The sequence below is a fragment of the Tachysurus fulvidraco genome, chromosome 20, assembly GCF_022655615.1.
Source record: "Tachysurus fulvidraco isolate hzauxx_2018 chromosome 20, HZAU_PFXX_2.0, whole genome shotgun sequence".
Lineage (NCBI taxonomy): Eukaryota > Metazoa > Chordata > Actinopteri > Siluriformes > Bagridae > Tachysurus > Tachysurus fulvidraco.
Genome location: NC_062537.1, coordinates 5,794,203 through 6,053,828, shown reverse-complemented (window position 1 = coordinate 6,053,828; position 259,626 = coordinate 5,794,203). Strand labels below are relative to the sequence as shown.

At 41.2% G+C, this 259,626-nt stretch overlaps 6 protein-coding genes across 13 annotated transcripts in view; all 6 read left to right on the top strand.

Annotated features, from left to right (window-relative positions):
• The window catches only part of ptpn11a (protein tyrosine phosphatase non-receptor type 11a), a 14,014-nt gene extending 6,464 nt beyond the window's left edge, over positions 1–7,550 (top strand). For both annotated transcript variants that reach the window (XM_027139673.2, XM_027139674.2), the window contains 14 exons: positions 261–455; positions 606–798; positions 895–1,014; positions 1,680–1,793; positions 1,916–2,012; positions 2,166–2,245; positions 2,595–2,753; positions 3,028–3,159; positions 3,323–3,477; positions 3,754–3,821; positions 3,916–4,067; positions 4,213–4,325; positions 5,640–5,741; positions 6,505–7,550. In XM_027139673.2, the coding sequence (XP_026995474.1) occupies positions 261–455; positions 606–798; positions 895–1,014; positions 1,680–1,793; positions 1,916–2,012; positions 2,166–2,245; positions 2,595–2,753; positions 3,028–3,159; positions 3,323–3,477; positions 3,754–3,821; positions 3,916–4,067; positions 4,213–4,325; positions 5,640–5,709 (1,648 nt within the window). In that variant the 3' untranslated portion in view covers positions 5,710–5,741; positions 6,505–7,550. The remainder of the gene's footprint in view (positions 1–260; positions 456–605; positions 799–894; positions 1,015–1,679; positions 1,794–1,915; positions 2,013–2,165; positions 2,246–2,594; positions 2,754–3,027; positions 3,160–3,322; positions 3,478–3,753; positions 3,822–3,915; positions 4,068–4,212; positions 4,326–5,639; positions 5,742–6,504) is intronic.
• Positions 7,551–17,597: 10,047 nt separating this feature from the next.
• On the top strand, positions 17,598–47,043 carry rph3aa (rabphilin 3A homolog (mouse), a). 3 transcript variants are annotated; one of them, XM_027139333.2, is made up of 16 exons: positions 17,598–17,752; positions 32,033–32,169; positions 32,971–33,100; positions 34,399–34,482; positions 37,621–37,795; positions 38,098–38,262; positions 38,380–38,493; positions 38,622–38,701; positions 40,251–40,325; positions 40,760–40,869; positions 42,131–42,257; positions 42,371–42,427; positions 42,812–42,963; positions 43,269–43,350; positions 43,554–43,650; positions 45,182–47,042. In XM_027139333.2, exons 2-16 carry the CDS (start codon positions 32,063–32,065, stop codon positions 45,313–45,315), a joined length of 1,689 nt encoding a protein of 562 aa, XP_026995134.1. In that variant the 5' UTR covers positions 17,598–17,752; positions 32,033–32,062; the 3' UTR covers positions 45,316–47,042. The 3 variants fall into 3 exon arrangements, with proteins under 3 accessions (XP_026995134.1, XP_026995132.1, XP_026995131.1); XM_027139331.2 differs by lacking the exon at positions 17,598–17,752 and adding an exon at positions 31,130–31,178 and having other exon boundaries at positions 45,182–47,043; XM_027139330.2 differs by lacking the exon at positions 17,598–17,752 and adding an exon at positions 31,717–31,866 and having other exon boundaries at positions 45,182–47,043.
• A 1,660-nt stretch (positions 47,044–48,703) lies between these two features.
• On the top strand, positions 48,704–53,379 carry pla2g3 (phospholipase A2 group III). The gene is made up of 7 exons (XM_047804551.1): positions 48,704–49,460; positions 49,555–49,687; positions 49,833–49,967; positions 50,133–51,397; positions 51,480–51,609; positions 51,706–51,819; positions 53,015–53,379. Exons 1-7 carry the CDS (start codon positions 48,896–48,898, stop codon positions 53,247–53,249), a joined length of 2,577 nt encoding a protein of 858 aa, XP_047660507.1. The 5' UTR covers positions 48,704–48,895; the 3' UTR covers positions 53,250–53,379.
• A 150-nt stretch (positions 53,380–53,529) lies between these two features.
• On the top strand, positions 53,530–230,700 carry ttc28 (tetratricopeptide repeat domain 28). Of its 4 annotated transcripts, none has more exons than XM_027139633.2 (24): positions 53,530–53,952; positions 61,322–61,609; positions 160,897–161,044; positions 164,580–164,852; positions 168,498–168,628; positions 194,309–194,816; positions 201,980–203,321; positions 204,815–205,338; positions 207,551–207,660; positions 210,562–210,691; positions 211,920–212,138; positions 213,624–213,792; positions 220,477–220,617; positions 223,880–224,024; positions 224,170–224,349; positions 224,803–225,290; positions 225,654–225,901; positions 225,991–226,115; positions 226,383–226,614; positions 227,497–227,573; positions 227,742–227,765; positions 227,934–228,063; positions 228,237–228,344; positions 228,455–230,700. In XM_027139633.2, exons 1-24 carry the CDS (start codon positions 53,923–53,925, stop codon positions 229,960–229,962), a joined length of 7,278 nt encoding a protein of 2,425 aa, XP_026995434.1. In that variant the 5' UTR covers positions 53,530–53,922; the 3' UTR covers positions 229,963–230,700. The 4 variants fall into 4 exon arrangements, with proteins under 4 accessions (XP_026995434.1, XP_026995435.1, XP_026995436.1 ...); XM_027139635.2 differs by lacking the exon at positions 53,530–53,952 and adding an exon at positions 59,700–59,820; XM_027139634.2 differs by lacking the exon at positions 227,742–227,765.
• A 1,866-nt stretch (positions 230,701–232,566) lies between these two features.
• On the top strand, positions 232,567–244,530 carry pitpnb (phosphatidylinositol transfer protein, beta). Of its 2 annotated transcripts, XM_027139551.2 has the most exons (12): positions 232,568–232,693; positions 234,691–234,721; positions 235,906–236,051; positions 236,570–236,661; positions 236,924–236,931; positions 237,205–237,279; positions 237,736–237,819; positions 238,695–238,772; positions 239,495–239,605; positions 239,735–239,857; positions 241,093–241,179; positions 242,376–244,530. In XM_027139551.2, exons 1-11 carry the CDS (start codon positions 232,674–232,676, stop codon positions 241,138–241,140), a joined length of 816 nt encoding a protein of 271 aa, XP_026995352.1. In that variant the 5' UTR covers positions 232,568–232,673; the 3' UTR covers positions 241,141–241,179; positions 242,376–244,530. The 2 variants fall into 2 exon arrangements, with proteins under 2 accessions (XP_026995351.1, XP_026995352.1); XM_027139550.2 differs by lacking the exon at positions 241,093–241,179 and having other exon boundaries at positions 232,567–232,693.
• Positions 244,531–245,003: 473 nt separating this feature from the next.
• Positions 245,004–254,943, top strand: mn1a (meningioma 1a). Its single transcript, XM_027139549.2, has 4 exons — positions 245,004–245,639; positions 245,812–249,133; positions 252,967–253,027; positions 253,147–254,943. Exons 2-3 carry the CDS (start codon positions 246,031–246,033, stop codon positions 252,975–252,977), a joined length of 3,114 nt encoding a protein of 1,037 aa, XP_026995350.2. The 5' UTR covers positions 245,004–245,639; positions 245,812–246,030; the 3' UTR covers positions 252,978–253,027; positions 253,147–254,943.
• Positions 254,944–259,626: the final 4,683 nt, after the last annotated feature.

The window sequence follows — 259,626 nt, the reverse complement described above, 5'->3', positions numbered from 1 at the left end:
GTGGTATGAAGTTAGGAACAGTCACGTTTTAGGTGATGTTTATATTCGGCACAGTTCGTTTTTGGCGGTAAATATTCTGAAAATGTCCTGAAATTGTCTCTAAAGCTGATGCCTTAGTCATGCGCATGGTTTCGAACCCTAAAAATGCATGCGGTTGAAAGAATGAATACAAGCCCACACAATTTCGTGAGCTTACAAAGTCTCAGTGGAATTAACGTTGCAGGCAAGAAATTTGAAGTTTTATTTTGTTGTATATTTAGGCGAAATGGAGCAGTCACCCACATTAAGATCCAGAACACGGGGGATTACTACGACCTGTACGGAGGAGAGAAATTTGCCACCTTGGCTGAACTGGTGCAGTTTTACATGGAGCATCACGGGCAGCTAAAGGAGAAGAACGGCGATGTGATCGAGCTGAAGTACCCGCTGAATTGCGCTGACCCGACGTCAGAGAGGTGATTCTTCAACCACATCCATCTCTTTATCTTTTTTTTTTTAATTCTGTTACTTAGCTGATGTCTGTTCTATAGCAGTAAGTCGTTTTTCCATTAAAGCAGCTGCTGAACAAATACTTTTTCTGTATCTCGACATTTTATTCTCCCAAGGTGGTTTCATGGTCATCTTTCGGGCCGTGAAGCCGAGAAGCTGCTGACAGAGAAGGGCAAGAACGGCAGCTTCCTGGTCCGAGAGAGCCAGAGTCATCCTGGGGACTTTGTTCTCTCCGTACGAACCGGCGATGACAAAACGGACAGCACCGACGGCAAACCCAAAGTCACCCATGTCATGATTCGTTGCCAGGTACTTTCACAGAAAGGTGACTTTACTGACTCTGGCTTTGTCTGGAACTTTATTCCACTGTATCTAATCACCTGGATTTCTTTTATTGTTTCTCAGTCTGATATGAAGTATGATGTTGGTGGAGGGGAGAAGTTTGACTCCCTGACAGACCTGGTGGAACACTACAAGAAAAACCCCATGGTGGAAACACTTGGCACCGTGCTTCAGCTCAAACAGGTGCGCTGTTGGGGAAACTGGTGATGAATTTCTTCAGCAGTTTGTTCAGCTGTATTAGGAAGCACACCGTGGAACTGAAAACCTCACTGCACTGCATGCACACTGTAAAGGTCCAGAAGCTATTTAACCCAGTAGCTTTGACAAGTGATACAAAAAACCTTTCTTAACTAAGAGTCCGCCTCGACGCTTGGAGTCGCTTCACGGAGTCGTTTGTAAAAAAAAAAAAAAAAAGCAATTAAGTAAGCCTAATTCCATATTTAGAAGATGTATTAGTGAGTAATAATAATGGAAATTAATAAGTAAGCACAACTAAATGTGTTGGTGTTTATCAGTAGCACTGTATATCATCCTCTAAATTAAAAGACGGTTCAATCCGAGCGTTCATTAACTCTACTTCAGGCTTTACTCTCCTGCTTGTGCACTTGTCTTGTAATCAGAGTAAATCAAGATGGAGGTTGTGAAGTTTAGCCTACTAAAGTTTTGCGCTCTCTCGTGCTTAAAGCCTTAGGATGTACAGTCGAAAATGGTAAAATCTCTGTATGGTCAGTCTCAGAGCAACTAAAACGTAAACGTCCTCCACATAGAGCTGTTGATCTACCTAGAACCGTGCTGTAGTTCTGTCAGAAGATGCCTTACTGTAAACTTCCTGCCTGTTGTATTTAAAGCCTCTCAACACGACACGCATTAACGCAGCTGAGATCGAGAGCAGAGTGCGGGAGCTCAGCAAACCGGCCGAGGCCACCGATAAGGTCAAACAGGGATTCTGGGAAGAGTTTGAGGTGAGAGCCATCATCCACGCTTCAGTTAACATAGTTAAATAGGTTATTACATTATCCTGCACTCTCTTAGCAATGCTGAGATTTATTATTTCCATTTCTGCACCTTCTCCTATTGTGCATAGACGCTTCAACAGCAGGAGTGCAAGCTGCTGTACAGTCGCAAAGAGGGCCAGCGCGCCGAGAACAAGAACAAGAACAGATACAAAAACATCCTTCCATGTGTGTACATTTGCTTTCCTTTTCCTCTATTTAATGGCTGTTATCTTAAAGCAGAGGCATGTAGAAGGGGCTGCAAAATGACAGAGAGAGAGATAGAGCTGTGCGGCACAGCATGTGAGTGACTTTTTACTTCCTCTGTCAACCTCTTTTCAGTCGACCACACGCGAGTCATCCTCAACGACGGCGACACAAACGAGCCGGGCTCCGATTACATCAACGCTAACATTATCATGGTAATAACAACAACAAATATAAGCAGCTGACTATTAAAAAAAAATTAAGACGCAATACTGTTTTTTATGTGTGTGTGTGTGTGTGTGTGTATATATATATATATATATATATATATATATATATATATTTATGTGTGTATATATATATATATATATATATATATATGTGTGTGTATATATATATATATATATATATATATATATATATATATATATATATATATAAGCTTAGATTAAATGACATTTGATTACATAAACATTTAATAACACAGATCAGGATAAGGCAGGAAGGAACGCCACATTTGGCAGAAAACTAATACAGTGTGCATTTGCCTCTGTTGTCATGCAGCCAGAGTTGGAGTCGAAGTGCAACAACGCCAGATTAAAGAAAAGCTACATCGCCACACAGGGCTGTCTGCAGAACACAATAAGTGACTTCTGGAGGATGGTGTTTCAGGAAAACTCTCGAGTCATTGTTATGACTACTAAAGAGGTCGAGAGGAGCAAGGTGTGTTGTTTTCCGTCCGAGTGTTTAGATGGAGGCGATCGCTTCCATATTGTTTGACAGTACATATTGAATATAAAATGGAAGCATAACTTCTCGCTGCTATCGGCACGGGAGTGAAGTATTTCTAACATGCTGGCTGTTAAGAATCTAAGACAATTTCAATTTCTGAAATGTATCAAAAAATTGTAAAATGAAATCTTGGCCCTTGATGAAAAGCAGCCTTAGGATTAGAATGCAGAACGGGACGATCGAATGTCACTGTGTATCCTTACAGAGTAAGTGTGTGAAGTACTGGCCGGACGTTTCGGCGCTAAAGGAATACGGTGCCATGCGCGTGCGCAACGTCAAGGAGACGTCAGCGCACGATTACATCCTGCGAGAGCTGAAGCTTTCCAAAGTCGGACAGGTAATGAAAAGGAAAGCGTAAAACGACAAACATCAGAAAGGTTATGTGTGAATTGCACACTTTTATCGATCTGTTAATTAAAGGCAAATGTGTGCCTGTGAAATAAGTTCCACTGGATCAAGTCATCAATTATGATTGAGCAGTTTGTGTTCTTGTTGTACAGGGAAACACAGAGCGCACTGTATGGCAGTACCATTTCCGTGCCTGGCCCGATCATGGTGTGCCCACCGATCCCGGCGGTGTGCTGGACTTCCTGGAGGAGGTCAAACTAAAGCAAGAGGGCATTCTAGAGGCTGGGCCTATTGTGGTGCACTGCAGGTAATGCAAACTTCAAGCCTTTAAACATGTGCTGTATTTTTCCCCCTTCTCATATGCAATATATTGTCTCCTTGTCTGTGCTGTCTTAATATTTTTTATGCAACAACCGGGGCACTTAAGAGATATGCTAATATCTACTGCAATAACAAGCACCATAATAAAGGACACAAAAATAGTTTCCTGACTCGAACATCTTTCTTAGGTGAGATGTTAGTGCTTACGGGATGCACTGATACCCAAATGAGATATTTCTGTTTACTTTTGTCTACTCATCAGTGCCGGGATTGGACGCACTGGGACCTTTATTGTGATTGACATCTTAATAGACATCATCAGAGAGAAAGGTAAAGCCATAATGATATGAGAGGGGAAAAGGGGGGGGATGGGATCTGTAATTGTCGGGCTTTGCTGTGAAATCGCTGTTTTGTCTACGTGCAGGAGTGGACTGTGACATTGACGTGCCCAAGACGATCCAGATGGTGCGATCACAGCGCTCAGGAATGGTGCAGACCGAAGCCCAGTACCGCTTCATCTACATGGCAGTTCAGCATTACATAGAGACCCTGCAGCGCCGCATAGAGGAGGAGCAGGTGTGAAGAGCTGTCCGTGTTGAAGTTATACTCGTAGTGTGAAATGTTTCATTTTCAGCCTGCCATGTGAAGTCAGCATCAGATGTCGTCGTAGCATCGATTACTGTGCTTTGTCCTCAAATCCTTTGGCTTTTCTTCGTTTCAGAAAAGCAAAATCAAAGGACGAGAGTACACCAACATTAAGTACTCGCTGACTGATCTGAGCGGAGGGGACCAGAGCCCGCTTCCTCCCTGCACCCCTACGCCAACCTGTGCCGAGTGAGTAGTTTTCCATCTGTTTTGTTGATTAGAAAATATCCAGGGCATCCGGATGCTTCTTTTTTTCCGATTAGGTTCACACCCAGAGAGTAAGACTTTGGGCCGGGATTGCATTTCACTGTGGCACGAGTGCACCGGCGTGATGAAAGTGAAACGCAGTGCAGCAGGAAATTACTTTGGCTTCTGATACAAAGTCAGCATAAAAGAAGTGCAAAGAAGGCTTTGCTTTTCAGCGGCTTATTCACATCACTAATGAAAAACAATACTGTTGGCATATAACAGATTTTTTTTATTTATTTATTTTTTACTGATATGATACCTTCTTTTGGCGTGTTATATCTATATACGTTTTTTTTTTGTTTGTTATTTCACACAAGCTAATCAGCGGACTCCTTTAGCTCATGATTGTGTCTGAGCAGCTTTGAAGATTCTGTAATCCAGCACTCGGACATTAGTAGCGAACACCTTTGTGTTTATATTGCGTGTGTCCTGGCAGGCTGGGAGTCACAGGCAGAGTGCTTTTGTTTTCTTTAGTGTTCTGTAGAATATCCGACCACACCCAGTCACGTCAGAGATCTGTCTAGTCAGCACATTCAGCAAGCGTTTAAGCAACACTCACATTTCTGTCACGTCTCTTTCACCCATTTCGACCCTACCGGATGTTTAACATAAGACTCAAGTCTATACACGTATCTAAACCTACGTGTTTTTACAATTCACCCCACTTCTTCTCTTTAATCGAGGTCACAACCCAGTCGGATCGTAAGAGGCAATTTAGGCAACTCGAACAATTTAAATGCTACCATTTAATACAGATAAAAACTTTTTCAACTTTTAAAGAGCGTACAAGAGCACGAGATAATATAACTAATAAAATAGCCGTGCGGTCGGGAGCATTCATACATTGCTGAAAACACAGCTGGATGCTGAACGTTTGGGATTCTGCAGTACAGCACAAGGTACGGAGGTCTAAGGAGGAGACGAGGCTTCCTGCAGGTGTCCTGATAATATTAGAAAGTTCGCTCGAGCTGTTCAAAATATAATGCACATATGCTGATGCAACATTAGTGTTGAAAAAGGCTAAAGACTACACTTTCGAGTATAAACTTGCACTAAGGTGTAAGTGGAGTAAACAGCACTGGATATAGTGGCAGTGTAATACTGTGGGAGGATAAAATTATATCCCACATGCCTTAATGTGTGCAATTCCGTGTACGTACAGAGAGATGAGCAAAATACTAAGTGTCTGTAGCAGCTAGTATCTGTCTTTAAACAAGTGTGTGTGTGTGTGTGCGCGTGTGTGTGTGCGCGCAGTATGCGGGAGGACAGCTCCAGAGTGTATGAGAATGTGGGACTGATGCAGCAGCAGAAGAGCCACAGATGAGACTCTGACTTACAGGATTGTCTGACTCACAGGTAACAACCTCTTCCTTCAAACGGACATAAAAGCAAAGGCAGCAAACGTATTAGAGGGTGTGGGGGGATGTTGTGGTTTTTTTTGTTTCTTTTAATTTCGTTAAAGGAAATTAATTATTGACTTAACCACACGCGAAACACCTACAGTACAGTATGTAGCTCGTTCTGAATCCCACCACCTCCTGCACAACACATCAGACTAATTAGCCAAATACTGAAGCCCTTGAAGAGTAGCTGTTATGTGCAATGTAAAGAGAAAAGACAAGCTTATAACCAACCGCTGGCTACATAACAAAGACACTTTCTCAGCAAAGCATAATCAGTGTAGCGTGTATTACCGCACTCGGCTAGCTGACTAGCTCGACGGCACACTGTTACATCGTTAGCTACCATTTTTTGCTTGGTCAATTCGGTATCCTAGCAACATAACCATACCATTGAGCAGCATAATAAACACTCACGCCTGGTGAGGCTATTGCCGAACCTTCAGCAAGACCATTCACACTGAGATCGTATAAGACCAGATCAAATGATGCTGAATATCACATCATAATTATTATAAAGGAGAAATTAGATCTGCGTACATTAGGTAGATACATCTATTGTATCTACTGCAATCTAATGTACCTAATTGTTTGGTTTTTTTAAATAAATATTTGTTTAACTTGGTATTGTTTGTGTCTTCTGACATAAGTGTCTGTTTCTGACATATTAGTCCGTGCTGACTGGCTCCTAATCTGACCTCTGGTTTCTATTTCCACAGCAACCATCTTTCCTTATCGCCAGCCGCACCTGAAAGCCTGAAACGTGATCATCGCTACCCGGAAAGACGAAAATAAAAATGTATGAAAAGGAATTTTAAGAAAAAAGAAAACGGAGACCAGTATGTGAGGGAGAGATGTGGATGGAGTAAAATTCATTTCTCCTCCCTGCAAAGCAGCCTTTTTTTTTTTTTTTTTCTTTTTCTTTTTCTTTTTTTCTTCTCACCCCTCCCCCATGCTAAGAAACCACTGTGAACATCGTGAAGCCTTACTCGTGAGGATAGAGAGAGAGAGAGGGAGTGAGAGAGAGAGCGCAAGAGCCCCTGCGTAAATGAACTGATCCGCTGTGGAGTTCTCTGCAATCCATTCAGGCTGCAATTAGCAAAATGTAGAAACGAGCTTTTGCTGTCTTGTTTTTCTGTCTTTTTTTTTTTTTTTTTTTCTTTTTTGCTCAATTTTCTTTCTATTACCAAAGCAAGATTATATTAGACTTATTCTGAGTTTTGGTGTTTTGTAATGACATGAAGTGGCATGTGCTCAAAACACACAGCCTTAACTAGTCACTTATAGTATATTTGTTCTCTTATATATACACACACACACACACACACACACACGCACATCAAAAGTATAGCTGTGTCCTACATTCAGTGTACAAGGTTTTAAGGGAGAAAAAGGAGGGAAAGCCGACTTTTGGGAGACTTCATCCAAAATCTCATTCATCCCTCAACCTACAGATTTCTAGGATCGGATATTTTTAAACAGCCCCATCCTCGTTATGTAAATGTTTCTTTCTTTCTTTTCCTTCTTTTCTTTTTCTTCTCGTCCTCCTTTTCCTTTCTTTCTAAGACAACGTGCCTTTTTTTGAATACATATGTATGAGCACCATAAGAACTTATTTTCTGAGTCCTTGATGAAAAGAGGACCAAAGGGAGGTCTTGTTTAATCTTTTTTTTTTTTTGATGATGGGAATGTTTAAATCTGGTCATCTGCTTACAGTATATTCATGTGGGAAGGTTTTTTTTTTTTATATATATATATATATATATTTCAGTCCCAGCATACTGTCCGTTACCGTCGGCGACTAAAACAACTTATTCTCTACCCTGTCTGAATTTCTGTCGTCATCAGTATTTCTTGTTTCCAAACAAGATTCCTGCTAGTCTTGTTATTTTAATGTTATTCCACATTTGTTTTTGCATCTTTTGCGTCATCATTTCAAAATTGCACCGCATAACTGCCCCGCTCCCTTACTGCCCCGCTCCCTTACAGCCCTGCCACTACAACGCTTTGCTCTCATTTTTTTATATTGTGGACGCGTTCTCTTCAGACACTTAAGAATGTAATTCTGCCATTTGAATTATATTCCTAATTCTAACTACAATACTAATCTTTTCTATTAATACCTTTACATGGCCTTATAGGAAGCTAAGTGTTTGATTCTGTGTTCTGCCAGGTGAGGATCGGCCAAATGTTCAGGGCTCGTAATCAGCAAACTGTACTGCATCCATTTATTTGTGTGTGTGTGCGTGCATGCACGTGTGAGGGTGCGTGTGAGGGTGCGTGCGTGCGTGTGAGGGTGCGTGTGTGCGGGATGTAGGGTGCGTGCGTGTGTGAGAGGGTGCTTGCGTGTGTGAGGGTGCGTGCGTGCGTGTGAGGGTGCGTGCGTGCGGGATGTAGGGTGCGTGTGTGCGGGATGTAGGGTGCGTGCGTGTGTGAGAGGGTGCGAGGGTGCTTGTGTGCGTGCGTGAGGGTGTCTGTGTGAGGGTGTATGCGTGCGTGTGTGAGGGCGCGTGCGTGAGCGTGTGTGTGTGTGTGTGTGAGTGCGTACATGTGTGTGAGGGTCTGCGCGTGCATGTGAGGGTCCGTGTGTGCGTGCGTGCATTAAGGTGTGTGTGTGTGAGGGTCTGTGCGTGTGTGTGTGTGAGGGTCTGTGCGTGTGTGTGTGTGAGGGTCTGTGCGTGTGTGTGTGTGTGAGGGTGTCTGTGTGAGGGTGTATGCGTGCGTGTGTGAGGGCGTGAGCGTATGTGTGTGTGAGTGCGTACATGTGTGTGAGGGTCTGCGCGTGCATGTGAGGGTCCGTGTGTGCGTGCGTGCGTTAAGGTGTGGGTGTGTGTGAGGGTGTGTGTGTGTGTGTGAGGGTCTGTGCATGTGTGTGTGTGAGGGTGTATGCGTGCGTGTGTGAGGGCGTGAGCGTATGTGTGTGTGAGTGCGTACATGTGTGTGAGGGTCTGCGCGTGCGTGTGAGGGTCCGTGTGTGCGTGCGTGCGTTAAGGTGTGTGTGTGTGTGAGGGTCTGTGCGTGTGTGTGTGAGGGTCTGTGCGTGCGTGTGTGTGTGTGAGGGTCTGTGCGTGCGTGTGTGTGTGTGAGGGTCTGTGCGTGTGTGTGTGAGGGTCTGTGCGTGTGTGTGTGAGGGTCTGTGCGTGTGTGTGTGAGGGTCTGTGCGTGTGTGTGTGAGGGTCTGTGCGTGTGTGTGTGAGGGTCTGTGCGTGTGTGAGGGTCTGTGCGTGTGTGAGGGTCTGTGCGTGTGTGAGGGTCTGTGCGTGTGTGAGGGTCTGTGCGTGTGTGAGGGTCTGTGCGTGTGTGAGGGTCTGTGCGTGTGCGTGTGTGAGGGTCTGTGCGTGTGCGCGTGTGAGGGTCTGTGCGTGTGCGCGTGTGAGGGTCTGTGCGTGTGCGCGTGTGAGGGTCTGTGCGTGTGCGCGTGTGAGGGTCTGTGCGTGTGCGCGTGTGAGGGTCTGTGCGTGTGCGCGTGTGAGGGTGTGCGCGTGTGAGGGTCTGTGCGCGTGTGAGGGTCTGTGCGCGTGTGAGGGTCTGTGCGCGTGTGAGGGTCTGTGCGCGTGTGAGGGTCTGTGCGCGTGTGAGGGTCTGTGCGCGTGTGAGGGTCTGTGCGCGTGTGAGGGTCTGTGCGCGTGTGAGGGTCTGTGCGCGTGTGAGGGTCTGTGCGCGTGTGAGGGTCTGTGCGCGTGTGAGGGTCTGCGCGCGTGTGAGGGTCTGTGGGTGTGTGAGGGTCTGTGCGTGTGTGAGGGTCTGTGCGTGTGTGAGGGTCTGTGCGTGTGTGAGGGTCTGTGCGTGTGTGAGGGTCTGTGCGTGCGTGTGTGTGAGGGTCTGTGCGTGAGTGTGTGTGAGTGTCTGTGAGTGCGTGTGTGTGAGGGTCTGTGCGTGCGTGTGTGTGAGGGTCTGTGCGTGCGTGTGTGTGAGGGTCTGTGCGTGCGTGTGTGTGAGGGTCTGTGCGTGCGTGTGTGTGAGGGTCTGTGCGTGCGTGTGTGTGAGGGTCTGTGCGTGCGTGTGTGTGAGGGTCTGTGCGTGCGTGTGTGTGAGGGTCTGTGCGTGCGTGTGTGTGAGGGTCTGTGCGTGCGTGTGTGTGAGGGTCCGTGCGTGCGTGTGTGTGTGTGAGGGTCCGTGCGTGCGTGTGTGTGTGTGAGGGTCCGTGCGTGCGTGTGTGTGTGTGAGGGTCTGTGCGTGTGTGTGTGAGGGTCTGTGCGTGTGCGTGTGTGAGGGTCTGTGCGTGTGTGAGGGTCTGTGCGTGTGTGAGGGTCTGTGCGTGTGTGAGGGTCTGTGCGTGTGTGAGGGTCTGTGCGTGTGTGAGGGTCTGTGCGTGTGTGAGGGTCTGTGCGTGTGTGAGGGTCTGTGCGTGTGTGAGGGTCTGTGCGTGTGTGAGGGTCTGTGCGTGTGTGAGGGTCTGTGCGTGTGTGAGGGTCTGTGCGTGTGCGCGTGTGAGGGTCTGTGCGTGTGCGCGTGTGAGGGTCTGTGCGTGTGCGCGTGTGAGGGTGTGCGCGTGTGAGGGTCTGTGCGCGTGTGAGGGTCTGTGCGCGTGTGAGGGTCTGTGCGCGTGTGAGGGTCTGTGCGCGTGTGAGGGTCTGTGCGCGTGTGAGGGTCTGTGCGCGTGTGAGGGTCTGTGCGCGTGTGAGGGTCTGTGCGCGTGTGAGGGTCTGTGCGCGTGTGAGGGTCTGTGCGTGTGTGAGGGTCTGTGCGTGTGTGAGGGTCTGTGCGTGTGTGAGGGTCTGTGCGTGTGTGAGGGTCTGTGCGTGTGTGAGGGTCTGTGCGTGTGTGAGGGTCTGTGCGTGCGTGTGTGTGAGGGTCTGTGCGTGCGTGTGTGTGAGGGTCTGTGCGTGCGTGTGTGTGAGGGTCTGTGCGTGCGTGTGTGTGAGGGTCGGTGCGTGCGTGTGTGTGAGGGTCTGTGCGTGCGTGTGTGTGAGGGTCAGTGCGTGCGAGTGTGTGAGGGTCCGTGCGTGCGTGTGTGTGAGGTTCCGTGCGTGCGTGTGTGTGAGGGTCCGTGCGTGCGTGTGTGTGAGGGTCCGTGCGTGCGCGTGTGTGAGGGTCCGTGCGTGCGCGTGTGTGAGGGTCCGTGCGTGCGCGTGTGTGAGGGTCCGTGCGTGCGCGTGTGTGAGGGTCCGTGCGTGCGCGTGTGTGAGGGTCCGTGCGTGCGCGTGTGTGAGGATGCGTGCGTTAGGGTGCGTGTGCGTGTGTGAGAGGTCATGCGTTGCCTGAGAAACTGCTGGTAAGCATCAGCTCATGCCTAATTTTTTTTATTATCCATTTTAAACTTTTCCCCCAGGCCCATGCACACTTGTGGTCTTTCATTTTGATGTTTTTTTTCATCCGTGCACTTACTAACCTTTTCGGGTCCACACACATTGACGTCTTTGAGAAACTCTGCGCCTAGTTTCAGTCCTTTTTACAGTAGGTTCATTACCGGAAAAAAAAAGTCTGACTCTTCACCCCACAACATGCTAATGTGAATTTCTGTCATCCTGAGGAGAAACCATGGGAAATGAAATCAATGCAAACAAACTATATTTTTGAACTTGTATATTGTACATGAATCTTGTAGAGGAGAATGTACTTACTAAACATATCTAAATGCCAATTAAAAAAAATATAAATCTATATATACTGTATGTTTAACCCAGCAACATGTCTCACGGCGGATCGTGAGCCCTGCCGAAGTTAATAGAGGTTATTGTGTTGTCTGGCTATTGATGCAATTAACCGTTTATCAGTTTGTCTATAACAATAAACAACAAGCTCACATCTCTGTTTTTTTTTTTTTTTAATCATCTTCGGGTTTGATTTTAATGGGAATTGGGCAACACGGTGATGCAGCAGTCTGAGGGATTCCTCTGTGTTCACTAGTTTTCTCCTTAAAGCTGTAATATTTCTGGATCTACTCTAGAGTTGCCCTGGGGGCAGATGTGTGTGAACGGTGCATCTAGGGTGTCCGTTGAACATGAGTACAGCTATCGCACAAAGTAATAACGTGGGTCTTTACTGGTAGGAGTTTAACAGAAGAATTTAAGAGGTTTTCCTTCAAATGGCCAATTTTGAAAAAGCTGCAGCAAAATCAAGCACAACAACCCACAAAATCTTTGACTCCTGGTAGAATTTCTGCTGAAACATAAATTGAACCCCTTGTGCGTTCAAAGCCGTCAGCCTGACGTGACGTAGTCACCTAGTCTCACGTTTGCTCTTTGATTTTTAGAGCTTAGCAGAAATCACCAGTTGGCAGCACTAGGAGAGATCTCTGACTTTCCCAAACAACCCTGCGAAGGTTATTATTATCACTCAGTCTGAAGGAAGAAGTTGCTGAATTGTGTTTTCTAGGAAAACGGCGTTTTGAATTAATAATGTGTGTCGTGCTCTCCGGCGAAGGGTAATCCCTGCATGTGGAACGCCAGGGAATTTATCCAACGAGGCTTCCTGGGCTGGAAGCACATGCTCTAGAATGAAATGAGGGGTTTACCAGTGGAAGGTGCGGAGGAGGAAAGTATTAAGAGCAAACTGCTTATCAGGGTGGTGGGCTGTGTGCAGTTTTTTTTTGTTTGTTTTTTTCCCTCCTCCTTTTTCAGACACCCGTAAATTTTCCTCTGGCGCAGCAGTGAAAGATGTGAGATCCGATCCGGATGCAGCTCGTTACGTTATGTTTGGTTGTAGGTACCGTTTGTAAGACACTTGATTTAGAGTAAGATGCTCATCAGTGGTGGCACTGAGACGAACATTCAGTTCAATTGTTGAGTGCTTTTAACGATGAACACTGTAACGAAGCAGCTTTATAGGAAGACATAAATTCAGAATGAAAATGAACCAAGTTTCAATTGATCCCAAACGAGCGAGGCGAGGAAGAAAGACCCGAAAGGGAACCCGTGCTCATCTGGATGACACCCTGGAGAGTGCGATTATAAATCGTTTCATTCTTTTCCTGTCATGTCTGCAGAGTTGTGAGATCAAATCTTAGGCCTTGATGATTGAGAGCCTAAACCTCATTGAGCTCTTAGACTTAAAGGTCACTTTGAGTAACATCTGAAAAATGAATACATTTCTTCTTGTAAAGAAAAAGAAGGTGTGTGTGCACGCGAGTGAGTGCGTGTGTAGGGTGGAGGGGATGTGTTGTGGATGTGTGTGTGTTGGAAAGAAAGCCAGCTGTGCTCCTGCACTGCCTATGGGCTTTAATGAAGTAATAGCACAGATGACCTGAACCATCTGAAGCTATCTGTTTGTAGCAGGTCACAAATCTGTGCCCTTCTGTGTATTTTTTTTTCTTCTCCAACACATTTAATTCAACAGATTAGGATACAACAGATCTTGTTGAGTCGATTAAATTTGTACGAGAAGGGAACATTGGACGGTTGTGGTTCTTCAGATTGTTAGATGGAACTGGATTTTAAATATTTTCAAACTTTCATATACTAATTTCACCACATATAAAAATGCTGTTAGCTTTAGGGTAGTGAAAACACTTTATGTAACCTAGACATACAATTTAGCATGCTTGAAACGCTCGTTTGTTACTATAGTAACGCTGTAGTATGACTATAAATAATAGAAACTGTTGTGGAATAGGTATGTTTCTAAACACAAAATATTTAACCACAGTCATTTCTCAACGAGATAAAAACATGACATTGTGCACACACACTTAAAATGGATAATTATGTTTAGAGAGCACTGACATGATGCACTGACTACCATCCCTGGATTCCAGACATGGACTGGACTGGTGTCTTTCTACAGGCATGGCATCGATTAAGTCCCATGTAACTGTAACTAAATACACTTCTGAGAGCACTAAACTTCATACCCAAACCCGCTCAGCACTCTTCCTCTCTCTGACCCAGTACTATCAAAGTATTTCTAGAACATACGACTTCATTCGCTGCCGACTTCTTCAAAGCAAATGTTACGAAAGCTAATCGTTCACAAGGACTGTGGTTCATAGGAGCTTCATAATTCATTTGTTTTTTTTAGAAATTAGCATTTCACTAACGATCGTGCTCATGCTCCTGTGTAGGTTTGTAGAGATGCATGTTACTGGCCTTTCGTAATGTCTCTGAGAAATATTAGGCTCTCAAAAATAACATCCGCATTATTATGGGGCTGAGGAATAGAAGACTCCCAGGAGAACCAGTAGACGCCACTGACTGCTGTCTTCCCAAACCGGAAAAGACTAATCCTCCTACAAACACAAGCTCCTAATAATAGAAAGTGGCACTTCAATCTCCTGCCCCATGAACGATCTTATTATGATCTGGGCATCGGTTCACAGCCCATTTTAGCAGAGGCTACTTTCACAAATCTCAGAGTTCAGAATGAAAGCGAGAGTACCGATAACTTTGTTTGACACTTTCCCGGGAATGTGAACGGCTGTTATCTTGCTTGTCTTTAAGAGCTCAGTTCGATACTTCTCATCCACCGTCGAGCTCTTATCTGTCCTCTGGAGAAAGAAGAGGTTGGCACTAAATCTAGACACCGTTCTCACTATTTTATTTGTCACTTCTGGAGGTATGAGATACACATCTGTGGTGGTTGGTCCATTAGAGGCAACTAGACCATATTTCAACATTTTTTTTTTTATCTTAATAAAGTCCTTCATAAAGGAACAGTAACCAGAACTGTTAATATCAGGGTATCCAAGTTGGTCTACTTTTAGCTCTGCAGTTTACATCAGGATTTATACTTCGTTAGTCTGCCACCAAAATCTTCTTTTATAGCAAATAGTTGGAATGAAATATCTACGAAGCAAATGAGGGCAGGCAGTGTGTCTATAATGTACAGAATATTTTCTAAGGTATTTTACACTGCTTAGGAGAGTACAACAGAAATGTAGCCCATGTACCACAGTGACCTTTTTGAGTGAATTTTGAGAAACAAACCTGCTGTATTAAACATTAAACAGTCGAACACCAAAAAGCACTCAAACATACTGCTAGACTGTATTCCTGATAACTGTATATTGTTGGCAGCTATCTGTTTTTTTCTTACTACTATTGTTAGACTTGTATCATAAGTCAAGTGCAGCTTTATGACTCTTTTTTCTCGAGGCTTTGTTGTTAATAAATCGATAGACTTCCGGTTTTCTGTGACAATGTGCTACACGTATTCAATCGGACCGAATTTAATTCGAGAGGCCGAATACACTTCAAGTTTTTTAAACCCTCCTGATTATTCAAATCTTACTTGCCCTTTATACAGGCCGCCAATCCTGCGCTCCACTGTCTGGCTAACATCACCCTGCTGGGCATCCTCCATGCCACCACCAGGACCACCCAGCTAATGGGCTACAACATCCCTGAGGTGTTTGACAGTCTGATCTAATTAACGAGCAGGCCTGATGTTTCTGTTTATCGCCCCATGCCGGTTTCTGTTTAGTCTGGCGTTTGTTAGGGGACAAAATCAGTCCTAATAGGAGAATCCAGAGAAACACGATGCTTCAGAGCAGGGGCACCATTAGCAATTTTGGGCCCTATGAAAGAACATGAGACTGGGCCCAATACCACACCCAATTCGCACCAAACATACAAGCCACTGGGGGCCCCAAAAGTGCATGGGCCCTTAGAATTGTCCTAACTTTCCCCCCTTAGTGGCACCCCTGCATCAGAAGGGAATATAAGTCCTTCATCAGCTGTGCAGTGCTTCTGACACAGTAGGAGGTGCTTTTTTTTTTTTTTTTTGTACTGACGTTTGAGCTTCCAGGGAAAATAAGATGAATTTGTGAATCCCAAGGACTTCCCTTTCTATCATCTAGCTAGAAACATTAACATGTTTTTTTTTTCTAATCCATCTTCCGGCAAGTCTCATCACTACTCGAGAACAAAAACCCACAACTCTGCAATGCAGAAGCCCCAGCAGGGAGATTGAAGATCCGTGCTGTAAAATAAATTAAAATTAACTGCAGGTTGCTGGTGGCAGCGTGCGTTTGGATGATACCTCAGGTTATATGTTGCTCTTCTTCATTCTGGTCACACTCCTACAGCAATGGCCCTAAACCCAGAGTTAAGAGTCCCTGAGGCTTACACCAAACATTAAACAGGAACGAAACTGAAAACTGAAAATGATTTTAACTCTGAATACTTTGCGTCATCGTATTAATATTCTAAAACTTCTGAGAACACAACCGTAACAAAATATCACGTTTATCCCTACATGGGGATTTATTAAATACACAGTACCTCTCGGACACCTTCAGGCTTAATTACGGCAGGTTTTACTATCCTAATGAACAATTGCCACAAGATGGCAATAAAGTCGTGGTGCATTGTGATGGCCTCTGACTCAAGCTTGAAATGAGGATACTGAATTGTGGGTGTGTGTGTGCGTGTGTGTGTGTGTAGGGGGTATTTCTGAGTATTTATAGCTACATCTGGGTAACTCCTTGCAAATATACCTGACCCAGCACATTAGGTCATTAACAAGCCCAGGACTGAATCTGCTGGGGTAATTATCTGAACTGTGCTGACATCTTCATAACCAGGTGAAGATGCAGGGAGATCATCAGGGCAGCAAATCCACAGGAAATGTCAAATTTATACACGTGTATAGCGATAAGACAGGTGATGTCGTGTAAAACGGGGTCACTTTTTAGCAAGTAAATTAATATTTGCTGTATGTCTCATTCTGCATTTCTTCCCAGATGACGTTTAAAAACTTGATGAGAGTCTATTTTATAGATTTTTCAATTCCACAGAGATGTTCACATTCTGTGTTTTTGTATACTCTTACATTGGAAAGATAAAAACCTTTAATGCGTGTGACAAAATGCTATATGAAGAGAATAATGATATTTGAGGATATGATACAAATGAATTCCACTTTTACTCCATTCAAATCTAATGTTTTTGACTCTTTTTTTTTTTTTGGGATTCTCTCTGGCTGTATTTTCCCCCTTGATACTCTTTTCCTAATGTCTTTATGGATACAATTATGACTAATTTAGCAGTGGAAGAAAGAAACAAAAACACTATCTTGTTTATTGTATATCCTTTTCCTGCTTTGTCTGCTTTTCCTACCCCTAAACCTAACCCTAACCCCTAGGTCCAGCGTTTGAACCTGACTGAATCTTTCATGGCCTTAATAAAAGTAATTTGTTGACTCTCTTAAGTCCTTAACGAAGCACACATCAGCAAGGATGTGAACGTTTCGAGCTTGTTAATAAAGAACACGTATGTGACTGTCTTCATTTCTGTAATATATAGGACAATGGAATTGTTGCACAATTAATTGAACAAAGCCTTCTGTTTTATAATAAAATAGAGATACAGTAAAAGTACTGTATATGGACATGTGAGCGGTGCTGTTTTCATTTTTCACCCCAAAAAAGAGGATCTAAAGGATGTTTGCTGAGTGCTTGAAGCTGTGAGCTACTGATTAAAAGGCTACGAGGTTAAATCCTAGCATTGTCAAGCTGCCACGCTCGGGTCCTTAAGCAAGACCTGTAACTCCTCCAGTGCATTACTTGCATTCGGTTTCACATCTAAGTCAGCCAAATGAGTGAAGTGTAAGTAAGACATGGTGGCAGGGGTGTGTGCCGTGTGAGCTTACGCATCTATACGCTTTGCATAAATAAACCCATATTAATATTAATACCTACTGTATTTGAGCGGAGTCATAGCAATGTGGACAAAGAGCAAATCACCTAGGAATCTTCTAACATTAGCGATTAAGAGCGCTATTATTCACTGTAAGAGAGAAAAAGCCTTTGTGCACGGTAGGTAGGAGCTTTTGTGCTCAGCAACTCTGTGATTTAATGCAGGCAGCTGAGGGAGGGGGTGGAGGTCTCTCTCTCTCTCTCTCTCTCTCTCTCTCTCTCTCTATCATTCTCTCTCTCTCTCTCTCTCTCTCTCTCTCTCTCTGTGAGCAGCAGTACATTGAACAGACAGTGTGTGCAGGAGACACAGACAGGCATTTAGCTCCTCTCCTCTTCTCTCCTCCTTCTCTTCTCTCCTGCATCGGAACGCAGCGCCGATCATCAGTCGTGAGGTAAGTTTTCTTCCCAACCTTCACCAAGTTCATCCTTTACTTCAGTTTGACTCGTAATGCAAAAAAAAAAAAAATGGAATATGATTTTCTTGATGCCTGAATTTAGTTTAGATTCTAGTTACATAATCCGGACACTAAGACTGTTCATATCCTATACAATGCTGTATAGATGATGTATAAACTGAGGGTCTGAAATGATGAAGCAGTAAATAGCGCTACTTTAGATTAGCTTAGAAATGAATTACAAAGTGTTTTCAAGCGTCCGTAATCACTGCCCTGCCTGTAGTTATTCCTTTGCGATCAATGCTTGCGAGTATTAATTAATTTGTAACGATTATTATGCAAAGGGGTTTCTCATTTGTATCACTTATGTATCTGCAAGTATTCATCAATTTCTGACAGTTATTGCTACATTTTCACCTGACCATCACACTATAGGATTATATGGTCTATTCCAAAAGCATATACACTTTGCTGCATGCCATATATATGATACAAAGATAGATAAATTGCTTTAAAATAAGAAAACTGAAAATAAATTCTTGAATCATACCTTCGGGTCTCATTGTTCATTCTCGGAGTGTGACCATAGAGGTGCAGAGCATCTCGACAATAGTAATTTGGAGCAGCACTACGGGGATTTGCACACACCTTCAAGAGACTCATGATCGGTGTATTAAATAAGGAGACTTGACTCTTCAGAGGCTATTAGCTTTTAGTCTGTACGCCCGATGGTATGAAAAAGCAATAAAAAGTGATTGCTCTCTTACAGACAAGACTTAAAATCTACTATATTATTCATTAGGTTGAAAATATTTTTTTCTTTGTTATACACACTTTCCTGGGATAAATGTTGGGTGTGAGGATGTGATGATGCTAGTCACAGATTCATCCTAAACTTTACTGAGTTAAACTCTCACTGGGTGAACTCTTGTTTTAATATTTATTTATTTATTTATTTATTTATTTAAAGGGAGAAAAAAAAAGATGTTTGTGAAAGCAGTGTTGCACGTTGCAGGTATACACTGAACTCAGTAGTAGTACGTGTGTGGAGCTTGGAAATGGAAAAGGCGCATTAGGATTCATGCATATTAATGATGTGAAACAGTGGCCAAAGCTAATGCTCTGAAAGAGAGTTGAGAAAAAGTGAATTCTAAAAAATAAATAAATAAATCATTTTGGGAAGGAACGTCTCTCCAAAAGGTCATGTTTCCACTTTTAAACTCTGCAACAGTTCTGGAAATATCATGAAATCTCTAATATCTGGGGTCTGTCTTAAGTCAGTCATGTGCTGCACTGGACTCACGTGGGTATCCTTAACGATGCAGGCATTACAGCAGTGCTGAAAAATTTCCAGTCAGCATGTTTTTTTTTTTTTTTTAATTTGATGTCTTGTGTAAAAGCATTATAGTCAGAGCAATATGGGATGAAATGTGGTCTCGTCGTAAACGTAGCAAAGGAAAAACAAAGAGCTTAAAGCCTTCTGTCTGTTAATACGGAGCTGAGATTGAACAGCTGCTTAAACGCTCCCTCTGTACCCCCTGTCTCATCACAGGCATGGGCACATTATGTTGACGTGTCGTAGGAGGGCTTTCCTCACACCGAGGAAGCCGCAATGAATCAACAAAACCATGAAATTAACAGACAATTCAAATAGGAAATGCATTATGATTATTATACTTATTATTATTATTGTTATTTTATGTACTCAGGACAAATCTGTTGTTGCCTGTTGGTGCCGGAGTGAAGCTCTGGCACAGAGGCATGGCAGCTATGACGTTAATAAATACTCTACAGTCAGAGGTGTGTGTTTCTTCCAGCTCAGGCAGATGGTCAAGCACATGCCTCACAGTGTGTTATTTTGCATCCGGCAATATAGCCGGTGTAGTAAAAACAGTATTAGGCTTAAAACACGGCGTAATCTCATGAGAGGGAAAAAGTCTTCAGAATGGTGATTTTTAGACTGTCATCATTCATTAATCATAATAGGCACAGATCTTTCCAGAAAAACTCATCCCTCCAGAGTCTTATTTTGTAGTGGACCTGAGCACAGAATAAGGACCCTTTAGCCCAGAGTCATCCCACACAGCATTGCTTGTATTTTTTTTTTTACCCCCCCTCCTCATGTCAATTTGCCATTCCCTTCCCTGGGCTAGTGACAGTTACGCTTGTAACACAACGAGCAGTGGATGCTAAGTGACAGGGGTTTTCTCCCAGCAATGCACTGTAGCAAACCACGCATCGATGTACTCGGAAGCATCGTACACCAGAAAGATTTTATTCCAGCAATAACAAAATCCCTTGAGCTAATGTTGAGCACTGTAGCTTTCCCTGCTTTATGTATTAGACCATGCATAAATCCAAGAATAAAGTGCACACAGAAATTAGTCCACTGTTCTATGCCAGGAGAAGGAATTGCTACTAAAACGGATGGCGTCCAAGTGAGGGTGTAGTCTTACCTCACACCCAGTGTTCCTGGGATAGCCTCCAGATCCACCAGTATGAAGCAGTAACTGAAGATTATGAGAATTTTTAGTATCGGTTCAGTATCAGTAACAGGTATGAGCAAAGCTTTGATATCGATCCTGAATCGGAAATAGAAGTGGACATATAGAAACATACTCTTACAATGAACAGCCTTTTGCTTCTTGGAACTTTCTCAACCTGCAGTAGGATGTTGCAGTGAATTTAGAAGGTTTTTATCCCCAACGGTGTCTAGAGATCTTTACCAAAGGGTTAATCTTCATCATAAGGATAACACATTTTGGTTGTATTATATAAGTAAGGAGCAGAAGAGTCATAGGAGAAGTGAAGAAGTCTGTAGTAACACAAATGGCCACTCTTTACAAACGTGGTAAGCAGAAAATCGAGCAGTGCATCAGAAAGATTTGGCGCCTATTGGATACGACAGCAGAAGGGCAATTGATTTCCTCTCCCGTCAGTCAAGAGCAGGAGGCTTCATTGGGTACGGCTTCACACTACCTTGATAGATTGGAACAACATTGCCTGGGCATTTTTTATTGAATCTTCAACTCTCAGATGTCCGTGTACACAGTTCTTGGCTGACAGAAGTGGAACTTGATGTGCTCTTATACTGTTGTAGCCCAAGGATTGATGTGTTTCACATTCTGAGATGCTTTTCTGCTCACCACGGTCGTTTATTCATATTGTTCTGTGCATCTCTCATCTAAATAAATGATCACAGATTTTGTTCTCATGAGAACAAAAGAATGTTCTTAGTCATTGAAGGCTGGGAGGAAATCAGACAATGCCCTCTTCTGTAACGACTCAGCTTTTCCCCATGACTTGTCTGTCTGCCCGGACCAGCTAGCACATCTAATTAACCTATAATCATCCCAGCAATGCCTGATTGGAGATTTCCACAGATTTTCTTAAAGCTGATCTCTCCTCACATCTGCTGCATTCTATTCTTTATATCCTTGATTTTTCATTCTCCTTTCATTCAAACTCTTTCCATGTTCATCATATCCTTTATACTTTTTCCTCCCATATTCATTGCTTCATCATCTCTGCCTATTCCTGCTTCTTGTGTCCCATAAAAATAGTGATGATGCTGCAGGCATCGCTTTGGTTCTTTTCTTCCCTCTTATACTGCAATCCCGAGGGCTTTTTGATAGTTCCTTAAACTCTTGTACTTTTTCTCACTTATCGTTCTGAAACTTTATTTTTGTCTTTGTGTAGCCACAGAAATATTCTAGCAACCAGCACTTTATTACTGGCCTCCCGACTTGCTCCATGGATCACTACCTGATATGTATTTGTGGTGCATTTGTGGTTTCACGAAATCAAGGAGGTGCAGGTGTTGGAGTTAGAAGAGACTAGACACTGACTGGATGTCCCCCAGGGTTTTTTTCCCCCCACACATCTTGACATAAGTGTCCTCAATAAAGCCAGACAATAATACAAGTCTACCTTGAACAGCTGAGGATTTGAGGTAAGACATCAATACTGCTGTGAATCAAGTGTGAACAAACACAGATTTGCCAAATGAAATTTCCGAGCCAGATAACGACACAGATGCTTCAGTTACAGTTTAGAAGTAGGACATTATATTGTCCTCTCTATTGCCCTTTCCTTGTTCCTCTTGCTCTGCCGTACCCATTGTCAACCGTATTTACCCATTATCGGTTGCTATGTCAACACAGATCATACCATTTCTCTGCATCATACTGGCAGTGTCTGTGCGTGACTTTTCCATCTCTTCATTTTCTCCTCATCTCTGGCAACTATTTAATCATTTACTTCACCTTCGCCTCCAGGATTGTTCCTGTCAACGATTTTTAAAACAAAACCCTTTATCCGGACATCATCATCTTGGCTTTTTTAATGCTTTAGAATTGCCTCACATGAGAAATGCTTAGAGTTAACGTACACATGTGTAATAATAGATAGCACAACAATAATAAATGCCACCAGCTTTTTAATGCAACGCATATCAAACAGTGACAAAGCAAAACATTTCAAAGCAAACTCCTAAAATAAGTATTTGGCAGTTGGACGAAGCTCTTGAAAAGACATTATTGAGAGTAATGGAGTTATTGGATGACTTATCGCTAAAAGCTGATTAATCAGATTAGTATATTTATGTAAATGTCTTTGGAATTTCTTTACTGAGAGCCAAAACAGGGCTTATGTTTTATTTGCCAGCAGAATTACATACTTTCTTTCTTGGCACACCTGGTAAGTCTGTTCATTTCTATAAGGTCTTTTTTCTTTCTCCCACCATCTCCACCTTGGGACAATGGTGTTTGGTACCATCTCTCAATAGATAACCACTTGTCATGAAACTTTTTGTCTCTTCTTTCATCAGGAACAGAATTGCATTAGTTTTATCATCACGGTATCTCTGCCCCAAGGCAGCTCATCCCCTCACAGAAGCTGTCTCATTTATTGGTTATAGAGTTCATCTCTTCCTGTCCTGTCCTGTCCTGTCCTGCTGAATTCACTCATTTTCCTCTACTGACTGTTTATCCTTTTGCTATACTGCTGCATCCATGGAGGTGATCTCTTAATAGAAAAACTGCAGAGCTGACAGACAATCATCGACTGGCACTTTACCAGATTCCTGCATTATACCTTCCCTGCTTAAGTGATGTTAATGCGCAGTGGAAAAAGTCTAGCATGAACAGCACAGCCATAACGTGTCAGGTCTCACACACACACACACACTTAAACCTATATGGGTACGGTATCATTACATGCTGATTGCAGAATTTTCAGACCGTCATCAGAAGAAAGTATCTTTGAGTTGCATGACAAAATAACCACATGCAACCTAGAATCGCCAAACGTAATGCTAGAGATGGATTGCATGAGTAATGTAAAGTTATTGCCATTGGACTCTAGAGCTGTGGAAACTTTTTCTGGAGTGATGAGTCACACCTCACTGCCTGACAATAGATGCTAGAGGAAAATGACCTGTTTCGATGCATGCTGGCTTCAATGCCAGCTATATAATGTGGTCGCAGAAGAATAATAGTCTTGGGCAGGTTTTCATGGTACTGACTAGACACCCATCCCCTGAGCAATACAGAATACAAGTCTAGACGACAGTCTGCTTTCCACTTTATGGCTGGTTTCCTGTCTTGAAAGCAAACAACAGAATTCATTTGCTGAAAGCAGATTGGAAGAATGTGCCTTGCTTGTACCGAGCCCTGCCCTCAAACCCCATCATCAACTTTAGGGTGAGCTTGATGGGTCATTTGCAAGCCAAATCTAAAAGCCCAACATTAGTGCCTGACTTCACTAATGCTCTTGCGGCTGAATGGAAACAAATCCCTCCACTGGAAGCTTTCCAAGAAGATTGCAGCAAACTGGGCCACTTGTCTTTGTTGACACAAATGAACAGATTTTTTCGAATCAACTCCCAACTCTCAGCTCTCGAGACGTTCATAAGAATCTGTGCATTTTGTGCAACCTTTACAATCTGTTAAAATTTCCTTTAAATTCCATCCCAGTTTCTGAAGCATTGGTCATCACAGATAGATTGGGCCTATTTATATACACAAAAAAATGTGAATATAAAAAAAAAAACAACAACTAATGAACTACAACCATTGCATAAGCAGCAGTTCCAAAAGATGTGGTGGGTTAATGTGTCGCAGTGGAAACGTGTTCCTCTATGACCTCCTCTGATGATAGCCGCCGTGCAATCGGGGCAAATTAGCAAGTGGGTGGGAATTGGCAATGAATATGCTGGCTGGCATATTTGTTTCATTATTTATTCTCATTCTAATTGTCTTTATATTTAGCATTCAAATCATTAACACCTAATTATTGAGACTAAGCTGAAAAAATGGCCTTTGAATATAGGGTGTGAAATAAATGGCTGTGTGCCCTACAATAATAAATGAATAAGTTGCAGCAGATGGTTTTTTCTTAATTTGCTTGAGATAAATAATTGGGATTTCAGTAATAAGTGAGATAAAATTGATGATTGCAGAATGCAGGCAAAATGAGGCAGGACAGAAGTGCAGTGCATTTTATTGGGGCAGTCAATTATCAGAATTGTGAACAGATGAAGATTAAAACCAGTCAGTACGTCGAAGCACGGGGAACAGTTTTAATGACATGAAAACAAGAAAACATTTAATAACTAAAAAAGAAGCAGCAAGTTATGCACAGACTTCGGGATGTGGCTTAGTGGTTAGTACCACTCCTCTGGGTACTCCAGTTTCCTTCCCCAGTACAAAGAGAGATGTTGTAGGTTGATTGATATCTCTATGTTGTCTGTAGTAACGTGAATGACTGTGTGATTGTGTGCCTTGCGATGGCTTGGAACCTAGTCCATGGTGCCCTGATTCCCAGGGATAAATTCCAGGTTCAGTTCAGCAAACGGAGGGATGGAGGGACATACTTAAATTCTGACAGTTGATATCATTCTTTGTGTCATGCAGAATTGTTCTCTTCCCGTCTTCTCCCTGCGACTTTGATTTACTTAAATTTGTTTGTGTAAGAACGTTATTGAATTCAGAATAGTCTTCATCTTGCCACTTCCCCTCCCATCCAGTGAATAGCATTCCAAATTAAATCTCCATGTCTCGCTTTTGATCTATGAATTTCATTAACCTATTTCCCTTGTTCTCCATACACATCGTTTTCTGTTAAACTTAGTTAGGTAGAGTTTTCAGTTTTCTATTTTTTTTGGGTGTAGTTGAGGCTGTGAAATACCAACAGGAGAGCTAGGTTTGGACGGATAAGAAGAGCAGGTGTTGGAGATAGAGGTGACTAGACACTGTCTGGATGCCCCGGGGGTTTTCCAATACGTTGCACCGTCAGAGCCTTCAATAAAGTCAAATAACATGGGGATTGCAGGAACAGCTGAGGATGGGTGTAAAGATTGGCACCGGAGTCACTCAAGTGTGAACAAACACATGGATTTGCCAAACGTATCTTTTGAGACTGAGAATGGAGTTGACGCTATACAGTATGTGCGGTTTAGTACCAGAGTAGCATATAATCAGTTTTCTCAGCATATTGTGTTGCCGCTGCTCACAGCACATTGTTTTGGCAGCAAGGTCCCGCTGTGTGAAATCGTCTTGAAATGGGCACAGTCATCTCCAATTGTGCAAGGGCTTGTTGCATGCAAAGAAAAGACCTCTAGTGTAGACCTTATAGTAATAGTACAACCGAGTAGAAGTACGTACCATGAAATGGAAAATTGTATATTGTAAACTTTTTACTACTTTATTTTCCCTGCATATTATCCTTATAAATCTTCTACTGAAATGTAACATATTTCATTACAAACTCCAGCTATAAATATACATGACCTTACCGATCTTCTCTCGCTTATTATGATTTATTTCTTTTTCGTGTTTTGTACGTTCATAGGAAATCTGTCATTTTATCTCCTGCCAGTCAGATATTGGCTTGAAATTCCACATCTAGATTGATATTCTTGGCATTACTGGAATTGTTTTCAGCTTGTCCTGAAGCTCATTACTTCTGAATAATTAGTACATCCGCTCTCTGCACCTATAGAGGTGATGACTGAATTATGATGCGGATAATACGTTTGTTTCTAGTCCAGTGTCCTGAATATACTTCAATAGTAAATGACATTTAGAGGTTTAGAGGCCTGTAAATTAATGTCATTTGGCTGGTACAGATGATCCATAGCTAGCGCTCGGATCCAGATTGAATTTCCTGTGTGACAGGGGATTTTAATTGGCCAAGGGTGATTGTGTATGATTTAGATATCTTAAAAAAACAAAAACAAAAAACAACAACCATCTGGCATTTTTGGAGGTAATGATCTCAAATTTGCCAGTGTTTTTATAGCATGCACTCTGCAGAGTTTGTGGTATTATGTAAGTTTCAGACACACCATATATAGATCTTATGTTTGACTGTGAGTTATCACAGAATGCTTTCTCATTTCCAGAAGTGTGTTCAAATTCAAAAGATAGATAACATAGCAAAATGTTTTAATACCCCCCACCCCCCTGTTACAACACGTTGAAGAGAGTGATGTTTAATAATGATTAAAAAAAAAAAAAAAGCCTAAAGTCTCTCTTTTTAAGGGTTAGTCAGTTGAATGTCGAACTATTAGCGAGGGCGTGAATCCCGGCTCCTTCTGATTTGCCAGCTTTGAAAAGCTCTGATGGGATGAATAGTGACAATGATGCTGAATGCGGTGCAGTTTCCGTTCATCTGTGTTTCTCCCTACTTTACACTCTCTCTACTTCCCTCTTTTCCTTCTCCTCCCTTCCTTGCCATGCTTCCTCCCTGCCCTCCACCCCCAGACAGCAATCAGTCACGTCTTCTGCTAGGTCGCCCTCACTGTCAGCACTCTCTCCTCGACATTTCAATCAGTGGTTAGCATGCCTCCATGGGGCAAAAGCTGAATCTGACTAAAGCGGTTCAGCTAGAAAGATCAGCACACTGACTCATTGATGATAAGGCATACTGTAATGTCAAAAGGCACACCACAGACATTTTAATTTTATCTCACTGCAGCTGTGTAGGAGAATATTCCGCAGAGGTGGTGATACGTGTCAAGATTTTCAAACAATAAAACGGATTTTTATTTTCTTTGCTCCAGGCACAAGCTTTTTAGAAAGATTGGCATAATAGGCATGCAAGGATTTATTTCTTTACGAAGTTAAAGATGTTTGCGAAAACGATCGTGGTGAAGAATCGTCACCTTAGAGCTTAAAGTCTCATGGATCTTCTCCTAACTCCTGCGTAATTTTTCACCATGTTCTCTGGCTTCCTCCCACCACTCAAAGAAAAAAAAAATTAGCATTGAATATTTTTACTATGTTAAAATGTGTGAATGTATGTGGTGGCTTTGTGATGAACTGATATCCAGTTAAGTGTGTAATCCTACAATCCTATTGGCTCTGGATCCACTGTGACCCTGACTGAAAATGAATGAAAAACTATTAAGGTCCACTTTCAAGTAACGCATGTAATAAAGCATCTATAAATCTGTATTTCGCTCTTATTGATAGATCCCATTACACTAATAAACTGACTTTGACACAGGCCAGCAGCTTGATATTACACTCACCCTACAAGTTGCAGGGTGTGTAATACAACCCAGTTACATGAGGGTCAGTGAAACACCATTCTTGCAATCTTGTTCGTCCAACACAAAACAGTACTGTGATTCGATTTCATTTCTATACACCTGACTTTAACTACTCAGCTTACGAGCTCAATATACTCCTAACCTAATGGCGTACACATGGTCTCGGACAGACCCGCGGTTCAATAGACCTTAATTATCAAATGTATGGAAGAAGGTCATGGAAAATGGCAAGCATCATGTTATGCACTTAGGTGGTTTAGTGTATTGGAGTAGTGATCTGGTTATCTATGATTATGGATATAGTGTGGAGTAGGACACAATTGCTAGACTCCAGCACGTCAATTTTGACTCCAGCATTACCCTTCATTGCTCTTTGTAGGATTTATTAACAGTAAAGTGTCAGTCAATTTTAATTTTTTCTTCTCAATGGATTTATTGTTGCAGGGTACATCGTCCTCCCGTCAGCACTGCTAAAGGAGAAGTGTGAACCGTCTGCAAAATACTGTTTAGATAGTCTTGCTTAGAATTTACATAAAAATATTAATTAGAAAATTCCTAATTTGTTCCTTTCATTGACATCCTGGTCTATGCTCACTTATGGTAAACATTAGCCATAATGCTTTGGGAATGGGAATTATGCTGCATTTGACTTACCTGTAAATTGCACCATGTGTCATCAAGCTGCAAAGTGGAGAAGAAAACTAGCCAGTTAAGCTACAAACTAGCCAGTTAACTGTGCTGAGTACTGAATGTTTTATAGATGTAATAGGCTTATATGTCTGTATGGTCATCAAATTTCATCAAAATTCATCAAATGCAAACGCTTCTATTTACAGTACACTTTGTATAGTGCCGGTATTGTGCACACTGATTTGATATCACTTGCTGATGTCATTCGAGGATGAGGAGATCATCCGCAATCTGAAGTCGGAATTTTTATGGGGGTTTGTGTTTGTTTTCCTTGGTTCATTTCAACATTGCAGCAGCAACATTTAGCTTTTACATTCGTGTTAATGACGATGCTGTTGAGAACCATCATTGAGTAGCTGAACTGAACAATTCACTGCTGTAGCTCAGCACAACTGGATAGTATAGCTGCATTGCAGTCTGGTTGTTGGTCTTTCTCGTTTGTTTTCTTCACCAGCCTTTTCAATAATCTGCGCTCTAGCCGATTCTTTAATTTCTGCATTCCTAAAGTCCATACGGCCTTTGGTCTCTTTTCAGTTGTCCGCTGCATATGATTGGAATCATCTGCAGCGGACTCTTAAGCTCAGCTCTTTTATATCGCTTTCTAACTTTAAATATTCAATTCAGTCACTAACTCAAGATCACTGTACTCACTCACTCACTCATTTTCTACCGCTTTATTCGAACTACCTCGGGTTACGGGGAGCCTGTGCCTATCTCAGGCGTCATCGGGCATCGAGGCAGGATACACCCTGGATGGAGTGCCAACCCATCGCAGGGCAGATCACTGTACTTGTTTTTAGTTTTTGTTTGTTTTTACGTCATTGTTTATAGCTGTGTTTGTGTATTGTATTTGTTTTTATGTTGCCTCTTTGTCAGGTCATCATTGTAAATGAGAACTGGTTCTCAACTGACTCACCTGGTTAAATAAAGAAATAAAAAAAAAAAAAAAGAAAGTGCTAAAGAAATATCTGTTTGCTGACTGTACCTAAAAAAACCCAGTGGCAAAAAAGTTAAAAAGTTTTTGACATACGTTTACGCCATTTGGCAGACGCACTTATCCTGAGTGACTTATATTTTATGTTATTCTTATACAACTGAGCAATTGTAGGTTGAGGGCCTTGCTCAAGGGCCCAGCAGTGGCAACTTGTTGGACATGGGATTCAAACTCACAACCTTCTGATTGGTGATCCAACACCTTATCCACAAGGCTACCGCATCCCACATACTAAGAAAAGCCAACAGTGTGTGTGGGAAGTATAAACTTTAAAAAAAAGTCAGCAGTGTGAGGTACTGAGTTAAAAAATAAATCCCAGCAGTGTGTGTGGGACATGCTTCTGCTACAGACCACGACAAAGCAGCTGTTCCTCCTCCACACAGAGTAGAGGTGGGTGTGGTTGCGCTATAACGGATATACCGGAACGTGATCTGAAGAGCACTTGGATGAACGGTTCGTACTGTACATTGATTTGCATCAGAGGCTTGCTGGAAAACGTTGAGGTAGTTTTTAGGACCTAACAGTCAGGATCTAACTGGAGCGATAACGTCTCATGAGAATAATGAAAATCCAGCAGCAAGCAAGAAATAAGGAGCAGAATCATTAAGCACATCAAAAATATTATAATGTAAACATAGTTAATGTGCTTCAGGGTGCAGCGTCTTAGAAATTCTACCAACATGATGACTCTTCGCAGCTCTTAGGTTAAACACGCTGGATCTTATTTACTGTAAGTAGAAGACTCAAGGGGGAGTCTGGTCTTGAGCAGTTATGAGTCTTTCTCTATTCTATTCTCTCTTTCCTACAGTGAAGCCTTGAAACCATGCATGAACTTGCAAAGCCACTAGTATTGTGGATTAGATTTTTTTATTTGTCCATTGAGTATTTGATGCACTTTTCTGGTTAGTTTGAGGATTCGTGTTCATGAGAAATACCCAACAATTTGGTCTAAAAATTCTAATTTCAACATACATAAAGAGTGCTTTATAATTCTCTGTGTAATAAAATTCCCATGCTACAGTTGCACACTGTACACAGACACAGTGCATGTCTAACCAGTTCATAGTTGCGTTTGCTGTCATGCATCTGAAAGCATCTGATTGTGTTTATATCATGGTTTTAAACAGAACAGAAATTGTGCAGTTGGTCAAAACGGTCAGACTTTCCCACAGGATTCCAACGAGCTACCAGAGCTTGCACGTAATGCGACTGGCACATGTGAAGTCATGTGAAATTTTGTCTTATTCATAAACACCTTTAATTAAGCTGTAGGAAGTACTTAAAAATGTGTTTGTTCTCCAAATACTTCTTTGAAGGAAGTGACCTGCTTTTCACAGTGGGTTAAAATCAGGATTGACAAACATACTGATGTTTCTTCACTTAAAAAATCGAGAACAGTGTGTCATTACTCAGCGGTGCGACATCCTAACACTCTGAGCACTTACTGGTTTGACAGGATTTAACTCCATGATTTCATCGTTAGCTGTGAAGAGCCTTCCAATCATCTAATGGACTCCTGAGTGTCCTGCCATCTGGCAGGATGACCCGAGGTGGTCAACCTGCTGACCTCCTAAACACCCAACAGAAATAAACTGGGCTGAATTTTCCATAAACTTTGCTATTTATTAAATGGTAGCACGAGCATCAAATTGAACATTCACTCTCACACTGTAGATGAGGTTCACTTTTTACGATGCTTTAAGTGCTGAACTGAAAAATACCTGATCAGAGAAATGACTTTGTTTCTATGGTAACATTCAGTGATCAATAACACTCAGTGATCTTGAGACTTTCAACACAACAGGGTTGTCTTCTAGCCAGGATCCATGTTTTTTGTTTGTTTGTTTGTTTTTTAAGTAATTTCTTTAATTCTTTCTTCATATTAAAAAAGAATCCTAGATAAAAGCAACACTTTAGCCCCGTTCACACTGCAGGTAAAAGTGGCCCAAATCTGATTTTTTTGGGGTCAAGTGACCAGGTCAGACTTCTTCAGGAGTAGTGTGAAAACTTAAATCTAGGTCAGATCTGATTTTTTCAAATCAGATTCAGACCACTTCTATATGTGGTCCTGAATCTGACCCAAATTTTATTTTTTCCAATGTGGCCGCAGTGTGAACACCCAAGGTGGATTTGATGCGACTTTTACGTCAATCTACATCGACATTCGTCACAATTCAGCGCCGGTAAGTACGCACACAAACGTGACTACGCCTACAAAATGGATCGAATAATCAAAAGTTGCCCTCGACAGCCGAAAATTTTCAAAACACTGCGTCTCTGTGCTGCCATTACACAAACATTTAGAAAGAAAAGCGAAAATGCTTACTTCCTCCATAACCTCGCCAACTTTAGCGCAACGGCGTCATTGTTATTGTTCGTTTGCGCATGCGGATCAGTTCGAAACAGCAAACAGTTCACACTGGTATCTGATATAGGCCACATTTTAAAAGGTAATGTGAACAGCCAAACAAAAAAAAATCAGATCTGAGCAAAATATCCAAATTGATCATTAAGACTTGCAGTGTGAACGTGACCTTTGTTTCTGCCACAGACGCTTATACTTGTTGACGATATAAATTTACTTGACTTAGAGATATTAGGTTTCTAATTCCCGCACACAGGAACACGTTAATACGACTGCGACTTGCGCATGCTGCAGCAATATGTCATGGCTATAAAAACAACCAAGTCCAGAACCTTCAGCTGGTTTATGAGCCAATAATCTGTTTTATTGGACCTATTTGCTTGTTTGACATTCAATCTGTATTGTAAAGTAAAGCAGAAATATGCCATAGCACTCTGGATCATACGTGAAGATGTCTAGTTAAGACAACTCCTAATGTATTATGTACTTGCTTCTACTTGGGAAAGGTATTAATTGTTGTGTCTGTATACAGTTAAAATATAGCAACAGCTAGCCAATAAGATTCCATTCTCAAGACTTTTGGCTCCAAGTGAATGCTTGTGCTGCCGTATTGAGCGTGATTACATGCGAGTGTGCATGTGTGATCCTTCAGCTCTCTCTTTGTGGCTGTAGGACAGGCTGACAGCTTTATACACCGAGCAGATGGAGTTCACTGGTGCCGAGGAGCTGACAGATGAGGAGAAGGAAATCATCAACAGCGTGCTGGCCCGAGCCGAGCTAATCGAGACCATGGAGCAGGAGCGGATTGGGTGTGTAGAGTCTGACACTTTTTTTTCTTCCTAAATAAAGCATCTTGTTTGTACTGGCGACTGGTAGGATGACTCTGCGGCGTTCCACTAAAAAGCACATTCATTAACATGAGAACACATGTGGTGCTTGCTGATATCTTTGATTGGTAAAACTTTCTGTGAGAACGGACAGGATTGGCCAGGATTCTTCAAGGTGGGATGAAACGATCAGTCCCAGGATGTGCACGCTTCTAATTTAAATCCCTTTGAGCTAATGTGAACCTCAGTTAATCCAAAAGTGCTGGATCATTGCTGAGTCTGTGCTCTGATCTCAGCTCTGTAGGATAATGCTGAAAGACTGTTTATTCCATTGGGGATAAAGTAATTAAAAGTAACTCGGCTTTTACTTGATCCAGACGAAAAGAAAGAAAGAAAGAAGTTAGGGAAAGAAGTGGACTCATTAAAACCTTTTTTTAAGTGATTTAGAGTGATACATCACAAGCAAGAATGTCTCAGCATTTCTGAAATGCTACTGCATTTTGGCTCCATTACAACCGCCGCGTGAGTCAGAAAAAGCCGAACTGCTCTGCAACTCATTAATAGTGAATGTTAAACTACGGCTTTGTATCAATCTTTCTGCTTAGCCATTTGTCTCTGTTTGATTTGCTGATGCATTCCACTCAGCCTCCTGGCCTCACCACTTCATTTGCAAAGCAACTTTTTGATTCCATCGATCAGCAGATTTTAAGTCGAGAGCGTTTAATGGCTTAAAGAAATAGTTGAAGGAGTGTGTAATGAGCTCACTGCTGTTGTCTCCTGCAGGCGTTTGGTCAATCGGCTGGACACTATAAAGAGGACGGCGTGCGGCGACGGGCACTCGCAGTGCCTGCTCTGTGGCCAGCAATTCGGCGTGATGGGCGTCAGCACGGTCATGTGTGATGAGTGTAAGAAGGTATACAGTGGAGCAGCCTCAGGATCTTTACAGAACAACTACCGCTAACATCTTTGTGACCTGAATAATAATAATAATAATAATAAAATAAATAAATAAATAAATAACAGTACACACTTTCTTTGACAAAATTCCAATTAGGATGAGATTTTTTTAAATATATTATATTTTATATAATATATATTATATATTATATTTTATATTTTAAAAATGTATGGTAGCTACTCATTATTAAAATGTTAATATGCTGACTGAAATAATGATATAATATTACAGGAGAAAAAACATTAATTAAATAAGTAAATATGTAGTATTGGTAATACAAGTAATACTTGCATGTGCGGATGGGAAATATCAGGAAATAATCATAATAAAAAATAAACAATATTTGTGTACAATATTTTCTGGAGCCATTTCCTTCCTTAAATCTAGATTTTTTTAAGTATGATTTAAATATATATACAGTATATATTTCTATATTTACTTATATAAAATAAATTAAATTAATAAATATATATTTATTATTAATAAATATATATTTTATATACTTAGAATAATGTTTTCCCCATACACTGATTCGTGTAGATTAATTATTCTTAATCTCATTTAAATCTATTTAATTTTCAGGGTGTAACACTGTAAAATATGGAAAAGATCAAGGCGGGATTAATAGTTATGCCATGAAAATCAACAAACATGCGCTTTTCTTCCTGTCAATTCTATTTCATAACACGTTTGTTGCCTATCTACATTTAAACGTATTCCAATGTTCACGTTCGTACTTTTAGCAACTCTCCCCATCCTGTATACACTCTTGCATATTCATCGTACACCAAGTATCACTTGTATATGCTACATTATTACTTGCTAAGCTCTGAAATTATTACTTTGTGGCACACATTCTATTATACAAGCTGAGTAGTTTATTACACACTGCCACATCCAATAATGCAGAGTATTTACTATCCATCTATTAAATTTTAGGCACTTGCTGTAGTGTAATATAATGTGTTACTTAACAAAGCTTCAGTTCTATGACACAGGTGCTGCACATGTCCCGTTTAAAAGTGTGTGAAATCGGTGCTAAAGCCCATCGCAGTGATGTCACATGATGTGGAAATGTACTGAAAGCTGATGCTATGGGGCCTATGTGAGTGTGTTTGCACCTGAACAGTCTCCTGAGGCCTGTGTGTGTGTGTGTGTGTGTGTGTGTGTGTGTGTGTGTGTGTGTGTGTGTGTGTGTGTGTGTGTGTGTGTGTGTGTGTGTGTGTGTGTGTGTGTTTTCTCACCCACTATAGCACATATGTACCAAGTGTGGCATACGCAGTAACAGTCGCTCCTGCCCTGTATGGCTGTGCAAGATATGCAGTGAACACAAAGAGGTCAGTGTCCATAAGTGTCCATAAGTCCTTGTGCACAGTGTGTCCTGGATTTGAACACTTCTTACAGTGTCTATATATACAGTATATATGTTATTTAACTGTTATATCTGTAAGGCTTTTAACAGTAGTTTAACATTGTCACAAAGGTACTTTAAAGCAAATTGAATGTAGATTTAAATTCCTATTGAGCAAGTAAGAGGTGTGAAGGTGGCAAGGTAAAAAAAAAAAAAACAACAACTCTGAAGCAACATGAATAAGAAAACTCGAGCAGAAACAGAAACAAAAGGAAAGCTGTCCTCGTCTGACACGGGAGAGTGGGATTTAAATCATTATTTCTTCTTGTAAGTGTAGAAACAGGCAGACAGTCATAAGTGTGTGCGCACAAGACAGGCTTTCTGATTCCAGCAGCAGGTCTGCAGAATCTATGTCAGAGTATTCACCGAAGAAAGGGTGAGACTTGAACGTGAAGCGGTTTGGGGAGAGTAGATTTATTTTATTTACAACAGCAGAAAGTGAGTCTGGAGAGAAGTGGCTTCGAGCAGAAGCAGAGTATGAAAGTAATAATGGAAGATTTGTGTGAGGCTTATGTAAAAAGTTTGTACAAAAGGAATTTGTATTTTTTTTTAATGAAATATATCACATTGTCTTGAAAGGGAGAAGAAGAGTAAGTTATTATTATGGGTTGATGTATCTTTGAAGTTATTATTCTGGACGTTTTTAGCATGTTAGGATGTTTTATTAGATGTATTTTGCTGTATTTTTTTTTTCTAATAGGAACAAAATGCTTTTCAACGGAAGAGGCTTTGTGTACAAAACTGTGAGGCATCATGTCATTACAAATGCATAGTTTTAAGTGCATAAATCAGTCAACTAATTTGCATTTATAACACTATTACACTTTCAGAGTATGTGCTCTGAATAAAGACAAATGAAACAATTAACCTGTATTTAAAACCAAGATGAGTTTGGTCTAAACTAGTAGGTTATATAATAATAATAATAATAATAATAATAATAATAATTTTATTTTATTTATCTATCTATCTATCTATCTATCTATCTATCTATCTATCTATCTATCTATCTATCTATCTATCTATCTATCTATCTATCTATCTATCTATCTATCTATCTATCTATTTATTTCCCAATTTACTTTATTATTTTTTTTCTAAGCCCAATCATCTGACATACAGGGCAGAAAATGTTAGCACTGTTCTCAATTAAAGCTGCATTCGCTGAATTGGTCTCATTTTATTTAAACTGTCTGCAATTTTGCCAAACAAATTTCGTTGGTTCTGTTGCACAGAATACTCATGCACACCTCCAGACTCACCGGAAAGAGTAAATAATAACAAATGGTGTACATTTTTAAATATGTGTATGGAGGATTATAGATCATAAGTTTCCAACACATTATCTGTTTGTTCCTGAATATTTATTCAAGTTCACCTGTATTCATCCCTACGTAGGTTCCCTTCAATTAGAGTGTCATTGAAATTTTTAAAGGGATGTCACTGGTTTGTTTGTTTAACACACCGAAACAGAGAGCGTTGTCTTTTTCAGCTTGACAGGTTCAACACCTCTGACTTTAGGAGGGTCTTTTCACTATAATGAGATGATTCGTACCTTTTGATGAGTCACTGCTGTTACCGAGCAGCACGCAAACGCTCCAGTATTTTATTTTTGCCATACACTATTAATGGTAAAAATAAAAATATTGCAAATAAAAAATTAGTAATTTAAATTATGGTCAAAAATCTATTAATTTATTTTATAAATTTATTTATAAATTTATTTATTTATTTATTTTTAAAAATCTTATCCAAATTGGACTTTTGGAAACGATTCCCTACTCACTGTTCCCTAAATCAGAAACACTACAAGACAGTGATGATAAAGAATATCAGTGATACAGAATCGTATAAAGAATTAATTAAAAGGCTCACTCTCAGATACTAATATGCCTCTGAATCAGTGATATATTAAAGACAAACTCACTTGAAGGAAAAAAGATTCATTGTTGTCAGGATTAAGTTTCAAACATAAATATGTGATTTGTGAAGTGCCCAATTAAAGTGATAAAGATTTTGGGCTTTTCTAATTAGATGTACATTAAGATGAAATGATGAAACAAAAAAAAACACACACACACACACACACACAAAAAAAACACACACATTTCAATTTTCTGAAACATTTAGAATGAGATCATGAAGAAAAATGATGAAATGTGACTATGGAGCTCAGACTTATACATGTAAGATAAGATATACAGAGATACTGAGAATTTGTATTTGAGGAGATTTCTGAACAAAGCTCTGTCGTGATAGCTTTCTGTCTTTCTCACTAAAGGAACGCACAGATCAAGCAAACGATGCAGTGCATTATGGGGCTCTGCTATAAGGTACATATTTACACTCCCCAGAGTCGTGCATTGCGAGTATAAAAGGCTGATGCACTTGATATTCTCCACCCTGGTTTTTACTCCAGGCCTTTTCACTCCAGGCTATTTAACTCCAAGCGTATGACACAGGTGTCCAAACGTATTATTAAAGGTTCGGCCATTACCAACACTGATCTAGGCCACCTGGGTAGTCAGAGCCACTGGGAGCGTGTTCCACTGTTCTCTCAGCAGGGATGTGCTCAATCTTAGTAACATTTCACAGCTATGTTTTCTTTGGAATTCAGTACTGTGTGGTTCATCACTGAGAGTACTAGAGTTAACCCCCCTCTACTCAACCGAGGAGCAGTATTAAGTCTGGTATCTCTCTCTGACATCTTCATGTAACCTCATTTATGTAATTCTAAACATTTCTTGGAAAATGTTATCTGAGGCCAAAATGAAATGAAAACACGTGGCACTATTCACTATTCAAGGTTTTTTCCTCCGCACAGGAGACATATGGCATTTCAAAGACTGGATGTCTATGCCTTATTCTTGAGTTACTGGTATTATTTATTTGATATCTTTTTTCAAGGAAATTCAGCTGCCCTTTTTTTTTAATGAAATATATGATGTCAGAGATTTAGCAGATTATACATTTTCTCTCTTGTCCAGAGATTAGTCCATTTCACTCCATTGTTGCCAAATGCAAGTTTCAGGACTGACATATATACTTTTTACTCTTATTCAAGATGTTGAAGCAGTCTGGTGCCTGGTTCTTTAAGGGGTTGCCCCAACAGGTCTTGCCTGCACCATTACCCGTTTCGAAGCCGAGACAGTTCAGCACTGATGATACACCTGCACCATCTGTGCCACTATCCCAAACGAGCACAACAGCTCATTCACATGTCAACATACAGAATGGAGGTTAGCCTCTTAATCTCTCTCTCTCTCTCTCTCTTTTTTTTTTTTTTTTTTTTTTTTAGTTTTCTTGAGTTTTAAAAACGTCTCTCCTGCAGGAAGTGATGTTTACCAAGGTACTTTGAATACATTACACAGTTGTCTGAATGTATGTTCTGCATAGTAACAAAAAAAAGTAAGTACTCAGAAAGTTACAGATTCTGATTGTCAGTAAATTGCACAAGATTCAATACTGAGTCTTAAAAGTATAAAAGTATATAAGAAACTGAACATTTAATACCTCTTTCCTGATTGTTTCAACTCGGTAGAAATGAAACTTCCTGAGCAGGAAGCACTGCCTGTCAGCGCTCAGATCAGTCAAACTCAATCGGGCACAGAGAGACAGCCTAATCTGACAACATGGAAAAAAGAAGAATCTGTCAAGAGTGCCAGTCCTTTGCAGCCATCTTATATGAGCTCCGTAATGCAGAAAGGTAACATTCTGAGAGGAGCTTTGATTCCTATAATTCCTTCTGCTTTTCCCTACGCTTTATGGAGACAGAGCTGAATTTAACAAAGAATTTGCTGTTTTCTGTGTTTTCATGAAAAAGGAGACCATCAGATGGAGCGTAGGACAACACCTACTATGCAGCCTCCAGTTGCAAACAGCACCCACACTCCTGCCACTACCGAAGACTTGGAGGACTACGACTCTGACGATGCCAGTAAGACTGTAACACACTCTGCTCACGATTAACATCTATAATCATTCAGGCCAGTAGCTTTAGTTTGTAGTTTGGAATTTGTTTTCAGGTTCAATTTCCTCTTGCTGCTATTTTTTGCCCTCTCTCAGCCACACTGGGGATGTTGGAGTTCAGTCTGCTCTATGAGGAAGAAAACAACACTCTGCACTGCAATATCATCAGAGGCAAGGTATCATATTTCTATCTGTGAGCAGGCTAAAATTGCATTAAGCAAGAAGCTTTTCTAAAGTCCATTTCCGTACGAGACATATACATATATATATACACACATATACACTCACTGAGCACATAATTAGGAACGCTATACTATTACTGGGTCGGGCCTCCATTTGGTCTCAAAACAGCCTCAGGTCTTTGGGACAAAAGGCCAAAGATGTTCTACTGGATTCAGATCAGAAGATCACTGAACGCATTCATGACTTTTGCTTTTTGGATTTGGTGCATTACAGTATCCTCCTGGAAGTAGGAAGAAGACGAGTACATTGTGGCCATGAAGGTATCCACGTGGTCAGCAACAATACACAAATAAGCTTTGGCATTCAAGTGCTGACAAGCCTGGACTGTTGACACAAGACAGGTTGGGTCCATAGGTTCATGCTGTTGGTGCCAAATTCTAACCCTACCATCTGTGTGCCTCAGCAGAAATCGAGATTCTTCAGACCAGGCTACGTTTTCCAGTCTTCGTCTGTCCAGTTTTGATGAGTCTGTGCTCACTGCAGCCCCATGTTTCTGCTCTTGGCTAAAAGAAGTGGAACCTGACATGATCTTCTGTTGTTGTTAGCCCATCTGGCTCAAGGTTCGACGTGTTGTGCATTCTGAGATGCTTTTCTGCTCAATTGTACAGAAAGGTTGAGTCACTGTAGCCTTTTTGTCAGCTCAGACCAGTCTGGCTGTTCTCCCCTGACCTCTCTCTCTCTGATCAACACGTGTTTCCGACCATTAATGCTTTCTGTCTAAATTCTAGTGACTGTTGTGTGTAAAAATCCCAGGAGGATTAGCAGTTACAAAAATGCTCAAACCAGTAATCTTGCCATAGATAAAATCACTAAGATTGCACTTACCTTTCTTTTGATGAACGACGAACATTACCCGAAGATGCTGGTTCATATCTGCATGATTTTCTTCATTGCACTGCTGCCACACAATTGGCTGATTAGATAATTGCATAAACGTGTAGATGTTCCTAATAATAAAGTGCTCAGTGCGTGTGTGCGTGTATATATATACTGTACAATTCTTAAATATTTATAATAAATCATAAACGTTTAATATCTTTCACAATTTAATATTCAAGATTCTGCACTATTTCCAGGTTCCAGTTTAAATATCAGCAGGTGTGATATTGACCGTGTTAACTGCTTTGTGCAAAAGCTCAATATTTCCTGCCATCTAATTTCTTTCCCTGAAGCTTGTGTTCAGACGACACTCTGATGATTTGAAAACGGATCATCAGGTTTCACACAAACTCGTGAAAACTCTGAAATTCTTGTACATATTTAAAAGATTTAAAACTTTTCACTTATGTTACTGTCAGGAACTGAATTTCCAATGAAAATGTTTATATGACGTTAGAAAAGAATGCAAAGTACAGACGATTGTAACGATTGTCTGGGTGCTCTCAGACTTGGACACACACACACACACACACACACACATACACACACACACACACCTACTCACAGTTTCTGAAATTGTTTATCATTGTCTCTTTGGTTAAGGGCCTCAAGTCAATGGACTCCAATGGCCTCGCTGATCCATATGTCAAACTGCATTTGCTTCCTGGTGCTAGCAAGGTAAACATTTGGACTAATCTGACTGCTGCATTAGTAAGTGCCATCAGGAAATACATTAAAGTCATAAAAGGAAGAAATTTTGTTCCCCATTTGTATCATATGTTGCTACATTTACATAGAACAATAGCTAGTTGGCGTGTCTGTGTACTCTGTTTGTTGGTGCGATGGATGTTAAGCTGAGAATCTTCTCGTAATGTTATTAATGGGACCTAGATGTTTATTTAGACAGTTCTAGTGTGTGCAGCTTTCTGGCTGCATCCAGAACATTCTCTGGTTTCCATTGCATTGTGTATCTAGTAACTAGGGCACCTTCTGAACTACATATTCATGAAGCTGAATAAAAAAAAAATTATTATAAATATCCTGACTATTATGTTGACTTGTTTATATAAATGTAAACCCTACAAGTGTTTCTTCTTTTTTTTTTTGTTTAGTCTAACAAGCTACGCACAAAGACTCTGCGCAACACCTTAAATCCAGCTTGGAACGAGACGCTGGTTTATCACGGCATCACCAATGAGGACATGCAGAAAAAAACCCTCAGGTAATGTGATAATTGTGTTATATTTAGAGCTTTGTTCTATACCAAATGTAAAAGTCAAGGTTAATTGTTAAAGAAAGAGAGCAGTATAATATAATCATTAATGTTGCTTCATCAAATAGCAAAGGCCGTGAGCAGACATAAAAGTCTGTGTTACTTGTTTAATCCAGAATTATGTCAAGGACTTGAAATGGTTTGTTCTCATTACACGACAAATAGGTCAGTCTTTAAAGAAGTGCTATATTATGTACAGCTTAATACCACCGAGTTAAGACGGACGGCTCGCATATCAATCGCTAATCCAAATACAATTAAACACGACCGTGAAGCTAGTAAGTAATATTGTCTATAAATGCAACAAGAATTTACATGAGTGAGAATACATAAGATTATAATATAGCTGATATAGGAACAAGAGATTATTGATTGATTTCTTAGTAAGCATTTATTTCTTAGAAATCAATACAGAAATAATTTCTCGGTCGTAGGAAATAAAATAGGCAACTGATCAGATTTATATTTACATTTATGACATTTATAAAGCTGAGTGGTAGCCTAGTGGTTAAGGTGTTGTGCTACCAATCATAAGGTTGTGAGTGCAAACCCAGGTCCACCAATCTGCCACTCTTGGGCCCCTGAGCAAGGCCCTTAACCCTCAATTGCTCAGTTGTATAAAAATGAGATAATGTATGTCCATTTGGTGTCTGCCAAATGCTGGAAATGTAAATGTAAGCTACGTAACTGAGGGTTAAGGGCCTCGCTCAAGGGTCCAGGAGTGACAGATTGGTGGCCCTGGGATTTAAACTCACAACCTCCCATCACAATCAGTAGTCTAACCACAATGACCGTCAGATTTGAGGTTGAGCTGCTCCAGGAAGTTGCCAGTGATAATCTTTTCTCAAATTTTTCTCTCGCCATTGTTATTCCATGGCTCAGTTGATCATGACAGTGTAATTTTTAGTTAGCTGGATATAATCTTTGCATGAGTTACCATCGTTCTGAAGTTGGAAACGGGAACAGAGCCGATGTTCAGAGATATCAGATTCTTTATAGCGAGCTGTAAATACTGGATCGACTGACAATGGAATACTTGTTAGCTGAGCTGTTCCACTTACAAAAAAAAAATGATCTGATTGTGATTCTGTTCATTGCTAATATCGATTTGTATTATTCAGAGATTTCATCTCTTAATTAAAGGCAGGACATTCGTTCGATTGCTAAGGGTCTGCATCCGCATTATTCGTTGCTCATTGTTCATTGTCAGACTCTCTGTGAGCGATGAAGACAAATTTGGACATAACGAGTTCATCGGAGAAACCCGCGTGGTGCTGAAGAAGCTCAAGCCGAACCAGAAGAAGAACTTCAGTGTGTGTTTGGAGAGAGTTATTCCGGTAAGCCGTACAGTATCACCAGATACTGATCTTATTATATTACAGATATTCTTGTCAAACATGCTCTTGGATTTCATTCGGATGTGCTTTTGGTCCTCCCACCTCCCATGTAGGTGAAGCGAACAGCTGCTGGAGGTGCAGTACGTGGTATGGCATTGTATGAGGAGGAGGTAACTAAATCATACATAAAGAATAGAACAGGAAAGCTTAATGGAAATAGAAAAAATAGAGCTATTTAAACAATATCACATGAGCAAGAGCGCTTTTATTCTGATTACTCAGCTCTGATTACTCAGCTCTAAGTAAGTGATATTTCAAACACAATATGGCTAGATTTTCTGTTTATATTTTTTTCAGGTGGAAATAGCTCACAAAGTTTTTACGTTCCTGTTGAAGGAGCTTTATTTTTTTATTTTTCTCCTTTTGTTAGTTGGGGATTTGAAGCTTAACCGATATATTTTAACCGTTATTATTCATTGTGATAATAAAGTAAAATCCTTGAAACCTAAAGGACTGGTTCCTTTAATATTGTAACTACTGGATTGCGCTCGTAGGTAAACGAAGGTGACGATGCAGAGGAGAGAGGACGCATTCTGGTGTCTCTCTCCTACAACAGCCAGCGGAGTCAACTCATTGTGGGTATTAACCGCTGTGCTCATCTGGCTCCCATGGACGCCAACGGGTACTCTGACCCTTATGTCAAGATGTAGGTATTAAAAAAGCTATTATACAGTAAACAGCATTTAAAACATCAACATCAGTCTCCTGTCTGATCACTTATACATTTACATACATAATGCAATTGGGCAAAATCCTCAATCCTCCAAAGTGATATAAAGCCTTGACATCATCAGTCCTTATGCAAATGAGGTCATGCTAAATGACATTCATTGTTAAGCATGTTAGAGCTTATTTGATAGATTATTTTTTTCTTAAAGCTAATTAGGCTCCAGTGTAGCTCATAAGTGAACTGCACATTGTCATGTTTATTGTCTTCATGCTGCTTTGTAGCTGCCTGAAACCTGACATGGGGAAGAAAGCGAAGAATAAAACGCAGATCAAGAAGAAGACCCTCAACCCTGAATTTAATGAGGTTTGCTCTCGCCGTCTGTCTCGCTAATATCCCTCTGTTTTATTAATAAGCACCACTGACATGACACCTTAAAAGAACATTTATGAGCTCTGTCAGTTTAAGACAAAGAAGGTGCTTTATTCAGTTCACGTCGCATGAAATGGATTTTGCCACTCACACGTTTCACACACGCTTGACAGGGTTTCTTTTTTCTGTTATTGCAGGAATTCAGCTATGAGATCAAACACAGTGAACTAGCAAAGAAGACTTTGGACATCTCTGTCTGGGATTATGACATGGGAAAAGCCAATGATTTCATAGGTATAGTGATATTGTAATAATAATAATAATAATAATAATAATAATAATAATAAAAATTGGCTGTAGTAGTAATATTAGTATTAGTATACTCTACAGTTTCTTATCATTTTAATGTTGTACACTCAAACTGCTGTCATGTATTGGAATATGCATGCAATATTCCACAGGCCAAAGTCATGATAATGAAGGCCATGACCTTGATGAATATGGAAAGAAATTCATGTCACATTAAAAATGCAATCATTAGGTTAGAGGAATGTGAGGGGCAACGCGCACCCTTCACATTAAATGCGGACAACGTGGTTAAAACGAAAAATTGTGTATCGCTAGTCGTATTTTTTTCTTCTTTACTGAATGTGTGGATTTGCTTTTAAAGAATGAAATACCGAATCTGTGTCAGAACAGATGTTGTGATCTCATCAGACTCTCGTCAGACTCTAGAGTTCTAGTCTGTAAAATGCCACAGCTATAAGATAATTATTTTATATCATATAATATAATCACAAGCCTTCTCTCGGATGTCTTTATGTTTGTTAGGCAGGTTTGCAGACAGAAGAAGAAATTTTTTTTCTTGGGAATGTTTAATTAAACTAGCTACCTGTTTCCCAGTTCACTTTCCAGGGCAAAAGATTTAAAAATGTTTATCTTTAGCTCTTAATACATTGACGAGTCAGCAGCGCCAACGGGACGTCTCACCACATTGCAAATTTGTCAGAAGGCACCTGTTTAATGTAGGCTCAGTGTTTAATGTATTGGATTACTGCTTGGAAGGTCATTAGTTCAAGTCCCAACACTGCCAGGCTACAAGCTATCCTTCTGAGCGATCCCTCAACAGCTCAGTTCTATAAATTATCATCTGCCATAAATTTGAATATATAATGTCAGCTCTGGCGATAGTTCCGCCTTGTGTTAACACATCATAATTTCCACGTAAAGTACAATTTATTCAGGGCAAGACAAACCACACAAAAGATTTCTGTGGGAAAGTTTTTTAAAAGCTTTATAATGTTGTCTGGCACAAGAAAGTCTTCATGACCATGAGCTGCATTTTTTATGTTCATTATCGTTGACAGATAAAAGGTAAACGTATAAAACGTATATGAGTCTTTTATTAGTAAAAATAGTAATCATAGGGCAAAATCTTAAAACAGTTTACGATTCAAACGGTTGAACCTTCCTTATTTATTGTTCTAAATACAACGAAGACTTATGTCTGACAGCAGGCTTGGTGTTTTGTGCTGGCATGTTTAAAGTGAACCTCACAGTGAACTGCGGGTTGCATAAGAGATAAATGCATTTAATTCTCTCACATTCTTTGAACGCACATCCACACCTTTTGTTCAGTAAGAGAACAGGCATCACGTAAAGGACATCGCAGACAAAGACACACACAATTCAGATGTCACTAATGAAAAGTGTTGCAACGTGTGTTTGCCAATTGCTTTTCAATTGAACATGGAATTCTGTCCATATGACCCCAATGCAAGCAGATGAAATAGTTAAAAAAATATATATGTTGTATGAAACACAGGAGGCTGCCAGCTTGGTATCACAGCCAAAGGAGAATGCCTGAAGCATTGGTACGAGTGCCTGAAGAACAAAGACAAGAAGATCGAACGCTGGCATGTGCTGTACAATCAAAACAACATCGAGGCTGATGACTAAAATGTGCTGCTCTTCATATCCTAATAGCTCTTACTTTTGTGACTCTGTACGATCCTGTCTTCCACTATTCATTTTCATCCCTCTCTTAAAACTGCTCCTACTGTGCTAATTAGCCTGACTTCATGTACGATAGTGCATGTCGTGCTTCGTGCTCTTACAATGAGATCTTATGTAATTAGTGGTTTAGATCATCTTTAACCGTCTAACCGTATTGAATCGAATCCACTATTGCACAGTATGATGAGAAAAAAAAACGTGTTGCATTAGGTACCGAGAACGTAAACGTGACTTTAAATGTGATGTAATTGCTGTATTTTCCAGTATGAGCATCTTCCCCTAAATCATTTTGCCATTAATTGTGACAAAATGACCGCTCTAATAAGATTGATTATAAAATTCTGCACACAGGACAGAAGCTACATCTTGTATACAGGTGGTTGTATATTGATATTCCCATCTATTTTTCAGATCCAAAGTTGTATTTTACACCGTAGAAAAACGACAAAGAAACTGAGTAATAACTGTTGACACTCACTGTCCACTTTATTAGGTACACCTCTATAATAATCAGCCAATCATTTAGCAACAGCAAAATGCATTCAATAATGCAGACAGAGATCAAGAGCTTCAGTTAGAGTTTACAACAAACATCAGAATGGGGAAAAATGTGTTCTTTGTGATGTTAACTGTAATATGGTTGTTGGTACCAGATGACTGGTTTGAGTATTTCACTGCTGAGCTCCTGGGATTTTCACACAAAACAGTCTCTAGAATTGGCAGAAGAAACAAAACAAAAATCATTCAACTGATTACTGTGAGAGGAGCTGAGTAGAGAATGACAGGAAAACTTTAGTAACTCTAATAAGCACTCTATCCAAGCGTGGTAAGCAGAAAAGCATCTCAAAATGCAACCTTGATCCGGATGAGCCACATCAGGTTCCGCTGTTTTCAGGCAAGAACAAGAATTTCAGGCGAATATGGGCACAGGATCACCCAAACTCACTCAAAGGTTCAACGTTGACAGTGATTATTTGAGTTACTCAACCTGACAAAGTGTTCTGAACTCTGAACTCACAGAGATCCCAATTTTCCACGTTCTGATCTTTGATGTGAACATTAACTGAAGATCTTGATCTGTATCTGCATGAGTTTATGCATCATGCTGCTGCCCCATGATTGACTGATCAGCTTACTGCATGAAAGTACAGGTTTTCCTAATAGAGTGGAGAGTAAATATATGTGTGTGTGTGTGTATATATATATATATATGTATATGTATATATATATATATGTATATATATATATATACATATATATATATATATATAGACTAAATGCTTGCTTATTCAAAGAGAAATGTTATTTGTGCATGGACACTTTCTTAAACATGTTTGCCCTTGTTATATTGCGACAGATATGAAAAGATTATTTAATATATTTGTTTAATATATTCAGTGGATTTTCAGTGTATGATCCTAATGTAGCCAATAAAGTCATTACTAATAAACAGCCTCATAAAGAGTGATGATCTGTTGGATCCTGGCAGGGACCACACCTCTCGCAATTCCCAAGGTGTCAGTGTTGTGTTTGCACTGCCGTGATTCTGTCTTCACCTTCAGCCGTCTCAGAAGATCTGGCACAAAGGTCAAGTGACGAGTTTGACAGTGTGTGACATAATCTCATTTTCCATTGTGGAGAAAGAGGAGGACTTCTCCTCTGATGCCCATTGTCAGTAGGATGATTTATTATTATTACTATTATTATTATTATTATATTTTTTTTACTTTTTTACAAAACCAGTGTGAGCATAAAAATAAAACCAAGTGGGCACATGAATAAATTACCTAAACCTTATAATATAATATAATATAATATAATATACAGTTTTCTTGATGGAAAGTTCTGACAGTGAGTCGAATAAATGTACCAGGATAATATTGGTAAAATCTGACCTTAGTGTAAACAATGAACACAGCATGCACAACCACACAGCATGTCTATATTATGTATAAAGATAAAAGAGCATGTTATTGTGATCTGGGGGTTATTGTCTGTAACCCAGCTCAGGATATTTGATTTGTTATAAAGTGCTACCGGACCTTGACATGTCATTATGATCAACCGGAGTGGCATAAAGCATTGTTGACAAAGCATTGTGTAGCTTGGCAGGGGGTTTCAGATATGAAGTTATCCAGACGCTGCACTTTTAAAACACTGCATGGAGCAGTGGGGGGCAAGGTTATGCTTTTAACATAATAGGTGTTAAAAGGAGAAAATTGTACATCCAATTATAAGGAAATGAGATTTGATTATGTATAGACTGTATTCTACAAGAGAGAAAAAGGTCATGGTTTTTATGAATCACTAAAAATGTATCTATCTATCTATCTATCTATCTATCTATCTATCTATCTATCTATCTATCCATACAAAATACACATTAAAGAACTCTTGACCCCATTTTCTGAGTGTACTTCATCATACAATCATATACACTGAGATAATATTCCCCTTAGATATTTAAGGGATAGTAACTATCTAAGCGATTTAATCTTTCAAGGAGGCACCGTGTACTAAAGTTGTACGTAAGACACAATGAAAGATCTTCCATAGATGTAGACATAGCTAGATGTAACCCTTTTTATAGACTCATGAGTCACAGTCATTCTGATTCGATTCGCCGAAGCAATGTTTGCAAGGATACACGGCTAATCATTAACGTGGCTCGAGTGGTGATAGGACAGAAAAGTTGGTGCAAAATCAGGTGAGGGCTCGATCGGTCACTGCAGCCGGACACGCAAGAAGAACCAACGTGAACTTTGCTTTGCTTTGTAAACTTTGCAGTCTTCCCATAAGTGTGCCAAGCTTCTTTCATCTTATCTTTATAGTCCATCTTCAGAATTGCATTACATCATAATTTGAAATTTTATGATTCATTTTATGAGTAATTTTGTAAATTACTAACCTTTTTTTTTTTTTTTTTATTACATAGTCAATAATTCTGAAAACATGATGAGAATATTAATATTATGCTATGAAATGTATTGTCATGTGTTGACTTAACATTCTTAACAGCTGCAGGATATGTGCATTGATTTTCTCTGGAATTTGAATTCTGTCTTATCGTGTTGTTAAAAGTTGTCATCCAGGATGATAACATTATTGTTGTTAATGATAAAACATGAAAGTTTTGCTGATAAACCATTATAAAATGGTTGTGTGTGTGTGTGTGTGTGTGTGTGTGTGTGTGTGTGTGTGTGTGAGCGAGACTAACAAGGACAATAACAAGCATGTGTATATGTGCTACCAACAAGTGGTCCAACATAAAAAAAAAGAAATCTGTTAACCAAAATCCAAGTTTGTTGACACGCCCTCTGACGCTGATGTAAGGCCACTACATGAGGAAAGTCATGCTTTCTGACTGAGATATAAACCCCAAGGTCTCATAGCTAGAGTGGATGTGTTCATTCAGACACTCATAGGCTTAGTTCTTCAACTTTCTAAATGGCAACGATTTAAAAAAACAGCTTACATAAGTCTATGAAAAACTATAATTTTATGTTCTGAATTGAAATCTAAAATGAATGGCCTCTGCCTTTCTCTGCTTATATTATCCCTTGTTTTAGTTTTTTTTTATTTTTCTGCTGCTGGTCACTTTTGGACATCTGGAAGAAACAGCTATTTTTGCCTCTGGACTAATTCTATTTCCAATGGACAGACACATTATATGTTCCTTCACCAGACTACAGTAGGCAAAGAGAGATCTTTTGTCTTATTTGACAGTATCTGGAACAAGGAAAACAGCCTGATAGAGTGCATTACAAGCAACAACCATGCTGTTATTAAAAGCTTTTCATCAAAGTGCTGGAAAGACAGAAGCAGGCTTTTCTCAGACATTCCAGATGGACGCTTTAACATCAGTAAGTTGATTGAACCTGATGGCCTCTGTGTAGATGTGGGACATTTACCGGAACTGAGACTGCCTGTGCGCAGGAAAAGAGACAATGAATATAAGGATAGCAAAACTGTTTACCAGAACAATGGAGAAACTTTCCAAAAGCCGAAGCGTTCAAAGCGGGCATGGATGATTCCAGGCACTCTGTGGTGTGGCTCTGGGAACAAAGCATCTGATTTTTCAGACTTAGGTTAGCTAAATGGATTGATTGTGATACTGAGTCAACTTTGTTTAATGGTCATCGACAGCTTTCTTATTATTACACCTGTCTTCTTGTATCCTAGGTTTATTTGAGGATACTGATAAGTGCTGTAGGGAGCATGACCACTGTGAGCAAACCATTTCGTCCTTTCAGTTTGGTTATGGCGTTTTCAACAGTCACTTCTTCACTTTATCACACTGTAACTGTGATAGCAAGTAAGTCTTATTATATTACAGCATACAACTTCTTTGTAATGGCATGCCACCGTAGCAACTAGTAGGGTGTTGTAATTTACTGTATCCCACTGATAAGCCTATTAGGTTATCTTAATGCAATCTGTCACTGTGATTTTTGTTTCAGATTTCGCCGCTGCCTTCATAATGCCAATGATAGGATGTCTGACATGGTAGGTTATGGCTACTTCAATGTCCTCAAGATGCGTTGCTTTGAATTTTCACAGAGATTGGAGTGTGCAGAAAGGACCTGGTGGGGCATGTAAGCTATCCTCTTTATCTAATGAATCTACACATTTTCAGCTTCTCTTCGTTGGCATATAATAGAAGTAAATGTGTGAGGCATGCAAAATGTACAAAATCCACTTACTTTTCAATAAAGGTTAGTATTACTCTACAATACTACTCTTTTAATCTTTTGTAACAGGTGTAAACACAGTCACATGACTACCTATGCTCTATTGAGAGATGCAACTGATTACAATTCCACATTATTGGAAGATGATAAACTGGATCTTAGCATCCATCACACAGTGTCATTTGGAGAGCTAACAGTTACTAATGACTGGGTAATGTCATCTGACATCGTCACTGAAGATGCCAGAAAAAAGCATTCATCAATGACAGTACCACAATCTGTTACAGTTAATAGATCTCAGCTGCCTAAACTTCATGAAGAAACACTAATGACACATATAACATACTCATCCAAAACAGAAAAAACTGATTCAGAACAGAAACAAACAACAGTCTCCTTAAAATCAGTAATAACAAACTCACCAGTGACAAAAACAATAGATAGAACAACAGACTCAACAAACCCAGTGATAACAGACTCAACAAACACAGCAATAACAGACTTAACCAAAACAGAAGTGACAGACTCAACAAACCCAGTGATAACAGACTTAACAAAAACAGAAGCGACAGACTCAACAAACCCAGCAATAACAGACTTAACAAAAACAGAAGCAACAGACTCAACAAGAACAGAAGCAACAGACTCAACAAACCCAGTGATAACAGACTCAACAAAAACAGAAGCAACAGACTCAACAAAAACAGAAGCAACAGACTCAACAAACCCAGCAATAACAGACTCAACAAAAACAGAAGCAACAGACTCAAACCCAGCAATAACAGACTCAACAAAAACAGAAGCGACAGACTCAACAAACCCAGCAATAACAGACTCAACAAAAACAGAAGCAACAGACTCAACAAAAACAGAAGCAACAGACTCAACAAACCCAGTGATAACAGACTTAACAAAAACAGAAGCAACAGACTCAACAAACCCAGCAATAACAGACTTAACAAAAACAGAAGCAACAGACTCAACAAAAACAGAAGCAACAGACTCAACAAACCCAGTGATAACAGACTTAACAAAAACAGAAGCAACAGACTCAACAAACCCAGCAATAACAGACTCAACAAAAACAGAAGCAACAGACTCAACAAACCCAGTGATAACAGACCAAACAAAAACAGAAACAAACTCAACAAGCCCAGAAACAACAAACTTTGGTGAGACACAAATAACAGAGTTGCCAAAAACAGAGGCAACAGACCCACTAAAGACCCAAACAAGAGAAATACCAAAAACAGAAATAACAGCCTCAACAAAACCACAAACAGCAGGTTCAGCAAAGAAACACCTCCATCCTGAGATGCACACAAGTCAAAAAGGTAAAAGAAGTGTCTTTTAAATAAGTTGTCTCCTGTGTTTATTAGCATAATATGAGTTAACTCCAAACTTTCTGTTTTATAGGTAAACTGGACACCTGTGAGAGTTATAAAGACTTGGACTCCTGTCATTATCAGATACCTGCACTGCAGGAGAAATTTGGCCTGCGCAATACTGAACACATCACCATGTACCACTGCAACTGTACAGCCAGGTATAATGCATATACACATATACAGCACTCTAATCCCAAGAATTGAAAAGCAGCTGACTTGGGCAGAAAAACCGAAGCTTGCTGTTTGTGCAATAGACTTGCCAGAGAGCTGGCTGGAGAGGATGAAGCTGACATGGTTCATTTCTGGCTGCTGGACTTTGTGTCCCAATCCTGTTTCATTCTGCCTCAGAACTGCACTGGGAGTGAAAGGTTGGTTCAGTAAATTAAGCTAAGCATTTAAATCTTTTGGGTTTTTTGAGTATGTAAAATGATTCAACAGCTATGGAAGAAACCATGCCATGTTTTTTCTTAAATAGTGTACTATTATACAGTCAAGGCTGAAAGTATACTATAGTTAAATATCTAGTTTACTCATACAATCTGACATTGCGTCACCAATGTACATTAATGGGCTCAGGATAATTATAATACAACATAGTGTTTTGTGAAAAGATAATGTTTCTTGTTATAATACAGTGCTGTGGAATTTTGAATACAAATAGCCTAAAGGTGTTGATTATTTCTGTAGCATCAGCTCTGTCAGTAGCACTAGCTATAATATGTTATTGTTTCTATAGTAACAAGGAAATGTATAGCCTCTTTATCCAATAGCTGGATTTAAAAATATATTTTTTAAACAACAACAACAACAACAAAAAAAAACAATTGTTGGTATGGTAACATTCTCTAAGGAGACATATGTTTATCATTTATCTATCAAAGTGCCTTGGGTGTCATTGTTTTGTAAGTTTATCACCATCAGAAAGTCTTCAAGAGTGGCTGGTGAGGAAATCACTGTTTATAACTGCTATTACATAAGCGATAACAGGAAATGACATGTCTTGGAGACGTTCCACAGCATTAAATGTTCCTACATACTGTTAAAAGCATGATGTGTCTTTCATTAATGTCGTATATTTGTAATTTCTATAAAAATTCACACAATATAAGTCGAATAAAACAAGTCAGGGCAGGCTGTAATAAGAAAAAAAAACGTTAGGAAAATGTTTGGGTTGTGAAACCTCACACCATCCTGCACATCTTGTTTATGACATGACGTGTGCTGTTATGTTTACCTTCCATGTTATGTAGAGTGTGAGACTCTAAACTAGATTGTTATGGTACAATTACTTGTATATGGAGTGATTTGCTTAACGGTGTGCCTTTTTTTTTTACATTTATGTACAGAGCTTAGATTATCTACAAACCTAAAAGATCTAGAATTGTATTACACAATGATAAGCAAATAGATGGTTCATGAAGTTTTGGCTGGACATTAAGAGACATCAAGACACCTGAAAATACAAATCCCATTCTCTAAAACACTGTGCTAATTACAAAGAGCTAATAACCATGAAGAATGACCAGGGTGCCATTTTAAATCTCGGCCCTCTTTCTTTAACAGTTGCTCCACCTCCTTTTCTAATGACGCGCCATTCATCGGGCGCTGGAACAAACGCGCGGCTGTTTGGCGACATCTAGCGGCTCCGAAGCGCATAGCAAAGCGATTCAACAACAAGCGGTCCAAGAGGAAAAACTCTCCAATCAGACTGCACAAAAAGTGTCTAAGGATGCACTCCAAGCTCCATAGACCGAAAACGATTAAAAGTAAAAAAGCGCATCAACTGTACAGCAAATGAATGCAGAATGCAGTCATGCACAGCTTGCCTTAACTGGACATTTTGCAATAATAGTGAATATTCATGTTCATATATTATGCAAACGTTTATTATTGTATATATTGTACATAAACCCACGTTTTTTTGTCTATGTGTGATTTTTGATTCTTGCACGATTTTGGTTCATGCACAAAAGAAAAAAAAAGGTCATAGGTGTGACGATGACTAGAGCAATAAACCTGTGCGTGCAGGTTTGCGTTTGTAAGCAACAGGTCTAACGTGCAGTGATGGAGGAGCGTGCACGCGCTACTCGGTAACTCAACTCCCGCCTGATGTCACGAATAGTTAATTGCGCCCTTCACCGCCGCCGAAACCATGCCATTCTGAACCGCCTCTACCAGGAGGGGAAAATCCGCAAGAAAAGCGGATTTGACAACATGGCGCACTTTCCCCAGGAATAACTTTTTCCCTCGGAGTTGCTGACGCTTTCTGCAAAAACTCCGCGCGTGCCCTGTTTTTCCCCACACTGAAATCGCTCGTGCGGCTCCGAAGTGAAGTTTGGGCTTTTATTCTTCTTCTTATTCACTCGACTGGACCTTAACGGCCCTTTTTCCCCCTTCGGCTCGGAGAGAAACCTATCATGGGCTGAAAGTTTCACATTGCTGTTGTTGAGGGGAAACTAAAGCGGGACAGGATGGAGAAACAAGGAACAAGACGAGAGAAGGTAAAATTACGGTGTGAAATATCAGTGTCTTTATTCGTGTCTTGTGACTTTAAGCCGCTCCATCGCGTCTCCACAGCTAACGGTTATAACGGATATAACGGTTATAACGGATGGCGACAGTTTACCTCAGTCATATATGACAAGGCTTCAGGACTACAGCTGAACACTTAACCTGAAATAGCTACCGTTTAGCTTAGCGACGACTGTTTACTTTAGTAAATTGGTTCCTGTGGCTCGTATTAGGTTTTAGTTGTTAGTCTGCTGCTTAACGTTACAACCGCTACAATGGTGGACAGCTGCAAAACAAACAAATAAACAAACAAAGGTTTGAATGGAATCGTCTTTTTGTAACCAAATGATAACACACAAAAAATGTTTCATTTCAGGACTCAAATGTGATGCTTATTTAATCTTAACTTTGTATTTTTACTGACTTTGATATGAATGAATATCAGTAAAGGCCCTGTGTCACAAACAAACAAACAAAAATCCATCGTTCTTACACGGTGTGTGTGTGTGTGTGTGTGTGTGTGTGTGTGTGTGTGTGAGAGAGAGAGAGAGAGAGAGAGAGAGAGAGAGAGAGAGAGATTGATCAGCATTATAGGTCCCCTCAAGGATAGTAATATCTGTTTAGGGGACATTTATTTGGTTCCCATGGCGACAATACTGGTTCCCATGGCGACACCCCCCCCAAATAAATCATTATTATTTTTTTTACTTAACTTTACATTTGACCATCATTTTCAATATCGTTGTAAGAACAGCAGTAACTAATAATGTCAGTAATAATTATGCCAAGACAGACCTGTGTGTGGGGCATATTCAAAAATGTATAAATGATTAGTTTCCATGTACAAATTCTACTAAATTCTCCTTTTCCGGAAAGTTTTACTAAACTGTTTTGCTGTCATTTGTAGCCCCGCCCCCTTGTTTGATTGGCATTTCTCAGTTAAGTAAAATAAATGAGGTTGTTATCCTTTTGAAAACCTTTTTCATACTTAATTTTTTACTCGTTGTTTACTATCACAGGTTGATTTCAGTCCAAATCAAGAAGAATGTATACAGTGAACATATTTTTAAAACTGGCGTGTGTTTAATTGATATGAATCAATAATGTTATGTTATACAATATTTTAAAACATGACAGGGGAAAGTTATAATAAAAGATTAAATGATGAGGAAGTGATGAAGCCCAGTGTGAAGCAGTGTTTTTGTTACCAGCCCAAAGCTATAACAGCATACCATAAAGTGTGCTACACCTCTTGTGTTTTTATGTGTTAACGTCTGCATGTCGTATGTAAACAAACCAAGCTAGCCCCTTTCTCTTGGAGTTATTTAGACCAGCTTGTTACTGAGAAACAGCCAAAGGCAACATCCTTAGTTATGGCAGCAAATTTAAAGGAACATCTTTACCTGTAGCTGTTATCATGTGCTGGCATTAGAGACTTCTTCTGTAAATGTAAAAAAAAAACTCACAGTAAACTTCAACAAATCAGTGATTTCAGATATGTTTTTCTTTGTTTGATATTAGACAGAGATTGTTACAGTGGAGTGTCTGCACAAGCCTTTGTCAATTAGCTGTTTACTAAAGAAATGAGAAAATAAATTATGCACATAAAACTGTAATTTCATACGTGATTTTATATGTTATATTTTTATTGTCCAAATGTGCTGGTCAACATCGTCTATGATACAAGAACCTTGTAGTGTTTTTATTTCAGCTGTGATGCCTGGGTGTCAGTGTGAGCAAACAATTCACAATGTGTGTATCTGAAATATGGAGAATGCCAGTGGAGATCACTGCATGTTTTTTTTTTTTCTCTTCAAAAAACCTTTGCCAAAACAGCGAAGAAAATAGGAAAGGACATTTATATGCCACAATAAAGGACCCCTAACACTCTCAGAATTCCAGCTGTCTTGCACTTCACTTGTTAAAATGTAGATAGCAAAGTAGATTGATTACAATATTTCCAGTTGTACCTTTTAAAAGCTCGGACCCTGACACACACTCATAACCTTATAGCAGTCACTGTAGCACTGCTATAAGAGTTACAAGAAGGCTTGTTTAGAACCGTGTCAATCATTTGGATCGGAATATCCTTATAAGTCTAATGAGAAATGCTTTTTGTCAAACATTATTTTTGCAATGCAATTTTATAAATAAATAAATCATTTAAATAAATCATAATTCGGTCTTGGACACTTCCTACCCATCAGCCAGCTGTCCTCAATCATGTGACAGCTACCAAACATGGAGGCTGAGGGCAATCGTGTTTCCTCAGAGACACCTGATGCCAGCAAAAGCACTTTACTATTCAGTTTAATTCAGTTCAATTTAATTTCATCGTATATACCACTTTTAATAATGGGCATTGACTCAAAGAAGCTTTACAGAAATATAAAATATCAAATTGAAAATTACAAAGTTTAAAATTAAATGTATGTATATCTTTAATGAGCAAACCTGAGGCAACAGTGGCAAGAAAAAGCTCCCTGAGATGATTTGTAAATTCACAGCAGTGGAATTTACAGCCAGTCATTATCCTTATAGTCTTTATAGTTATTTACAAGTGGGAGTGACTCAAAAACAAGCAGGCTCATCAGTGATGGCAGCTTGAATCTATGGATACATTTAATACATTTGAAATGTAAAGCTTCGGAATGAAAAGATGTGTGGCTTCAGTAAATAGACAGTATGTTATCATTGGATATTAAATGTCTATGATAACATACTGTCTATTTACTGAAGCCACACATCTTTTCATTGTCTCCTTTTTGTTCTTAGTATTATTGTTTTTGTTATTGTATGGTTAAGTTGTATCAGGTTAAAAAATCCACAAACACCAATATTGGCTCATGAATAGGGTGCATTGTACCGTAAAAAATAACTACATACACAGGACTGTATTGATTTCCTGTAGCATGACAATTGTTTAGTAGGAATGCTGGAGCAGGAAAATCCCTTGATATCCTTTCTGGACTGGTATTGGACACCTCAGTATAAGAACCACCTCAGTGCTCAGTATCAACAGTATATACTTCAGTACTATAGTGTTCACAAAACAGGTGTTGAAACTGGAGCAGGATTCTGACTGACCAGCTTCTCAGTGCTGTCTGCGTGGCTCATGCTGTGTTTCCACTCTACTGACCGTAACACGTTTTACAGCAGTTGTTTGATTTCTGTGAGAGCAACAGATTCACCTGTGTCAGGCTAGGTATCTTAAAACAGTAGTTTTGGCTGGAAGGCAAATCAAAAGCTTATTTTATCACACAAACATTTAATGATTCATATTGACATTGAAAGAAAATTGTTCATCACCCCTTGCTACTTTGGAGGGACAGAAGGAAGTCTTTTAAAGGGATTTAAGAGCTGCAGGAAAGAAAGATGAAAAAAAAATGAAACAGAATTCTTAACATTGATGGTAAAGGTCTGGTTTTGTGAGTGAGTTGGAAGTACTGTATGTTGAATGTAAGAGTAATTTATTTTTCTGGAATAAACACTGCACCTTTGGTCAAACAGCAGGCTAGATACAATCATTACCTTTGGATTATTAGGGTTACACCGGAGGAGAATGTATTTTGTTTCATTTGGCACAGCATTTCTGTACAGCTGTAAGTAAAATAAGATTTTCATAATTGTATCGGAATCCCTCATCATCATTGGCCAATAATCATTGGCTGTCGATTGCAAAAAAAAAACACTGGGTAAATCTGTTGTTTTCACCCACCTAGTGTTGTCTGTAAACACTTGTTCTTGCCTAGACAGCTTTTGCTGTAGTCTGCGGTTGGATATTTATGATAAAGTGGAAGCATACGCTGATTAAAGCCAGTCCTGAAGCCATTTTCCAGGTTTTGTTTCTCAGGTTTATTCCCCATCATCATCATCATCACTCCTCCCTAAAGAATCAGGCAAGCTGCAAACACAGTTAACTCCTAATGAAACTATTCCACTTATGTGGTACCCTGACAACTCGTAAATATCTAAGATATACTCTTCATTTGTGCTGTTTGGCCTCTCTTAAAAAGAAGCCGTCTCAGATCTGCTCCAAGTTTTGGGATTTTGGCTGCTGGGCAGCCAGAGGAGCAGCTGTTCCACATCAACATCGTGCCATGCTGAGGTTAAATCTCTACATCTTTCCAATGAAAGTGGGCATCCACTTCTCCTTCAGCTCCTCGCTAACAGAGAGACTTTTTTTTTATTTTCACAGGAATGTGTTTTGGCCCTGTGACCTGAGTGAAGAAGCAGAAATAATGCCCGTTGCCAGAAGCTTGGCCATACAGGTGGTGGTACTGCATACTCAAAAAGGCTAGTTTCCGTGTTTTGACTGTTTTATGTTGAGTGGGTCTCGACCGAAACAGCAAGTGTGCTGGGAGTTTGTTTGTTCTGCTGAGCCGGGGCCCAACAAGCAGGTTAAAAAATTCCTACTTTATGAGCTGAGGCCCAGAGTATTATTGGAAAGAGTCTGCAGTTTGACTTAGTGCCTCACTTAGCTATTTGATTTGAGGAGTAACTGCAGAAGAGAGAAAAAAGAAAGAGTGTCTGCACCATGCTGTAACAGAAATGTCACTGCTCCAATATCCAGGATATGGGAACGAAAAAAACTGTATGTAATTCTGTACCGAGTGAACATGCTATTATATGCTATTAAATAAAAAATACACATTAAATTATTTACAGTTGTCAGGAATTATTCTAGAATGGAACTTTTATTTTTATTTTTTTAACCTGATTTTTAATAATTTATAATTATTAACTCAATAATATTTCTATTTTTAATACATTGTGTAAACTTTTCTTAAGAACCTAAAGAAACCTAAAGAATTTTTAGGTTTATGATTATTTTAAGGTGGCCGTGTTTACTGAAAGTTTTCACTTTCACACAATTGCTCATTTTTAACCTTAAAAACGATATCTGTATTGCTGAAAAATATGGTTACTGTGCCGTCTCTCTCCTGTTAGATCATCCAATCTGAAGTTGAGCAGGATAGCAATAATATTCATGACATGATTTACAGAAGGTTGTCTGACAGTTGTGGTATGAAGTATCTCTTAGTAAAATTGCCTAAGCATCTACAGTACAAGAGATTTTAATTGGTCTATATTTCATCTGTTAGTTGTTGTGTCTGTGGAAAGTTTACAGCTGTTATGTTTGGACTGTTGAATGGTTTGGGTTCTACACGTGTGGCATGTTTGTGCATGCGGTGGGTCTGTATATGCCCACTGTGATGTACATTTATCTGCTCCCAGTGTGTGTATTTTTCTGTCCGTCTGTGTGTGTGTGTGTGTGTGTGTGTGTGTGTGTGTGTGTGTGTGTGTGGGCATGTGTTTCTATCTTGGTGGGGATGAAATATCTCCCTGAGAATAGGAATATCCTATAGCACCGTTTTGACCTTTTGGAGACGTTTAGCTGTTTAAAAAAAACTGATGCAAAAGTAAAAGAGCAAAAGCTTTCCATTTGGCTAGCCATGTTAAAATTAGGGTTAGATTTAGGTGTAGGCATTGCATTAATTAGCTGTGTTAATATCAAGTATAATGATACAAATGGGTGTCTTCTTGTGCAGCACAAGTTCTGCACTTTGTTGCTTCAGCTGAAGGTTTAGTCTCGCTCCCTGAACTCCCTGAAACGGTGGTACCCAAATTTGTCTGTACAGAATTACCACCACCAAGGCTTTCATTAAGTCCCATTGCGTGTCCATGTGGTCAACAGCCAACATAAACACACCCAGCACTGTTATCTGTGTCTGGCTGGATAATACTCACTACAGTCGTTCTCTCTCAGGCAGTCTGTCTGTACACACGAAATGGTTTAGTCCTCACTAGAACTCTTTTGCTCGAGGAGATAAACTATTTGACATAATCACTTGCAGGTAGGCATGAATTTCTTGGTTCGTTTAAGAAAAGAAATATGTAAGAGCAATACAGTCTGTTAATTTGCTTTCCAGTTAGTTCTTTCTTTTTTCTAATTTCAAAGAGAGGGGTAATTGCTTAAAAACATTGTGTTGTCTTTTAATTCTCTTGACCTCAGTTTCAGTGTCTTTCTTCCCCTCCACTTTCTGTCGCTCCACTGCAATGAGTGTTTTCCACAACATCCTGTTGCATGCACGTTTATTCTTATGCTCGTCTGTTTCACACAGTAACCCAGACTCTGTCCTCAGAATGCCCTTATCCTGTCACTTAAAAAAAAAAAAAAAAAAAACAAGGTTCACAAACGTTCTGCTTCCTTTTCTTTTTTGACTCTTGAATCCCCTCCAGTGTGTTTTTACTTTCTCTTAGTCGTATTGTAGCCATAGCTTTTGCCTCCTGTGACCTTCCTCTTTTTCTTCTCTCTCTGGAAGTAATTACTGCGCTATCCCAGAGTTCCGTTAGAGGAGAGGTGTGGCCTGCGCCAGAGATCCCTGCTTCTGCCCTCCTTCTCTCTCCCCAGGCGTCCTCGGTCTCCCCCTTTGTCCGTCCCTCCTTGCTCTTGGGGATACTCCAGATGTGAAGCTCAGAGGTGGCTAGCCATAAATTTCTTGCATACTCTTAAGTCAGCAGCAGCCACCACTGTGTTTCTTGCAGCCAAAAGCATAGAGCAGAGCCTTCCAGCTGCATTGTCCATGGTTTTCCTCCTTCCTGCAGCTGCTCTCTTATCTTTCCGTGTAGAAAAATAACTCACAATAATCCACCACACACAGCAGTTCCAACTGCTACAATAGCCTGCTGCAGTAACTAAAATAAATAGCTACAAAACCCTTTTCCACAGGTTCATTACACTGCAGTATCTGCTTACGGCTTTTGAAAAAGTATGCTATTAAACAGAAACTACAGGGATCAATTGTTTGGTTGGGGAAACTGAGAGAACTGAGAGTTCAATTCTCTTCTGGAAGCTTTATATTTCTCTAAACATAGAGCGTAAATGAATTTGTCCCAAGATGCAGAGAATTGATTGATTGCATTGTGGACATTTTCAGTATATTCAGTAGCATTGCGATTTGGATGGACAATGTTTTGATGTAAATTCTGTACTCGTGCCATGTTAAAAGACCTAAATTGCTTTTCTAAATGTCCGGGCCTGGACATTTATTAACCCACAAACTGTACCATCACATACTATTTGTACTTTCTGCCCCAGGCTTAAATATTCTCACCCGTATACATTATATATTCTTCATTATCATGTTGGATACTTTTGTTTTTTTTATCGATTGTCATTATTGTCAATAAAAAAAAATATATATTTTTTGTTTTCTTGTATTCTGACAATTTGACATATTGTCATACAACTAACCATATAAATTACACCAAAACATTTGTTCACGCTTAAATCTTACTTATTGAAAGCTACAGTATGGACTTAACACCAGGCTACACTCATTCTCATGTTTGCAGGTTACAGGAGCAGGATCTCGGGCACTGGGCAGGCCCGTACCCACTGGGGCTGAGGTGCCTGTTATGAGCAAGGCTGAGTTCATGGAGAAGGTTCGCCGCAGTAACGAGGCATGCCAGCAAGGTGACTTTACCACAGCTGTGGAGCTGTACAGTGAGGCTTTGTGTGCTGACCCACAGAACTGCATTCTCTATAGCAACCGCTCAGCTGCCCGCCTCAAACTTGGCCAGTACCACGCAGCACTAGAAGATGCAGTCAAGGCTCGTTTGCTCAACCCCAAGTGGCCTAAGGTAGGTGGGATTGGTTAGATTAGATAGATTGATAGATTGATTGTCGATGAATGCATTTTATGTTGATTATTGTACAAATAGCATTTTAGCAAGTTATTATTTCATAATGGGATATGGGACAACATTTTGCCAAAAGGGTTTATGTAGGGTATCAAGTATTAGTGCAATCCACTCAGTCAGACATGTGCCGATCAAACATGAACTATTCGTTGGAGCAAAACCTCGAAGGGCAGGAACTGGTGACAGCCAATATATCTGCAAGGAGACAAAGGCAACAGGATTCACAACAAGCAAATCACATCTCAAAGTGGTTAAGCAAGCAGTGGTTAAAACACAAGCAGATATAACACAGCCGAAGCCAAATCTTTCTCAAAAGTACAGGTGAACGGCCAAGCACAGATTAGACATTAAAAATCAGGCTCAAACGCTTAAGTGGCAAAACTGTGCAAATCATTTTATATGAAACCAATGGTGCTTATATAATAAGCATCAGGAAGTAAACCGGAAAATATCAGAGGTTGAACTCTGGGGGTTTCAAAGCCTTGCCTAATGCTTATTTTCATGTCCCTACAGACCTAGTACTAAGATGCTTTGCAAGGTTTACTTAGCCATTCCTTTTAAAATGTTTTACATTTTAATCTCACTAGCACAATGAGTGCTTTTTAAATGTATGCAAACAGTCTTTTCTTTCCTGGTGTCCAGTAGCTGCTCTCAGACTTGGCTTACTAGATCCTATGTGCTATTATCAAGGAGCAGGGATTTTAAGATATGTTCACGCTCTTGAATTTCCTCCAGAATCGATAAAGCATCCATCCATCCGTCGATCCATCGATCCATCGATCCATCCATCCATCCGTCCATCCGTCCATCCATCCATCCATCCATCCATCCATCCATCCATCCATCCATCCATCAATCCATCCATCTCTTACACATTAGGGCCTTCGTAATGGTGGTGAACTCAGCAAAGTGCTATCTTATCATGAAAGCAGGCTACAGAAAGTATCATGGTGCTGCTGGAATGGTCGCTGCTTTGTCATGGCAACATGTGACTGACATTTTGAATGCTAGTCTGTTGGGTTCCATCCAATGCAGATCTGTTGTACCACTTACAGTACAGCCAGTACATGTATGCCCTATGGTGTCATGGTAAATTGGAGTGGCATCCATTGTAATGTACCTCGGCACCTTTTATGACATCTCTGTTTTTTGGAGCTTCTTTGAGCCTATGCAAGTTTACCAATTAAAAGTGAGAGAACTGTATGAATTGCTCTGCATGAATTGGTGTATGAACTGTATGAAAACTTGCTCTGCATGAATTGGTGGCTAGACTGCTGTGGGGTGACCAGGTAATACTGCAAAATATGTCACACACGCATGTAAGGTTACATACCATTTGTAATTAGTGATAGTCCGTATAAAACATTAACACACTTCTGAACCAAACATGAAAACATTCACACATACACAGTCTCAGAGAGACTGGAAACTGTACTGAAATCTGTATATATTTTTGCACTATATTTTTTGAAGTTTCCTTTGTATTGTTAGTCACAGACTCCACATTTCAACCACATAGATACAACCAAATAGAAATCCTGTAAATGTTCAAGTGTAATTTCTCAGAAATGACCCTTGAAATGACTGGTAAGCCCTGGCACTGTCTGGTAATTGCTTGTGTTCCCTTATTAGGTGAACATTGATCTGGTTTATGCCTGCATAGTCACAACATTCTGACAGGGAAAAGGACGACACACCGTTTACTGACACACTACCAGGCAGTGACCTTATACAACCATCCTGAAACTCATAAGCACACCTGTTTTATTTGCTCTTCGATTGTACCCTGCCATGTTTTTTTTTTACAATGTGTATTATGTATTATGCATTTCTGTCTCAAGATCTTGTCTGACTTGATAAATTTGCTGATCTTGCTGATTTGTTCAGAAAACGTTGGGTTATAGTCACATGGTCATGCAATAACTAGACACTAAACCAAAGTGAAATGTCTTGTGGAATTTCAAGTTTTAATACAGTGAAACCACTCGAATTTTTGCATTCTAAAGAATGGCCATTTACAGCAGTCTCTGCCAACAAACAAACTCAAGAGGGTCTTATAAAACTCACAATCGTAAAAGAAAAGGGCACTAATCACATGGTAGTACAGGATTATCGAATGAAATGGGTTTGTGGTTTGTGGCAACTTAATTGTACACAACATCTGTTTTGTGTGGCTGCGGTTCAGCTTTGTTCCACTTAATGTTGATTTAATATGTTGCCAAGTGTGTAAACATCTGTGTGCATAGATACCAAAGATCTTAATTCACATGTAGGTTCAATGAATTTGAAGACTTTCACCCCCAGCGGCCGGCCCGAGCATTCATTACTAATTTTCATATAACATAATAGCAAAGTAAGAGAGACATAATTTTTAATAGTTAAGAGACACAGATAACATGACTCCTACTTATTTTTTTGTATTCACCACAATTAAATTTAAACTGTAAAGCTGGGGCAATTAGCCAATTCAGTGCTTTGGCAATAGTGTAAATGTCAATAAAACAAACTGACATGGATAGAATCGAATGGAACTTTATAGCGAACAGAACAGCAGTAACAGGACCTACAGTAAGCTATGTCAGAGGCAGCATGGAGTCTGTTTCCAGTATCAGACTTCCTCTTAGAGTAGAATAGGAGGAAGTGGTGGGTGTGGGGCAGTAACTTCAATGTTGTTGTCCAAAAATTGGACAAGATTTCCAGAAAGCTAGCACAAGGACAATACCAGGAGAACATTCCTATGCTTTTTTTTACTGACTTTTAAGAGACAGATGGGGTTTGTGTTCTTGCTCAACACAAAACATTTCATAGTGTCCTTCTGTGTAAGTTTTACTCTTGTTTCAGTAGTCCATGCATACCATCACCATACCATCCTTGATCATCCTGATTATTTATAAGCACTTCATAGTATAAACATAGCAGTAACTAGCCGTGTATTATATATTAGGGTTATTCTTTCCCTTTCTTACTCAGGAGTGTGAGACTAGACTAGATGACAGCATAGAAAAGCTGTGTCCTTGCATTTCCTTGCTTTGTTGCTGTGTCTTGCCTTTCAGTCACTCATGAGAAAAGCACTTTTCAGTCTTTCAAAAGAGAGGCTATGTGGAGCGGTGGATGCGGAAAGAGTGCAAATCAGTATGCATTCAGACAAGTTTGAGTTCATCAGCATGCATACATTAGCTTAAGGCTTTGTATGTGGAAGTTGGGTATAAACACACAGTGACTGAATACACTTGCAGAACAGTATCATTTTTACACATTCCATGAAAATCTGTAATTTTTATTCTTTTTTTCAGTCCCTGTCAATAGCGTGTTTAGATCTATAAGTGATGTCAAACAGGCAGAACTATTGTGGTAGCAGTCAGGACGAATAATGCAGTTTGTTTGGCATGTCTGCACAATTCTCTGGCTGGACTGATAATTCACAGAGCCCGAACGAGGCACTAGTGTTCTCCAACTAATTACATAATCATAGGTAGCTAGTTACTGTATAAATCAAATAGGGACTGAATCCAGTTCTAAGCAGACTACTATGTTAGCTTTTACTTCTAAATATTTATAGCCAATTTGCATACAGCTGGTAGAAAGAACTAGCAAATGTAAGTAGATATTAGGGGAGTAAATGATACGCAAAGTATGTTAGGGTCACAATATTTTTTTATAGATCAAACCTAGTCATTGTCATTATCTTTCACAATATGACATGTATGCTTAGGGGAGAAGCCTTAGTGGTATATAAGTGTTATTTCTGTGACTAGCTGCCTATATTATGCTGTCTGTTGACTGTATCTTTCCATATGGAGACATATGGATTTCAGAGCCTTGTATAAAATGTTTCAGTACTATACACTCTGTTCTTACATCCTTTGCAAATATGATGGATTAGCAGCTAGCAGTGATCCTTTTTCAGACTGTTTTATGGCTACTGTATATGAAGATAATATTTTTCTTTATGTTCCCTGTGTTTTTTTTTCCTTGTTTACAGTTTTACCCAAAAGATGATTGCCACAAAAGATAATGTAACACATGAAATGGTTATAGCAGTTTTTTAATTTTACACTTTTTATTTTATGTAGGTAGTCCCTTTATAGATTTGAGTTGAAAGTGTAAGTGGGGTCTGACAGTCTGGTCTGTCAGCAGTCTGTAATTCCAAAATACACATTAAAATCAGAGTTTTATAATCCCCTCACAGTGCTCCTATTAAAGCTTGTGTCAGCAGGAGTCTATGAAAGGTTAGTCAAGTGTAGCGGAGTGACAGGCCAGGCAAGCTGGTGTCATAGCAGTGACCTGCTGCTCCATTACCGTGGGGTCACTGGCCAAGTTCAAATCTAATTAAGTCCCAAACGAGAGAGTGCACTGTGAGCAGGCCATTTACTTCTGCTTGGGTTCCCAAATCAGCTGGGGAACCTCATGCTTCCTTCTACTTTATTGCTCCCTCTCATCAGACTCCGGTGTTGGCACAACAGCCTCTTTAGAAGAAGAGAAAAGCTGGGATTTCTCTCTCTCTCTCTCTCTCTCTCTCTCTCTCTCTCTCTCTCTCTCTCTCTCTCTCTCTCTCTCTCTCTCTCTCTGTGTGTTGTTTTTTAATATAGGGAGTTTTCCTTCCTTATCCTTTCAATGCCAGTCTACTAAGACACAAGAGCTCTTTCTTATTCAGATCGAGCATTTCATGGGTGAAAGACATTGAGTGCATGTGTCCATCGCCTATATTCTTTGGTCTCTCATTTTTTTTGTCACTGCTTCCTTTAAATTGCATGTCTGAAAGGGAGTCACAACTATTGCCATTCTCTGGCTCTTATGGAGTCCACACGGTTGCTAGGTTATGGTTGTCAAGCCCACTGGACTGCAGGTAGGGCGTACAGAGATTGTGGAATGGTTTCCCTTGTACTTTTTTTTAAAGAGACCCTGCACGTCAAAGCGTTTCTGTGTCCTACAGTATAATGCCCAGGATTTTTTTTATTCCATGATCAAAACTTCTTGCATTGCAGTTTCATGATTAAATAAGGTCTCCCTTCTTTGTGTAGACTGAACACTATATGTCAAATAATTATACATGCGGTGAAATCCACTGACTTGCATTCAGCATGTTTATACTGAGACTCTGTTTCCATTGGGTCATTTTATGTGCCTGTGTCATTTTAGGTGTTTGTGAGCAGCAGAAGGACCTGATTCTTCATTGAAATGAATGTGCATTCTAGCTAGATATTACATGCGTGTGAATACAGCCATCCACCCATGGCATGTTCAGCAATCAAAACCCCCCACAAAGCCAGGACATAGTAACTTGCTTATAAACAATTCAGAAAGATTTCTGGACATACCGTATATCTGCTAATTAAGTCGCCAGAGGACATCTGCAGTAATTATGCAGCAATCACATATGATAAGTGATTTCTTAATAAATCACAGAGATGGGACTGTCTTCACCACATACCCCTGCTCTTCACACTAAGCACCACATACACCTCATTATAATACAGTTTGTCCTTTATTACAGTTTCTTTGTTGTAGTGCACTTTATCATTAGTGGGTCACCTGACCATAACATGTATGTACTGTAGGCTTTACCTAAGCTCAGTACTTCACTCAAACCCCCTGAAAGTGTTGCTTTACAGACACATCATTTTAAACATTGTGTACATTTTATTGCTCTATTCTGTAAACATGGCCAGTGCTTGAATTTGCTTTGTGTTTGTTAGGAAATCACAAAAAAGTGCGAGTTTCATGGGAGTGTTTTTATCCAGAAAAACAAAACAAAAAAAAACCTCTTTTCCTATTGGATATAAAGTAAATCTTTAGCAAGGTGTTCTTTTCTGGGGTTATTTGTAAATGTAAGAAAAAGTTAAAATAAGTTAAAAATGTAAGAAATACAGTGACTTCTTTTCAGGAGCATGTATGATTCGGACAAGACTAAAAGCCCTGAGATACTCTCATAAAAACTGCATTACCTCACATTCCCAAAGAATTCTTAAAAGACTCAACTCTAAAGAGGAATATTGCCTTTTCGGTTCAAGGACATGTCTGTTTTGTATAAAACGGTTTGAAAAAGGATTGCTTGTCACATGCAACAAGCTGAGCTATGTATTACATTATTTGCTTTCATTTTAGCAAATTGTATCCTCATTTGATTCCAAGTGAGACCTGGCGAGGATACAGAAATTTCTTAAGCACCTATTAATTGTTGTATGGAAATTATTTATATTGCTGTCAAGAATCAGATTTTGACAGGAATTTGAATTGGCAAACCTACAATTGAATTGGATGTAATTGAGATTATACTGTACGTGTTCTCTGGGGCCTTGCAAAAAATTGACATCACATGACACATTAATTGCATACTGTCATGACGCGGGGTAAGGAAGCGGACCCAAATGCAGGATAGCCAAATCAACAGGGTTTAATAACAAAAGGTCATGAAACAACACACGGACTAGAGACAGGACAAAGACAACAGTAGATTCCGTGCTGCAAAAGGCAACGCGGCACAGTTAAATACACAGGGTAATCACAATGGGAACAGGTGTGTAGACAGGGAGGAGCAGACGAAGGCGGGGCAGACACGTGATGAGAAACATAAACAGATGCACGTGACCAAAGTCCGGGCTGAGTCCTGACACATACAGGTTGACTCTCTTCAACTGATTAAGTGACCTGTTGGCAACAAGAAACTATTGGTTTTTGCTGTTTTGTTGAAACATTTTTTTTTTTGTTGTTGGTTTTTGATTTGTGATTTATAATACAAATAATATTCATTTCAGTTCAAGGTGTTACACTACAAAATATGCAAAGCACTGTTCTACATATACACATCCTGTTACATACACACACATACATACATATATAGGACCTACCTGAACCATCCTGATCCATCCTGATGCCCTACCTTTGGTGGTTGAAGTCTTATCACTTGGAGGCAGCTCACTGCTGCTGCAGCTGATGCCGCCACATATACAGCCTGGAGATTCATGAGATTACTGTGGATGGTTCCATTTAGATACCATCAAGATGCTTTGGACTGCAATTGTAATGAATGTTTTACACTCAAGTCCTCACCAGTGAACAGATGATAACTTAAACGAGACAGACTTATAGATGGTCATCTAATATCTTAAACTCAAGGTCATCTAACATCCTCTAATAATAATAAGAGTTTTTGCTTGCCACTGGCACCTTTGGCTTGATCATTAGAGATGCATTAAATCTCTATCATTTATAATCTGAATTCTGTAAAGCTGCTTTGTGTAAAGGTCCATTAGGTTTAAAGTGCCATACAAATAAAATAACAAATAAATAAATAAATAAAATAGATTAAAACAAATAAATACAATTTTTTTACCATTTTTTTTTATCCGCATCCTTGCTATATGGCAAACCTTATCTCTAAAAGTTTCCTTTCCCATGGTGCATGGGGGCCATAGATACTTGCTGCTACGTATTCACCATTTAAGACACCCTGCTTCTAATCACTATTACAGCCACAACACTCTCTTTTACAAAGGGAGACATAATGCAGAGAGGTTCAGCATGAATTTGTGCTCCGAGAATTTGTTTGTCTTAGAATGCTTGAAGTTTGAGGTAGATAAACTTTATTGCAGCTTAGAAATAACCTCAATAACCTTGTTATATGCATAATTCAGATGCACAAACACAAATGCCTGATAAAATAGTATTTAAGCAAATACAACCGGACATTTTTGATGATAAACCTCAGCCCATGAATATAATTAGGAAATATTATTCAGATGGAAGACAAATAACTGTCTACAACCTCTGTCACAGCTTGTACTTCATCTCATTCTGGCATGTTCAGACATAGGTTGTTGGTGCAGGTTAAGCAGTTTGTGGCGCTGGACTGGTCAGTGGGCTTTTTTCAGACTCTGGGTACAGGATCATTGGTACAGAAAGGAAAACTGATAAAACAAGAATTCATACTATATACACAGCACTTTCTCTTGCCCACTTGTATGTAAATCTGTTAGTATTGACATGCATGGTCACACCACAGAATCACAGCCCTGCAGTCCTGGCAGCTTGCATGGTGCTCGACACCGTGGCCTTGCTGTGCATGAATCTCTCGGCAGCTTGCTTCCTGCCAGAACCCCCTCGTCTTATCAGCTCAGGGGAGAATACTTCCTGGAAGCTTTGGACAGAAAGCCATATTTACTGTTGTAAAGTGTGTTGATTTGTGCTATTGGCAGAGCTTGTAGGTCTAACTGCATATAATGTTTCTGAGACAGACACAAGTCAATATACTGTAGCAATACTAAATCTGAAAGATTTAGAGATAAATTCATGCGTTATGCTGAGAATACAGAAGATATAAAAAATGCCTACACACCTGTTATGGTGGCAGGTTTTTGTGATGTTAAAACAATTCAACCAAGATAAACAATAACGGATTTTTCTCCACTTTTAATGTGATAAAGCAGCCGACAGAATTCAAGCGAAAAACAAATAGGAATTTTTTAGGGAAAAAAACAAAACAACCCCCCCCCCCCCACACCATTTTTATCATGGTGCATGGGATTGTGCTCCGAAATAATCAGTCACATTCAGTCACAAATGTAAAAGTGTAAAGTGATTTTCCTACATTTGTTAGAAATGAAGTGATTCTGATTAACACCAAATAAAGAGCAGCTGGAAGATTTCGAGGATTTTTACTTAGTTTTATTTGACTGCTGAAGCCATGATCCCAAAGCACTTACAAAGCATATACAAGATCTCAGAGTTGCATTAAGTGTCAGTCAAGAGAGAAGTACAAAATAATTTCATAACATTAGATCTTTCAAAATTGATGAAAGGCCAAGATGAAAATTTATCAGGGAAAAAAAAATCCTTATGAGGGATACTGCCAAGAGACCTACAGCAACATTGGACAGTCTCTCATATTCTGGACTACGGGTTGGGTGGCTAAATTGAGATTTTCTCCCAAAGAAAAACATACAAACATGACACGTGTTATGGTCTATTGAGACCAAAGTAGACTTTTGGCCCAAAATCAAGATAGCTTATCACCCATAGAACACTATAGCCACAATGAAGCATGGTGGCGGCAGCATCGTGCTATGGGGCCAGTTCATTTGTGCTCCAGTCAGCAGACAAAATCATGGCTAGATCTATACAGTTTGGCAGAAAAATCCACAGGTCTTGATAGTCATCTGAAGATCATGACAATTTCAAATTCAGAACAACAATGACCCAAAACACAAACCCATGTCAAAGAAAAAAAGGCTTCAGAAAATGCTAATCAATATGTTAAATTATTAAATGAGGTAAAAGATCAGCCATGGTTTATATTGGTTTGATTTTTTTTTTATAACCACAGACCCCCTCAGTTTAAACAGGGATGTGTAGAAGTCTGGGGTATGCTTCTAGAAAGATTTGTTGATTTGCTGGTGGTTGTAGAGATTAAAAGTCTTCATCTTTAAAGTGAAACCGGAGCCAGGTTGTTTCTAAAGGTTGAGACTCCAAGTAAAGAAGGATGACATAAGTGGGTAAGGAACTGTTCAGGGAATGAGCTGAGGCAGAAGATGGAGAAATGGGAATCAGGTGCTCAGATATGGGTCTCTTTTAGCTCATTAGTCCTTCATTTCATTATGATGTGCATTTTTGTGCATGTACCACATAGTAGAGATGTGAACCTGACAACAAAAGGGACAGGAGCTGATGGAGTAAAGAAAGGACACTCTGAAATAATATGAATAATGCTGTGGTGCTTGTACAGTGCTGTGTGATGCATTGATCACTTTTATTTATGTTATGTAACTGCTAATCCAAATTTAGTCACAGATTTAAATGACACTGGAAAATATTCTGAAAATATTATGTACATTTGTTAGGAAATATGAGTGGCAGGTCAGGGATGTGGTAGTTCAGTGGTTAAGGTGTTGGACTACTGATCGGAAGGTTCGTATCCCAGAACCAAGCTGTGACTCTGGATAAGGGTGTCTGCTAAATGTCGTAAATGTCTAAACAAAATTAATAACTGCGGGAGATTGGTCAGAATTCCTTTAAAAGTGGGCGAGAATGAGATTAAAACCCAATCCTACGCACATCTAGCAGGCAGCTTGTGCAAGGAGACTTGGATGTCATTACCCTTTTTTTTTCCAGGTTAATTATATAATTTCATATCCTTGCGATGCCATTTTGGTATTTCGAGTATTTCTTTCAGCATTCGGTTATAGGGAATACATATGACTGCAACATACAGTACATAAGGAAACATCTATATTGATAAATAAAGCTTTAATTACATCATACATTAGTAAAAATAAAGTTTTTCAACATTAGAACTTTATTGGCTGCAACATCAAGCTAAAACTCCTCTAATTCATCCTTACTGAAATGCATTTTTCAGCCCGCTAAATACATCCTTTTATTGCCTCACAATCACAACAACTGTACAAATTAGGTCGTTTTGTGTAAATTTGACGTACCTGAGTTTTAAATTATGCCTAGCTATATGTGTACGGCATGTAAATTAGGTTAAAGTGAGACACATCTGCGATTCATCATCATCTGATCAAATCACTGCATGTTTAGAAGTTTTATAATTCACATGCAGTTTTGTTCGTCATCCCATGCTCTCAAATCTGTGCTCAGAATGAGCTATGAGTCACAATATACATATGCAGAGAGAAAGGATACAGAATGATCACATTGTGAACATGAGCACAGGACAGCGTCCGTCATTACAGCCCACATTTCCACAGCAGTAAAACTCTCAGGATCACAGCATGAGAGCATGAAGTGGTGTATAAAGGTGTGCAAATATCTCGAGATCACAGTGATGAAATGTAAAGGGGAACACCAAGAGAATAGCTCCTTGTACATTCTGCTCTGGTTGTGATCATTCTTAGTGCTCTAAAGCTACCATGAGATTCAGTTTTGTGCACACAAGCTTGATTTTTAATGAATAAAATGTGTTTTCTTTAAGGAGTGGTACAAGCAGGCTCTGCCACTCCCTTTAATGAGACTTCCAGGCACAGAGTAACATAGGAGAGAGTAATGCAAGAAATACATCTGTGTTGATATATATTCACTTGTGATCACTCCATATTGAATTAGTTTTCAGGAAGTACAGTAGATGATTGTACTCATTGTACTTTGAGTATTTCCGATCGGGATAAACCCAATTCATGAAGTTGAAAACATAAATTATATGTCTTGTGAATATTTTAAGTGGTAAGTCAGACTTTTCTCTGACTTAAAAACAAAAACAAAACAAAAAAAACAAAAAAGCACACTGATGGTGTAATACACAAGCCTAACACCAGGGGGAACCATTGAATAAAGAACCACTGAATCTTTAATATCTGCGTTTCCTTATAAATGAGGGAATAACACTAAAATATTGAAAAGACTGTGAACTACTGTGCATGTGAATGAGATAACATCCAGTAAATGAATTCTTTATTGTTCTAGCACTGATCTCCATGTCTTTTTGACAGCAATCCCATAATCTCCCTCTAGTCTCGCTCCTTTTTTCTCCCTTTCTTTCTTTCTTTCTTTCCTCCTCCCTCCCTCTCTCTATCTATCTCTCTCTCTCTCTCTCTCTTTCTTTCTCTCTTTCGCTCTTTCTTTCTCTTTCCCACTTCAAACGCATAGTCACACGCACACTCCCCCACACGTGCTTCTGTTAATAATTAAGTGTCAGGTTGCTTTAAAGCACACCACTAATCACCTTTCACATGTTGTGCTAGTATAAATTTTACATTAAACCATCTATACCATTTTGCTAATTGGACACTAAAGGCCTAACCACATTAATGACGGATAAGTGTAAAAGTTTGAAAGATCTCGCCTGCCTTCTATACACTTCACAGCACTGTTTAGTCTTAACGAGAAAGATCAAACGTCTTTGCCAGAGCTGACCCAGAATGTCCTGTCGGTGTACAGTGCTCTGAAGAAGGACCAGGGTAGGGGAAGCTTATCTAAGATCTGGTCACATGAAATTACAGCATTTTTTTTCTTTTTTAAGCACCAGCCACATCACATGGGGATTTTTTTTCAGTGTCACATCTTTAAAGGTCACAGTTCACTATTACTCGGTTGGTGAGGTTTGTTTACGAGACATAAAAAACATGCCGCGGGTTGAATGTGAAGCCCAAGTGACTGTTGTAACAGTGAGGAATGAAAAGCAGTTTGGACGCATTTGACTGGCGGAGTCATATTACAGAGGTCGTAAATTTCATCAGCTGCAACACGGCTTAAACACCTTTGGAGTAAACGATCCAATCTGTCTCTGACAGCTAGATGGGAAATTGATGGATCATCTTTTGGCAGAGTGGTTCTTATCAATAGCCTCTTTTGTGTTTTGACATGTATATGGCATTAGAAGGCATCTCCTCTTCTCCAGGGTGAAGGGTCAGGATGCAAATTTGGGTTTGACAGACAAGGGCAGCACATAGCTTACGTTTCTGAAACATTTGGGCCAAACATGCCAATCTCTCCTGTACGAATCAATCACTCAGTGATAACTGAAGGACAAACAAACGGCTCTAATAACTGTTTATGAGGAACAAGTATCATGATATCAGCTCATTGTTTTCTTCAAGCTTTACATATATGAGTTTTTTTTTTATGTGATTTGTTCCCTTCGGTCGCATCTCTGCTGGCCTTTTTGCATCTTTTATTTGACTCCGCTCCATCTGGCATCAGAGCAGCCTTAATTGGTTTGAAGCAAGAGGTGTGTTATCTGTAGAGATGAGCACAGAAACGCACAAGATTACGTGTGCATGCGTGTGCGTATTGGTGTGTAGGAGGGTGGAAGCCATGCAGCTGCTTTTTCTAGACACTGCAACATCTGTTCTGAGCCAGATCACAGTGCCGCCTCAGCGGTGGAGCGGTGTAGGAACAGCTCATCCACTCCACTCCAGCAAAGGTGACTAAAATCCCATTGCAGCATCTCACTAGTGCCACAAACTCCCCTACTGCTTACACATGATATATAGCTTTAACTAGATTTAACTATTATAGACTTTTTGCGTATTATAATATTACCTGCACCAGTCTCGTCATAATCTGCGTTTTAAAATAATTAAGCATAACATTAACTAACATTTTAGTCATCTAATTATTTTGCTTTGGGATTGATGCCCTTTTCTTATGCCTTTTTTGTCATAATCCTCTCATTTCATTCAGGCTTGGGATTGGTAATGAGAGTTGGACCCTTATTGGTTGGGTCGGTTCAATGCCTGGAAATAGAATCCTGTCTACTGCAATGAGAGCACCGGATCCTTTACCAGAAACCGAGCTGACTAAAATAGGTAGCGAAACTAAATACTAGTGTTTTGAATTACTATCAGAGCCAGTGTTAAAGAAAACTATGCGACGGACACTTCTGACCAATCAGATGCGAGAATTCACCAGTGGGATTACTGTAGTATAACTTATTTGCACACTAGAGTGGCAGGTCTGCCTGCTGTGTCTTTTAAACTTTTACTTAAATGTCAGTTGGTGATGATTTTCCCAGAAGTTCCTTTGCAAGATAGAATGACAGATACTGTCTTCAAATTGTGGGAATACAGGGATCTTTTAGAAATATAGCTGGTTACAATGTCTTATTAATGCTACAGCTTCATTCAACCACTCTGTGCACAAAACCCCACTCAAGAGTAGCAGCTGCTGTAGGAAGTCACTCATTTAGGTGACAAAGGCTTAATGTACCTAAAAGGTCATGCCGAATGTGACGGCAAGAAAGCAAGTAAAAGCTATTGAGTTACTCAAGCATCCCTGTGTGTGGAGGTATGATGCAGACAGGGAGAGAACTGCGGCTGTAGTCAAGTCCGAGTGTGGTTTGAGCAGCGCACTGTCTTTATTGTGGTCTAACATTAGAGCAGCAAGGTGCCATATGTGACGCCTAAGAAAACCAATTTAGTCTCTTCGCCTTCTTAATCGCTGTGTTTATTAAAATAAAAATGATCCCAGATTGGCATTGTTTTTCTGGGAGGTTTTACACATGATCCCCCTCTCCCTCTCTCTCTGTCTGTCTTTCACACATGGCCCTGTTCTGGAGACACATGAGACGCTCCTTGTGAAGTGTCTCCAAAAACCCAGCCCTTTCTCTTTGTTCCTCCACTTGATCCTAATGCTTGTTGACGGGGCTTCTGAGATCAAGTTTACTGGGAGTTTCCCAGTACTTGGAAGTGCTCTACTGGATTGGAGACATTCTTGATGCTCTTAAGGCTGTAATAGGGAATACCCGTCAGCGGGTAGGTCTTATTGTATCCGAATACCTCTGAACCTCAGGGTTATTTTCGGAGAATGGCTGAAGAATTGACTCACTGAAAGAAAGGCAGAAGGAGAGTGAGAAGATTTGGTCTCTCTCCCTCTCTCCCTCTCTCTCTCTCTCTCTCTCTCTCTTTTATTACATCTTGCCTCTGTTTTGCAGTGATATTCAAAGCGAGCGCATGTGCCATCATATCATGTTAGCGAGAATAATAATTAACAGGAATAATGTGGTAATAATAGTGGGCCTTGCCTCGCCAGTACTGACATAATTTCCTTTCTGATCGGTGGTAAGTTTCTTTCTCCCATTTTTTCTTCTGTCTGTGCTACTGCCAGGGCAACCATTAAAGCAAAGTCGCCGCCATCTAGCCGCCCTGTCATCTCATGGGCCGTCGTATTTTTCTTTTTCTCTTTTCTTTTTTTGCAGAGGCACATATTCGGAGGGGAAAACACAGACACACACAGGAGGGGAAATGTCTGGAACCACTAATAATGGGGTGTGCGTCGCAATTTCCAGAGGAGGGTTCAACTTAATGAACAATCAAATAAAGGATTTGTAATTACAGGCTACTGAGAGGGAAGGAATCTGAGGTTGCCTTTGGTTGTGAGAAAAAGAGCTATGGAATTATCTGTCTTTCATAGAGGTGGGCCTGCAAGTCTTGGGGCCCTCATGCAGGGAGGTTGTGAGAGCGTTTGTGTGTAGGTGTGTGTGTGTGTGTGTTGCTCTGTTCCACAGACATTTCCCTTTCTGTACATGTCCAGGCCTTTGGCCATCTCCTTTCCAGCTGTGCTGTGAGCAGTGAAAAGGAGAGCAGCTGCCATGGGCATTTCAGTTTCCTTTAAGTCAAATGCGTACTTTAAGTAATTAGTCTGGAGTTCAGGCGCACTTGATCTTCAGCCCTTTGCTGTACTGACTCAATAATTGATCGCTTGAAGGGGTTCAGGAGAGGAATTTCAGTCTACAGAACTTTCAATTTATTCACGGCTGAAATCAAGCCTGCTTTTTAACCGCTTTGTTTTATTGGGGGATGCTAGTCATATTATGTTAGCTGCTATGCGTTAGCCTGCACATTAATTGCTTCACGATGCTTTATTTTACAGTTGTTGTATTGATGTTGAGATACAGTATCAAGCTTTTAAAGGGAAATGTAGACATTCTTCTTCCCGTAGCTTTACTTGAGAATAGGACCATGTTTATCCCTGCACCATTTGCCATATGAATCTGGTAGTGGCATTATGGCAGCTGACCTGCTGGCCCCTCCAACCATCGATGAGTGTGAAAGCAGAAGCAGTCTTGGCCGCAGCAAAGACCCTTATCTCCTTATTGCTACAGGGGCTGCCTTTTTTTTTCTTCTAACCCCCTTTTTGCCGCCTAAGGGCTTTGGAAATCCTCTCCTCCTCTTGCACTTCTGCTTTTCCACTCTCCTGCCTTGCTGATGACATTCGCATGAGTTGCTCCTGTTGTTGGTGGAAACCGTGTCTGTGTTAAAAACATAGTTCGACCCAACCATGCTAATGTGGCTATCCGTGACTGGAACACAGCACCTACGGTAAAAGACCATGTGGATTCATTGGTGGCATAATCATAGTGTTATTGAAATTAGGTTAAATTGCAACTTAAAATGACAAATCCAAATCTGAACCTTCCTTTTATGTTATTATATCTAGTGCGCTGCAGTAGCACCGGTATGCTGCCTGTCTTCTGAAACCCGGATATGAGGTTATGAGGTTTTAACCTTCTGTTCTGCTGCCTGCTGTGCTCCCTCCAACCAAATCCTCTGCTATTAGAGTTATATGGATGTAGGCTTGTATTATGTCCTTAGAAAGAAGAGAGGATGAGGTCTATGTGGGATAGGATGTGACTGAAGAAAGAGGAATACCTTTCAAACCAAGTACATACCGAGGATCAGAAGATCTTAATCAGTAAGGAAATTTATTCAGTACTGGTTTTTCAATTTCTCATAACCGTCAGTATGTTACAATTCTACATACAAAAAAAATACATTCTCATTCACCGTTCCTGAATGAGAGTTGTATCAGCATTACAATGCAAACGGAAAGCTCTCCTTTACCCTCACAGTATCTGTGCTTGTCAGTGGTCAGGCATGCAGTGTGGTGTTCGAACATCTGAAAGAGTGCTTGCCTGGAAGTAAAACTTTGCGCTTTCGGTTGTAGGAGCTTCGCCTGTCACCTTCCACTGATGAAAGCCCGGATCTGCTGCCCTTCACCCACAGCTTTCGGATCTAATAAGAAGTCGAGAAAATTTATTGCACCACTCAAAGGCGTTATTTTCCAGCTATCGATCAAAACCCCGTTTAACGACCAGGTGATTTTCAGTAGGGCTCAATGGGGAAAAAAGGCTTTAGCAATTTTTGTTGTACCTGTGGTTTGACAGTTTCTAAAGTGAAAAATAAGTCTTGCAGATAAGATGTCAAAGTATAGTTTTATACCGATCTTAGTGATACCTGATTAATCTTCAGAAAATTGATCTTGCTGTCTGTGGGCATCTACTTCTGCTGAACTAGTGGGATTTTAGATCCTAAACTACACAGTGCTGTGTGTATGAGTGTGTGTGTGTTTTCTCTTATTGGACTGTTATTGATTCAAGATTCGTTAGAAAATCAGACTGTTTACTAGCATACTCTGTTTCTCCTGTTTAATCTGCTTTCATCTGTTTGCTCAAGGCATGCTTGTATGAAGCATCCAATGACATATGGCAAAGACTCTGGTTGTTCCTGTTCTCCCTAGCGTGTGCTGCTGAGCTCAACATATGAACATAAAAATCAAGATCCACATCCAAACCTAGAATGTGGGACGTGCTCTGTTTTTACACAGCACCTGTGGGTCAAATGCCCAAAATGTTTGAAATCCCAGGTATAAACAGCACAGAGAGGAGGAACAAAAAAAAAGGACAACCTCAGCTCTTTTGGGGTAGTGCTGCATTTTGCTTTCCAATCTGTCTTCAAGCTGTGCATCTGTTAAATACCACCCCCTTCTGCTATTTTCAACCTCCCACCAGTCCCATGAATGGGTCTGGAGAGAACCATATTGGAATCAATGCTGTTTTTTTGTCAATATTGCCAAGAAGCTTCTAACTCTTACACTTTCTCTCTTACAGTCTCATCAATACAGGTCATAGGGGTCACCCAGGGATGCTGACTCTGGCCCGAGGTCAAGAGGCCACTCTGGTATTAATCAGAGGAGACTGTTGTGACAATCACAATTGTTTCCTGTTATCTGTCCAGGCCAGTGTCACCACTTAACAGACAGATAACGCTTGCCTGTTTGGGTTCGGTTAAACTCACCACTTTATATGGGTCAACCAATGACTACCACTGCTCAATGTTTAAAGCAGCAGATATTGGACTCTGTAACGGTGGTATGCCAACAGCCTTTGGCCCCAGACACAAGGCCCAAGGAATGTTTAGATTAAAGTGCCGAGAATTTATCCCGCATCTTTGCAAGGCATGCAGGCTTCAGTCCAACTAATTACTTAACCTACATACAGATATTAGTCTGGGTCGTGTCCTAGTTTCCTTGAAGACCCCCCTCCCCCCAAAAGAAATAGAAAGGGGAGTACAGAATGCAGAGGAAATGCCTGATACTGTAGTTCACTCACAGTTGAGGTTGAAAGGGACAATTATATACAAGGCATGGCTACACCACTATGTGCACTCGACTCTCGTTCACCCAAAACCACTTCTTGGTCTCCCGTTGACCTTCAGCAAACCGCACATGGCATTTAAAAAATGTAATGTTTAGTGTTTTTCCATTTGCAAATTAAGCCAAGCAGGTCATTTGCACAGTTGCATGTGCTTCTCTCAATCTTTTTTTTTTGAACTCCAGAATGAGACTAAACATGTGAAGAGTGTTAATTGCGCTTACATAATTGGCTTCCATATGATATTAATATGTGTTCTCACATCCGACAGTTCTGCTGAGCGATACTCCCAGAGTGAGAGGTGTTTTAGTAGCTGTAGCGCAGAATGCTGATGTGGCAGATGTTCTGGGTTGTGTTGATGCTCACAGAGCTATAGCACTCCCTCTTCCAGCTGGCGTCTCTATCGATCGATGCTCCTCTTCACACGTTTGCCCATTTCTGTGACTGCATCCATGAGAAAGAAAGTCATTCATTCTCAGGTGTCATAGATGTTCCTGTAATGGCTTCCTTGCCGTGCATTTTACACAGTTGAATCACAATTTATTTATTTATTTTTTTCATTTCTAGTGTGTTCTGAAAAATGCAGAAGGTGAATAGAACTTGAACATTTAAGTGTATATGGCTTGACTCCCTGAACATAGTGTGGTCTCATGTGTCGTTTATTTTATTTGTAATTGGCGTCCCATAAAACCTAAAGCACTCATTTCTGACCATCATATAATCATCATCATCATCATCATTATCAACTTGAACATCACCATGATCATCATTGTTGCAGTCACCACTACCATCACCACACCATCACAGGCCTCTCTATCATTAGTACTATCAAAACATCATTGCTGTCTCACATTGGTGGCCCAGAGGTGCAAATCATCCACTGAAGTGAAAAGATTCTCCTTCATCGTTTTCCTCTCAGAACCATTCCTTGGCGTTTAAAAAAAAAAGACAAAAAAAAAAAAAGAAATCGAGAGAGGCATAATCATGATCCGTCCCACAGGCAGATAGCAGAAGAAAGAAGAACTGATGGACTGTTCTTATCACCATGCAAGATGACTACACAAGCAGATTTGTCTCCTTCAGTATTAATATACTCATCAATACGTGAACCTGACAAGCGGAGACCGAGGTGCTTGTGCAGATCTCTGACAAAGTCGTGGTTATTTCACAGAACAGCCATTATTTTGACAGTCGCTGGTGCAGAAGGCTGACAGCCTTTTTGCCTCTTGCTCCTGAAAGACCGGTCAGATGGAACCATGAGATATAGCATTGCAAGTCAAAGTCATAAACGCAGCAGCGGCATACGTTCTCGCATGGTCTGTTGCTTAAATGATGGCTCCAGAGGTGAGGCTTTTCTTGCTTCACAATGGGCTTCATCGGTGCTGGATTTGAGATCTAGATATAGATGTTATATATATATATATATATATATATATATATATATATATATATATATATATATATATATATATATATATAATATGTTTGTACTGTAATAAGGCCTCTTAGCAAGCAGGCTGCCATTATACAGGTGTATATAAGCTCTGGTCAGATTACCCTGTTTGCACACATTTCGTTTGGAGTCAGATGTTTTTCTGTCTGACTACTTTTACCATCGTGCACAAAAAACTAAGCCCTCTAAGCCTTTGCAGCTGGGGAGCCGAACAAAAAAGAAAAAAAAAAACGATAATGATGTGTGGAGGTGTATATGTAGGCATGCATGTGTGTGAGAGGAATTAAGCTCGTCAGTGTTGTGGTCGAGCTGCGGGTGATAAGCCCAAGTCAATGGCACCATGTTATCAACCTCCAGCTGATATTGATTCCTCTCCCCCCAAGCGATCTACTGCTGTCTACAGTATCAGACCTCATTGTCCGTCTGTAGCACCTCATTGGAACTGAGCCACTGCTGCTAGCTGATAATCCTTTTGGATATTAGGGATGGATGTCTATAGAGCCATCCAGTCCCAACACTACTTTTTAACCTAAGGCACCAGTGAGGGCTTACAGTATATCTTTGGCTCTATCATAGGTTAATTTTTTTTTCCTTCTAGTGGATGGTTATAGTACTGTAGGTCTTATTATTTCTGGTGCAGAGTGGAAAATGTGTAGAGGGTCAGAATCAGACCAGACATTTGGGCTAAATTTATGTCTTATCTTATCTTATCTTAGTGCAATTCCCAACAATATTACACATCTGATTTAAAAAGCTCATAGATCAAAACTGATTGATTAAAACTGTGTGATTAGACCCCCTGTGTAAGAGCAAGCCCTTAAGTCATGTGATCAAATAATGTTTCGCGCGCACACACACACACACACACACACACACACACACACACACACACACACACACACACACACACACACACACACTTGTATTCAAGAGAGATGAATATTATGGTCCATATCTATTGCACTTATGGCAAGATAGGTATTAAAATTCTAGAACGAAAGGATAATTAGATTTGGCCAAACCTACCAGCAAAGTTGGATTAAATGGTTTTCCTCTCACTTATGTTCGACACGTTTGTGGCAAGAATATTAGGCAAATATTCAAAGCCCCAATCAGAGAGGAGCTAGGGGAACATCTGAAGGTCATAGACACTGCCTTGCTTATTTTAGCAGTGATCCAGATGCTGCACAATTGCTGGGTGTTGGGAGGTCAATTTTGTATACTATAATGCTGATTATGCCATGTATAATGAAATTTCCTAACAGCTTCAAGAGCAGTGACGTTACTGATTGCATTTTTGCTTTGTTTCTCTTCTGCCGGCCTTCTGTTAGTCAACAGAAAAAAGTGTTTTCTCTCCTAGTAATTATTTGTCACTGCGCCGTCTATGACTGTTATCTACTTGCGCTGAGCTTACTTGTACAGAATAATAAGACATGACTATCTAGCAAGAGGAAACAAATTAGATTGCTTTTGTTTACCTTTTTTATTTTGCTGTTTTACAACATGCTTTTGGTGCACAGATGTATATGAATACAAGAAAACCCTAGTATTGGTTTGATTTTTTCCATCATTTGAATTTTAATTGAATTCCTGACAAATATTTTTCATCCGTGTACACATACACAATCTGGATGGCCTTTGCAGGCATTAATAATTCAAATAACAGGTGTCAATAATGATTTCTTGGCTTCAGTTTCCAGCAAGGCAGCATTCTTGGATATGGTTGGTGCCCCACGGAAGCACACAGAACAGATGCCTTCAGCAAGCCCACTCTTCCCCAGCAGCTGGCTCTGGGAGCTAGCGTCCGCTAACCAACTGTGCACAGCTCGCCACTTTCTCTGTCACACAGTCCACACACAGTCCACACACATGCACACATGCACACACACACACACACACACCCTGTGACAGTGATGAACACACATGCTCAACTGATAAACGAGATAAAAGTGTGACGCTGGACTCCACTATGAAGGTCAGCTTCTCAGATATAAAGTGCACTAACTTGTCCATGCTTGACAAGTTCCTATGAATACAACTCCTTCCCCCACTTCTAGACGTTCCCTAACAGGCTGTTGACATTTCGTCCAATAGCTTTGCTCTGATTTGGGCATATGTGATATTTATACTGTACATTACCTACAGTATAATGACGTGTTGCTTCAGGATTGTGTGTTCAGGATTCGGAGTGTCAGAAGCTTCTAACTCCGGCTTTTGAGCCATCTTGCCATTTATTTCACCGCTACAATCATGTGCTTAATTAATATTAAAGTCATAAATGGGTTTTTTTCTTTTTACTTATTTTTTTGATGCTACATTTGGTAATGAGTGGCTATTAAACTGCCACAGATGGAGCGTCCGCCGGGATCACACACCATTTTGATAAATTCAAGCGCGGCACATTATTTGTTTATTCCTCATCTCATTACTCACACTATGTAAATTAGGTGTGTGGCACATACATAAAATGTATTAAATGGACCTGTAGAGCTTCTCTGCTCTCATGCGTATCTTAATGTCCTAATGACTAGGACACTTGCATTTTGTTTTCCAGGCTGCTCGCTGGAGTAAGATTTATTGTTTATGGATATGAAATCACAGCTTGGTTTCGTCTCACTGAAAAAATATGATCATTCAATACTGTGTCTAAAAAAAGAGACATTCTATCTCTAGGTTTTATCTCTCTAAACTCCCTCTCTTTAGCTGATAAATCTACTAGACGTACTATTAAAATCACCCCCCTGATATTGTGTAGGTTCTCCTTGGGCTACCAAATCAGCTCCATTTTGGAGGTGGACATGGGTCAGCATGGGCACTCTGACCAGTCAGATACAGCAAGCTGCAGTGCCCTGTGTCTTCTGAGACCTTTCTATCGTAGCCTTTTCAGCAATTTGTTCTACAGTAGCTCTTCTGTGGTATAAAACCAAACTGGCTAGCCCTTTGCTCCCCATGTACATCACTGAGCCTTGGGTGTCCATGGCCCTGCCAGTGGTTAACTGTTGGTACTTTGCAACCACTTTTGCAATACCCAGAACAAGCCACAAGAGATCTCAATCACTTTCTTTGTCCATCGATTGCATTGTTGTATGACTGAGATCATCTTTATATCAGCAAACCGAGAAAGGAACAGCTGATCATTTTGTTCAGCAATGTTGTACAAGGAGAACTAAACCCCACTCATCCTGTCATTTTGTCAGTGTCACTGATGTGTTGAGAATGGTCCTTTATTCATAAAACATCTGGTCAGGGGTGGTCCTAAGTTACACTGATTGATGGGGTATGGGGGTGCTGACAAATTAGGCAGGGCAACAGAAGGGACATGGTCAGTAATAGTATACGACAAAGTTACATTTACCTGGCAATTTCAGTCATGAGTGTAGATCCGCAATAGACGGACGAATCCACTTCTGAGTGTGTAAGCACCCGTATTTGTTATATATTATAGGTATAGAGACATCATATGCTTCAAACAAGTCATGTACAGGCTTTGTTTCAATTGCAGTCACATTTGTATACACTCTGAACCCATTGTCTGCTGCGCTTTGATAAATCCCAGGATGAAACCTTTGTGCAAGTGTTTAGGTTTGTTTGCCTCCGCCTCTTGAGTTTTCCCTGCAAATGAGATCATTCGTCTTGGCGCCGATGCTTTAGCACACGCCCAGTGGAAAATTAATTAACGCAGTTTGTCTCTTTCTCCTCGCTTTTGTTTCTGGATCCTTTCCCCTCGTCTTCGCTTTGATTCAGGGCCCATTGATTTGTGTCTGCTGCTATTGTTTTGGCTGACAGCTCTTAGTTGGTGGTGCACAAAGCCAGTCATTTTCAAGGAGTGTTTTCCATGCGTTATAGTCTCTGTATGTCATGACTCCGCTAAGACCGGACATTTTTACCAGGCTGGGTTGCAACGAAACGATACTATCCCAACTGCATGTGCGTTAGACCTGCTATGATGGATTGTGCTGGCAAAACACAATGAGGGCTCTTTACAGGAAGGGGAGGGTGAAGGGCATTAGTGGGTAATGGCAGCTCTGTGCTTCCGCTGTGCTCTATGCCATGACACCTTCCCCGTGAGGTAAAGTGAAGTGGTGGACGAGCTAAATATATATCAGATCACTGATATTGTTGCCTGGTATTTCTGTATCGATGTTAAAAGTCATGGCAGGCTGCTAAGCAGCTTTTGTTTATTTCTATGCAAAAGGGTGTTTTCACGTTGAACCAATTTTTCTTCCAAGCCTGATTTTATAGATATTTCCACTAAGAAACTTAATTATCACTCACATGGCGCATCCACGGTTCTGGTGCTTGTTAAGATAACCAGCGTCACGGTGGACAAATGGTTTTTATTCAATGTTTCATCTAAACCACTAAGCAAGTAACAGCTCTAATCTGCTGCCCAGTCCCATGTTTGGTTAGATAACATACAGTGGCTAGTTAAGTGCATCAGTGCAGACCCAAATGAGTATATTAATTCCTGGCAACTATAGGCTTTCTTAATTATCCCTTTCTAAGAAAGTGGCTGATGCAGCACATTGTCAAAACATCCTTGACACAAAAAAATGATAATAAACTAAATCTTGCTTGCTTTTTAGATTGCTTTGATTCATTTGACAGTGTCTGTTTTGAAACTAAATTCTCAAATGACTCGTCATGCCAAAGCATATTTGCTAGAATTGTCAGGGGATGGAACAAAATGTTCTAAAACGAGATTAGAATAAACGATAAGAACATACTCAAGTAAAAAATAGTTGAAACACCCAACAAACAATGGCTTTTGTCTCATCTTCATCTTTTCTTAGTCATCATACCCCATGGACTGATACATAGCACCTACATGCAGATAGGCTTTGAGAATTTCTGCATTTCATATGATGTCATATTACAGTAAAGTTAAAATGTTGTCTGTTGTCTGATAGTTGCATTGTGAATCACCGAGGCAGTGAGTGAGAATTTAAATCTGGTTATCTGTGTAAAGGCATAAATATATGAAGAGACTTTTCAATATGATTTTGAGACTTTTCATCAATTCATAGTTCATGCGGAGAATGGAAGATTAATTCTGTTAATCTTAGCCCAGCGGAATAAATGCATAGTTCATCTCCATATTGTTGTGATTAAATGTACATTTTAGCAGAATAGTAGTTGGGGATTTGATGTCAAAGAAAGGATTTCTATACAGAAAAATATTCATTTCTATATAAATAAATCTTATTTCTGTAACAATGCCCAAAACAATAATTGTTTTGTCTGTTGGCGAACCCAAGCGTCACCACGGCGCATCTGATTCCTGGACTGTCTGGTGACCTTCGCTAACACATGGCCATGCAGACGGAACAGATGACCCTGTTTAATAGTTCCACCTGTCCAGGATGGCTAGTGTGGGCCAGAAAGGTAAATCCCAGAAACCCTGTCCATGGGGCAGGGTTGGCTTTAGATGCGCATGAGCTCCTTTGGCCCATTGGGTGGTATAGCGGATGGCTGGGACGGCTGTCAAAACGAGAGCGTAACTTCTCTCTGACAGGGGATCCATCTGTTGGCAGGATCACCCCCCAGGTGCGTTACAAATGGAACCCCAGATGGAGGTTTCCTCTCCATGTGTGTTTCAACATCCTGGTCCCTCGCCTCTTCACAGCCTCTTCAGTGGCATCTCCTTGTTTTCCTTAATGTGTTGGGTTCATTGAAATTCATAATTGTGTTTAAAAGCTAATTACTTAATGTTTTCCGATGGGAGCTATGGGCTGCTGCCTACGTCTTCATGTTGGTGTATGGGCCTCGTGCCTGCACTGAACGTGAATAAGGTGTAGCTATACCTAAATAAGCTTCACTGTGCTTTCTGTGATGTCTTTTGTGTTTGTGGTGTAACCATGCCCGTGTGATTGCATAGGGTATGTGAGATTTCAGGGCCACACCAGGGTGTGATTTGTTGCTGCGGAAAGGAGCTAGCTGGCAATAAGGTAGCAGTTCATCACACAGCCCTGCAGGGTCTCTGTCACAAATATGGCGATACGTCAGCAAATATGACTACGTTGGGGATTAGAAATAGCTCAGTGCACATACCTCGCTGTGCTCAGAGACATACTGTAAAATGCTCGGGAAAATGAGTTAACCATTTTGATATTTGCAACAAGTTTTTTTCAGTATATTAATACATGTCAAGTTTTCAATCCAATATTGACAAGCAGAATGCCCCTGCTTCGGGGCAGAATGCATTTTAATAGAGACTTTACCAGTGAGTGATATGTAAATAATGTCATTTTAAATGAGACCTTTATTTTCAGCAGTAGATCATTATAAACCATCATAGCACCTCTGATACGATTTTCTTTCAATCTTTTAAAATTCTTATGCCCAGCTTGCTTGACTCATAGCTTTACTATCAAGCACTACATGAACATTATCTCCAGCTTTCATCTCATTAATAAAGACAGGCATGCAATCTCACGTTCACAGTGGAGCTGGCAGTTGATTTAGGGTAGTCGGTTTGTGTGGCACGGCTCTTGGCTGCTGTATTAAATAACACGGAGAGTGTGTTTTATGGAGGCAGCCACCTCAGGAGAGAGTCTCGCCCATGTGAGCCATGCACACACTCATAAAGGAACGCAGTTAATAATTTAAACCAATATAGTACTGAGACTAGGAGGGGGTTAGCTAAATGAAGAGGAACCCAACAAATTCCCACCATCATTGCTTTTCTATGGAGCAATATATATGGACTTAATGCAGACCCATAATGAGGTCATTGATTCAAGGGTCGGCTATTCCTCTTCCTTCGATGTCGCCTAGGAATGGGAATCTTGCACTGAGGCACTTTAATTTACCAATACATAGAGAAATGCTTGTTTTTATAGACCTCAGAGAGACCGAGAGAGGGAGGGATAGATAGAGAGAGAGAGAGAGAGAGAGAGAGAGAGAGAGAGAGAGAGAGAGAGAACATTTCGCTGGCTTGCTTATTAAATTTCTAATCAGACTGTAGCAGTGTGATGGCAGGCATAAAACACAAATTCCCTGTGTTACAATCCAAGCGAAATAAGGAGCCATGGAAATAGAGTATTACTTGGCACTGATCGACACTGAAATAGGAAGAAACGGCAGCAGGAAGAAAACGGCATGTGGATGTGAGGGGGGTACTTGAAGTGTTAAATCTAGAGAATAGCGAATAGGGAAAGTGCCTGCGACTCAGCTTTGTGCTGTGAACCTTTTATAAGGCTGTGTGTTTGTGTGTGAGTGCACTCTGTAATCAGTGTGCATAGAGGGGTGCTGGGGGCCCAGTATGCAATGTCCTGTCTTCACTTCCCCACATCACCCCCCGATTAAAGTCCTTAATTGCTCTAATCGGGCCACCAGATGGATTTTTTTAAAGGGCTAAGATTTTTTTTTTACATACAGGAAGAAACACATTCCAAGTGTCAAAAGGGGATAAAATTAACCAACAGAAGACATGACAGCATATAGTCAGATTTGAAAAAGACAGGCTATAACAGCCGACCACTCAGTCTGCAGTTTAGCTGAAGGCTGCAGTTATGTATTATTATCATGAGGAATATTACTCATCATGTTCGCCCGCTGTATCTAAATCAGTCTCGTAGATTTGATTACATGCTGCAAATGTTGGTCCTACATCCATTTGCAGCTAGGACACGAAGGGTTTCAGAGTAAATGTTATCACACTGCACACCTTATCGAGTACATTTCCAGCAGCGTTCCATGCAAAAGTCATTTAATAACCTGAAGCTCTGGACCACATCAAACCTTCCTTCCCATCCTAGATGAATGTCCTTCACCTTGCGTGTCTGCCATTCACATCTCACAGCATACATTTGAAAGTCAGAGTCTAGCTCTCATAACTGTCATATCCATCACGCCAGTGTCTTCAGCAGTAGGCAGGTTTTCCAAATGCAAGCTAGGGTGCGAGGTTTTTTTAGAGAAAAATTTGACTTTCCAAAAAATAGTGAACCCGTGTTTGTCGTTTATTACCAAAAACAGCTGGTCTCAGATGACCTTTTATCTAAAGGCATATCCACATCTAGGTAATGAAAGAAAAAGCACTCAGCCGAATAAAAAAAAAAAGAGTCCCTACCTAGTAAATTTGACGGTGAATATAAAGTGGCTTCCCACTATTTATTAAATCACTGTTCGGCGGCTATCTTCATGCAGCAGATAAAATGATCATAAAATAAAATGCAGAGCAAACAACAAATAAAGTAGAAAATCTACTACAGATAATAATACTGGCGCTAGCTTTCAACAACCCATTTATGAAAATGTTGATTTCTTGAACTAACAGCACTAGTTTAGGTTTACTTATTACCCCCTACCTCAACATGTTCTTTTAAACCTGTATTGATTTACACCCATCAGCCATTACATTAATTCTACTGGCAGGTGTGGATCTATGGTGGTGTGGATCTGTGGAGATGTGGATCTATGGAGGTTCTACAGGCAGTGAATATCACTGATTACCTTCTTACAGTGATGCCTGTTTAGGAATGGGAAACCTTAGGCAGCAAGTCAGTTCTTGATGTGTTGGAAGAAGGAAACATGGGCAAGTGTGAGGATCTAATGTAAGGGAAAATTGGTGAAAGCTAGATGATTAGGTCGGAGCATCTACAAAATGGTCTTGTGTGGTCTTCCCAGTAGGCAGATTTTAGTATGTACCAAAATTGCTCCAGTTAAGGGCATCCGGTAAACCACTGATATAGTGATGGGCTCCCAAGACTCAATAAGGGAGTGGGGAGTGTAGGATAACCCCTTATTCATGGTAACCTTACTCCTTAATTGCAGTGGTTTTTATGACATGACAAGGTGTTGCCACCAAGGCTTCTTTAAATTCCCCAGATCTTGATCCGATCGAGCATCTGCTGCTATCGTCTTGTGCCAGATACCAAAGCACACATTTAAAGGTCTTGTAAGGTCTGTGCATTGATCGGTCAGAGCTGTTTTGGTGGCAGAATGAGGGACTTATGTAATGTGAGCCAGGTGCTTATGTGCTTATGTTATGGCTGATCGGTGTATGATGTCACCCACAGAGAGTTTTACTCATAAAGAGTTACTTCCTTGTGGTGTCTTGCTAACATTTCCTTCAGATTAATATTTTGCTCTACCCTGACAGGTGGTACCATTCTCAGTTTCTTGATTTTTCTGTATTAAGGCTTATTTTCCAGCTGTCAGGTTGTGTTGCTCAGGGATGATTAGGTTGTGACCTGCCTAAAAGGTTTCACTGTAAATGCAGTCTGGATGTGTTGTAACATACAGTATGTTGGTGTGAACCATTATGATTTGCTTCATCACTATGATCCAATAAAAAGTTTTTTTCTTCTGATTAATGTTGCCTGAGATTTTGGTGCTACGTTGATTCTCTCCCCAAATCTTGTTTTTCTATAAAGCATGGGGATGAGTGCTTGACTAAAAAGTTGCAGACTCTGTATTTATTTCTGGATTCCAATGTGGCTACCATGTGTTTGAATCCAGCTGTAAGTGTAAACTGATGTGATTTTGTGTGATCAATTACAGCTAGCTCTATACTGGATTTTGACCTTGAAAGCAATTGGTCTGTTTTAAAATTTGGTTTGAATTTTGTGGTAAGTGGACCAAGGGCCTCAGGTTAAAATCTCCTTACCATAGGGCTCGTCACTGTATCACCGTATCAAGTCTTCTTGACTTGACTTGACTAGTACTTCGTACCTAGTAGGAATAAACACCATTGCTGTTGTTAATTTTCACACATTTTTGTCCTATCTCAAAACAAGACGGAACTGCACACAACCTTAAAGCTGTATTTAACCTCATGGTTGTGACAGTAGTAGTTTGTGAGATTTAATTGGGTGTCAGCTTGTCACTCACGTCAGTAACTCAAATAGATTTTCATATTGGCACTAAGCAATTTTCACTCGCAGATGTGTGAAATGCTCAAGTTCTGGTTTAAAAGCCCGATAGCTTGGTGTTACGAACCCACTCTTTCTATGCTGATACTGGTCCAGATGCTTTTCTACATTTTTCCGGCTGGCAACAAACTGAAGAGGTCTCAGCTGTGCCATTTCATGTACATGTAGGATATGGGGGGGGGGAGATAGCTGATGTCCTGGGCCAGATTCACCTCCCTCTAGTGTGTTTTCTAGTCTGATATTTTGCAGTTGCTGTGCAAGACTGATACAGATGGCAGGATACTTTCTGTAGTGATCTTGTAGAAGCAGTGGAGGGTGATGGCAGACACTGAAGCGGTGTTTGTGAACGAGGTCAGAGGTCAGTTAATCTCTACGCACTTGAAGCTGCTCTGTTATCTGACCTTGTGTCTTGTGGGTATTTTGATATGTGGCTATGGTTTGGATTTGTAGGTATTCCCAATGTCACTGTAAAGATCAAGGACCTTCAGTTGAACTGAAGACATGATAAAAAGTTTGTTCTTGGTTGTATAGAAAGGTAACAACCTAGCTGGAATTGAAATAATTACAGTACAACAAAGCAAAGATTGAATGGATTTGAATTGATGTTTGTCTGGGTGGCATCGGGGCCAGGTGGTGGTGTTGTTGCTTTATAGCTCCAGGGTCCTAGATCTGATCCTGATTATCATGTGCGGAGTTTAGCATATTCTCATATCTACTGTGTTCCTTTTCACTGTCCAGAAACATTCCAGTAAGTAGATTGGCTACTCTGTATTACCCCTAGGTGTTAATAAGTGTGCAAATGTATTTGTGTGTATGTGTGTGTGTGTGTGTGTGAGAGAGAGAGAGAGAGAGAGAGAGAGAGAGAGAGAAGCAGTGTATCTCTACCTCCTGAGGCTCCAAAGCCTTGACTAAAAAAAAAAAAAAGATCATTACTGAAGAAGAATGAATGAATGCAGTCAATTTTTTTACAGGACACATTGGATAAATTTAATTCACTAAAATAAATTTCACCCTTTTCGTTGTCTGGGTTGCATTCATCAGCATGCTCAGGGCTTCTGATTCCTGTAGCTAGTCAGCATGTGAAGTGTGAAGGATGTACTGAGTGGCCCTAATTATGGCCAGTCAGATCCTGGTTTGGGGCTTTACAGAGTTTTCCCTGAAGTACCTGAAAATGATCTCATCCATAATTCCATACGACTGGTTTATCTTTATTTTGGGGCTTGTAGATTTGCACTTGAAAGGATAAAAACATGGGATGAACCCTGAGAGGTTGCAACAAAGGTGTCTGCCCTGCCTGCGGGGCTACCAGTTGCGGTATATTGATCTTCTGCAGCAGTATGGGGTCATCAGCTGGGTGGCATTTCAGCTAAAAGTCTTTATTTGCTGTCAATAAAGAAAATGTTACAGCATAGCAGAGGACAGACATTTTCCTCTGCAAGGGCTTCAGCCCTGTCAAGATGTTAGTGGTGTATTGATCAAGCTTAATTGCTCGCTTCAGAATAACAATATATTCCATTTTTATATGTTAGGATTTATTAAAGATCATTCTGAAGTTTGTTTATGGATTTAAGTTTGCATATACAAGATTTGCTTCCATTATATTTGTATGGAGTTCAGTTTATATTTTCTATGGATTATATGACAGGGTGTTTATTACATTTGTTATTAGATTATGCTACATGGCTCATGATGAATGGGGAAAAAATGCTTTGCCTCTTTGCATACATTAATGTGAGCAAGGGAAATAAATTGTGGGAAAAATGCTTTATAGGACTTCACAGAGAGCATATAGAGGCAAAGATGCATGAACAGTTACATATAGGTGCACACAAGCGCATATACACACATACACACCCCCACACCTGCCACCGGGCATCCAATCCATCACTGTCTTAGTGTTAAACAACCTTGCTGCCAATAAGCATTCAATCACAATGCATGTTATCCCTGATATGGTGAAATGGAGAGTAATGATGTCAGGCCTCTGGCGGCATGGACCAGGCTGATGGGGAGTAAATGGAGACGTGACCAGGATGACCCTTAGCTTTTGAAGATAAATAGGCAGGTGTATATGTGAAGCCACACATAGTTTAAGCTTCAAATTGCCTTGGTATCTGGAAACAGTCTAATCACATGATCCACTAAAACCATATTAAATATTGCTTGCTTTTTTTTTAATATTGGACAAGTAAGAATATCAAATTGTGTAAAGAAATTCAGAGCAATTTATAAACAAAAATCAGAGGATAGATTACTTGAATTGCAGCCATGAACTGCTGACACATGCCTGCTACTTTAATTTACACATTCATGTGGTTATACTACAGTATCAGCCAGTCATGTGGCAGCATTTGGCAATAATGCATGAAGTCATGCTTATACAGGTCAAGAGTTACAATTAATGTTCATTTCAGTTATTTTAATGGGGAAAAATGTGCAATCTCTTTGACTCTGACTGTGACTTGTTGGTACAACCAGGCAGGCTGGTTTAGGTGAATTTACAAACTGCTGATCTTCTTGAATTTGTAATGAACAGCAGTCTCTATGAAAAACATCCAGTGACTGGCAATTCTGTAGGATTGGGTCATTGAGAGGTTACAAACTGGCTGGTTTAACCTGATAGGATGTCTGCGGTTCCTCATATAAGCACATCTCAGTACACACAACATGCCAAACCTTGACCACATCACGGGCTACTCCTCTCAGGCAAGAACAGCAACCTGAAGACACAGTGAGGCTACGTACTGCAACTGGTCAACACTTCTCACAGCAATGGCTAGTTAGCATATTAGTCACTTGGTATATGGAACCTCTGCTGCCTTGCCTTTGTGAACTGAATTATAAGACTTCTGAATTCTAACCACTCTCCACTTTACTTCTGGCTAACCCCTTGACCCAAATGAAACACTATAGTCAGTATTTTTTTCCTGTTTGTTGTATAAGATGAAAGCACAGAGGTGCAGGAACCACTCAATTTTTCCCCAAAAGAAACAATCTATTGCTTTTTGGAGTGGAACAGACGGAATTGTCAATCAGGCATTCAGCTCACACTCAGCTCTTTGTGCCACTTCTTGTCCGAGTCTCTCTCTCTCTCTCTCTCTCTCTCTCTCTCTCTCTCTCTCTCTCTCTCTCTCTCTCTCTCTCTCTCTCTTTCCCTCTCCCTCTCTCCATATGCACTTCTAGACTCTCTTCATTCGCATTTTTCATGCCTCAACGTTGGTGGTGTGCTTATTCGCAATAAATATGCAGTTAACAGCCTTTATGAAAAAACAATGAAGTAGCAGCAGCCACGAGCATAAACAAATAACCTCGCTGCTGCATTATTAATGGACGGGCGTGCGGCGGGGTGGCATGGAGTAGCGGCTGATATGCAGTTTGTGCTAGCTTCTAACTCTAACTCTATGCATCACTTCTCTGGGAATGTTGTAACATCTTCGACTAAAGGTCCTCCCTTGACCTTATTTGAGCGGCTGGGAAATGCGAACACAGCGGCACAGCTACTAGTCCCCTGGTTAGGTCTTTTACCACCTGTTGTCTCTTTTATTAAGCAGTTCATAACATTGCTTATTATTCAGCTCCTCCGGTAATTATATGTGTGTCTGTTACTAGAGAAAACAGCGATGCACCCAGATTAACAACATTCACTCAGTGACGTGATTGTCAAAGATAGGTGCGATATTTCGCTAAGATCTTCTGAGAGTCTGGGTTATTTAACAAATGTGTGTGATTGTGAATTCATTAAATAACTGGTGGTACAGTACTGGAGGAACAAATACCTCCACTGGTGTTCTGATGACATTGATGGAGAGGAGAGAGCTATTTAACACTTCAATCCAAAATCTCCAGCAGCTGACAGCAACATGCCTCGCACCGTATAACACAGGCTTTTCCTTTCATTTGTTACCTGTCAGGACTCAGCCCGGACTTTGGCCATGTGCATTTGTTTGTGTTTTGTGTCACATGTCTGCCCCGCCTTTGTCTCTTCCTACCTGCTTCTGCACACCTGTTCCTCATGTGTTTGATTTTCTTGTCTATTTAGTTGAGCCGTGTTGCCTTGAGCAGCGCGGGATCCTCTGTTGTCTTTTGTTGTCGTCTCGTCTTGAGTCCGTGTTCCTGTTCTGTGTTTCCTTTTAGTTAATAAATCCTGTTTATTTTAGCTGTCTTGCGTTTGGGTCTGTTTTTATCCCCGCATTCGTGACAGTTACCAGTCTGTTTACTTGCTGGAGTTCAACGCTGTGCATGTGAATTAACCACAAAATTAGAGAACTGTGTTGATTTTTCTCCTGTAAAAAAGAATAAAATTTAATTTTTTTTTTTACTGGACTCACTTCTGTATCCTGGAGATTTATTTATATATTTCTTTTGCATTTTTTCCCACATTCAGTATTTATGCTCACAATATTTTCTTCTACATAATAGCATGTAGAACCTACAACCTGCACTACAAGCTCAATACAACCATTTTTGAAACAGTTATCCGTGTTTATATAATCCTTAATATAGCAATGTATGTAAAGTTCTTTCTAGAGAGTAAAATAAGAGAGAATAAAATTAAAACTGGTAAAGTACAATAAAATGTAGTCATATAGTGCACAGCCAAAGAAGAAGACAATGTTAAGTAACTTATGCAGCGAAATGAAATCAGCACGAGGAAAATGAATGAAAAGATAACAGGCCGAAATTGTATTAAATGTTAAGCACTCTCTACTTAAATGTAAAAATAATTCTAATATCATGATTAACCAGTTTTCTACAAACATGTTTTAGCCCAAATATACTGAACAAACTGGTTTATTCTACATGTCAGTGGATCCCCTATGCCACATGTCGGTGATCTACATGTGCAGCTTGCCCCAGGGTTGACCTACAGGGATAAAGCATGACTTTAAAGCTTTAAAGCGTTAAAGCTCTTTTTAATAGAGTGTAAAAATAAAATAAAAATTATATCTGTGACTGTGAAATACTGTAAATATCTTGTATTCATTCATGTCAAATGCCACACTGACATCTAGAAGAATCTATAGTCATGGGGAAAAGAATCTACACCCTCCTTTACTTCTGTGCTTTTATGCCTAAAAAAGAGAAACGTGCTGATATTTTAACTATTCTTTACAATTATAAGAGATTGTTGGAGGAATACAAGATACAAGTCCTCCTACAGAAAATAACTCCATCATAACTCATTGTAGAAAGTTCAAAGTATTTCACAGCACAGAGACTTGAGTAAATGGAGCACTCACCAAGTTTGAAGCTTGTCCTACTTACCGACTTGTTCTCTATCCTACAGTCACCTAATGATCCTCCTGTGTCTTTGATTGATCCACTTTTTTTTCTCTCTCCCAATCATGTCTCACTATTTTCTTGGTCATTGTTGTGCAGGGGATTAAACCTCTGCCTACTGTATGTGTCTCCGTGTGTGAATGCAGTCGGTGTGAGGCAGCTATCAAAATGCAGTTTTAACAACACGGTGAAGATAAATCAGTATTCAGACTCTGCATTAGTAATTTGCTAAAGCAAAGTACTTCACTAAGCTGCTGTCAGGAGCCTTAAGACGTCTGATGGTAAGAAGTTCAGTTATGTGTTTAAGATTTTGACCATGTCTTCATGTCACCTGTATTGTATTCAGTTCCAAGGTCCATCTGAAGGACTCAGTTTCAGGCCTTTATCTTTTTTTTTTTGGCTGCATGTTTGGTTTTGTTATCTCTTCCATCCGTGAGATTAAAATCTTCCCTAATACGTGCCAGTACTTTGTCACATTCATGTTTATAATGCCCCGGTACCGGTTACAGCCATATATCATGAGGCTTTGGGAACTGAATTACTGCCAGAGTGTTCTGCTTTTTTTTTTTTTTTGCCTTTTGTTACAAAAAAGTCTTTCCGTAATATCGACACTTACATTCCTTATTGAGATCTCACATGCCTGTCCACATACACCTGTCCAAAGACGATTAGTTGCAGGTCCGTGAACTTTATATTATAGAATTTATATATATACTTTATTTATAGAATGAATTTTTACTGACAGAGATGTTTGAGGTTTTTTTTTCTTGGTAGGTTTTTTTTTTCATTCAAGCGTTGTTTAATATTGTTGCCATTAGGAAGCTCCAAGTGCAATTTGCATAAGAAATTTAGTTTTGTAGCATTTATACCTTAAACTTGATTTACTTTTATGAAACCATTAAACACACACACACACACACACACACACACACACACACACACACACACACACACACACACACACACACACACACACACACACACCTGTACTTTTCCCTTTGTCTATTTTATTTGTATTTTTATATGCATTGAGTTATCAGGTTGTCTGTGCGTATGTACTGGAAATATATTCAATACCAAAAACCTGTCTGAATAATGATTTCCCCTGATTGTACTCTTTCATGATAAGACTGAGACCCTATATTACCAAATGCAGCAATGCTCTGTCATATCTGATCCAAAAAAAGTGCATGAAAGAAAATCTAGAATGCTAATGCTTTTCTACAGCATTCTTATGCCACACCATGCCATCGGTATGATCGGAAAATGATGTAACAGATGGCCAGATGGCATACACCCAGATTTACTACAAAACTAACTGTCTAATGAACATTTAATAGCTTCAGAGACTGGGTTATTTTAGTACTTGGGTGCCTGTCCTTGCAGAACAGCTCTCGGTAACCTGATGAGTCACACGGAGTCACTTCAGCTCACAAGTTGAGTGTTGGTTGAGACGCTGTATTATAACCAGTAGAGATATATTCTGCTCACTCTTTGAGAAACGTCTTCATGTGTACTTGCTATCACTGCACTGTTTTCAGGCTCGAGCTTGTAGCCGTTCAGTTTAATGACTTTCCATGGCTGCACAGTTATTTCTTTTCACATCTTTCATTCCGTCCTCCTTTTTCATTTTCCATTTTATCACACCGTGACAAAAAGAAAAAAATAATCCATTTTCTTTAAATGAAATATTTTCTCATTAAGTGTTTTCCTGCCAAAAAGTTCTCACCCTTACCTTACAGGTTTAATGGAGCTTTTTGGGATGCATTTTATTTAGATTTGTGGACCGTACTGTATATTCAGAAGATTTTTTTTTTCTTTTCAGAAGCTTTGCTGACTCTGATTCTGCTTGTTGTAACTGCCTTTAGTTTATTCAAAGGGTATGAGAGTCTTTTCGCAGCTAAAGCCCTTAATAAGCATTAAACCTGCCTTAAAGCTTACTGAATTTGTACCGAACTAATAGAGGGATGTTTTAGAGAGGAGGAGGAGTAACGCTATGAAGCCAAACACTATAGTATTCTGTAAGATATGATACTACTGTATATAACGTACTTCCTGAGAAATTGCATAGTATTGGATCTTGACTTTTTTTGATCTTTTACGCGGTTTGCAAATATTTACAAACCGAAATGATCACATTTTTAGTATTTTCCACCAACATTGGGCCTCATTAATCAATCTCTTACGAAAGTTGTGTGTAAATGTTTTCATAGGCCAAAGGGAGATAAATTCCCACTAAATTTACAAGTTTCCCTAACACCCAGTTTATTTGTGCGCGTGTTGATGAATGCCAATCGGCCGTAAATTAGCAAGCATGTTCGCAGCACAGCTGAGTTGCATTTAGTGATGCCCACATCAAAGGCAAAACATGCAGAGAGATGAAAATGTCAAAATGACAAGTAAACAGTGAATGCGTGGCTCTTAAACACAGCCCCCAAACCACTTTCTTGCCCTTTTGAAAAAAGATGTGGAATGCTCTGTGCAAACATTAACTGCCTTATGCATTAAAAAAAAGATAAAAATCTGTGTTCCAGATTAGGTGTTTTAGTGAAAAAACTCATTTTAATTTTATATATATATATATATATATATATATATATATATATATATATATATATATATATATATATATATATATATATATAATTTTTTTGCATTTTGCTGTATAGCTTTCCCTAGTGCGACATTCATCGACGCCATTCAAACTTGTGGGTCAAGAACAACACTTTTCTTTTGTGCCACTTGAGAACGAGGTTTTTTTTTCCATTTGTTTGAGAATGTTTCGGTTTAATTCAAGTCTGTGCCTGGAGTTGGTTTCTTTTACTAGTGTGTGCTACAGAAAAGCATTATTGTGACTCACTATTGTGCTACATAAAATATAAAAACTATGTTTATCTATGTTCTGTGTCTGTTACGTGTGAATATAAGACAGTATGTACTGTAAGCCCTGAATATACTGTTTGCCTGATTAACAGTCTCTGTCTGTCTGTCATGTTATAGTTCACTGGCAAACGTAAAAATTCCGCACACGGCATATCTGCAGATGTACAGCAGAACCGAAAGACGATGAAGCTAACGTCGGTTTTGCAACATTTAAATTGACACGCTGCTCAGAATGTTTTTTTTTTCCTGTCCATTTTCTTATATCCCAGGCTCTTATCTTGTGCTGAGCATAAAGTAATATCAGACATCACACCACAATTAAAGAAAGGTTCAAGAGTCTCGGCCAGTTCTCCTCTAGCCAAGGCTGCGGATGATAGGCCTGAGTGTTGCCATGGCAACATGATAGGACCCCCCCCCACCCTCCTTTCTGTAATGTGATATGTCTTATCGGTTTCGGTTAAAAAAATGTCGTCTCTGCTATTTTATTTTGTGCATCGTTAACCACTGTTGACCCCCCTTTTTTCATCTGTGGCACAGAGGGGGCTCATACTGGCTTCCCACAAACACCTCATACTTGCATTAAACAGAGCAAAAGCAGCCGCATGGATTCAGTAAAATATTTTGTTGTGGTGTTTTTGTTTTTTTTTACATTAGTCCCCTCTCAACAGTTTCATTTGGCAAAAAAAAAAAAATAGAAAAGGAAAAAAACAAAAACAGCCTCTTTCTTTGGAGCTGATCTGGGTGTATTTCAATACAATTTCAATTTCAGTTGAATTTCTTAGGTTTCATATCTTCTGATTTAGCAAATATTATTGTAGCAAATATAATAGTATGGATAACGTACTTCCTTCCCAAGGAACAGCCAATGATGGACAACCCAGATTTACTTGTCAGATTTTTTTTTTTACCACCCAAGCTGTCATGCAGCTGCCCCTGTTGCCCTTAATGTCTCTGTAGCTCACCCTGAGATATGACAGTTCAGCCATGTTTCTGTTTCTTATGTTGACTGTAGAATAATTAATTTTTCTCATGCACAAACTACTGTATTGCTTCTCTTGTTGATCTGTGTTTCTCACAGAAGCTGCACTTGTATCAAGGAGGAGATGGTCAGAGGCCTTGGAACTCAGTTCCCCTGGTCAAAGATGCAGCCATGTGCTTTTACCCCTTAAGCCTAAGCAGACACACAATCAATACTAGAAATGATGGCTTCTATGGCAAATGCTGCCCTATCAGCTTTACTCGGGAAGGGCTAAGCTTCTCAATAGGCAAGCGGTTTTGCTCAATCGAGCCACAATTCTGAAGATCAAGCGTGCAAGAGAGGGCGCTGCTGGAAGCCAGATGTCAAGCCTGTGAGCTTGATCCATAAAGGACTTTGCCAGCATAGATGGGTGGCCTTATCTGTCCAGTTAGAGCCCAGTGGTGGAGTCTCATTGTCTGTTGTGAGCTGTTATTATAGTAAACTACGTGGAGGCTAACTTACAGCCGCTGCTTTTTCACACATGCCCTTTAACAGACAAGTTAAACTTTGTGAATGCCAACTAATTTCTGTAGATATCTGTGAGGAGAAGATCGTCTGTGTTGAATTCTAGAGAACTGAGAAAAAACACTATTGTAGACAGTGACAGAGAGATACAATGGGGGTCCAAAAGTCTTAGGCCACCTTGTTAAAATGTATTAACAAGTAAAAAGGGAGATATTATGTGAATTTCAGATTTATTTCAGTAAGTAGTATGCCCAGCTTTTACATTCATTCATTCATTCATTCATTCATTTTCTACCACTTTATCCGAACTTCTCGGCATCAAGGCAGGATGCACCCTGGATGGAGTGCCAACCCATCGCAGAGCGCACACACACACACACTCTCATTCACTCACACACTCACACATTACAGACAATTTTCCAGAGATGCCAATCACAACCTGCCATGCATGCCTTTGGACCGAGGGAGGAAACCGGAGTACCCGGAGGAAACCCCCAAGGCACGGGGAGAACATGCAAACTCCACACACACAAGGTGGAGGCGGAAATCGAACCCCCAACCCTGGAGGTGTGAGGCAAATGTGCTAACTAAGCCACCGTGCCCCCCTCCCAGCTTTTACATGCAAATTTAAATTCTGATGATACTTGGGGGATCATGGATCGGCACCCAAATGAGGATGGGTCCCTTTCTGAGTCTGGTTCCTCTCAAGGTTTCTTCCTCATATTGTCGCAGGGAGTTTTTCCTTGCTGCCGTCGTTTTTCTCTTCAGTTTCTGTACTTCTATAAAGCTGCTTTAAGACAATGGGAATTGTTAAAAGCGCTATACAAATAAATCAAATTTGGATTTGGATCAAATCCATTATAGCGTCACCTCAAGTCAAGAAGCTGAACGTGTGCTGTAATGGAAGGGATACTCATGTCCTTATAAAGGAATTCATGGTCAATGTCTAATTTAAATTTGCTTCATCTTAAATAGTGTATTAGAAACAATGAAGAAATATTTTCATTCTTTGTAAAACTTTTTGTTTATTTGAAAAGGTTTTTTTTAATGTTTTGGGCCCCACTGTTTATGCAGCTCAGGTTTTTCCTGTTTTCCAGCTCAAATTTGGAAACTGCAAGTTCAAAGACATGTTCTTATGATACATAGGAAGGAAAATGGTAGGCATTCGAAGACATGTGGCTACAACTCAGGGAATAGAAAGTATCAGAGCTGTTTGTGCTCCCCAAAACCTGGAAGCACTTGTCTCGGCAGATGGCTCTAATCCATCAGTAGGGCCTCTGGAGGACCATACAGAGAGTGTGGAGAGAGAAAAAAGGAGAAAGATCAGCAACTCTTTAATTTGACCTAAATCCTGGTGTAACTGAGGATGTGCTGTGTCTTGCCCTAGAATGGCAACCAGGGAGAACGCTATATGGAGGGACAGAGTTCTTATATTAAATAATAAGATGATGGGCTGCCTCATTCCTTCTCCCCAGGTCCTCCCTGCTGCCTTGTTTTTATGTGTGAGGAATCTACTGATAATAGTACAGTAGATCTCATTTGGGCAATTTATAGCACACATCTACACCCCGTTGCATTCCTGAGCTTCTTCTCACAATGCAGTTGGGAGCAATTAGTCCCTGACCCGTTCAGTCAACAAATTCTCCCAAGCAAAGGAAACACAGATATAACACAGATTCCATAGTTTTCAAATCTTTCCATGAACTGATGTTGACGATTCCATAAATTCGCCAAAGCTGTTTTCAGAATGTTCAACATTAGGTGTGGGTCCAGGGGTGTGTGTTGTGTGTGTTGTGTGTGTCATGTGCATGCTTGCATGTGTTTGATGAAAGAGCTGCATGGCACAGCAACGCTGATTGATGCTGATCATTGACTTCACAGCTGTGCTTTCTCCCTTCAGGCTCCATCTCAGGAGAAGCAGGAGTGTGTGAGTGTGTGTACATGTATGCCGTGGCAGCCCACTTCAAACAGTGTAGAAGACCTTCCTTTCATCCTCTTCTTCTGCTCAATGTTTTATTTTACACCAGTGTTACATCACAGCAAGTTGCTTTTGAACTCGAATTATGCTGATAATTGGTTATACAGTACAGTGGGAAGGTCTGGGATGTGTTCAGTGAATCTGGTGTTACTCTGTTGCTCGATGCTCTTTTATTTTAATCGTTCTCGCCAGTGCAGTTGCAAGTGTTTAATAGTGTCTTTGTCTCACTCACTATTTTTTCCAGCAGCTTTCACTATTAGATTAATGAGAAGCATAGCGGAGTAGCAGAATTCAGATAACGATGGTTGTGCTGAGCAAGGGGGCGTAGCTGGAAACCATCTCAGCCTGGCTAATTAGGCTAAATCTACAAGATGACAAGTACGATGGTGTTGATGGCAGTATTAGCATGAACGTTGAAGCCGTGAAAGCTGGTCTGTTCGAGCAGAGTGCACTGACGAGGAGGTGAGAGAGATGAGCACTCGAAAGTACTGCTGCTTCGCTCTCTTTAGGTAGAGGTGAAGCAAGTGGCAGTGGTGTAACGTTCAGCTGGTAGTCGAGTAGTTTTGTCAGTAATGTAATATAAATTTATTCAAATAAGAGACTCAGGATTCCACTTCAGATAAATGCTGGATACAACTGGATATTCATTATAATGAGTCATATTTGTTCTGTCATTATACTTATATACCAAAATTTATTCACTATATGGCTAAATGTTTGTGAGTGCCAGACCATCACACCGCAAAGTCGGAAGCCCACGATTGTATAGAAAGTATTGTATACTGTATGTATTTCCCTTCATTGGAACTAAGAGGCTCGAACCTGTTCCAGCATGACAGTTCCCCTGTGTACAAAGCAAGGTTTATAAAGATATGGTTTTCAAAGGTTGGAGTGCAAGATCTCGCAGATTCCTGACCTCAACCCCACTGAACACCTTCGGGAGGACCTGGAATGCTGACTGTGCTCCAAGCCTGTTCACCCAACATCAATGCCTGACCTCACTAATGCTCTTTTAGCTGAATGAGCACAAATCCCCACAGCTACGTTTTAAAATGTAGCGGAAAACCCTCCCAGATGAGAAATGTTGTTATAACTAAATATCCTGTGGCATGTTCCATAAATAACAAGTGTATTTGGGAGTGCTGGGCAGGTGTCCACATATTTCTGCTCCTATAGTGTATGTGAAAATGTAAAATAAAAGCAAACAAATATCCATCCAATTCCTTTTGGTCCCCAGTAACCTGGTTGTTGCATTTGATCATGTCCTATTACCCTGGGGTATGAATATGAGCTTTCACACATGTAAAATCACTTATTACCATGAGCGAATACATGTCAAGACAAGACACAGATGGTTGTTGACCTGCACAAACGAGGTAATGGATGGAGAAATCAAATAAAAAAATATATAATTCATTAAAAATTCAGTTATGCACAAAATGTTGCATATGTGCCAGAGTTGGACATTTGCCAAGAATGTGACCCATGGGCACGCTGCTGTCTCGCGCTCAACGATTAAAGAGGTGAAAGAGAGAAAAAAGGGCCCTAGGATGGCAGTTTTAGAGCTGTGCAGTGTATTTCATTCTTTAAACACCACTTACATAATAACCAGCTGTTTGGAAACTCTACCTGGGAAAATCTTCATAAACATCACACCTGAACTTCCTGAACTTCACCAGGTGTCATTAGAACTACACTTGGCATTATAGTTTGTGGTTGGATGAGAAAATCAGCTGAGAGACACTTTAAGATATATTCCATTATAAAAACCTCATTGATGTATTAGGGCTATTTTGTGGCTGGTCCTTTAGAGGCTCTTGTGAAGATTGACAGTGTCATGAATTCTGCTAAATACTAGTATTTCAGCCCAAAGCCTGGTTGCTTCTGACAGAAGGCTCAATCCTGGCCCTAGCTTTGAACCCTACTGAAGTCCTGTGTAAAGAGAGAAAGTCATCAATGATCGAATGAGATCATGATATAAAACTGACTGTTCCTATTTTATAAGGGCTCGGTGACGATGCAGGTTCTCATTTTCAAGAAGCAGGAACCCCACCTGAGTCCACCTGTGTCATCAGTTGATCTTGGCTTTCAGTGGACTCAGACATTTTGTGGGTTGTTTTTTCTAAAATTATGAAAGGTAAGACACGTTACTTTTCCGTTTTCCATCGCACTTGTAATTCATCTCATTGGCAGCAGAGGGCTCTAAAAATGACAAACTGCTGCTTTAAAATTCCGCCTAACGAGAACAGATATGGGTATAATATTTGTGATAAAGTGTTCAGCATGAATATTTAATATGAATATTTAATATTTAGAGTGTGGATCCTGCTAAGTGTGAAAAAAAAAGAAGAATGTACTAAATGTTACTGTGATTGTATAACAGTGATTCTTGCTATCCAGAAGCCCACAGTGTAGCGGCTGGCAGCGGGGCCTGGTGTGATTGATGGCCGGACGGCAGCTCTTGGAGGAGATCAGGCCAAACTGAAAGAGATTTTCCATTGTTACAGTGACCTTTATTCCTGGCACTGGGGAATCTACTGATCATACTCACGAGGGAAAGCAGATATTGAAAGACGTCTAGCACACTGGAAATAATCCTTCTGATACATTTTCTTATATAAAGCTGCTTATATGGCTTGGCTTGAGGTGCTACATACAATTTTTAATCGCAGAACCTGGCACCGTTTCTGATCCAGCATTAGCTGAGCTGTTAACTGCAGTTTTGATCATGTGGTGTGTAAAATACACAGCAGTATGGTAAGACCAGATTGTTTCCTCCTTTATGGTTAGACATACAGTAACCACTGATAAAGAGGGACATTTTCACCCCTAGTTTTGGATGGGACAGTCTGCCCCGATTTATGATTGGGTGCTGGTAGAATATTTCGAGTAAATAAGCATAATATATGAGCAATACTGAAGATGAGTACTGCTACCATGTTGTGCATGCATCCCTAATCCAAACCCTCACCACAATTTTGTACTGTTTGTCTTTGCCTTTCTCAGTTGCAAACTTCATTCTGTTTAGATCCCACAGAGAGTTTTGGGATCTGGGAGCTTTCATGTTCACTCCCACCTACCAGGGTTTGACGGGGGCTTGCTTAATGCATCAACAGCTCCAATAAGTGTCCACCATATCTCTTAATTAGGCAGAACCTTGGGGTGGACAGTGTAGGGAGTTAAAACAGGTGGGACTTCATCTGGGAGCCTTGACCTCTGCCTGAGCCGGATTATAAAGGTCTTCTCTGTGCAGAGCTGAGAGAAAGGACAAGTAATGGTAAATGAAAAGAAATGGTAACCCAGAGTATAGTATACTTTGGGGGAATGAATCAACTTGGCTCAAATTCAGAGACGTTATTAAAGACATTTTAATATCGAAAAAGCAGAAGATAAGTTTACAGAGAGAGTGTGCATTCTGTGTTGACAGCTTGTCAGCTTGCAGGGCTGGAAGTGAACTCACCGGGTTGAGATGGATGCTGTAAAAGGTGACATAAAAGGAAGTTGTTTCGCAGCACACTTATGTAGATGCAAACACGAGATTACACATGACTTTATGTCTCAGCAGCCCTAAAAGCTGAATAAAAACTGGAGCTGTAGAGAGCGCATAAAGGATCTGTAGACATTTAATTCCGAGCAAGCCTGCGGTTAACGAGCGTCTCCAGGATTTTCTGGTGACAGCTCTTTCTGGCCATTGAAGACACTACAGATAATTTGGTGTTGGCCAACCAGGCGCTCATCAGTCTAGAGCATCCACTTGCATGGAGAGTTAATCCTTTCACAGCCCTTGTGACCCTGCTCACTTTTCATCACCTATGCCATTTTCATTATTGATAAGAGCCTTGTTAAAAAATGCTTTTCCAAAACTAGGCTCCTTCTCTAGGTGAATTCTCAAACTGCTGACTCCGACAGGAAAGATCAACGGACGGACTAATTTGCAAAGATGAAGTCGAAGCAGCGTGAATCAGGCCATAATGAGCATGCATTCCTTCGACTCTAGTACCGAAGAATCAGCACGTGCCTCTCTCTAATAAGCGCCTTTCAAGATGCTTTCACTCACACCGCCATCTCTTAGTCATGAAATATGCATGGTGCAAAGCCTCCACTCAGCTCCCACTGGACCGGCACGAGATAACTTCTTCCACCTGATCAATGCATGTGCAGTTGTAATGTGCCGGTTCCGGAGGTGAGAGAGAGATAGTAATTAGATTATAGGGCTAGATGTGAACTTTTCCCAAGCTACGCCTTTAGCGGCAAAGCTATTTGTTTAATAAATACCCTCATGTAGTCTTGGGACTCCCAATCATCCAGCTCCTTGTGTACAACTGCTGTAGTTAAAGCACCAAATTACCAGTTTATAGTCAAAGACAGATTACACACAAAGACAGTTCTGGCTTCACAAATTTCCATTATTCTCCTTGATTAATGGGAGTATATCGTGCTATTAGTTTTAAATGCTATATTATAGCCTTCTCTATTGCTTTTGTCGTCCACAACTCAAAGTGCACCCTACTGTTTCAGAGTTTAGAAATCCTGGTTTGCTGAACCTCACAATAATGGCAATGTGCGAGAGTAAAATTTTTTTAAAGGAAATTGGTTCATTAAAGCGGGCCATTTTATGGCTCTTTCACATTATGAGTAACCTAACAGTCTTTTCTGTCCTATTATTGCTGTATTTTCTGACAGTACACTCTCTCTTTTCTCACAAGTTCCAGTTTATTGCCTCTTTACAGACCAATTAGTTCAACAAAGCGCAATCCATAGTTTTTCTTTTACAGAGTTTCCATCCGAAGGATCTATGCCACTCATTAATCTCTGTGTTGTTCTTTCTTATACCCCTTTGTCCTTTCTAGGAGACAGGGGAGGTTATGGAGTCCTAAAAACTTTTTCATTTTCTTTGCCTCCCCACGGTTATCTCTACTTCGCTCTTTTGCCAACCATAAATAAGCCCAATTCTTTAGTCCCACAATCCCTCCCTTTTCTTGACTTTGAACCTCAGAGCTATTTAGTCAAAGAGAGCCGCTTCCACCTCAACTGGCATGCTTTTTAATGCAAAACTTAATACATAGCAGGCGTTTAGAGATACCCTGTATGCACGCAGGCTGAAAGGACAGTAATGGACTTAAACAGGACCCAAGGCGCATGTTCAATTCTTCGACCTGATGTAAATTCCCCCTTACTCATGCCTGTGAGGAAAATCAGCTCTCACAAAGGCACTATTTGTCAAACATATTTTCTGTTTCTCACACTTTTTTTGTGGGTATACAACAGCAGGATATAATGCCACTCTGCAAGAATGCTCCTTCTGTCAGCTGCTGTGAAGTTCCTAATATGCAAAACAGGAATAAAACTCTGTGTAAATATCCAGCAGCCTCATTAATTTTAACAGCAACCTGTTTCGGTGTACCCGAATATCCACTCCTCTCGCTGATGGCAATTTCCATCGCCCGTAAAAGGCACTTTAAAACAAATTTCACACCACCGGTAAAAATAAATAAATATATAAAAAATGACACACTCCTGAAATCGACACATTTTATATTTACCAGTAGGTATCAGGTGTTAGATTAGTTGGTGAAACGTCTCTCTCAGTCCTATAGCAGATAGCTTTCGATACTTTTTCACAAGCGCTGTCAGGAATCATTTGTCGTGTTAAAAAGCATCAAATTTAAGGCTGTCTGTGCTTGATAAATATACATACTCTCTCACACGTACACCTGAGATCCTGAAATTCTGAGTGACAAGAGTGATTTAGCTGCAAAGGCATCTTGCGAGTTTTGGCTCGATAGGCATTCACGGTGGCGACACCGCTGTCTGCTTAATACACAGCTGGAATCAAGTTCATATCCATAGAACCAAAGATTGTGTCGGCATCAAGAAGCTTCAGACTTATTAATCTTAAGTTTAAGTTAAGGTGATATTTATTTGTTAAGGTGATATTTATTTGTCTGTTACTGTAAAGTATGTGCCTCTTTAGAGACTCCTCTTTTTAACTTCTCTGTTATTTAGAGCTGAACACTAACCAACACATCATACATGCACTATACGGCCACACCAACTTGTACTCGAAATGTTGTCCTGGAGACTCCATACATATATACATAATTACATATACAGTGATGCCTCGAGATACAAGTGCACTGACATACGGATTTTTTTGAGATACGAGCTGTGATTCGACCACATTTTTGTCTTGATATACGAGCAAATTTTTGAGATACGAGCATCCGAGCCGCCGCCACCGAAACAAAGATCCCCAACAACCACGTGTGCTCTGTTTCCCCGCCTCAGTTTCCTGCGTCTCACGCGGTTAAAGCCGCCTTTCCACTACACACGACAAACGACGTTCAATAAAACGGAAGTCATTCATTTCCTATGGAGAGTCGCAAAGGCGCTGCGTGAGGTGCCGACCATCTGCGGATCCGTAATTTTCGAATCCGTTTTGAGCGTTGGATACATTAAAAAAAATTAACTTGTGCGACTACATCGCATCTGATATGTCGACCGGACAGGTTTTTATTAAAACGACCGGCAGATGTTAGTGAGGAAAGAGTGACAAAAAAGGCAAAAACAAGTAAAGAGAAAAGCAATGAAGAAAATTAAGAAAAATGAATGTAAAGAAAACAGAAATTGGAGCAATTAAGTTCAGTTCAGTTAAGAGAATTTCAGTTCTGTCAGGACCACTTTGTCAAAAGAGAATTTATTAGACGATATGCATACAGTTAGTGTTGGCGATATGGTTCTGTTCTGGACAAAAATCCACACGCCCGTCCGTGCGCATGCATGGTCAGAGCGCGGGGAGCAGCGACTAGAAAATAGAATAGACCCCCGTATAGCAGAACCACTAATCATGCGTAGTATTAGATATGCTCGCTTACGCGTTTTTGGAAAGTAATAAATGAATAAATGGATAAATAAATAATTAAATAATTAGAGAGAGGAAGAGAGAGAGAAAAATATGTGGAGATTTGTGACGTAAACTGGTAGAAGGAACGCGAGTTCCGGCATGGTGGAGTCGGGGTTGGAGGAGGGAGTTTAGATCGCGGCAGCAGCGAAGCGCTAGAGTGGCTCTATGAATGGGAATTTAAATTGTCGGGTAATATGGATGTTGTAACCAGATTGGTGAGCGTTGTGGACAGCTGATTAACAGCTGATGCACGCTTGACGACGTGGCCTGCCAGAACTAATGCGATGCTTGATTTAAGTTCGTTAATTTTAGTGAAGTTTAGTGAATGGAATTTTGCGAGCTGGAACGGATTAATGGGATTTCAATTCATTTAACCGGAGAAAATTGTTTTGAGATACGAGCAATTTGAGTTACGAGCAAGGTCACGGAACGAATTAAACTCGTATCTCGAGGCATCACTGTATATTTATTTATTTGACCCATTTCTGTGGCAACAAATCAGTTTTAGGATTAGACATATAATCCCTGAGTAATTTGTTACATTAGAAACAATAACTTATTAGAACGAGTAAAATTAGATTTGCCTTGCAACCAGCTTGACTGTCAAGGCTGCTGTGGTGAAAGAGAGTTCACACCTCCTGACCAATCAGAAGCTAGAATTCAACAGCACTGTGATGTAATACATCTTCATACCCAGATGATTATCGCTTACCAGAGTCGTTATGTGTGCTAACACCAGGGGGACCACACAACCCCCAACCCCACCCCATGTCTCTCTCTCTCTCTCTCTCTCTCTCTCTCTCTCTCTCTCTCTCTCTCTCTCTCTCTCCCCCTCCCTCTCTCTCTCTCTCTCTCTCTCTCTCTCTCTCTCTCTCTCTCTCTCTCTCTCTCTCTCTCTCTCTCTCTCTCTCTCTATGTTTTTGTAGTGTGTACTGTGGCTCCTCTGTGCTATGCTATTATTGATCTGGGTACAGATGAAACCTGACTGCTTTTTAACAGCCATGTTGATTTAAACAGCATGTTAGGCTCCATTCCATCGATAACCAGTTCAGATGAATGATTAAACACAGCTTTAGCAGCCTTGGCGCCTTCTTAAATAAAGCGTTTTCATATAAGTAGCGACGCTTTGTAGATAAACAGACCCGCGTACATTGCAGTAATTGGGGCCACTGGTTGTTAGGGGAAGCAATGGAAAGGACTTAATCAAACATCTCTATCACGGCTGGGGAACGTTAGAATGACAGAACGAATGCCTGACGTTTGATTCAATTTGATTTTGCAACCAGGAGGCTTCATTCCCACAAGCACAGTGGAAGAGTAAGCCTCAGGAAAAGGCTATCGCTTTCCGAGTTCGCTTTGAACAGAAGAAGGTGCCGTGTTTATAGCATTAGCTTTCTCTTTCATCAGACTGATTTCAGTAAACGACGAGATCACAGCTTAATGGCACTACTTAATTCGCTAACTTTGTTAGCGCCGACTGGAAGACGCAGCATTCATCAAAGACGCACAGGGTGTTTGTCATTTTATGAATTATTGATTTAACTGTTGAATTTTAAACGATGGGCTGTGGCATGCTGTAGCATCCATCTTTCATCTAAGCACATTACTATGCAGAATCTGTGAACAGAAGTATGTGAAAAGCATGCCAATATTAAAAACCAGCTTTATATGTTTGATTATGTAAATCTCATATACCTGTGAAATGACAGAAATAATCTTATCTATATCTATTTATCTGTAGGTATGACTATATCTGCACACACCCACACGGTTCCTGGAAGCTGTCGTGTCATTTGTGGTCAGTGGAAGTTCACTGCACAGTTTGCACACCTTTGATTGTGCTGTTCAGACGGTTCTTGCCCTCCAGCTAAAATCAGGCAGGGTGACAAACCAGCATGTATACTCAGGCAGCTCTTATTGAGTTAGCAGGATATTCAGGGGTGACGGCACTGTAGAACAAAGCCTAATGCTTTCCTAAATCCAATTGCCTGGAGGTCATTTGCGGGCCCTACGGCTAGCGCTGGTGATCTCTGTGTAAGGTCATTGTATATCTAATAACGGGAGACAGTTGCGTAGTGCTTTTATACACCGACTCCATCCCTTGTGGCCCATTCAACTGAGAGTATATCTTCTCCTGCTTGACCAGACCCTGAACATCCAGGAACGGACCCTATTCCCATCGGGCCTGCCCCGAAAGGATTTCCTGACCCACAGCTGGCAGCATACTGCCCATCTGACCCTTTCATTCCCCGTGGGGAATTTACCCGTGAAGCAATGGGGTATCCAAAATGTCAATCCATCTTCATCCGAAAAAGGGAATTCAATAGTAAGCCATTTTGGGTGTAAAGAGAGAAAAGGTTTAGCAGATGTGTCTTCTTAGAGAGGGACAGGAGCGACTGCGAGGCTGGTGAGAGGATGGTGTTCAGTGTAGATAGAGCAAGTGTGGCTAAGAGATAGAGGCAATATTAATTAGCAACCCTGAGTATAACCCAGAGGATCTAGTATTAACTCACACTGATACAGTCTAAAGACGTTCAAGATGCCCTTAAATCATTCTTCTCTCTCTCTCTCTCTCTCTCTCTCTCTCTCTCTCTCTCTCTCTCTCTCTCTCTCTCTCTCTCTCCACTGCAAACACTTCTATAGAACTATTTTCTGCCACACTGAAATCGTCTGTGTAAAATCTTTCCATAGCACTCCAGGGAGGTCCTATTAAAAAGTCTCAATCTCATGACTGTCAATATACAGCTACTACTGTAACATTACCACATGACTAACATTACTCCGCACATTCAGTACACCCCAGATTTCACCTCTGTCAGTGTTTTTCCTCCCTCGCTCTGACATCGCTCTCTTAAAAGATGGAGACGCTTTGAGTGCTTACATCGCCAAAAAAAGAAACGCAGATGCAGTAAGTGGCTGGTAAATCAACAGAGACGCTAAAAAAAGGCAGCTGTGCTGATTTCCTGTTCGCTCCTGATTGTGAAAGCAGGCCTGGGCTGGAGCTTCTTGGCAGCAGATGGATGTGTTGCTCAGAAAGCGGTGATTTTCAGAAATCCTGATTTAGCATCTCCAGTTTAAGATGATGCGTCTAATAAAGGCATGTCCTGTCTGAGTATGTACACAAATAGAATATGTTGTGTTGAATACATATATAACAAACACATAATCTCTGATTCATTTGGCTGTTAGTTTACTAAAGTTATTACATATAATACAAAAAAAACCTTGGGGACATTGGGGTTATTATAAGAAAATAATCAATATCTCTGAGCTTGACTATAAAAACTTCGACATTGCAACGTTTTATTATGTTTGTGGCTTTATTCAAGTGGTTACTATGGAAACAACAATGTATTGAAACAACCACAGACAACTTTAGCCTTTCCGACCAATCATATTTAAGAATTTCTCATGCAGTGCCATGGCATAGGAAGCGAATTTATAAAATCACTGCTAGTCTTCGAGAATATCCCTGTTAAGGTGGGGACAGGGACCCTTTCAGACCACTCAAAACATGCCTGTCAGTAAAAATGAAGCTTTCAGTGGACACTAGTTATGTTGTATGGATGCAGAGCTTCCCTTGAGCATATAGAAGCATGTGGTTGGACATTAGGTCATTTGCACCGCTGACATATCGGACTCGACAGGCACAATTAAAGCCGTTTATAGATTAATGCAATACTAAACAGAACAATTTTCCACCGTGGCCATTTTTGTCTCTTAATAGCAAAATCTAATTAAGGACTAGTACAAAAGGTGAAGCTGAACATCTGTGCATCCAGTGCACGTGATCACCAATTCAGGGTCATTTGTATCAATCGGTGCTCATTGTGTTGTGAGCCGAGACACTTGAGCGTTATTATTCACAGGGCAAGTGGTGTCCTGCCCCCCTATTCCTCCTCCACTTTGCACACGTGCAGCTTGTGTGTGTGTGTGTGTGTGTGTGTGTGTGTGTGTGTGTGTGTGTGTGTGTGTGTGTGTGTGTGTGTGTGTGTGTGTCATAGTGTCTGAAAATGCTTGAAAAGCATGAAGGTCCTTTGGTGACTCATGTCTAATAACAACTTGGGATAAATAATCAGTGGTCTAAATTACTATACACAGCGAGCCAATCCAAAAGTGCTGAAGGTGAGGAAATAAGCTTATAAATAACCTTTTATTTATCTATCGCCACTAAGGGTGGCATTCGGGCCTTTGAAATCAGAGCTCACGGCATTATCATTGAGAGATTAAGCCAGATTTCCAGAGGAGACGTATTTGGACCGGGTGCTAAAGCAGAGTAAACAACCAAGGAGATCAGTCTTTAAAGATGAGCCAATAAAAACGGTGTTACGTTACCTGGGGTTGTTATTGACACAGACTGAGACGGCAGCATGGCGTTGGATGCAATTTGTGGGTGACGGGGTGATGGGCTGCTTCCAGCAGAAAGCCACAAGCACGTCGGTTTCAGTCTGCCGTTACAGAGTTACAACAGAAGAACAGCGTACTCCTAAACCACACTCGGTTCTGGACACTCTTTCAGTTGGAATGCATCGAAACCGAGGCAGTTCATGCTTCTAAAATTATGCTCTTGGTATGAGGGCTTGTGTACTTGAAAATGATCAAGGAGGTTCCTTGGCTGAACTTCCACCCCAATACACAACTTAAGTGAGTTTACATTCAAATATATACTATTATCATGGAAGCGGGAAAAAACTGCTAAAGTTATGCACAAAGTTTACACAGAAACATTTTTTCCCTTTTTCTCAGCTTTGCGTGCTTCATTCAAGCTTTACATACAAAACATTTCGTTTTTTCAAGAAACTGTTCCACACTTGGGTTGCATTGCTTCTAATATGTAAAAAACAAATCCTAATGCCAGTATACCATAATATGCCTGCGATAATTAATCGATAATCATTTGATTATTTTGTCATGGACTGGATTTTTTTGTAATATTGTAAATTCACCTCCATTTCTCTTACGGTGCATCAGCATAGCAGCGTTTGCTCGAAATGAACGGTCTTCCTTGAACTGCCGCATAACACATTCGTCTCCTGAGATTTGAAGGCAGCATCACATATATCATTTGATGTGGCTAAAAGAGCTGCCACTATAAATTCTGAAACCTAAAGGAAACGTAGCCAGTTTATCTGCAAACGTTTGAGTGTTCTCAGGTTTGTTTATTACTTCCTGGATTGCTGGATTTCCTTGGTGTACTACAGAGCGTTTCCTTTCACTTTTGACCCTTTGTATCAATATATGGAAATGAGAGCAGCAGATACATTTGCATAAAGCCCTTATATATCTGCCATATTTAGCCAGTTCACATTGATCTATATAATGAAGTCATTATAAAATATTTGCTGGTGTCGGTGCAGATGAACACACACGCACACATAAAATAGCTTATTAAGCTAGCTAGTACATTAACAGCTATGGATCTGTAGCCCACATAAAGCTGGAAGTGACCCAGCCTTTTGGCAAAGCCTTCCGTGCATTGTGCTACATACAAAAAAAAAAAGGTCCTGGCTGAAATGTGCTGAACAAACCGTTAGGCTTGAAACTGAAATCCTGAGGGACCTGGGGGGAAAAAAAATAAACTTCAGTAAAGATACATTTGCTTCTCTACAGCCAGGAACAGCACAATGTTTAGCCATTTCCCCTTACACCTTCGGCTCCAGTGACTACGTACCGTAGTAACTGCACTTCTGACTCCACTGCAACACAACCAAGCAAGTCAAGCTGATGACCAGAGGATCGTATGTGTACGCGAGAGATCTTGACCTGTTCCATTAAATGACCATCTGTGTAGATTTGATTTGGAAGGGTGTGATACGTTAAAAAAAATGTACAGTAAGTGTTTACATAGTACATAAATGTGTGTGTTTTTAAGGGAAGATAATTTGCTTTCCTCAAGCACCCTTTAAGCACTAGACCGAGCAGACTAATTTATTTTAAACAGGACGAACTTAAAGATAACTATCCCACCCAATTTTTTTTTCTCCCCAGTGTAAAACAACAGCACCGTTGCGAAAAAAACGTCAACAATTCGCCAGATTAAACCATGAACGAGTGATTTGAACATTAGCCATCCATTTTTTTTTGTTTTTTTCTTTCTTCATGCTTCCATGGTTCATGATTCAACTAAATCCTTCAGATAAACAACGAACAAATCTGCTTACTTGTAACTGTTTTCCAGTGAAGAAAACCGCCCTACTCTTCAGACAACTGTGTGATTAAAATGAAGACGCCCTCAGAGTATCCCAGGGTGCTGTACTTTTGTGTTTATTTGCTTGTGCCAATGTGGTGTGTAAGGCCAAGAGAAACAAGGTACTGTAATAATGGCGATAAAGATATTCAAAGTTACCCAATTGCCTCTTTCAACTTCTACATTAACGCAAGCTCTGTTTGAACAGCATTAGGTTTAACTTCTATTAAAAAAAATCTATAAGCCTGCATCGTTTCATAAGTACGGACGATCACGCGCAAGCTCATTTTCTGCGTAATGTCATGCGATTTATTTACACGATGCAGTACAATATGGCAAAAGCTCGACTCATAGCTAACTTACATGTTTGCTTGACGCTTTTATTGTAATCAACTTACCACTGAGATAGGATTCAGCCAAGAAGTCACAGATTTAAGTGGTTCTTAATAAGCGGGAGATTTGAACTGTCATCCCAGAGCCTTACCCATTGACCCACACTTTTTCTTGTAATGACAGTGTGAGTTTTGGTTTCACAATAGCAACATTTTGGAAGTCATGAGGCTTGAGGCGTCTCCCATTTAAGCCCTCATGCACCATAGCATCACACCTTCACAATTGGTCTTATTTATCAAGCAACCGAAGCGATTACACAAGAAATGTAATATATGAAAGCTCCTGAACTGGAGATTCGCTAATGGGAACCTTTAGTAATCTGCATTGCACTGGTGTGAGTTGCTACTGCAGTAATTGGTAGACTCGGTAGAGGTCCACAGGGATTAGGGCTCCATTGGAGACAGAGCAATAGAGAACTCAACTTTAATTCCACTTATTTTAATCATTCTGTTTTCATTATTCGCACCTTAGTGTTTTCAGTGTTGTCCATCTGTCTGGCCAAGATTCTTGTTAGCGGGTTAACTGGTGCAAAGTACTGGTCGTTTTATTTACCTGTTACTGTGTAAAGTTTAGCTTGTTAATATCAGTTTTACATGAAACTAGCCACTCAATTACAAAAAAAAAGAAAAGAAAGAGAGCCCTATAAAGTGTTAGTGTGTCTCCATGGTAGTTGACACACTGCAGTGGATTTATGTTAGCTCCTTTTTGTTATTTAATTTAAGATTCATTTAAGCAATACCTTTAATATGAGACGACACAGTTTCCAAAAATATCCATTCAATTTTTTGTGTGTAACTGAAACACGCAAACTATTTAAACTTGACAGCATGATCCGTACATCAACACAAATTGATTTGATTTGAAGCCGATCAGCCAAGGTTTGCGTTAATTATTCTTTTATGCTCACATTCTTACTACACACACACACACACACACACACACACGCAAGACACTAAAGAACAGACGCTGTAGACTCTGTTGGATGTCCTCAGGGCTTAGAGAACCATTAGGTAAAGACTTTAATTTGACTCAGTTAATTATTTTTCTTTTATTTAAAAATTTAAAATGATAGCTTTTAGACTTGCAGTTGGACATCAGCATTTGACATCATCCTACAAATTCTGCTACTACTTACTACTATATTGTGTGTGTATATAAGTGTGTGTGTGAGTGAGTGAGTGAGTGAGTGAGTGAGTGAGTGAGTGAGTTAGTGGTTGTGAGTGAGTGTGATTGAGTGTGTTTTATGAGTGTGAGTGAGTGTGTGTGTGTTTTGGAGTGAGTGAGTGTGTGTGTGTGTATGTGAGAGAGAGAGAGAGAGAGAGAGAGAGAGAGAGAGAGAGAGAGAGAGAGAGAGAGAGAGAGAGAGTGTGTGAGGCGGCGCTATGACCCAGCGGACTCCTCCTCTCCCTCCCGGTCCCTGTGGCCGAGCTGAGCACAGCGTTACCGAGCAGAGAGGAACTCATTACTGTCCTCAAGTCGACTTCGTAGCTGTTTGCAGGATGTCCTTCTAACTCTTTGGGCCGAAATTGCGAGGATTTATCTGTTTTAGTTTTTTTTTCTCCCTTTGTCTTTCTCAGCCTGTCGGTGTCCTTGTGGCTCTTTTTCACTCTTACTTCTACTCCCGTGATTTTTTCCGCCCGTCCTTCTTGGGATCTTATGGAATTACGCATCATCTCTGGAATCCAAACTGAACACGGACTGCCGTTTTATCGGGACATTTCCACCCCCAAAGTACCCGAAGTGCTCTATTACCAAGCAACTGTTTTTCCTTCCAGTTTGACATATTAGAGGTCTGATTGCCAGGAAATCTTTGGGCGTTGAAGTGCCAGTTCGCGCGCATGAAAATAACCCTAGTAAGACAGTAATTGTTAAAAAAAAAAAAAAAAAAAGCGACGGAAACTTTTCTGTCTCGGGTTTCAGCTTAGTGGAAAAAATAAGGATAAAAAATTTGGTGTGTGGTGGCGACTTTGGGTGCTGCACGTCTCAGCACACAGACTTGTGGGTGGTTGAAGAGGAACAGCTCGCATCCCTGCTTCAGATCGCACTGCAGATTACTGCGCTTCCGGGAAAAGAGAGGAAAAGTTCATTGCGCTTGCTGTAAACGCGCTGCTGGATTAAAGGGCTGCCTTTGGCGCATTCCGCTGTATTCCACTGAGAAAATGCTGCAACACTGAAGAAAAGTGCAGAGCCACTAATATGACTTGTCGGCGCATTGAAACTAGCACCGATCTCACTCCTTTGCTTGTGTGATGTTTTGATGCTGCACATTTTTGGTTACAAATATGATGAAATGGCAGCCCCGGAAGAAGGTGAGATCATTCCCATTACACGCTTGTTTGTGCTCGAGTGTGATCAGAAAGTGTTTAAAGCCGATTATTCTCGTAACTATATATGTGTTGTATTCTGTTGGCTAGTAATATTTAGGTTGTTTAAGTCTCCTAAAAGTTGGGCCAAATGCAGTGCCAAAATTCTGCGCATTTTACGCATGTGGCGCATTTTACGCGCGTGGGCGGATTGGCACCGGTTACACTTCTGTTAATAGCCGTTATATTTCTAGTTTTTAATCAGCATAATTGTTACATTTTGAAGTAGCTATCTACATCGTGATGTGTCGTTCATTTCCAGTCATATGCAGCAATCTGGATCCAGTCTGGATGTCTGGTTCACGTCCCACTTTTCTGCCCTCTAACTTTCTCTATCCGTGCCGTCAGAGATGCGCACACGCATCAATGTATACAGTATGGTCCTCATCCTAACATCCACAAAATCCAGTGATGCTCTCAATTCGCATTTCTCCTCATTATGTGCGCCACTAAGAGAACATCAACTATGTAAAACACGTGTAGTGAAGTCAGAGACTTAGGAAAAAGCCACTATTTCCTCAGTTTGGTCTGAATACAATAATATTGATCATACCATTGCCTATAGCCTGAAGTCTCGATGCTGAACCTTGTAGTTCTTTTTTGTTCCACATGGGGGCAAGGATAGAGTTGATGCATTTTTCTCCTGTCTTGAAAAAAAAAGTGTTTCTGCCCCCCCCCCTACTAGAATATATGTTGATTCGTTTGTTCTGTGTTTTTAATTGACGTGGGTGTTATCCGTTTTTATTGAATTCCCCTGGATTTAAAAGATTTCAGTAAAAAGGTTTGTATCAAATAACAGCAATAGAGACATTGCACAAATTGCGAGTGAGTCATCTATGCAGCTGTAGTGCACCTCTTTCAAAAAGAAATCTGTAAACAGACCATTCTGGAGGACTATTACAGCCAAAAACACAGTCGGAGAGCCCCGGAACACACACATTTCAGGAAATTGTCATTCAGTACGCCACCTCGGCTTCAATGGACGTGACAAAGGGGAGGGAATGATAATAATTCCCAGCAAAAGATTGCTGCTGTTAAAACTCAGCAGGTGTCAGATTGCATTCTTTGTCAGAAACCTCTTGATTACGATTTCCACCATTTCCCCCGCATAGGGCTTTCTGTAGTTGATCAAAGCACCACAGACTTCACTCCACTGCGAATGTTTTTCTTCCGAAGCAATCGTAAGGCACCTATTGTTGATTCTTCCCTAGGACAGTGAAAAGATGCTTTTAAGATGTTTGGTATGTCTAAACTTACAGTTCCTGCCAAGGACACATTCATGTTGTGTTTAATATTGTTTTGAGAGCAGTATTATTGTGTCTGCACCGTGTGTGTGTGTGTGTGTGTGTGTGTGTGTGTGTGTTTGTGGGGCAGAGGAACTCTTCAGAGGAAGAATCAGTAAGCAGGGCCTGTTGGGCCAGGGTTTGGCGAGACTCTGTGCGGTCCTGGCAAGCCGCAAACATTCTTTGCAGAGTTGGTCTCACATATTTCCTTTAGTGTTTCCACTTTCCCTGAGCTCTGTGGAGAAATTGTCACTCAAAGAGGACACAGTGCTCACCGCTACATTCTCATTTTGTCCAAGAGTGTAGGTTTGCTTCACCAGTTAGGCCAGGCTTTGGTTCTGCAACAACACAGGCAAGAAAAATTCTAGAAAATAATACCCAATAGCAAGTACAAAAATGTTTTTTCTAGCATGCTTTCAGACTGATATCAACCCCAAGTTACTGCCGTGGTGGGTCTGACACTGTTCCAGGAGTTTAATTTGAGGCTTTAAGGACAGGTCTTTTTTGATCCGAGAATATAGACACTCCTTGAAAAGTACTGTGTTATAAAGCTACTTATTGTCAACAAAGTGAAATGAATGTCTCGTTTTTTTTTTATTTTATATTTAATAATTTTTTTTCTCAGGCTTTCTCAACCATATGACCTAAATGTGTCCTTATGAACGCTTTGAAAAACCACAAGCTCAAAGAGCTGCATCTTCAAACACAACTCTCGCTCTCAGCAAGATGTAGATCAGTGTGAGATTTCCATGTGCTGAAAGGCCTCTGTCTCAGAGTGTGTTGCCATTCATTATCCCACCTCCTTAGGCTCAACACTCAATAAAAGCCACAACCCCACTATGATCCGGCTGCCTTTTTTTTGTGCGGTTTTCATTCCATCCCTTCGTCTTTAATTGTTTTCACTCCTCCAAGTTATTTCTGTCACCTCTAAATAATTTAGAGCTTAGACCATCACACATCAGAAGTAAGAGTGCTAATCTGAGATTTTAAGATCCACTTACCGTTAATTATTACTTTGATGAGAGATAGAGATGATAAAGATTGATCAGATCGGTCCTAAGCTGAAAGTAAGCGCATGTTGTTATCGAAGCATGTTATTTGACACAAGCAGTGAAGATTTGCATCTTTAAGCGGTACGTACAGGATGCATCCTCTCTGTTCTCTCAGAGACGATCAGAGTGTTTGCCTGAAACCCCGGGTGACTCTTCCGCTTCTGATTGGATTACACTAATATGTGCACTTCATATTTCTCTGATAGTGTTGTGGGAGTAGCCGAGTTTGTTCACCGCGGATTACGGGGATTATTACCAGACTCTTCTCAGAGCCGTAGCACCTCAGCAGATCAGCCTAGCCCTATCCATTATACACAAGCGACTTGTGACTTATAGAAAGCCTGTACCCCAGAGGTTAGCTATTACACAGGGCCAGGCTAGAGACAGAGATGTAATTATTTATGATGTCAGAGATGCTGAATCAGGCATGCGCTCCAGAAAAGCGAGTAAGGACATGGCACGGAATATATCATTTTCACTTTACAGTCTGGTGCGTGTTGATTTAAAGATGTCTCAAACCAGAATGTTAGTTCCTGAAAGTTTTTAGCTTTTTAGGTCCTGGGGATGTAGAAATGCAACTCAACTCACTCGCTTTGGAAGGTTTTTTTTTAAGAATGACATCTCAGACATAAGCCTGATTATTATGTTAACCCGAGCTGTGATTATGGTGGTCAGGATAGAGGGATAATCACTTCTTTACGTTGTCCATAGGGTGGCCAGGAATTTTTTTTCTTCCAACGCCTTATAAATGATATTGCCGCAGACCTGATTTAGTGGCGACTTCAGCAGAGCAGGCTTAACCCTTATCTGCAGTGATATTGCTTCTGTGCTAACCTAATTTGCTAGCTCTTAACCTCTAAGCAGCTTCAGGGCCTTATCTCTGTTCGATTTCTGCTTTATTTATTCAATCTATGAGCGGAGGCTATCTCCGCCCTGACATTTTATCCATCACCGGAACCGCTCTGACTGTCGGCTCGACAACAAGCAGCTTTGCGGGGAAACAACTCAATGATTCCGCGACGACAAACGTACGCTGCCTTGGCGCACACCGCGTACAAAGTGTGTCCCATCACCTGAGTTGCAATCTCTAACCTCCTGCAGTTGTTGTTTATGATGCAAAGAGGCGAACAGTCACGAACAGCGAAAGGAAGACGGCGTGCACCCGTAATACATAAAGAAACGGATGCTGGTGCTCTAGTGTATGGTGTAAAGGTGTTCTGTCACACCCAGTGAAACGGAAGAGGGAGCATGTTGCGAGCCAGCTGGATGATTAACGGTGAGGAGTAGGTGCACCTGCTGTGTTCTCTGACAGGCCAGCATATTTACAGCCTACCGCTTTGTGTGGAATTGAGCTGAATCAAGCTTGCAAGGCAGGCAGCCAGCCGTGAGTCTCTCTCTCTCTCTCTCTCTCTCTCTCTCTCTCTCTCTCTCTCTCTCTCTCTCTCTCTCTCTCTCTCACTTGTATATGAACAGCTAATGCACTAGAGGAAGTAGTGGATGGAAGTTATTAGGAAGCCTGGCAGTGCTCCCTTCTGATCGTCCTTCTGCAACACAAAGACAAGGTGCCTGCTCAGGGAGGTTAAATAACGCAGATCGTTCACCTTCTCCGACAGCCGCAAAGCCACAAGCATAATTCGATATATCTGGACACTGTTTTCTCATGATAGCTTGTGGCTGAAGGACTGCAATCATTCGCTTACTGTGGGGATGAATACGGGGACACGTACACTATTCCGACTGAGCAAAACGGATGCAAATCCAAATACAGAAAGCCACAACTGTTGGTGGAGGTTGTTTTTTTTTTTTTAAAGAATGGTTGACAGATGTGCATCAGCACTGGGATCAAAACATACAAAAGTCATTCATGATGAAGGATTTTATGTTCATTGGGTGTGAGTAAGCAGGACAGTAAAGTTGTAGCTGCCTAGTCAGGGTCAACAGTAAGTCAACAAAATTGTGCTTAAAAATTTTGCAGGTTTTGCAGCGTAGTAAGTAAAGAGTAATGTTAAGGTGTTTCATGATTGCTACAGTTCCCATATATCAATATTGTTACGCTTCCCGTACTCTCCTTAAACCAGAAATAGTGGACAAGCTCGTTATTCTTTCTTTTTTAGTATAACGCTTCTGGATGATTCAGTCATTTATCGTCATACAAACAGGAATCAGAAACATCTGTAGTATGAACTAGAGCGATGAGTTTGACGAACTTCACCATCAGCCAGAATCCGGACGTTTTTTATGGACTGGATTTTTGTTCCAAATTCGAAGGCCACACCAGATCTGAGTGTTTAGAAACAGACCGCATTGTGTTACATCCTTAATTCCTACTGCGCACTTCACATTCTCCCCAATATTATATTTTCATCTTTCAACGTAATCCTGTTTGCGTTTTCATTTCAACAAAGCAGGCAGCATTCTAAGTGTCTTCTAAGACGCAGCTCGAGCAAATATGGAAATATCATTCGGAGTCGATATTTCCCTTTAACATTTTTAGTGCAGCGCAGAAAATTAGCTTCTTGATGTGTTGGAGGTTTTTCTGCCGCAAGAGCTCATCTCAGCCAAGCACCCAAGCATCTAATATGACCAATAATGCTTTTGATTGAAACCTATTTACACAATTTTGTTTTTTACCCCAGGCAGGCAGATGAGTTAATTAGTTGGATGCGGTAGATATGGTGTGTGTGTGTGTGTGTGTGTGGGTTTGAGCGCTGCGGTGGTATCACCAGAAGGGGTTGGAAATTCAGGGTTGGCTGTTTCACCATGTAACGGTGCAGTGCTGATTGTTATGATCGGGGTGTGTGTGTGTGTGTTTTGTTCGTCTCTGTCTGTCTCACACCAGCACGGACGTACCTGAGGCCCAGAGGTGTTAGAAAAAGCAGTCGGTTAAGCAAACATGCAGGCCCAATACGCAGCATATTTCCTTGTGCGCTGAGGTGGAAAAACACCTCAAATACACCAGCCCCTTGGATCTACTCTAGCAGGAGCCCCTTGTTCTCTACACCAAAGGAAGTAAAGCTAAAGCAGAAAGGAAGAAGAAGAAAAAAAAGGCAGAAGAAAAGCTTATGTCTGAAAACAAGGGCTGACCCAGAATCGTTTGATGAAGATTCTCACCTACTGTTCTGCAGCTTAATGGCCTGATTGCCTTTTTTTTTTTCTTTTCTAGTTAATGCTTGATGCTGAGTCTGTGTCAGCGTGTGTCTTTTAGCTGCCTGGCTTTCATCAGAATTATTCTGTATAAATAATGAGCTTCATCACTGTCTGCCAGAGGCTTGTGCAACCCAAAATGTTTTAGCAGCTGTGTTCTTCACCTTTCGTTAGATGGCCGAGCTGAGCGTTTGCTCATGTACGCTAATAGAACGAGAATTCCACCCGTTAATGTAGACTCGGTCCAAAATCAATTTGGAAAGATTGAGGCGATTTTTGTTGTGTGCGCACGCAAAAGTTCAGGCAGCTCTTAATACATGCAGTGAGTGACAGCACAAGCCTGCGTCCATGAGGCTCCTACTGTACCCATCCTTCCATCCATTCAACCTCTTATACTAAACAAGGTCACAGGGAACTTATCCCAAGGGACTCGGGGTACGAGGCAGGGGACAGCTGGGATGAGCTGCCAACCCTTCAAAGGGCACAAACACTCACACACTTGCTGTCTGTCAGCCTACAACTCATGTCTTTTGACCTGGGGGAGGAAACCAGAGAACCCAGAGGATATCACTGATGCATGGAGAGAACACACACACACACACACACACACACACACACACACACACACACACACACACACACACACACACACACACACAGGGCAGAGGTGAGAGGCCAAGCATCTACCCCAGATTTCTTTCTTGCTTGCTTGCTTTCTTTCTTTCTTTCTTTCTTTCTTTCTTTCTTGCTTCCTTCCTTCCTTCCTTCCTTTCTCCCTTTCGTCCTTTCTCGAAGGATGTTGTGCATGTGTCTAGCCCTATTAAATATCTGTGGCTTTTGCTCTTCACACTAAAGAAATAGAAATATTTTTTTGAGAACAGATTTCAGTTTTGAAGTTAGGTTTAGGTTGGAACAATAGTGCTGTCCAGGCGAATTAGTGGATTTATTGTGACTAGTCCCATCACCACGTTCACATTTGTCATGAAGAGATGCTCCAAGATCTTCTTCAAGTGTCACCAAGCTTGTTAGACATTACTGTTCTTCTCCTCTCCAGGGAACACTGCAGTAAACATTAGATCTCAGGGATGGCAGAAACCAGTATTTGACAGATCAGATGCACTGTTTGTGGGAAAAAAAACAACAACATTGCAGTGTATCATTACTAGGCACGTGAGACGGCGTGCGATATACCATCATCCCCATCCCCGTAACTATCACCACTTAAAGATAATATCACCTGGCTGAGGGTCGGGGAGGGGGTGGTTTTCTAATGCAGTTCATATAGGACAAATAGAAACACGCATGTCGAGATAAAAGACGATTTATTTATTTTTTGCCGATCTTAAAGCTGCAGCCATCATGTTTCTAAACTTTTTAGATACTTAAACCGTCCAACCTGATAGCCATCATGATAGATGGCGTCTGTTGGCGAATCCCAAAGCTATCGTAAGGTCTAAGCATTACCATGTGTCTTAGATCAAACTATCAATCACTGGATTTGTGTTCTTCATTTTATAGCTTTATGTGCCAATAATTCTGGAGCTCACTGCAGCCAGCTATCTGTTAGCTAACATGATGGTGTGCTAGATTGAGGTATTATGCTGGTAATGCGATGGCGAGTGCATCACAGTGTAGTACTGTCACATGGTATTTCCAGTCTAGCTCCACTGGGTCATTTATTCATTTGTCGATCTTCATCGTTCATAATTGCTTTGTCCTTGTCAGGATCACAATCATTTGGGAATGCTGTTTTTTTTCCCACGGATTGGATGCTAGTCTATCTCAGGGCAGTACACACACACTCATTCACACTAAGAGGTAGTTTGGTGTTGGAAATGGTGTGTTTTTATGAGGTGGGTGGAGCCAGAGAACCCTGAACAGCATCCATGCAGTATCTAAGCTTCACTCAGACAGTAACCAGAGCTCAGGATTGAATCTGGGACCCTGGGATCGATCTGTCTGTCTATCTGTCCGTCTTTCTGGATCTGATATTCTAAACAAACCAAATGACTCATAAGGATGCTATGAATAGATTCTGTTCCATGTCAGACCATAAAAGGCATGTTTTTGATAGAGTTAGAGGAAATTAATCGTTCAGGGAAATATGATACAGGAAAACGCATCTGCATCTAGAAAAATAATGCAGAAGAATATGTAGATTATAAACATGCATATAGCTTTCAGCCCCACGCTCTGACAGGTGCACATTGCGCTGCTGATTTTCTTGACCTGTGAGATTGAGCAGTAAACACACCAGTCATATTTCACACAGCGATTGATCGGGCGTGTCTTTCTGGACAGGCTGAAGTGTGTCGGTCCGGCTTTTGTGCGGAGCTAGTTATCTGTCAGACTGCAACAGTTGCCGCTTTCCTGCTCTGTAGGCCAGAAGGTCGGCTCTATAAACAGACATAGAGACACAGTGGCACAGTTCTGCGTGGCTGTTTAGTCTATACGGACATCTGATAGCGCTCGTGCTTGCTGACTCTTTGACCCGAACATCCCTTTTGTGCGTGTAGAGGATTGTGGGCATGTGCGATCATGAAATATGCAGACAGCCTGGGCTTTCAGGTCATGAAATATGCAGGCGGCTTTGTAGATGAGCGAAAAATGACATTTACAGACATTGACATGTACAAAATGTTGTGATATTCAGACATTCAGCACACGCCATTGTATTATGAACAGGGGTGATGGTGACACTGCCCTCTGTTAGCTGAATTACTCTAACAATCTGTACAAGGTAAGTAACTTTCAGGTAGCCATGTTAAACAACATTAAACTACGTTCTCCTTTTATATACCTGGACATATTGTACATGATCTAGTAGTATCTTGAACTGCAGTGCGCCCCCCCCCCCCCACACACACACACACGCACACACACATCTTACACAAGCACCAATCTTATTTATTTCTACTTAACACTTTCAGTTGTTATGAATAGCGATGTAATAGAGTAATCGCATATAATTCTATATAGTAGTATCTGTATCACGATTAAAACCGTAGGCATCGTCACAATGCAATAAAACCAGATACAGATTTAAGTTCCCCGATGAATAGTCAGCGGCTCGATGAGAAAATGAAGCTCAGTGCGACAACAGGAGGAAGAAACCTTGAAAGGAACAAGAATCAAAAGGGAACTCGTGGTTTTCTGCTGCAACTAGAGAGCAGGAGTATAAATCATTTCATCTGTGTAATGTGTTAAAGGATGTTCAGTATGAGCAACAGTTCTCAGAGAGTAGTTGGAAATCTACAGCACCCGGATATCCAAATGTAGCAAGCAAAATATGTCATCTTCATTATTCATCGAAACAAAAGCAATCAAACAAAACAGGAGATGTTTCTTTCATGGCCATGGAAATCAGGTAAATCATGTCATTTTGAAAACTCTGAACACGTTGTCTTGGATCAGTCTAGCTTTCTTAATACGCTTGAGTCATCAACTGAGGGGGTTTTTACACCTGGTCACTTTATGTGTTTTCTGTGATCCGATAGCTATCCGATGGTAAAAAGACCAGGTCTAAATGCCCTCCGAAACGGTTTTGAGACGGATATAAATCCGATCGCTCAAACCACTTCAGGAGGTGGTCTGGGACGCATTTCAGATGAAACTGGACAGGTGTAAATGAATGTGGTTGTTCAAGCCACATACGTTAGTGCTATACTCCTCCCAAACGGAAGTACGTCACTCGCAGGTGACTCGCGAGTCGTGCATCGCGCCAGAAACAAATATGTTTTCCCACCAGCGCAGTCTTTCCCCCAGGGGTCTCGTTGGGTCTTAAAATGCACTGCTGCCGCCAGTGAAAATGCAGTAAACAGTAAATGCTGTTTTTTTGTAGCAACCGCATACACCAAAGCGTGTTCCATTTCAATTACCCCGGAAATGAGGTAAAATATATTTGCATATTGGGCGGGAGAAGAAAGATCGGATTGATATCCGATTCGCCAAGACGCATTTATGTGGCCTGATGTAAATGGAACAGTTTTAACAAATCAGATAGCTATCGGATCAGAGACAACACATGAAGTGACCAGGTGTAAAAAGGCCCTGAGTCTTCACATTTCTGTAGCAGTGTACAGGAAAACTTTTCCCCAAGGCTTGTAATCATCATCCTCATCAACTTTACATCCAAGGGTTGTTTTTTTTTGGTGTTTTTTTTTTTTTTGTATCCCAGTGTGACGTGTATGCTTAAATCAGAATAATAAATATAGCTTTTCAGACGTGTGGGAATGGAAGCGATGGGGTAGAGGTGGCACCACCCACACAGCCAGTCTTTCATGTGTGCACGTAAGTGGCGCCTTTGAACTCCTTTAAAATACTGCAAGCAGCGAAGCATCACGGCCGCTCGCGTCAGTGCAGTCCTCCTCCAATAATTCTCTCTTTCTCTCACTCTCTCTCTCTCACTCGTTCTCTCACGCTCTCGCTTTTCTTCAAAGTGGCCCTGTTCCTTGGAGCTATATCCAGTTTCCTCCTTTTTCAGGTGTGAAACAATGAAATAATAAAAAGGCCATAGGGGCTCCCTCCTTCCTCACCTCACACTGGACTTTAATGCAATTTGTTTCAATTCCCAGAACTGCTTCACACCCATTCTTAGCCACCAAATGTCTCTTCTCTCCAAGATGCTGCCTCGTGCTATTTTGTGGCTGTGTTTGCGCGAGTGTTCATGAGCACTCGAGAATAAGCTCTGAATGGAGGCTTTCCAATTCTCCTGTGCCACGAAGGTGTGAAATGCTCAATCTCTGCATGTTTCGTGTGTTGACTTGGCACAAAAAAATATATTCATGATTTGGAGAGGTTTCCCAGCGAGCCGTGGAGCAGCTTGCTACCATTTACCTCTGACCGTTCAGTGAGAAAGGAGTTAGAGGGATTTAGTCCGATTCTACATTTAGCAAAGCCAGAGATTCTGCCTGGTTTTTCCGAACGCTCTCTCCGTGCAGAACGCGCTCGTTTTTATTCACCGCAGTCTTTCTCACAACACGATGTTGACGTTTCCACGAAAATCCTGTTTTGTTTCTTTATTTTTCTGTGAGATTTTCAGTGCAATATCATTACAAGAGCTGCTGTTTACAGCTGTTGACACTCAGGAACGCTTTGGTTTTGTTATGCTTTTACCCGTTCAGCAAGCATGACATCGTACATTACTTATTTCTCACTGAAGCCGGAGGATTTCATTACAGTTTCATCTAGAAGCTAGTCGTCCAGACAAATCTCATCAGCAAGGACACCTGGTATAATTTTAGTTTAGTTTGGAGAAACAAGGGCAAAGGCGCTTTAGAATGTAAGGATCCAGAAGCCAGCACCATTGTGTTTGTAAGCAGAAGAGCTCTTTTATTATGGTGAATATAATATTGTTTGCCTGCGCAACAAATTGCTTTTGTCTGGGTTTGGATGTTAAGTGGCATCGGAAAAGAAAAAGTTAAAACCTTCGGATGGCAGGGAACATTTCCCACACGTGCAATAAACATTGCATCCAAAATGGTGTTTCATCCCAAATCACATCCAAGCATACTAAATAGTGCTCCATTTCTTTTCATCTGTGCTTTTAATGATCTTCTTACATCATTAATGCTCTTCAGTAAATGTATGTACATTTATAATTGGACTTTTTTTTACTGGTTGCTTTTGTATGGTAAATTCAAAAAGAACTAATAAAGAATTCTATGAAGAATACGGACTGATCTCGGACTCCAAGGTTCAAGAGTGAAACTCGTCCTAAAGAGCCTTTTGTAATTTTGCAGGTTGTGAAAGTCCATGTGAGTTAAAATTCTCTGTTGTTGCTCTTGACCCTGTTGTCAACTTATTAAGGGAAGAGCTTTTATTCCTTATCCAGTGTATGGAGACTAATAGAATTACGGATGCTTTTTAAGTAAAACAAAGACACATACGGTATATACCGACGATGCAGGATATATGCAGATCTGTTCTATCAACCCTCTTGGTTTTACACATATTCACTTTTTGGCTCATTCTTTCTTTTTCTGTCCTGGCAAGAAAAATAAATCCTGCTCTCAGAGGGCTCATGAAAAAAAAAAAAAGACTGGACTGGAAAGTGAAAGCGAGAGCCAAAGAGGGTAGTATGCTTGTGTAAAAAAAAAAAAAAAAAACCAAAACGTGTTGGCTATACATTTGGTTACAGTCCCAGTCTGCAATGTTCTACTTATTCTGGAAATGTCCTTACTGCAAGCACGAAGAATCTCTTCTCCATATCGTCCACTTGCTGAAGCTCATCTCAGTCATCCATCCCCAACACGATCTCCTGCACCGTCTGATTAACGTCACAGGACCAGGTGGAAAATAGGAGCTTAGAATTTCCTCAGTCTAGCACTTTCCATGGCTTTCATTTTCATGGCCTTGAAAACTCTGAACTAATTCCCCCCACCATTCCCCCCTCATCTCTCTCAACCCCCTTGGCCGGTTTGAATAAACATTTTTTGACATATTGGCCAGCATGAAGGCCAGCAAAACCTGAGCAAGGTTTGTACTGCATTTGGTCTTCCACTCTGTAGCCATTATCCTTGGTTTGGCCACTCCGTGTGCTTCTGGGCCTCTGGGGCAGCTGTAGCAGAGAGTCTCGTTTTCTTTGCTGTTCCTCTAACTGTTCTGTTTGTTAAGACCGGGTGATATCGATTAAGCTAAACTACTTAAAACACTGAATTGTTTTAAATTATGGCCAGGTTTTGTCCACTTTTTTCCGGTTTGCGTGTCCACTCTAGCATATCCGTGCGTCCGTCTTACACCGTACGCAGGTCTAAACTGTTGAGCTCGTGTTTCTGTTAGACTTCATAAACGCATTGCTGTTGGATGGTTCTGTCGTGGTTTAGACTTTTCCAGTTAGCCAATCACAGATGTTCAACGTTTCTCTGATCTGTCTTTCTATCTTCAAACAGTCTGAAAACAGTGAGCGCGTTCCTGCATTCTCTCTTTCTCTCAATTTCAGACAGCATCTGACTCCTTCAGACTCGATAAGCAATCACGGCTGGTGGATATGACACTTGTTTTTGTGCGCTGTCTGCCGTCAGCCTTATAAAAAAAATTTGCACCCTCCTTCAGACAGTTCCCAATTTGCCTCTTCATCTCCGCCCCCTGTTACAGACAACATTGTTTCCCGAACAGATACCCAGTCAAGCTTTGCAAAAGTGTGCCTTTCACTTCCACTAATTGCCTTCTTGAGGTAGCTCATTGCTTACTGATATGCTCCTATCCACTGCAGTGTATCGGTGGATGTCTTAAGTCGGTTTTCTGTTTGGCGAATTAGTGTCAGAATGATCTCATTTGAAAGCTCAGGCCCTCTCTCATTAATATGATCCTGCGTCCCTCCAGGGGGTTAGAGCAGGAGACGGGATTGGCTTCTCCCAGAAACCCGATTAGAATGCTGTTCCAGTTAATCAAGTCTGAGCCCCATTTTTATCCTCTTCTTTTAAAAATCACTTTTGTGTAATGTAATTATGCCGTGTCATTTTTTTTTTCTCTCTCCAGTGCGAAGAAATTGAATTTTGACCATCTCCTCAGCTTTGTTTTGAACAAAGCAGCATTTCAGGATGCGTAGAATCATTGTTTACCCAGCACACAGTACACTACTTACGGCAATATTTACAGCACATCTCTGACAGTGTAGTAAAACGAATATACGCAGTACCTACAGTGCAGAGAAGGAAAAAAAAATAAAAATTTTATGGCCGTTTCAAAACGCAGGTTTCAAATGTCCTCATGCTCACGTGCTGCAAATGTTGGGATATTTCCATGGCTCAGTCACAGCATCCTAATTTCCCCAGCTATCTCGGCGGAGACAGCGAGCTGAGGTTAGAACGGGGCCGTGCAGACTGACCTCATTTCATGGAACCGTGTTTGGAAAGAGGGGTTTAAAGCAGAATATTGCTGTATATTACTTGCTGTGTGATGGCGGCGTGTAACTTAGTAAACAGTATTAATTCCCAAAGAAAAGAGCTTTCTTTAAATAAAGCATTCATTTCGGCCAGAATGAAATAAAGTGTGAACTGACAGGCGAGAAATGTAATTCTGCCTCCTTTATCATTTTCTCGGATCAATCCTTGGCTGCTGTGTCTCTTTCTCGTTCCCCGGGGATGATGCTGTGGGGTTGGTAAAGTGGGTTCTTATCTGTATGGTGTTTTTGAAATCAGTTTATTTTTTCATCTTAGATTAAATGTTTAGATTGCGGAGGGAGAAAACCGGCACTTCAGCCAGGAAGAGTATCACAATAAAAAATCTCTGAGGCTTGGCAGGAGAGAAGGACAGAAATGTCCCACGGCGTCTTGTGAAATCATATGACGTACTATTGACACCAGGTTTCCAGGTCTTTGTTACATTTGGGCTGAAACCGTAGAGCACAGGTGCTGTCACTGTGTTTTATTTTGACATGTGCTTTGTCTCTGTCTAGTTTTGTGTCTTGTCCTGTGTGATCTCTAACCAAGGACCGTGTGGTAGGTGTCCCAGTTTCTGCCACTTTCAACTGTAGAGCGTAGCTCACTTTACAGCAATGCAACAGGAACAGCCTTGGCATAGGAACGGTGCTTAGGTACACAATTCTAACCTCAGCGTCTCTCTGGAAGCTTCTCAGATGCTTAAACGCTCATCGTAGTTGCTTCCTGACAGCAAAATGAACCTTTAAGCAGGCAAGTCCAGAATCTAGCTATTGTGTTATAAACCTGAATGAATTGAAGTCGTTCAGATGGAATCACGTTAAGCAGGATTAGAAGTGCATCCTGTACGCCTGCGCATGTGGGCGCCGTTCAGACAGGCTCTGGTCATTTTAATTTGGCTGAATTTGCAGACCGAAGGAGGAGGAAGTCGTGTTTAACACACATGCTGGCGTCATGATTTGTTCTCACCATCTGCTTATTAATTTCATGCACATCTCAGTTTGTTCAGAAGATACCATCCATATGGGTTTAAAGATTATTCAAGTCTTTTCATACCCAGAGCTGTCTGTGAGAGCTCTCAGTAAAACATGAGCTTTCTCTTATAGCCGGCTTAACTCAACAATAGGCCAGTGTCCAGCGTCTGGATATATGCTCTTGGACTTTGAAACAGGCGGGCCAGTCCAGACATTTGAGCAGCAATGAAGTTCACCGGTGAATCCTAAAACATACACCAACCCATCCATCCATCCATCCATCCATCTATCCAATTAGTGAAGTGTTTCAGTCCACATTAAACAGAGTTAGTCTCTAGAATCTTCAAACTAAAAGATAAGGAGCCTTAACATATAAGATTTTCCCCTCAGAATTCACTGTGTCTTCCTCTAGTCCGGCAGCTTAATTATACGTCCTCTAAAGCTAAACATAGGCTAGATGACACCATGTGTGCTATTTACATAGCAACCTGTTTTTCTCTTTTTTCCCTCCTTTCTCACCCTACACCATCTGAAATTGTATTAGATCATTATGAAACCCAACATTCTCATCATAAGGCCAGGTAAACAGTGCTACATGTTTCCATAGTAACCAAACCCGTGCCCGACCACACTCCTTTCAGCCATTTGCAGTCTACGGGGGGAATTTTGCACAAAACCATAAAAAGGGCCGCATTAAAGGCTGCCGACCGCAGTGGCAACGCCATCTTTCAAGTGGGGCCTGTCGAGAAAGAGGTGGACGTGTAATTAAGGGATGGGTGGATGGTTTTAGAAGATGTGAAACGGCGATATTTACTCACTCTGTTTGCGACCTTGGGTGGAGCCGACCTTGTGGCTCCGGAGTCACGGCAGCTGGGCAGTGGGTGGAGAGGAAATGCACTGCGGTTCTACCAACCATAGCTTACACCAAGCATATTCCCACGAGGCCTGTAGAGTTACGATCTGTTTACACTGTTAGAAAGATTTCTCTAAGTGGCAAACAGTTTGGCGTGTTTTTTTTTTTTTGTTGTTGTTGTTTTTGTTGGTGCACAGGGTAACAGCGAGAACTCCGAGAATTAGCTTTACCAGAAACAAGCAGCCTTCGAGATTGTACTGTATTAATTTGTGAAGATGTCAAAATCAGATTCCACATCCCTGAGTGATCAAGATGCAGTGGGTTTTTGATTAACGGTGGAACGATGTTCATGGACTCAGTTACTCTGTGTCATTCTGTGTGTGCTGTTTACCAGCTTTGACCCTGATTGATTGCTCTGAAGCCCTCTAATTCAGGGCTTCACTGCAGTTTTCCCTTCAGGATTGAATATTTAATTACAGCGAATATAAGAAATTCACTGTGACCCGTAGGGATGAAATATTTATGGCTCTGAAAGGAACCCTTTGGATACGACTTCAACTCTGTGCCCCTCTCCTGTCACTTTGTATACTAGAAACGAGGAAACACTGCCAATACGAATAAGCCATAGCAAATAAATCCTGGCCATCAGGCAGAAGAGCATAAACATGATCACCATGTGTTGCCTATGTCTTACATTCTGATACTCCTAACCAGGCTTCAGTTGCATCTTGGGACTGAAAATATGTTGCTTCCCCAGATGTGTTCTGTCGTTACAGGTACAGCTGTATGCAATGCCAACTACTTTAATAACAGAGAGACAGGGGAGAAAGAAAAGGACGAGCTCAAAGGATATATTTATAACCAGGGTTGTATCTGTGCCAAATCTCTTGAGGATGCACCCTGGTGACTTCAAAAGCAGGTGTTTGCCTGTCCGTTTGACACAGATCAGGATTTTTGAATCAAACTACTCTCTGCCCTGGGGTACTTGCAGGCTGCCTGGTGGTGGCGTTCCTCTGTTTGGCATCCATCCGACGTTCAGAGCCAGAGGAAGTAATTATACAGTAAAAAGAAAGAGCAATATGGCAACCAGGTCGTGCCATTCTTTTGTGAATATGCACCTCTGGTATCATCTTTCATTTTAGTGAGCTGGGGAGAGAGAGAAATGTTGGCTAGAATAAGCTTGATTTAATTGAAGCTTGGATATTCTGAAGGCAAAGAGAAGTATGAAGGGCTGGAAAAGAGAAACCGATATTAAGAGAGAATATTAGAAGGGGTTTATGCGATTACGGGGAAAGGATAGATAGAAATATCAGAAGAGGTCGAGCCAGTTCAGAAGGAAGATGGATGAGACGTATGGAAAGGCGTGTTATCGCTCACGTGACAGGCCACAGATAAAGGAAACACAAAAGGTGCAGAAGGAGCAGAAGGCAGCGAAACAGAGAAAGTCATTAAAGGCCGTCTTTGTTGTGTTTTGATCGTGCTGTCTGTAACAAGCCTCGTCTGAGGATGAGGGCAGGATGAGACTCTCTGGGAGGGCACTTGATTGGGCCTGCTACAGCTAAATGGTTTCCACAGCAGGGGATAGGGAGCAGGGCGCATGCAAACTCACAAAAGCTGTGATTGACAGCACAGCATTCCTGTGTGTCTTTAATTACTCATAACTTATCACTAGTTACTGGCACAAATAGTTCTGTCCTCGAGTACTCATTACTTAAGCGTCTCATCGATTAGAAAAATGCTCTTGGAATTTTGCTTATTGATCTTCTTTTCTTTTCTTTTCTTTTTTTTTTTTTTTTTTTTCTTTTTTTTTTTCTTCTTTTTTTTTTTTTAACTTGCGGGGAAAAATCCCAGAACGTTTAAAGTGTGAATGGTGTCATATGGGGCTTATAGAAATGGGGCTTTTAGGGATGGGGCTTATAGAAATGGGGCTTTTAGGGATGGGGCTTATAGAAATAGGGCTATTGGAAAAGGGGCTTATAGGGATGGGGCTTATAGGAATGGGCTTATAGGTAGGGGGCTTATAAGGATGGGGCTTATAGGGATGGGCTTATAGGTAAGGGGCTTTTAGGGATGGGGCTTATTGGGCTTATAGGCTAAATATACAAATTTTTTATAGATAAAAATTAGTACTATTAATTAAAACAGTTTGCTTCATGCACCGTTTATTTTAAATATTCACTATTAAATAAATGGTTGATTTTTAATGAGTCTAATTACTCAGCTACAAAATTGCTCATTACAACCATCACACATTCCAAATTTTGAAAGGTAAACATAATGGCCGTGGAGGTGGTCCGCATGGTCTGAGTCACACAGTGACTGTATGTAAATGCGGTGCTGCAATAATCTTTGCTATGTTTAATGCTTTGTGTCATGAGGAGAAAAGAGGAAAAGAAAATCAATTTTGCCTTATGACAGTGCTGGCAGCGTCGGAGGCAAAACAGCTGCAGTTAATGAAAAGCCGTGGGATCAATGAGAGCGAGTTCGGCACATGAAGATGGGGGAGTGATAGATTCGCTTTGGGATTGTAGAGAATAAAAGAGAGAGAGAGAACCGCAATTCAGTGAGAAGCAAGGTTTCTGTCCGTGAAGCTCTGCGGGTTGCTCGAGCTGCTCCGACCGCTGTCTCATCCTGAGCATCAAACAGCAGGGTTTCCCGGTCACGCCGTCCACATCCAGACTCTTCGTAAGGACACGTGCAACACTGTGCTTTCATAAACCCCCATGTTCTTCTCTCCCACATGCCTTTAACATTAATACACTCTACACAGACATATGGCCCAACACTGGATCTAATTAGATGCGAAATTCTGTGAGAACTTGCCTGTAAATGATGCCAGTTCAGGTCATTCTCGGGGAATTAGAATTCAATTTGGATAGTAGAGATGGCTCGAAATGTGATTATGGGGGGGGGGGGGGGGGGGTGCTAACTAAAATGGCAGCTTAGTAGTGTTCATTATACAATAGAAGCTTTTAGTCTTGCTTGACTTTCTTTTTTTCTTTGCCTCTTTTTTGTTTGTTTGTTTTCCAGTTCTGTCTGAAATGATGGAAGATGGAAGACTTTATGTAATAGGAAGGAAAAATGGATTCGGTTATATTACTGTGCTTTATTAAAGCAAGTATGATGCTAGAGGGGTGTGTGTGTGTGTGTGTGTGTGTGTGTGTGTGTGTGTGTGTGTGTGCGCTGATACGGGTAAAGGGCGACCACCTACGGGTTGAAGTGAGTAATCAGGCAGCTAGCTGGACTAGTTGCCAGTGAGAGGTGTTTACGTGTTTATGTGTACATGCTAGAAGGTTAGAGGACCTCCTGGAGTTGGCCCCAGCCTGCCATGTCCTCTGAAATAAACTGGAGCAAGCCAAATAATAAGCTTTGCTGACTCTGAGAATCCTTGTACTACTTGCTTGAGCCACTACTGTTATTTTTACCTTCAGCTTCTGAAGAGCTTCTCGCATTGCTCTTATTTTCCACGGGAAATGATTTGGTACAGTATGCAGTGAAACTGTACCTCACTTTCCTGCTGCTTATACCTTTTTATGTGATTTCGAACCTATTCAGTTCATCAGCACTGCCATCTTTGGGCACCTGAAGAGTTTGTTCATTCCTTTGAATTCCGGGTTCTCCGTCTAACCGTCTGACCCTCTTGTTGAAGTTAAAATACAATGAAACGTTGAGTGAATGAAAAGAGCGATTCCAGCACAACACTTTCGACACTTACAGCTAAATATCTGTCAACATTCGAGTGGCATTTTTGTCCCGCTTGTTATGTAGCTGATTAACTCACACAGCTAAGTGGGGGATAACACAGTTATACCGAATTAGACAACAATTCACACACATCAGCTTTCACATCAGTCTTCCTACCGCTTGTATGAGCTGACTGAACCTGGACCCATATGTAGATTAACAAGTAAACGTTTTCTATCGGGTTGTTTGTCACGTCAGTACGTTTTTTTCAGGAACAAGGACTGTGTGCTGCACAGATTCTTGGTAACATGACCAAGACATTTGTCTCCATTACATCTCAAATGAAAGAGAAATGTTTTTTGGTTGAAGAAGCAACTGGTGAGAGTGTGAACAGGAAATAACTGGATTTGTTGAAGTTGAGCCGGGTTAAAAAGGAATAAAACACTTCAAGGTGGAAAGTTAAATAGTTTTGTTTTCTTCTTTGGGATAATTGAGTGCTACCATAATGGTTTGCCATTAAAATGGGTTTATCTGTGATCTTTTCAAACTTCATTGGAACTTCACAGTTCATCTTCATTGGATGTTAATTCCATATAAAAATAGCTGATAGGATGACCCATTTGTTGAGCTCCATTCACTGGCCCAACAGACAGCAATACACCATAAGCTTTCATGTGCATACAGCAAACACCAACATTAAAGCAAGATCCATGCAGAATCGTCCCAAATGGTCTGTTTGCCAGCGCTGTAATCACCCAATCTTCAGCTTCTTCTAACACGGCTCCTTTAATTTTTCATGGGGTAAATACAGCAGACTCCTTCAAACGCATGTGCATCTATGTGGGCTGCTGTCTTGTCTTTATGAATTATTAAGCACAACAAATGACTTGTCCCCAGCATGCGTAGCGCCATCCAGCCACGTTCGCAGCCACCATGAATTTTTTGAGCGTCCTACATCTGGCAGGTCGACGGTAATATTAAACAGCAGGGAGATCGGAGGTGTTGACATGACTGGCATTATTAAAGGCATCGGTCACAACGCGAGGAGACGTCGTCCCTGATGTATTGTGCATATCTGTATACGTATCTAAACCTCATGGATGAATGGATGGATGTAGAAGGAATGGAATTGCAATGGAAAGCACAGAGAGAACTTTTCTGTCCGTGAATTTCAGGGTGTATTCTTTTTTTTTATTCTTTTTAAAAAAAATGCACTTATTATTAAATATCAGTGCATGAATTAGATTTTTCTTGTTTACTTTCCTTGTGTTTGTCTTTTAAGGCAACCCTGCAAGCGCACCCAGGCTTATTGTACTAGATACATTACTACTTATTTTCAAGCTTGATATCATTTTTTTTTCTTTGCCCGTAAGTTTGACCAGGACAAGATTTTTTTCAAATCAAGAAAACCTCCCAAATCTTGCCCTCATGCTGAAATCGCATCTTTTTGTCATGAACGTACATGCATAAATAAATGTCTGTCTGTCGTCTAGCGTGATCATCGTGTTATACTGCATATTTGTTCATCATGGTCTCCCTGGACCTAAACTAAACTTGATTCTGCTGCATGCACTCATTTGCTGACAAACTGCTCCCTCCCAGTGCAGTGATTAAAAAAAAACAAAAAAAAAACACGAACCCTTGGAAGTATCTGCCTCTCCTCAGAGTGATGGATCATAACTTTCTTTCATCTCACTCTGAAAAAAGCAATTGTGCTGTAGGATTAAAGAACCCCCAGGCTTTTCTGAGTGTCTGATGTCAGACGGCAGCGAGAACACAGCGAAATAATGGAACTCTCACTTTGAGTACATCATTAAGCAGGATGTGTTTTTTTTTTTACACACGCCTCATTATGGAGGAGAATCGTCAGCGTTAAGGAAAAGGAAATGGGCAAATATCGCTCCTTTCATGCCGAAAGAGAACGCTACCTTCAGAAGAGTACAGACAAGGCACTACTCATGTTCTCTGTTTGTTAAACTCGAGCTTGAAAGCTCCTTGTACGAAATTCCCGTACTTTCCAAACCTAACTGCGGTCTAACAAACACGAGCTCCAGCACGGTCAGGGCATCTTATTAGTTCTGGGTGGTATTCTCGCCAGAGCTAAGGCTGAAGATGAGTCCGGATCGTACAGTCGGTTGACGTTTCGGGGTGAGAGCTACAGTATCTTTAGAGATCAGAGACGTTCGGGTCTGTCGAGGTCTGTAGTACGAGGAGACGTCGACGCGGATGTGTCGGAGGTCTTAAGATAACAAAAGTGAAAGCCGCATGCGTCGGATTGCCTACAAGACCAGATCAAGCGCCGGATCAAATGAGTGGGCGGAGAGTGCGCAGCGAGTGTCATTATAGCCTGCGGGCAGACTGCAGGACTCGAGAAGAAAGAGAGCCTGCTTCTCAGACTAGAAAAGATACGCCCTCTGTAAAGACAATTATCCTTGTCTTATCGTGTGTGTGTGTGTGTGTGTGTGTGTGTGTGTGTGTGTGTGTGTTCTGGGGTCAGAGTGTGTGAGCTTTGCTGATTCTCCTCGGTCTTTGTTTAAGGGCGGTGCCATTTTCAGACCAAACTTCAAACAAATCACATTTCTTTCAAATATGTTTGATCTTTAATTCTCCCAAGGTCGCATGTACTTTCGGGAATACCGCAACAAGAAAGATGCTAAACGAAGATATTCGGTATCAAGAGGAACTGGAGTGGTGAGCGGTAGAAAACCATAAAAAAAGGAAAAGTCCATTCTTCCTGCTACAGAAAAGCTCTGCTTGTTGTAGCCACACATTAGCATAAGGATTGCTGTGCCAGTTGATTTGTCCTTCACTGTCTTTCCAGCTGCAGAGAGTGATGGGCTATTGCAGTTAGTGGCCCTGGGCAATGACAGAAAGAGAAAGCGAGGAGGTGAGAGAGGGAAAAGAGAGAGCAAGAAATGACAAACAGAGTCATTCAGCTTGCAAAAGCCTGCATTCATTTATCCAGCTAAGCACCAAAAGCAGATTAGAGGTATTAATCTTTTGTAACCAAAATAAAAAGCGCCAGAGAGGCTTTGGAGTTTTTGCCCGGGTAAAGACGAGAGCGTGTCCTTTCTCTGGGTCGTCACCAAGGCTTTCCGCTCTTCTGCAATAAGCTGTTGTTAGAGTATTATGTGGAAGCATCATGACTGTTGGTCACATGTAATCTCTCAGATGGACAGATTCCGCTAGCAGGTCGGGATTTTGCCTCCTTTATGTTTAGAGTTTTTTGTTCCATTTTCCCCTACAGTCATCATTAATCTGCTTGACTGCTTTCCATAATGTGTCTCCAGATTTCACCTCGGACTGCACCTTTTCCAGACTTTACTGGCCTCTCAACTTCAACAACAACTTTTTTTTCCCTTTTTTTTTCTTGCTCATTTGTCGGCAATATCTGCACCGGTTTGTAGACCCACTGGCCACATGGGAACAGCCAGATATAGAACTTGCTCTCCTGACAGCAGTTAATCTAACACATGTCAAACGCTTGGATTCCCTCAGCAACACCAAACGAAACTACTCGTCTTTGGAAAGCGAAATGTCCGAAACGCCACGTCCCCTTCTGTATTCCACAAGCAGCGCACAAAGCTAAGCCTTATCTGCCTTCACAATGACATGGACTCCAGTACACATGCTTACCTCTGAGGCAGAGAACAGAGCAAAGAATCGCTCACCGGAACTGATTCAATTAATAGAGGCCAGGGGTGGCTACTGAAAAAGCAGGAAGAGGTGAAATCATAATTATCGCCTGCTTAGTCTACTTACACCCGACCAATTTCAAATGAAGATAAGTGTAGCAGGACCGACCCATGAAAAAAGCCGGTGCTAAAATAATTACCCATCAGAGGAATTAGGGAAACGATAACAAGCACGGTTTAGTTTACATGGAGTATTTGAGGTCAGGAGCTTCGGGTCGGTTCTGTACCACAGATGTGTGTAGGATAGGGATTATTTGTAGTGGCCTAGTGTAGTTGCTGGGGGTGAAAATAGAAGTTTCCTAGAATAGCACACACTCACCTACATTCTCAGCACACAGAGGACAAGGCAGTGTGCAGCAGCGATGGGCAGATCACTCGCCTGGGCAACAACGATGGGAAGCGTCCTGCTTATTTAGTTTATTTTTCAATCTGTGTGCATGATCATGGATGTAGTCGTTTCCTGTTGTACATGTTAGTAGCTACAGTAACTAGCTCGCTGTATGTTATGTTATTATACTGTAGAAAGGTAGCTATTAGGTGTGTGAGATTTTTTCATGTAAGCCCTCGTTCAATTGGCTAACATTCAGTTCAAAACAAAGCTGAAAGGAAACGCATCTCATGCAGTTAACCTTAAAGAAGGTTTTGTGATGTCTACTTCTGTAGTTTAACATGGGACTGGGCAACACACCAGAGTGTTTACTTGCCCAGCGGGTTATCTAATAAACGGATCATTTGTCCGCCCCTGTGTATAGAAACGGCGGCAGACAGACTGGTGGGTGCTTTTGCCCGCAATCCAATTAAGAACACCAACTAATTGAAAAGCATAGAACTGCAGGAGCCGTTATTCCCCGTCCTTCTGTCTCCTGCTGTCAAGTTGTAAGACAACACGATTGTCAATTAAACGTCTTTAGCAGATGGGCCAGCACAAGAAGACACAGAAATGCTCACATGTCTCGTACGTGACACCTCACGGACAGGAGAATTCCCACCCAGCACTAATGCTGGAACTGCACATGCAGCTCTCTGTGCAGCCGGGGTTAGAGTTCTGCCGAGGCACAAGGAGGTCTTTAATCCTCAGTGCACAGCAGCACTCAGGAGAGGAGGAAAGAAAAAAAAAGATTTTTTTTTTTAAGGGAAAAAAAAGTGAGGTGTAAATGTAAGAGCAGGGAGATCTCGCACATCTGCTCCCCTTCCTGACTGTCACACCGTACTGATTTACTTTCTTCTCTATGGCTCATCTCGCTGCGTTCAGGCATTCCATCCTGCATTCCAGCAGCACCCATAGTCTTGTTAGCGGTGATGACTGCATCAGAAATTCTGTGAAAACGGCACTTCGGCAGCAATCTTCTTGCCTCCCGAGTCCTCCCTAACTGAAAGATTTCTTTAGAAGACTTCATTGTAGGCAAAGAATCAAGAATGAGAGCTTCATTGTGACTTGGGCAAAGAGAGAGTCACCCTGTGTGTGTGTGTGTGTGTGTGTGTGTGTGTGTGTGTGTGTAAGGGACTTTTTTTTAGGGCTTCAGCAGTGCAGCAGAGGTAAGAGACACAGATGAATATTCAAGGGAATGGGGAAGTGAAGCTCAGGAGATTTGTGACATTATCCTGTGTTGATGCAGCCACAGAATTAAAGAAGACCTCTATATGTGCAGACCTCTGAATGAGACAATGATTGAAATGTGCATTTTAAGAATGCAGGTTTTATCCTCTTTCTTTTTCTCACACACACACACACACACACTTCGCAGTGTGTTTTACGTCTTCCCGGGGCTGGAGCTGAAATAATCCTCTAAAGCGTTTAGTCTAAAACGGTTTGCATCCCCACCCTGCTAGTCTGCGTCTGTGAGCCATGATAATGTCACCCCAGTGCTTTTCACGTTCACTCTTTTTCTGGGCCAAATCATCGCAGCGTGAAGATGCTCCTGTATCACGTTTTGAGGTGTCTATTAAACGCACACTTTAGAAGCTCCTTCGAAGGTCTTAAAACGCTTGCTGTAGTTTTTTACTACAACCCAGTCAGAGCCTGGCTCGTGGTGGATTGATTCTTTTGAGGTTGCAGAAAATGTCATACGACTGTCCAAGGCCACACTCTGAAAACCTTCCATTCATCTGTCTCTTATATGGATGTATATTGTCTTTTTTGTATTCACGTATAAAAATATATATATTTTTTTCTTTTCTCTCTTATTTGGTCATCTGCTGATTTTTACCACGAGCCAGCTTTCTTTACACACGATGAAGGCTCAGGCTTGCACGTGTGCTTACTTCGAGACAACTACATCTTTTTCACACTGCTGCTGCACAGGGCAACGTTACACTTTACTTTAAAGAAAGCGCTGAAGTCTGCCCTCTTCCACATACCTAAGCACACAGATACACACTCCTGTAATACACGAGTACAAAGCAGACCAGTCGATGACCTCAAGAACATCCTTTACTCTAAAATCGTGCAGAAAAAATGCAGAAGGACGGAAACACGCCTCTGACCTACTTTCTCATGTTACCTGGCTTGTCCTACCACAGTAGCAGCAGACGTGCCAGATCATTACAGCCTTAGAGGCCTTTTTAATAAAATTCAATCAGATCAGTTTAATTAAAATGTTTAGTTGTGGGCGACGTTTGTCAAAATAGTGCCTTAAATGTTTTAGGAAAAAACATGCAAAAAAAACAGAATGCCAACTATGAGTCAAAAATGCAACAAAATCAACTATGAGTCAAAAATGTAGAAACTAGTGAATATAGCGAGATGTCTATACCACACACACACACACACACACACACACACACACACACACACACACACACACAAACCAGAGTGCAAGCTATATATGAATCCCAACCCTTCATATTCCTTAAAGCCTCAGTGCCGGAAGACAGATTGTTTCTAAATTTGTCTTTTCGCACTTTAGGACATGATAATGGACGAGTTTCTAAACACAGGCTTTGAGCAGGAAAAGTGTGTTACTGTAATAAGGAGAATACCATATGGGAGAAGAACAATAACTCTGCCGGAATGTAGCATTCCTTCTCCTCTGCCTCGCCGAATGTCAGACGTTAGGTCAAACAGCGAGACAGGCCGAGGAAAGGAGAACGGGTTGCCAAAAATGGAGGCCCCACCCCCTTCTCCCCCCCTTTTTTCATACCATCAAGGATTTTCGAGCTGTTAGGAAAGCGCACGTGTTCTCACTCATTAGCTTAACGGTATTTTAGGAAACACAGCAGCAAACAGGGCAAACTTGACCTTTTTTAATCAGTAAGGACTTGCTGCACAATGAGAGAGACTGGTGGATTCGTACGCATGCATTATTTATAGTACAATAGGCAGCAGTTGACACCTGTGGAAAAATATCTTTAAAAAAAAAAACAAATAATAAATTGTCATCCGTCTCTTTCTTTCTCTCTTCTGTCTGTCTCTCACTTTCAGTAGAAAATTGCAGGGGGAGGGCTTCGACGCTCAGATTTCACAGCCAGTATATTGAATGATGTGCACCCATAAATGTTTCAGCTTGCCTCTGAAAGGCACGGTGATGTAAAGCGCAGTATCGAGTGCCTCGCGTCGTGCTTTTTTGGTTGTTAATGTGCGTTCCAAGTATAAAAAAAAACAAAAAACAAACAAGAAACAGATAAATAAAATAAACCCTCTGAGCCTTTGCACACTGCTGGAAATGGATGTTAACGAGACCAACATCGAACGTCATGCCGTCTCAGTAAATACTCCAGAATCATTAATTAGCAGACGCATGCTAATAGACCATGCTGTCAGTGAATTAACCAAGACATGGTACTCGACTTGGTGCCTGTCTTTTTTCAAAAGTGACACAAAGCTAAAGTTAATTGAATAAGAAAATTAACAAGTTCTATTGTGCCATAACTGTAATAATACGGAATGTCTTGGAATCATTTTTTTTTATTAAAAAAATAAAATAAAAACAGTTTTAATGTTAATGAATGGAAAAAACAACAAAGACAAATGTAATGCAGAAAGATTTCACAGCGCACAGGGCTGAGGCTTTTGGAAAGGGCATTCCCTCCCTCGGGAGAGGACGCACCTAGATTTTTCCGTTATTCCTCTAAGTGAATCGTTTTGAGCCGATTAAACGTTCGCCATGAGTGGAAACGGATGAAAATGGAACGGGGAAGATGCAGAGGTCCGAATCTTCAGTATGACCTGATAAAGGAGCATCTCTCTGCACGTTTAGAAAGAAACATGAAAAGAAGAGTTGAGAAGATGACTAGGCGTTTGAATCCCTGGCCTCTGTCGGTCCTCAGGGACGTCGCTCATTAGCGCAGGACTTCTGAAGCAACGCGCTGCTCCCTCTCCCCTGCCTTAGATGTGGATGGTTGGGGGCAGGGAGGGGGCATCGATGCTGGAGCAAAGGGCCACTGCTGCCTCCGCCTTCTTCTCCTTCTGTATGCCGTTTGCTTTTACTCTGCTCATGCAGCGTGATTGACGGCTAGCTGAAGTGTTAGGCCGATTGTCTCGTTGTAGTGGTGTCGTGAAAAATAGAAAGTGCACTCTGAAGGGCGCGTCGGTGGATCATCGCAGCATTGCACAGGTAATCTAATCATATAAAATCAACACGTAGCAGGAAGATTCTGTGGATTATATTTCTGTTTTAAAGCAAGTGGTGGGTTGAGGGTTTGGTTTATTAAAGATTTAATAAAGACTATTGGGGCATCTGCTCCCAGTGCTGTCTTCTGTGTGTGTGCGCGCGCATGTGTGTGTGTGTGTGAGAGAGAGAGAGAGAGAGTGTGTGTGTGTGTGTGTGTGTCACGGTGAGCTATAATTGCCCCACACAGCAGCGATGGCATGGAGTATATACAGTACCACAAGTAGCCCTTCTAATAAAAGCATAGATTTAGTGAATGCAGGGTAATTATTAATGTCTGTATATTTCTGTTACACACAACACTCAACTAAATCTGATCCACGTCTCTAACCAGCTAACACTGATATTTGATTTATTTATTTGTTTTTACTATCACCTTTTTTTTTTGCCCACCAAGTTGTATGCTTCTTTAAGCCATTCTGATGGATATCAAAGCGGTCGAGGCTTTTGAGCAGTTGTGTTATTGTTCGATTTTTTTCCTAGTAGCCAAGGGTCATTGTTATGCTTTATCTGTTTACTGGAGATAAATCTGCTAGACTGAATTTCTGTGACATGTATGCTGGACCTAAGTAAGAAATAGAACATGACATGGCGCGCTGTTATAGGAAAATAATCAATAATCGGGTGATGTGAGGCAGTCTGATGCAAAGCTGAGTTACTCTTACAGCCCGGATGTTCATTTATATTCCTCTTCTGCAGCACCACAGCAATATTCCATCACTAACATTATATTATTTATTGTAGAACCTCTTTTCCCCTTGTAGTTTAGTAAGAGTAAGCAAAAAAAACAACAACAACATAATGCAGAGAAACAAACTTAAAGAAAGAGCATTAAGTGTTACAGCTACAAGCGCTGACACCTTTTAAAAAGTCTTAATGTCCTCACCAACCAGCCAAACATTTACGCAGTGTCCGTCACACCAGCCCCTATTTATAGACTTAATAATGTGCATAAATATATAGATAAACGAGTGATTCGCCTTGCGTCCAGAACAATTCCCCAGCTTCCGAGCAATCAAACAACTAGTCAAATCTGATTAAACCCGGCTCATCATTTCCTCTGCTGTCTTTATTTATTTATTTATTTATTTATTTATTTATTTATTTATTTATTTATTTATTTATTTATGTATGTATTTGTTTTTTTTTACATAACACATGAACATACCAGAGGTCACATTCTACTCAGTTGGCCCACACTCAATACATGTCCTCCTCCTGACCTAGAGGTCATTCGTGCGAGACTTGATTGACAGTCTAATTACCTCATACAACAATGCCAGTCATGTGCTGTAGTCGTAGCTAACAGGATTGGTGAGGGGTGGGGTGTGTGTGTGTGTGTGTGTGTGTGTATGTGTGTGTGTGTATTGAGGCGTACGTCCTTTCTCTGTCCATCTGCATTGTCATGGGACCTGCAACCTTTTTTTTTGTCCTGTGCCTGGCAAAGAAGAAAGCAAAAACCAAATAATGAGGTAAGTAGAGAGAAGTGGTGGCTTCCACAAGGGAGAAACAAGACAAATACAGGGCTGTGATTGACTGGCGTGTCTGGACAGGAGACTGGAGGCAAGCCGCCAGCTGTTTTTCGAGCTTGGCCTGGCGTACGATGCATCAGCCGTCCCTGTTCCCAACGAGGGCCTCCTCCCACAGATCTTTTTCTTTTCTGCCTGGCAGCACCAGGACAGCTGCCTCTCGGGCACAGCCAACTCCTTAAGCACCTGGATTATGATTTAGCGCTGACATGCAGTAATTATGCGTAGACACTGTAATTAAGCAGCACGACTCGATCGTCAAATTGCTTAAAATACTATCAGTTGGGGGTTACGTCAAAAGAGAACAGCCGTGTTTCAACATATCTGCCAAGTGGGTTTCTGCAGTTGCCAGTAAAATCTTGTAAATAAAAGTAACGTCAGCTTACTAGACCACTTTGTTTTGCTCTGCTGACCAGGCCAGCGCCCCACAATCCAAAAAAAACATTTTCCTAAAATAGTTCAAAATAGCTTTGAACACGAGCAGTGCGACGTGGCTGTAACAGGAGGGAAAAGCCGCAAAGGGTTTGTGTGTGTGTTTGACTGATGATAAATAATAACACTGTGTCGTGTAATCTCTCAGCATCTTAGCCTGCGATTGAACAATGTTTCCTGACTCTGTCGGCTTGACACGAATCCCTTATCTCAAATATACCTCAACTCATTTTGTCGGTTCCTTCTCTCCATCAGATGGTCTCAATCACTAAGCGACTCAGATCCTGGGTGGAGATGTCTGACAGATCCCGATTCTGTCTGTAGCTCTCATTTGCTTGCTGGAGCTTAGAGGCATTTTGTCCATCTTGTTGTGCCAACCTTGGAGCAATCTCTCTCTCTCTCTCTCTCTCTCTCTCTCTCTCTCTCTCTCTCTCTCTCTCTCTCAGTCTCATCCAGAATTCTTCTTCACATCGTGACAGCAAAATATGACCTTTTGAAAATTTTTCAAACAAAGGTGGACATGGATTTTAAAATGCCACCGGCTTGTAGTTGCCATTTGGTGGTCTCGGCTCTGAAAGCCCCGGGTGTCCAGGACGATGCCGTGATTTTATTGCTGCCTGGAATCAATACGCTGCAAGCTTCAAACGATCTCCTGAACAATGGGTTGTACAACGATCTTAAAACACCATCAGCAAATAAGAAATTATAAATATAATTGACTAAAAATTTACTTTGAAGTTATTTTTATTTAGCTGTCACATAAACGTTTTACAGTAATAGGTCACACTACCGAGTGTCGGTTCTGTGCAAGAGTAGAGGTGAAATCGCTCACATCACATTTGCTATTTAGTTTTAATCTGCCGGCTTTTTAAACCGAGTCAGTAAACACTTGCGCCGAGCAAATGATCCTCTAAACGCTCAATAGAATCAGCCCCATTATCTCCGCTGCTGTGGACCTGGGCTACTTGAAGCGTCTCTAAATTACCATTTAAGAAACCAAGCCATTTCCACAACAATGCACAGTGACCAATGAAGCAGCTTCCAGTAAACTTGAAGCCTCAGCAAATGCACCAGAGCCATTTGCATTTCTTTTACATTCATACTATATATGTGATGTGCAGCACTCTGTAAATATATATAATACACACACACACACACACACACACACACACACATTATTTGTCTGCAAAGCTGTAAGGAGAACATGTTTTCTGACATTTTAAGCAGCATCACATGTGGATAGTCTCTACTAATTGCCATGGATTTCTTCATTTCTGAAATAATTAGAGGCCGCACACTAACAAGGAGATGGATGGCTATAGAGATTGTTGATTTTATAGTGGTAGTTGTTTCTGGGTGTTTTTTTTTTTTTTTTTTAATTAATACATTTTTTATTTATTCATGTGTACGTGTGTGTTTAAGGGTGACATAAACAAACCGAATGTTTCTGTTTCAAGACTAATTATAATTCATGATACTCTGAAAGACTGCCCGTAATTTAGATCATTTGCACTCCCTTACAGTATATTTTTTTGATGGAGAGCTTTTTCTTCTATTTCAACAGACTCATATTGGGATGGACCTATAAAGACTATATAAAGGCATCCATTTAACAAGTCTGTTCAATATATATATATATATATATATATATATATATATATATATATATATATATATATATATATATATATATAATTTGCCAGAATTGAGAAGGCAAAAAAATTAAATAAATAAAAATAAGAAAATAATCCCTGTTTAAAAGTTTGTATTCCTTTAGTTCTTAATATGCTGTATTGCCCCCTTTAGCATCGATGATGGCATGCAGTCTTTGTAATAATTGTGCATGAGGTCTTTAATTCTCTCAGGTACTATAGCTGCCCATTCTTCTCGGCAAAATGCCTCCGGTTCCTGCAATTTTTTTCGGTTGTCTTGAAGAAACTGCACATTTGTGATCTGTGATAATGAGGTCAGGAAACATATTGATGGTCACTCTAGAACCTTCACCTTTTTCTTCTGTAGAGATTGGTGGGGCATTCTTGATTTGCGCTTGGGATCTTTGTCATGTTGAAACATACAAGAGCACCCCATGTGCAGCTTTCATGCTGTAGAATGGAAATTGTCTGCCAGTATTTTCTGATAACGTGCTGCATTCATCTTGCCATCAATTGTTACTAACTAACCTCAGCCACTGACGCTCACACAGCCCCAAAACATCAGAGATTCACCGCCATGCTTTACAGTGGGGATGGTGTACTGTTTACCGTAGGTCTTGTTGACTCCTCTCCAAACATAGCGTTTATGGTTGTGACTATAAAGTTCCGTTTTGGTCTCATCACTCCAAATGACGCTAGAGGCTGTGAGGCTTGTCTGTGTACTGAAGTCTGGCCTTTTTGTGGCATGGGACCAGTAACGGCTTTCTCTTGGCAACTCAACCATGCAGGTCATTTGTGTTCTAGTACCTCTTTATTGTGCTCCTGGAAACACCACCACCACTTTTTTCCAGAGCAGCCTGTATTTCTATCAAAGTTGTTTATGGATTTTTCTTTGTGTCCCTAACAATTCTTCTGGCAGTAGTGGACGAAATCTTTCTTGGTCTACCTGACTGTGGCTTAGTATCAACAGGACCTCTTTATCAGAGTTTGAACAGTACTGACTGGCATTTTCAAGTGTTGAGATCTTTTTATATCCTCTTCCTGCTTTTTTCAAAGTTCAACTACCTTATTACACAGGCGCATTGGCAGTTCATTTGTCTTCCTATGGTGCAATATCCAGCCAAGTCAGGGCATCACCTCATGAGCTGAGAAACTCACTGACTATTTCTACACAGACATTAATTACAATTACAATAAGTCATGTGGAAACTTCCATTTAATAGCCATTTAAACCCCTGTGTGTTTATAATGTGGTCAAACATTCAAGGATATGTAAACTTTTGATCAGGGGTGTTTAGGTGATTTCATTTAGTCAAACAACTATGTGATAATTAATGACTTTGTGTGTCCACTATCTTTAAAAAGAAAAAAAATATTTTGCATTATCAGTCATATTTTCTAAATGATAATGATATTTATCATAATCTCATCAGTCTGTAGAACTAGCTGTAATTGTGTCTGTAGAACTAGCTGTGTCTGTAGAACTAGCTGTGTCTGTAGAACTAGCTGTGTCTATAGAACTAGCTGTGTCTGTAGAACTAATGTGTCTATAGAACTAGCTGTGTCTATAGAACTAGCTGTAATTGTGTCTGTAGAACTAGCTGTAATTGTGTCTGTAGAACTAGCTGTGTCTATAGAACTAGCTGTGTCTGTAGAACTAGCTGTGTCTGTAGAACTAGCTGTAATTGTGTCTGTAGAACTAGCTGTGTCTGTAGAACTAGCTGTGTCTGTAGAACTAGCTGTAATTGTGTCTGTAGAACTAGCTGTGTCTGTAGAACTAGCTGTGTCTGTAGAACTAGCTGTGTTTGTAGAACTAGCTGTGTCTATAGAACTAATGTGTCCGTAGAACTAGCTGTGACTATAGAACTAGCTGTGTCTGTAGAACTAATGTGTCTATAGAACTAGCTGTGTCTGTAGAACTAGCTGTGTCTATAGAACTAGCTGTGTCTGTAGAACTAATGTGTCTATAGAACTAGCTGTGTCTGTAGAACTAGCTGTGTCTATAGAACTAGCTGTGTCTGTAGAACTAATGTGTCTATAGAACTAGCTGTGTCTGTAGAACTAGCTGTGTCTATAGAACTAGCTGTGTCTGTAGAACTAATGTGTCTATAGAACTAGCTGTGTCTGTAGAACTAGCTGTGTCTATAGAACTAATGTGTCCGTAGAACTAGCTCTGTCCGCAGCTATATAATTAAATGGCATTATTTGATGACACTATGTTGGCAATATGCTTATCCTGAAATACCATAAAAAACAGGATAGTGTTTTGTAGAGTGCTCATACTGTGAATTTTAATTATTCCCCCAGTTCCAGTATAGACCCTGACTGAGTTCATTTCATCTTCATAAGGGAAGGAGAGGCGTTGCATGCTCAGCTGGTGACAGTAATGAACTGCTTCTTTGCAAACCAAAGATATATAATGAGCTTGGTGTCACACAGCATGCCTCCTCATTGGACCTTTGCCTAGTGGAGGGCTAGGATTAGCAGAAAGATGTGTCTGTTCAGGATTAGCTAAAGGTCACCCATTACACACTGTCAATAAACATGACATATGCAGGTAAGAACAACCAGAGCAGAGCCAGGTCGAAGAGCTTGTGTTTATCTGTCTTTTTTAGAACCTTATGCTGTTTCCTGGATTGCAAACTCTGGTTCATTGTTAATTAGAGATGAACTTCGATTGTATTACTGAGTCACAGTAATGTATGATTTGTTTGTTACCTTTTTCGTTCTAGCTATCATTTTCTCTAAAAAGTGGCGTATAATGGCCTTCCTAACTAACTGTTTGAATGAATTACTCTAAAAGCTTTGGAGGCACCATTCACTGGCGCCAACATGGCATGAGATCACTGTGACTGCTACAAAATTATTGGCAGAAAGCTGTTGGTTGCCTCAGTAGTGAAGTCATGTCTCCCCTACAGGTCAAAACTTTCAGATCCATGTCTCAGCTGCAGCGGATTACCCGCTTGCCAAGGGCCAGTGAATGCCATCTTTCTTTGCCCTTCTGTATGGCACTACCTGTAAAATTAACAGCATGTTCAAAGAGCACAGCAGAAAAGCGGAGCCATGCACAGACGTGACTTCATCACGTTGCATCATAACGGCTTTCAGCACTTCACAGAGCTTCTTTCGTTAAACGTTCAAGTCGCTTAAGATCAAAAGCTTCTTGCAGATGGAGATACAGACCACCCTTAAGGTAGCGAGTGCCTAATGGTCTCACCTCATCTCACTATCATGCTGCTATCATACTATCACTATCATACTCTTGGGTGTCTGACTCGGTGTTAATGGTGTTAATTTTTAAAAAAAAAAAAAGCCTTTTCCCAGCCTTTGCGTTCAGGAGCTATTCTGAGCAGGGTGAGAGGCAGCTCTCGCATCCCAGTTGATGCCTCATTGGTAGTAGCCAGCCTTGCACTTTGATTTCAATTACAGAAGCAGCTCTTTTCACCCATCTCCCCGGTGCCAATCAGAGACAGCACAGTATTTGACGCCCCTGATTTTCAAAGTCTTCTGCTTTATTAGTGTCAAGCCTTTCTGATGACATCAGCAAAGCAGCCTTTTGGGAATATTTGCAACATCCATTTTTTTCTCCGTTTTGCTTTGTTCATTGCTGTGGCCATAAAGAAGCTTTGAACCCAGCCTGACAGACCCAGAGGTTTCCCTAGTCTAATACAGTCCAACCACACGTTAAGGCACTTTATTTTTCCTTTACGTGTCATCCGCCTACGAGTGCAAGGCTCTTTATTTGTGCCTTTTGGAGAGGAAGAGCAGGGTTGAGGGGGAAACAGTTGGATTCCCTTTGGGAAGAAATAGCTCGGATAAACATGAGGCTGCTTGGAGCTGCTGGCAGCTTATCTGGTGTGTAAATCAGAAGTGGGTGTATCATTTCAGCTAATTCTGAGCTAGTCTCTGCGTATAAGGACTGGCTTGTAATTATGTGTTGTCTCTATGATATTTTGCAGCAGAACATTTGGATTTTATGTACTTTTGTGCAATCGATTGTGCCGTGGGCCAGAAAAAAGAAACATATGCCTGCTGCCAGAAGGGCAAAATATCTTTATCTAATACATGTATGTGATACTTGTATTTTGCATGTTGCTTGTTAGTTTCACTTAATTTAAACAAATAACTGACACTGCTAGCAAATAATTGAAGAATGAAGATCTGTGTGTAATCCAAGATGAAGATCATGCCTGTTTTAGCACCCTTGATGTCAGTCAGTACTGGAAGATCATGTTGAAGACTCATACTGCTTGCCTTAGTATTAGCCATGTTGGCTTGTTCTGATTCCACACCTGGTGAGTGATCACCTTTAACAATAAAAATCATCTCAAGCCTCCCAGCTCAGCTTTACATACGAATCTGACAGCCTATTATGTGTGTGCCTGACAGTTCTCTAGGCCTGCACTCACCCTCCTTTTCCTGTCCTTCTTTCTCTGGCTCTTTGTGGTGTTCTGCCCTTCATGTTGCTGCCTGTGCCGCCAGCTTAGCATCTTTCCTGCAGCAAGGTGAGACAGCGCTGAGGAGCCTTCTGCTGAAAAAAAATTGACTGAATCCCTCTTGACCACAGACTTTCCTAACATTGACTATTTGCAACATGTATTGCACCTACTTTCGTGTAGCATATTGATCAGTGTGTACCAGCACAAGCAGGAAGCTGAGGTAAGTTGGGATTAGACAACATTGGGGAAAAAAGTGAGACAAGCCCTCAGGCTTCTCGAGCCCTCAAGCAGGGGGTTCTCACTGCAGCTGTGGTGCACTTGAATAGTTTTCTTTTAACATCCACCAGAACCTGAGATGTGTGCTAATGAAACACTGCTTCCTCAGTGACGGTGCTCGTCCTCTTCAGTCACAAACACACACATACACGCTCACAGTCTCGTTTCTATCCTACTATGCTCTCTGCACCATTACACCCAAGCACGGTGATGAATGGCTTTTAATAAAGCAAACAGGGTTCCTTCTTGTCCGGATCAATCCTTCCTGTGGCTGCCATGCCAGCTATTGTCACAAGTAATTGCCTAAACCCCTTGTTGTATGAAATGAGACTCTTTCGGGGGAACGAGAAAAAAAATAACCGAATAAACAGCTGAACTTGCGGCAGCCTCAATTTCGTACTCCAGTGCACTCAGTACTGCAAACCCTGAGCCTTCAGGGACATCTTGTCTGGATTCTAGTACAGTCACAGCTATCCTATCAGCAAGGTTCATACACACTGCTAAGACGGTGTTACACAGGATATCCGAGGAAGTCGGTGATGGCTCTGAAATTCCACCCAGGTCGTTTAGACTTACACCAGCGTGGTGTTTGTGTCAGTAGGTCATAAACTCCTTCATTCTCAATGAATACAAGAGCAGATGATCTGCATTCAGTGCAGGACAGTCAGAAGTAAAAACGACTCCATGCCAATAGTTGTAGTTGTTTTTCCACTATTTTGATAAACACTGCATCTGTCATCGTTTCCCAGCTGGTTGGACCTCGATCTCGGACAGTCAGAGGGTATTTAGGGTCAGGTGACTCGCTGACTGCATCTGGCAGCAGAATGCATTTGTTTGTCTCTTTTGGACTGCTTACAAAGGCGTGCATGTCCAGATTAATGATGTTTGATTAGCTTTGCACAACAATACAGATTAATATTCATGGAGCTCGGCCTTGTTATTTTGGGCCTGACTTTTCAGCCAGGAACAGCTGATGACATTGGTTTCAATTAAGGTTTGCTGTTTGCCTTTCAACACTTTAATCTCTCCACAGCTGGTCACCAAAATCTGGCTACCTTTAACTATGAACGAGTCTTAACTCACTGCGGTTTTTAACACGCTTACCGTAGGACCGTAGGAGATACTGTGCCTAATTGAAAATTGGGTTAAAGGTCTTGCCAAAATGACACATCAGTAAGAATTGTGTTTGAAGTACACTAATGATTACCAAGCAGTACCGAGTCGATCAACACCAGCTTGCCAGACTAGAGCTGAATGTTGGCTAGCGTGCCATCACACCAAGCGGACCGAAGAAGTCTACATGCATTGTCACTTATGTATCTATTGTTTATTCAAAACTATTCCTCTAAACATGCAGCTTGAACTTAACTGTGTGGAATTAGCAGGTCTATATTTGGGCTTGCTGCATCTGTTATGCATTAGAGTGTATTTATCTGGTAATCTCCAGGGAGAGCTAAGCATCTGCATTCCAGGCAACCTGGAAACAGAGTTGCTGGACAATGACCAGCCGTGAGGAGAGCTTTAGAAAACCCAGCCTTACTCCATCTGTCCACTTCTATTTCCTCTCTCTGTCACGCAATTTTACGCTTGACATGTCACTTGTTTACTTGTTACAAGCCATGAAGATCTTAACAGTTGCTGTTATTCTAACATCTTTGTGGCTGTATTTTTTTTTAGTGTTTACAGTCGTTGTTGTCCTCCTTTCTTGGCACTACATCCTCCTTGCTTATGAGAACAAATGAGTTACCATTTACAACTGTATATGGTCCAGCCATGAAAATAGTCACCAAGCTAAAGAAGGCATAACATCCGAGAGCTGCCTCTGGTTCTAAAATGATGACGATGCTGTGGGTTTACTGGATAAATCTATTCAGGTTTTAAGCCTAGTGTTGCAAAGACAAACAGCTCATTGCTGCAAGCTATGCTTCTAATTGCTTCTATCAGTAACCATGCAGCTATTGTTTACATAGGCCATGGTCGATACTAACTGATTTTTAGCTGATATCAACAGAAATCAAGTGCCTGATAGTCTCTCTTTCCTCTTAACAGGAAGACTGTCACTGGCAAGAATTCAGCTCATATCAATTTTTGCATCAGGACGTTTTTGTAGCAATGCGCAGAGAATCTCTGTAGTGTTCAACTCTCAGCCCATCTGTCTCATCTTCCCAGCTTTGCTGATTCTGCTGTCTTGATTCTGGAGCAATTTAATACTCCCATGGTTTGTTTCTCCCTCGGTGGAGAGCAGAAACACTTCAAGCTTCAAGACCAAATTGATGTATTAATAAGAACCTCACTCATGCTATGATACACCCATGTCACTGTCATGCAAGTTCATGCATGACAGCGAATAGTCAGTCCTCAGAGGTAACGTGTCGATGCGCCTAAAGGGACTGCGGCGGGAAGGTTAACATCGTCCGCTTACATGCTCTGGATGAAGGATGTCTCTGCTCACTAGGCGTCGCACCTACAAGGCATATGTGTGTAAGGTAAAAATGGCTTATAGCATATGTAAAGCTGTTCTGTAGTTGATGAGAACTAATATTCTTCAGACATGCACAGTTTGTGTCTCCAGAATTCCAGCCAGGGATATTTTTGTACAGTCGCCATCTGGTCTTGATTAATGTAAGTAAAGATAATTGAGGCATCTGCTAATACTCCCAACCTCAAGTGTTAGGCTCCTCTTGCTCTCAGTTATTATCTAGCTCTGTAAAACAGGTAATCAGTAGGTGTTACTGTTATAGCCACGGATTGTACTCCAGTCTGGACAGCATAACGATAGTTTTTATGATGCATCATATGGCCAAAAGTATGTGTACACTTGAAAATGACACCCATATGTTTGGTGAACATCCCATTCCCAATCTTACACTGTTCAGTGAAGGCTTTCCCTGGGCTTTTGCAGCATGGTTGTGGGGATATGTGCTAATTCAGTGGACTCAGGCACTGATATATTCATTGTTCCAGGTCATGCTAAAGTGAAGGCTATATGAGACAGATCTTTTAATTAAAAAAAGTACAGCCAGCGGTTTGTTTGTTTTTTGTCTCCTCCTTCAAATAAACCCATTCTATGATTTCAAGGCCAGGATAGTAGCAGATTTCTTGATTGTCATTGTCATTGTTCCTGTGTATAACAGTTGTAATTTGAAATGCGAGTATTGATCACGGCTCTGAAGTATGACCTTTTCCACGCACTTCTCTGCGGCTTGATGTGAGCCTATCGATCGAACAACGCACACGGGGAAGGCTGGAGCGTTCTGCCTGCTTTTTCATGACTAATATCGTCTCGCCGTGGGCTCAGACATATTTGGCCACGTGTGTCACATTTGATTTTTGGAGGATCAAAGATACGAAGTTACCTTACTGTTGTGGGGTAAATAAAACACTGTGTCACTTTTATGAAGCCGACTCTTCAAATCAAAGGCAAGAGAGCGTTTTGTTAGGGAGCTAATTGCACGCTCTCTGTCTGCATGCTTGAAGCTAAGTGATAGCAATCCACATTGCGGGGATGGAGGCAGGAAAATGTTGCTAGGCAGCCAGTAAACTCACAAGGCATTCGCCAGAATAGAGAACCATATATAAACACACGCAAAGACGTTTCCACCTCCTGTTGATGTTGTACATTCAGTCAGCGAGTCACAAAGCAGAGAATCCTAATGGATCAGGGTAGCACTACTTATGTTGTCAGTGCTATACAGTTGTTTACTCTGAGCACTGAGTGCTTTTTTAACACCGCTGTTACCCCGCAGCATTTTAATCCCGAAGAAAAGGCCGAGAAAAGCGATTACTACTTAAGTGCCGGATTTAATTGCCTTTGAGGCTCGTGAAACAAGACCGGCAAATTAGGCTCAGAAGCCGGACGAAACGTGCGAATCTCATTTACGTTTGTTTGTTTACTAGAAGCCGACGACTCCGGTTGTAGAGCCCTTAAATAAAACCATCATGATTTTCTATTCTCATGAATAGAGTTCCTCAGAAGCCGGATGAATGGCTTCGAGAGCCGTCATGAACAGACCCGAGTTTTCCGGCTCGATGGAGTTAAGCTGACACGCCTACTTTACCTCGCCTCTCCCCTCAGTGCACTCCCTTTCCTAATCATCTGCTCTGACGTACAGCTCAGCAAAGCACTAAGTTGCTACATGAGGAGTTATGCGCCGTGTTTGTCTTCATGTTTGACTACATGTGAAGATCGGGCGGTTGCTCGTTCAAGAGCAGGCGTCACTTTTTGCTCTTTTCTGAAGAAACGCCGTGCAGGCTCTCAATGAAGCGATGGGTGTCAGGAAGTGTGAGGAATGTGTGTCAGGGAGAAAAAGAAATGATCGAGTGAAAACAAAAGGCTTCAAAGGGAATGGCATAAGAGTTAACTGGTGAGAGCTAAAGTGGTGCAAGAGAAACTGTAAACACTGCGATGCTCATTCACCAAAAAATGGAGGAGGGAATCACTTATGGTCATAATATTGATTGTGATACTTAACATTTTAAAGAAATGGGATCGAAACAAACCGCTCTTTCTCTTTATCTCGGCAAGAGCGTGAATGCCATTGCTTTGAGTGCAATTTGTCTAAAAGCTCTCATCAAAGATTTGCTGTGCACTGGAGCTGAGAGGGCTCTGAAAAAGACGGAACACACACACACACACACACACACACACATTTTTTTCACATTTTTTTCATACGGTGAAACATCCACATGTACTCTACATAATCTATTACTAACTACTAATAATACAATATTTTTAAACGAAATCTTGAATTTCCTGAACAAAAGTCAAATGATTAAAAAGGAAATGTTTAACATCAGAAGTCCATGCACACACATGCACGCACACACACACACACACACACACACACACACACACACACATTTGAAACTCTGTTTGAAGTTTGACATTCTCAAAAAAACTATTAAATAGAAAAATAGAAAAAAAAGTACATTTCTGTGTGAATCATCTCTCCGGCACCCTGCAGACGTCTGCCAATTAGCATAAGCCGGCTTCTGTCAATAACAAAAAATGCATTTCCTGTCTAATACCCTACCAAAATGATGTTTTTAAAAGCCTCCTGTGTAAGAAACTTTGATCGTTGGTCCAATAAAATGTCAAAAGCAGATTAAATGTAATTGCATGATGCGATGGTTTAGCAAGATGTGTTTTTTATTGTTATTTTATTGTTATTTTATTGTTTTATTTTTCCCTACACACACATACACACACACACACACACACACACACACACACACACACACACACACACACACACACTCTGAGGCAATCAACAGTGAGCAGTGCGTGATGTCTTGTAAGGTTCTGTAATAACACAATTAGGCTAAAGGTTAATGCGTCGTATTCAATCTGCCCCTCTGTTCTCAGTCCGTTTCAATGAAGCAGTCAAAAAAAAAAACAGAGAGGGAGAGAGAGATGATGTCCCTGTAATCAAAGGGTCACGCCCCTCCTGGGCGTCATGAAATTAATTACGGACGGTCTCTATAAATTCATCGTGTCACTTTTCACAGCTCTTCACTCTCTCGTAATGTAGGATTGAAAAAAAAATTCCAGGGACGATACGTATGAGACCTGAACTAGCTTCCTACCGAGGATGCCCCACACGTGTGTGTGTGTGTGTGTGTGTGTGTGTGTGTATCAATCCCAGGCTGTAGAGACGGTGAGCCCTGTAGTCGAACATTAGCGGCATAATGAAACAAGCCTCAGAGTGAAAATTAAGTCATTATGTATAAGACAATCCCTCGCAGGACCACAGAAACAGAGCTGCATACAGAGTGCTGATTAGCGCTGATGGCAGTTAAAGGGATACTTCAGTCCAACACTACCATACTGACTGACTACATTAGCCTTCATTCGTTAGTAGAATTGTTTGCATGAGCTACCTCTTTATCTAATGGAGGATTAGAAAGACAACAGAACAGTTACACCAGCTGAGATGTGCTGCTTCACTCTGGCCCGATACATAGTCACCAGGCATACAGTAGATGCCAGATTTCACATAACATGTCACTCAAAATGAACAATAATAATAATAATAAGCAACGTGAATAGTTTAATATAATAATCCTCACGGAGCTGATGTGATATTTTCGATTGTACCTAAAAGCCATTTTTTTACACAGTTGTAACAGCATTTTCTGGTTCTATTTAATGTTTAGAAGCAAAGTTAGTTCCTGTTGTCACTTGTGCTGCAGCAGCTACAGTATAATCTCTATGTTTTAACTTTTGAATGGATGTGTTTGTCCTGAAGATTCTCTCTGGACAGGAAATGTAGTTTCCGTAACCCTGACTCTAAAGATTAACGTCCAGTGATAAATAAGTGACTAAAGACACCACATCAACAACCGGGTAAATAACAACAATCCCTGAGCTGTTGCTACAGGATGAACAATATATCAGCGCGAGCACGTTAATATAACACTCATCGTGTGTTAGGTTATGAAAATGGATCTTAACGCCGTCTTCTTCTTTTTCTTCGAACCGTCTGTAAGGCCGTACAAACGTTCACCCTCGACTGTTCACAATATTCCACAAGCTGGTTTGAGGCTTGCTGGTGGAATTCTCCAGTGGTGAAATTCTCGAGTGCCCCAGATGTTCTGATTGCAGCTTTTTCTGCGGCTAATCACGTTCCGTCACCGCCGCCGCCACCAGCGCTCTGTTTGAGCTGGATCAGTTTTAGCAGAGAAGCTTTGCTAATGTCGTTTGTAAAGGATTTGACTGTCTGATTCGAGAAGGATGAAGTATCTGTGCAATTTGCTCAAATTATCATAGATCACAGCTCAGGTGCTCGTCAGCCATCCGACGCTTCCGTTCAGCAGCCTGATGTGTCGTTCTTCCTTGGAATACGGTGTATACGCTAGTATAATATTCCGAGTATTGCTATTGTAAGATTTACATACAGTACCACAGCGTATTGATCCACTGACCATTGCAGTGGTGTACAATTGTGTCTTACACACCAGGAATCTGACATCATCTTTCTTTTTTCTTTTCTTGTGTGTGTGTGTGTGTGTGTGTGTGTGTTTCCCTCTCTTTCTTTACAGGCATACTTCCGACAGGGCGTTGCCCTCCAGTACCTGGGCCGGCACGCAGATGCTCTGGCCGCCTTTGCCTCCGGTCTCGCTCAGGACCCCAAGAGCCTGCAGCTGCTCGTCGGCATGGTGGAGGCCGCCATGAAGTCGCCACTTCGAGGTGTGTGTTTTTGGAGTGCTTCAGTTGTCTTATTAAGAGTGCAGAATGTTTTTGCTAACGTTTTTGAAGCTGTTGACCTTCTAAGTAGCTAGCTTTAGCTAAGAGTTTAGAAAAAATCAGTCATTTCGATATTGTAGCTTCTCAGTGGTGCGATGCTGTAACTACATACATCAGCTGATGAGCTCTAGACATAAGAGAAAATAAAGACACTAGCAATGTATTTGAAAAGCGACGCGGAGACAACACCACAACACCAAACTTTGTTTTTGTCATGGTTTGCTATTTCCAGGCAAGCAAAACAGGATATTATGTACGAACAGGATTTTCAGCTATATTGCTCTTTCAGCTAAAGATTGCCTTTACCAACAGATTTAGTACCAATTTGGATTAATTATAAACAAAAAAGCCTTTAGGAGTCAACGTTGTACGTGCACACAATCACCCACGTGCACTCGCTTACTGCAGACGCCGAGCCCTCGGAGGTTGTCGCAGTTTGTTTGCGATTGTGAAATCTCTGCCTCGGTCGCAACAGCAGAGCCGCTGTTTACTGAGGATGAGACCTCGCAATGAGAAGAGCTGTCTGGTGGAGATATATTTCTACAGCTGCCTGTTTACTGTGTGTGTGTGTGTGTGTATGTGTGTGTGTGTGTGTGTATGTGTGTATGTGTGTATGTGTGTGTGTGTGTGTGTGTGTGTGTGTGTGTGTGTGTGTGTGTGTGTGTGTGTGTGTGTGTGTGTGTGTGTGTGTGTGATACAACCATGGACACAGAGACTGACAATATACATCTGTGGCCTCTGACTAAACAGCCAGTTTTATTTGGAGGTAAATCAGTGACACACAAACTGCCTCGGTCTTGGGAACGTTCCCAAAATGAAGCTGTTATACTCCTAATGACATCCGTTATTTCCCTTGCTGTCCCAATCTGGCTGGGCAAACACACACACACACACACACACACACACACACACACACACAGGGAGGGGGAGAGAGAGAGAGAGAGAGAGAGAGAGAGAGAGAGAATATGAATGTATGACTGGAAAGATTATGTAGAGCAGCTCTTCATAATCAGCCCCACAGAGAGAGATGATCTCTACCACTGCATTGACACTGTATCATTCTCTTCCTCTTTCTGCTCTCTATGTTTGTGTCCTTTTTTCCTCTTGTCTTTCTTTCTTCCCTCTTATCTTTTTTTTTTCCCCATCTCACCGCCAGAGGTTTGATCCTCTCCTCTGCTTCTTTATTAGTTTGAGCTCTCACTCTCCCGTGTAAGGATTTGCATGCAGGGGATTAGACCTTCAGTCTAATTGAATTGAATTGAAATCGGGTTGAATCGCCCGTTCTTCAACAAGCACGCCATCCAAACCCACTGGCTGGTACCAGAGCCCTACGAGAAAACAGCTCGAGACGTCGCAGTGCCCTGTCTGAGCCTAGACTTTCACCTGAGACGCGCTGTTTCCTAGACGAGTTTACATTCAGTCCCAGACACGATAAGCCCGTTCGCAGTGACGTGTCCAGTCTTAGATTAATGTAAGTGTCGGTAGACGAACATGAATAAACATCGGTATGGTTTGGATTAAGGTCCTTGCCCATCGAGTGTCTAATCATGTGGCCCTAGCAGCTATAGAAAGGTCTGCAGGTCTCCTAAGCGGTAATTCAAAGAGAAGGGAAGGAAATAATGCGAGGTGGGTGGCGTTGTCACACGCTGTCATTACAGCTTTATTTAGCCGCCTTCCTATGGGGATTCAGACAGTCATGTCAAAGCTCCCGTTTGACATGTTGCGCACTCGGTGAGCGGAGAAAAGGAGGGAGAGAGAACATTAGTGAGTAAGAGCGAGAAAAATAGGCACCCAGAGGCTCGTCATTAAATCCTGGCCGTGCCATCGCTCCTTCGCGACGGGCCACATAAGCATTTCTCCTTTCTTGTTTATCATGCCACGCTTTGTGGTTAACTCAGTTTGCAGCCTGTTCATTCGCCCACACACTCTCTCTCTCTCTCACACACACACACACACACACACACACACACACACACACACACACATATTCACGCTGGTACACCGCTCGCCAAAGAGCTTTTTTTTTCATGGTTTTATTTTAGCAACTGATAATGCTGTCAAGATAAATGAAGTTGCTGTGTCTCTCTCTCTCTGTGTGTGTGTGTGTGTGTGTGTGTGTGTGTGTGTGTGTGTGTGTGTGTGTGTGTGTGTGTGTGAGAGAGAGACAATGAAGATCATTAAAGGAATCCTGACTCCATTCCAAAGTGTCGGCTAACTTTAATTACTAAAGCCAATTACAGCAGTGAGTCTCATTACTATGCAAGGAAATAAATTGCGGTAAATATTTCAGCAGGTAAGCTTAATACAGATCGTGGCCATAAATAGGACAAACGTTTAACGGTAATAAAACGAAATAATACACAATTCTCTCCCAGTGCAGTGCAGTGTGTGTGTGTGTGTGTCTGTGTGTGTGTGTGTGTGCACGCCAACAGGATTACAGGTGTGTAATGGTGCGTGTAACATATTTGACATCCAGCGATGGACAGGTTTCCTCTCACTACAGAGCTGCTATTGTTGATTTAATGGAGCAAACAGGAGCATGCATGCGTTCAAGCACACAAACACACACACTGATGTTTCCATATCACTGAACTACCTGAAACTGAAGCTGAACGGTTCTCTGACACAATTTACCTTTAATATAACATCACTGAAATTATTTCAATTCTTACTTCATATACATATATATGAATGATTTCTCTTATTGGGGCTTTTTATCCCTAAAAACACTTGCAAATGCAAAGTAAGCAAAACTGTAATTGAACACACTGCTATTGACTCTCTGAGACACACACACAGAGAAAGTAGAGCAGGACAGCTGGAAAGCTCTTTCCTGCTGGATGGTACAAGCCGATAAGGAAGGGCAGCTAAAAACCGGAGTGTCATCGCTCCCAGCGGGCAGCACGGGGACACACGGCCGTGGCACGAGTTGATTTATGACACCGTGCACTTTCACACTTTACCTGCATTTCCGCCCCTCCGGCGGAGGTCACCTCTACACATATGCTGGCCTTCTGTCTCCGCTTTACCCTTCCACCAAGTGTCTGATTGTGTATCAGAGAAAGACATCAGAAAGACTTCTTATTGAAGAAAAAGGAAGGAAAAAAAAAGAGGCTGAGGCATAAAGGAAAATAAGTAGGCAGGCGTGATAAATTACAATCTATGGAGAGCCCAGCATTTTATTCAGGCTGGAATATACAGACATTTGTTTGCATTTAGAATTTTTTTTGCATGTAATCTGATGATGATAGCATTCAAAAAGAACTAAATAACATTATGAAGATGTGATTGTTTTTTTTTTTCATGTTAAGATAATGTTTCTAATCGCTATTTTAAGCTTCTATTATTCTATCCATGCCGACTAAACAATCTGTACCTGAGTCACGTGACCCACTTGTCTGTTTAGTGGGATTTAAGGCCACAGGTTATGACATGTCTCAGTACCAATTTTTTTCTCTTCTCCTATCCGAACCCACAGAGTCTTTGGAGCCGACCTATCAGCAGCTGCAGAAAATGAAGCTGGACAAGAGTCCGTTCGTCGTGGTGTCTGTGATCGGCCAGGAGCTGCTGAGCGCCGGCCACCACAGCGCCTCGGTGGTGGTTTTAGAAGCGGCGCTGAAGATTGGGACATGCAGCCTCAAATTGCGCGGCTCGGTCTTCTCCGCCCTCAGCAGCGCCTACTGGTCATTGGGCAACACAGAGAAAAGCACCGCCTACATGCAACAAGACCTGGAGGTGGCCAAGACCTTAGGTGAGTGAGTGCTATAGATCCAACCAATAAACTTTCCTCTCTTCACTGACCAGAATAATGCGATTACGAGACGTAATGAAATCTCCGGCGCCCCAAACGCCGAAATATCCATCAGTAAAACTTTCCTGTATTTTTATTTTGTTTGTTTGTTTGTTTTTTGTTATTATGTTAACATATGCACTCTGCGTTTCCTTCTGCATCACGTAGAAATGAACTCTTTCAGTCTTTAATCATAAAAGCCTACATTAACTGAATTCCAGAGGTTAATTAAGTATCCGATAATTATGCAAATGAAGGTACTAGACGACGTTAATGGATGTTAATCATTTTCACCACACCCGTAATGGAAATGACTTCACATTCAGAGATGTGGTAAAAAAAAAAAAAAAAACATGGACATGCTTGACGAATCCTTTTCTTTAAAAAGCCGTGCAGAAAAACGTCGCTCAGATAATACAGCCAGGCCTCTGCTACCATACTGGGTGAAAGATTGGAGCGCAAGTCAGAGGATGGACACGAGTGAAGTGACCCAGGATGTGGATGTGCGTAGAATGAAGATGAGTTAATCCTAACAGCCAAAAAGAACAGACTTGTTATTATTTTTTTCTCCCTCCATTAAAAATGACAGACGCAAATGAAGAAACGGCTTGAATACATTTTGTAAATCGGCTACTATTCAGCGACACCCCCTGGAACCCCCCCCCCCCCCCTGTTTTTTTTTAAACTGAAAGCTTAAATACACCACAATGTGACAAATCTAATACATAGATAAATGAAAGAAATAGTCTAAAAAGTTTCTTTTTTCACTTTTTTTTTTCTGGGTTTTACAGTAAGCATAATGCGTCGGGGGAAAAAATATTGTGTGTCGTCTGTTTTAGTTAAAAAGAGCACACTACCTTAACATCGGCTGGAAATAAAGTCTCTTTCCTAAAATAACAAGCACACATGAACTAGCCAAGACTTCATCATGTACCGAACATGGAGCCAGCACCGAACACTGCACACAAGCACATGACCGAGGAGGTGCAGAGAATAAGAACTTTATTTCTCATCACATGGAGCTGCACATCCAGGAGCATCGATCAGGACTTCTTGGAGCAGATGGAGGATGGAGACACCGTTCAGCTTTACACACGATGAGATGCCGATACACACGAGTGCAGCCCAAGGATGTGTTGCTGTCAGATTATACTGTAGCAGGAGAAGACGTGAGAACCATTTTCGACAGGTTTGGACTACAATTTTTATGACGAACCCCCGAAGGACAAAGGAAGTTCTTCTGTCTGCTGATGTACACAGAACAGAGGAGCGAGGCTTTGTATTTAGAGGTTAAAGAATCGCATTGATGAATTGATGTAGCTTTGAGGTCATCTCTCAGAATAAGGGACATCATTAGGACCTTGAGTAGACTGTTTGTATCATCTTAGATTTTATTATCGGCCCCTAATCTTATTTAAACAAACGTTCTGCTGAACCTAATACACGCTCAGTTTAGTAAAGAAAGCTTTAATAGCTACAACACCTTTACCGTTCCTTTTTCTGTAGAAAGAGGAGCATCTCAAATCATGCACACGGCTAAAAAGTGCACTCTTCTCACGAGCTCTCTGCAGAGACACGAAAGCTTCCGTGCCGTTCGTTCACGGCTCTTTCCTTCCTCTCGTACGCTTTCAGCTGTGCCAGCGTGCACTTGAGTCAGCCACGGTTCAGTTCACACGTTTAACACGTTGCACAACAGCTCTGAAGTGGAGATTCTGAGTGAGCAGTCGGTGTCACGGAAGATGCTCGTTTTCGTTCCACTTTTCTCACTCGAGAGGCTGAAACAGCCGACAGGTCAGTCAGGTAGAATCTTCATCTCGTCCTGGTGTGATCCTCAGACGTTCTCATGCCTGCTGTGGGATATCACTCACTATCTCCAGCGGGTTCTGGGTCTGCCTCGAGGTGACCCCCAGCTCTGGACTATATGTGAGGACAGAGTCAGAAAGACAGCTTTGACCAGTTAACATGAACCTTTGTACAGTCCTTATCATCTCCTGATAATGTCTTTAATCCAGCACATCAAGTCCGGCCCTTTATCACCAAGTTCTTGGCGAACGTTTCAAGAATTCGAGTCTGGCCAGCGTCTTTCTTTTCTCTGGACATCTTTAAGTGCAACGCGGCTTGTTTACCTAGCAGGGAACATACACGATGGCTTTGCGTCGGGTTTTATTCTGGAACTTTCTCTAGTATTTCAACTTGTATCTTTCATTCAGACAAATATAAATAATAATATAAAACAACAACAACAATTCCATGACAGAGAGTCTTCGGCTTCCTGCCACTTTACATGTAATATTAATGATGTGATATGTGACAAGACTCAAGGTCAGGACATTTGTCTTGTATAGTAATAGTTTAAATGAATTTAAATAGTTTAAATAAAATTTCCCATAAAGTAATACAAGAAATACAAGCGTGTATGTGTGTATATGTGTGTGTGTATGTGTGTGTGTGTGTGTGTGTGTGTGTGTGTGTGTGTGTATATGTGTGTGTATATGTGTGTGTATATGTGTATGTGTATATGTGTATGTGTATGCGTGTGTGTGTGTATATGTGTATATGTGTGTATGTGTGTGTGTGTATGTGTGTGTGTGTGCATGTGTATGTGTGTGTGTATGTGTGTGTATATGTGTATGTGTGTGTGTGTGTATGTGTGTGTGTATGTGTGTGTGTGTGTATGTGTGTGTGTGTGTGTGTGTGTGTATGTGTGTGTGTATGTGTGTGTGTGTGTGTGTGTGTGTGTGTGTGTGTGTATGTGTGTGTGTGTGTATGTGTGTGTATGTGTATGTGTGTGTGTGTGTGTGTGTGTGTGTGTGTGTATGTGTGTGTGTGTGTGTGTGTGTGTGTGTGTGTGTGTATGTGTATGTGTGTGTGTGTGTGTGTGTGTGTGTGTGTGCTGGCCACAGATTCATCCTCCATCTCTATGATGTCATGGGCATGTTATCTTTTAGCGGAGGCCCCTGGACGGAACTTGCTGCATTCACGTATTCTACGCACCTCTGTACTTAGTGCCATTACTCTAATCCTCCCCAAAGGATGAAAGCACTCAAAGTATTTTGGTGTCGTCCCGCACGCATCATATCGTTCACAGTCGATTCGTCTCGCCAGCTGCCAGCCTTTCATAAGACGTGACAGATGTGGGAAACACTCTGCTTCGGAAGATATTGGCTGTTACAGCAATCTCTTGTCCAGTCTAAATCTTGAAAGCTTACAGAAATATCAGGCAGATTAAGTCAGCATTACGGCACTGCTGCAGTCAGAAAAAAAACAAGTTACTCATTCATAGATTTTTCCTATTTTCTTTCTTTCTTTCTTTCTTTCTTTCTTTTTTTTTGCTCCTTCAGTGTGTATCAGCAGAAATAGCTCTATAACATTTTTCACAGTCAAGTAGAAACAGAGCGCTGACGTGTGAGAGAGTGAGAGAAAGGGAGCGAGAGCGAGAGATAAATAGAGAGAGAGAGAAAGAGAGAGAGAAGGAGAGTGTGTGTGATGATTTGTCATTCTGAAAAGAGTCATTGACTGTCATGTCTTTGAGTTGGCAGGTGAGGAAGTGCATGGACACAGCCAGGCGTGTGTTTGTCTGAACTGCTGACTCGTCGTCTCTTGCAGGTGACCAGGCAGGTGAGTGCAGGGCTCACGGGAACCTCGGCTCGGCATTCTTCTCCAAGAGCAATTACCGAGAGGCCCTGACCAATCACAGGAACCAGCTTGTCCTGGCCATGAAGCTGAAGGACAGAGAGGTAAACTCGCGTGTGTGTGCATGAGTGTGTGCGTGAGCGTGTGTGTGTGCGCATGGACGCGCACATGTTTTTGTGTACGTGTGTGCGTGGGTGGTTGTGAGTGGGTTTTATTTGTATATTTCTGTCTGTTTTTATGTAAAATTGCACACAGTTTTAGTAAATGTCACAGAATGGTATTCCTTAACGATTTCCTTATAGGAAAAAAAATTCCAATTTACTGAAAGCATAGTGACAATAAATCTGTCTGGTGGCACTTGAGTTAATGTCATGTGTTTCTGGTTAACAGATGAAACAGCAGGGTTAAGAGCATCTGTGTGTTAACATTCAAATGAATTGAATTGAACAGTCAAAAAAATACAGACAGAGACAGAGAGAGAGACAGACAGAGAGAGAGACAGAGAGAGAGAGTGTTCATGTATAAATAACCAGATCGTTTTCAGTTCTAATCAAAGATTCCTCAAACAGTGGCCTCTGATTTCTTGACTAATTGCTGTCTACAAAAAAAGCTCTCCAAAATAATAAGTCGTATTTGATTTGATTCAGCAGCCAGGGCTTTTTGACTGAGAAAGTGATGAATGTTATTGTCAGCGCTCTCGTTTGGGTTCGTCGGCCATCACCGCACTCGTCCTCGTCGAGTCTGGGGCTGTGTCTGCTCTTCACTCCACTACACACCACTGCACAGCCAGATCAAGTATTAATACCCCAAATCCTGCAATAAAGGCATCAACACAGCTTTTTTTTATTTATTTATTTATTTTTTGTTTACTGATTAGTCTGCAGTTAGCCTAAAAACAGTGGAAGTACAATGCTCATCAAGTCGCCTTGTGAACAGTAATAATCTCTTTGTGAAACTGCCGACGAATACGCTCGTCGACGAAGACCGCAAAAAAATCGGAGGAATTTCTTTTTTCAGGGCACCCGTGACGGATAAGACGGATAATAACGCCAGTTGATTTTATTTTTACATTCAGTTTAGTCACTCATCAACACATGGTCGTTTCTACCCTGCGTCAGAGTGACATATTGTCACAGGAACCTTTTTCTTCCCGCTCATGCTGTATAAAAACAAATACATTTGCGCTTCTACTATGAATAAGGCTTTATGAGTTTTGGGGGTCCCACCGCCCCCCACCTCCTCCACTTCTCCTCTACATGCCCTTCACTGTGTGTGCAGCACGGTGACCCCCTCCTCCAGCTCTCCAGAGCTTAGCGTTCTCTGCACGAGCGCCAGGCTGCGTTCACACATAGCAGAGCATTTTGGCAGAAATGAATGTCTCTCCCATCACACCCGCACTGCCACTGCGGCTGCATTGCATGCTGGGTAGTGGAGGGTGTCAGAATCACATCGCTTCTGGCTGGATAGAACGGATGGAGCTAACGAGGTAGATGTAGCTTATGTGGCGGGAAATGTGTGTGTGTGTGTGTGTGTGTGTGTGTGTGTGTGTGTGTGTGTGTGTGTGTGTGTGTGTGTGTGTGTGTGAGGTAGATAAACTGCTCCAGTTCTTCATTAGTCACTTCAGAAGGTCACCGTGATGCTCTCAGTAACCTTTTTTTCCCCTCTTGTCCTTTATCACCTTGTCCCAGTGGGCACCTCAGAGAATAGACTGATAATCTGCCAATAAGGAGCCGAGTTAAGGTGTTCGTAAGGTGCAGGAGCAGTGGATGATGGAACCGAGTGAGGTGCTCTTAAGTAATGGCATGCCCTTTTTATTTCTGAGGGCAAGCCTATGACAAATGACCGTGTAGGCATGTGTCCGGTAGAGATCCTCTGTCCTGAAGGAAAATAAAAGAAATGATATGTTCAGCTTTACCTCTGACTTTTACAAAGCACCAACACTGGAGACTCCTTTCAGAATGGAAGACACATTCCATCGAGCGCATCAACATCAAATCCCAAAAAGGAATCAACCTTCTGGCCAATCAGAATTCGTCTATCATCAGCCTTTAATGAGCAGTTGTTGTGTTACGCTCCTCGCACACACTAATTTATGACTGAAGAATTACAGAACCATTTTCTTGTTTGTTTGATTTTTCGGTCCCCGAGCGTGATCTTGCTTAATTAGGAGAAGCGATCAGATAGATTATAGCGTGTTCAGTGAAATCTTTCACGACTATACCTTTACCTTCATGTCTCGCAGGCTCGAGACGGAGAATCAGAGCAACACATTCAGTGCTTTCACATTCAGTGTCATGAATAATAAATTTACGCTGTGCTCCAAGAAGGACGCGAGTTGTTTTGGCTTAGTCGCTCTAGCCGTGCTGTTGAAAGAATAAATTTCGCACCGGACTGAATGATAGATAAAGAGAGAGGCCACTGGGATAACGTGATAGATCGTGGAATTCGCTGGCTTGTCCAGAGTCTCAGCTTAGCACCGATTTGAAGACGAGATGAAAGAGCATTAAATAACGCAGATTGTATTCGCATCATGAAAGAGCAGGTGGCTGTGGACTCTTAATGGATGCCTGTTATTCAGTTTTTAAATAAGTCATTAATTAAAAAGATTTGCTCTTTATTAGAAGCTGTTGTAGGATGTTTTTAGTGGACCTGGAAGTTTTTGTTCTGATTTTTTTCCCCCTTATATTTGGGGTCCAAGCACCAGTGTTGGAGCCAGATTTGTTTTGTTTGGGATTTTTTTTCTTTTCCGAAATGAATCACGCCACCAAGGCCAGGGCCAAACAGAGCAAAGACGACAAGCACGTCCAATATAAAACAAGCGGGTCTACAGGCTGCAAGAAGTAACCAGAATATCTGGTGTTTATTCTGTATGGTGATGAGAATCAGGTGAGGGAGCTGTAGCTGGAAGTGAGTTAACACACACATGATGAAGAGCTCTGGTGCTGTGGAGCGACAGCAGGCGTGTTTCCTTTCCTTCATCTAAAACTCGGTCGATAAGCTATGGACAGACCACCTGATCATGGCGCCGTTTTGTGTCATATCTCTTCTTAGTTCAAAGCAAAACCTCTCGTGAAGGATTAAAGCTCTGACATTAAAGCTTATCTGGAATATGTAAACGCTCTTTGTGTATTACATACGTCTATATGTGTTATGTTATGTTTACCTGTGTGTGTGTGTGTGTGTGTGTGTGTTCACTGACACACCCCCTGCTGGGCGAGGCTTCCGTAAGCACTACCTGTCTAATGGCATCATCTGCATCGCAGCACCTGGTCTCATTTCATAAACACTTCTGCCCCGTGTCTCTGTAATTACTGCAGCTCACAATCAGGCTGCATTTCCCCTTTCACACACCTGCAGCAGATAAAAGGACACACACGTACACACATGGCAGAACTCATTTCTTATGATTTGGGATTTGCATGAAGACAGTCAGGTATATAGTCCTGTGTGTGTGTGTGTGTGTGTGTGTGTGTGTGTGTGTGTGTGTGTGTGTGTGTGTGTGTGTGTGTGTGTGTGTGTGTGTGTGTGTGTGTGTGTGTGTGTGTGTGTGAGTTTTGCATGTTAACTAAAAAACTTTTTCCCATTGCTGCAGCTTACTGAATATTGGCCCATTAAGTGTAATATGTGGCTGCATCATTAATTAAACTTAGAGCTTTGAGTGATCATAATGGAATCTGGTCATAAATATTGATGCATTGAGACTTTTTACAGTGAAATGAGGCTCACAGTCTGTGTCAATAAAGCCATAAAGAATTAAAAACCGTGTGTGTGTGTGTGTGTGTGTGTGTGTGAGCACTTCATCATCCTGTCTCTGTTTCCCAAGTCCACAACGTCGTCTTATTTCATTTTTTCCTTTCGAGTGAAATCTCTGATATATTTTGCCATGCTTCTCACATTACACAATAAAGATCAACAAACATGGCTGTATACATCCACAGATTTGTCTCCCCTCCCCGACCCCCCGTCCCCTTTCTGAACACCCAATATTCACAGTGTGTGCTTCTGGCTAATAAAAACCCAGGCCTGAGGAAAAAAAAAAAGAAAACATTAAAATTTTATGGCGTTAGACTCTTATACTCCAAATGGTAAAGATAAAGCTCTGGAGGGGGAAAAGCTGAGAGGACGTACAAGCCGTTTGGACTCAGACAACCCTGCTCTGTACCCCTCGGCGTGTATATAACAGTGATAGTTTGGATGAAGCGATTTTTTGTGCTTTATAGGATGAACTAAGAAATAAAGAGGCCGCCGGAATAACATGATGGATCGTATCAGTCCCATCCCTCGTTCGAAGCTTTGTCTCGACTTAAGCCCTGATTTAAAGCAGAGATGGAAGAGCATGAAATAAGGCAGATCGTACTGTATTGTGAAATTCTCTCCAGCCTCTGCAACGGCAACGAAAGACGTAAACGCAGCCGGCAACAACATCCTCCGCGCGTTTGTCTGCGGCTTTTCTTTAACCGCGCAGCTGTCGCACGCCGTGAAACCCGCCAGTTGCTCTCGCCAGTAATTTGCGTGAGGCAGAGCACGTTTTAATCTCATTTCAATGGCATATTTTCATGTATTCATTAGGCACAGAGATATCGGATATGACGGCAGCTGTAATTGGTTTGGTTTTGTCTAGTTAGAATGTGCTCATTGTCTCCGAGTCTTGGCCTCTTTGCGACTTGCAGTCACTGTCGCTCGCCCAATTAAAGTAAATCCCGCTTCATTTGGTGCCTTTTACCAAACTCACATCCTGTTCTGGCACAGATCTGATGGGAGAAATGATTGTAGTTGGTCAGCTTTCACTTACAGAAATGTTTAAATATGCTTAAAGATCCTTCCGTGTGCATTTTACTTACAGTTGGCAGACCAAACCAGCGCGACTTACATTTATCACATTAAAATAGCTGATCAATAGAGGGTTCAGCAGAGGCAGCTTGGTGGCCCTGGGATTCGAACTTAGAATCTTCTGATTGGTAATCCAACACCTTAACCCCTAGACTGCCACCTAAGAGCGTGTGTGTGTGTTTGTTTGTTTGTTCTGGAGGTCTTTAGTACGTGCGTGCGTGCGTGCGGTGTTTTACATCATCCTGTTTTTCACCTTAATCTCCGTCTGCAAACGTTTGTGTGTGAGTTTTACATTTACGAGAAACTCAACGCATCTCTTTCATGGATTTTTCATTCAAAAGCATTTCTAACATTTCTAATTCGTATAGAGGGAATCATTCATGTTTGCGTACCATGTGTACCAAACACAAGCCATCTCCACGAGGCTCACACACTATAAATGATTTCTCACTATAGAGAACAATTCTTGTTTACTAGGTTTACTAGATACCTCGTGACTTCACTCTCTAAAAGCTTCTTCAATGCCACCGTTTTGAACAAACTGCAAAACAAACAAAACCTTTTCAGAAACTCTCTTCCACACAACTTATTCTTAAGTTTCTCAAGAGCCAGACTTGATATTAAGTTTTTCAGCCAATCTCCAACAGAGGGACAACTAACAACCTTCCTATGTATTCTAGCTCATAACAGACAGAGGTTGCACTCTCAAAAAAAACCAACAATAGAAACGTGAGAGCCGTGTGTCGTGTCTGTCTGCACTGTTGGTTATGGAAACAAGAACACACGGATTGCCTTTTCTGCAAAGACAACTTGAGGCATATTGAAATGAAAAGCAGTTATTCATATCCTGTGCTCCCTCAGGAAACCTGTTGTTTTCTGGGGTTATTTTCTGTTCCTAATGACCGTTTGCATCGAAAATACCAAATCCTTTTTTTTTTTTTAGAGGGAGCAGTTTACAGTCTACATTTTTTACCCTCGCTCTCTCACACTAATCCGTAGAGAATAGATCGGGGATTCAGGGATCTGATGCACATTAGAGCAGATGAATTTGATTCGATTGAATTTCTCAGTGTTGTTCTTGCTGCTTGTGGTGAATGAGTAACGGGCGGTGGCGATTACGTTGCTTAGCAGACCTGAAGCAGACTGTTAGCAGTTAAACACGGCACCGTGCTTGGAGAAAAGTTTGATTTATTTATTTATTTTATTTATTGCTGTTATTAGTAATAACTGACTTACTGACTAGATTTGATCTTATTCTTTCTGTTTTTGTAGCGACGCTCTTATTCCTGACAAAATCACTGCAGCTTATTGTGTGTATGTATATGTATATATACACACACACACACACACACACACACACACACACATATATGTACACACACACTCTGCCTCATGTTTCATATTCATGACCCGTGAAATCATCTTCCCCGTCAATCTTTTTCCACTGACAGGAGCGAGTGCTGTTGGGAAATTTCGCTGGTGTTCTTGTCAGAGAGGCAGATCGTTCGGGACACACCCACTCTGTAACATGGCAACAGTGGAGCGTGGCAGGCGATCATACTAAGCATTGTTTATTATTAATAAGAAATAATATAATAAATGTCAAATATCAGGTCTTGCCAGTGCATGGTACTCACATTTCTAAACACACAGAGCAAACCCGCAGCGTGAAGCTTGTACGTGTGTGTCCTGGTCTCCGCAGTGTGTTCACGTATTTCCTTAGCGAAGTCCAGGTGTACAAGCAAGTATTCGTAGGTGTGGGACAGCAGACAAACAGAGATTACAGCCCCAACACACAAGCGAATGTGCTGTTGTCAGTGAGATTAATGGCTGCTCAGGTATTGACTGCTTGCTGTTCCTCTTTCCTTCCAGCTCGCTCTCTCTCTCTCTCTCTCTCTCTCTCTCTCTCTCTCTCTCTCTCTCTCTCTCTCTCTGAAATAGAAAACTGAAATTGTTCACAAGTTAAAAGCAGTCTTTATATATTTTCTTTGCACCATAAAGCCACATATGGATGTTCTTGTTGTTTGTCTGCCCTTATACACAACATAAAAAGACTATAGTGAAGCCGTGACTCTGTAGCAGATACGTCCCAACAGAGGAGGAGCCTGTGCTACAGTTCAGGCCGTACGACTTCACGCATGTCCTCCTGATTATTTATTATTGCGTACTCGGCGTACTCAGTGGAAGTGGTGTTTAAAGCGGCAGTAAGGCTAAATGATAAGTCATCTTTCACCACGCTTACCAGATCCTTCCCAAAAACCAGCAGATTGAAATCAGCACCGTTTTATTGAATCTTTCTACATCATACTGTGAAGCATATGTTATATGTTTTTATTTATTTTATTTATTTATTTTTTTGTGCTTTTTGTTTTGCAAGCACAGGATCCGTCCTTTAATCCCCTACGCTAATTACACGTTAAACTAATTACACGTATGTAATTAGTTTTTTCTGACAGCACTACTCGTGTTCGCACGTGAACAGAAAAGGGCTTCGACCGAATCCAGTTCAGTTCGGTTTTATTTGTGTAGCACTTTCAACAAAAGGACATTGTCTCCGAGCAGCTTTAAAGCAACATTCAGAATAAAAATGTCTCCCTGAGACGATATGAGCAAGAAAGCAAACAGCTGTATGCTTTGTTGTGGTGATGTCACATAACAGCAGCCAAAATCTGATGGAATCTTGTGTAAGAAAGTGCAAGAATATCACAGCTTTTGCTCGAAAATGTGGTCAATTTTGCTTTAGGTTCTGTCACAAGGCAAAATCAGGAAATCCCCAAAGGACTGCTGTGAGGATTGTGACCACACGTCCACAATATAGACTCTGGTCTCTCTGTTAATGGGAACTTATACACTTATAAGAATGTAATTTTGTGCTTAATGCTGTCACAAGCAGTGTTGTGCTACATTAGTTACTAATAAATAGTAACTAGTTACAGTTACTATTCACTTCATTCAAAAAGTAACTCAATCACTATGCGCTACTTTTAAAAGTAACTTTTTAGTTGCTTTTTTAAAAAAATTATGAGCATATTTCCAACCTCGTCTTGCTCTCACCGTGACTCGCCATCACTGCCACACATACTTGAATAAATGGCAACACGCCCACAGTGCGGCGTCTTCATGTTTAAAGTGGTTGGCATCCACCAATCGTACAATTGCTGGAGGCCGCCGGAATAACATGATGGAAACAGGTTAGACTGTAGGCTACACTTCAGCCAAAATGAATACATTTATAAAAAGGTAACGGACAACCGCAGAATATGGTAACGGTAACGGAGTTACTTTATTTAACGCGTTAGAGTATTAGTTTCTGTCAAAAGTAACACGTTACTGCCCAACACTGGTCACAAGACACACCTCTAAATCATACACTCTCTCTCTCTCTCTCTCTCTCTCTCTCTCTCTCTCTCTCTCTCTGCTTCTTTCTGTCTCTCACTCTCATTCTCTCTCTGTCTTTCTCTCTGTCTCTGTCTGTCTCTTGGTCTCTCTCTCTCTCTGCCCCCCCCTGCCCTGTCTCTCTGTCTCTCTCTCTCTCTGTCTCTCTCTCTCTCTCTGCCTCTGTCTCTCTCTCCTGTTGAAATTGTTTCTCTGCTGAAGTGGAGCGTGTGGTTAGCTGATGTGCTACTTTCCTGCTTGGATGGTGTTTAAAATCAGTTTCTCCTCCATGCGACACACTGACGTCCTCTCAGCAACCTTCATATTAATGCCATGATATTCAATTCCTAAGAAGCACAAATCCCAGTAATATCCTCGCCTCCTGCCGGAACTTAGTGTTTTCAGATTTCTTTTTTATTCTCTACTGTAATTTAAACCACTGGCTTGTCAGCTTGTCTGCTTGTGCAGGTTTTCAGCTGTTTCACACAACAGGATTTGGACTGTTGTAATATGTTATAGTTCTACTGATGGAGAGACCTTTTTTTCTTGTAGGACATTCCACACCGTGCTTATGTTCTCTTATACATGTTATAAAAAAGGACTTTTATTTACAGCCAATTGCTCATTTTAGTTTTTTGTTTTTCAATATCAGGTTCAGGAAAGACAAGAGATACAGAATCAGCAGTGAGATGCCTATAGAGAGAGAGAGAGAGAGAGAGAGAGAGAGAGAGAGAGAAAGAAAAGGGAAGGGTGTCTCCAAACAAAGTGAGACAGGCAGACACCAGCAAAGAGACAGACAGCTGGAGAGGGGAAGAGACAGAAAACACCAGTAGGGGAGTGAAATACAAGAAGTGAGATGGAGAGAGAAACCAGCAGTGAGGGGAAAACACACACACACACACACACACACACACACACACACACAGAAGGAAGCGTGCACAGTACAGAGACCCAAACAGATCTATATTAATGATCGAGATACTCTCAAATGTGAGATTACATTCATGCACAGGATGTGTGTTTAACTCAGTAAATCAGATTTGACTAAGACCGTCGCAGAGCTAAGATTCATTCTAGAAAAATCTATAAAGAAAATTCCCAAGATGTAGCTTTTGTGTTGAACCTTTAAGATTCTGTAACTGAATGATATCTCTACTGAATAGCTACAATCATCTCTATACAGTGTATCTGAATATACTTGATGTTAGTCATCTGAATGATACAATACATGGCCGAAGGTTTGTGGACGTCATTCAGCTACAAGAACGTTAACCTTCATCCCAAAGGTGTTCAGTTATGTTGGGGGATGCTCTTCCTGTGCTTTGGGGGTTTCTTCCGGGTTTCCTCCGGGTTATGTGCGTGTATGTGTGTGTGTGTGTGGTGGTTGTGCAGTTGTGCCCTGTCTCCAGGCTCCCAGCGACTCTGTGTAAGATAACAATACAGAAAGCTGATGCATGGATTACAGGTATAGAGAATACAGACTTTTCGATTTGACTCATCTATTTTACATTTATTATGAATCCAGACTCCAAAACGATACACTCTCACCTCACTGTACACTACAGTACAGCATCCCCTGAGTGTGTCATTTCCACATTAGACTCTGAGTCACTATAAACTTCCAACTTACAAGGTTGGGTTTCTCCAACGTGGCCTTCCACAATTTTGTTTTTGTCAATGTTTTTGTCATCTTTGTAGCATGGGAAAGGACTTTTTCGGTCGAATATCTATATGAAGATCTTTGTATTCTCTATAACGGTAAAGATCTGGGCGTGTTTCTTTATTATAATATTACACAATATTTTCGCTAACGTCGATTGGTTGTAATGGAGCAAGATGAGCAGACCGATCATTTGGAACTTTCTAACCCTCGTATGTAGGGATGTAGTAGCCTAGTGGTTAAGGTGTTGGGCTACCAATCGGAAGGCTGTGAGTTCAATTCCTACGTCCACCAAGCAAGGGGCCTCAATTGCTCAGTTGTATAATAAAATGAGATAAAATGTAAGTCGCTCTGGGTAAGGGCATCTGCTAAATGCTGTAAATGTAAATGTATGCAGTAGCAACCTCATGCATGCAGTATCAAACATCCAGTACAACACCAACTGAAACCACTTAGTCATTTTGACAAATCAGTAGTGAGGCTTTAAATCAGTTGGACTTTTTGGTGTTTTTAAGCCCTAATAGGTTTCTCTGCTCAGCGTGTTATGAGCAGTTGCGTTGCTCTGGTGCAGCTAACTGGCTGATCCTCCACAAATGCTCTTCAACCTCACTGGTGTGGCAAGGCACGGAGTCATTTAAAGGGCCGGAATTGCATCCCGCGGCCTGCGCCGATCAATGCCACGCCTGTCAGAAAGATGAATGGGGGCTTGGGAAGTCCATTTCAATGCGAGGAGGGAGAGGGAGAATAAGGTAGATTTTGTGTGTGTGTGTGTGTGTGTGTGTGTGTGTGTGTGTGTGTGTGTGTGTGTGTGTGTGTGTGTGAGAGAGAGAGAGAGAGATGTGAGTACATGGTCATTTTGTATGTGTGCGTAGTGTAGCCACTCTCTTATAGACTCCTGGCCCCTAGGGCAGGCTGTTAGAGCTTAATATGCGAAACACATTTTGGGTCATTCCACAGCTGAGCTGATTCAGCCTGAGCTACCTGCCGCAGTTTTCCCACAAAACCTCCATAGTTCTTCAGCCAAATGCTAACCTTATTGCATTAGACAACAATTTCTGCAGCTGTAAAGCTCGTAATTTGACGTCATCCTCCGGCCCTGACTTATCAGCTTGCTTTAAATTCCTTTGCACATCCCAGTCTTGCAAGTCAACTGGGTGAAGCACTGAAATCCATCCAAGGGCAAATAAGTGTCAGGTTTGTTATATTACTTCTTCACCCAGTGATATTAAAACCCAATTATGCGCTTATCTGAGGTAGAGCTGTCAGATTTATTTAATTGCATTTAAATTTTAATTACTTCACAGATTTGGTATTCAAATGTATTTTAATAGCTTGTAATTTTATACTGTCACAGACAGAAGGAATAGGAGAGCTACACTACGCTTTGGTCTACAAATCCCAACGGTTGTATTGGGTTTTTTATGCAAATAATACCACAAGAAGACTTTATCATACTGCTATCATATCATATTATGCTCTTTTAACATGTTGGCCAATTCTTAAATGGCTTCCAGTTCACTATATATGTATAGTGTATGGCCTAAAGTATGGTGAAGCCTGTCCGTCACACATTCTTGAACATCGCATTCTAGTATTTAGTGCCCCTTTACTGCTATAACAACCTCTACTCTTTTGGGAAGGATTTCCTCTGTGGGGATTAGTGAAGCCAAGGCATTGATGTTGGGTGAAGAGGCCTGGAGCTCAGTCAGCATTCCAGCTCATCCCAAAGGTGTTCAGTGGAGGTGAAGTCAGGAAACTGTGAAGGACATTCAAGTCCTTCCATTTCAACCTTGGCAAGTCATGTCTTTATGTAGTTTGCTTTGTGCACAGGACCATTGTCATGCTGGGACAGGTTTGAGCCAACTTTGTGCCACAGTTTGGTGGTCAGGTATCAGGTGTACGTGGTCAATAATATTCGGTTTGAGATTCTGCCTCAAACAATGCGATGCCAGTAAGGTGCCAGTTTTGTGTACTATCGCTTTTAGGAAGGAATTCTTGCGAGTCTTTTTACTCAAATTTGTTTAGGCAATTGATCGACATGCACGAGTAAACCAATATGTGAAAACATATTCACATTAAGCAACTTGTGGCAAGATGTCTAGAAAATGGGCTTTGATAGACTTAAATGAGGCGACTAATAATAGACCGTGGAATTTTAACGTACAATTAGGAGATTATTTTCTAAAATATGCCTATGCATTATTCTGAACATTGGTAGTTTGTGCACAGGCATCAAGAGGAGTCTTTTTGAGAGTTCAGGCAGAGACAGGACCTGTAATTATTCTGTCAGTGTGTTTGTTTCCACGTTGGTTCTAGAGATTTGGGACGTCAGAGATCGCAACGGTTGCCATTTCACCTCAGAATTTACCAGAATCTCAGGCTCTGCACTTTCTGCCCTCTGGGCTCTCTGGAGCTCCAGGATTAATGGAACTTTGGGCACGGCAGGATTAACTCATAAGTCAGTCAGAGTTTGGATGTTTTCTCGAGTCTGTTTGGATGTCCAGAGAGGTCAGTTTAGCCCTTGAGCAATGACTAGAGGTAACTCAGTTATTGAGTTATATGATCAAGACCCTGAGTTCACTGCCTGTGGGTTCCTTGATAATCACTTCATTAGCAATCAATAGGCTGATCTTTATCTTTAGTCCTCTGTATTTTTTAAGCTAACAACGATAGAATTGCAGCATCTCAGACCTGTAAAGTATGTTCACCTCTTGCTGCTTTGCACATGCATGCTGGCTTAGCATAGGGTGTATACTGTATGTGTGTATGTGCTTATGTTTTGTTTCAAAAGCAGAGTTATAGCAGGCCACCTCCCAGAGAATGGAATCAGCTCTTTTTCTCCATTCCTCAGGGTAGAAATATGAGCTCGTGGGCCTCTGTACTATTTTAAATCCAGCCTTCCACTGATGAACCTGCTAAAAGACTTGGTGCTCCTATTGCACATATGTTCATGGCCTGACTCTTGCCTCCTCTGAGAGTTTTTAGTTTCTCTGTTTCTCCTCTACTTTCTTTCTAACCGAGCCAGCAATTGGCACTGACCTTCATGAAGTTCAGTCATAGTTAATCTGCAGGATGAGGGCTCATGGTGCAGTGAGTCATGCCATTAATAAGGAGATCTTAAGGAGACAGCGTAGTTCGGGGATAGACGCTGTGAGTTTTTCACGCAACCACAGAGCAGTGGAGCCCAGCTTTTTGTGGAAAAGGTCAGTGCATCGTTAGAGTTGCGAGCTACACTTCTGCAGACTTGTGCTCTATAAAACATGAGGCTCCATCCCAGGGGAGGATTTGCATTCTTGCACGCTGAGGAAACACTGTTACACAAGGCGTCCTCTGCTGACGCACAGCCAAAGAACACAGCAGCTGAGGGTCCATTCTGCTCCTGCCAGGCTTTCTGTGCTGACTAGGCCTTCTCTCTTTCACTGTGTTTCTGTAGTTCTCTTCACGTTTTTATCTTACTTTAAATTTGATCCTTTCTTTCTCTCTCTCCAGTTGAGTAATAGTGTATAAAATGACCTCTAATCTCCCAATTTCCTGCTCTCTTGTAATAGAAGGCAAAGAATAGTCTGCATCTCCTTACCCGAGTCCTTCTTACTCAGCACAGTAAATGAAGCGGACAGAACTTTATTCTTACCACTTCAACCTCTCATAAAACGAAGAATCCGTTAAGAATCAGTCGGAGCACTGAGACCTGCAAAGATGATGAAAGCTATGCGCCCAGACAAGGACTAGATTGGGAGCCCACTAGATGTCTTCCCTTCTCCTTCACTCTTCACATGGAGGCCAGCCGTCTGTCTCTCTACCGTCTAAAGTGATAAAAACGCTAGCAGGGGACAGAAAGAGAAACGGATTAACTGAAGGCCCGAAAGCAGACATTCACACAAAGATGAGCAAACCGGATTAGCCTCCCCCACCTACCTCTGATGCAAGTTTTTTTTTTTTTTTTTTTGCATGGCAGCCTGGTGCTTCTTTTGGGAAATCAATCACTTGTCAGCCCAGCTGGCCCTATGCGGCATGTCGTTTTTCCTTCTTTTTCTCACTCACACTGATTCATTTTCCTCTGTTTACATGCGGAGCTTATAGGAAGCCTCCCCCTCCTTCCTTCTCCAGCCCATCATGCCAGAATCACTCCAGAGGAATTGCTTTGCTTCACGCAAGGCAGGGAGAAAAAAAAATTGTCAACAAGATTTTCTGTTTTACAGCTGCCTGTCTGAGCACATTACAGCAGCACACCGTCTGCTGTTCGATTCATTATAGGCTCGCTTAAGCAATTTGTTCTTCTCTGGTGTTTTAAGGAAATGTGATTAGGTATGTGCTTCCCTCAGCCCGCTCGCTGGGGTCGTGACGGAGGTAATATTGCACATTTGGCATTGTTTTGTTGTATGTGGGCAGTCCTAAGTGAGACAGACGGCTGTTCGGTCGGAGGCAAAAATGGCTTCTCTGAAGCATCAGAACCACAGTCAGACAAAAGCCATTAGAACTGCGACTGCCTTCTTTCTTCGCCTTCATTTTTTCAACACGTTGATGAAAACGAGCAGTTTGTGGTGGCAGAACAGAAAAGTAGAAGCACATAAAAAGGAAGTGCTGAGCTTGACACTAGACTTCAGATGCACTGAGCTGTGAACAAGGGCCACGAAAGCCTGCAGCCTTGTCCAGCAAGGCAGCAAAATGGAGTACTGTTACTTTAGTGTCAGAGCTAAGAGGGCATGTCTAAGTCTGCAGTGCAGAGGGAGAGCCAGAATCCCGGGCATGATTGTTCGGGGTTTAGAGGCTCAGACTCTGGCTGTTCTCGTTGGCCGATCACTTGGTGGCCTCTGTCTTATCTCGACTAAGCAATTCCAAACTCAGTGGGACCACTCTGAGCTTTCTCAACACAAGGAAAATGATGTCTGTGAATAAACTAGCTTTACAGAGTCGTTACAGTGAAGACTCACGCGGTTGTGTTCTTTAAGCTTTTAACTGGTCTGTCGTCAGTGGACAGAATCACAGTTGGGTGTCTCTCTGGCCTAGGAATGTAACCAAATCCATCGTTCAGCATGAACAGATAACCTGTTCTAAACATCAGCAAATACAAGAAGAAAGGATTAAATAGTTTTTCTCTCCGTTGGGACTGGCGTGTAACTGGGCAGCATTGCAGTTATTTTAATTTGGCTGCTAGATATTTATATTTTGCAAAATAGAACCAATTAAAGACATGTTGTGTAATTGTGTACTCTATGCATTTGAAGTGTGCACCATGCTACTGCTTCCCAAATGATTCATCTGGTGTGTGTTGCACCAACCTTTCAATACTTCCATACATCTCTGCTATGGGTCTCTTACATCTTTTTTTTTTTTTTTATGTTTTTTTTTTTTCCTGTACCCGGAAGCTAACAGCTCCGCCGTAGATAGGAATTTGCATTGTGCATTTATCAATGTCGTGACTGCGGTGTGCCGCATTCACACTCAGAGCAACTGAGTCCTTGGGCAAGGAAAAAAAAAACATGGTTTGATTCGTTACCTTTCAGTAAAAATCTAATCACAACCATTGATCTAATTATGCACACTGATGCTAATTGCATGCTCTGAATGCTTCCAAAGGTCATCTATGCCCAAGTGAGGCTGTGTGTGAGAACAGTGGGAAAGGAACTCAGATCTATTGTTTCTTAGAGTTTCTGGCTTGTTTTGAGACCAGCCTGTATCCTGTGTGTGTTTGTGTGTGTGTGTGTGTGTGTGTGTGTGTGCACTTGTGCATGTGCTTGTGTGTGGTGTGTGCTGATGTACCATACCTGCCGAGGGGTTAATGAATTTCTAATGAAACACATGGATAACACTTAATTAGCACTGACCTCTTTGTTCTGTTAGTTCATCAGACGTAGACGTATCAGCAGTCTAATCTACTCTAATGTCCCTTTGTTTTTCTTCAGTTTTCTTAAACTGTGTAAATCTTCTAATTCATACCTAAACAATTGCCCTATAAGAGTTTAATTATTATTCAGTTTAACAGTACAAATCTTCAGAAATGTTCATTTCTAGGTGATTTTCTCCTAGAAAATGGGAATAAAATGACTATCGGGAATAATTAAGATTACGGTTTCTGCTTCTTCACCAAACAAAATAGTCCAGTACTCCTTTCTGTCTAATGCTTCACCCTCCTCCCCGTTATCCTGTGAATTCCGACACATGTACCATCAGGAAGAATAAATATGGCGTCTTTTAACTGACTTATTCTATGGTGATAAGGCAAAAATGTTCCTGGCAAAATTCCCAGCACAAATGCAGTTTATTTGCTTTTCTAAAAAAAATAAATCCTCCAGTGTTCCCAGCCTTGGCTGTGGCTTTAACCCGAAAAATTAAGCTATCAGAAAATGGTTTATGAAATATGACCTACATTTTAAGCCCTCTCTTTTTGCATTTCTTTGAAGGTTGAAGTAAATGGGCTTTCACACTCCTGTCACAGGAGTAAAACGTAAATGTACTGTCAGGCCACAAATCTTTCAGTGCGGCCATTTCTTGCTTAGAGTAACTCAGTAATGCTTGGCAACCCTGACATGGGCTTTTTTTTATAGCAAAAGCTTTGCTTTGTTTATAATATAATGAACAAAATATCAGCAATCATGGCTCGAGTTGTATTTTATGGAAAAAGTCAGAATCACCATTCATTCATTCATTCATTCATTCCGATATCTCATATGAGCACACTTACAGTACTTTACTCAATTATCTCTGCAATCAATTATGTTTTCTTGTACATTTTTCTGAGCAATACAACATTGTGGCAGATTTTACAGAATATTATATGCAACACAACATAGTGTACGAATGCAATACTGTTCTGACAGCAGGCAAGGAAAGTACTGGCTGTACGCAAGAAGGAGGGGGCAGACAAACACCGGAGCTATTATATGTGCGCATCGATTCGCTGCCATGTCCTGCTGCGCTCAGAACATCACAAGGAAAGGTGTGATGGACGGTGTCAGCATGGGACCGAGTAGCCAGAGGGAGACTCCAGTGCATACTGAACAGGACAATGCAAGGAGATATAGATGGATTTCCACATTGACAACTCCATAGTTCGGCAATCCTCCCAGCTGGGACTGACTGAATGTGAATAATCCTGTGTGCTACAACTTCATGAATAAAATAGTGATGTTTATATCCTTTTCGTGAGGATTGCTGCCATGCTTTTTTGTTGGACAGTAAACACACTAGTTAGACCTTGGAGTCATTTATGGACATACACATGCATGCTGACCGCTTCCAGTAAAAACACAATATGATGCAATATTCGGATGTGCTGCAATCATTCAGCCCTCTGTCACTAGAAGTTACAGGTGCAGGTTCTGAGTGACATGAAACTCATGAAATGGTTTATAGCACCTCAGGTACTCTATCTACCCAACTATCAGTGTGTTCACTTCAGGACTCACTGTAGGAAGGTGCTTGAGATGACCACTGTACTCACGCCACTCTGATGGGTTAATGTAGACACTGGAGAAAACGCAGGATGATGCGAAGCTAGCAGCAGCTGACTTCCTGGAGTGATGCACCTCTAAAGAAGAAGCACGAGAAGGAGGTGGTCACATGTTACAGCTTTGTTTGCCTGTGCAACGCACAGTAAGAAACACTCATTGAAGCCAATCGACTGATTCACAAAGCTGGGTGATATGATCATGAGCAGAAATCGTGTATAAGACAAGCTTAGTGCCAGAGTATAAATGCAAAACGTTAGCAGCTCAAGGTCGAAGTTCTTTGACAGGCTCCTAGGTGACCGCGGCCGGTGGGAGTCCCTCGCCCTCTTTTAAATGGAAAGTAATTAGTCTGTGAAACTCTAGAGAGACGTGTGGTGCTGTGGTGTTTCAATGGATTCTACACAGAGGTTTAGGGTAGTTGGAAATTTGTTTCTGTTTTAACGCCTGAAAAAAAGAGTTAAACGTTCTGTACACTGACGGGCCACATTCCCCCAGAGCCGCTGTGGCACCGCTTTACTCCCCAGCCAGTAAGGGAGGCTTACGTGGTTATTATATCTCTCTGATTATATCACTCCCAGCTGGATTCCTATTGTCAGGAATGCCCTGCATTCCCAGCTTGGTTTTCCGTTTTTTTTCACTCTGACAAGGACGCATTTGGAGGGGTGAAGCTGTATGATGATTACAGACTTCTGTGGGTGTGGCAGAATCTTTATTGGCAAACATAGTAATATCCCCCAGACCACAGAGTGATAAAGTGGCTAGCATTCATTCATGTATTTAGCCTCATTCTGTGTGTTTTTTCCCCTGTGTTAGGCAAGACTTATCGGAGTTTACTGCAAGAGCAAGCACCATAATATAGTCAAGGAGTATGTATGTGTTCTGGATTGCCTGCCCCTTTGTGACATACGGCACTATCCTGATGCCAGTAGGTATCCTGATGCCAGTAGGTATCCTGATGCCAGTATCAGAGAAGACAAAGTGATCTGCATACATCTCAAAAACACCCAGGGTGCTCGGGAGAGGCTAAAAATCAGGGCTTTGATTTAAAATGTCCATCCATTAGAATTTAAAGTTTTTGAAAAACACCTCTCTTCCATTGCAATGGTACGTAACATAAATACAAGCATTTCTAAGAACAGATTTTGTTCCAGTGCAGTCTGAACTACATCTGTCACTCTCAGCAGGTGGAGCAGTCTTCAAGAACTGCTTGAGTATCTATAATATCTGTAACCGTTTCAGATCTGTATTTGGAGGAAAACAGCCATCGGTTCTCAGAGCTAGAAAGTAAGTTAAATTATAGTAAAGGCTTGCTTTTCTATCACACTTCTGTCTAAGTGGTGGAGTGGCGGTCTGGGGATTAGGAAGGGCTGTCTAATGGAAAGCATGTAGTACTCAGACACCTACCAGCAGTTTATGGGTGTGTTTCCCCTTGTGTAAGGTTAGTGCAAGGCAGCCTAAGGTTAGTGTGAGACAGTCAGTCTCCCTGTAGGCTCTGACTCATGGAACTGCTGTATTCTAAAGGCTCTGAGCTAATAGTCTATTTGCTTTTCCTGGCTTTGTGTTCCCATGCCCCCTCTAATCAAGGGTCTCTTTCGGTTGGCCCGTAGGAGTCACCTCAGTATTCAAGACAGATTACTCCAGACTGAAGAGGACACTTGCCCGATGTGTTGGTCAGGAGAGGTCAATAGCTGCAGGGAATGTGTCAGTACTGTTAGCAAAATAGCTATTAGCCAGAATGATAATCCGGGGGGGAAAATGGCAAAAAGGAAATCAGCTCTGAGTGAGAATAGACGTGTCCATATTGTAATCATGTCTGACGTATGACATCACAGACTCTCAGAGAAAACTTTATGGGCATTTTTTTTTTCTTTAATCGGTACCAGATAGATATAGATGAGTGATATAGATTAGTGAATTTAAGGCAACATAGAAGTGCCACAGTTATACAAACGGCTGTACAAATACTATGCATGAATCAATTCCCCCCGTGCCAGATCCAAACAGACTACTAGGTGCGCTATTGTAGTCTAACACCTTTGACTCATCTGTGAAGGCAGCATGTGTTGATTAATCTTCTCACCCCTCGTATGTGGCGTCCTTGTTAACAGGAGAGTTTTCCGATGAATAATTATCAGCTTCAGCTGTGTTAAGTGAGAAGCAAAACTAATGTTTGACAGCAGCGCATTGTTATATGGACCTCGCTGTTGGCAGTTCGAGGCTGTCCATGATTTTTCACATCATTTCCAGGGTTTGTTATGCATGAAGAAAGCCATTGTGGATTGTGAGTGATTCAGAAATGTGAGTTGCCGTTGTTTTCTTGCACTCTTTCCCCACCCAGCCCGCAGGAAACAACCCGAGCCAAACACAACCAGCCTGAGAAATCACTAAAGGACATGCTAATAAAGCTGTTTAAATAATTCATTTCTACATTCCCTTTCCCCCTGACTCCCAAAACCTACTATCGCTACTGTGGCGGTCCCCAAGGCTGACACACACACACACACACACACACACACACACTCATCCTGTCTGTCTCCTTCAATCAAGTACTTCACTCTGTGCCCCCCCCCCCTTTCTTTCTATTTATTGCACTGGCGATGTTTTATTTACTGTCAGAATAATTTCCTGAAGGTAAATTCAGATCTAAGAGTCATTTCCCCCCGGAGTGTGTAGAGAGTGTGAGTCGTGCCACCGAGCGCAGCAGCGGGCGTGTGATACGCATCACTCATTTGTACCTTCCCCTCGCTCTCTCTATCTTTCGCTGTCTCGTTCTTTCACTCTTGTTTTCTGTCATCGTTTCAGCAGCAGCGTTTCCGCCCGGATCCTAAACCTATTTCAAGGTTTTGGGTGGTTTGCTAAGTCTTAAGGTATTTATTATAAAACAATAATTCACATTTTCACATGAATGTGCATTAAAGACCGGCCCTCCTCAGTGAGGGAAAACGCCGTCATTTGCAATGTTGCGCAGAAATGCAATGGTGCATGAAGAAATAGCTCGTTTGAGTGAGCGAGTGCACTCTAAGGCTGCTCATCACTTTGATTTGTAGCTGTCTTGCACACCAGCAGAGAGTGTTTTGGATTTTAATGAGCTTTCTGTCCTGTCTCTCTCTTCTCCAAGGTCTCTGTCTGATTTTGAACTAATGCTCTTTATGTTGCTTTCCCACTATAGAACTCCAATGGAGATGTTCTATCGATCCGCCTTAAGTCTCTATTGAGCCGACCATTAATTTGTTGCCTGCTGGAATGTCTTGTCCCAATACCAAGATGAATAGATGATATGGTTAACTCAGTTGGTAAAGTAATTATCGGTTAAAGTGACTAATTCGTCCGGCATCCTCGTGAATGAAAAACCTAACGAGCTGCGAATGTTCTGTGCTTAAATGCCATCCTCATTTGTTCTTCTAATTTGGCGCACCTAGCCTCTTCTTCCTCATTCTTTCACGTAATGGATTTTCTCACCCTCGTACAGATGGCCTTCGGATCAATAGCAATAACCCTGGAATAAATCATCCATTGAAGGAGCAGCCATCCAATTAGTGGGAGCCACTGGTAAAGATCACAAAGTTAGATTCATTGTGTTTTGTTATGATTTGGGCAAAACTCCGAGCTGCACCAGAAAACCAGTTCAGTGATTCATCTTTAATGGACTTTGTGTCATTAACACTTCTCTTGTGTTTACTGTGTAGTGACGGATGTCCCAATCTCTCAGGACACGTCCTCTAATTTAATAGCAATATATCCTATTATAGTCTGTGCCCAGTGCGTTTATTCACTTTACTTACACGGCAAAATGAAATATATATGCAAATGATCAGACATTCCAAAAAATGTTTCTGATTCCTTTTTAGAGTAAAACTAATGAACGATCTTGAATGACCCGGTGTGTATCAGCAATTACTGTGCCTGATGTATCGCTAACACGGATCACTACATGCTTTTTAAAAATAGCAAGAGGACGACAGGGCTGCAAAAAAATCATCAGGATTTTCCACTATTTAGAGTTTTAGATGATATGAATTGCTCAAAGTCTATTTTTTTTTACATCATTAAAAAAATGTTAATCACATTCTATGAAAGCAAAAATGCCTGTAGACAGTGTTTACACTGAAAAGTACTGCACTGAGCTGTAGTATTCTCTCTACTGTAATAGTGAAGAAAAAAAAAGAATATATTTCTGTTTAAGTGTGCATCTAGAAAAAAAAACAAAATAATAAACTATTTTTGTTTGTTTTTTCCTCCCCATTTGTATTTGGAGCTGGATCTTGTATTTGGTGATATCATCTGAGTTAGCCTTGTTCCTGACCTGTCCTCACTACCATATTTCCTTTTTCTCCTGCTTCAGCATAGATGACTTTGCCAATGGGATTATATGTGTGTGTGTGTGTGTGTGTGTGTGTGTGTGTGTGTGTGTGTGTGTGTGTGTGTGTGTGTGTGTGTGTGTGTGTGTGAGAGAGAGAGAGAGAGAGAGGGAGAGGGAGAGAGGGAGGGAGAGATGAGACGAGAGCAGAGGACACGATGATTCATGCTCGCCCAAGAAAAACAGCAGGGTCTTCCAATGGGCCTTTAGACATGAGTATCCCATCAGGGAGCACATTCAGTTTATTCAAAGAGCCCATTGACCAGAGTAACTGAGCATGAACCTGGATGTGCGTGAGTGACGTCAAAAATGTGAGAAAAGCGACATATAGATAGGTACAAAGGTTCGCCGGGTTTCCTGACTTTGTCCTGTGTTGCAGATTGTCTAATAACAAACTACACACACACACACACACACACACACACACTTATGTAAAGTACAATGTATTTTATTCATTACACTGTGTATAATGAATGCCGTTGTAAAATAAATATGAGAACTGAGATTTGTCCACGTCCCTATAAACTTTGAAGACTACTTTTGTTTTCTTTTTCTTTCTTTCTTTCTTTCTTTTTTTTTGGACAGCAGTTGACCTTCTATCATTTCCTCATGGGGCAAAACTAAAGTAAAACTGCATGTGGCCCGGTCTTTTCTTTCACGCTATAACAACAAGACTTTGCTTTTAGAGGGTGTTTTTTTGCGATATGACCCAGCAGTTTCTCGATGATGTGTGTCGCTGTGGAAGTTTTGCAGGGAAAGACAGGAGGCCACGTGAGAACTGACCTGCGTTTGGTTTTTTGTCCACGCAGCCCGCGAGATCACGTCTAATTTGTCAGGCAAGGAAGCGTGAAGCATGAAGTTATGTCTGTGAAACTAGGTTTTAATGGACAACGAGTCGAAAAGTTTCACTTAGCAAGAATTGTTTTTATTTCAGAGTTTTTTTTTTATTTCCTGCTGTACTGTACAAAGAAATCAAATATTTATGGAAATCTGGGTTTTCTTTCACCACACACTTAGTCTTGTTTGGATTACATTTATTTGTCTTTCATTGTGTCCTAAAAGTATGCAAACTTTTATTTATCGCATTTATTCCGATTTTAAGCACTTACGTTGCTTACGTCATCACTGATCCTGCTTTCAAACATAGAAAACGATCTATTCGTATTAACTGATAAAGACAGTGCATTAGTGTTGTTGTTGTTTTTTTAATCCAATATATTTGGACGTTTCAGTTAATATACAGTTCTTCAGCCGCTCCATATCTCAGCGGTTAACTTGGCTCTGAGATTTATGTGTTTCAGCGTCACACTATCATTTCACTGACTGCTTTTATGGAGGGTCAGACCTGCATGACTTACCTTTGACCTAAGACTTGGAGCCACTGTGAGACAGAACAAAGCATTTCTCCTGCACCATTAAAAAAGACCTTCTATCAGACTGAAAGAGAGAGGGCTGGAAGTGAAAACATCTTCTGTTTCATCCCATAGAAACCCGACAGTCCTAGTGGCGCTGTGTCACGGAGACGGGCAATTCGGTGCCAGCACAGACCCACATGTGCCTGCTCTTTCAAACACACACACACACACACACACACACACACACACACACACACACATACACACACACACACACACACACACACATGTCAACTCCAAGCCGCTGACTTGAGGAAACAAGGAAAGAGGGTGTTAAATCCTCCTTTATCGAAAATTGGCTCTCCCAGTTAACCGCTCCTGACAAATCCAGTCAGGTTTCCACGGTAACCAGTCCACAGTTCTAAAACCGTAGGCTTTGTTGAAAACAGAGAAGTTGAACATAGAAAAACACAAACGCAGCTGCAAGGACGACCACAATCAAACAAACAAATAGTTTTTTGTTTGTATTGTTTTGTATTCAGAATGAATTTCAGTTCAGTTTTATTATTATGTAGCACTTTCAACAGTAGACCGTGTCACAGAGCAGCTCTGGGTGTAGAGTCGATCCCTAATGAGCAAGCCAGAGGTAACAGCGGCAAGAATCCCTGAGGAAGACGGCACGGGGAAGAACTCTGGAGAGGACTCAAAATAAAACCCAGATAGTGGGATTATAAATCAGTTCAACACTGCAGCTCATGTAGATGCAGCTCCCAATGACATGATCTGTATCTGTTTAGCTCTCCAAATACTGACGTTTGTATTTGTATTAGGATTTGAAATGGAAGTTGGTCTCAACCTGATGCCCTGAGGAAATTTCTGGAAAGCTTCCTATCTAATGTGCTTAAGGAACTGTCTTACAAGTCTCCTTTCCCCAACACCAGGAACGTGTCATTTAATCTAAGTAAAAAATTTCGAAATTTTCCATTAGGAATTTTAGGTCAGTTTTTTATAGAAATATGTCATCAGACTTTTAGTGCAAACTACTGACATCAGACACAGAAACGGATTGCGCATCTCCTGTTTGTACTGTATGTGTAGTTGTATCTGTTTAAAAACCTCTTTTCCTTCCAGATAGTGTATTCGTGTTGGTTAGGCTTGTAAAAGGATGAGTAGCTTGTGAATAAAAGTCCCAGGATGAGCAAATCTACAGGATAATTAATACTTTGAAGTCGCTCTACACACTTTACTATTGTTTTTCGTTCTCGCTCTAACAGTCCAGCTCAACCAATTATCGACCTCCTTGTGAGCTAGATCACAAGCATTTACACACTTTTAAACCGAGCAGGTTTGTAGATGGCGACTGGCTCTGCCATACCAAGGGTAGCTTTTTAATTTCCTCAGTTCTTTTAAGATCTCTCTCAGAAATTCGGTCAGATAGAAGCCCGTTTCCTTAGAGAATTTTGTTTCACCTCAGGCTGAACTGCTTAAATATCTAATGAAGTGCTCTCTCTCTTTCTCTTTCTCTCTCTCTCTCTCTCTCTCTCTCTCTCTCTCTCTCTCTCTCTCTCTCTGTGTGTGTGTCATCTGTGCTGAGAGACAAACCTGTAATCAAATACTGCAAATGTCTGGTAATAGTAGGTCAAGGTTTGCACTTGTGACAGAAGGCATCTGAGGCACTTCACCGGTTCACCGTCAGAAAAGCCTGGACGACCGAAAATCTTCTCAGGCAACCAGTGCACATGAACTTGCAGTGGTACAGATAGCTTATCAGTGACCAGGAGGAGCCTGGGCTCCTGATGGAGGGTAATTGCCTTGCATCTTGGCGTCCCTCTAAAACTGCTGAAAGCCCTTATGTCTGCTGGTAATTGGTTCCAGGCAGTGCCCCGAGATTGGTACTGAGCAAGCCTAAGGATGGCCTAGCGTTCAGCTTCAGAACCAGCCCGAGCTTTAGAGCTCAAACTAAGTTCTTTACTGTTTATTCTTCACGGGAGACGATGTTTCTCCATTTCCAGCAACCTAGCATCGAGACTGTACATGATGTGCACCCTGGGGTTTAGTTTTTTAGTGTATTAGATGCAGATTTTTATGTGGACGACAAACATATATGAGATTTAATGGCCTGATCATTACTACAGCTCAAAATGTATGTAATACCAGCTGATAACAGAGGACAAAATGCAAACGCACAGCTGAAGTGTTTCTATAGCCCAACAACCCACACCTCCACCCCCTTAGAAAGCTTTTCGGCACAGAGGGCTTGACTGTGTGAGCCCCAGGAACAGCCACACTCAGAGGGTATTTAGCACCTTGTGTTGCTTGGGTTGTGTGTATGTGTGCATGCCTATCTAATGACCTTCTTGGCTCTTGAGAATCAAAATTGAATTAAAGGCTCTGCACCGTGTGAAGCGTAGCTCTTACAGACAACAGTGCTGCTGCAGATCCCACTAGAGAGAAGGCTGTCTGCAGCTTGCACAAATAGCTAATGGGCTTCCATGAAGCATACTGTAGGTATCCAGGAGACAAGCCTGGCCTCGTCAGCCCTGTTAGGATGCGCGCGTCTGGTGCAGACAGCATATTCGTAGGATCAGGAGCTTAGTTTTACAGGCTCATTATGCAGAAATTGCACAGTTATGATTTGCTTGGGCATCATCTGTATCACAACTGAGGGTAAATGAATGTAGTATGTAGATAAGAGGGTCTGCGACATCTGATTAGGTGCCATAACTTTTATTACTTCAATTCTGTTTCTCTATTTCTAGGCAGCATCGTCGGCTCTCAGCAGCCTGGGCCATGTCTACACCGCCATCGGTGATTACCCTAACGCACTAGCTAGCCACAAACAATGCGCTCTCCTGGCCAAGCAGCGCAAGGACCAGCTGGCGGAGGCACGTGAACTGGGCAACATGGGTGCCGTCTACATTGCCATGGGAGACTTTGCCAGTGCTGTACAGTGCCATGAGCAGCACCTGGACATTGCCAAGGTGCAGGGTGAGAAGCGTGAGGAAGCTCGCGCCTACAGCAACCTGGGCAGTGCCTACCACTACCGGCGTGACTTTGACAAAGCGGCATCGTACCATGCACGTGTACTGGAGCTTGCACAGGAGCTGCAGGAGCGTGCTATTGAGATGAGGGCATACGCCGGTCTTGGACACGCTGCCCGCTGCATGCAGGACCTGGAGCGGGCGAAGCAGTACCACGAGCAGCAGCTGAGTATCGCTGAGGGCCTGAAAGACCGTGCCGCTGAGGGACGCGCCTCCTCTAACCTTGGTAAGTACAGACAAGCTTCTGAAACCCTGATCTGGTATTTTTTATTATTTTTTTTCTTTCACTAATGCACCCAGCACAGCTCAGAATCTTGACCAACAATAAGTGACAGTCCTTGCAAAGCTAGCCAACTGCTGTCTATTTTTTGGTGCACACCCAACCACTACATATCCACACCCTTTCCTGCAGCACCCACTGCACCACTTTTCAAAAAGTAAGCGCAGGACAAATTGAGCCCATCACACCCAAGTGTTTCTGAGCTCTTTCTATCCTTCACTTTGACTTCTAGTGCCTTTCTAATATTTTCTCCCGAGCCTGACAACAGCTCCATCAATTTGATCTGATGGCATGCATGCGCTCCCAAATGAATAGATCAACACTCGAAAGAAAAATGTTCCCATTGAAAAGCGAATGCAGGCGGCAGTGCGAGTGACATGAGCTTGATCCAGAATGACTGTGAGTCAATTGTTATGTAAATATGTGCTGTGAGACTAAAAAAAAAAAAACAGGTAAAATCTGTTATGTGCTGACTTTAGTGTAATCATTTATAAAGCAATACCTACAGTATATAGGTGTGTAGGGAGGCTGAATTTGCTTATATGTGATGTATGCTTGCCCTTAACACATCCCACAGAAAGCGGTTTCAAATCCTGGCATACCGACATTAAATTTTTTTTGTTTTGTTTTTTTTGTTTTTTTTGCATACAGCACATTTGGACACAGCTACAAAGAAAATTTTACTTATCAGGTACATTTTACGTCATTTAGTCACTTTCTACATTACTCGTCGTCCTCAGTGTGCCAGTTGAACGAAAAATAATAATGGCTTTTTAGATGAGCTACACTTCAGTAACTGACCCACTAGTCACCATACTTTCCCTCTGTTTGGCCTCGTTCTCTCACCACCAAGCGTGTGCTCGAACCTTTATTGATCAGAACTGTCAATAACAGTACGCTGGGAAAGAATGGCAGCACTTATAAAATTAATGATCGCACGCTGTGCCTAGGAGCTCGGCTGCTCGGCAACAGTAATGAACAGATCGATTGCGGCATCAGAGGTAAGATTTAGCAGCGAAGAATAAAAGCAAAATATTTATTGACATAGCAGTGAGAGCTGCTCAAACAGAAACAAAAACCCTCCAGGTGCTTTTATTTGCTTGGGTATACGATTTCACTGTATGTACATACAGTAGGATACAACGTGTACATGTTTACAGTGCCTAATTCCCAAATGTTACCAAGGTGTCAAACCCCTGTTTCTAAATGGAAATCCTTCCTACTGTGACCTCAAGCGCTCCTAACATTAGCCACTCCTAGGGTAGGAACTCCTATTTGCTCTTGCAGGTAGGAAATACAAGAAAGCTGCCTTCTTGTTCTTTAACCACTCATGTTTTATTCAGAGGTGGTTTGGGTTCAGTAGGATAAGCGATATCCAAGCCCTGAGTGTGAAGAATTGGATCCCTGTATAGTATTGCTGAGTGGACAGTAACTGGAGGCGGATTGAGAGCCCTCAGGCAACAGTCATGCCATTATCGCTGTGCCTCAGTCTCCAGGATGTAAAAGGATGCAGCTTTGATTTGGATTATTGGTTCGGTGGGTTTCATCAGGTTATCTTCTTTCTTGGTACCTGTAATGTGCTGCTGTTTACTGGCTTCCACAGCCTTTTGATCATATTTGCATTTTTCTATTTTAGCTGATTCGTGTCTGTGGGGTTAAGATTGTAATTCAATTCTGATCCAGAGCTTTTAGGTCTAGTCCTTCAGTACGAACAGTCTATTAGATCCCAGTATATATATATCTCTTACTGTACCTTACAGAGCAATAACACACTTTAAAGGACAAAGGCTTCCAACAGCCGTGTACTAACAGAAAAATTCAGTAGGACTAGAAACACGGCACAGTCAGGTGACTCATTCTCATTGTTAAATTTGGGTCAGACTCACACTTCAGGAATGTAAAGAAAGCAGCGAGGCATTGCTAGCACCGGGGCTCAGCGGCCATTTCTAATTATTTCCTTTTGGTCTCTATCTGTAGTATATCCTGAAGTATTTTCTCTGCTGTTCCAGATTTGGTTTCTGTTTTAATCTATGCCAGTTCTGCTAGCCAGCTAGTCTGTGAATCTGTGTACCCTCTAAATCTCATGGCTCAACTCAGATGCTGCATGCAAAATGCCTAATTATATAAATCAAGGTCAGTTATTGGTTCAGCTAACGCTCACGCTCAGCGATGGCAGTGATGTTTCTTGGCCTTGCATTTGATGGGATGTAAAAAGACCTACTGGGAAATCGAGATGTTCGGTTCCTCTGCCGCTTTCTCCTTATGTGTAATATGTACAGTATTGAATGATTTAACAAGTGATTGTCCAGCTCTTAACCTACGCGTACACTCAAGTGGGGAAAAAAACCTGATAAGTTCTATTAGTTTTTTTTGGAAAAATTGTATTTTTAACCCGAAAATGTTCTTGGAGAAATAATAATAATAATAATAATAATAATAATAATAATAATAATAATAACAACAACAACATTAATCAGGTAAAAGGGTAGACTTTATTTATTTCTAAGAAATCTTTACACAAATATGCCTCAGTATCCTGTCTACGCACTATTTTCTTCATTTGTCACACACCGTCTATCACGTTCATACAGTAATGAACACACTTGGCAAACAGCGCAGTGTTATTGCTGTTGTCTAATGAATAACACCTGATATTGACTCGATTACTACAGTCCTGTGTGTATGTTCTGATTTAGCAGCCTTATAGAATGTTTTGATACTTGTATTAATTAAGAATTAGCTTGAGAAACAACTTGGACAACATCGTCTTCTATCGTAATAGCGTGTTACAGCATATTTGCAATAAAGTGCATTAGAGAAGACTCGAGTCGGCTGAGAAACAAGAGCCAATAATTTTGAAATGAGTCCGTGTTTATGAACACATACCGATTGTAATCTAAGATTAGCTTGGATTTTGGAGCAGACTTATTTACGCTGGCAAGAAAAGCGATAGTAATTTCCCGATTGAACAGTATGTAGGTTGTGTTGATTCGAGGTTGGTTCTTTTTTTTTTATAGGCTATAACTCTTCAAGGTTCGATCTCGGGGACATTGCTGTCAGTCAAAATGCAATTTACCGTTTCATTCTCCTGAAGCCAAACAAAGCTCAGCCATATAGAGAATTCAATGTCAATACGTCTGCTATTTGTTTGTCTTTGCTTTTTGCCGTAAGCTTTGCAGAGCACTAGAAGTCACATGATGGAATATAGCAGCGTGTTTAATGTCTGGATTGTCAGGAGAGTAGACAGGAAGTAGTGTAGAAGGGCAGGAGTGATAAGAAAGGAAACGGCTCTGAGGCTCTCATGTTGAGGTTTTATCTCTTCTCTCCACTGATTGTGAAATGTTTATGCTTAACCGATGTTGCGAGATGATTCGATATAAAATGTATCATCCAAAGGTTGCAGCAGCCTGTTACCTTCATGTCTCTTGCTTACAACCTTGTAGATTCCAGCAGCTAAGCACAATTGTTAAGAACTTGCTTGTTTGTATGTTTTTTCCTGATTCTGTTGCGACACTGTCTGTTACTGCACAAGCAAAGAACAGCAAGAACATGCTTCGTACACAAGGGAGGCCTTTGTCCTCATAAAAATCGTCTTTGGCCATGCTTCCTGGAAGAAAAACAAATACTTTTTCTGTCAGAATCTCAAAAAAGATACAGTACAGATGCTCCAAAGAGCAACAGTTAATAATGCAAATATCCTCCATTATTAAAGGTGCAGAATTTAAAAGTCGAATGAGAATTGGTTGGATCTTTCATTGTAAAAGTTGTCAAATCCATGTCAGGGGAAGCGTAAAGCTTTGATGAGGAGTTAAGTCTTGTGCTAATTAATTCAGAACATGGCAGTGCTCATGGAGAGATGATACTTCAGATGCGACAGCAATGTAATGGGTCCAAATGGGAGATTTGCTCTGAATGGATGAATTTAAATGTGTAATACAATATAATGTTTTTTTTTCTTTTAGACTTTTACCTTCAGGAGTCAACGTTCTGTGTATCTCTGATACAGAATTTCTTTCTTTTCAAGCATTCTGTTTATTTAATATAGCATTTACTTGCAAAAAAAAGTCAAAGTGGTTGACAAAATGAATCTACAGTGTCTATCTATCTATCTATCTATCTATCTATCTATCTATCTATCTATCTATCTATCTATCTATCTATCTATCTATCTATCTATCTATCTATATCTCTATCTGTTTGCTGGTCTGTCTGTTTATCTATCTTAAATAGCTTAAATTATATTTCATATTCTATCACATTGAGCCGTTGCCTGGGGCATGGTATATTCTTAATGTGCGTTTGAAGGAACTGCCCTCGACTGTCCGACGCTCAGCATCGATGTTCTCCAAAATGCGAGGCGGTGTAATTCACCTCGTGAAAAGCGACTTTGATATTCCCGGTGGCCTCTGGTGAACTTACCTATCTGCTGTCCCCATGTCTCCAGTTGTCAATCGCTGGAGGTTTTACTCTTGTTCTGCTGTAATCTTTTAAAGAAGAGACTCTTTTCACTTTCCAGGCATTCATCCTTCTTCCATTCCATTCACATTACAGTAATCAGATCAGTAATTTTAGCCGATTTGAAACAAATGAACAAAATGTGTCTCTAAAAAAAAAACGTCTCTAATATATACAGTAAATTAATTTAAAAATGAGCTCAATGTTTTCTGTATGAACAAAAATTGTAGTAGTTGTTGAACACAAGTTATAGTAGCTGTTCAGCCTCTTGGCTGCAGTCATTGATTTGTCTGGGTTCACTGTGCCTTACAGTACATGCTGTGGACATAGTATTAGCTAACGTATGTATATCCAAGACCAGTCGTGCAGAAATAATTACCTGTGGGCTTCATGAGCTGAGCTTTTACCACAGAGATACGTCTGGCACACATGAGTGCCACGAGAATCCTTCTCAAACTAGGCTCTAACACCAGATTTATCTTTCAAACGAGGAGTCTCAGGGTTAAGTAATAATTAGTGGTCACAGAAAACTGAGGACCAATTTAAAGGAAATATTTGATGAAAAGGTGCTGTATTGGGCTCTTGGTGTCCAGGGTTTATGTTGGCACCGGCCCTAATTGGATTTTCCACATGCTGCTAATTTTGCTTAGGCTTACTCTGATTGACAACGAGCAGATGGGCGTCTATTCCCTCCATCCATTTTCATGGCCTCTTCCACCTCACACTTACTCATGCACACATGCTGCTGCTGCTTACAACGTATACAGACCTGATTACAGTGATATTACTTACTGATGGAATCATTGAATTGTGCAAATATATCTAAATATTTGCAGAGGTGTAAGTTTATTTAATATTGTTTAACTGCATTAAAAATGGTGTCCACAAATGTTGTAACAGTTTCAGGGGTCAACAGTAGATCAGTGCACTGTAATAACACAAAGATCTAATTATTAATATAAAAAGGCACCATTTTGTTTCGAGTCTATGTTGAATTTCCATCCATTAAGTGCCTCTCTGCTTAAATCATGCTTATTTACTGGGAAATATAAACACCTAAGGATGGTACAGTGTGCGTCGTTCCTACTGCACAACATTAGGTTTCCCAGATTGATCCTGAGCATCCTGAGGTTGTCTGTCTTTGTGGAGTTTTACATGTTCTTCCCGTGTCCTTGTGGGTTTCCATAAAACATGCCAGGATTTGAATTAGTACATGTACTTACCCCAAGCTGTGAGCAGCATCCCTAAGATGGGCTTTCATCGAGGTTATTTTTCTGCTTTACATCCAGTGTTCCTGACATAGGCTCCAGATCTAGCACAAAATAAAGCAGGTTCTGAAGATGCATGAATATAGACCTATCCCACACAGACATCCATCACTAGGTCACATTGTTGACAATGTGTGACATGTCTGATAAAGACATCAGCATGGCAGAGTATATAGAGTGCACTAGTGTCGCAGTGCTGTTGGTAAGCTGGTCTATGTGTAAATCTCTCCATAGGTTGGATGTTTTGTTGCTGTAGAGGAGGATGCTTCATGTTGACGAACTCAAACAAACAGAAGGTTGTTCTGAGCCCTTGCAAGTCTAGAATCAACACTCTTGAGCACACTGGAGCATGCACCAAATATTCAGTGTCTTACACAGCAGTGTCATCTGTTAAAGCCAAGCCATTTAGACAACACTGGCTCCTTATTTCTTATAATAACTGTTTTATCTCTATGTGTGACCATTTCTGCATTAATTTCCCATGGCTTTGTGCTCCCCGGTGGCAGAAATCATTTTTGGTTAGTACGGCTATACCAATTAGACAAGCGTCGCAACCAGCTGCCCGCTGTTAGTCCCATTCACGAGTCTTGTTTTCCGCTCATCCCAGCACTTTTCCTTTATCCATCTGCACTTAGCAGATGGCACTCTGGGTTAGTGGAAGAAAGGAACCGATTAGGGCATGCTGGGGTCTGGAAGCCAAATCTCATGAACCTAATATTAATGTCTCCTATGACTCCTGCACCCAAACCTATTTTCCACTGTACGTATTCATTAGCCTTCCCAACATTCGGCTTCATTACTCTAGCCACAATATCCCATCATGCACAGGGAGTGGAGGGCCAGGATTTCCGCACCACATTGGTAATGATTATTTTATGGAAAAAGTACAAAGACAGCAAATGGTAGTTTTCCCAAGATACACGAAGGTTGGATGTTTTGGACTTTTTTTTAAAATGAAATTCTCCATCCTCTGGGTATGAATAGTTTCTGCATGAAAGGCACTGAGAAGAAAGCATAGGTAGACTTTTATTATTCCAATATATTTTACAAACTCGCTCATCAATTATTAAACACGTTTGGCTTGAAACTTGTTTCTGGCTTTTTTGAAAGCTGCTATAACTTGAAGTGTACTCATATTTCTTCCAACCAAAGATTGCCCATGCTTATTTCCTGTATGGAGATTTCAAACAAATAATCCTGAGACTCCTCAGATGCTTCAGATGCTTCAGATGCTTCAGCGTTCTTTGATTGAGTAGATAATACTTGTAGTACTCAAACACATTTATAATAGCGCTAATTTTGACAGTTTTGACATTGAAAGACGATAAGTTATGCTTGAGAAATTGATTGGAAAATGATCCAAATCTTCTTCCTCTTTGTATTTAGGAATCATCCACCAGATGAAAGGAGATTATGAGACAGCTCTCAAACTGCACAAAGCTCACCTCTCTATAGCTCAGGAGCTGAATGACTATGCTGCCCAGGGCAGATCTTATGGCAACATGGGCAATGCTTACAATGCCCTTGGTGTCTTTGACCAGGCAGTACGTTACCACCGGCAGGAGCTACAGATCTCAATGGAGGTTAACGACCGAGCGTCACAGGCCTCCACCCATGGCAACCTGGCTGTTGCATATCAGGCCTTGGGGGCACATGACCGAGCCCTGCAGCACTACCAGAATCATCTAAACATTGCTCGTGAACTCCGTGACATCCAGAGCGAGGCCCGTGCTCTGGGGAACCTGGGGAACTTTCACTGTTCAAGAGGGGAGTTCCCACAGGCTGTGCCGTATTACGAGCAGTATCTACGGCTTGCACCAGACCTGCAGGACATGGAAAGTGAAGGCAAAATTTGTCACAATCTGGGCTATGCACATTATTGCCTGGGAAACTTCCAGGAAGCGGTCAAGTACTATGAACAAGACCTGGCTCTGGCCAAAGACCTTCATGACAAGCTGAGCCAAGCCAAAGCGTACTGCAATCTAGGCTTGGCTTTCAAAGCTCTAGGTGACTACAATAAGGCTGAAGAATGCCAGAAGTACCTTCTGTCCTTGGCTCAGTCACTTAACAACTCACAGGCCAGGTTTCGTGCTCTCGGAAACCTAGGTGACATCTTTATTTGCAAGAAGGATGTTCCTGGTGCTGTGAAGTTTTATGAACAACAGTTGGCATTGGCACATCAGGTCAAGGAGCGCAAGATGGAGGCCAACGCTTATGCTGCTTTAGGTGCTGCCTACCGGCTGCTGCAGAAATATGACAAAGCCCTTGGTTACCACACACAAGAGCTGGAGGTTTACCAGGAGTTAGGAGACATTCAAGGTGAATGCAGAGCCCATGGGCACTTAGCAGCCGTGTATATGGCTCTGGGCAAATACAGCATGGCCTTTAAATGCTATGAAGAGCAGCTGGAGTTGGGCCAACGACTAAAGGACCCCAGTGTGGAGGCCCAGGTCTATGGCAACATGGGTATCACCAAGATGAATATGGGTGTGATGGAAGAGGCCATTGGCTATTTTGAGCAGCAACTGGCCATGCTACAGCAGCTCAGTGGCAATGAGGCAGTGCTGGACCGCGGCCGTGCCTATGGAAACCTAGGAGACTGCTACGACTCGCTGGGCGACTATGAGGAGGCAGTCAAGTACTATGAGCAGTACCTGTCTGTGGCACAGAGTCTCAATCACATGCAGGACCAGGAGAAAGCATACAGGGGGCTAGGCAATGGACACAGGTAAGATGCTTTTTTTTTCTAACTGTGTAACATATAAAATGCACAATCTAAATCATTGCCAAGTAACTTGTGCAGTAAAATGTTTAAAGGAAATTATGTTACATCCTTAACTGTTCAAATTCCACAACTGATTTATTATTAATGAGCAGACATAGTGATGGTACTTTACATTATACCAGAATTTTCAATATAATTTAGTCTTTTTCCAGAAATTGAAATAAAAAATTCACCATCACGTTTACAGCGAAAACACATTTATTCTCCTTGGATAAACGTTCTATCCGTGAATGTGTTAGCAGCACAGGTGCAATTACCACAAGACCAAGTATGATTGATAAAACTGTCAGTCTGTTCACAGCAACGCCTATCCACTGAGCTGTTATGGCAGTCTTGAAGCAGCATACCACCCATCGTCTTTAATTAATATCCAATCATTTGCTTAAGCGCTCCACCACCATCTTAGAGCCCTTGGTCCATTCTGCTTACCCCATCTTCTTTCTGGAAAAAAGTATTGACATGGGGAAGGGGTTGATGAATGGGCTTCTGCAGTGCATGATGGGAAGATGCTACCAGCTGAGTTGTAACAGCTAGGGGTGGAATAACCTATATTGGGCCTACAGTATACCAGTTCCAGTGCAGCTATCATTCATCTAACACCCCCAATCGTCCTGCTGCAGCCCACAGGAAGGTAAATTACATTGTCAGCAGGGACAATGCGCCAGGTTTACCCCCATTGAGAGAAAGCCCGCCCTTGATACTCACAATGCATCCAACAAGAGGCTCATTAAGGCCAGGCATTAAATGCTGTTTGTTTCATTTACATTTGACAGTACTGATGGCAGTGTCATTTCAAGTGACTGCACCACAAGGCGCAATGATGCATGGCATCTTAAACAGCAAATGTGTTCCAGCAGCCGCCTTGCATGAATACAGTCGGGCTTTCTAATTCCTCAGAGAGACAGTGTTGGATGATGTTTTCCACATAAACCTGCAAAGATACTTTTCTCCCAAAGGACTCCATATTATGTGGTGATAGGCTACATTTCTCATTCTGAATGAGGCTATGGGTAGTGTATCAAACAACTTTTTATTTTTCAAATAATTCATTCTGGTCATGTGATATGGGGCCTCGTGAGACCCTGGTCTCTTCATAATGTGAAACTGGAGCCATATTGCTACTATATTTTAAGTGCCGGTCTTTGATTTTCCTCTTTTTATTAAACATGTTCAGTAAAGAGTCCATTTTTATTGCATATTCTACATTATAGTAGTGTTGTGTTAAAAATGTAGAGATTGTTTTGCAGGTTTAATGCTGTAATTTGACTTATTTTTGGCAATCACATGAGTCATTCTTTTTTCCAGTTTGTAGTCTGAGATGAAATGTAGTTTATCAAAGAAAAGTGAGGGGGAAAAAAGGCAAACAGCAGTCCCTGGACAATCCTATTTCCAGCTTCATATGTAGCTAATGTTGTGCTCCACCTGTTTCTTTTTAGGGCAATGGGCAACCTGCAGCAGTCATTGGTGTGTTTCGAGAAGCGTCTGGTGGTGGCTCATGAGCTGGGAGAGTGCAACAACAAGGCACAGGCATACGGAGAGTTAGGCAGCCTACACAGCCAGCTGGGCAACTATGAACAAGCTATCTCATGCCTGGAGCGCCAGCTTGCCATTGCCCGTGACACCTCCGACCCTTCTCTGGAGGGCCAGGCCAGCTGCGGCCTGGGTGCTGTCTACCAACTTATGGGCGAGTATGACACCGCATTGCAGTTCCACCAGAGGGACCTCCAGCTCGCTGAGGAAACAGGAAGCGCAAGCTGCCAGGGCAGGGCCTATGGCAACCTGGGTCTCACCTACGAGTCTTTGGGCAACTTTGAGCGTGCTGTGGTGTATCAGGAACAGCACCTTAGCATTGCTGCACAGACTAACGACCTGGCAGCAAAAACACAGGCTTACAGCAGCCTGGGACGCACACACCACGCCCTACAGAATTACTCACAGGCTGTCATGTACCTGCAGGAAGGTAAGAGAGCAAATCAATCATTTTAATCATTATAATTTCACCTGAGCTACAACTAACGAAAAAAAAGCATACCACTCAACACTTTATAGATCGATGATCTAGAGGCTACCAGTAACAGGTGGATTTTTGCTCTTTTATAATTACAACTGGAACAATAAGCACAATCTTCTAATCTCAGTCCTGCCAGAAATACTGATCTGTTTAATTCTAATTCTTTTCCTGCTCAGAATGATCCCATATGAGAGCAGCTAGGCATGATGGAATCTTATTATCCTAACCATAACTTGAATAAATGTAGCTGTAGGCTAAACGGTGTTGTGAGATTATTTAAGGAGGCATGTGACAAGTTTCATTTTGATTTTGATGTGTCCAAATTCTCTATTCTGTTTGTTTTTTTGGTGAATACATCACAGAGACTGCTGTGCTTTCTGATGATTGGGAAATAAATGAAATTGCTTATTTCTTTGGCTTATATGTGCCATTAAAGTGTCTGAATTCATAATACAGAAATTTTGAATGCAAGCTAAATATGGTGGATACATTCCCATTTGGCCGTGCCACTGTGGGGTTCAGAGGACCATATGCTGACATTTGGACCCAATACTTCCATCTGGATTCAGCTTTATGTCAGCAAACTTAACACAGTGTAGCCCGAGGGTCCTCAAATCCAGTCCTGAAGTTTATCCTGTTTTTAAGGCGCATATCAGGGAATATTTTCCTTTATTTAGCTCGATTTCAGGACTTGATGGCGTTGAGAACTATTTCCTGAGTCGAATTGCAGTATAGATTAATAGATACACTCGGGCCCTGCAGTAGTCATTCTCAGTGTTTTAGCTTATTAGAGTGTTAGGGTAAGGACTCGAGGAGCTGATGTTGGAGGAGGGAATAAAGAAAAACAACAAAGAAGAGCCTTTGCTTTTCACCTGTCATACCAATGCACAGTGTCCCATAGTATTGCTTGACAGCCAATTAGTTCAATGTGGCCTCTACACGTGTGTAGAAGTGTGATTACATGCGTGTGAAAGACAGCAGCTGTAATTAAAACTGTGTAGTTCAAGGAGCCTTGCTTCTCTTGTGTAGGAATGTGCAATTGGGCTAGTGTGGGAATGGGGGGACGGCCGCCTACTATTTCCATGTGTCCTCACAGACCGTGTGTGAACGCGTGCACGCATGTGTGCACTGTTTACACAGTACCGAATTAGAACTGCATTCAGGCATGTGTCTTTGTCCATTACGGCCACATTGATCTGTAGACTCTATAAAAAGGTTTACTTGTTGTGAGCCTTTGACTAGAGCATGCACCGGTGTTTGGCAAGGGAGTAAAAAGTAAACAGATGCTAATACAGTGGAGTGGAGTGCTTCCATGCTGCTATGTGCATCACTCCATGGATACAGAATGTAAGAATTGCATCCAGATAAGGAAGCAGAACACATCATGTGCACATACAGGTACATGTACTGAGCACTGTGACATACACTGCATCTATTAGGTTATTCAGAAAAGCCACGAAAGCTTTCAGCCTGTTCAGCAGAAGAGCTCAAATATTTTTGGCAACGGTTTGACGAAAACGGATAAATATGTTGACCTCACATTCGAAATGCTTGCGAAAGAAACGTCCTTGTTAGTCACACAGAACAAACAGAGAGATGGAGAAGGTGATTGGAAGGTGCACTGAATGGATAAGCTCTTCCTTAGTTAAGGCTTAATATCAGTACGACATGCCAAGATCTTTGCAAACCATCTCAGAGAAGAAGAAAGGCTATAAAAAGGAGTCAATGAGAAGGAAAGAATGGAGTTTTAGGGTGAGAGAATGTGGTTTGGAGTGATAGTAATTCTGAGTAAGAGCCAATACAGTAAATGCAGGTCTTGAGGCTTTTTCTCAGGGAAAGTGTATAATATGAAAGAATTATTAAAATGCAAGAATGATTAAATATTTAAATAAGTAAATACATTTATATAGAACAGTTGTTTAAAAACATTTGACGGAGAAGGTGAAGGAGGGTTGAAATATGATTACAAAGTATTTTGACACTTCTTTTTCATGTGTTTGGGTATGTTTGGAAACTGGGACATGCTGACAGCTGTAATGTACTGTTCATTTTCCGATCACACGTTTACACCTCGAAATACTAAACAAGTCAGAAATAAATGGTGCAAAATAACTATGTTTGAAAATATCTGTCTGCATGTCTGTCTGTGCGTCTCGCTCAGGTCTGCGTCTGGCGGAGCAGCTGGGCCAGCGTGAAGATGAGGCCAAAATCCGTCACCGTCTGGGCCTCTCACTGTGGGCCAGCGGTAACCTGGAGGAGGCCCAGCACCAGGTACGCATGCACACACACACACACACACACACACACACACACACACACACACATGCACATACACACACAGAAAACAGCTTAGTTTTACAGTAGTTTGTCTCTACTGACTTGAATTAAGCGATAACCGTTACCCTACTCAGATACTTCCCAATACAGTGTAATGACCGGTCTGTAGTCACAGGCATGTGTGTGCGTATTTGTTTGTGTCTGTTGTGAATCATTCTGGAATTGTCTCCAGCAGTGCCATGATTTTAAGATACACGCTATGAGGCAGCATTTGATGAATAGGAAGGCAAGCTGCTCCACACCTCCCACTTAGTCCCTAATTGATCCAGTGCTCTCGGTGCAGACCCACACCACACATCCCTTGTCCTGTGTGTAAAGAGCCTGGCTTTGCTTTATTTTGTGTCGTGAAAAACTTTTCAAGCCAGTCCTCCCTCACTCCTTCCCTCCTTCCCTCACTCGCAGACATACACAACTTCACATTAACTTGACCTGCTCCGGCTTTGGTCCTTTATCCATTTGGAGCGTTTTAGGATTGCTTTCTTGCCGTCTGGTTTGGGATGTCGTCGGGTCGGACAGGGTCGCCAGAGGTTGAGATTGCTTTCAGGCTGCTTTGGTTTCAATTTTCAGGAAAGCCAGGTGGAGCTGCGCTGGCTCTGCAATCGTCTTGTCCTGCCTAGTAAGGTTTGAAAGAGCTTAGGCAGTGGTGTGACTCTTGCATATGAGGACATTCTTTCATTTATTTCTTTTATTTATTTATTTATTTTTTGTCTGGCACGTGTGTTAGACGACCCCAAAGTCACTTATGTTCAGAGTGTCTTTGGGGAAAGTGGCTGTGTTGGAAGGTAATGTGTTTGTATCGTTATGCAGCCTGACTTTGAATGAAACATTCATGTCAGTAGGGAAAGATGTCCTCTAGATGCAGTCGAGAGGGTCATTATTCTGTTCATCTGTAAAAGCCTCCGTCAATCAAAGATGCACGTCTCGCATGAGTGAATACACAAATCCAGAGTCATCCGTGCTCGGGCGGTTAAGGATTATCGATGGTCACTTATTTGCAGTTACGAATCAAATGATGGAAGTATCTCGGATTGTTTGTTAACATCGAAAAAATGTTAATGTTATAATTGAGCAATTTTATTCTTTTTGGTTCAGTCATGATTGATTGAATGCAGGACAACATGCATGGAACCTGTATGGTACTTTTATGTTAACCTGGCAAGTCACCGAGGTAAACATTCATTTTATTAAATTTTTCAGGCATCCTTAAGAAGCCAATTGTAGCTAATGTGATCATGCTATGTAAAAAAAAAATTTCCAGTACTTTCGAGGTTCATTTTCAACAACTTGTCTATTAAATGTTATAGTAAACAGTATGACATCACTGTGAGACATTGCTAGTACTTTTACAATGATAAACTGCTCCAATAAGTTTAATGGTGCAACGTTTCGACCATCAGGTCTTCGTGCCTGATGAAGACCAGATTGTCGAAACGTTGCACCATTAAACTTATTGGAGCAGTTTATCAGTGTGCGGGCTCCTTTTGTTGTTTTTTTCGTTGATTATTTGTTGCCCAGCACCTGTACACTAACAATTTTTTTCGGGTTTTTGGATGTGCAGTCCCTCTTCCAAGCTTTTCATAGTATGTTTACAATGACATGAAATCCAGCCATAGCTTAATCCAGCGTAAAATCAGTTCGTCACGGATACAGCATCGTCTCGGCTAGATAGAGATCCGCAAGATGACTGACGAGCGTGATGTCGCGGACAGAGGTGTGGACAGAAACGTGTGTGAGTGTGGATGCAGGTGTGTGTAGTCTTTCTGAATGGGCCTACATAGTCGTGTGTGTCGAGTAACGTAAGCAAAGCCATTGCTGCCTCTCTTCCGCTATGTGTGTTTCTGTTTGAGAGGGATAGATATCTCAGGACTTGGCTTGTGCAAATCACAGGCAACGTGAGAGAGTGTATGTACGCACGGGTTTGTGTGCTGCACAAGCATTCCACTCTTAATTGATTGCAGGCTAGTCTTGGCGGATGCTGACGAAAGGAACACTGCATTCCTTTCCCATAGCTCCACCAGGCAGCGCACACACAAACACACACCACTCGTCATGCAGCCCATCTCTAAAGGCACAAAAGAGCAGATGCAGACTTAAGCCAAAGCTTCGTATTCTCACACACACAAACACAAGTTCCACCACTCTGACATTTACTGTTCCTGTGTTTGTGCGTGCGTGCGTGCGTGCGTGTGTGTGTGTGTGTGTGTGTGTGTGTGTGTGTGTGTGTGTGTGTGAGAGAGAGAGAGAGAGAGAGAGAGAAAGAGAGAGAGAGACACAATGGCTCCATCTCTGTCTGAAGGAAGGAAGGGAATAATTCTAGAGATATAGTGCGCCATTCACACCGTACAAACCCTCTTTATTCATCAGGCTAAATGAAAAACAGACCAGCGCTTAAGAGCAAACAAACAGCAGCCTATGTCTCAAGCTCCGTTCACTCGCAGACTTCCTCTTACAAATATCCCTCCTTCACCTTCCTCCCTTGTTTTAAATGCCCCTTTATCAAGTTTAAATCACCAACTAAATTGACAATCGGCTCCTGTTTTGCACCTTAAGATTTTTTGGGTGAGAATGAGAATTTCATATCTTATGAAGGTTGGAGGTGGAAAGCAAGAGGGCATTCCCTTGCTGCAGAAAGCCTGTTGCAACATTGGAGCACGGATTACTCGGCGTAGAGGTCTCATGCCACCTGCTGTTCAGTGCAGGGAACTGAAACGATACCCTTTTTAGGTTTCCATGACAATTTTCAGTATTGGTTTTGTAGTAAATTGGATTTTGTAGAACAGAATATGTTCTCTAAATATCTGATTATTTGTGTGTTTGTTCTTTCTTTTACTCTAGTTGTACCGTGCCTCTGCTTTATTTGAGACCATTCGACACGAGGCTCAGCACAGCACCGATTACAAACTCTCCCTGTTCGATCTCCAGACCTCCTCTTACCAGGCTCTCCAGAGGGTCCTCGTCAGCCTCGGTAAGCATCGTCTCTCTCTCGAGCTTTGATCAAAATAACAATGATTGTTATTTTTCAACACAAGATGCGTCACTCTTCCAAAGTCGTATACTACGTGTACTGTAGTATAAGGAAGCAAAATAGCAATCAGGTGTCAAATAAAATGTAGAGTAAAAATAAGATGTCAGACAGACAGCTAGCAATGTGACAGTTCCTAACTAAACATCCCTCAGCTGACAAACGCAGCTTTATCATGGCACCATAAACATTTTTTTTCCTGAAAAAAAAAAAAATCTTAAGTTTAGAAATAAGTAAGGAAAAATTGTTCTGATGTACCATTGATTTATTTTCATATATGTTTCTGTTCCGTATAAAATATCTATGAATAGTCAACATGGATAAAAAATAAAAACAAGCACATGATGTCTTTCATTTTGAAGATTTAATAAAAAATCGGATATAGAATGCAAATAATATGGAAGAGGCTTCTCTGGGATGGTAACCTCATTAAATCTAAATAAAGGGGATGAAGCGTTTGCGCTGCTTAATGTTATTTGGAAGTAATGCAGGCTCATCACAAATTCATGCCCTTTCCAATCCCATAAAGAAAATGTTTCATCAAAACAGCATTTTAGTTTGAACCGATCACAAACTGCTTTGCGCTAGCAGATGCGCTAAACTCCTGGCATGTGGTGGGTGACACTGAACGCTCCTGTTCACTTGTATTCATTTTCCCGGGCATGAGAGCGTGCTGTGTGCGGCATGAACATCAAAAAGTAGATTTTGTTTTGTGTAAAAAGATGAATAAATGTGGAAAAACATTGTCGTATGTCATCACACCTGCCGCTACTAAGATCTGCAAGCAAATGAAGGGTTTTGTGTAAATATCATTTAAGTGCTAGTAATTGTGATGGTGGTTTCATACGCTGGGCTTTTAATAAGAAATCAAAGGGGCCCTCTGGTGACATTCAGCGCTAAGTAGTGAACAGAACATGAGGGTTTATCTGTTTCTGGGAAAGCGTCCAACCAGAGCAGCACGCTCACCTGCTGTACTAAGCGTCCACTCCAAGGGCATCTATAATATATCATATAATACAATTATATCGCTGTAGCATCTAAAAAGATGGCCAGGGTCAGTAAGTTCTGGCAAAGAGCACATTCGTTGGCAGATAATGAACCGAACGGAACATGGAGCTGATCCCGCATCAGCATGGCTACGGTGTTAATGTGAGCCTACGTCTGATCTCAGGTCACCACGACGAGGCGCTAGCAGTGGCAGAGCGAGGCAGAACGCGGGCGTTTGCTGACCTGCTTGTGGAACGGCAAACGGGCCAGCAGGATTCGGACCCGTACACCCCCGTCACTGTGGAGCACATCTTGGACACGGTGAACAGTCAGCGTGCGCTGGTGCTCTACTACTCAGTGGCAGCTGGTTACCTGTACAGCTGGCTGCTAGCCCCAGGTTCAGGTAGGAGAACACACGGAAGCCGGACTGATTTGTGAACATTCAGGCCTGAGTTTATTTAGTGGCATGCTTTTCGTTTGTTTTTGGCAAGCGCTCATTTCATCTCCAAAAAAAAACCAGTGTATAATTTAAAAAAGATTTTAAATATATGAACCTGTGATCAGTGTGGAGATGGATATACATAAAGCGAGTGGATAGATAGATAGAAGGATGTGTGTACTGTATGAGTGGTGTGGATTGAGTGGGTGAGTGAATAGAGGAGGATAGATGAATCGGATGAGTGTGTAAATAAAAGGTTTAATCTAAGGATTAAATGGCTGGGTGAATATAGGTGGTGGAATGAACTGGATGGATGCCTGGCTAGGTGGAGAGATAACGGAAGCTAAGAGTAGAATAGAAGAGTAGGTATATACAACAGATTGTTTGACTGGTAGTGGAATGGATGGATGAATGGATGGATGGATGGATGGATGGATGCATTGGGTTAGTGGATGGGGTGTTAAGGGGAGGAGGGTTGAGAGGGTTAGGAGCCAGATTGATATATTGGGTGAGTCAGATGGTGGATTAAATAGATTGATGGAGGGTTGGATGGATTGGGTAGGTAAGTGAGTGCTTCGATGGATGAAAAATTGGATGGATGGATGGATGGATGGATGGAGAGCTAGAGGAGTTTAAGGCTATCCGTGAGGAAGTCAGAGGTGTGAGACAGACTCAGAACACACAGTTGGATAAACATGCAGAGCCTAGTCTGTAGACATGCTGAGCCCCTGTCTGTCCACACACACACACTCATGCATGCTAACAAATCTGTAAGGCTTTAATTTGTGTTCTTACGCACTGTCTGGTGCACACAGACACACACACAGAGCTGATCATTTTGTGTGAAGCAGCCATATCCCTCACACCTTCTGTTCCCTGCAGCTCATTGTCTGGTGCCTGCTGCTTGGCGGTAACTAGTAAAAAGCTGTGAATTAACGCAAAGCGGCAGTGCCACCTGCCTCCCTATTTGTCACACATCCTTCCCCTAAGATACACACACATATACACATACACACACATGTTCACATTCATACACACACACCCACAAAGCCTGAAACAGACATCTCAGTATTATACTGACATACACACACAAACAAACTCTCATTTCAGACATACAGCTGTTGTGCATTAGTTGATTTTCTCTGACTCCTCATCCTACACTTTCTTACAGGATGGACTCTGTTCCTCAGCACAATGACTTACTGCTTGACGTTCGGTGTTTAAAGCAAGAAAGCAATAATAATATGATATTTAATCAGCTGTAGCTCTGAAAAATCTATTCATGCTCTTTCTTCCTCTTATGTTATCCATGACCTTTAAAGCAAGGAGAATGACATACATTGAGATAGTCCACCACAATGCATTTATTTCTTCTTTTTACAAATTCGAATAAAATGACCTTTTATGCCTTCACATACTGTATTGCGGTAAATCTTTGTGCTTTGCCAGGAATTCTCAAGTTCCACGAAGTGTACCTCGGTGACGGAGCATCGGAGAGCGGGCCATCTGAATTCCAGGAGGCTGGGGGTGGGTCCATGCAAGGGGGTGGGGCCTCATCCCTGGAGCAGCACATTGCCAACGCAAGGGAAGCTCTGGGAGTGGACGCCTACTACAGCAGGTGAGCTTTTGCTTTAGACCATTTGGACAGTAAGGCTATGTTCATCTTTTACTAGGTTGCGGAAACACAAATAGGATTTTGTGCCTTAATAAGGAATAGATCTGATGCTCTGATACCAAAGAAGCACAGTATTCAGAATTATGTTCTCATAAGGGTTCATGCCAAACATGCTTAAGCATTTCAAATGTCTTATTTAGTCTAAACCTAAAAGGAAACGTTATATCTGTAAACGTAGTACACTCCTAGGTACCAAAAAATGAACATCTCATATTAATTCTGACATAAGGAACACTGGATTAGATTTCACACATAATCCGCACAGTCGAGGTCAGCGTAGAGGTCGTTTTTACAAATCTGTAATAGACGGTTAGTCTCAGCCGCCTGAATGTGCCCACAAATATCACTGATTATTTGAATGTTCCTCACTAAGGAAGCACAGCACGACTCCACAAAAAGCTCTCAAGATAAAAACTAATCTCAAATCAATATTAGAACAGTGAAAATAGAAGGAGGGGGAAGAAAGGCTGGGCGACAGACCCCTACAGCTATTCCACTTCTGATGTATGAATCTGTGAGCATTCAAATAAATTTAGATGGATGCAGGCACATCAGATGGCGGTAGTAAATGCAGCAGGATGGCGCATTGTGTGTTTGTGTATGTGCTGGAAGTTTGTCCCGGAGGGACCACTTCTCACCACACACACTTGGAAATAAGCAGTGACAGCTAGATGAGGGGGAGGCATCCGGTCTCGCTGATAAGTTCCTGACCTAAAGTATACCGGTTTATTTTAAAGGTGGCTGTCTGTGGAAATAGACTTTTCCTGTATTGTGCTTGTTTTTAGACTGAAAATTATATGAGACTGATCAATAGCTGCAATTAACATATAGTGCAAGCAGGCTCGTCTTTCGTAGTCGTAGTTTAACACAGGATTGTAGTGAGCTAACACTAGCCAGACATCTCTGACAATAAAAGAATCTCCATAAGTGCTATTTCTGCAGCAAAGAAGCACATAAATTTCTTAATTGCTCCCCAAAGGCTGGGTTCTAAATTATCATATTTTTTCCCAGATCGGGAAAAGTAACAGATGACTTAAGAGATGGCACTGAAAGCCTTTATTATTAAGCATGTGTTTGAAAAAACTTTTGTTGGATAACTTCCTGTTTTAGTGCATCAGAGCATACTTGGTTGAAACAGTAGTTTTTTCTAAAACGTATGTTTCACTTAATACATGCAACTGATTCTAATTTGGTGTTTAATTTTCTCGCTTTGATTATTTTCCCATAACAACGTATCGTGTTTTATTTCCTTACTTTGTATTGTCTTGGGGTCTGGATATTAAGTAGTGTACAGAGCAAAGGCATACAACATTAATATGAAAATGTATTGAGTAAAAAAAAAAATCACTTACTTTATACAGTTTAGTGCATTGTAATGCTGCGAGTGATCCCAGCAGGTAAAGTGATCTGATTTAATCCTAAACAGTGTAATAAGAGAGGCATAAAAAGCTAGTGAACAGTGAGAATTCCCTCCCAGTGTAACGCTGGTACATCAGTGTCATAAGATCAGGAACAGTGGTACCCTCGCGAGTGCATAAGTGATGAGGTGTGAAGGATTTTCCCCCTAAACTGCTCTCTAATCGCAGCCTTTTTAATTTAGTGCTAGGGCTGTAATCGCCCTAGTGATTTCCTTCCTATTCATGCAGCCTATCCATTCAGCAATGAGAGAGGGAGTACAAACAGAGGAGTGAGTGCAAACGAGCTGCTAGTGTCCTGCCTCTGTTTCCTTATAACACTTAGCTTTTTATTAATACTACACAATCTACTGCATTATGATCTGATGTGTCCTGTAGGAAGTTATCTGCTGATGCGGAGGAATATTTGGACTAAAATAAATTTTAAAATAAAATAAGTTTTTTTCTCTCTCAGTCCCTTGCAGCAGAACAGAGAGGCCAAAAATAAAGAAATGCAGGCGGATGGTAAAGAATGCATCTAAATATACTTTGATAGTCTGAAAATATGTTCCAATATGTGAAGCCAAGTCTACTATAGACCCTAGGCTTTATTAAACTGTTAACATTTTTTAACTCACTTTGCTTAAAGTAGAAGGATGCGAGTAACAGATTGTAAGAATTGATATTTCAGTCATTTTATTATTATTATTATTATTATTATTATTATTATTATTATTATTAGAAGTAGTAACAGTAGTAGTATTAGTGTTAGTGTTACATATAAAATTATTTGACACTTTCGTTGCACCGAGTTATTTAGCAGCATAGCCTAGAACAGCAGTGAAGCTGGAAATGTCATTTGTGGCTTGTGTATGTAGGCTGTTAACTGAAGTGCGGTTTGACGAATTCTTTGCAGCACAAATAAAACGGATTTAAAACAGCAACGTGTCCCAAAACAGTTTTTCCTAAACTATCGGACTATCTTAAAAGGCGGCTATTTAGCTGTCTAGGTTTTTAAATTACCAGCCAACTAAATAGAAATCAATGCAAAAATGAAAAAACTATCACAGAATATATAAGATATTGTGTGTATTAGTATTTTCAATGGCACATTGAAGCCAATGGCACAATGGTGACAGAAGCACTTAGTATCCTGTAGACCCAAAGCAGAGCAAATAGTAACAGTATTAGGGACATTAATAGTAGTGACAGTAATAGAAGTGGCAGCAGTAGTAGTGAAAGTAGTTGTAGTGACAGATATAGTAGTAATATGCAGTAGTGATGACAGTAATAGTTGTGATAGTAATATAAACTGTTGAAGTAGTGACAGTAATAGTAGTGACAGTAATAGTAGTGACAGTAATAGTAGTGACAGAAATAGAAACAGTAGAAATGGTAACAGCAGTAGTAGTGACAGTGATATTAGTGACAGTAATAGTAGTGACAGTGATATTAGTGACAGTAATAGTAGTGACAGAAATACAAACAGCAATAGTAGTGACAGTAATAGTAGTGACAGTAATAGTAGTGACAGTAATAGTAGTGACAGTAATAGTAGTGACAGTACTAGTGACAGTAATAGTAGTGACAGTAATAGTAGTGACAGTACTAGTGACAGTAATAGTAGTGACAGTAATAGTAGTGACAGTACTAGTGACAGTAATAGTAGTGACAGTAATAGTAGTGACAGTAATAGTAGTGACAGAAATAGAAACAGTAATAGTAGTGACAGTAATAGTGACAGAAATAGAAACAGCAATAGTAGTGACAGTAATAGTAGTGACAGAAATAGAAACAGTAATAGTAGTGACATTAATAGTAGTGACAGTAGTAGTGACAGTAATCATAGTGACAGAAATAGAAACAGTAGAAGTGGTAACAGCAGTAGTAGTGACAGTAACAGTGACAGAAATAGAAACAGCTGTAGTAGTGACAGTACTAGTAGTGACATTAATAGCAGTGACAGTAATCATAGTGACAGAACTAGAAACAGTAGTAGTAGTGACAGTAATAATAGTGACATTAATAGTGGTGACATTCATAATAGTGACAGTAAACATAGTGACAGAAATAGAAACAGTAATAGTAGTGACAGAAGTAAGAGTAGTAAGAAATGACTAGAATAGCAGTAGTAAGAGTAGTAGTAACAGTAATAGAAACAGTACTAGTAATAAAAATGGTAGTAGTAGTAATAGTAGTTGTACTAAACACAGTAATAGAAAAAGTAGTAGTAATAACTTAAAGGAATGGCTCAGTCCAACCAAAAATGTTAATACAGCTTGTAATAAATAAACATGGTTCACACTCATGATTGAGCCAATTAATATTATGCAAATGAGATCATGCTAACTGCTTCCCATTTGTTGATTTTATTCATTCTCAGACTCATTAGTAGTTTTTGGTTGAATTGTCTCTTTAATGAAAACATGGCTATGCGTGTAAATAACATGTCTTATCTGTTTCCACTATCATCTTTTTTTTTAATCATCAAGAGACAAATCATGCTTTATTTATAGTTTTTAAGCAAATTCATTTCATCTCAGTTCTATCAGTTCTGATTAGCTGCAGATATATTCAAAATGAATCAGTAGATCTGTTCGGTTATTGTCAGCTTTGACATGCTAATTAAGCGAGTAATTCCAGCTCAGCAATCCGCACACATCTGCAGTTGTTAGCGTTTATTAGGTGTAAATGAAAGCATTTTGGTGGTGTAATGGGAGCAGATAAGAGCCAGTTAACCCAATACAACACAAAATACTCATCGTATCTGCTCTAATCAAAATGAAAGTGTTTTCCTTTTTCATTACAGCTAATCAGGCAAATTTATTTCCGTGTACGCTTGCTGCAGAATGACTTGCTTGTAATTATCTCTGATACTCTATCTATGTAGTATTTTCATCATGTGTGAAATTGTTTCTGTATTTCCTCATTGCATCTTAATGCTTTTTGAGCACGGCAACATGGCACATTCAAAAGCTACATGCATTTTCCAGATGCTGAGAGAGAAAGAGTGTGTGTGTGTGTGCGTAGATGTGTGTGTGAGTGAGTGTGCAAGTATGCTTGTGGGATTGTCATTGCCCTTCTATATGTGTGCATATAATTGTGGTGCAGATCATGTGTGTGTGTGTGTAATTATGATTCGGTTTGTCATTGCCCTTCTATATGTATGCATATGACTGCGGTGAAATGTGTGTGTGTGTGTGTCTGTGTGTCTGTGTCTGTGTGTGTAGTATGTCTAGATTAGTACACAGAGCAAAAGGAATGCACAAAGCTGTTGTGGCTGAAAACACGGAAGGATGTTTTTCTCTTCAAGGCACATTGAAACCACACACACACACAAACGGACACACACAGAAACGGGAGCCGTGTACATTTCTTCCCAGTATAGTCATCTTTTCCTCAATCGTCTTCTCCTTTTTCTTAGCTTACATTGGCGCCTGATACTTTGGGCGCAACCACCGTGTGCACCGTCAGCAGACACACAGACTCTCACAAACACAAACACACAGATATTAATCTGAGATGGTGGTATAACACTCACTAAGGTTCCCCACTGAGCCTTAATAGCATCTAGGACATTAGAGAGTAAGTACTAGATAATAAATTGCAGCTAACCTGAAAATTGATTTGCATTTATCTTTGCTCAAAACTATTTGTTTCTATCAAGGCTTTCAGTCTATTTTATAGTACGAGTAGAGCAGCGGCGGTCACATTTCAGTCACATTTAAGATAGTAAGTAAGGAAAAAAAATTTGGGTAAAACAAAACATCCCAAAGTGTTTGGTCCATCCATCCATGATTTTCTTTAATAAAGTATCTCAAGAACGGGTGGCTGACTGATTAAAGGATTTATAGAGTTATAACTTTAAGCGACTGCAAATGAATTGATTAGAATTCAGAACTGATCCAAAATCAAGGTCATATGTCTGAAATAGAAATTAGAAACAAGAAAGATCCGACTCGGTGGAAGCGGCATCTCTGTGCAGCTGAGTCTTTCTCTCACAAGCCTTTTCTTTATTCTTGCAGCTCCTGAATTAGCATGAAACCACAGGAAAGACTTTCCCATTTCAGAAAACTTTAATGAACACTCCTGTCTGTTACAGTGTGTTCACACTGGAGACTCCTTCTCAAATAAATGTCAGACAACAATAATCATAATAATCCACGAGGCCTTTATCTCAGCCACTGAGGAGATAACTTTCAGTGCTAATCCCAAGTCTGGAAAAAATGGGGGATGCATTTGCATCAAGTAGAGAATTTGGCGTATAACGTACTCCAAAATCAAATATGTGGATCAGATGATCCGCTGTGGTGACCCTGAACAGGGAGCTGTCTTTATCTTTATTAGCTTTTGCCAGCCCCAGAAACCATAGCAGCCATTAGCCTTATGTTCTTAATCTATTTTGTACACATTATTATGTTTGGGTGAATCTATGGATCATAATCACAAACAGTTTTCCATATTTCACACATATTACAGTTTACAGGGACAGGATGATGTATTATATATGTGAAACATAATATGTGCTGTTATATACCACAAGGCATAGAAATCTGTATGATTTTAATTCATTCAACATCAAGCGTCAGCCTACAGCAGTGTCTAAAATGCGTTTATTTGATATTGAAAGCAACCCTAAAGTTTTTTGGTTTTTTGCTGATGAAACAAGCGGAAAAGTAAGAAGTCATACAGTATGGATTATTAGATATGTTACAATACATTTATATGCATCAGGAAAACATGAATATTTATTATTATATATTGTTGAGCTTGTACAATACTTGTGCGTGTGCAGGATGTGATAGTCAATGTGTTAAAAAAAATAGATTTGGAGTTAAAAGTTGCAATGCAGCAGTGACTCAGCTCTGTCTTGGACTGTACTGACATGAGCTCTTTCTTTCTCTCCCCCTCTCTCTTTTCTCTCTTCTTTATCTCCATCTCTCTTGTCAGAGGTCCCCTCTTTTCTGACTGCAGCCGGCTGCATAATTGAAATGCTGACTAGCACATTAAGGCCCTGCTTCAGCCGTTTTGACTATAAAATTGATGTTGCTTGTAGGAAATGTGCAGACCTGAGGAAATCCAGCAACTCCCAGAGATTTACACAGGAGCGATAAGTGAAATCAGAGCTCCATCTGTATCACAGTGTATATTATGAAGGTTGTTAAAAAGCAGCGTCCGGTATGAAAGCGCAGGCATGATGACGCATTTTTTTTTTTCCGTTTCTCTTCGGCAGAGCGTGCTCCAGCAGTGAAACCGAGAGCGAGGCAGGGGATCTGCTGGACCAGCAGTTTGAGGAGCTCAACAACAAACTGAACTCGGTCACCGACCCTACTGGCTTCCTCAGAATGGTGTCCAGAAACAACCTCTTCAACAGGTTTGATAATAAACGAACATTAGTGAATTTTTATAGACATGGTCCCAGAAGTACCAATCTCTGACTACACTATGTGACATAAGCCTGGTATATGGTGACAGTGGTTAATGATCTGGGTTGTATATATCGTATGATCAGGGGTTCAAGCCCCAACACAGACAAGCTGCCACTGTTGGGCCCTTGAGCGAGGCCCTTAACTCTCCCTGCTCCAGGGTTGAAACCTTCAAAGTTGGGATATGCAAAGAAAGATTTTCACTCTGCTTTAATGTTTATGTGACGTTTATGTGAATTCTATGTCCCATGTTGTAGCTAGACATGAACTGACAGAGCGGTGTGGACATGCTTTTCAGTTAATGATAGCAACCCAAGCAAAGCAAACTGTGCTCTGTGAAAATATCTTAAACAGCTTCTACACTGACTTCCTACAGTGCATGTAATCTATTGAAACATCATTATGGCATTTAAACAGCATTTTTAAAAGAGGGCTGACCTAAAAATGCAGAATAGTATTAAAATATGCAGAGAAACTGTCAGGCCTTCAGTAGAGACGTACGCTTCCTGTAGCAATGCCATAATATCCTAAACATAACACTCAGCACACAACTGTCATCAGCACACAGTGTACAGCTAACAAACCGCACTAAACACCAGAAGGAAAAATGTCTACAGGCAACGCTAGATGAGTGATAACAAGAGCGCTTACCTGGCATATTGTTCTTGACAATCAAGCCGGGAAATTTACACCGAGGGATTCTGATGCAGTGAATCCTAGTTTACTTGTATATAGACTTTTTTTTTTTAGCAAAACCTGCTCTTTTTACAGTGAAACCTACTTGAACCATGGTAACTAATATAGCAAAGTGTATTTAGGTCAGCGTTTAGAAATCATCCTGATAATCATGTTAATTTGCCACCTCTGTAAATGTTCTGCTTAATCTACCTACTTTTAATTCAATGGTAACCTAATAAAACAGCACATTCTCACCACAGCAGTAAATAATCTTAATTAGAAGAATGAAGAAGCATGCTAAATATAACTACTCGAGGCCGGCCAAGAGACCACACGTCAGTCGTCTTCGGCTCGCCACGATCTTTGTGGCAAAGCCTCGAAAAGATTTTCAGCACTAATCAAAACCATAACATTACAAACCTTAACAAGATGCAAATGTGGAGTTATATAATGCCTGTAAATTTCAGGTTTCAGTATACTTCATCTTCTTGTGTTCAAATTAAAATAGCACAAGTATGTGTGATGCTTAGCTACAGTATGAGCCCAGCACTAGTAAGATGTACAAAAGCACAAAGCCTGGAGCTTAGGGAAGAAGAGGCGATTGTGTGGCTGCTGGTGGGAATTGCAGTACAAGCTGTGATGATTATTTTATAATGTCATGTCTATATATCATGTGGCATCTGGGAAAACCCTTCACATGCGGAATTTTGACATTTTCCACTATATGTTCTGAAGACTCCTTCAATTTTTTTCCTTTTTTTTTTTTTTTTCCTCCCCAAAAATCACACTTACTTTAACTAGACTTTTTAAAGTACTTATTAAACTGACCTGAAAAAAAAGCCTTGATTATGTTAAAAAGGAAATAAAAATATTTAAAATAAAATATTTTATTTATTTCAGGTTCAGTGTATTTATGGATTCTTAAAAAGTTAGTTTTGGCCGTTTGCCTAAATTGACTGGCACCTGATGGGTTTTCTCAGACAATACTATTTTTAATATTATCCTCAAATGGCATTCTGTGTTTTTGTTTGCTTTGACCTGGGTCAAAAACATGAATATCACACGAGAAATCCCGAGGCACCTTCGACACACCGCACGTTTGAGTCTATAGATAATTTGCAGTCTGCATGTTGATTTGGACCCCGTATTGTGTAGCTTTTAAACTCAATCTGAATATAGGATCAAGACATTCGTACAGCCTGTTAAAGTGTGTTAAAGTGCGTAAAGTGTGTTAAAACATAGGAGCTCTATACAGAGTTAAAGTGGCAAAAGCACAAACACCAGAAAAGTCTGAGCAGTTCAGAAGCACTTGTTTACTCCCTTGAGGTTGTTCAACTTATCCATGTAGTGACCGGGTGTTATTTTTAAATCACTTTGCATAAAAGCTTCATCCTAATACAGACCAAAACCCTAAGGGGAATGCAGATCTATTAAGATTTTCCTAATCTGTTTATCAGGCTTTTGTCTTACATTATGTGAAAAGATACTGTGATGAATCAGATTTAAGCGACCATCAGATTTACAGCATCGTGATGTAAATATGAACTGAGATTTATGGGTGTTAAGCCTCCAAAATGTATATTGTATACATACTTTAACTGTTGTTACTTTATTAGCTGGAATTTTCTTCAGAATTTAGTCCAGAGCGAGAAAACGTTTTTTTTTTTTTTTTAATTCCAGCACATCCGCACCAGGCCCTCAGGGTGTGATTTGATTTTTAAGCGCCGCTTCCTAAGAAAATAGAGAAGTGATCGATCGCTAAATCACTGCACAATTAGTAAACATTTGAGCTGCTAATAGGTGTAGGATGGTCCAGTGACGAAGCTCCCAGGCAAGGTTACTCATTAGGGAGTCACAGGTTTGTCGTTCAGCTGGTTAATGCACTTCCTCGTTGGTTTAAACAGTGCGAAATAGAGACTGAGAAAGAAAAACAAAAACTCTTAAAGCACTCACCAAATGCAGGAAACGTGAAAAAACATGCAAAGTTCTGCCTATAACATATTTTAATGAGGGAATCACTACTAATGTAATGAGTTGCTCGATTCCTCTCTGAGGCGTTATGAGCACTCTGGCTTCATTAGCGTGGGGTGACATCCACAATCGATACCTGCCCTCACTCTGTCAGACGGAGGAAGCTGCCATTGATCATACTTAATCTATCCGGAAGTGAGTCAAACTATTGTGGTCGCTAGTCACCGATCGATAATCCAATTATTTTCCTAGTTAATCAGCTGCATACAAACCATATGCATACATTAAGCGTTAAAACTTTATTGACCAACATATATGTATTTGCACCGTAATACACACTTTAGCCAAAATATGATGGTGACAACAGCATATATATCTCCTAGAGCTGAGAGCCTGTGCACTGATGCTGTGTCACTCTTATGACCACCATAAAAAAGGCTTCCTTCCTGCATAGATGCACAGTGCCACCTAGTGTCTGTTCTGTATAGTGTTGCGTCCATAGCAGCCTTTCTGTACTGCTTTTCTGATCCTCACTGTTCTGTGTGTGATCCCTTGCCTCAGGAGCTGCCAGAGTATGACGAGTCTGTTCAGTAACACGGTGTCTCCAGTAAAAGACGGAAGTTCCTCCCTCTCCCGCCGCTCCAGCACTCTAAGCAAGCCTCCCCTACGTGCCCTCTATGACCTTCTCATCGCTCCTATGGAGGGGGTAAGGCACGGCAGAACGCGTCATTTTTATTTTCATTTCAATTTATTTCTTTCAATTTCAGTGCATGTTTTAGAAGATGACCGGTGCAACCTTGTGGAGTTTCATATGTTTTTGTCTGTCGCTTTTCTCTTCCCCTCCTTCTCAGGGTCTGATGCACTCCAGTGGGCCGGTGGGCCGGCATAGGCAGCTGGTGCTGGTTCTCGAAGGCGAGCTCTATCTCATCCCGTTTGCTCTGCTAAAAGGAAGCTCCTCTAACGAGTATTTGTACGAGCGCTTCAGCCTTATAGCCATGCCCTCCATCGGCAGCCTGGGGGCCAACGCCAAGGTCAGCATGATGTCTTTTCACTCTGTCTGTCATGCGAAGTGCAACACTTTTAGAACACGACAAGCCACTAAGTTCTATACATTTCACACTTTTCTTTAGCTTTATTGTTTGGTGTTTGTCAGGTTAGGATGGATTTCTTAGTGAATGCGCCTCATGTCCATTATGTTCCGAATATTTAGATGCAGCTGAATATATATTTGGGAGAGAGAAGTAAAATAATCTTTTTTTTTTTTATTATTTCTTTATCACCATCACCATGCTTGTTAAATATTACCCAATCATGTTCTAGAATACTTTTCAAAGCTTTTAAGGCTTACACATGGATAAGTCAGTGATAATTATTTATTCAATCGTTTTCATTCATGAAAACAATGCTTGCTCTCAATCTCTCTCTCTCTCTCTCTCCCTCCCTCCCTCCCTCCATCTCTTTCTCTCTCTTGCTCGCTTCCTCAGGTTCATCCTCGGCGTGCCGGCCCAGCCCTGTGCCCTGGAGGCAGCTCTGCAGCAGTGGTAGGAAACCCTCGCCTGCCCACCTCAGTGATGGAGCGCTGGCTGTGGGGTCCGATGCCTTCTGCTGAGGAGGAGGCCCACATGGTGGCTGAGCTACTGGGCTGTCAGCCTCTAACCGGTCCGGGTGCCATCAAGCAGCGCGTCATGAGCGCCTTGAGCCAGGCTGAGTGTGCACACTTCGCCACACATGTCTCCTGGAAGCTGGCAGCTCTGGTGCTAGCACCCAATCAGGACATGGGCCCTGGGCATGGTTCTACCACTTCGGGCGGGGCATCTGGTGGCACTGAAGGCAGCATGAAGTCGAGCTACAGTATTAAAGACGACGCCAGTGACGCTGAGAGCGTGTGTGACAGCCCACCGCTGCAGGAGTTTCTGCTAACAGCTGCAGACATCCTGGACCTCCGGCTGCCTGTCAAACTAGTCGTGTTGGGGTCAGTCTGTCTCTGATTTCAAGGATGCTTTATATTTACTTACAAAATATATTGATCTATTCCTTTATTAAGTTTATCCACTTTATTACCCAACTTAGCGTTTTCTCTTAATCGTATTAGTATGTTTCAAGTAAATGTGTTTTCCATGCTTTTCCTAATACAGGAAAAGATTACAATTTTTCGCTGTAATCACCCATACGCTACATACACAGTTTGTGTTAAACTGGCCATGCCCTGCTTCCCATTTTCTCAGTAGAGTTACAGACAATTTACCTTTGCTTTGAGCTGTATCAGCTAACGGCCTTACTCTGAGGCTAATCCTAATGGTGATAACGCTGTGCTGCTGTGTTTTCTGCTGTCCAGGTCTTACCAGGAATCAGACAGTAAGGTGACAGCAGACGGAGTGGTGGGACTCACACGGGCCTTCTTAGCCGCAGGCGCTCAGTGTGTGCTGGTGTCTTTGTGGCCTGTGCCTGTAGCCGCCTCCAAAATGTTCGTCCACGCTTTCTACACAGCCCTGCTGAACGGAACAAAAGCCAGCGCTGCCCTCGCCGATGCCATGAAAACGCTTCAGGGCAGCAAGCAATTCTCTCATCCTTCCAACTGGGCAGGTTAGGCCAGGATTTTAAACAAACAGTGCCACATCAATGATCATTTTTAAAGCTGATTTTATAGCTCATCTTTTTGCATGTTATCCTAGGCTTCATGCTGATTGGCAGTGATGTGAAGCTGAACAGTCCCTCGTCTCTGATTAGCCAAGCCCTGGCTGAGATCCTGCAGTATCCAGACAAAGCCAGAGATGCCCTGAGGGTCCTGCTGCATCTTGTGAGAGACGCACATCATAGCGTTAGAATGTGCTGTGAATCATAATATCACAGCTTGAACATTATAGCCACGAGAACTGTTTATTTTTGTTCCTTCTGAGCTGCACGAGTCAAAGTATAGCTGTTTATTTCAAAACTCCAGTTCTGATTGAAGTCATGCTTGATCATTCAATTAAAAGAATCTCCCAGCAACAGAAATTACAACATCCATACAAACTGTAAATTAGTGAACATTATGAATTTTAAAGATTTTTCTCTTCACCCCCAGGTTGAGAAATCACTGCAGCGTATTCAGAGCGGTCAGCGTAACTCCATGTACACGTCTCAGCAGAGCGTGGAGAACAAGGTGGGGGGCGTCCCAGGCTGGCAGGCTCTGCTCAGTGCTGTGGGATTTAGGTTGGATTCGGGCGGTGCCGGCCTTCCCGCTGCTGTTTTCTTTCCCATGGCAGATCCTGGAGACCGACTCCAACAGTGTAGCGCCACCCTGCAGTCGCTGCTAGGTACACAAATACATTATAGACTTTAATCATCCACAACGAGTCAACTAAAGTCTACGTATTAAGCATCGATGTTGACTAGAGTGCTGTTGCATTTACATTTACATTTACATGACACGTGTGACTTACAGAAGTGCTTTGTTGTCTTTATCCAAAACCTATAGTCAAAAGATCTAACTAAGCGTCTTAGAATAAAACAAGGCCCAACATGGCTCTCTGGGAGTCTTAAGATTAGACCTTGCAACCATCCCATCTGGTCATTAATACAGAACTGAAGTCACTACGCTACCCCTGACCACATCATCACGTCATTGTATGACAGGGAAGAAAAATTAGTTAGTTTGACTTGGAATTGATGTGGATTTTTCCTATTCTAAAAATGGCTTCCACAAGCATCAGCATTTTCCTGAAGATGTTAATTCCCATAAATTACATAGGATGTGCCATCATCTGCTCACATCAAGTCATATTGATAATAAAAACACATTTGTGCAGTGAGGATTTACTCAGGAAAAAAAAAATCTATAAATGGAAAAACTGGACAAAAGTAACGGACAAGCATCAGATCAATAAAGATAAGGAAATATGTAGAACAGAATTACACAACAAATCTCCAAGCACTAATTAGACACTGACTGGACTACATTATTGCTACATCACAGACTTAATTATTAACTGACACTCATCTGAAGTCATTTTATATGTATATAATATATATATATAATATAAATGTATTTTATATGTAATATGCTGAATGCATATTACAAATATGTTTGTAACTTTAATACGTTTGGATATTTGCATCTCAGTCACCTGACCCTTTGTGGCGAAAAAGCCACAGGGAGGACAGAAATCACAATGCGCTCTGGTCCTGTGTATCCTCAGGTCTGCCCCCTCCTGCTCTCCAGGCCCTGTGTAAACTCATTACAGCTTCTGAGACCGGCGAGCAGCTCATCAGCAGGGTGAGACGTTTTACACAGTATACATGGCTTCATATATTTAAAGCTTAAACTTATTCATCCTGAGCAGTATTTTCAGAGGCCTGCATGCATATTGTGCAGTTACTAATGCTTGCGTCACATGCCATTAAATCCTGTCTTCTTCTCTTTTCCTTAACCTGCCATTTGAAGGCTGTTAAAAATGTAGTTGGAATGGTAAGTGCTTTCCATAATCGCACTCAGCTCACTTGACCTGCTTTTCTAAACATACCTAATAATAAAGCTAGTCCTGTCTTAAATTTGTCTTCTCTTTTCTGATCAGTTATGATGAGGTTAATGAAAACCTCTTCTAAACATACATTTGCTGCAAATCTTTCTCGGCAGCTTCACCAGGTTCTGGTCCAACTGCAGTCTGGAGAAAAGGAGCAGGATTTCTCACTGGCCCCTATCCAGGTGTCCATCAGTGTGCAGCTCTGGAGGCTGCCTGGCTGTCATGAATTCTTGGCTGCTCTGGGTAAGTGCTAAAGCAGACTCAACATGCTGTCTGAAGTATGTGAGGTTATGCTGTTGGAGATTTATCAGGTTACATTCTCTATCGTTTGTTGCATTCCAAGTATGGAATTTAAAATCTCTCTTGTCTTTTTCCCCCAAATGCTTTATCTCTTTGTTTTTCTCTGTCTCTGCTAGGATTTGACCTGTGTGAGGTAGGTCAGGAGGAGGTGGTGCTAAAGACTGGGAAACAAGCAAACCGCCGCACTATGCACTTTGCCCTGCAGTCTCTGCTGGCTCTGTTTGGTAAGACTAATCATCTGCTTATTTATCTGTCTGATACGCCTGTGTATCTCAGTGATTGTGTATTGCAAGCAAACAGCTACATAGAAATGTCTGCTTCTAATTATTTTTAGATTCCACTGAGCTTCCTAAGCGTCTGAGCTTGGACAGTTCCTCATCCCTGGAGTCTCTGGCTTCAGCTCAGTCTGTGTGCCAGCAGATGCCTGTGGGCTACGCCAATCCTCCCTTCTCTCCTCCATGCCCTGACAGCCTAGCATCAGACGCCATCTCTGTCTACAGCCTGAGCTCCATTGCCTCGTCCATGAGCTTCCTGCCACGGCCCGACGGAGCATCAGATGTCACCGGACAGCGTCCACGCCATGCTAGCCTGTTCACCCCACAGCGGCACTCAGCTGTGCCACGTAGTCGCTCTTCGCCGCATGGTGCGGCCCGTGGACATGATGATGATGAGTACCAAGGCTTTAGCATCATCAGCAGTGAACCTCTAGGCACCCATTGTGACACACTCCCCCGACCAGCTGGGCATCAGCGTGGCACTGGCCGTGGGGGAGCAGGTAGAGGGTACGTGGCATCAGTGTCATCCAGAGGCAGCGTCAGCACCCCAACATCACCTGTGAAGACCGCTAGCCTTATACCCAGTGCTAATTCACCCTTCCAGAAGACAGGCAAAGCGGGCAACTCAGACACTGGAGAGTCAGACCAGTCCAGTACAGAGACAGACAGCACAGTGAAATCGCAGGAGGAGCACCCACCTGCACCTGCCGCACCTCTCGACCCACAGGAGCTGGCGCAAAAGATCCTAGAGGAGACACAGAGCCACATGCGAGCAGTGGAGACACTCCAGAGGGGCAGCATTTCAGGGCCTGGTGATGTCCCAACACCTACTGGAGGCTCTGCCTTCCGCTGCTCAGAGACCAGTGCTTTCAGTCGGCCCAGTAGCAGAGCTAGCATCAAATCACAGAAGCTCCAGAAGATCAGCTCGGGTTATAACAGTCCTGCCATGTCAGAGACGTCGCTGAAGGACAGCAGTCAGCCATCGCCCACCTCTGACAGCCTTCATGCCCAGTTCAAGCTTAAATACCCCAGCTCTCCTTACAGTGGGCACATCTCGCCCAGCTCAGGCCACCAGTCACCTGCAGGCAGTGCACCTTCCCCCGCCCTGTCTTATTCCTCCACCGGTTCCACGCGTTCCAGCCCAGGTGACCTCGATCGCCTCAAATTAGCTGCCATCGATGAGAAAGTGCAAGCCATCCACAATCTAAAGACATTTTGGGCCAGTGCTGCACAGCAGCAGCAGTCTGGACCAATGAGGGCCTTCCATGGTGGAGCAAAATTGAGTGCTTCCCAAAGGGATGTACTAGGCCTTCTTAATCTGTCCCCCCGCCATGGCAAAGGTCACAACCTGCCCAGTCATGAATTTCAAGAAATGGGACTTCAGTCGATGGAGCCCAGCTCTAAAAACCCACCCAATGGCCATCGGAAGATGGAGCCAAAAAGAGTTGCCCCCTCTCCCACGGCTTCCACAGGAAGTAGCCCTGGTTCCCATACCATCAGACTGCCCACAGGGAATGGGTATAAATTTCTTTCCCCTGGGAGATTCTTTCCCTCATCTAAATGCTGAAATTTCCTTCTACTTAAGTTTTTTTTTTCCTGAAATGGTAGAAGTGGAATATTTGGATGCTTGCCATTCTTTTGGAAACAGTAGAAAGGATAAAGCAAGGTTATGTCCCAGATACAAGCCTCCATTTTGTCCACTGTGTCAGACTGACCAGAGAGCATATAATCCTTATGCTTCCACCTACACTGTAAAAGAATCATTGATATATGCAGACTGACTCGAGAACTGATGTGTCAGGATAAAAAAGGAAAAGATTATACCAAAATGGTATTAGTACAACAGACGCTTGCTGTTTGTGTTAGTGAAGGACCACATGGCTTTGACTGGTTTGTTTCATTTGATATTTGTTTTTCATTTTTAATATAATTATTGTTATTGTTATAATTATGGATTGTAATTGTTATTACAGTTATTTTTTGTAAATTAAAACAAGTGTTTTGCAATCAGTATTATACATTTTTATATTATTAAAGAGACACACCATGCACAAAAAAAAAGATGGACAAACATTTTCATATTTTTATTGAAATGGTAAAAAGAAAAATGCATCTGACCTGACATCTACAGTATGTGAATTGAGTGTCAGTATTAAAGCATGGGTTCTCTTGCTCTTCAGTGATTCAATGTCTTTTTAACAAAACAAAAAAAAAGGATTTTGCATATGTTCTCATCCAAAAATATTGCAGTCATTTCTCAGTAAAAAAAAAACAAAAAAACGTCTCAATAAAAGGGTTTAATTTACTTGCTTGGAGTTTTCTCTTTTTTTCTTTCTTTCTTTTTTTTGGCTCATGCTTATTCACTCAGGTTGATGCTCTTAAAATAAAAAAGGTCTGTTTTCAAAGGAAACTACACCCCTGAATTACTGAATGTAGTCCATCATTCTCTGTGCTCATTTTGTCAGTCATCATCTACCCTGTACTAAAAGAACCACCCGAGGATTAAAACCGACCCAGCATTATTTGGTGTGCTGCCTGCAGGGGATAATTCACTGTGTAGCAGTTGTGAGCACTGAGACGGAATACCGCATGGCACAATTCTTTTACCACATTAAAAAGAGAAATGAACCTTCACTTTGTACAGATATCTGAGATTTACTCTCAATGGTCACTTTAATAGGAATATTTGTGTACACATGTTGATCCAATCAGCCAATGTATAAATGTAGATCAAGAGCTTCAATTAATATTCACATTATCAGAATGAGGGGAGAAATATAATCGCATTGATTAACCGTTATGATTAACCATGACAGAAAAGCTGGTTTAAGGAATTCAGAAACTGATTTTCTGGGATTTTCATGCACAAGAGTCTTGAATTTACACAAAATGGCAGTAAATGCAAAAAGATATCCAGTAAGCAACAGTTGCTGGCAGAAATACCTGACATTAAAACAAAACCTGAAATTATTTTCTATTATTTTGCTTTCCTGCATTTTAAAAATGACTTCTGGTAGCTAAAAACAGGAGGCTATAGTGGACACATGCTCGGCAAAATGGGAGAGTTGAAGAGTAGAAAATAATGTCAGGTTTTGTTTATTACTTAAATTATACCGATTATACAAACTGGTACACTATACTTAATAACTTAATATGTATTTTATTTATCAGAACAAGGTACACAGAAATTATTTAGTGACAAAAAGACATATTCAAAGGCATTCCATTTTCACATTTTTCACTTTTTCACCCATATGCCAGTAAGAGAGGAGAAAAAAATAAATAAACAAACAAACAAATAAATAAAGGGAGCTCTCATAGAGGAAGGAGTACATTCTTCTCTATATAAACTATAAAAAAAGGTCCCATGTTTTGTAAAATGTTCTGACACCTAGAAAAAAATAAATAAGCCATCGTTGGTTTTAGTGAATTCTTTATTTAAATGGCAAGTGTAAATTTTTAAAAAATTGAAAAGCAAAATTGTCTCAGTTTAGATTATGACCAGAACATATGGGTTAGATCTGCTATAGATGAATTTTATCTATTTATTCTGTCAACAGGTTTATCCCAGGTGTTTATTTTAGTATCCACCATACTTTAATTTATACTGTAAAAGTGAGAATGTTTATACAAATGTATTTATGTACACTTATGTTTTGTCTAGCACTATTGTCTGAGCTGCTGTTGTATATTTGTTATTGCTATAATAACGTTATTGCTGCTTTGCATAATTTGTATTTCCTGGTGGGGGCACGGTGGCTTAGTGGTTAGCACGTTCGCCTCACAACTCCAGGCTGGGGGGGGTTCGATTCCCGCCTCCGCCTTGTGTGTGTGTGGAGTTTGCATGTTCTCCCCGTGCCTCGGAGGTTTCCTCCTGGCATCTCTGGGAAATTGTCCGTAGTGTGTGTGTGTGTGCCCCCTGCGATGGGTTGGCACTCCGTCCAGGGTGTATCCTGCCTTGATGCCCCATGACGCCTGAGATAGGCACAGGCTCCCCGTGACCAGAGAAGTTCGGATAAGCGGTAGAGAATGAATGAATGTATCTCCTGGTAAAACGTCAGGACATGTATTTTTTTAATTCTCTGATTACTAACTAAACACACTGACATATAAAGCGCTGTAGTGCTTATGTGCGCCCACTGATGGCACAATAACGGGTTTATTCTATAAGGTGCTGAAGATCAGCCAATCAGAAGTTGAGGGAGGCGGCGAACGACGCCTGTTGCTCTGAAAGGTGACGTATACTTCCTGGAGCATGCGCAGGCTCGTGGCGAGAAGATGGTGATCATCAAGGAGTAGTGAGTTGAAGTGTTATAGTTCTAACTAGTTGGCCACATTTGGGCGTGTATGCGGTTCCTTTCATTCAATCTGGTGTACATGATGTGTAACATGTGCTTGTCATTTATACCTATATATATATATACACACTCTGGTTTGTTTTTGTTGTCGCTTGTTTGAGAGGGTTGAGTCAGGTTGTAAAGGTGGATACCGGCTTGTTTAAGGCCTAGCTTAGCTGAATTAGCATCTTAGCCCTGGATAGCATGCTAATACTGTCAGCGAGGAAGGAAGCTGGAGAGAGAGAGAGCTCACTTTAGCTTAGCTGCATAGCATCTTAGCCCTTGCTAGCATGCTAATGCTGTCAGCGAGGAAGGAAGCTGGGGAGAGAGAGAGTGAGAGCTCACTTTAGCTTAGCTGCATTGCGTGCTAATACTGTAAGTGAGGAAGGAAGCTGGGGAGAAAGAGCTCACTTTAGCTTAGGTGCATTAGCATCGTAGCTCTGGCTAGCATGCTAATACTGTCAGTGAGGAAGGAAGCAGGAGAGAGAGAGAGCTCTCTTTAGCTTAGCTGCTAGCTCGGTGTCGGCTAAAAGATTAACTAGTTTGCGCCTCCGGATGTAAGATTAGAAATCATAGAAATCTAAATAGAATTTGCGGCAAATGATGAGATTAACAGAAAATACGGATTTATAACGGGTTATTTTTCAGTCGAGCTGTCAGTATGCAATAAAGCCTCGAAACCGAAACTAGCGGTTTAACGGCTTCTAAACAGGATAAATTCCATTCAACTCCTCATGGGAAAAAACTATATCGTGAGTTATTGGTGTTTTCACGTATTCTGAGAAAGTAGTTATTTCCTAGCAGTTTGTTTAGTTTACTAAGGATATGTGACACAAACATCGCCCCTAGCATTTCCCTGTAGATTTACATGGTGCTCTCTTAAGCTAATCATTTCCCCCTCAGTCCCTCGGCTACATTTCGCCTTTCCACCTTCCAAGCCACCAAACATCACCGTAAACTCAACACCAACTGAAGTTCATTTCTGAAAGTGTTTAATACTCTTAGTTTCACAGGAAAAATCTCCCTGAAACGACATGAGGAAGAAACTTTAAGAGGAACCAGACTCAAAAAGTGAACACATCCTCTTTCTAAGTTTCTATGGATTGTGGATTATTTATTTATTTATTTAACAGGTTATTCAGTACTGGGTGTGTTCAGTACTGTCAGTATGTCTTTCCTCGATTGATTTTAATAAACACAAGTGTCATGTCTGAGGGTTTGTTCCAGTTCAGCTCATATTCTGGTTGCAGAAAGTTTGCTTGTTTTGGGCATAAAAACAATCAGTCCTCCTCTGCTGTAGTTGTGATTTTCACTTTTTATTGAAAGATTCTGTTTCGATCTGTACGATCGATTTATTTAATTTGTTTTAAACAACTTTTCTCCTACACCTCTTTTGTGTTGGATCTGTGTGTCACTCTGGAGTTTCCTGGAACTTCGCAGTTTGCATGCTGTGGTTTTGAGCTTGTAAAGTGTTGACGTGGCCTGTGGGCCGGATTTTGATTATTCAGAAAATAAATAATCAGAATTGAGCTTTGTGAACAGACAGCCACACGTTTGACTGGGCTCAGGGTTCTGTGCATGTGTGTGAGGGAGGCTTTCTTCAGTCGTTGCACAGGATAGTTTTAGGATTCATGAAGCAGTTTATTATTTTTTTTATATATTATTTTTTTTAATCCATGTCATGTGACGCACTTAAGACCAGTTTATTAATTTCCATTAATATACCATAGGTTCCATAATCGGGTACACACACAGACACACACAGTAACTCATTAAAGTCTGTTAAAGAGAAAAACACTAAAATGTGCAGGACGTGCTTTTTCAGGGCCATTGTTATTAACCTGTGTTTACTCTCTTCCTGTTTAATATGATCCTACCATACTAAATGACTTGAAAATGTTTGGACTGATGCTGTCATTAAGGCTGTCTTTCTCGTTCCTCTCCCTCTTTTTGCACAGCCGTGTGGTCTTGCCATGCTCGGTAGAAGAGGTGAGTGTTCCCCTTTTTATCTTATCTCGAATTTGACATTTTCTTATCCATCAGTCATGTCAAAAGTGACTGATAATAATGATGTAACAGCTTAAAACCAACAAAGGATTAGATTACATTTTCTTTCTATCTATCTATCTATCCTTTTTTTTTTTAATTTATTAACTATTAAGTGCACTTGGAATGTAAAAAAAATCCATATCTATTTATAAAACACTGTTCCTAACCTTGCAAAATCAGATTTTTTTGTGGTTGGTTTAAAAAAAGAAAAGAACAAAAAAATCGCTTGAAAATCACCAAAATAACACTTCATCAGCTCACAGAGACAGTGCAAGTGTTTACCACAGGTTCCGTTGAACACATAAATTGGGTTGGTGTGGCAGAGAAAAGCTGATATTAGACGCCCTGTGGCCACATGTCGGCCCTGCGTCTACATGCTCCGAGTGGAACGCTCGAGGGCTGAGCTTAATGGATTACAGATTTCATAGCGTAAACATTCAACTGCAATTGTATTTCCCTACTGTTTACTGTTGTGCTAATTTGCTAACAGTTGCCATGACCGAAGTAGCACTTTGTACGAGTCTTTGTGTAAGTTGAGACCGGTTCAAAAGAGCCTGGTTTATAATGTAATTTGGCCAATATGCTTTGTACGACATCTAAATGAGTCTGTTGTTTATCTCAAAGCAGCTGTCCAGTTCTCCGGCTTCTCTACGTTTAGTATCGACAAGGATACTATTGTATCTCTAAATAACAGAATGTAAGAAGCAGGCTTCCTGTACCATATCCTGTACGCTATCACACTGTCAAACACAGACTCATACAAAAGTATAGACCAGTTGTATGTACAGTTATGTTTTTTTTTTCTTTGCAACTCTTTTTCCTTTGGTCTCACATGTGGATTTTATGTGAAAAGCACCACTTACAGTTCTATGCTTACTTGAGAATTGGACTGATTTTTACAATGTGCCATGCAGGTTTAATAGATCTGTTTGAATTGCTGCCTGATTGTTGCACGTTCTTGTAGCCTCGTCTTTATTCGAATGCCAGTCTGTTTGTTTGTTTCCTTTGACCACAGATTTCCTTGATGGTTTGATGGTTGAATGACCTGAGGGTTGCAAATAATAGGAGAATTCCATGTTAATAATCTTGTCGTCATGTTTCTTTATCTTTACCCAACCACACAGTACCAAGTGGGCCAACTTTTCTCTGTGGCTGAGGCCAGCAAAAACGAGACCGGTGGCGGAGAGGGCATCGAAGTGCTGAAAAATGAACCGTACGAAAAAGAGGGAGAAAAAGGACAATACACGCACAAGATCTACCACTTAAAGAGGTTGGAGAGGAGAACTGTTTGATATATTGTTAAGTTTTTTTTTAGGTTTAATCAGCAATCATCACTTGCGTTACCTTTAAATCGTTTTATACTACAGCACTGTTGACTTCTCGTGTGTGTCAGTAGTTCTGGATGCAAGACAAATTACAATTTTATGTAATGTGCAGCTAATTCCTATTGGCTTGTATCATCACCACATATTCTGGGCCTGAAATAAACCGATTCAAATTCAGTTAGAAAGCAGAAAACATGTAATGCAGAAAATACCATTAGTTTTGTTCATCAGTAAAAAACTACCTTATCTTGTTACATTACAGCTTGTTGCTGCATGAAATATTCAAAGGCATTTTTACAAAAAAAATTGGATTACTAGAACTTAAATATGATGCAAGTCTTTCGCAATACACACGTGACATCTTCATCCTGCAGAACAATGACATAGAATAGGGAACAAAAAGAGGAGCTCTTGTAATGGTGAGTTATTATAATCTGTCTCTTCTTTCTTTCTTTTTGTACAGTAAAGTGCCTGGTTTTGTGAAGATGATCGCACCAGAGGGGGCTCTAGTATTCCATGAAAAAGCCTGGAACGCCTATCCATACTGCCGCACTAGTACGTTTTACTCTCAGTCTAGTCACACACTCCTCATCATATTTGTGTAAACTCTGATCACTTTGTCTATACTAATATCTTGTACAGATTTTGACATGAGCCCCTGCACTGAAATAGTCTGTTATGTTAAGTTTCTGTGGGTCTGAATAACAGTAATGTTCTACTGTCTGGTTTGAATTATGAAATACTATCCAGCTAATAACCCATTTATTTTTATTTCTTTTTTCGGCACGTTTTCTGCTCACTTCATCGCTCGCTTCAGTTGTGACGGTGAGTAGTGTTCAATTTTACAGTCTGGCCTCATGTACATTTTTTTTTTTAATACCTCATGTACTGAGAATGAGTCACTTGCAGTTAGTGTTCAGTTTCATTTTAAAGCCGTTACTTGGACCATGCAACAAATTCTGTTAGGCTTCTACGCTAGAACACGTAAGTCGACAGTTCAGAGACTCGGAGATAGCATACACATTTTTCTATGCCTTGCTGCTCTGTTCTGAAACAAGCAATACAGCTCAGGATTTAACATGACCCTTATTTTTGCAGAATGAATACATGAAAGATGATTTTATGATCAAAATTGAGACCTGGCACAAACCTGATTTGGGCTTCGCAGAAAATGTAAGTGATGACCGAGCCTTCATGACATACTACTGTATTATTCCTTGTACTCACTCTGAGCACTTTAACCTATTGGAACCAATTTAGTGAAAGTGATGTGACATACGGCTAAGTACGGTGACCCATACTCAGAATTCGTTCTCTGCATTTGATCCATCCAAAGTGCGCGCACACACACACAGCGGTGAACACACACACACCGTGAACACACACCCGGAGCAGTGGGCAGCCATTTATGCTGCGGCATTCGGGGAGCAGTTGGGGGGTTCGGTGCCTTGCTCAAGGGCACCTCAGTCGTGGTCGGCCGGAGACTCGAACCCACAACATTAGGATTACGAGTCAGACTCTCTAACCATTAGGCCATGACTTGCCCCACATTTAGATAAACATTATTACCTGTCTGTATCTGTGTTTTTATATTATTTAATTTTTTTCGTTTGCTTGCTTTTTAACTAGGTGCATGCATTAGACCCAGAGACGTGGAAGACGGTCGAGGTGGTGAACATCGACATCTCAGATAAATCACAAGTGGAGCATGGAGTGAGTCCATGAATATCCAATAATGATCACTTTATTGTTATTCTCTTTGTTAAATGTGGCTCACTCGGTTTCACCTAAACCAATACAACACAATGTAACAGGATTAATCGTACAGCAGACATGAACAAACCCAGAAGCTTTTTTATTAAGCCCTTTCTGTAAGGTTAACCTTTAAGGCATATTAGACCAGTAGCAGGGATCTGACTGTCATTGAGAAATTGAGCCTGTTCCAAAGAAAGGCTAAAGAAAAATCTTGGCAAAAACTCCAGCTTTGATTTCTCTTCTCACTAAGTGTTGTCGTTCAGCCAAGGCATGTTTGGGTCTAATGATCGCTTCTTTACTTTGCACTGGGGCTAACTCAGCGAGCAAGTAGAGGAAGTATGCACATCATGCACTAAATCCTTTCTGTAAATATACAGCTACAAACTTTAAATATCTGCCTCAGAAATTTGTACATAAACTCAAACAGATATGCTGGAGATACAAGATGAATTTAAATATATTAGCCCTGGGAAAACTGAGAACATGGAACAGGGCTGACTAGAGCTCGGAGGGTTGCCGTATCTTCTTGCTTTGTATCTTTAATGACTTAAGTGGATCAGTTTTAGGGCAGGGTTAATCCTAGTTGCCATCTGTGCAAGGTATTCAGTGTACAGTTCTTGGAGACTTAAAGCTATTGTGTGAGCGTGTGGATTCGTCTGACTGAGTGGGAGTAGAAACAATAGATGAGAGCAAAATGCATCTCTCCAGTCTGTAATCTGAGAAAATTCTGCTTTAACTGCATCTCTATTACTTATTGTTCTATTATTGTGTAATAAAAGAAATGCTGTTATTGCTGTGATCTATGAGAAAATAATGTAGTATTGTGCTTGCAGGACTATAAGCCAGACGAAGACCCTGCACTCTTCCACTCGGAGAAGACAGGACGAGGTCCACTAGGCCCAAACTGGAAGGTGTGACGGCTGCTTTTGTGTTTTTCAATCACTTCCAGCGTGTTTGTTTATATTAAAGATGATGCACAAAAACCGGCCACTTTCATAAAAACGCCTGTACACCCGCTCATTCACGAAATGATTCAGTGTGACGGCAGCGATGTCGGGTTTACAGTCATGCAAATACACATGAAAAGCTTCATCAGAATGAGGAACAAACGTGATCACAGTGACGCCGATATGGTTATTGGTGTCGGTTGGTTAGGTCGAGCATTTCAGAAACTGCTCTCCTGGGATGTTCACGTGCTGCAGTCTCTAGACATTGTGCAGACAATCGAATACTAAGCTGTAGTTCTATGGCTGGAAATGACTACGGTATACTCAAATAACAAAGGAGACCCCAGGGGATCGGCAGTTTCTGCAATACTCAAAACAGCCTGTCTGGATTGAGTTATTGATCACATTTATCCCCCATTCTGGTGTCTGATGTGAACATTAACCGAACTTGTTGCTCTGCTGCTTCATGATTGGCTGACAGGATAATCGAATGAAAAACGGGTGTGTAGAAGTTCCTATTAAAGTGGCCGTTGAGTGCATGTCTCGGTATGACGGTATGACACAATGCCATGCTACTTATAGGTTTTTTTTCTGTGCACATCAACAGGACAAAGTTTTCTTGCATCTAAATTAGTTTACTTTTTAAATCTGATACATGTTGTTCATCGTTCAACTCTTTTTAACAGTCAGAGCTCAGTGCAAAGACGGATGCTCCACGAATGTGTGCGTACAAACTCGTCACGGTGAAGTTCAAGTGGTGGGGCCTTCAAAGCAAAATAGAGCACTTCATCCACAAAGTAAACACGAGCTTTCACTCTCTACTTTTCAGCTTTATTCTCAGTCCTTGAGAATGTTAAACACACTGTAGTTGTATCTCGATGATGGCGATTTAATAGCCTTTTCTTTTTCCGATCCTCTCTCTGCAGCAAGAGAAAAGGATCTTTACCAATTTCCACCGGCAGCTCTTCTGCTGGATCGACAGGTGGGTGGAGCTCACCATGGAGGACATCCGGCGGATGGAAGCCGAGACTCAGAAGGAGCTAGAAGAGGTCAGGCTTTTGGGCACGACACAATAATCCCCTTTATAAAGGATTGAAACTGGTTATATGATTTAATTATTTTTGGGGTTGTTGCTCCCAGAGACTAATTACTTACATTTGGTTTCTACCTCAAAAAAATCTGCTAATAAATTCAAGGTGACTACTTCTTCTCATCTGCTGGTCCTGATGGTACATGAAGTGTGTGGTTAAGGTGGCTAGATAACTCTTTATTGCTGTAAATGTAAAGGCATTGCTCTCCAGGAGCAGCATAAACCCCATGTAGTTTCTGCTTTGTGTAATCTCAATACCTGCTAATCATTTCAGTTTTGAGATGCAAACTCAATTATGACTAAAATATTGGGCTTTTTAAATCAAATTCATAATTTATTCATCTGTGCACTCTCAAATTTGGTATATGGTGCTGTGCGTTTAATCATTAACACCTCCATGTTTTCCTTAAGAGGAATGAAAAAAAGCACACTTTCTTTAAAAGACTTGCAGATCTGCTCGGTATTGTTTTCTTCTTCTGGTTGCCACTGGCCACTCTATAATATTCTCTATTTTCAGTGTATGTTTTTGTTGAATGTAACCCAGCACAAAGAAGGCTGGTAATTGGCCCGGTTTCTTCCTGTCAGCCTGTTAGAAATGTGATCCAGCCGTGCGGCCCCTCCAAAGCCTGACGCACTCTGTGATCATTTTCAGCACACAGCCAAGGAAAACCACAGACTTTCCACTCCTTGGGAAATATTGATCAATACTCTCTCTTCCAAGGGTCCAAGGCGTAGTCTGGTATTACTTGAACTCTTAGGAGTAGTTTGCCAAAATTAATAGGTAATATTGATTCTCAGATGGTCAACTTTCAGTCTCATTAGCCCCATTCTGTTATTATTTAAGTTTTAAAAAATGGAGGTTTTTTCCTCCTGTGAACGTGGCAAATATGATGGAGCTGGAGCCGAGGTACTAAGCCCTAACGCTGAACAATTTGTTTCTCTGCTACTATACCTCTGCCAAGTTTAAACTGTGCTGATTTTGCCTAATATTTAATCTGATAGTTTAGTTTGGCTTTGTCTCCCAGACCCAAGACCTTCCAAGTGCTGCTTTTCCAAAGCCTATTTGAGGACTCATTGTTAATGATGATGCTGATGTACTCCCCTTTATGTAACCCTTTCCTCTTTACCCCCACAGGAGTGTTAAAGCAAAGTGACTATACTGTGTGCGCTGATAAGCTTCTGTTTTGTATATAGATGCGTCATAAAGGCAAAGTAAGAGGCACGACAGCTGCTGAAGATTAGGGATTGGCATCTGATAGGCATACAGGTGGAGTGAGATCCGTAAGTTCGCCAGGACTTGTGGTATCTGGGCTTTTTCTCATCGCTTGCACTTACTCACTACTTAATGATTTCACGTTTCCAAACACTGTCTCCATTTAGGTTTACCATCAGTAGGAATTAGGAACACATCAAATCACCCACTCACAAGAAGGGTGTCATGAAAAGCCTCTGTCATGTTTTAAGATTAGTCAATCCAATGATTAGTCCCTGGATGATGCTTAAGGCAGCCAGCCGTGGTGGAGTGTTTGCCAAGGCCAAGAGAACCTGCACCACCCAACATGAAAAATCAGAAACAGAGGACTGAGCTCATCTACTGAGCTTAGCTTCAAAACAAAGAACAGAAAAACCCGGATCAGGGATCCTTAAGAGAGAACACACGTTTATGCAGATCACAGTTTTCACTAGCGAAACACAACTGATCTAGCACATCAAGATCTCAGAAGCTGGGAAAACTTTGGAAAGCTTTATTAGAGCAGGAAAGATTTGGAAACAGTACTAACATTGACAAGCATTGAGAGAGAAGTTTAGTTGTGAACCAGAATGGAGGCAGTCAGTCCTGTAACATTCTCAGGCTACTTGTACATGGTGCCAAAGCATGTAAACTAACGATCTTTACTACTTCCTAACCTCTTTTCTTTTTTTTTATCATCTCTTGTTCATTGTGGAGAGATTACAGATCATTTTCTGTCTACAGATTAACACAAACCTCTTATAAAGGAGTTCGGGCACATTACACTGGCTTCATATTTGATCTGTCTTTCTTCCCCGTGTTCAGCTGTTCACTGCGTCCTTTGCAGCTTTCTTTGCACCAGTGCTTACGAGGTCCGTCTTGTAGTTTACTAACAGTTCATTACTAACCTATTTTTTTTTTTATTATTATGAATTTAAAGTGACATGCTGCCTGTGTGAAATCTCACGTTTATCTTCTGTGGTCTGTTTGAATGTACTGTGTACATTTCTTTCTCTTTGAGTGAGCTTGTTGTAAATTGCATAGTGTTCGTGTTACATCCACTTGGGCTTGCAAGTGAGAAGATCCGTTCACTGTTGGCTCCTTAACTCGTACAAGTGCTTGCATGGCTAATGGAATCCATAGAGTGTGTCTCAAACTTTACACCAGTGCCATATTACATTGGTGGCCCTTCACTTTTAGTCATTCTGCCCTTTTCTCTTTCTCCCCCTTCCTTTGTCTCTTTTAGCTTCGTAAAACCGGTCAGGTACGAGGCACCAGTGCTGCTCATGAACAATGAGACAAAAATGAAAGAATCCTACTGAAATTTGCTGATGAAGGAATGACGACACGACGCACAAGCAGAGACGTGTTCGAGTCCTCCACTACAGTGACGGGAACATCCTAAAGGATCAGTAGTACTGTAGCCACCTCAACATCTTACTCAGCACACCAATCAGCCTCACACCGACACAGAGACTCACACCTATATCTACTTGCCTATAATTACTTGATTGGAGAACAGTAGAGCTTGTGCTTTAGAATTAAAAAATGAACCTTTAGTGATATTCCTTTAAACTCCGTGGCAGAAATTGGACCAATTTTAACTGTCTGATATGGCAACGTCCCAATGATAACTGTAGGTCTTGAGGATTCTTTTTTTCCCCTCCCCCCTTTTTTCTTCTTCTTTTTTCTTCCCTCTTGCTGTGCTGTCTCACCATTTAACCCCCACCCCCCATCAATGTTTCCCCTCTCAGAACAAGCACTTGTCAGTGGGATTGTGGTGTTTCTATGTTTATTTTTTTTATTAGTAGTAATAATCCTAATATTTTAGCCAGTTATTTAGTGGATTATAATAGCTTTGTCTTTCTTATATTCTTGTTTATTCTAGAAAATATTATGCTGTTGCATGAAGGGAGTAATCTGCAGCTAGAAAAGCAAGCGCACGCTCTCACGCGCACACAACTTGCCATCAATCATTCTGTCACATAGGGTGAAGCACACACCGACCACAGAACCTCATTGGTTAGTGGCTTTGCATGAGCTTTGCTATTCCATGACAGAGCAGGTGTTTTTTGTTTTGTTTTGTGCTCTTTTTTTTTTTTTTTTCCGCCCTTTCCCCCTTTTGACTGAAGGTCTTCCTGACCTCAGAGGGGCCTCCGTCCTCAGCACGTCCTCAGAGTGTGCATTTATCAGAGTGTTGATTCATTCATGATTCAGGCAACCAGTGGAAATACTGCTGCTTTTCTAGAGCTCTTAGCACTGGTGACATGCTGCTAGATCTTGAATGTCCATGTATTTCTTGGTGCTGGTTGAAATGCTAATTCTCCAAAAGTCAAAATTTTCAGAGCATCAAAAAATGACTTCTAAGCTTCAAAGTACAAATTACTGTGAAGCTTTGATGCTACAAATTTTAGATGCTACCTGAAACAGGCCTTCTGGGTGAACCTTCTTATGCCCGCTGTCTCAGTCTGGCGTCTTTATTCCCATTAGCCAGCGTAGCAAAAATAAATGGTTAGCTTTCTTGCACTGGTCACACACGAGACTAAACCTGCTAAACAGGGCTTTTTTCACTTTTCTCTACAATGTGCTTTAAATAGTATGTGTACAGTTTTCTATAATAGAGACTTTAAGAGGTGATATTACATTACATTATTCCATTATGCTCACTGGGAGTGAGAGACACATCTGTACAAGATTTTTAACTGTAGATATCCACTTTTATATTTAGTTGTGTGTGTATGTGTGATGGACCACAGAGTTTCCTGAACAGATTAAGATTGGATTTTAAAAGCCTGATGCTTTGTAACCCTTCTCACTCCCTCCTCTATTGGTATATAACAAGACATTTATTGATGGACCCTGTGCATTCAAAGTGAATCTTTTTGACACAATAAATGGATTTGAGCATTGCGTATATTTTCTGTAAGAATAAGTTGACTTGCTCAGACCCATCACACATTTTTTTTCCGGTTCGGTCACTAGGTGAATGCCAGCCTTGGTGCCATCAAGTGTTTTAGCCTGAATGCAAAATATATATATATATAATTTTTTTTTTCTTTTCTTTTCTTTTTTCTTTTTAACCCTTTTTCTTCATGACCGATGGATGCACTGTATGTGTATTAGTTAGTTTTCATGTAAAATTTTACTGAACTATTCGTCATAGGGTCAGTGAGTTTATCAGTTCCCTTGTACACTTTTATACACTGAATTTTAGAAAGATCAAGCTGTATAAACACAGACCTGCTATATCATGTCATCAGGGGAAATGTCAAGAAATGTACAATGCAAAAAAATGTCTTATTTTTTTGTTTGTTTGTTTCAATTGAAATAAAACCGTCTGGATAATTTAAGCCGAATGGAACTCGATATATAATAAATTCCTCAAGTCTCTTCGCTGTTTACTCGCGCGTTTGTGTCCTTTTTTGTGCGTCCACTAGATGGCGCTGTGTGGCTTTAGCAGATACACACGTCCTCATGCACGTTGAGTTTCCTAACAGTTTTAAAAAGGAACTTTTAACAAATATAAGGCCGGGGGGGGGGTGACAATAATAAATGCAGCCTTTTAAGAAGAAGATTTTTTAATAACGGACTTATATAAGGTTGCTAACATTTAGATATAATAATTTCGGGGGAAATGATGTATGTGATGTTAATGTATATTAAACATTTCAGCTACAAACAGTTTCCCATTCTTTATTTAATTCAAAGGTTTGCATAAAGTTTGGCAACACGCTATGTCACGTATACGTGTGTATAATCTTGTGTGTGTGAGTGTGTATAAACTCACCAAAGTCAGATTATACACTGGCTGTTCTTTACATCCATGTGGGCGTGGTTTATGATAAGCCCCGCCCCATGCGCACGGACGCCACGTCCGTATTGGTGATCATGCAGCGCTGGGATAGATGAGGGAATGTCAAACTTGTTGCCGACTGTAGAGATAAACACATAAAGAAACCCGGGACAACATAAAGATGAACGCTACGTCCTTCAGGAGCCTCAACGTTTATTAAACACGGGTAAAAGGGGTCTCGTGCGTTCAGCTCGCCGCCGCTCCGTTACATTTTACACACATGCGCGCACACGCACAGTGACAAAAACCCGCCCGTATTCCGGACCTTCTGCTTGCAGGGCGAGAGGCGCGCGCGCGCACGGTTCTGCTGTTCTTCCGACTCCACGATGAGACAAGTTTATCTTCGTGCAGCCGTAAAATCCACAAAGATGGCGGAATAAAAAAACAAGATCGTCCACATTTCGCGACGTATTCGCTTGGATTCGGCGGCGCATGATGATGGGTCGTGTGCTGCTTCGCGCTGCGCCGGTTTCGCTCCCGCTGCCTGCAGCCTGACTGACGGCGAAGTCCACGTTAGTGAAGCGCTCATGAACATGTGCGTTTTCCAGCCTTTTATTTTTAAGCCCGTGTGTTTTCTCTCCTCGTCAACAAAAGGACCAAAGTTTTTCTCTCTACGTCGATTTTACGGTGACTGCCCTCTGTTTTGGGGCTCCGGAGGTACTTACAACTAATATAACACCTTTATTTATACCATAATAATAATATCTAATTGTTATAAGTGTATGTTAACATTTGGACAGAAATATTTGAAAGCACTTGTCTATCCCAGTCATTTCTTTGACAGATCTTTTGACTTATTATTTTTTCTTTTCTTTTTACCTGTTAACAGCATGGACCTGAGTGGAAAAGAAGAAATTAATAAAAAAAAAAAAAAAAAGTGAACATTTCGGAATAACAGAAAATGGGATTAGTGATCATTTTGGATTATTTCCATTGATTTTTTTTTTTTTTTTGATTTTTTTTATTTTTTATTTTTTTTTCTTCATTATTTGTGTGGTGATTGTGGGCTTTATGAACAGTAGTTGCACAAGCCTTGTGCACAGTAACAATGAACACTAACTATAACAGTTCTGGATTTGACATGAAAGCACCATCAGTGGGTGTAGAGCCAGTATTGGGCCCTTTGAACGAACCCTCCATGCAGGGTCTCGGCTTCACGTCGGGTAGAGAGCAGTACGGATTCCAGCCTCACAGCCATGGAGATATGCTCAATATCGGACTACAGCAGCAGCATCAGCTCCATATGCCGCTGCCTTTCAACAACCAACAGCTTAATCCTGACCAGCCTTCACACCCCTACCAGGATGGGGTCACCTCCTGCCTGCATGGGGACAGACACATTGGCTTCAGTGGCAGCAACACAGGCCACCAGCACATGTTTGAGACAGAATTCAATCATTTTACAGAAGCCCAGACCCGAGAATGTCTCTCACAGCAGCAGCGGCTAGCCAGCATGCCTGATTATCAGCTCCACAGCCATCCTAATGGAAATCACGCCGTTCCAGCCCCATGTTTGCCCCTAGACCAATCGCCCAATCGGGCCGCGTCCTTCCACGGCCTCCCATCCTCCTCTCCTGAAAGCAACAGACTGGAGCACTATAGACTTTTCCCACAGGGAAGGGTAGGGGGGTCTCAATACTGTTACCCATGCGATCCTATCTCTGGACATTTTGATATGGCCGGATTTTCTACTCCTGACTCCACTGAACCCAAATTGTCCTATTGTGAAGCAGGGAACCAGATGGTTGGAGGTAATTTTCCCACCTTCAATCAAAGCGGCTCACGAGCGCCTATGATTGGCAGTTCTAAAGTCGATCAGCAGCTACCTCAGCAAAACACTTATTCAGAGAGGTTTGGGAACAGGGGAAAATTGGAACCAGGGGTCACTCCTAGACATCACCTTATGGCGCAACAAAGAACAGGGCCCATGGCTAGGCAGAACCCTGGCTCCCCTGTCCTTCCCCGGTTGTACCACACCCCAGAGTTTGTTCCAAATAGTCCAGACATGCAAAACAACAATGTAGTGCTCCATGGTCAGCACGGCCAACTGGATCATCCCATACACAGATTAAACAACCACAACATGCATCCATTTGGGGAGCCCATGTTTAATCCCCAATTTGGACCCCAACCACCCCATCAACAGCATCTAAACTCTTTCCCCTATTTAAATATGGCCAAGAGGCCACGGTTTGATGCCCCAAATGGCTCTGCTGGGGAGAGCTGTCGCCCCCTGAGAAGTGGCTTACATAATCGCCCAGGCCTTGAGAACCACCTCTCCCCCTCCTCCTTCCCAACTCCCATGGGGGAATTCACAACTCACGTGACGGATGGTTTTCAATCAGGCCCCCCACCGCTGAGCTGTGGCTCACATCAACAGCAGCCTCTGGCTCGCCAGCAAAACGCAGCCATGATGATCAAACAAATGGCATCCAGAAACCAGCAGCAGAGAATGAGACAAGCAGACCTGCAGCCTATAAGTCAGCACGGGGATGTTACACAGAACGGCATGGTTCACAGAGGACCGATTGGTGGCATGTCTCATTTGAATTTTGACAAGAAGCATAATTTTCATGGAAACTTTGATACTCAGAACCACCACCTACCTCATGAAAACTCTTGGTTTCCTGAACCACATCAGCAGTGTAGGGAAACTAACATTCATGGAATGGAGCAGTCACAAAATGGACACGATATTTTTAGATCAGGGGTCACGAGTGTAGAGATGCAGTCTTTAAATTCGCCAGGGCCCCAAAATCAGTTTGAAAACAGCATGAACAATCCTTTGCAGGTACAGACATCTGAAGATGGAACAATGCAGCCAAACGCACCCATGAACAGGAGACAGGGTGAATTTGGAGGAGCTGCTATAAGACGTCAGCACAGTTTCCCTCCTGGGGGCCCAAATCAACAGGGAACCCCTCAAAGCAATCCTCCCAGTTTCAACTCCTCACCAGGGAACTATCCCTCCCATCCTGAGTACATCTCCAGCCAGCACCTGTCAGTCAATAAGCTTGGGGCCCTCTCTTTGGGGAATTTAAACAAAGCAAGTACAAAAGACAGTGTGTTTGGCCAAAGCTGTCTGGCGGCTCTCTCCACTGCCTGCCAGAATATGATTGCCAGTCTGGGGGCCCCAAACCTCAATGTGACTTTTAATAAGAAGAGCCAAAATGAGGCCAAACGCAAACCAGGTCAGGTGGAGAAGGACATAAATAGCAGTGGCGGTGTTGGGGCTTGTGGCCCAGGAGCAGAGTATTTCCAGAGCAGTGCTTCTCAGAATAGTCAGACGCCTTGCTCTGGGAATAACAACAATGCAGCAGCGGGTCAAAGTGCTCTGGGCCAGATGGCAAAAAGGGAAGCTGCCACCCTCTCCCCAGACAACACTGTGGATTCTGGGAATGAAGGCAAAGGAGCAATAGGCAACGGCCGCGGGAGAGGGAAGAGAAGACGGGACAGTGGGCATATAAGTCCAGGAAATTTTTCCCCGTCATGTAGTAGCAACCCTGTGGTTAGTCCAGGTCAGCAAGCATCTTCTTTGGGCATGGGTGCTGAAGGCCGAGGCAGGACACCTGAAAGCGTCCTTGTCTCACCTTCGTTTGGAAAACCTGACCTTACAACCTCGGTGGATAGTGGAATTCAAAGCATGGGCAAGTCTGATGGTGTTTCACCCTGTATGGATTATCTAGACGATGCAAGCCCTAACTACAGCAACGAGGATGTTAGGAGCAACAGAACTGGCATGAAGTGCAGTTCAGACAATAGGAGTGGCTATCCTGACACGCCTTGCATGGAACAGGTGAGGACACCACTGGACAGTTCGGCCCAGGACGAAGTGCACCCTCTAGAGATCCTCCAGGCTCAAATTCAGCTGCAGAGGCAGCAGTTTAGCATCTCGGAGGACCAGCCACTTGCAGGAAAGACTGGCAAAAAGCCAGACTGCCAGTCTGGACTTAACGGAGACTGTGCCATGGCAAGCTGCAGCCCAGAGCCTGGCAAGGGCACTGTGAATACCATTGACCTTGACTCTCTCATGACAGAGCAACGTGCCACCTGGTATGGCCCTAGCAACAAGGCTCTGATAGAGGACTCTAGGAATGGCAAGTGCATGGGATTCTGGGACAGAGCAAGAGGCCAGAGTGACAACAAAGAAGGTAAACACAATCGACTCACAGTGAGAGCATGATGAATTGGTGGTTTTATGGACTGTTGAATTTACTGTGATGACTTAATGGCTGGATAATGAACAACTTTAGGTAGCTTAACCTCTAGGGGTTTACAGCTAATCTTTCTCAGAAATGGGCTTTAATTAGCACACTTTGCTACACTCTGTCTGGTGGTGACAGACACAGCATGTAAAGACGAAAATGTGGTCCATTTTTGCTGGAAGGCAGCAACGTGTGGGCAATGTGCAATTTGTGGTGAAGGAAAGGTGCAGGCCACATTTGAAATAAAATCCATGGCCAGTAAAACATTACAGGCTATTTCCATGCTCATAAATTTTTAAGTGTATACAAATGATAATGCTTAAACACACACACAAAGGAAAAAAAAAACCATTATGGATCAAACTCGGTAACGTTTAAATATGGCTCTGCAAGCTACTGTTCAGAAAACTATACCATTGTTTTATCTCCTAAGAAATTCTCTACATTGCATAATGTTATTGTTATTATTATTATTATTATTATTATTATTATTATAGAAGTATTATTTTATTATGGTCAACTTTTTAAGAACAATGTAATTTTCTGCTTTAGCTGAAAAGCAGAACTGAATTAGCTGCACAAAATATTGATAAAATATTAATTTCTACTCCATTAACTGTGCTCACTAGAATACTGAAATGAATTGATTGATTTTAATGAATGCTTTGAGGTACAGCTACACTTAGATTAAAAAAAATCGAATATGGTGTTTTTAAAAAAAAAAACACACAAAAAAACAGGAAGGCTCAGACCGGAGAGCTCATTTCAGTGATTCAGTAGCATGTGGTGTTTTATTATTATTATTATTATTATTATTATTATTATTATTATTTCTTTTTTTAATCCTATTAAATTTAAATCTGACACGAGTGAGATTCAGTGCATTACATATTTCCATAAAATCATGCCATAATCATTTTTTGTTTTGTTTTGTTTTTGTTTGTTTATTTTTTCTTTGTTTGTTTTTTCTAAAGGGTTCGGAAAGCTAGTTCAGTTTTAGCAGCGGAGAATATTTTGTATGCTTTTAATTTTTATTTGGCATGTTCCCCCTTTTCTTTTTTTTTCTTTTTTTTTTTTTCGTTCTCCTGTGATGCATTATAGCAGCTCCTAAAACAACACTTGTCTGATTTACAGTGGCTCTGGTTATGTGTCGTGTATCATGTGACTATCACATCAGTGTAGCGTTACTACTATCAACGGCGACTATGAAAATTTAATGTGGAGAAGAATTAGGTAGTGATTAGTGAATTTTGTCAGACGAACCTTTACGTCGTAAGACACTTGTCAGGAAGATGTCTTTTTGTGTTGTGTTTTTTAGGTTATTCTCATATAATGAATACTCTATAAACATGTATAATGTGTAGGGATCATTTACAAGGTGCTGTAATAATTCAGGAAATTCTCCTCAGACTTTACTAGTACACGAAAAACCATCAAATGAATGATCTAAGAACATGGCTATGATTTTTGTATGTGTGTGGGTGTATATATATATATCTTATTAGTACATATTATTGACTTGAATCTGCTTATTTGCAATATTAATGCTTTTATAGTAGTTATAGCAGTTAGTATAAATTAAGCCAGTGATTATGTAGAATTCTACAGTGGCGTGTGTGTGTGTGTGTGTGTGTGTGTGTGTGTGTGTGTGTGTGTGTGTGTGTGTGTGTGTGTGTGTGTATACGTACTCTAAGCATGCTTTTAAAATTCACTGGCTAAGCAGCAGAGATTGTCAGGTGTGATATTTAAAACAGTCACATTTTGAAATACCAACAGAACTGCGGCTCTGAGAATAAACACAGCCGTAGAAAAAGCAAAATCTCACTGACTGGAAATATTAGATCAGGATAAATAATACACGCGTAAATAAGAAATAATCCGTATTTTTGCTTTTGTGTCTTTATGCGATTGTGAATTTAAAATAATAGTAATAATGCGTAGGTTAAGGTTCTTTAATTAACAGCATTTACAGCAAAAATGATCAGAGCGTGAACTTCCTTATTATGACACTGTACTTAATGTTAATTATGAAATGATATTCATTAAGATTTAGGAATTATTAAGAGTTGCTATTGAATACGATCTACATTTTAAATAAATCATAAACAGCAGGTTTTCTCCATTCAGGAATAAAAATAAATATACAGCATAAATTAAATTACTAAATGGATGATAAATTCTTTGATTTAACCATAAATAATGTATTTTTTAAGCGATTATTTCATATTCAGTGTGAATATTGTCGTTTTTTTTTCAGTCATGGATAAATATTCGGGGGCTTGTGTTTGTGTGTGTGTGTGTGTGTGTGTGTTTTTCTTCAGGTGTTCGTTATTTAGTTAGTGTCATATTCATAACACTGTTTCTGTTAAAGTCTAAAATCTGAAAATGTGTCATCACACACAAATGCGCACACACACACACACGTTTGAAAATATGCTTGTTTGACGCATCAAACCTTTGACGAGTGAAGATTATCAGTACACGCTAATGAACGGAGAACTAATTAAAACTCGTGCTGCTTATGATTCTGTCTGCCATGACATCTGGATCCACATCATTCAAGCTAAAATTCAGAGTAACACTTTCTTCAGGCAAGAACTCTGTGATGGTCCAACACCATGCACACGCGCCTTTAGCTAGAACGGTGTTTCGTGGACTTAAGCGTGATTTACCAGAGCATACCTTTTATGGGAGTGTTTGTCTATCAGAATGAATTAAGGTGCTTGACGCTCCCTGCCAGAGCTCCTCCGCTACATGGTCCTTTTTTCCATTAAGAACATAAGGAAAAATGAAGATCTTGTCTTGGCATTTTCCCCTAGGGTTTTGCCAAAAGGGAGGTCTATACTCGTGCAAATGCATCAAGGACTCTAGCGTTTTGCTTTGATTTATACACGTTTCCTCCCTGCAACACCCTTCGTCTTATAGGACCCTTTCTGGAGGATGTAACTAAGCTCAAAACACTTTTCTGACCAATTCTCCGTAGGCTTGCTCTAGCACGTAGCAGCGTTATTGAGCTTCGTTGATCTTTTTCATACTTTTCCATTTCAACTCCCAATGAAGTGATCATATGTTTCTGAGATCAGCAAAGTTGCCTACGAGCTGTATATGGAGCAGAAGGGTGTTGCTGTTGCTGGTCCATATGCGGAGGTTTAGTGCCTGTAGCGTGCTGGCCAAAGAGAGCGTGTTTGAGAGCCAGATGGAGCAGTTAACCATCCAGACAGCAGCAAGCCATCCATGCTGGGCCCCTCAGCTGGCCTGAGTTCCCAATCCTCCTTCTCCCCCACTTTTTCTCCCTCCCTTCTCCAGCCCCTGAGCTCATGAAGGCAGGCCCTGTATGGCCCCAGGCCTCAGATGTGAGACTCCCTCAGTGCATTTCAGGCCTCTGAAACACTGTGAAAAGTCCTTTCATATCCCTCAGCTTCACTTCCCACTCACCCTGTCGAATATTTTAAGGCAATTTCATTCAAATTTGTCAATAGAAATTCGAACCATATAACAGTATATAAAAACTGGTCCAAAAGGGACTCGTTAATGTAAAAGTGAGCAGGAGTGCCAAGCGCTTTCTGTGCTCTTGTGTGGGGAGACGCCCACAAGACTCCTGCAGTTCAGCTGGCAGGTGTTTAGAGCTTTGGATAAAACTAGCCAACAACGACAGGTAGACACTCCAAGAATTTGCAGTGGAGTTAATATTCGAATCCTAGCATGTTTCAGATTTAACCCTATGACATGATCCTAACTGATCTCTTTCTCTCTCTCTCTGTATCTGTGTCTTTCTCAAGGGCATGGGTAGAATCACTTGTTGGATATCCCTCTGTGGCTCCTCCCCGAGTAGGCAAAAAGGTATCGATTGCAGATCGACTGGACGAAAGCCATTTTAAAGCATCTCTTGAAATTGAAAAAGAAAAGAAATGGATGAGAACAGACTTGTGACTAAATTGTCCTGCCCGTTCTCTCTGCAGGTGCTGTTCAAGATTGGTGTAGGAGTGGAGGAAAACCTGACGGAGCCCAGTTCCTGTCTCTTCACTGCACAGGAAGGTTGAGGGATGAAGGACCCAACTAAAGCTCTCCTGGAGCACCCAATATTCAAATTCAAACATCCAAGAGCAGCTCCAGCAAACACTCGGAGGCGGGGGTCCTTCCTGCCTGCCTCTACCTGACAGATCACTGTGGTGGTTAGTCTTTGGTCCTTTATTATTTTTTTTCCACTGATAATTGGATAATGTCTTCATCAGGAACAGTGAGGCCACCGCCATCTCACAGTGTGTGTTCAATGCTGCTAGAAGGCCACACACTCTGAGTCTCTACTGGAAGATCCGACATAAAAACTGAAGACTGTGACTTAGGAAAGACAAGCACATCAGATTGGAATTTTGGACAGCGTGGCCGAATTGCTTTTAACAATTTTTTTTTTTAATCCTTTTCGCCATTTGTCCTCTTTTCTAATTTTGTTTTGATTACCTCATTTTTAAAATAAAAAACTGTCAAGCAAGCATTAGAATATTTTGAGGTGGTGGTTTTTTTTCTGTTTTTTGTTTTAAATCTAGAGACTTTGACGAAAAGATAAAAAATATTTCTCCTCGTCGAGCGTACAGCAGGACTTCTCTCTCGGTTTCTGGCGGTTTCATGTCATCCAAACTCTTGCTGGAACACTGTTTCTTTCCTCTATTTATTTGATCCATTAGATCATTTTTTGATCACAAGCGATGAACATTTTAAATATATATTCACCACATTTTATCCATCACAGATGGAAACTTGGCTGTGATATCATGTCTGGTTTTGTCTCTACTTCTGCTGTTTTAGTGTTACAACAGAAACTATTCACAGGAGAAGAACCACTTTCAGTATTGTGTTTTTTTTAAAAAAAAAAACAACAAAAACAAAAAAAAAACGCCTGGCAGTTCACTTTGGTCCTCAGTCCTGGGTTTTTCTGACTGTGGTGGGTCAACCTTTTGACTTTGAAAGGCCAGTGGGGGTTCCCTTCTTTCCCTCCTGCTTTTGGAAATCTGATATGTAGGCTGAGCTCATCCCTTTGTGGCAGCCTGGCCAGTGTCGGAATGCCATTGTTTCAAGCCGATACTCTTCTCTATTTGGGTTTTCCCCTTCACTCGGCCTTCATTGACATACTGAGCTTCTCCCTGCTTTTAAACTAACTGGTGCTGAATATGTTTGGCCAGACTTGGCAGCCTATTCAAGCGGGGACAATAGCCACTGACAAAAGACTTTTCCTTTTAAGAAAATGGGTGTCCTTCTGGTGATTCAAAAGATCTTTAACCAGTTTATTGGTGTTTGACACCTCAGTGTTTTCCATGCTCTACCTCTTTCTGTGCTTATGGATTTAAGATTTTTTTAGTTTTTTTTTTTTTTTTTTTTGGTTTTGTTTTGAATTTGCTTTTTAGTCATTAAACATTGTCTATTTCTTTTGCTTCTTTTTCTTCTTCCCTTCCTTTCCTTTTTTTTTTTGTATTTTTTTTTAAAGGCCCTTAACTTTCATGTGGATTTTCACAGTGTGAAACCTTTTGAATGGACTTATACACATGCGGAAGTGGCTTTTTAAATTAAAAGCGGTTGGCATTGAAAGCCAAGAGCTTTTACTGCAATATTTACAAAGCTAAAATGGTTTTCTTGTAGAATGTATAGGACATGTAAATAAACTGTATAGCAACTGTATAATATGGATTAATTGAGAAATATGTTGTAAATCATTGTTTTCTGCACCTGACACTCATCAATATAAAACGAACTGAGTGCATTAATTATTTGTCCTTTGTCATTTATCTTTCAACGAACCGCTCATTTAAAAAAATAATAATAATAATCCAATGTTGTTGTTTCTTTAAGGGTCTATGAAGGTTGAGATACAGCCTGAGAAATAGTGGGTTCATGTTTACCCTGAACTAATCTTAAACAGTGGGAAAATAGTTTTGGAAAGCAACTGTGAAGGAGCGAGTGAGAGAGAGAGAGAGAGAGAGAGAGAGAGAGAGAGAGAGAGGTTATGTAGTGAAGTCAATGGGTACTTTCAGTGATGCCTGTGAACTGTAGCCAGGCTTTGATGCGACTATGTAGCGTGTCTCATTCATATGCTTTACATTAGATTGCAAGCTTCAGCCACGAGATATTGAAAAAACAAGCAACACAGCTACATGTGTATGTATGTATGTATGTATGTATGTATGTATATATATGTGTGTGTATGTGTGTGTGTGTGTGTGTGTGTGTGTGTGTATATTTTTGACCGTCTCGTATCATCAGTGTGACAGGCTTTTAAAGATGACGGTGCAAACCCAAGTCGAAAACGTCTGCCACAACCGTCATTGCTAGATGATGCAAGGTTTTTGAAAATCTACCATGTGCTTCTAATTATAGATAGTTGCTGCTAAACGTACAACCTTCCAGCCTTGTTCACTATGTTCCTTCTTTGCATTTGGGCTGCATCAGGAATCCCACTCGAGTTCAGTGTAGAAGGAGTTAACATTACGGTGTCCTCTGGCTCCCAAGGGTGACGCACGGTCTAAGAGACGGAATCTTTAACAGGAAAAGCAGTCTGAAAAATGTCCTAGCACAGCTAGGCCGAAGGTGCATTTTCCTTGGCTGCCGCCAGACATTCTTGCACTTGTTTTTCCAATTTGCCGGGGCTGCAGTGAGACACTTTCCCATTTAGAAATGGCTGAAAATTTCAGCCTTTCCTAGTTCATATAGTCATCAGGGGACTAATTTCCATCTCTTTATAATTCTGTTTGTTCTATCCAATGCCTAGAGATAAGATTTTTCACGCTACAAGTACGTATATTTATGTATAACATGCGGAATTTATTAGTTTGTATATATGAGCAGTCCGGTCCGAGTCATTCGTTTATACCTCTTTACTGTAAAAGCTTTATATTTACACTTCATATTTACTGTATTACCTCATTGTTCTGTTTGTCTTTGCTATGATTATTTGAATTACAATATTTAGAAAAACCGGTTTGTTGGAACACAAGCATATTGGCAAAGTAGCTAAAACTTGCCTCCACCTTAAGCCTGGAATATTTGTGTGTTTGTTTTAGGAGCAGATCACTTTTCCATTCTTGTGTGTGTGTGTGTGTGTGTGTGTGTGTGTGTGTGTGTGTGTGTGTGTGTGTGTGTGTGTGTGTTAGCCTGAGTGCGACCGCATGGTTTGCTCCTTACATACATGTTAATATGCAGCCCAAGTGGCTACAACATTATAGGCCTTTGAGAGAGCTGACAGTCTGTCCATTCACATGGCCCCAGAGTGGGCTCCTCTATTCATGTCCGTGCCATGGTGAGGATCGCTGGAAAGAGGGAGAATAGAGGAGGATGAGAAGGAGGGGCACCTCAGTCCTTCCTTTCCTTCCAGAATGGGATTCTGCAATTGGTGTGCAAATGCCACTGGCTGCCCAAAGCCTGGCGATCCCTGAGGAGCCAGTCAGTGGTGGGACACTGGCTAGGGCCCTTCCTCGTGTCCCCTGAATTTTTCATAGGTCAGCACACACAATACACACTTAAATAGCTGGGCTGCACCGATGGAAATCAGCTGCGGGGAGCGAGAAATGAGGAAGAGAAAAAATCCCCCCACTACACAATAAGAGTAAAACAAAGATTTTAGTATCTTTTTAAAGAGAGCTCAATCTGCTCATCCAAAAGAAAGCTAGTGAAAAGGAGAGCTTTTTTGGATCCTTTTTCTTCGAAAGAATGAGGAAGAGGGGTGGGAGGGGGAGGAAAGGAGAGGCCTGAGGAGAGGACTCAGTTGTCCTGTGTTTAGGAAAGCCTGTTGCATCTCCCGTGGCACTGGGGGAGGGATGCTTGCCTGGCTTGTGGAATACTTCTCTTTGTGCGAGTTGTATGGGGCAAGTAAGTGAGCGCTGCAGGCCAGTTCAGGAGGTTGGGATGCATTTAATGATTCTTTTATCCCCAGGGCTGCTAAAGTAAAACTGGATAACTTACCATATGAATGGTCTATGGCTGTCAGCAGTAGAACTGAAAGAGGAAGTGTGCACTGGGGGATAGATTAGTTGTGACTTATAAGCATAGTTATATAGGCAGAAAGAACAAATAAAGTTATTGGAACTGAACTTTTCCTGAAAGCTCTGTAAAATATGTAGTAGGAGAAGCAAATGACTTATATTTCTACCCGTTCACCAAAAGGGAAGGGCTTATTCCATTGCAACGGCCTCACTTGTCTAGACAACGCTGATTATAAAGCAAGGCTCGTACTAAACTGATAAATGTTTTCTATGAGGAGTCCTCGCTGACTGTATAACTCAATCCAGTGACTAGGCTTAATCTTTGTCCAGGAAAACAGCCTTAAATTATTCACATCGACCTGTATTCCAAGACTTATTGCCCTTGGTCTGCTGCACTACCCATGACTCAACATGGATTGGGAGTTGGAAACCGCAACCCCTTTTTCTTTTTAACTCCTATTTTCTCTTCTTCCTCTTCCAATTCTTCAAGCCCCCAATCCACTCCTCCTCCCTCCTTCACAAGCTGCTGGCTGGCCTCTCTGGGTCTTCCTGAGGAGGCTTTGTGAACTCATTAACAGGGGAGCGGGCTGTGATGGACTGTAAAGAGCAGAGGCATTGCAACAGTCAGAACCCAAAGGCCCAAACCCATAGACATCCCCTTCTCTTACAACCCCCACCCCATCCCACCATCTACCCTAGGCTTTCCTACTGTCTTTTGATTAGCATTGGGGAAAAAAACAACCTGCAGTTATCCAAAGTGCAGCAATGATGAAGCCAGTCTGATACAATATTACATTCTTGCTTAGACGTATCGATCTGTGTTGATTTCTCCTGAGTCATGCACATAATGCTGTCGCGCCCTTCTGTCAGTTACAGGATCTAATATGAAATTGAGCCGTTTAAGCCGAATCTTTACACATTTACATGTGCTTCTTTATGCCACAAGACTCTTGAGTTGATTAAAACTTATAGTGAGCAGCACTCAGAGAGACAGCTGAATGCAAACAGTTCATTTGTCTGGCTCTCACATAACCCCCAGTGGAGAGGTGCTTGATGATTAATTAATCAGTGAACTGGCAGTCTTAACTGAATTATTCATCCCGAGTCCTGTCTGTAATTTCTGCATCTCCATATTAGATTCCTGCTCCAACGATGTCCCCTTAGCTTTCAGGCAAGGTTACCTGATCTAGCCTCTATCAGTAGGCAGCCAAAACGAGGAGGAAAACGAATAGTGCTTCTCACTTTCTAAAAGAATCCACTTGAACCTTTTAGTTGGTCTCATTTGTTGAAGGAACGGACACTTCGCTGAAAAACGTTAATAATAAATTGTAATAGGGACCGGATCTCTACTGTGTTCAAATGAATCACGCTAATTACAGCAATTAGCTTTGCAGTTGTAGTTAGCGTTAGCGTTAGCATTTAGCCTCAAGTTAGTAGCGCAGCTTAGGTTTGAGTGACTGAAGTCTTAATCGCGATAAGCTGCAGGATACTATTTATTTATAGAGTCAGCTTATTCTACAGTGACAGTCAGTAAAGGCCCAGTGCGTGCTCTTATAAACAATATTAAGCAGTTGGGTCACCTGATAAGACCTGAGATAGAGATGTGGAGCTGAAACAGGAGCCACCTCAGAAAGAGAAAGCCTATCTGCCGTTGGGTGTTTGCCAGAAAGCGAGAAGGCCATTGCCGTAGATCAGATCAAGAAAAAAGTGTATAGGACAAAATGCAGTTTAGAGATCTGGATGTGATAAGTGGTCTGTTTGGTCTGTTAATCTTCTCAAGGTCTCGTTAGACCCTTACAGAACTGTTATGTGTGGAAAGAGCTAAAGTACTCATGTGGGAGAGGTATAGTAAGATTAGTATTAAATTTCCTCTCTCTCTCTCTCCCCCTCCCTCTCTCTCTCTCTCTCTCGCTCTCTGTCTGTCTGTCTTTTGCTCTGCTTTCTCTTCTCACCGAGGCAGTGGCATTTGCGATGTGTGCACTTGAGGAGGTGTGTGTAATGAGACTATTAGCTGTGCTCATCTTTCAGGGTCCGACATACCTAGAGAGCAAGTCCATCATCTTGATCTTAGCTACTACTGGCCCCAGGCCAGCAAAGAAGGCGGGAACACTGTTGCATATCAGTACTCACACCTTCAAGCCCAACTGGGTGCCTCGAATGTGTGTATTTGATGGGCTGTTACTATTCCCTATTTATCTCAAGCAACCCGTGACTTTGAGCTCCAGAACTGCCTTCGTAGCATTTCCTCTCTTTCTGGGCACCAGGTACCTCTCCGAACCTCGACCAATCTCTTTGAAATAATTCAAGCAGCACAATTACCATCTTGAGATTACTTCCTCTAAAATAGCAGCTTGATACCATTTAGAAGGATTCTCAGTGGGACGCTAATGAGCTCCAATCTGGAGTAATCCCAGACGGCCAGCTGGCTGACAGCCAGTGCTGGGGCTCTGCGGCTCGCCGTGCTGTCTTAGC

Coding starts and splice junctions, on each gene's coding strand:
- pla2g3 (XM_047804551.1), top strand. CDS start 48,896: ATGAATGGCCTCTGCCTTTCTCTGCTTATATTATCCCTTGTTTTAGTT. Junction 49,461..49,554: donor ATCTGATTTTTCAGACTTAG/GTTAGCTAAATG, acceptor CTTGTATCCTAG/GTTTATTTGAGGATACTGAT. Junction 51,398..51,479: donor GATGCACACAAGTCAAAAAG/GTAAAAGAAGTG, acceptor TCTGTTTTATAG/GTAAACTGGACACCTGTGAG.
- mn1a (XM_027139549.2), top strand. CDS start 246,031: ATGAACACTAACTATAACAGTTCTGGATTTGACATGAAAGCACCATCA.
- ttc28 (XM_027139633.2), top strand. CDS start 53,923: ATGGAGAAACAAGGAACAAGACGAGAGAAG. Junction 205,339..207,550: donor TGTCATGTACCTGCAGGAAG/GTAAGAGAGCAA, acceptor CGTCTCGCTCAG/GTCTGCGTCTGGCGGAGCAG. Junction 210,692..211,919: donor GAGGGTCCTCGTCAGCCTCG/GTAAGCATCGTC, acceptor GTCTGATCTCAG/GTCACCACGACGAGGCGCTA.
- pitpnb (XM_027139550.2), top strand. CDS start 232,674: ATGGTGATCATCAAGGAGTA. Junction 232,694..234,690: donor ATGGTGATCATCAAGGAGTA/GTGAGTTGAAGT, acceptor CTTTTTGCACAG/CCGTGTGGTCTTGCCATGCT. Junction 237,280..237,735: donor ATTTGGGCTTCGCAGAAAAT/GTAAGTGATGAC, acceptor CTTTTTAACTAG/GTGCATGCATTAGACCCAGA.
- rph3aa (XM_027139331.2), top strand. CDS start 32,063: ATGGAGTTCACTGGTGCCGAGGAGCTGACAGATGAGGAGAAGGAAATC. Junction 32,170..32,970: donor ATGGAGCAGGAGCGGATTGG/GTGTGTAGAGTC, acceptor TGTCTCCTGCAG/GCGTTTGGTCAATCGGCTGG. Junction 38,702..40,250: donor GCAATATCATCAGAGGCAAG/GTATCATATTTC, acceptor TCTTTGGTTAAG/GGCCTCAAGTCAATGGACTC.